Source organism: Aphelocoma coerulescens, chromosome 1 (assembly GCF_041296385.1).
Source record: "Aphelocoma coerulescens isolate FSJ_1873_10779 chromosome 1, UR_Acoe_1.0, whole genome shotgun sequence".
NCBI classification, from domain to species: domain Eukaryota; kingdom Metazoa; phylum Chordata; class Aves; order Passeriformes; family Corvidae; genus Aphelocoma; species Aphelocoma coerulescens.
This window is the reverse complement of record NC_091013.1, coordinates 64,768,592-65,056,949: the sequence shown is the minus strand read 5'-3', so window position 1 is coordinate 65,056,949 and position 288,358 is coordinate 64,768,592. Positions and strand designations below refer to the sequence as shown.

The 288,358-nt window shown below is 40.7% G+C and overlaps 2 protein-coding genes and 3 long non-coding RNA genes across 6 annotated transcripts; 3 read left to right on the top strand and 2 right to left on the bottom strand.

Annotated features, from left to right (window-relative positions):
* The first annotated feature begins 87,142 nt into the window (after positions 1 to 87,142).
* On the top strand, positions 87,143 to 105,509 carry LOC138108229 (uncharacterized). Its single transcript, XR_011149908.1, has 3 exons — positions 87,143 to 89,952; positions 99,756 to 99,988; positions 104,785 to 105,509. It is a non-coding gene; the product is annotated as an uncharacterized lncRNA (long non-coding RNA).
* Positions 105,510 to 167,511: 62,002 nt separating this feature from the next.
* On the bottom strand, positions 167,512 to 231,573 carry LOC138118843 (uncharacterized). The gene is made up of 3 exons (XR_011155302.1): positions 231,522 to 231,573; positions 231,383 to 231,450; positions 167,512 to 167,597 (listed from the first exon to the last, which is right to left on the bottom strand). It is a non-coding gene; the product is annotated as an uncharacterized lncRNA (long non-coding RNA).
* Positions 231,574 to 234,843: 3,270 nt separating this feature from the next.
* HTR2A (5-hydroxytryptamine receptor 2A) lies at positions 234,844 to 266,348 on the top strand. Of its 2 annotated transcripts, none has more exons than XM_069010557.1 (4): positions 234,844 to 235,584; positions 236,054 to 236,711; positions 240,787 to 240,987; positions 260,118 to 266,348. In XM_069010557.1, exons 2-4 carry the CDS (start codon positions 236,312 to 236,314, stop codon positions 260,930 to 260,932), a joined length of 1,416 nt encoding a protein of 471 aa, XP_068866658.1. In that variant the 5' UTR covers positions 234,844 to 235,584; positions 236,054 to 236,311; the 3' UTR covers positions 260,933 to 266,348. The 2 variants fall into 2 exon arrangements, with proteins under 2 accessions (XP_068866658.1, XP_068866649.1); XM_069010548.1 differs by having other exon boundaries at positions 234,846 to 235,584; positions 236,072 to 236,711.
* A 1,387-nt stretch (positions 266,349 to 267,735) lies between these two features.
* On the bottom strand, positions 267,736 to 276,305 carry LOC138108225 (uncharacterized). Its single transcript, XR_011149906.1, has 3 exons — positions 275,258 to 276,305; positions 272,611 to 272,690; positions 267,736 to 267,831 (listed from the first exon to the last, which is right to left on the bottom strand). It is a non-coding gene; the product is annotated as an uncharacterized lncRNA (long non-coding RNA).
* Positions 276,304 to 285,701, top strand: ESD (esterase D). Its single transcript, XM_069010572.1, has 8 exons — positions 276,304 to 276,375; positions 277,315 to 277,403; positions 278,931 to 279,029; positions 281,661 to 281,785; positions 282,133 to 282,252; positions 282,395 to 282,493; positions 284,240 to 284,407; positions 285,482 to 285,701. The coding sequence occupies exons 1-8, from the start codon at positions 276,308 to 276,310 to the stop codon at positions 285,560 to 285,562; spliced, it is 849 nt and encodes a 282-aa protein (XP_068866673.1). The 5' UTR covers positions 276,304 to 276,307; the 3' UTR covers positions 285,563 to 285,701.
* The last annotated feature ends 2,657 nt before the right edge of the window (positions 285,702 to 288,358 follow it).

The following is a 288,358-nucleotide window of genomic DNA, read 5'->3' as shown; positions in this document are numbered from 1 at the left end:
AGGATGGGTACTTCAAGTTCAGTCTGCTGTATTGATTAGATAGCTCCATTTATTTCTCCCTGCTCACTGAAATAGTTTGAAGTTGTTGCTTAACATAGGCAGCTAATAACAGCTGTTCTTGAGACCAAGTGGCTTGGACTCAGATGCTATTGAGAATAAATTTAAAGTATTGTTATCTAGACATCACAGAAGTGATTAAAATCTAGAATGTAAGCTCTGAGTAATGCAGACAGGTAGCTGCTGGACACGGAGCAAAGTAGGAGGGCTGAGTCTCTAATGAAGCACATTAGACTACTGTTCAGCCTCACCCCCTGCCACCATATGCTGGAGCGAGGCAGCTGGAAGCAGGAGGCACATGCAAGTGAGAGGACTGCTAAAATCATCAGAAGTGAGAAACAAGTACTGGTGCCCAGGTAGACATGGCAGAGCCTCTGACTGGATGAAAGAAATGCATTCTGCAAAGCTATTAAGAGCTTGTAAGGGGCAAATGAGAAGGACAGGACAGCAGAGAAGATGACTCAGCAATATGCAGTGTTCGAAATAGCACAAGGATCTGGCCTCCCCTGAAGTGACACTTTTTTATTGGCACAAATAGATTCTACATGGTTGTTTGTCCTACTGTATAATCAGCAGTAACTGCAAATGCATTTTTACCACCGTAGCCATTTCTGTCTCAGGGTTTGGGAAGCAACTAGAATTGTTGCTCTGCTTCTCTGGCTTTTTTTGACCTTCACACTTTTATTTAAAGCGGTTGTCTACTTTGCAAATTTCAGTGGCATTCACATTCAGCAGACGTCAACTGCACACCTCGCAAGATTTTTATTACATGTTTTCTATTATCTCATGCCATCAACTCACAAATGAAATAGCTTAGGTGAAAGTATGCAGGTCCAAGGCATGACATTACTCAGAGTAACTGTTAAAATGTCCCTTGCTCTGTGGTGTACTTTAAACTGACTGTTAAAAACCTGGCATAAATGTATTTGCTGACATTTCTCTGAAAGACCATTCTGTAGACTGGGACCTAAATAGCATTTTATTTCAAGTTTACTCACCCAATAAATAGCATAAATTGCTCTGCCCTGCCAAGGGTTTATCTTCAAGCACTTCATTTCATAAACAATCCTAATCCCATCCCATCTGTTTTGCCTTCTCCCAAGTTTTTTGGATGTACTAAAACTGTAGGTTATTCCCTGGGGACTTGAAAGGGGAAAGCAGAAAAACCATGGCATTATACATGCCTTACTGAAACCATATAGAATAGTCCACAAGCTTCCTCCAGGAGGAGTAGAAAAGTGAAGGAATTTAATACAACTGGATACCCAGTATTTTGTGGTTTTACCTGAAGTTTATATTTTTTTTATGGTGTGAACAGTTGAATTTGTCTGTAAGCATGTAAATATGTGGGTGGGAAAAGTTTTTAGACTGCAAAAGGTTTTGTTTTGGTTATTTTTTTCCCCAAGGGTTTACATCTTTACAGGAGAGGATAATTTGGTTTTGAGTGAACAGAACATATTACATGTTGTACTTTAAAACCTCTCATAGCCCTATGGGTCTCCAAGGGTACAATGAGAGCTCCCTGGCTTTGGACAACCTTTGCCTCTTAGCCCTGCAGAAGTGCAGAGCCTGTGGGTGCTGCTGGAGATGACACTCTGAGGAATGAGGGAAAGGTTTTGGTTGTCCTGTGTCATGATTTCACCCTGGCTGGCAGCTAAGCACCATGCTGCTGCCTGCTCACACCTCCCCTGGTGGACTGGGGGAGAGAATCGCTAGACTAAAAGCCTGGAAACCTGTGGCTTGAAATAAAGACAGTTTAACAGGTAAAACAAAATCCACAAGCACAAGCAAAGCAAAGCAGGGAATTTATTGACCACTTCCCATGGGCAGGCAGGTGTTCAGCCATTTCTAGGAAAGCACAGCTCCATCCTGTGTAACAGTGACTTGGGAAAATAAAATGCCATCAATCCAAATATTCTCCCCCTTTCTCCTTCTTCCCCCTGCTTTGTATGCTGGCTATGATGATATCCCTTTGGCCGGTTGGTGTCAGCTGTCCCAGCTGTGTCCCCTCCCAGCTCCTTGTGCACCCCCAGCCCTCTCTCTGGTCGGGTGGGGTGAGAGGCAGAAAGGGCCCTGACTGTGTCAGCACAGTGATAACACATCCCTGTGTTATCAACACTGTTTTGGTCACAAATTCCAAACACAGCCGCATATCAGTTACTAGTAAGAAAATTAACTTTACCCCAGCCAAAAGCAGCACACAGTGGAGTCGTTAATTATGATCAGTCTGTATTAATACACTGATCTGTTTTTGCATCACAAAATTATTGTGAACCTCCTAGTCAGAAGCAATTCTAAACTGTCAGGGCAGGAGCAGGTGTGAAGGCTGCATCTCATGCAGAGGTTGTTTGGTGACACAAATGGTGATGGTTGCTGTCAATCTGCTCTCCCCTCTTCTTTGTACCTACAGCGGGAAAGCAATTTACTGGCTTGCTTCCCATCTGATACTTTTGCAGAGTTGCATGATGAAAAAGCAGCAGAATTGTACTTGAAATTTTTGCTTTCAAAATCCTGGGTTCCTCTGCCAACATTTACAGCCAAGGGCATAAGTGAGGCAGGGAGGGGAGAGGGTCTGATGAACTTTCCCTTTCTCACACTGGGAGTTTCTCACACAACAACACTTTTCATTTAAGGTTTCAAGTGTGGGGTTAAAAGAACTCTGACACGTTAGGAAAGAAACAGGATGCACAAAAGACTTCAAAAACTGCCAGTCCACTCTTTCAAGGGCCCATGGAAGAGGCAAAATTTCCAAGTTGAGAAAGAGCTCACTGCAGGAGCCACCAGGTGTGTGCTCTTTCTAACAGATACAGACCATCAGCTCTCTGCCTCCCAGCTACTGCTGGGGCTTTTTGCAGCTGAATGACAGATGATGTCTGTGAGCCAGGGGACACATGAGCTGTGTCACATTTCTCACCGTGCTGCCTGCATGCATTACAAAACGCCTCTCCCTTTGCCTTAGGACAGCTGTGCCAAAGCGTTCTGGGCATTGCACTGTCTAAAGATTTAGAGTAGGGATAAATGTGGAGAGACAGGCAAGACAAAGATGAGGGAACAGTATTAGTTTAACATGAGAGCCTGGGCCTGTGAATGGCGTGCAAAACACCAGCTGGCAGGATGGTGCTTTCTATTGTAACCTATGCAGCCCAGCTAAGAGTTATTAAAAAGGACTGAGACCAGACATGAGGGACAAATATCATCTTGTTTCCTATCTCATTAAATGCTGTGACATCTGTATTGTTATTTTATTGTGAACAATTTGAGAGGAAAGTACTTTGCTTCTTCAGAAAGTTTATGTCTGAGCTTGGTCTCTAATTTTTCATGAAGACCAAAGAGCATAAAATGAAAGCACCATGGATGAAATGTAATTGTGCTACAGCAAAAAGAATTTAAACCAGAGGCTAACTGGGTTGGAAAAGATTTCATAACAGTTCCACTTTGGACATTTCATGTTATCCTTCTTGACACAGGTTTAGCACAAATACGTGCGAGTTGCTTCAGCTGTTCAATGTTGTCTTTTTCCCAGCTCTTCTTAATACAGACCTGCTTAGAATGATCATCTCTTTTCATCTAATTGACCAAACAAAAAGGCATATCTGAAAGACAGGTTCAGTCCTGTCACTGGCTTCAGCAAGACCAGCACTAACCCAAAGCTCTGACATGGCCAGTCTATAGGCAGGACAAACATACAGCATCTCACTGTTCATCCATTCTTGTTGCATTACTGAGCAAGTACTTGTTCTAATTTGGCTTTGAGTGCTGTTGAACTGTTTTCTTGTGCTCCAAAACAGGTGCTTTGCTACAATGATCAAACCAGAAATGAACCTTCACCTCATTATCCTGTTACGATTTGCTTTCTTTTGTATTCTTGTGGATGAAAACCTGGACATGAGCCAGCAATGTGCCCTTGCAGCCCAGACAGCCAACTGCTTCCTGGGCTGCATCAAAGGCAGTGTGGGCAGCAGGGTAAGGGAGGTGATTCTGCCCCTCTGCTCTGCTCTGGTGAGACCCCACCTGGAGTGCTGCATCCATGAGCTCTGCCTCATGCTCAGTATAGAGACTGGAGTAAAGCTGGCCCAAGGCCCCTGCTCAGGAACTGGTTGGGCATCAGTCAGCAGCTGGTGAGCAATTACATTGTGCATTGCTTGTTTTGTATACTCTAGTTATTTTATAATTATTTTTAGTATTTGCCCTTCCTTCTCTGTACTATTAAAGTGCCTTTTCCTCAACCCCTGAATTTTACTTTTTTTCCTTTCCAATTCTTGCCACATCCCACTGAGGTGGAGAGTGAGTAAGCGAGCAGCTGTGTGATGTTTAGCTGCCTGGTGGGTTAAACCATGATACTTCCTGATTCTTCTAATGGGAGAGTTCTAACAAATAGAACTGCAGAATAATTCAGGTTGAAAGGGACTTTTGGAGGGATCAAGTCCATTCCCCTGCTCAAAAGGAGGGCTAGCTTCAAAGTTAGATTAGAAAAAAATTCCAGTTACATTAAAAATAACACATTGCAGGTTTCAGTTAGCTAGCAGTGAATGTAATTCTTAGTGGATGTTGTGTTCATAAATTTTCAAAGGGAAAAAGGAGGAGAAAGCACTTGAGAAAGCAATAGTTGTAATGGCCTCTTTCTTCATTTGAATTTATTGTCCTATGCCTGGAAAATCACCTGCCTTTCCTAGAGGACTGGAGGCAGCCTAAACTTGAATAGTGGGAAGATCAGGATAAATGAGATAAACAGCCTGAAAGAGAGTATAGGTGACTTGTTTCTTTGTAGGTAGAAAGAAAACAGTGGAAAATAACCTGGAAGGAGGGTAGGTATTAAAAATTAGAAATAATTTCAGTCGTATGTGAGTAGAGCTGCCCCCTCCCCTCTCCTATAAAAGTGTTCAGCAGAAGTCTTAAGCAGTCTTGCAGAGGGGGGAAAGCAACAGTATTAATAAAACCACTTTTATTCTTTGTGTGCAGATAGGATGTGTCTTATAAAGTCCTTAATAGTTTTATTCTGTGACCAGCTCCTTCTTCAAAGTTTGTTTTAAGGTAAGCACCCTCTTTAAGGAGAAATGTGATTCACCCAGCCCTGTTAGCAGATAAAGTGCTATAATGATATATAGCTCTGTATGTGATATAATTTGATATAGAAAGCAGTCAAGTATGATTACAAGCACTCTGGGGTAGCCAAGTGGTCTAATTTTGACAAATTCATCTGTATGTGGAGGAAGCTGGGGTTTCTTTTCCTGCAATATAGAACAAAATGTGGAGAGTCATGAGTTCTAGGGGCTTTGTCTCAGCTCAGATCACAGCTGATGTGAGAGGAGCAATTCTAATTAGTTGCTGCAAAAATTACAGCTTGCAACAAAGCACTGAAAAAAATGTAATCTGGACAAATGGAAACCAAATTTTCAGGCTTTTAATTTTGAACTTTATTTATTTTTACTTTTCTTTTTAATTCTTTGAATGTTTAAGGCATTACTACTTCTTAACATTCAGCAAAACATTAATCATCCTTTTTTCAGGATAATACTTCTAGCTACAATAAAGTGCAGTGTCTCTTCATCCCATTGAAAAGGATATATTTCTTCTTCTATTTCTGTATTTTATAGATATAATTAACTTCTAAAAGTATATCCTCCTTTTAAAAGATATTTTAAATTCACACTTAGAAAAACATCCATCAGCATTCTCTATGCCTCTTAGTGTATGAGCTCTGTTTCTTAAATGCACATCCAGCAGGCAGTTCCCTGCTCCTTGTCCAAGTAAACTAGTTGTCAGCCTTTGGAGATAAGTTTGTGCTTCACACTTCGTCAGTTCCCTGCCAGAGCCCAGATAATCTCTCAACGTGATGCCAGCAGTGGAAAACACAGCTGTGATGAGATTTTAGGTGTGGGTTAAACTTCGGGTATCTTCCTTCCTGAGCAGTACTGAATTCAGCTCCTAATTAGGTGCATGGGTGAATCAAAACTTCGACATATGAGCGCAAGTGCTTTCCTGAATTGAAGTCTCCAGCAGCCTCAATGGGAAGCTGAGAGAGATTCTTCTAGATCCTTTAATATATATACATATTTTTTGAAATCTCTGTGTATTCATAGCTACCATATGTCATTGTATTTACATTATTATAGGCTGTGTTTCCAAAATGGAGTTTGTAGATGCTCGCATCTCCCAATAGGAGCACACCTGAACCTCAAAACTCCAGCTCTGCCTGATTCATCAGTGTAGATCTAGAAGCCAACTCATTCCTGGCAAATTTTCAGTTTGCCTCATTATTTTCTAGGAAAGAAAAGGATTATTTCTTTTATTGCAATACTTAGGATAGTTAAATGATACGGTCAACAATTACTATGGGTTTATTATACCTTCTAAAAAATAAATGCAGTACTTTTATAAGCTTCAGAAATACAATTAAGGCAGGAAATTTTCTAAGCACTTGCTTCCTTGGTTTTAATTATTGTTGAAACCTGATTACAGGAACACAAAAAGGCATAGAAGAACAAAGTATGTTAAGGGAAGAAACAAACAGTCGGAGTGGCATATGAGTTGTAAATGCACTTGCCTTTCACATTGCTGACAGGCATTGGAGCTAAATTTTAGCAAGAACCTGGTCATTTTCTGAACAATTTGTATCAATTCACAGCTGCTGCTCCAGTTCGGGTAACGGAGTGGTTTTATGTGCAGCGACTACACGGGTGAATAGTTTTAACGTCTTCTTGGAATGACTATCTCTCACTTCACTGAACCCAGGGATATAATGACACACTTTATAACTAGCTACTAGAGAGTGAAAATTCGAGTAAACATTTGAATATTTTAAGTGATGTTGCCAAGAATTTGGCCAATTCCAGGTCCCTAGGAGACACTGTAACTTTATCCGCGGTAAACAAGAAAGCTGACAGGGGTGCTGATTGTTATTTTTGATCTGCCCTTTGGTTGCAATCCCAGAGAGAAAATTTCCAGGTGAAAACACTTCCAAAGTAGGTCATGTCTCCAGCTGCAGTTATACCAACAGTGTTCACTGCACTATAACATGCCAAGAGCTACTCAACGTTATTATTATATATTATGACTCCAGTTTAAACTCACAGGATGTGTCTGCTGAAGAATATTTCCCAATCCATTTTTATTTTCTTATGAATTTTAAACCACCACTAAAGCCAAGAGTTTATCTTTCTTGGGTCTTGTCATTGTGAATGTTGTTCACACTCTGTAGTGGGGTTGTGTGTGGCAACTAGTAATCAAATCCTATTGTCTACCAAAACAATGTCAACTGCATCTGAAATTTTCACACCTCAAGGGCTTTATGTTTCTTTGTCTCAAGTATTTAATTACTTTAATAAGTAAAGTGTTCAGGGGAGTGCAAATGCAGTAAAGCAATTTTGTATCTCTGTAATTTCCCCAGCCTGCTTTTTGGCAAAGTATGTTTTGAGTGCCTTGCAAGATAAACAACGTTCCATAGTAAAATTCTGCCAGGTCCTAGAGAGAGCTTTTGAGCTGGGAATGCAAGATCTGTGAAGTGCCATAGTTTCAATAAAGGGCCTCCTTGTCTATATCTGCTTTTTATTGATTAATTACAGTTACACTACTGTAGGCAGTGTTTGCATGCTTTATGGATTTCTTTTGACCCAGCTAAGCCATTCTTGTTTTCCCTATTTTATTGCAAATATGAGTTTTAATCACTTCCCATAATTTCTTGGTTGAAAGGGCTGATATCAATGGTGGGGGAAAGACAGATGTATATTAATTATACCATGATTATTTCTAGCTGCTATTTCTCTTTGTTAAAAACAAGCAGGACTTTGTATGTCCACACCTTGGTGCAGGTAGTGTTGCTAAGCTGCTGCTGTGCTGGCTGGCACATATGGGCAGTGTCCTTCAGCTGTGAGGATCAACAGTATCTGAGTCACCAGCACATACGACCGTCGCCTTCATGTACGTGGCTCAGGTGACTTAACACCTGGGAATGTCACCTCAGAATGACAAAAAATGGATAGAATCATGAGATGGAAAAACGCCAACATTAGCTACTGTGGCTTTCAAAGGTTTAGGCTGTGTTCATTGCCCTGTATTATGTCCCTCTTTTATTAGAGTACAATAAAATACATAATTACAGTACTTCAGGGCTGAAAACCTTGCTTTGGTGACTGTAGCCCCATATGGGCACTGGAACAGGTTGCCTGGAGAAGCTGTGGATGCCCTTAAACACTGTGGAAGTGTTTAAGGACAGGTTGGATGGGGCTTTGAGCAATGTGGTCTAATGAAGATGTCCCTGTCCATAGCAGGGGGGGATTGGAAGTAGATTATCCTTAAGGTCCCTTCCAACCCAAATCATTCTATGATTCTGTGATTTTATGGTTTTTGGAGCAGTATTGTTACCTGTTGAAGGACGAGCTAAGCTTGGAGTAGCGTAATGTGATCCTTATGAAACGGGAGAAGGACTGCTACTTGGGATTATCATACAATCATAAAATTGTTTAGGTTGGAAAAGATGTCCAAGATCATCATGTCTAATCATTCCCAACATTGCCAGGTCCACCACTAATCCAGGTCTGTAAGTGCCATGTCTACATGTCTTTTAAACACCTCCAGGAATGGTGACTCAACCACTTCCCTGGTCAGCCTGTTCCAATGCCTGACCACCCTTCCCTGAAGAAATTTTTGTAATATCCAATCTAAACCTCCTCTGACCGTTTCCTTTTGTTCTGTTGCTTGTTACTTGCGAGACTGACCCCCATCTGTCTCCACCCTCCTTTCAGGCAGTTTTAGAGAGCAGTAAGGTCCCCCCGAGCCTCCTTTCCTTCAGGCTAAACACCCTCAGCTTCCTCAGCTGCCCCTCACCAGACTTGTGCTCCAGACCTTTCCCCAGTTCCGTTGCCCTTCTCTGGACTTGCTCCAGCACTTCCACATCCTTCTTGTAGTGAGGGGCCCAGAACTGAACACAGCACTCAAGGTGTGGCCTCAGCAGTGTCAATTACAGAGGGACAATCCCTGCTCTGGTCCTGCTGGCCACACTATTGCTGATACAGGCCAGGATGCCATTGGCCTTCTTGGATTCGGTGCCTCTTCCTTATTTTCATACTAAGGGTAATGAGGACAGATTGCTCTGAGCATGCAACTTCAGCTGATGATTTGCACCTGGTCCCTTAGTGCTGCTCAGGTTATATTTGGTTAATATTATTTAACCTACACCTGAAAATATCTTGAAATGGAAGATATAAACTGAGAAAAATACATAACTTTGGCTCTCAGTGGATGCTTTGAATATTTGATCAGTTGCCTAGGTTTCTTTGTAACTCTTTAGACATGATCTTTCAGCTTCAGCAGTCATTCTGGGAAGGGATCTGAGGATAAAGCCCCAGGATCTGCCATGGTAACAACATCATTTTTTCCCTGTTCAAAGGATGGATTTGTCAGTGAGAGAGAAGACACTGTTGTAATTAAGCTGGGAAGCTTTGGCTAAGACCTTGGACTCTGTTTCTGTTCTGCTGGAGGCTTTATTTATAACATCAAGAACATCAGATTTTTGGGCCCTGGTCCTCTATTCGTACATGAGATGCCCTTGAACTATCGGCGCTCATCTATCCAAACATTCCCTCAGTGTGTTTCATAGGGGTCAGTACCTCAATGTGTTTCACAGGGGTCTTTCCTCTGGGTAGGAACTTTTAAACATCCCCCTATAGAGCAACAACAAACTAGAAGCAAACCATGAACAGCCTGAAAAGGGAGGTTACAAAGCTGATGTATGTACTCTACAAGGGGCAGTGGAAAAAACGTACAATATATCATAAGAGCCTCTCTATTTCTGTTTTCTGACTACTTCTGTCTCAGTCTGACATCCCTGTGGGTAATTTCTTACTCCTAAAACCCACCTGGTTGATAAAAAAAAATATTAGTTAGCAAGCTTGCCTGCATATGTCTTTTGGAATGGAGTTTCTGAATAGCTCCACATCTGAGTACACAGTCCAGAGTAAGTATAAATCTGGCTACATTAGGAAAAAGATAAAATAGGTAAAATTCTGTACCTCAGAATTGCCCTTTCTCTCTGAGACTGCTTGAACAAAACTTGTGATTGTGTCTGCCTCAGGTAACTATTTGCAGGCTTAAACTAGCCAGCTCACATCCTAGTGGTGGTAGCACAGGGCTTGGAGAAACCATGTGGGGATACTAGTTGTCACAAGCACCCTGCTCCTAGAGACTAAGCTGCAGTTTGAACCTGGGCTGGCTGGTTTCAAAGTAGGGTGGCTGCTTTTGTAAGACTCATCCTTCATTTTTCATCAGTAAAATGTCTCAATGATGGCTGCAAGGAGATTTCCTGGCTTTGCTGGTGACCAGTGTTCTGTGTGTGGCTCCCACTCTGTGCCCATAGGACACACCACAATCAGCCAAACATCCCAAGGGTATCAGTTAGTACCATTTTCATAGCGTTCACTGTGTTTAAAAAAGGGTGAGATGAAAACCTATCCTCACTGGACCTTTTGCACCAGCCCCACAGAGCTCCCTTTGAAAGGTATTACTCTCAGAGCAAGACTCTATCCACTAAAGAACATTCCAGGAAGCTCCTAGGGCAGCTGGTAAGTAACTAAATAAAAGATTGGAGTGTAAACACTGGATTGAAGAGGTCTACTTGGTTTTCATGGGTTTTAACCCTGTGGGTTTCCACCATTCTCTGGCTGCTGAATAAAGTAATAATGATCAGTGCAGGACCAAGGTATTCTCTTCACAACAGCCTACCAGTAAACTCAGTTGATTATTGATAGTACAACTGGAAAAAAAAAGTTTTCCTTAACATGCTTTTTTTTTTCTCCTGGTAGTTAGCATAAACAAAAGAATGAGAGCACTCAGATTTGTCTGTAAATTTAAAAAACAAAAACCAAACAAATAAACCCAAACCCTTAAAAAATTTGAATATAAACTGAAGTAAATAAAGCAGATACAGATTTCAAACCACAAAAAAAAATCTAAAACATTTCTGCTAACAGGAGATATTTTGGAGGCCCATTTTGCATCAATTCAGGATTATGCATTGAGGTAAAAATTGCATCACATGAAAGAGCTCATTTTACAGGTTTGGCAGAATTGGCTGACTGAACTCAGCCTCATCTGGCGCCTTTCTAAATGTATCCATTGTGAAGGGAATGTCTTTTGGGTGGAGCATTAGTATCTCCAAACTATTCCTCTCTTCAAAATTTCTTTAAGATGGGTGTAGGACTACTGAAAATCATATTTTCTGTCTTTCTTTTTCTGAAAACCTGCAGCCCAAATACTTCTTCAAGTATACACTGCAGTGTCTTTAAAAGTCAGGCATCAACTTGAAACATAAAATTATAGAATCATAGAATGATTTAGGTTGGAAGGGTCCTTAAAGGTCATTTAGTTTCAACTCCCCTGCCATGGGCAGGGACATCTTCCACTAGAACAGGTTGCTGAAGCTCCATCCAGCCTGGTCCAAAATGCATGCAAAGAGCTAATTCTGGCTTTAAGTCAGATTTCATTCCAAAGACTTGTGAAAGTCTTCTCAAGAGCAAGTAGAATAGGATAGCATGGTGCAGCAATCCCAGGACAGAGCACTAAGTGAATAAATCTTGCATGTACCTGGTCTGTCCTGGACCACTGCTTGCTTGGGTTTTTATACCTCTCTAGAGAACTTTTCTGCTTGGATGATTAGCTGATTAACCAAATAATCACTTTTGCCTCTCAGTTTGGAGGAATAAGGTATACTTCCCTTTGAAGGATGAATTCTGGGCAAACTGATGCTTTAGATCCAGCAGAGAAGATAATCTTCTGTGAAATGACTAGCTCTTCAAGTGAATTACACAGTTAGTTCCATTAGGAAACTGTCTTTACTGTTCACTTCTCTTAACTGCTCCTGCTTACATGACACACTTGTAAAGCTACAGATTAGTGGATTTGTCTTAGTTTATGGCTGTGCTCCTGTTAATTATGTTAATGGTAATGCAATCTAACATTTCTTCGTTTTCATATACAACAACCATTTCCTTGCATCTCTTATTCTTGCTTCATGTTTTTCTCCTGTGTTTGCATCTCATTTTTGGGGTTTATGCCACCATGGGGACATGCCATTGAAATCAGAGCCAGGACTAATTAGCTCTAGTAATTACCACCTTCCTCTGTCCTGGGGGTGTAAAGCATCACTTCTTTTCCTACTGTCAGCCAAGCTTTTCATTAGTGCAGCCATCCACGGTGTTAACAAATTCTCTTGGAGCAATGGGCTGCTCCTATGCCCACCTACAGTGTAGGGATGGTTTTCTCTCAGCCAGTGGATCTCCTCCCTCTCCTATCCCTGAATCACAGATATAACAGCCAATGCAAGCTGCCAATGTACATTTAGAAATCTCTCTTGTTATGATTGCTAATGACTTCTTTCCAACATTCAATTAGAAAAATATTTTCTCTCAAATACCACTCAGATTTCTGCCCTTTGTTTCCCTTTCTCCATAGTTTTCACTTCTCTTTTCCTCATTATAATCTTCTAATTGCCTCCTTCTTTCTCCCTGCTTTTTGGGTATCCCTCCTTGCACTAAATCATAACTGTGCTTGCCTTTTGTCCGCATCTCACCTCTTGTAAGGATCAAAAATAAAATGAACAGGAAGGATACATGACTGTTGAGAGACTTCACATCCAATGTCCCAGAGACTACCTGTTAGTGCCATCAATGCCATTTGGAGTAAAATATGTGCTGGGGAGGCAGATCTGGGGACCTTGTTTCTTGTCATGCTGTAGATTTACTGAAAATCATTTCAGGATTGTGATATCCCATTATTTATCTATGCTTTGCTCATGCTACTAAATATTTATTTTATTTTGATATAAGTTTATTTAACACCCTTTTGTTAAAAGGGGTTTTTACCACTCAGTTCTGAGTGGTAAAAACTGAATCGTTTTTACCATTCAGTTATGACAAAGGAATAATATTTGTCTTATTTGCTTGTTGAAATATGGCATAGCTAGGATTGTCTTTAGCATTAGCAACAGATAGCTAATTCTTCCTTCTCTTTAAAACCATGAAGGATAGGAAGGCAGTTACTTTTGGGCACTGAAAATATTCCTGTCTCTTTGGACTGCTGGGGTTAAGTGTCAGAGTTTGGTTTTGATTTCCAACTGTTCTGTATCTCTTCTCCCACCACTGCTAGCTTTTCTCCTGACAGACATTACAGCTACATGACAACAAAGAGCTTGATCTGTTTCCTGAAACCTCCATGAGCAATGCAAATGACTTCACAATAATCTGCGGGTGCCATAAGGTTTCAAGACTCTATCTGAATGTCTACACTGACAGAAGAGTTGCCCTGTATGTCATTGTACTGGATCAAGGGTAAGGCCTTCTAGGGCTCATTAGCACTGCAAAACAGCTTCTGATGTTTTCTGTTAGGAAAGTGACATTTGAAGACTTATGCCATTAACTAGAAGATAAAATGAAGATAAATGACTTACTTTTTAAAGACAGATTCAGTTTCAGCATTTACATATATTTCTGTCATACAAGCATTTACATAAAAATAAAGCAGTTTGTTAAAGATGAAGGCACCATTTCAGATAGGAATCCAATAGAGGCTGTTTGTGGCAAAGCATCTGTGTCATGTGATTGGCTAGCCCTGCTTCCCTGTAGTCTTGGAGAGTAGAGGTCAGACCCTGAAGGGCAACAAATTGGCTTGTCTCCACAGGTGCCAATAGATCTGTGGGCTGGGTTTGGGTTTGTTTTAGTTTGTTTTTCCCCCCCCACACACTGGCCTAGGTCTAGATCTTTACTACAGGATTTTAGGAGGCAGAATTTGATAATTTTTGTCCCCATCTGGATAAGAGGCATTTCGAACCTTAGGGTGGGTGCTCCCTCTTAAACAAGCTAAACGTGGACAGAAGGTGTGTGTTTGTACAAGGCCTCTTCCCTTTGCCTCCCCTCCTCAGGCCACACTCTCCACTCTGGTGGAATTCAATGGCTATCAACTACTCCTACAAGCATTGACCACCAGTGTCACATGCTTTGTGACAGAAGAGTTTTAGAAGTTCAAATAAGGTACAAGATGGCACAAGAAATGCAGAATCTGAATCTGAAGTTTCTTGGAGGGGCAGCTTTATTTCATGTGCTGAAGTAGAGATGGTGGTTTCAAATCTGGGAGTTTCAAAAATATGCTGGAATAGGTTAGTCTGGAGCTAACCCATGCTTAAGTCTGTTACTGCAGGTGAAATTACCCTAGAGACACATCTGATCTGCCATGGCTCTCATCCAGTAAGGTACGTAATAATATGCCTAACTTTAGGCCAATTAATAACTTTCCTCAATTAGGTTGCTTCTTTGAAGCTAATAGGGCTACTCATATCTCCAGGTTAGGCATACACATCCAAATATCTTGCTTAATTGGAGTCTGTGATTCCTAATATTGGTCAAGATCTAGTGAAAAGATTTTATTAACAATGAAGTCAAAGTTGCGTATTTCAAATTTCTTTTATTATCTCATCAGGGAGCATTTGCATCATCAATTAATGAAATGATTATCTCAAATCAGCTTTCACAATACTTGAGAATTTTACAAGTATCGCAGTGTAAGTAAGAAAGAGACCAACTCTGTTATTATAGTTAAACCTTCAGAATTTATTGATTAGATCATAGAGAATTTAATTTACCATTCTCTAAAGAGTTTCCCAGGTCTTTTTCTGCAAGATATTTTCTCCCTTATCCATCCATTTTGGAGCTGTGGTTTTGCACTTCTTTTCTAGATTATTCATTTTTATCCTTAAGGGCACACTGTATTTTTAAACTTCTGAAACTTCCTTACACATTCATTTCCAAAAATAGCAAAAACCCTCTTTTGGAGAAATGTGTTCTCAATTTTTGCATTTGTCAGAATGAGTAAATAATACAACCCGGTGTTATAAGTAATGCCTGCAGGTGTGTAAACCCTTGAACTGGAGAAACACTTTTATCATAGTGAAAGAGGTAACAGACTGTCTAAACTTTTGGTTTTCCTTCTCAGGCCTTGAAAACATAGGTGCCTCTGTGTCACTGTTGTCCACAGGGACGGTGAGAAGAACGACACAGAATTCAAGTCCAGGATAAAGTGGGATTATTTAATTAATTACAAACTCATTTATATAACTCAGTTCGCAAGAATGGCTAAGGCTATTGGTCGCTTGACCATCCACCTCTCAGAGTGACTGGCTGAATGCTACGACACCCATTTCAAAATATTTTCTTCAGTGTACCATAACAAGACTGTGCATAACAAGTTTGCACCTGTGAGATAAAGTCTTGGTTTACAAAAACTTCTACACTGTTTTCAGCTAGCTTGCATGAGAAAGGAAAACTTCACAGGATGCTGGAAAGCTGGAAAAATTTCTCTTCTAGCTTTTTTTAGCACCTACACCTCTGCATATTCAGGGACAGATATTGACCTATTCAGCCAGCTCTTTGCAAAGCTGAAAATATTGTCTGATATTTGGTCTCAACAAGTTGGTATGGAGCATTCTGGTAGTTATCACATGTATTTGGAAGTCTGTGGATTTCTGATCAAGTCCCTTTCTCTGCCTGTGCAATTCCAGATGGGTGAAACAAACCCTGCTTCCAGCATTGTTTCTCTTAAAAAATCTATTGTGGTTTATAGCCCTTGATCTATAAATTTTTGCATCTCTGAAGTGCATTTGTAGCATAGATGCATTACACAAAAATCACAGAAGAAGAAGAAATCCCTACTTTCAAATTATTGGGAGGCGAGACAAATGTAGCACATCACATGTCAGATTCTTGATTATCCATAAGGGAAAAAAATCCCAGACAGTACTGGCTAGCTGAAACTTCCCAGAACAGGATTAATTTTTGCTGTACATCTGAATTGATTGATGATGGGATGGCCAATATTTGATGTGTTGTTGCTGTCAGCAGCACAGTAATAAAAACAAAGTAATAAGGAACAGGGCCAGCACTCAGACAGCTGAGAAATATTTGTAAAGGTAATTCTACGGCTTTATATTTGCTGAGAACATGTGCTTTGATGTGCTAAATTAGCATGTAAACTCAAAGCCAAACGTTTAAAACACTCAGCATTGTGAAACAGTGTTACGGTATTTAGCAAATGGGAATGACCTTCAAAGGAATAACAAGAGCCTATATGGAACTGAACAGACTTTTTTTTGAGGAGAAAATGTACCTAATGATGGCATTTTTCCATGCCTTGTGTCAGACAGACAAATCCAATGATGGCAGATGCCCGCTGTTATCCCAGGATAAGATGGAAGAACCTGGGCTCTGGCGGGCACAGCACTGTAGCTGGGGAAGGCTGCCATGTCTGCTGGTGTCCCTGGGCAAGAGCCCAGCAGTTTGTGTGTGCTGGGCAGGCAGCTCTGCCAGGACACTGCCTGTGGAATTAGCTGGTTATTTAGGTCTAGCCTGGAAGCGATTTTTCTGAGCTGCAGACTTCCCCTCAGGGAGTCCTGGTGCTCCTCACGTGCCTGGAAGAGTGGAAAGAAGTGTGTGCATGGACGCACCAAAGTGAATTGTTAGTGTATCACTGCATTCTTGACTTGCCTATGGGGTTTTTAAGGGCCAGTTTTTGCTGAAACAGTTCAGCAAACTTACTGTTGATACTTTTCTGATAAAGTGGTTCTCGTGAGCCTCAGTTTGGCCAGGCATTCCAAGACATGTTGAAATAGAAATCCTTTAGAAAGGCACTGGTACATTGATGAAGTCAGCAGCTGTAAACACCTACTTAATATTGCTTAAATAACCAAACCCTGTGACATGGTGCTGCCCGTTGTAAAATATCTACCTGTGAGACAAGTGCCCAGACATGGGTCTGTAATGCTTCCTTAAATGCCCTAGAGCACCCAAGACACATGACAAAAAAGCCTACAGAAGGCTCCAGCAGCCAGAGGCCCAGGAGTGTGTGCTTGAAAAGCATGTGTGATTTCTCACCTCCTTGCACATTCACAGTGGTGCAAATTTAAATGAATGGTGAAGTGGGTTGAAAGTGGATTGTAAAGTGAGAAGTATACTTATGAAGGTATATTTTTGTTGCCAGTTCTTAAGATACTTTTTAGATGTATTTGTCAGTGTAGATCCCAATATGTTTCTAAGCAGCCATCTTATAACCTTCCCCACATTGCATTGCGATGCTACAGTGCATTCCCATAAGCTACTAGGAGAATCTCCTATCCTTTTTCTGGCAGTGTTACCCCATTTTATAATGAAAGAAAATGTCTGCACCTGCCTATTCTGCCAAGAAGCCTGTAAAAGGCTCAGGAAACTCAAGAGGGGAACAGCACTGTTAATTGATTTGACAAAGACAACTCTTACAGAGGGAAGAAAGGCTTCTTCGTTTCTGAAGTATCTTATAGGGACTTTTAATTCTGCTTTATTTTGGGAGAGAAGTGGTGGAGGGAGATTATCATGTTACTGGTGAATAGAGGCATTCACGCAAGCAAATAAACTGATTTTATGACTGATTTTAATTAGTAGTGATTAAAGTCAAGAGAGAGACAGTGTGACAAAATGAATGGCTGTTCATGCTTTACTACAGTTTGAGGTTTCTAGAATTTACAGTGTTTTAAGCACCTCCATGTCAATTACATAAAAAATGGACAATGCTTGCAAGATTGTGTAAGATGCTTGTTATCAAAACAAGGGAAGAGGACAAAGACTCATCACTCAATTGCAGCAAAAGCCAGCTTTGAAAGGCTTTGCCCTTACGCTGGAAACCCTGTGTGCTGGCTGCTGTCTTCAAGAATCATAGAATGGTTTGTATTGGAAAGGGTCTTTAAAGATCATCTAGTCCAGGAACACCAAGATCATCTATTCTAGAGAGGTGATGATTCCACCTTGCTCTTTGCTTTGGTAGAGCCCCTGCTGTTGACAGCAGGCATACCATGAACAGCTCGGGCAAGCCACTTGACTGGGAAAGTCTGAACTTCCGAACCCAGTGCTGGTGATTCACCATCATTTGGCAGCCAGGACCATAATTAGACTAGAAATAAAAAAACCCAGTGCTCAGCAAAGGTTGTTTAAACAGTGATTAGAATATTGAGTAAATGTGGTGAGATATTTCCTTGTTAAAACGTTATTTGCGGTAATTGCATATTTTATCTTTAACAGCTAGTTGTGTTTGTTACCTGTCTGATTTTTTATTCAGACTTAAACTATAGCAGTTTATTTAAAACTGCATTTATTATTTTTCCATTGCAGGTTGCATAAATGAGTGTCAATAGGAGCAGTATGGAAATGAATCAATTTGTAATTACAATAGCATTAAATATGTTTTCCTGGTGTCTGAATGGAAAACATTTCACATGAAAAATTAATTCCACCCACTTGAAAGAGGAAATCAAAGTTGTGCTTTAGTCTCTGCTCTTTAAAAATAGCTGATAGTCAGCTTTTTATTTTCTTTTTTTTTATTTTTCAGCTTTTCTGTGGAAGTGAAAGTCAACATTTTTCTTTAAAATAGAATTATTTAAAGAAACAAGAATAAAGTCTGTGTTGGAAAAATTTAATAGCATACTTCCAGAAAATTTAGCTTTAACTGCAAAGCACTGGTAAATAAGTTTAGTTGGTGAATGAACTTGAAAAGAATTTCTCAAACAAACAAAGGGCAAATGAAGTGCCCATAGTTATTTTGTGTTGTTGTCCAAGCCTCATGAGTTATGCATGTCTCCCTACCTCATATGAAAGACAGGTAATTGCAGGCATAAGTTGTCATTTGAATGCCTGAAGGTCCAGCTGTGCTTGCAAGAGTGAGGGAGCAAGAATATGCATATTTTCATATATTCATGTATTCATATATTCAGATACAGCTTGTTCATCTCCCAGTCAGAACAGCTGCTGCTGGAAAACCCCATCTTAAGAATATGGACATGTGGATGTAATAGCAGAATCCCTAAAAATTATAGGGGAAATTACTTGATAAAAACGTTTTTACGTACAGATCCATCCCTGCTTAATTAACAAGGCATGTTAGGCTGTCTGTAGTAGAACCACTGGGATGGATGTTTGGGATCTAACAAGTTATATGTACCATAGTTTCTTAAGCATATTATAAATAGGAAGAAGATAATATCTTGAAATAAAAGTCATGCAGGAATGCAAATAAAAGTTCTAGAAAGGGAGAGCAGGGCCCAAGAACAAGGCAAAGGGGCAGCTGATGTAGTGCCTTGTTTCTTACAAGTTTGCATGTGGAGTCTTGAAGCCTGCTTGCAGACAAGCAAGTTCCACAAGGGTGAAAAGCAGCTGAAAGAGACTAGTCAAGGCCACTATGACATATGTGAAAGAGAATAAATCCATGTCTTTGACTTCATACTGGTCTTAGAAACAACAACAACAAAACCAAAGATGTTGTCCTGGGAAGTGTCTACAGGAACTTGGCTGTGAGGTGGATTGATGAGTAGGCCCTGCATTATTTGTTCTGTACATTGTCTCAGAAGCCGAAATGATAAAGAAATATGTAGTTGTTAAATGAAATCTAGAGAACCACTTTCTGTTTTAGGCACTTACTCTTCTAATTCCATTTCCTAAGGTGAAATTATGGATTTAACTGTTACCTTATTGCAATAAATTATTATTTTCCCTTGTCTACAAATCTGGACTTTGTATCATGCAAACATAGGATATTCTACTCCTATGTGTGTTACAAACCCAGTGTAAATCCATCCTTGTGTAATTTTTTCAGAGCTCTTCATTGGTGGCTGAGAACCCTGTCCTCTTTAGAGGAAGAAAAAGATGTTTGAAGATGGAATCTAGTTCAAAGAACAAAGGATATTAATAATAGCATAAAATTAAATTAGGTAATTAGAATTTAAGAATGAAAATATCTTCAGAAATTAGGTATCCTAGGTGTGGGAAGATGGAGTCTGACTCAGCACAAATGAAGGAAAACTGATTTTGTTTCCTGAGATTCCCAACTGGAAACAAAGATCCTTTGGGGTCTAACTCTCAGTTAGTTTTTGTTGTCACTGACAAAATTGCAGGTAGAGAGTAATACAATAGACATGTCAGAAATGAGGAGCTACTGTTCAGCTGAGGACATTGAAACTTCAGAGTTCATGAATTTCTTTTTAATATATTATTGCTGAAATGCTATTTGAAGCATTCTCGCTGAAGAGTAGAAGTGAAGCAGATTGTCCTTTTTGCAGGAGTTTGCAAAATGCTAAAATTTATTTTTAACTAAATCTGTCAGTTTCCCACAAAAATAGCTAAGAAATATTTTGAAATTTTCTTGTGTTTCAGTTTAGTGCTTACACTAAAATGCTTTGAGTAATATTTGCTTTTTAATACCATGACATTGCAAAACCAGACATCATTTCAAGCTGAAAATTCAAACCTGGTGGTTTGAAAAGTATTGAAAGTACTTGATTAGGAGAATGTCCTGAGAGGACCAACTTTCTTTCTTTTTCTCTTTTTTTCAAAACAAAATTCCACTGCAAGTGATATGTGCCTACATAAAGGTTCTGTTTTGTCAAAACATTTTATTTTCCATGTAAAAAACTTTGTAGAAAAATGTTTGACTGGTACCAGTCCAGATGCTTACCTCTCATATATCCACTGAACAATGCAAGATTTAAAGAAGATTAGATTTTACGATTTTTTAATACTGACAGAATGAACTGCAGAGATAATAGGCTTGGCCTGAATATTCTAGTTCTATTAACATATCCTGTGCCAGTAATGTCCTTCCTTTGCTATTTTAGATGCATTCTGGCCAGACAGAAGGCAAGGCTCTATTGTTAAAATTTCCTAGTTTACAGTACAGGTTAATATTTCCAAAATGAGCCTATGCAGATTCTTTTGTGCCCATGTGAATTTACATGGAAAGCTACATTTGGGGAATTTTTTTCTGCTTTAGCTGTGTTTTGGCAGCTATGTACCACAGATTCACCTGCAGCGGGCTGTGTCCAGATTACTGCTGAAAGTAGCATTTTGTATGTGCATGGAACTCAGGAAAAGTTACTGGGAAACAATAGGAATGGAAGACAAAAAGGTACTTACACAAATGCCCATTTGAGGTGAAGTTCTCAAATATGTACATTTCCTTGCCCAAATATTGATCCCTATTCCCTGGTTAGTTGCTGGCCTCGGGTAAAGTACACAGCGGGAAGAACAGAAAGACTGTTGTGCAAACTGTGTTCCAGCTGGTGAGGTTTGTGAAAGGCATCAAGAAAAGGCTGTATGACTGCAGATGGGAAGAGACAAGCAGAGCAGGTAGCATGGAGCAAGTTGATGGCCTCAGTTTCTCAGTGGGGTCCAGAGAACAGGTGAAGGGTGTTGCACGGGTCACTAAGAAGGAGAAAAAGGAGGATCTAGTGAGTCACATAATAGCTTAAATTGGAAAAGACCTCTAAGATCTAAGAGGTCCATTAAACTGGCACTGCCAAGTCCACCAGTAAACCATGTCCCTAAGCACCATTTCTAAATAAAGCAGTTTAAAGGCCCATACAGAAACTAATTTGGTAATATGTGCCAGCTAATATGCATTAGTCAAGAACAAGTCATGTTAAAACATTTATTTGGCTGATTAAGGGGAATTAAAAGGTGTGACACATCTTGACCTGAGCATGACTTTTGGCACTGTCTTGCATAAGCAAGTTAGGAAATGATCTAGATGAAATAATGATGAGTGGGGTGAATAATAGCATTAAAATTGCTCCAAAAACAGTTAAGAATAATTCCATCCTAAATTAGCAGTGCATTTTAAGCAGAGTCTTGTGGAGGTCTGTCTGTTTTACTCTGTATAGATATTAATGTCTCAGAAGATGGAATCTTCTTAAAATAAACAAATTTGATAAGAATTGAAAGTACTTTGACAGGCCAGATTTTAATTTAAAATAATCTAGATATTTTGGAGAAGTGATCCAAAATCAACAAGAGGGAGTTCAACCAAGGCAAGAGCAAAGAACTGTGATTAAGAAAGAAACAAGTAAAAGGCAGCTATCAAATGAGAAATATCTGCCAGTGCAGCTGTACTGTGAAAAAGCATTTGAGAGTTGGAGTGGAGTGCAAGCTGAATCCTTTCTGGGAATGTATTACAAAAAGTGTAATGTGCAAAGCACATGGAAATAAATGTATGTCTTTTCACTGTGCTGGTGAGACCTCAACTGGAGTACTGGTACCAATCTGTAAAGTAGAATGAGTTGGAGACGTATGGAAAATAGTAGTGAGAATGCTAAAAACTTTGAGTTGTATAAGAAAACCCTGAATGAATTGTCCTTTTTCTAGAAAAGAAGAGCAGTGAGCAGAAATTGCAATCTTTTCCAGCATTCAAACTGATTTATACAACGTAGAGTGGTGATCATTATCCTCTGTAACTGGGTTGTAGGGTAGGAGCTAACCAGCTTACCCAGCAAAAAAGACGGAGAGATGTGAACTGGAAAAGGTCACTTCGGGAATTTGCTGGATTACTGTCTTCAGACAGTATTACAGATGGTTCAGGCCAGTGCCTATTAGAGAGGTTTTCCTGGTGGTTACTTTTAGCTGTGAGTGATCAGAGGAAGATGCTGAGTAAATTGACTTTCAGAGCATCACACAACCCTGATTTTGTTGACTAACATTTCCTCTTGGGGATTCTCTCTTCAGAAGCAGATTTGCAACGATAGGTTAACTGCCTTCTTATCACACACAGACTGGTGGACTGAGCAGGAGAAGGTGCATGCAGGTGAACACCTTGGTACATAATGTCTCAATACACCTGCTGCTTGGGTGCACAGAGACATCAGTGTGTGCTGCTCTTGTTTGCCTGACTCTAAATGGGCACTGTCTCTACCAGAGCAATTGTTTTGACTACGCAAATTCTACATTTTAACTGGGACAGAATGTAATCTTTGCAAATATCCTCAGCTAAAGATAATCAGGAATGGAATAAAAATTGTCATCAGCAAACTGACATTGTCAGTTGCTATCTGGAGAAATACATTCTTTGTCTGGTATATTCTTACAACCTGCGCTGAACTGCTGTAGAACAATTCTTATTTTCTTTGGCAGTATGTGGAGATGCCCCAGATACCTAATAATCAGATTTTTAAAGTAATAATTCAGAGGTAATAGTGGCAGACAGCTGGTTTCCAAGTTATCAAAGCCTGAGGCTGGTATTTGATGACAACAACTTACTTGAAGCTGCAGTCCTTCCTTGCATGAAGCCTGATGCAGTGGTGGTCTCTGCTGCTTGGGAGTAGGACAAACTCTTACCCAAAATGACGCCAGAAACTGGGCTTATTAACCTTGGGATCAAGCCAAAGCTCAGTACCCTGGGGTATAACTGTCTTACACATTGGTTCAGAGATGCCTTGTGAATGTTGTTGTCAGGCAGCAGAGGGAATCAATTTTGAGGTGGAAGAGTTGCAAGCTCATAAATGTGAGATGTCCTAATAACACAGTCTGCAAGTAAAAGTGAATAGAAGTGGGTTCCTTTTATTTGAGGTTGGCTATCAATAGCCATAAAATCTCTTAACATGTGTCCTGGATTTATGAACAGATAATATGAACTTCTCGTGCTCCAACTTATACCGTATTTCATTTGAGGGTAGGGGGAGATATAGCCAGGTAAGTCAGTGGGCATCCCCTTTGATCCTTGTCATCGTACGGGTCTTTCCATACTACGGTTGCAATCCTGTGATCTGTTGCTGAAAACTTTTGTGTTCCTTTCTGCTATACAGGACCAGGACCGAGCAGCTGAATGTTGGCTTTGCACATTTCAATCAACAGGACATTCCTAAAGGAGTAGCTTGTGTAAATTTCATGTGTGAAGGTGTCTTAAAATAAAGTAACTTTCAGGGTTAAACCTGTACTTTTTCACACTGGCTGTAGATCTCTCTCCAGACCAATAAACTAAGATCAGTTTAATGTTCTGTGGTTAAAGTAGAAATGCTCCCTGTGTCACTAGGGAGACTTTGAATTGGGTCCTTGACAGGGTATTTTTTAAGTATAGAAAATTATCACTTGGTTATTTACACTCTATTGTATCATAAATCAATTTGATGGACAAACTGCTGTGTGAATATATATTCCAGAAATATTGAATACAAGTGAGGTCAGAGACTACAGCAAAATAAAGTAAGACCTGAAGGCATACTGAAAAAAAAGATAGTTTCTTGCTTTAATGCAAAATTTTATGGGTTTCTGTTGAACACTGACAATTATATGCTATTTCCAACATTTAGAACAGGTAAAGAATACATTTGCAACTGAACTTGGGTAAATTCTTTGTTTCAACAGTCAAAATTGCCAAGTAAAGCATCAGATAAAAATATTTTTCCAAGGAGTAACTTAAAAATCGTCTATACTGTCTGTACTCCTTGATACTTTGATTGCAGACAAACCTTCCTAGAGCAGGGTTGCCTTTAGATTTTAAGGACACACAGGTTCACTATAACACAGGTTCTGCCGAATGGAAAATCCAGTGATCTCATAGGAAGCCGTATAATCTTTGCAGCCGGCTCTGTGAGACAGTCTTACAGTTCTTGCTTGCACTTGCACTTAGGGCAAAGACATCTTTTTAAATTAGAAGATCCCATCCAAGGAAACTCTTCCACATGTGCGGAAACACATCCCTACTCAAGGGAGTACTGGTATGTAACTTGAGTTAAGTAGATATCTTGGCAATACCTACTTCAGTGGGACACCAGGTTAAGCTTGGTGCTAGGGAAGTGACATAAGAACGTTTTCAATATATATGTTTTGATGGGGGACTTATGGAATTACTTCAGGGTTTGATTTCATGTGAAACCTGTCATTTTGGGAGAGCTGAGAAGAGCCTCTCCTCTTTTTAAAAACATTTGCAAACACAGAAGCCCAGACCCATTCCAGAGAGCCTAATGTACCTTACAGAAGGATAATGCAGGAGGCTGGTTTCCCTGGTGGCACCCATTCAAAGTTGACTCTCCCTTCAGAGGGTCTGATTTTCACCAAGCTGGGTGGTGGAATTTCACACTTTGTAGATGAAGTCAAATGAAATCTAGTGAACTGCTCAGCCCCAGTGCTGGTATAAAGGATAGAGCAATGTGGCACATCCTCACAACTCTTAATTTTAAACCTAGAAAATAGACTGCAGTCTTACAGCCCAATTGTGTTCTCTTAAGTCTGAGACTTGAACAAGAAACAGCAAAAATGTCCTGGGAAGAGGCTTACAATCATATAATGTGCTCAATAACAAAGCCTGGCAGTTAAGACCAGAGGTTCATTATAGCTTTTGAGAACCTCATGCTTCTCAAACCAGGCTCACAACTTCATAGGAGGCGGCTCATCAGTCTGACTTCCTCAAGGCTGGTAATTACTGGCTGATTGTTTTTCGTGCCAGTGACCTAATTACAAGCTTTTAGCAACAGGACAGAAGATGGCCCTGAACACGATGAGCCTGCAATCCTTCTAGGCTGTTATGTTTGCATGGTCCCTTGCTTAGCCAACAAGCCCATGAGCCATGGTGCTACGTTCATGTGGTGCTAAACCCAGTTTGACAGGCACAGCCTCTCAGCAGGTCCCACTGGTCTCTTTGCGCCTGCTGAAAGTAGCTGTGTGGCTTCTAGACAGCATGGAGTGTCAGCAGCTGTGCTGGTTTTGGCTGGGGTAGAGTTAATTTTCTTTGCAGTGGCTGGTATGGGGCTGTGTTTTGGATTTGTGCTGAACAGAGGGTTGATAATACAGAGATGATTTTGTTATTGCTGAGCAGAGATTACACAAAGCCAAGGCCTTTTCTGCTTTTCCTACTGCTGTGCAGGGGAGGAGAAGGGTTAAATGGAAAGTTGGGAGGAGACAGAGCCAGGACAGGTGACCCAAACTGATTAAAGGGATATTCCACACCATATGATATCATGCTGAGTATATTAAGTGGGGGGAAGAAGAAGGAAGAGGGGGAATGTTTGGAGTGATTACTTTTGTCTTTCCTAGTCACCATTGCAGGTAATATGGCCCTGCTCTCTTGGAGATGTCTGAACATCTGCCTGCCCATGGGACACAGTGACCTAATTCCTTGTTTTGCTTTGCTTGTGCATGCAGCTTTTGCTTTCCCTATTAAACTGTCTTTATCCCAACCCATGAGTTTTCCAGCTTTTACCCTTCTGATTCTCTCCCTGACCCTGCTGGTAGGGCAGTGAGTGGGTGGCTGTGTGGGGCTTGGTTGCTGGATGGGGTTAAACCATGACTGCAGCATTCATTTGACTGTGGGCATAGACTATAAGACTGTAACAACTGAGAAGTGCATAGTGTTGGATCCTGCTGTTCTGTGCGAGGGCTGGACAAGTTGACTCCACAGTGTGATGTGGAGTATTAAAGCATGAAAGCTCCTTTTAACTCTCCTCCCACTGTAAATCCACACCTGGGGACCTCTTCAAAATAATAGCTGGACTGTCACAAAGTCCTAAAGCGACTTAATGAGGATCTCTCAATATCTAGGTTTTTTTTTAGAATAAAGCATTCTGAACTTCTGAAATATTTTGCATCATGCTAGAAACAGAAATCTGGCATTTCTCACAGTATGACAACACTGAGAACAAAGCATCTACAAAATGGTAAAGGAAATAAGGAAGGCATCAAGGGTACAGGAAAGAAGAAACAGCTCCATGGGAACTGACATGAGTTTCTCAGTCCTGCTAACTGTATAAACCCCCAGTCCACATGAAAATTACTGGGCAGGGAACAAACAGATTTGTCCTGACAAGCTTCAAAGTTGATGGCTGATGTTTGAGCACTGCTGGAGTGAGTTGCTGAGCGGAAAGATTGAAGCTGCAGTCATTAGCAGGAATTGAACGGATTTAGATCAAACAGACAGGTGCTAGCAAACATTGCAACATTTTATTTTGGTTGGCATACTGATGTTTTGAAATGTCTACTACTGAGTCACAAATTAGAACTATTTTGCTAGCTAAACTTTCTCAGTTTTGTTGTTTAGGCTGTTTTATTTACAGATACTGATACTGTTGTCTGAGCTATCATGATTTGGGCACAAGGGAAAACACAGAAAGCGATCTGTAAATGATTTTTTATATTTTCCCCCATCTCAGCTGAAATATTAGTCATTTCCAATAACCTTTAACAAATTCTTACTCAGCATGTGTTTCTTTGTATGGTTGTAAATGCCTACATTTCCGTTTGCAGTGTCTCAGCTCTCTCTACCTCATCTTTGAAAAATCCGTTAAGGCAACTTTGAAATATATCCTTCAAAATATATTTAGAATGTCTTTAACTTCCAATTTTGCCTCCATTCTCTTTTGTATACTTCTAAAAAATAATAATTCCCCTACTCTTCCAGCTTGATGATTGATTTGTTTTTTTTCAGAAACTCTCTGAAGGTTGTATAATGACATTAAAATAAATTCTACTTCCATCATTCTCCCTTCCCTTTGGAATCTTACAACTATTGTATTCACTTCTAAAGCATCTGAATCTAAGATGGAAGGAGGTTTCCAAACAGCAATTCATCTAAATATGTCTTAGTCCATAATTACTGTATTTGTGTCTCTGCCTCATACAGTTTACACAAGTGACAACTGGGTAATGTATCTAGAAGTAGGAGACAGATATTTTCTTCACAAAAATATACATTGTACTTAGTACCTTTTGCACTTTCTGTAATAGCTAAATTACATTTAATTTAAATTACGCAGAAGCCAGTGAAATCTAGGAGTAACCCCCCTGCACTTGGTAAAATAATGACAGTGCAAGTTATTTCTTATTACTATTGAGGCAATAAAAGTAACAATTATGGATTATTTTGCAGTGTTTTGTGGCTATACAGCATGTGTAAAGTATTATAAATACTGGTTTTGCTGTTCTTTTGCATATAGATAACAAGTTATCAGTTTTGGTAACATCCTTTTTATGTTAAAAAAATACTTGTAGAAGACTATAAGCATTCTGAAATGCACATGGGAAAAGTTTGCTTCCCCCAGTTTTTGACTATGAACTTATAGATTGAGGCAAAAAGCTGAGTTTTGAAATTTAATAGAAAAGTATGAAGGTGAAAAATTCACCTTCTGGTGATGCATTTTTACTGTGCAAAACAAGGAACCCTGTCCCAGCCAAAACCAGGGCAACTCTTTTCTTTATCTTCTAGTTTCAGAAATAAATCTGGAAGTCTGGAGACTTTTAATTCAATGAGCAGTTCGTCTACTCAATAAGTGACACAGTTTCCTAGTAGAGATTTTTGTTGTTCAGAAGCGGCTCTTCAGCAGCCACCAAACCGAGGCTGGCCTCTCTCTGCCAAGACTGAACTTTCAAGCCTGGTGTAGCTCCCAGTGGAAGGGAAAAGGACAGGATAAAGCTATCAGGCCAGTCATGGGCTTTGCAAATAAAGACCTTTAAAGTGATTTAGCTTAATAGGCAGACAGTGGAGAATATGAAGTGCATCTTTAATTTATTACTTTGACATCATTTGCTGAGTAGGAGTGTATGTCTATGTCATATGTATTTCAGCCAGATCTTTATCAAGCATCCACTGGAAGACTTCCAGCGTTTTAATCTGATGACAGTTTGCTTGGTCCCTGCCTATTATTAATGCTTTGGTCTATTAGAAGTGTTAGAGTTTATCCTGTGTTGTTCTGGGCAGTGGGAGCTTTTAAGAGAGCAAAATGATTACCCCGTATCTGATAATATTTCCTCTTTTTAGGAAAGCAAAAGCATCTTTGATGTTTGTGATTTGGATTTGATCTCTGCATGAGCTGGGGTGGATCTGGGTGTCTGTGGTTTTATGTGTGCTCTTCCTTTGCTTAGCCAATCAGCTGTATGTGGTAAGACACAGTAAACTGAGAGCAAGAGATGGAGCTTGGGGTATTCACCTTTGTCAGGCTCCACCATCAGTCACTTGCCCAGTAGCTGCCCACATATGTTTGGTATGAATGAAGATTGCCCTGATCTTCATGGCGTGTCTCCAAATCCGTCCCTGCTTAGGGGATTTGAATCGTTATCTGCTTTCTTTCCTCTGAGAATACTTGGGAAGGGAAGAGGAGGATCAGCTAAATGAAATCTGGTCTTCTCCTTCCAGGCAGTTCAGTCAGCTTAGCAGAGTGAGCTGCAGGCTGCTGCCAGCTCTGATGGTGTTCACCAGAGCAATTAAAGGTTAGCTGAAACCTGGAAAGGAACTTGTTTGAAGCAGTTTCATCTTACTGAAGAGAACTGTCGGCCAGAATGTACACCTAATGTACACCACAGCTTTACTTCTATTTTTTTCCAAAATACCCTGTTCAGCTTCTACCTTCCACCCTTTCCACAAGAAGAAGTCACAGAAGAATCTCCCTGATAATTTGTGAGCAAACACATCAATCCATCTGTCAATGACTCTGACCAACATGATGGAATGAAAAGAACAGAATGAAGTCCAAGCAGAATAGCCAAAATAAGTGTTAGTCTGAAGGGTGTGAGTGGTATATCCCCGCATTATAGAAACATTTTTACATCACTTGCCATCTGAAGCAAAGAAGTTTGGTGGTTTTTTTTTTTTTTTTTTTTTTTTTTTTTTCTAAAAGCCATCTGCTATTTTGCAAAAGAGCACGGTAATGGTGTAAATTCTTGTATCCATTTTAGGTCTATCCAGTGGCCAAAACACTTTCTGTACTGAACCCTTTTAAATGTATTTTATAGTAAATAGGATGAATAGGTTCCAAATTGGGATACCTGAAGACTATTCAGCAGAATATCTGTAGCCATGGAAATGGACTAAAGGGAAGCTTGCAAGTCTTCTGGAAAAGCTTTCAGAGACCAGACTAGCAGACAGGAGGTTTGCAGTCTTTCAAAGGACTAACAAAAGCCTATCCAAGATTTTGTGCTTAGCACATACATTTTTTACTGCATTGGGGAATGTCGGAATATGACATTCAAAGATGTTTTGTATGAACTGGGATGTATGGTGTGATTGCTAACGCCTAGAGGCATGAGAGGAGGTAATAGCCCACAGGAAAACATGTGATAGTTGTACCCAAAGTCTTCTGTCCAAGCAGTTTACTAAAGAACACAAAGGGAAATTTTGGGCCTTTTGGATTCAGGCAGCTGGATATTGACAGGGCTTTTTTGTCATCAGTTTGTGGTGACTCACTGTGACATGCTCTTTGGTCATGACATCCTGTTGGAACAGAAGACCATACATGACAGATCCTATTTTGAAAGGGCACTTTGGCTGAAAACACTGGAGTGAGCTGTGGTGGTGGGAGAGGCAGTCTGTAAGAGTCACTACAAATATTCATTTTTGGATGGAGGAGGACCTGGTGGTGATCCCAGTAGAGCAAAGAGTGGCCTCTGAAAGATGTAGGCATGGAAAGAGAAAGCAGCCAGCATGTGGTGGAAAGATGCTCAACAGCAGAGTATCTTTCCTTAGTTTCATAATATTGATAAACTGCTGAAGTTGGTTCCCAGCAGAGTCCACAGCATGGTGCTGATAATGATTGGACATGAACAGAACTGCTACACACTGGGAATCCCCAGGACCTCTAGGAACTCCAATTTTAGGACTCCATCTGTGAATTTCAAAACACAGACATACAGAAAATAAATGGTAACAGCTTTACGACTGCAAACAAACTGAGTCTCTGGTTTGTCTAATCAGGTAGCTGTGTCTGTGTTTCAAGGACACCAGTAAATCAACACTAAGGCAAGTCTGTAAATTCCAAGACTTCTGCTATTTTCTTTCAACTTTTCTCCTAACCTGTGTCAGACTTTGCAAAGCATTATCCTGACAGAAGAGTTCTGCTGGAGCAGTTCTATGCAGGAAATAAGGGAGAAAGTTGGAGTAGCTGCAAATATCATAGAATCATAGAATATGATGGAAGGGACTTTAAAGATAATCAAGTTCTAACCCTCTCCCATGAGCAGGGACACCTTCCACTAGACCAGGTTGTTCAAAGCCCCAGCAAGGTCATCACCCTGGCCTCATAACACTGCCAGGGATGTGATATCCACAACTTCTCTAGCAACCTGTGCCAGGGTCTCACCATGCTCTGAGCAAAGGACTTCTTCCTAGCATCCAATGTAAATGTCTCCTCTTCTAGTTTAAAATCATTCTCCCTTGCCCTGTCACTACATGCCCTTCTAGAAAGTTCCTCTCCAACTCTCTTTGTAGCCCCTTTTAGGTACTGAAAAGTTGTTATAAGGTATCCCCAGAACCTTCTCTTCTTCAGGCTGAACAACCCAAACTCTCTCAGCCTCTCCTCATAGGAGAGTTGCTTCAGCACTCTGGTCAGCTTTGTGGCCCTGTGGTGGTTTGGCCCTGGCTGGACACTGGGTGCCCACCAAAACCACTTTATCAGTCCCCTCCTCAGCTGGACAGGGGAGAGAAGACAGAAGGCTCATGAGTTGAGGTAAGGACCAGGAGACATCATCACCAATTACTGTCATGGACAAAACCTAGGTAAATTCCCCCAGTGTACAGCTTTGTGTGCTCTTGTTCAAGTTCAATGTATTTTCTCACACTATAATTAGCAGAAGGAGAAATAATTGGCAGAGAACAATTATTTTGTTATATTTTTGTCTTTCTTCTGCTTAAGAGTTGTCTTTGTGCAAATTATAATATTAATAGATCTGTTCCTTGTAAATCTGGATGAATATGTGTGCAAATACATTTTATCTTTCCACTGCTTCTGGGCTAACTATGACTATTGAACCAAAACTTTTCCACAAGGTTTGGAGAAAAATTGTCCAATGTGAAGTGACTATTGTCAAAAAGAATATGTTTATAATATATTCAAAATATTTTTGTGTTTGAGTTCAGAAATATCTCTTGTATTTGAAAAAGAGCATTTTTGAAGGAGCGTGGCAATTAATAAGAACTGTCTTGAAGATCACTCACATAGGTATGTGAACAACACAATTATTACATTTTTAACAAACACACTTTCTTTGCTTTGAAGTGACTCCTTATCGGTTCTTTCCACAACAAATCCGACGCCTTACAACTAATACAGGCAGGGTTTTTTGGCCAGAAATCAAACATTAGCTTTACAGTCATAAGAATGGCAAAATAATAAAGTTTAAGAAATATGAAGGTTTACAGTAAAATTGATTCAGCAAAGCTACCTCACCCATCTTCTCTAAAAGACGTCTTCTCATTTTCACCCATTAAAATAAACTTATTGAGCAAATTGCTATTTTCCCTCTGAGAGGTGTCTTTCTTTTGATTCATTGAAGTGCCTGGTATCAAGGGAAAATGTCTGTGGGCAAACACCTCTGACAAAAAGCACATTAGCTGTGCCTCATTTTCATCCATTCGTTTTATAGCATGAGCAGTCACTTCTGCAGGCTGAGATTGATCAGCTGAAATGGCAGACGTGGTGAAAGTGCTCAGAAACATGCCTGGGATGTAAAAAGAAACGTAGTGGATGACTTTGCTTTCTGTCTTTCTGCTAACAGAAGGGGAAAGAAAAATCATGATTGTGAATATTCTAGGTCCTTTAAAAACAAAATAAAACAGAGAATATACAGAGTGATTTGGACAATGAATTTCCAAAATCAGCAATGGAAAAATAGCCTCAGATTCAAGGCTTTTTTTTTTTTTTTTTTGGTGAGATATGGCAAAAATTGAGAGCCTGAGGGAATCAGAGATTTTAATACCATCTGCTTTGTGATAGAGGCAGTGACAATGGTACCAGGAGTGGAACTACCAGCCCAATGTGATGCATTGTTCAGAGTTCCCTGAGAACTCTTACAACACCAGTGGTCAAGCTGAGTCAGACCCTAGACCCACCTAGCTCAGTATCACACCTCTGATAGCAGAAAAAAGCAGATACCCAGAGGAGACCATATGGACAGTGCAACATATATTCTCTGAGTGCTATCCCAACCTTCAACCCTTTGTCACTCAAAATACAATCCTAAATATGCTCTGCTCTTCATGAGAAGTCACATGCACAGAACCGAAACATTGCTGGCTTGTGTGGGTCTGAAGACTGCCAGCATAAATTTTGAAAGATACCAGGGAAGAAGTTCTGCATTTCTTGTTGCTCATGGCAAGATTTCCTGTTACTCTGCTAGGCTCAAAAATTCTCTGTTGGCAGTCACTTACATGTGCTTATGAGAAAATAAGTGGGGATTTGCAATAAATGGTTGAAATTGAGGAGACAGTGGTCCTGTTGGGGTTTTCTTTGCCTCATCCATAAGCGATCTAGTTCACACCCCCTGGGATTGCAGTGTGATAGAGATCAACTTGAAATTCACTTAAAAGTGTATTCCTGTCCCCAAATGCTAGCATAGTTGCACACTGCTTTTGCTTGTGTTCCACACGAGTTCTATCCACCACAGTACCAGAAAATTTTCCTAGCATCCAGTAAAATGTTCTGCTTGTATAAACCATATTCAAAGAGTAAGGTATCGTAAGTAATACTGTCTTGCTTCGATATTTTGAAGAATTCCTAGAATAGACAACTGCAGTTTTGTCTCTTCCCTTCTACTCTTCTTTTTTTGGGTCATTGCATTTTTTGAAAATTATAGATGCTAGGTATTCTGAAGCAGAATATGCAAAATTCATAACAGACATATTCAAGCTGAAGCTGAAGAAATCACTGTTTTGGCAATGACAGAGATGTATTTAGAAATATTGCCAAAATTCAGTGAAAATCTGTTACTTAAGGAAATATTAATTCATATAGTGAAAGAGGAGATCTGAGAAAATCTGCTGACTTCATCTGAAACAAAAGGTAATCCATCTTTTTTCTCTAGTAAATCTTAAAAGACTTTTAGATAGAAACTCTTTAGCCTCAGTCTTGATTTGGCTTCTTACATTGGTTTAAGTTTCTTTGCTTTCACTACCCTGGGTTTTAGCATAGTGGTTAAATAGTTACATATTATTCCATAGTTTCTTTCAGAGTAGAAAGATGAATTTTGGGAATTAAACATAATCTGATGAGAAACAAGACAGGATCACAAGTACCAGCTCAGCATTTGGGGATGGCTCCTAGCTATTGACCATGGCTCCGAGGCAACATGGGAATTATTGAGAAAGGTGATTTTATTGACTGTTCCAAGCAACCAGGCTATCAGGAAAGAATTATGGCTGTACTTTTGTGTACATCCATTCTTACTTGCCTCAGTTGTAAGCATCTCCTTGTTAAAAAGGAAATTCTAATTAAAAAAAAAAAGTCAAGAACACAACAAGAACATTAATCTACTGCTTCCAAACTGCTACTGTGTATCTACCAGCATTAAATTTTAACCAGTATGGCACCCATTAATGTTATAAAAGACTGCTCAAGAAAAATTCAGCTATTCTATGTGATATTGAATATGGTGGAAGGAGCAAGGTTTGAGACAATTGAGTGAACAGTGTTCTTTATCCTAATTCAGAACCTAATCCTCTTCCTCCTGGAGCAGTTTTAGGTCTTTGCTGTTGACTTCAATGGAAAGAGGATCAGCCCTATTGGTTTTGTATGGGGAATGGCAATCAGATTAAACAAAGTCAGCATTATTGGTTTGAAGGATTTATGTCATTGCAAGCATTTATTTATTAATTAAATGAATTTCTCCTTACACTAAGGGCAATATTAAAAAGACGAATCAAGATAATAACATTTAAAATATTTCTGGATACTAAAAAGAATTGGGATCTATGCAGTACTATGGTTTTCCTTCTCCCTTGCCATGCAACATCTCAGTACGTGGTGAATTCCTGGAACCAGGATGCTCCTGTGCAGTCCTTGATGCATGAGACCACCCTCCCTCCCCCTTGATTTGGAAGCATCAGGCACTACCTGCAAAGGAAGCCTTGACCCACGTTTCTTGTTAGGCCATGTCTTACATGAAACCTACTATGAAGTCTTTCTATCACGATTTTTATAGATATTATCACTTAGTATCTGAATGTCTTCCAACAGCACTTTATACAGTATGAATAACATCTGTCATATGCTGTTTGTTCTCTCTTCCTTTCTGCACTTGGGGAATGGAAATGAACGCAGTGACATTTCTTGTTCCAGAAGGGATTTTAAAGAAAAATAAACATGTATTTCTATGTATTTATGTGTATAGAGATGACAGAATCAAAGCTGCTTTGTCTGGACGAACCGCATATCAGGGTTACAGTGGTCCCAGCTATGGGGTACTTCACTTCAGCCCCCACAGACATTCTCTTTCCTGCACAAACAAGCTGTACCCCTTTTCTAGATAGCTGCATTGTCCTCTTTCATATAATTGCCAGCCACAGCCTTCATCCTGAGAATTTTTGAACACATTTTTTTCAGACTATTGAAGCCTTAGCAAAGAAATAAAAAGCACTACTCTGAGTGAACAGAAATTGATTTGCTCATCAGTGTTGCTGAAGTGCAATGTGCCGTTAGTCTTAATCTATTATTACCTCAATTAAGTCTCCCTTTTGGGGCAAAAAAAAATAAATATTTTACTTTAAGCAACAGGATATAGGAACCAGCTGATGTAGCATCTCTGTGCCTCAGCCAGTCAAAACAGGATCTAGGAATACAGGCAATTTGTGATAACACTGGACTGAATCTGTCAGGAAAGGATTTTTTTCTGTCTTTGTTTCTTTCTTTCTTGTCTCAACAGATAGGACTGAAAAGTTTGGCCCACTTTTGCCCAGACTTAATAGAGGAAGATGTCGTTTGGAAAGATGTGACTTAATATGGAAACTCAAGGGCTGTTTTGTTTGTTTATTTTAGTCCCATATTGATTCACTCACACTTTTGAGCCAGTCTGAAGGAAGATGAATGAGGAGAATCTGGACGGATCTGCTGGGGCTCCTGTAGCTTTCCACACCAAGCTGGAAGGGCTTAGCATCAATGAGCTCCAGACAATGGCAGCTAGGTGGGATCCCCAAGGACATCTCAAACATTCCTACATCCATAAGTCTGGGGAACTGGTCTAAGCTTGCAGAACAGCTTACAGGAGACTTCAGATCAATCTGGAATGATACACATGTCGTCATTGGCTCACCAAACTCCAGTGACTAAATTGCACTTACATGACAAGGTTAGTGCAGATGTTCAACTGGCTTTTCCCACTTCTATAGAAAATGCCTGCAAGTGTTTGTACTGGAAAGAATAAGGAGTTCCTGAATAACAGAGCTCAGAAAAAGTGCTTCACTCCATGAATTGCAGGAAGTTAAGTCCTCTTCCTCACCCAGGGCAGCAGACAGCTTTCAGCTCCTACAGCTTAGGGACACAGAGGCAGAAGGACATCCGGGGCTGTTCTGCAGTGTATGTGAGGGTTGTGTGTGAGGGTTATGCTTCACAGGTGAGGAATTAGGCTGAAGAAACCAAGACATCCAAAGTATCCAAAACGAAGTCAAGCAAGCCCTTTCCTTTCAGGGATTCCTTGAGCTACCTTCTGATTGAGTAGCAGCACATACCTCTACATAACTGCCCAGAGATGAAGATTCTTTGTCTTTCATTCCTTGCCTTTTGCCATGAGTTTCTTTTGCTGCCAATGTATTAAGTCAGGAAGGGCTTGAGTGCCTCACCAGCAGGCTTATTGAGCAGAAATGACTTTTGGCCTTGCATTTGAGTCAAAAAGATAACACCAAATTATCTCAAAGCCCTCTGAGTTGAGAGTTTGGTTTTTCTGGAAAGATATAAAGACCTTCTCTTGTTAGGACAAATGACTGTTGTCCTTTTATTTATTCTTTTGTCTTGAAAGCTGGCCTATGATCCTTGAAGAGCTTTCTACAATTTTCAGGAAAAATAAGTGTGGCCTATTTTTAGATTCAAAGCTTATATCTAGTCCATTTAAGAACTGCATAGATATTGTCTTGGTCCAAGTTTCTACCATAAAGACAATTCAACTTTAAGTGCAATTTTTGTGAAACACTTTTCCCACTAGTACATGACAATGCCACTCACAGTATTAAATGTTTTGGTTTATTTTCCTGCTCTTTCCTTCAGTTTGCAACATGGATTTCCAAGGTGTGTAATACACAGTGACTCAGTGTCACATAGGGGACAGACAATGGGAAATGGATCTCCAATTAAATGCAATTGCTCTTCAAGGGTTGCGGTCCTTGTTTGAAGAGGGTGCATGGGTGAGAGTTTGAAGTACAGCAAATGCATGTTTTTAGAACTGTGATTAATTTCAGTTAAGAGTTTTAACTTCTCTCCCCCACCTCCATTTCCTGCCACGTCTCTGTGTGCCACATAGCAATGTGGTTGTGGCTGGCTTGGAGCTGCCGATGGTAGGTGAAAGAGAGAGTGCAGATCCCACTGATGATAGCAGCAAAGTTCAGCATGGCAGTGGTTTGGGAGGAAGGTGAACGCTGTGTAAAGAGTGTTTCAGAGGGCCAGAACAGATTAGTGGAGAATTAGTGAGGTGTGAAAGAAAAAAGATGGAAGGGGCTTTGGGCAGGGCAGCTGAATCTCTTGATATATTGCCTCCCTGTCCTTCAAGTCATCTACTTCTTACCTTGGCCCTCAGCCAGCTTGGTATTTCTGGAGAGCTAGGACCAGTTCCTGGGTAATTTCACCCCAGAAAGGTTTGTATTCTGGTATGCTTGCTTCTTCAGTTCCCACGTCCCTCTGAGATGTGAGATGCCTTATGCCTCACACCCGCCCTGTGCATACATTTGACCCAGCCAAGCTCCACTACTCTTTGCTCACCTCCTCTGCTTCTGCTGTGCTCATGCTGGAAACCAAAGCTGGCTGGGAAAGACCTGCAGTGTCTCAGCACAGCTCCAGGACAAAATCAGGAAGAACAGAGCTGGGGTCTGGCACTGGTTTATCACAGCACAAGGCAGCCATGTCCCCTGACACAGCCTCAGAAGGGACTTGTCTGTGTTTTGCAAATGCAGAGAGAGCCCCACACTTTCAGAAAAGCGTATTTTGTCTCACAGCTGATTGAATGAGATGGACACTTACCTTTTATGCATATGCTATGATAGATCTCATGTCCATAAATTCTGTTTCTAGGCTGTAACTATGAATGCTCATATGGTTCATTGCGAAGCATTAACTGGAGGGCCAGCTGTCAGTCCATTGCTATACAGCTGTAGCAGAAATGAAAATCTCTAAAAATTGTCACTGCCTTCCAAAGCAGTGGAAAGAAACGACAAAGTTTTGCTAAATTTCCACTGTCCGGTGCAAATACCATTAATTAAAAAAAAATAACCCTGGTAAAGAAAATTTGGCTTCATGTAAAAAATATTATTCCAAGCAGAAAAACTGATTGTGTGAAATAAAATATGACCAAAATGTACTTTACGAGGTGGGAAGTCGTGGCCTATTCCAGCAAATGTTTTTGTTCTCAGACCTCCATATAATTGTAACATAAAAGTCAATAAGGTGCAAAGAATGACAAACACTTCTGATGAGCCTTCTCTCAGCAACACCATTAAAGTGTTCGACCCATAAAATATTTCCCTGAAAGGCAAATGGTTCTTGTCAGATTAGGCTAATTCTCCAAGCGAAATAATACTGTTTCAGGAGCCATAAGCGACAAGTTGGAGATCAAAGGAAATGCCTAATGAAGCAAAATGGCTGAAAGGTGACAAAAATCAATTAAACATCTGAATGTTTTCTTAACTCTGTGCTGTAGAAACTACACACTGGAAGATGTAATTTCTGGTTCTCAAGAGGTTGCAACCTGACACCAAACTGCAAAGTTAAGGCTGGAAAACAACCTAGAGGGGCAAATGTGTTCTGTTATTCTGGCTGTGGAAAATACATTTGGACCAATCCTTATTCATGAAATCTTGAGAAAATGCATTTCCTTCTCTGCACAATCAAAACTCAGTACAACTCCAGAGTCCAGAAAGATGAGCAAAAGTTTTGTGTCTGTTTAAGAAAATTGTGAAGATTTCAGGAGGAATCCAGGTAGATTTAGCTCAGGTTTTTCTCCACATTGAGTAGGGACAAGGAAGATGTTCTAGTCGCAGAGGCATGACTCCTCTATTTCTTATCACACAGCATGAATGGTATATACTGAGATAATACTGTGCAGCTTATTTGCAAACTTCTGTGAGTAACCTCACTAAATATTGCCTAGTGGTATCAGAAATTGTTGCGAGGTCATGGAAAAGCTCCTTTCCTGGGCTTTAATTCATATCTTGCCTTCCAGCATTCCCACCTCTTCATTGTCATATTTGGCTCACTTCATTCTATGTTACTACAAAGTTTCCAGAAAGGATGTCAAAATACCTGTAAAAAGATAAAAAACTAGAAATCTCATTTTATAAAATACAAATGAGATTGACATCTTATGAGGTCATAGGGAGAGGATAAAGAGAAATTTTAAACTAATTGTTGCTTGCATTTTCCCACCTTATTTTCAGTAATATTTTTCCTTTGTTATTTTAAGATAGTGGTATCATTCAGCTGGGAGAACCAGGACACAAACATGAATTTGGAAGAATTTATCTGGCATGTTCTTTGTAACTCACAGAGATGAGGGGATGATATAAAGACTATTCACCTCCTGACTGGTCAGAGATTAGTCCCAGTTATCCATACCTGAGGATTTCCATCCTCTTGGTGAATGCAGCTGGAATATGGATACAGCTCACCAGCTGTGTAATCCTGGACAGCCTTTCTGACTGGAGCCAGAAGGTTTCTTGCCAGTGCCATAATTTCTGCAATTGTTTGAGTGCAACCTGTTATGTTCTGGAAATAGTTTTTGTGCCCCATCCTCATTTTGGGTACATCTCATCATTTGTCGTTCAGCAATGAGGCCAGAGGAACAGTATGGGATTGGTTTTTGCTTTCATGAAAACAGAATGAGATGGGCAATTACTTTTAGTGCATTTCCACCACCTCTCATCTGTGTTACTTGGCTCTTTGTTAAATCCTTTCATGTGTAGGAGATGAAGCACATTGCATAAACAGAAAGCACTCTGTATTCTGTGTCAATGGTGGCAGTTCTTTGTCAGTTGTACTTTTTCTCATAATTTATTTCCAAGATGCCTGCTCACTTCTTTGAGCGTTTCATAACACACAGTTTATTATGGGGGAGCACATCAGCTCTTTCATCTCACATTTTAGTACAAAAGCAATCCATCAGTCATAATTAGACACACTGAACCAGACTGTGCAGTGTGGCAGAGGAATGTTCAGTTTTAGGGAGGAGAAGGTCCATGACTGCTGACAGTTGTTGTTTGACTTCATTGGTATGGCTCCTGTGCGACCTACAGCGGAGAGAGGGACAGGATGCAAACTACTGCAGAGGAGGGAGGTTCTTTTACAGGGGCTGCCTGAAGACAAGTAGCAGTGAGCTTCTTGCTTAGGGTGTCTGAACTGTCATACTTGTAGGGCCTGAAAATGGACAACGTGAATACCTCGGCATGAGAGTATGGAAGAGATGCCAGAGTGGTTCCATAGCACCTGCAAAACATCAGTGTGAGACCTTACAGAGGCTGGACTGGGGGATTGTCTGTAGGTGAAATGTACATCTCTCTAAACATCCAGGAGTAACCCATGATTGTATCTGTCTGTAGAAACATGGCCATCCCACCTTAAAATATTTTAAGAAAGCACCCATGCATTTATTAGCATCTTTCTTTATGCGTTTCTTTATGAATCACAGAAGACCCCAGGTTGGAAGGGACCTAGGAAGATAATCTGGCCCAACTGCTTATTAGATCTTGAAAACCTCCATTGATGGGAAGTCTACCACATCCCTGGGGAGGCTGTTGAAGTGATTGGTTGCTACCACTGTAAGAAATGTCTTTCTTATACCAAGGTGAAACTTAGCTGTGTTGCCACTCGTCTTCTCCCTGTGGCTCCTTGTGAAGAGAAATCCCCCCTCCTCTTTCTCGCCACCCTGTAAGTACTGGAGAACTGTGATGAGGTCCTCCTGAGCATTCTCTTCTTCAGGGAGAGAAGACATGGCTCCTTCAGTCTTTCTTCATAGGGCATATTCTTCAGCCCTTTGATCATTTTCATGGCCTTCCTTTAGACTTTCTCCAGACTGTCTGCATCTTTCTTGAGTTATGGGGATCAGAACTGGACACAGTTCTTCAGGTAATGCCAAGTAGAGTGGAATGACCACATTTCTATGTTTACTAGTAAAGCCCCTTAATTCTTTTGTTCTTCCTAAATGGAGGTTCTATTTTTTGGAGTGAATATCACAAGTCGACATGAAGCATCAGGGGAAATTGCAAACATTGGTGGAAGAATCCCCCAGCCTTGTGTTTTGACTTTCACATTACTTTTAATTTCATGTCTCTGAGGGATTTCAGTAATTTATCTTAATAAATGCATAATTTGCTAGTGAGATTTCTTTTTACTTTTTAGGTTATTCTAAAGTAACTTGAAAATTTAATTTCCTGAGTCTAATTCTCAAGGCTGAGCTGGATTTTTTTGAATCGATAATCAGACAGTGGCTGAATAATGAGGATAATGGATAATTAGAAAAAGCATATGGCTTCCTGCATCTTCATTATTCATACCGAAAAATCACTGGGCAAACACCCTTAGTCCAATATAATCCCTGAATGCTGGGTAAGTGAAACACAGCTAAATACTGTGCAGTGCTCAAGCTGAATAAATTGTGGTAGTGGTAAAGAAATCCCCCTACACCCCTCCCCCCCAAATGGCATTAATTCTACTTCTTAGAAAATAGCAGTGAACCTGTATTATCTATTGCACCCACTCTCCAGAAAACACAAGATCTGGCTGACAATGCAAAACTCTACATCATGACATTAATTCCTTCTATCTTGAACGTGTGTTGGATTTCTCTCAGTGACAGAGGGCATCTCAGGTGAACAACTATGCACAGAGTGGGTAACTTTTGAATGGTGAAGGACCAAGACTTGGTCTTAGAGCAACTAAAGGAGAAGGAACTAATGGAATAACTAGCATTTTCTCAGTAGATTCGAAATCTTTATTGCTTCAATGTGTCTGTATGTCACAAAGTTTGGAAATGCAAATTCTGCTCTCCTATAAGGCTGTGGGGGATGACGTCTCTAAGCTTACCTTATTTATCCTATTTAAGTCCTTAGATGGCTGAAATGTGAAAGGAGTGCTAAAATCATGCTTAGTAATAAGGTGCAGGGCACTGGGCCTGTCCTTAACTGCTCTAGGTCCTCTTAGCTCACCAGATGACATGCTGTGTGCTTCACTGTTAAACTGATGTATAACAGCTGTGTTAAGTCTTCTTAGAATGACCTGATTTTAGAAATGTTTATCAGCAGGGTCCTCCTTTCTCCCCTGTTATTTATCTGTGTGCTCACCATTTTCTCTTAAGCATTAAGATCTCTTATTAACCATATCTGTTGATCAGTATGATAGTAACTGAGAAGATTTCTGAGAATTTACTACCAACATTTGCTACTTTGTGGTGATCCTCTCTCTTCTGATGTTTGGTATCAGTCTCTGATCACCTAATACAGGCAGCTGATTGCGCTGGACTTTTCAGACACACATTGATTGCCACAAATTTTGACCTCCAGGGTGTCTTTTGGGCAAGAGATTACAAATGAACCTATCAGTGCCAGATCTGTATTATTTCTAATGGGAGTCAGCTGCCTATTTTAATCAAGATGTACTGAGATACAGGCTACACTACGAATAATTTCAGTGTGAATAACTCTCCAAGGTGAATTAACATTTAGCTCCTGAGACTTGTTAGTGAAATATTTTCCAAGACTGTTTCCCCATTGTATGTTCTCCTCAACCTGTGCAAAAGGTCTGGCAATACTTAACAGCTGTCTTTTATTGTCCATGAACATAGAAGTTTGTAATGTTTTTGGTCAAGATCTCTGCAAAGAAACACAGAGCTGACCAAAGCAGTGTATCAAAAATAGGGTTTAATAACATCTGCATTTTTTCTTTCCCTTTAATTTTTTTAATAGGATGATCCAGTATGAAGGACACACAGTAGTTTTTCAGTCACACCAATTTACTTTAAAGAAAACTTTTCTTTCTTATCTCACAAGGTTTGAAACAAAATAAACTTAAAACTGAATGATTCATTTCTATCTGGAATAAATACTCAACTTTAGGTGCCACAATAAAAAGCAATTGTGGAGAACAAATGGCAGTAATTGAGATCTAGGTACTAGCTACACAGGTAGCATCCAAATCTATTTAATGGGTGCTGGAAAACAAGTTAAACAAACCCAACACTCTTAGATGAGTGCAAATTGCTGTGGTGGAAAGGGCACAAGGGAAGTTTAGCTTATCTGTGCACTGTATATCCATTTCTGTCCAAACAAAGCAATAAAATATATATAGAAATGATAGAGTAAAGCCTCTCCAACATAGTGAGAAACCTCAAGTTTTTTGTCATTTTTGCCATTTTTGTCTTCCTCTTTTGTAGTAAAAAAAAAAAAATCAGGTGGTTTTCAGGAGCATCTGTTATACAAGAAAAAATGAAAAATTGCAAAGAAATCACAAAAATCGCATCTTAAAAAAGAAAGGGGAAGAAATAGCCTATGGATGCATGAGCTAAATGTGTTAAATAGTACATGCTGCTAAGCAATTTGAAAAATATTAATCAACATCCTTTGAGCATAAGCTCAACACAATTCACAGCCCACAGCTGTGACTCAGAAGGAAAGTTCACTATTAAAATGTCAACCTTGTCATTTACTCCTTTTGCCATTTACTTAATTCTGGAGGAAAACTTTGTTCATTAATGCTGTTTTTTTTTTCTCAGTAGCAGTTGTGCTCTGGTGAACACTTCTATTTGCATTCAGTCCTGAAATTTGGACTGTCTTATGAGAAGTTTACAGGTGATCCTGTGCTTTGTTTAGTTTTTGACTCTTTGCAGCTTTGTATGTGTAAATAGCCACAGCACTGCACAGCAAATGGTTAAGTGAAAAACAAATACCCAAGAGAGTTCTTACCACAATCAGAAAGAGGAAGAGAGCAGAAGACAATAAAATGAGCTTGGAACTTAGTTTCCTTTCAAGAGAGTCTTCAGGAACACATACATCTAGGATTCGAACATTAAATATGTGACAAGTCTGGGGAGGATCATGTATTAAAGGCTGGAGTACACATTATTTTCCAGTTGACCAGGGAACTGGCAGTGAAGCAAGATGAAGCCAGGAAGAGAAAGCTATCAAAAATTGCCTATTCCTTGTTCCAGGAGGAGCCTCTGATTGCACTGAAAAGCTGTGCAGGGACTATTGAATGCTCACTATGGATATTCACAGTGGAGGGGAGTCCCTTAGATCATTTTGTCATCTTCTCTGAGAGCTAGAGAAGAGGCTGGTGGTCCTGTGGTATGCACAGATCCCTTAAGATCCATGGAGATTAGGGGAGCAAATTTGAACTGGAGTAGCAAATTGCAATAGAGAGATATGGGGATTCTCACAGTGTTACTTATTCTCAAACCTAATTGCAAAGAAATTTCCATGGGCTTGGAAATGAGCTACTTTACTTGGACATGTTTTGCTCCTAAAAAATTTCAAGAGTATGCTTCCTGGGAGGAATGAGCCGTGTGATTATGCTTCTGTTATCTGAATTGGACGAAAATGTCATGCTCAAAGGAGCAGTGCATTTTTTCTCTAAGCCTGATTGCGAGTGACACCCGTTACTCACCTTTCAGATGAGCAGATAATTGGAAATGCGCTCTTCTATCACGTCTGACTGGGCCTCTGAGGACATATCTATTATCTCTCTATTATGTCCTTTAGGGAGAATGGAGCTGCTTTTTTAATATGCCCTTTCCAGCTTTCACTCACTGTGATCAGCTTCTTAGTAATGTTGCTTTACTGTGCGGGTGATCTCCTTTTCAGTGCTTGAGCTGCCCTCACAGCTACCAACAGAGTAAGGGGCTGCTCTGTGCAAGCAGTGCTTTCATAGTCCAACCCAAAACATTGTCCTGGGACACACAACAGTTCTTGTAAGTTAATATCACTCCACTGACCCCACTGTACAATGGACCTGCAATGGCTGGCATCAGTCTGTCCTACCCTTTGCTGTACTGCTCCACGGGCCACTGTATCTCCTTTCTTCCACAAGACATTCATTCCTCCTTTGCTATTATTTTCTGTCCCTGTGCTTGCCATCCTCTCTTCTCCATAGTCTCCAATCCTGGACCACTGCATTTTTACCTGCACCCTGACCAGCTCTTAGCTCTGGTGGCACCTGTGGAAAGCCCTCAATAATTGTCATAGTCCAACCCAGCTGACTGTGCTGAGACATCACTGATTTTATTAGCTTGAGACTCACTTCTGGTCTTGTCTGTGCATGAAAAGTACCAGGGAGCTGGGAGCTCATGGCTCCTGGGAAGTTGTTCAGAGCAAGCTTCTATGAAGGCAGGCAAGAGAGCTCCCTGTTCCTGTGGATTTTCCACCTCTGTCACCTGAAAGCTAAGCTGTGTGCTTCCTTCCTGAAGAGAGAACTACTGGTAGACCTCACTTGCCCCTGCTTTGGGCATGATTTACACCAAGTTGAAGGCAGCAATCCTGTACATGTGAAAAAGAGACAGATACTTTAAAATGAGGGCTGAATGACCTACACTGAACAAAAGCAAAATTATATTCATCTCGTTTCTTATGGCCACCCTGTGTGCTGAGCTGGATACTTTTAGTTTGTAATTAGAATTCACTGGTTTCACAAGGTCCATGTAATCTCTGCTGTGTCAGCACTTCCTGACAGCATTACAAGGTTACCCTCAGTACTGGATAAGCTCTAGGGAACCAATAGTACTTAAAGTGTTTGTAGGATTTCAGTAAGTAGGACATTTAGGACATTACTTTGCACCTCAGAAGCAATTTATAATCTGAGGCAGGTACTCGCCTGCTTGTACATGAAAAATAATCTCTCGCTTTGACTCCAAGAAATATCCCTGTGCTAATACCTTTATATAATGGAGGTTTTGGTGTTGTGGGGTTTTTTTACTGGTTGTTTGTTTTTTTAACAAAAAGGCTGATGAGACTAACTTTCATCAAATGGGCTTCCAAAACTCTACCCCCAGGCTAATCTATATTTCATTAGATGAAGTACATAAGAGGCTGTATCCCTCTTGATTTATGAGAAAAAGTTTTATGAGAAATAGGAACTGTATAATGTAGCTGATCCATCATTCAGAATAAGTATTAATAATCCTAGCCAAAATCAAAATTCTTCTGGGTTGCTATCCAGTGATACATGAGAATTTTCCAGAGGTCCCAGAACACCACAGCATGGCTTAACTGGCCTTCAGACCAAGTGCTACACTAGAATGTGTTATTCCTTGGAAAAGGATCATTAATCTCAATTTTGACCTGAATTAATATACTCCAAGGATGACAATGGACTTTGGCTTGAGATTTGTGTACAGCAACAGACAAGAAGAGAAGGACTTAAAAGGACCTGACTAAGGTTTTGTGTTCTTGCATGCAGTAATTAGCCTATTAGGTTGTGTGGTTTCTTTCCAGCCCTTTCAGTTATTTAGAACACTATGTTACAGCAACACACTTGCTATTTTCAGAGCAATGTACAGCTTGTAAGAAAGTCACTCCACTACGGAGTGCTGGGTTATGATCCTGTGTTCAGGCTGAGGCTCTGTGGGACTGCTTGTGCATCCCCTACGTGCAGCCAACATTTCCATGGGGACTTTGAGTAGAGGTCCCTAAGGCAATGCTGTGATCCGCCCCAGCAGCATTCCTCTTTTCCGTCTTTTTGTCTCACCCAGTGTATAGTTTTGCCCAGGGATGTATTAGTACAGAGTACACAGCTGGAGCTGGAGCCCCAGATATCTCCTCTGCACGAGGACCCTGAAATTGCTGGGCCACAGGGTGAGACTTGGACACTCTCACATTCCAGCACCAGAGACCTCATGTTTCCATAACACAGGCAAAATGAAGGATGCCATCTTCCTTCCCTGCTTACTTCCAGTCCCGTGCCTAAAGCACTGTCTTGGAAAAAGGGAAATCCAGGAATCTGCACTGTTTCTTGGTAGTACCATGAACCATTGCTTTCCACACAAGGGAGAATTTACTCCCATCCTTTATGAAAATGGCAAGGACTCTGCCCTCCAGGCTCTTCTAAAAGACTGAGGCAGTTGTCAGCCTTTGCTGTAAAGGGATCCCTCTGTGTGGGTCCCAGGTGGGGATACTGGCTTCATGTAGATGCCTGGTCTGAAGGAGGGGACTGCCTTCCCTTTGGGGCTCCCCCTACGTGACTTTGCACCCTGCCCCAAAACTTCATGTACTGACTACTGCGAATTCTATTTTGAGGCACTGCATTTTAGCTCTCCCTGGGCATGCTTTTTGGATGCCAAAATCCCTTTCATGGCTTCGGCTGGACAGTGACTGTCCACAGTCTCACATGATGCAGACAAGGAGGAGATGCACTACTCCCAACATGTGGCCACTGTTCCAATTCCTGGACTTCAGGCTTCATCTATTCATCCACTGTGTCCTGTACTTGGCTTTGTCTGCTTCATCTTTTGCCACTCTTCCTATCACCATAGGGTCCTCCACATTCCCTGGAAACCCTAAAGAGCTGCTGCTCCTCTCCAGTGGCTCCAGGACTGCAGCTATGCTCAGTCGACAAGACAACAGGGACTTTTTTCAGAGTCTGTTGGTGTTGTGCTGAAGCCGATGTTGCAGAGGAGGTCAGCCTTCTGCAGATATCTCAGAAATCCTAGGGTATCCCAAATGGTGCTGGGCATCCCAAATGGTGCTGGGCATCTCTAATGATGCTAGGCACCCGGGTTTGTTGTGCTGCTTTCTCTGACTGGTGTCTACAACCTACTGCTGAATGTCAGCTCTAAAACTAGATGACATACATCTCATACCCAGCATAACAGCCACACTGCAGCTGTTCCATATTCTATGTGTAGCACCATCTTCCTCTCCTCATAACTTTACAGTTTTCATATTATTAGTGAATTAGTTCCCAGTGCTGACCACGGCTTTAATTTATTGTCCTCGTGGTTGATTTTCAACCAGGAAAAGGAAAACTGTGATCAAAATCCTGGAAGAGGAGTGAGGGACATTCCTGAAATTCAGCCCTACCTCCTAGACTGGTTTCTCTTAGCAAGAGAATTCTGGTAGCATTAAGTGGGTCACTTAATTTCTATATATGTCAGAGATTGGTAGGAGCATTTGTAAAATGATGATGACAATGGTCCCAAGGGCTTTGCCAAGAAAAAAAACTGTTTTAAGAAAGCTTGTAAAAGCATTTAAAAATGTAAGCAAGTTCTGACCCGTAAATTGTTATTTAATGGTGATGCTCATTGCCCAGGGCTTCAAAAGCAAGGACAAAAGGCAGAATATACACAGATAGGATATACTGGCAAAATGAGGAAAAGGTGAACTTGTGACTTTTGCCTGGATTCATTGTAAAAACTAGGGATGACTGAGATGCTTTGAGTCTTGAAGGACCCGTGAGGACTAGGATTTGCTCTGTGCAGAATCTTCCACCACAGCCAGATCGTCCAAACTTAATGAAATGAAAATATCCCATTCTTCCAGCTTCTGATCTCTCTTTCACAGAGGATGTGGTCCTGTCACACCATCTGTTCTGAATGCATTTTAAAAAATACTGGGGATCTTCATAACACTGCTTCCATGTTGCATTGTATCTGCTTTCTCATTACATCCTACCTCGCAGAACATGGTTCACTTTTTATCATGTCTTTATATGTAATGAACTTCATCCATTTGCACCAAGACTGTGGACAATATATACAGCTGCAAAGAAATTGCCATTCTATTATGAGAGCTTTTCTTGTAAATGTAAAGGAATATGAAGATTTAAATGTCATGGTAGTTGTTGAAAGGAGTTTGCAGAAGATTCTTTCTGTTGTAGTTCTGGTTGCACCTTCAGAATCAGGTCCTTGGAGGCAATACTTGTTTTCACCTCTTCTAAATGTTGAACATAATTGTTCACTTATATTTGATTATAACCTTCTTTAGTATTCTTGAAAAAGATAAACCTCATAGAAAATATTAATTCTCTGAAATAGTAAAAAACTTTAAAGTATGAGTAATTTTTCTGTGTTGCCAAGGATCATGCCATTTGCTAAACTGATTGTTTCTCATGCTCTCTCTGGGGAATTAGTATTGTCATTTTTAGCATTTAAACTGGTTACTATAATCCCAGAATATGTAGAAATATTGATTTTTACACATAAAACTTCCTTTTTGGAAGAATAAGAGCAAAGGCATCAAAACAGGTCTTAGCTAGATGTTGCTTGCCCTACTCAGAAACATGGTCTGTTAAAATCACAGATGATTCCTGAAACATCTTGAGGTCTGTTCTAAAAAGCTTACCTTTTTGCTGAAGTTATTTCCTCTTTCAGAAACTTTGCCTAGCAGATTTCTCCTTATTTCCCTGCATGTTCTCTTCAGATTATGCCTTGACAGACCATGCTGCTGGCTATGCACTCCAAGCAATTACTATCTTGATCTTAAAATCCAAATAAAGGAAAATAATAAGGGAATGGAGGTGGAAGAAAAAAGGAGGTGGTGGCCTCTATAGTGTTTCTCCAAGTATCCTGAACTCTTCCTTCTCCCATAATATGGTGATTTGGCACTTACAGAGCTGCTCCTACCTTCAAAGCATGAATTTGTGGAGAAAATAGAAGAAAGAATGTTGCAATGAAAGAAGTATGAAGGTGAGGAGTGTAGAAAAGTAAGGCCATCGCTGTGAGAGTAAATGGTGACCAGAAAAGCCTACCCTTTGCTATTTTGCAGACACTTTAATTTTGCCATGTTTTTCTTCTCTTTACTAAAATAAAATACCAAAAGAAAAAAAATCAACCCAGCAAAGCTGTGTGTCTTGCACATAGCATCTCCTGTCTATTTATATCAGGTAGTTTTCTTCTGACAGAAATAAAGAAATTTCCAATAAAGCTGTTCACATTCAAACTGTGTGCCAGGACTCCCTTAATAGCCAGAATATTATTATAATTTTAGGATGTGATTCATCCCATTTTAAAATAAATATCTGTTGTTGATCACATGAATTGTGTCCTAAAAGCACCTGTTTCCTTTTGCTGTCTGTAAGAGGAGCTAGGGAGAGTAGTTCAGGCACAGACATCTCTGTGTTGCAGACTTCAGAAAATCTGGTTCGTACCAACACAGCTTTTGAAGAGACAAACTCAAACTACCTTCCTATCCAAACTTGAAACCAGGCTGAATGACCTGTGTACCAGATACTTTAGATGGTTTTGGTATTATTTTATACTTCCAGACCCAAGCAGTTTTGTACTACTGCTGCTGTACTGTCGATAATTGTTACCAACCAGACACTTACAAAAGAGGCAGCTCCATTTCAGTGCTGGCTAAAGTGACCTCTCTTAATTAGTTTCCTTATTATGCTGCAAAATCTTGTGGGTTCCTTTGGGTTGAGAGTCATTAGATACATACAAGCTATTATTGATTCATTAACATTTTTTTCCTCATAATTCTCAGTTTTTTCACAGGTTTCTTCATTTTAATATTTGTCCTAGCCACTTCTGAGCAGCTGTTTTCAGTGCAGCTTCCAGCCTTGATTGACCCAGCCTGTTCCAATTCAGAGCATGTTAATTAGTGATGCAGAAGACAGTCAGGACAGATATGTTCTCTGCCAGTGGAGAGCTAGGTCTATTTCTCCACTTCTGTTGCTCATTAGTAGAATTATTAAAAAAATATGTTGGGGTGATGTTTCCTTCCCTCCACTGAGGCAGCCTGTGCTGACCATGCTCCCACCACTGCTAAGCGCCCACACTGGAGGTGGGGGTGAACTGGAACTGATATCTCCAGGTAGAAAGTTTGAAGCCCCTTTGTCCCCATGGTGAAAGATCCAGATGTACAACAGCCCTATTTTTTCTGTGCCTTGGCTGAATGGGTGCACCCCAATTCATCCCAAGGGACCAATATCCCACCTAAAAGGCCAGGATTAGGTAATTTTTCACTGCCTTCTGTCCTCAGCCTCTGCTACTTTTCTCCCTCTCCCACGTTCCATTAATTTTCTGGATATCTGTGTCTCCTTTTTGTTTGACTTTGCTATTACTGTTTTCTTTGTTATTTAGGTAGCACTGCTGATGGCCACAAAGATAGGTGGTAAATGGGGTGTGACAGGTAATAGCTGTGGACCCTGAGGGCCCTAAAGTGTAAAAGTAATGCATCCCGGCAAACAAACAGAGGAAAAACCAACAAGATCAATTGCAGACTAGGGAGGAGTGCATTGCAGTCAATGTGCTTTTTCTGGAATATGAGTATTTGAAAGCCTTTGCTGAAGCACTAAGAAACAGGAAGAACAACACGGAAAGGGTCATTTCAGACACTTGGGAGGTACTAAATACAGTTTTCCTCCTTTTCTTTAGTCCCCCTTTCACAGCTGCATTAGCAGAAAGTAGGTAGTCAAGGATAGAGAGTTCATTGTTGGAACAGTTGTGAACAGGCATTCCTCCTGGAGAAATCCGCTCTGCAGAGCCAGGCTGGTCCAGGGAGAGTGCAGTCTGCTGTGTGTGATAGTCCAGCCTCACCACCCCCTGAATCCTGGCTAAGCAAGCATGTACAGTTTGCACTCACCACTCAAAAGAGTGCATGTGTGAGAAAAGTGACTTCCCTGAGTTAAAGGGTCAGTGACTGTCCTTATCTGTGCACTCTCTGTCACCACACTGCTTCTAAATCTAGGTGAGGTCTAAGCACCCCAGGGCTTGGTCATGTGTCACTGGTGGAAAAATACATCTGTTCATTCACTATTAACAGATCAGTTAATTTCTAATCAGAGTTCGCAGACAATTGTAAAAGTAGCAGCTGGAACAAAATAAAATATGTAAGAACAGTCAAAATGAAGGTTGTTTTTTTTCATGTGTGATGTAGAATGAAACCAAATGCCAATGCCTTGAAGTTCCCCTCAGGATAAGAAATCTGAATTTCACCAGCCTGAATTATAATACTAATATCCCTTCCTAAAAAGGGAATAATAAGCTTGGCTTGCTCATCTGTGCTGGAAAGCAAATGAGAGCCAGACTTCCTGATATTGGATCTGCACATAGAGAAGGAAGAGGGCCATTTCTAATGAGGTACCATATACTCTCACTCCTGCTCTGTGCTACACTTGTTTAGCCCACTATTGTGATTAAAATCCATCTTGCCTGTACCTTTAAATACAGCTCCACTCTAGGAATAGCAGAAAGAAAACTGTATTTGTCTAGGACATGTTTTCCCCTGCCAAATACACAAACTATCAAAACAAAATGTAGCATTTTGTCTTTCATTTAATGATGAACGTTTTGCTCTGATATTTGTTCACTTTTCCAGAACTGTCTTAATTAAACTGCTGTAATCTATGTTTTCATACCAAACATGGTAATTTTGTTATTCGGGAGACACAGAGCTGGAACATTCTGATGCTTCTGAAGTGATGGTGTATATGCAAACTTATTTCATAATTTCTGGAGGCACATAAAAATAAATAATTGTGTTTTATGCAGAATTAACTCCCTCTGAAACTGCTGCTGTGAAAAAATTCACAATAGTCTATAAATCGTAGTGACATTCTCTGTTGTTTGACAGTTACTGGCTAGAAAACTTAAATACAAATTTCAAAGTAAAGATGTGAAACAAAGTTGATTGCATGACAGGAACATTTCCATTTCTTTTTTTAGTTTTATGAGGGCTGTCCAGATCAAACCTTACATATCAAGGTAGGAGTGATGGTAAAGATGCCCCTGTTTTTTTTGCAGTGTTCTTCAGTCTCAGCTCCAGCATCTGGTTGTCATCTACCCTCTTTCAGCCATCTGTGTCACTGAGCTTTAATATTGACATAGCTAAGTAGTGATTCCTGCCTCAGCCAAAGATAGCTGTGATGGATTTTTATGCCTGAAACGTGTAACTATTGTGTGCTCATGTGTTGATATTGATGTACCTGCAAGAATTTTTCTTGTAAATGTACACAGCCTTATCATCTTGGAAATACCATCTTCCACATTTCTGTCCTTAAGGTGAATGGGTGAACCCTTTTTTGACAGAAACTAAAATAGCTTCTCCATGAAAAAAATTCAAGCATTATTTATAATCACGCAGTATATATTTACAAGAAAAGCTTTCATTATTTTTCCATTTTCTGTGGTGTGGTCAATGTTTCATGACTGGTTTGATGATATAAGAACAGCTAGCAGTGTATCTACCCTGAGGGAAAAGTCAAGGAGTTTGCAGAGGCTTACACTGCCCTTTGCAAGGCAGACAACATTTTGATTTTTAAAGCATATTTTGAGCATACAGTATTTCCCCAGAGAAACTGGGAAGGAGAATATGAAGAGTCTCTGTTTATTCCCCATGGTCACAGACTTGGGTGCAGGTCCCTCCTGATGGTCTCTGGGAAGTGATACTGCGCTCCCTTTATCCCAGGTCTGTGAAAACTGCAACATCTCACAAGAATAAGGGCTTGTGTCTGTGCCTTCTGTCCTCTCTGCCTGGGGAGCTTGACTTTTTAAAACTGATCTCAGTATCCTTTGCATGTCATTGCTTTGGGCTTCTGCCCTGCTTTCTTGGTGGATCCTCAGCATGGTTGATTGCCCCTGAAGCCGGAACTGAAAACAGCACGGCTGTGAAAAGCGCTGTACAGCCCCTCTCTGCTGAAGACCAGGCACACAAGCAGTCCATTTGTTTGAGGAGATGCAAAATAACTCTTCCCTCTTCTCCTAATGGAAGTATGGGCTAGACTTTTCCCTAGTGCAGTAAATCAGAGAATCAGAGAATGATTTGGGTTGGGAGGGATCTTAAAAATCATCTAGTTTTGCCTCCCTCATAATGGGCAAGGACACCTTCCACTAGACCAGGTTGCTCAAAGCCCCATCCAGCCTGGCTATGAATGCTTGCAGCGCTGGGGAATCTATAACTCCTCTGGGCAACCTGTGCCTGTGTCTCACCACCTGCACAGTAAAGCATTTTGTCCCAATATCTGATCTAAACCTCCCCTGTTTCAGTTTAAGGTTTTGCAATGACCCACTTGTTCTGTTGGTGCAGCTGCCACAACCAAGCCCATCAGTACTGCTGGTAGGCCTAATTGCTCTGTCTCACCCACGTGTCAGTATTGCAGGTGAAAGATTGGATCCCACTTCATACAAGGATCCAGAGCAGGAAAACAGCTCTGTTGCACATGGCACACATGGCCAAATTGTGAGAGTCTGTGTACAACTACAGCACAGCACTGGGTTGCTCCTGCCCAAGAACAGAGAACTGTTTTACTTCAGTGCTGTTCTATTAATCTGATCCCTGACCCACAGCAGAGCTAACCAGCTTGGATTTGGTGCCTCACACTGTCACAAAGCCCATTCTAGATAGTGGGTCCCTCTCCTGCAGTCTCCTGTGTGCTGCAGATACACTCCAGCACCAGTTCCCGCTTCTACCTCCTCTGCATCCATGGGGACAGCCCAGCCTCACCATCACCTGAATCCTGGCTAAGCAAGCATGTACAGTTTGCACTTACCACTCAAAAGAGTGCATGTGTGAGAAAATTGACTTCCCAGAGTTAAAGGGTCAGTGACTGTCCTTATCTGCGCACTCTCCATCTATCCATTACATTTCTTATTAGGGTGTCTCTGCTGAGACAACCAGAGAAATATGAAGTCCCTGTAACTCTTTAATCTTTAATCTGGTGCAGTATCAGTATGGTCCAGCAGATTTCTATGAAGCTTTTAATTTTCATGCTCTTTTCATCTGCTTTCTGGGTATGGGCTGAGAGAAGAATTTATCATGTCTCCACAGAGGTAAGCTGGAATTAGACTGTCAGTGATGGTCTTGCGTGTGCTCTGGCAGTATAATTTAGCAGGTCATCAGTCTAAAATGAAGGCTTAGGTCCCTTCTGGCATTTTCATTTGTGATGGCTGAGTGCTTTGCCTCCTTTTCTTACTGCATGATTTTCAGATAATTGTTCCAACTTACACATAATTATATTGGCTCTGCTATTTAAATGCCATATAGTGCTTGGAGGTTTGATTCTTTTTTAAAGCCTGCTGCTGTTATCAAACTTAAAAGAACATGGAAATGTGAGATTTTCCCAGAAAAAGTGGACTTCCAGTCTAAGTTGCCCTTTTACACTTCACTCACTCTGTAACCCAAAGCACCAAGTGCACAATCATGTACCACTCACAACTCTGAAATCCTGCTGTAGTGAGACAAAGCTTAGTAGGAGAGACTGAAGCGGGAGGGTAAACACTTGACCTCTCTTTTCTTAGCTCTTATTATATATCAGGTAACCACACTTCAAGGTGAACAGATGAGTGTCAGTGCAGTAATGTTACTGAAAGTAAGCACTTTGTGGCTTGAAAGATGTTGCTTTCCCTTTTGAAAGCACTTCATCTCACAAATGGTTTTGGATTGTGCTCTGCTCATGCATCTTTATGGCACAAAGAAGATGTGTTTAAGCCACTGGAACAATGCTTATCGTCTCTTGAACTTGCAGGTGCTTCTGACTCGTCTATTGCTCAACTCTTATTTCAAGCATCATACTATTAATTTGCAGAAATAGTTTTTGCCCTGAGCTGAGGTTATTGCTTGTCTTTTGTTAATTATTTCTTATTCTGTCAATTCCTATGTTTATAAAGATACTATGAATTATGTGCTTCTGAATAGATATATGTAATTTCCTTAAGCAGATAATATTCTCCAAGTGCTGTTTCACTCTTTGGATTTCATTGTGTGTCTTTCCTTAGGCCTTTCCAAAACAAGCCAGAAAGCCAACAGGCTAAGCAGGGTCTGGGTGAGAGTTTGTTTAGTTTTAATGTTCAGCACTCTGTGAATTGCTTATCAAGGGCTGAGGTCTCAGCCTGTGTGGGATTGGGTAAACGGTATGAAAAACCATTCAGAACGAGCTATGGGTGAAATACATAAGTACTTTATAATTCATATTTATGGGTGGAGAAAGCAGGATGAGAAGTGATGATTCTTCTGTATGTTTTGAATTATTGCAGTCATATTGGGCATGCACTAAATAAAGAATTTTAGATAGGGCTGATGAATATGCAGGTTAATTAAAGTGTCTGATGTGTCTCATGCTTAGAGCCCATTTTCAGTTGTTTCTTTTGTTGCCAGAATTTCACCATCTGAAGTGAAGCTCTGCCTGTCATGTCTACTCAGGTGGAATTACAAAGTAGTTTTGTTTCTCCTTTTGACTGGCATACAATTTGTGTATGTTTGAGAATATGCCATTTATTCTTCTGGTGAAGTCTTCAAGTCTTGCATCTTGTAGAAAAACAAGCTTGTATGTGCTCAAGAGGCATTTGCTACACTCTGATTTTCCCGTGCTGTTTTCAAGTGTGGATGCTTAGACTCTCTAAGGCAATCTCCGTGCCATCAGTGCTTTTAAATGGACTATAAATGTTTCATAAAGTGATCAAGGACCTCTAGCACAGTGTAGATGGGAACAGAGCTTTGGTCTCAAATGCTCTGTGTGAACCACTGAAGAAATGCTGGCTGAATCTTTGTACCCTGTTCCTCATGCAAGACTAAAGGATGGGGCAGCAGTGTGGTCTTACTTCGAAGGCTTCAAATAGCTCAGTTCCTGTTGCAAGTCTGTGGGTTGTTCTAATGAATATGGTCCTTTACAGTTTCTTTGGTGTTTTTCTGATGATCAGAGTAGTTGGGTGGAAGAAACTGTAAGACATATGGCCAGTTTCTTTTTTTTTTCTAAGTAAAAGTGGGAAAAGGATCTGTGGGAGGAGCTGTACTGCCAAAATTCTTCAAAAGTCAGTGCAAGAGGCTTTAGGACTGCTCTCCCACTGCAGCAGTGTTAAGCTGTATGAATAGCACTATGATCTACCCTAATAAAAAGAAAAGAACCCCCAACATATCTATTAATTTTCCTTCAATTATTACAAAACTTAATCTGAAATCCTCTACTTCCATAAAACTAACAAAATTTGAATGTCTCATTTTCCCTTCTCTCTGCCTGTCTAACTGATGCTCTTACTGTGACCACCACGATGTTTTCCTCAGAAGAATTAATGACATTTTATGTGTTTGCAGCCAGATGAATCTCCATGGTACAAGGGAACAGCTTGTTTCAAAATCTCATAAGAAGCATGTTACAGAACTTGCTTGTGGAATGCAAGGAGGACTTCACATGAAATAGAGAAGGAAATTTTCAGTGTTCAAGGGCTTGGGGGATAATGCAGTCTCTCCAAATTAGACTCTTTGTTTGATATTGAAATAGCTTTAATGTGTGACAGGAAAGAATTAGTCATCTTCCTTTAAAATAATTGTTCTCTGGCCACTTGCTGTTCCAGCTGTCACCAATTGGCCTCTATTTTGGCTTAAAACCAAAACAAAATGTTATCTGGTCTTGGACTGTTGGAGCTTAAAAAGTAATGATCCAGATGAATAACCTCTTGGTTTTTCACTGCCATGGAAGCAGCATTAGTCACTCACTGGTGCCAGATGTTATAGTTAGCCCTATATTATTGGCATGCTAGTCACTGTAGAGGACTTCAGAGCTCCTCTGTGGAACATTAGGGCTGTAGTACACAGTGAAAAGTCACCTAAAGCAATTTTCTGCCATACTTAGCTCATATTTGGGTAAAAATGAGCTCAGAGAAATGTGAAGCAGGTAGAAGTTTCAGTGCCAGTATCCCAGGACTGTCAATGAAACAGTAGGGGAGTCCCTCCTCTCTGCTGACCTGACCTTGCTGTGACCAACCTTAGGCATCCTCCTTTTAGGTGCTGCTAATATTTTCCACTGTCTGGGTTTATCTGCTGAGTCCATACATATTCAAAGTAACAACATAATTCTTGAATGCTAAATAGTCCTATTTTAATCAGAGAAAACGAGCTATTTTCTATAAAATTGTTATAGGTGTTGTCGGAGAGAAGCAATCTATAAAGCAGGTGAAAATGAGAAAGACTTAATGAGAGGTCATGTAAGAATCAACTGCTAGCTCATGAAGCACACAGTAAGTATTCTTTGTTTCCCTTCCCCACAAATCACCCTGATAATCTAGCATTAAGACAAATGAGCTAATCTGATAACTAGAGAAGATTTAAATAATTGAATGTAGTTTAGAAGTAGTAAAAAATAGCAGCTATGCTGTGCTCCAGAATAGGGGCTGTCCATGTCACAACTCACAGGGAAGGGTAAGAAGTGAATACACTTTTTATTTGCAGTTGGTCAGGCACAGCAAATGATCTTTCAACAACTCCCAAGAGCTGGCAAGTTCCTTCAACCATGGACTATTTATGGTGCTGCTGTGAGCATGTTCTGACACTCTCCTTGTTCTCTGACACAGATTATTTTTAAACAGATGGCAAAACAAAAAGGCAAACTAAAAGGATGCAGAAAGAAAATCACACACAGTGGAAAGAAGAAATGAAGTCCAGTTTCCAGGTGCTCTTCCATATGTAGGTGAAGCTAATGGCTGTGGCTATATATCCAAGGAGATGGGCTCCAGGAAAGTAGTCTAGAAGTCCTGAGGGTAGTATAAATCATTGCTTCAGTCCCTCTGCTCTTTGTCTGGATTTTCCCTTTTGTGAGGGAAAACTATTTTTAAGGCTCTCAAAAGAGGAGTGGGATGACAATAGACTATTCCTTCATTGTTTTGCTCACTATCTAGTTCTAGTTTCTGCCACAGCTGTTTTAGTTCATGCTTTTTCAGATTACTTTTCTTGTTTACTGGATGCTATTTCAGCATGTTTCTTTGTTCTGTGTTTGGGACAATTTGTCTTAAACCTGAGCTTCCCTCAGAACAGCAGTAGTAGCTGCAGCAGAGCTCAGCAGCAGCTGGCTGCTCAAATATTCACATGTCTTCCCAGTAAAATTTTGAAGGTACAGAGGTATTGTTTTCAGGATCCCTTCTAGCAAACAAGAAGGCCAGTTGGATTATATCTGCAGGGTGGGTGTTGGAGGCTCATTTAGATACACTCTGAGCGTAAATTCCTCAAGCTACAGGGGTCCTTGCAGCTAAATTCTTTGATGCTAGTGACAGTCACTGACGCTGTGGGCAGTAGTGCAGGATGCCTTCTGCAGGGCTGTACCCTTACTTCTTCATTATTGAAGACACTGCTAGCAGTGGGAAGGGGTATTTTATCAAGTCCAAGCTCTTCCCCTTCAGCCCACACACTTTGGCAAGCTCTATGCTTCAGCAAAGAGGGAAATCAACTCTGGTACTCAGAAAGATGTTAATTATTGGCAGCTCCAGCCCAATAGCCAGCAACCTGCACTGCATCAAAAGCAATATCATGGAGTCCAATATTGGAACATTAGTGCAAGCTGAATATTGCTCCTTTGAACTTAGATGATTTTCAGTTTGCTCTTGTTATTTTTTTCCTGTATTGTTTCTTTTACTAAGGAGACAACAGGAAGATACACAGTTGGCCCTGTTTCTCATAAGCAGCACAGCAGTTCTGACAGTGGTATTGCAGGAAGCAGGAAGATCCCTCCTCTCTTGCTGCAGCCATAATATAACAACTGGTCTATTTCTGTCTTAACTTTCATTAGGTTTTGTGCCCCTGCTTTGACCAAAAACCCATTGCTCTATATCTTCCTTTTCCAAAGGCAAGAGACCTTTCTATTTCCATATTAAATTATTAAATGTGTGCATATTATTTGAATTTATTGTTTGACCTTCTTGGTCTTTTATAAATATAAGCTATATATATGTAAAAAAAATTGAAAAAAATATTTTTTTTTACACAGGTCTTTTCTCCATCATGTCTGGGTTTAATATACTTCTTATTCATATCTCTGAAAGGATACAAAAATCAAACTTTTCCTTTTTTCCCTCAAGACAAACTATGTATTCCTTTGGCCTCTTAACTGTGTTGCTCTCTGTCTCTTTAAATTTCAACTTGAATCCTCAAATAATGATTAGAACTTTTACCATTTCTCCATCTTTTTATACCATACCCCTAGCATCTTTTTATGTCCTTCTCCATTAAGAAGTAGTTAAAGCTAAGCGAAGAGCAGAAATATTTGCAGTTAGTCACTATATCAGTAATTAGTTTCCCTCATTTCCAATAATGCTCTGTCTTCAGTGAAGAACTTGAAGACCTACTTTTACATGTTCTTCCACTTAATATAAACTCATCTTTGGGATTTTATTTTGATCAATGATCAAATTTTCTAAAATGGTTTCAGCAGTTACCAGACTAATAAGAATAGCCCACAGTCTCTTGGTCTTATCAGCTATTTGGTGGAGAAATGTGCCACCCATTCCATCTAGAAGTAATTTACCCTTCTATTACTCATCACGCTTATTCTACATTCTTTATGTAGGATACCGAAGTATCCCTTAATGATATGATTATTAGTAAAACTCTGCTCCTAATAGCATTGCCTGAATACCTATAACAAGCAGACCTCATAATGAAATTATATAGTGGTTTCTCAGCCCAGTAAAACTTCTTTAGTTATTTTTCCCAGTGAGATTGAGACAGATACTGTTCTGCCCATGCTATTGTTTCTACCTTTATACTTTTATGCTCAGTTCCTTTGTTGATGCACCCCACTGCCTTTAGCTTCACTGCTGTCTTTCTGTGCACTGTTTTTTCTCAATACATCTGCTCTAAATGTGGCTGCTATTTTACCACATGCTGTTATTCCTTCTAGTGTCTGATTTCACATCCTGTTCCAATAGTTTGACCTTGTCTGGTGTGTTTGCCAGGCCTCCTGTCTTAGTGCATGATGGGGAAGCAGTTTCTTACCAGCCACGCTCGGCAACCCATCGGGGAGAGAAACAGTCTCTGAGGAGCGCTATCAGCTGCTTGACTGTTGTTTCCATCAGGGTGAGCTTCCTTCCTCATGCCCATCAGCTGTTTCCATGATTGTCGTTACCTCATTTGTTACTCCTGAGAGCCAAAATCACTCCCGGTTTCTCCCCTAATCCTTTTTCTGGACTAAAATCCTTTCTATAAGGCATGCCAACCCTATTTTGCAGGAATTCAGAATTTCATACACATGCATTTCATGCATCCTCTTTCCATGACTACTTCCCTTCAGCTAGTTCCTCCCAGATGTTCTCAGGTTTGCTTTTCTCAGTCTTTGCTTTGCAACAAAAGCACAAAAGCTGGTAGACTGAACCTGAAGGTGATCCACTTTGCAGGAAATGGAAGAACAGTTTGGATTCCAGTATGGAAATATTAACAAAAATTATATAAAGTGTCTTAAAGGCCATGTGTTAAATTACACCATAATCCCTTTTGTGCAACAGCCACAACAGTGGAAATTAATTTTTCCAGAAATGGCTTTTATCCAGATTATTTATTTTAGACTCCAACCTACCAACATTCAATGCAAATTTAGCTTCCTTTTGTACTTTTGAAAATCATTGCTTTTAAAATGACAGTCATTTATGTTGAGGGCATGGAGAGAGGGCACACAGAATTCTAGTTTTTTCCCTTCAGTGCTGCATAAGCCCTATGTCTTAGGCTGAACTTCTGCCTCTGATCACAAGCTGTGCCAATCTAAGATTAAACTGGTGTTGTGGAAAGACCTGTAATAAAGTAGGCCAACAACTGGAAAGGATACATTACCACGGCAGTGAATGAAAGTCATTCCAGGAAAAGAGGACACTGATGGCATTTTTCATTGAAGCAGCAGCATGTTATGTTGTGAAAATATAGACAGTGAAGATAATCAACAAAATCCTCCTGAGCTGGTCAGCTGTTATTTTGTAAGGCATCCTTGAGCTCACACTGACATAGGGTAAAATGAGAATAATCATCAGTAATACAAACAGATACAAGTGACCTGTCAAGTGCTGAGCTGCTTTCTTTAGTCATCCTGAACATGTTTTTTAGTATTCAATTTATTTCCCAAGCTTATGCTTCTCTTTTGGGAGTCTTTTTGTTGTTGTCTCCTTAGAAAGTTCAGAGTTTCTGCTTTCTGAGGTTTTCCCAAGTGATGAATTTTACTGAACCCCTACCAAAACCCTAGTGCACACAAGCTCAGAACCAGGCATGCCGTTCCTGTCCAAATGTGCTGCAAGGAAGGCAGAACCACAACAGAGGAGTAGGAAGGAATTGTTTTTTAAATGATACAATGATCTAGGCAACTTGCAGCACCAAAATCAGGAGTTAAGTGGGCAAGAAGACAAGGCCCTTCTATTAATCTGCAGGAAGCAGTGGCAGAAATTACAGCTTTTAAGTTCATTTGCAGAGTAGATATCAGTCAGTCGAGGCCAAATCCAACGAAAATCTTGAATCCTCAGCTCCCCTATATGCATGGCAGAGGAAACCAATCTTTGAGCAAGAATCCAGACTAACCCTTCAGCAAAGACCCATCCTAAACTAAAGCAATTTCCACAAAGGGACAGTTGGAAGAGGTAGTGAGTAGAGGACATGAAGGTAAGTTTGCAGACCTGGAGCTCAAATCATGAGCACAAAAAGTCCAAAATAACTCTCTTTAGTTAACATTCCTGCAGAATATTTAAGTGATGTATTGACAATTTGTCCCCATTTTAGGCATTGTCACACCGTGTAGCTGGGTGAAAGGTGTTATTCTGATGCACCAGTAGCATGCTATGTTTAGGGAGACAGAGGGGTGCACAGTGATGTCAGAACAGGAGAGGGATGTGAGCATTGTTTGCTCATTTCTGACATGCTCAACTCACCAAACATGGATGAACTTTAGGAGAAGATAGGAACATCAAACCTGATGGAACAGGGTCCATGTAGAATCTTAGAGCTGTTTTGTCCTACAAGTCCTCTGAAAAAGAATGAGTTGACCATTCGGGCCAGAGTCTCTGGGGAGGACTTGCACTCAGCTTTCTTTTTGGAAGGATAAATGCTTTAAGTACTGGTCAGGGGACATTGAGCAGATAATCAAAGTTGCTGATATGGATGCAAGCCAGTATTGCAGATGGTTGGAAACTAAAGAGCTTCAGACAAGCTACTTCAGTTTCTAGTGCACCCTGTTAGACCAGGAGGATGTAACTGGGTCATCTTGAACCAGATGTGGTATGGGAAAAGCAATTGATTATTCTCTGCTGGTGATAGACCCAGGACATTGTGGTGCTTCTTTGTTTCCTATACTTAGCAGATTGCACTACCTTTTATTTTTATGCCATCACAAAGATATTTATTTCTCTATTTAAGTAGGAAAAAATAGATTTATACTTGCTATAAAAATACTTATTATTCAGATTTTTCATCATGACTGGAGATATTTTTAGTGTCATTGACCTATGGTAACTTCAGGTGTTTCAAATTTAGTTATCGGAGTTTGAACCAGTCCCATAGACATCCCTTATCTCTGATGCAGATTGGGCACAGCTGGGTGTGGGTGGCATGGAGGTCTTTTATCCTTCATCTATGACATCCTCTTTATCATGAGAGTTTCTGCAGTTAAACCTCATGCATCTCTGTATAGGATGTCTGTCCTTTCCTTGCCATGAGAGGAGTGGACGGACTTGCTTCTTGAGATTGTTAGTTGAACCTTTTGGACATTTACAGTTAAATTATCATTCCCTTTACTTATGTCAACCTGTCATTAAATTGCTTTTCCAACTAATTTCAAGACTGAAGAAAGCTTTATAGCTCTTTCTTCACCATTAAGTTGGGTGATTTTCATGCATCTGTCACTCTATATTTCAACAATAACAGCATGTTAGATGGTAACGAGGCGCTACCTGGAGTTGCAAAGCTACCTAGCACAGATACGTGACTAAGCTCTGTGACAGTTCATAAACTGCATCCTAGACTCATTATTATCTGCACTTCTAAAATGTTGCCATGCATGTAGTTATCTCGAGTTTTCCTAAGCACCTAGACCTGAATCTCAGTTTATAACGTGTATTAGTTGATGGAACTCAAGCTTTTTCCTGCAGCCCAGGAGCAGCCCAGTGCCCTGCTACAAATCAGTCCCATGAATCCCTTCCCCAGTCTTTGTACTGGAAGCATAATTCAATAATTTTATGCTCTTTCAGTGACTCAGATATACTCCCCGAGTTTGACAGTCTCTACAGAGATTTTCTGTTCATGCCATGGTCCCTGGAAAGAGAAGCAGCACCTAAGGGACTTCAGTGCAGCAAAACGTGGTTTAAGAGGAATGCACTCCTGATCACTGCTGTGGGTATATGCAATGGCTGATCTGTTGGACTATTTTTATGGATTTGGTTCCCAGAAACGGAACAGAACAAGTTTGTGCATAATTAGAGCATAAAATTACCTGGAATTCATTCACAGTTACTTGTGAGTAACAGTATCTAATCAGACTTTTCTCCAGGGACATGTCTGCACTGGTGCTTCCAATTAGGAAGTCATCACAAAGCATGCACACACATTTCTGAAAAACTCAGCTCTGTAGTAAACAGAGCTGGTATTGCTTGCTGGCACTGCATGTAAAGCTCTTCTGAAAAAAGCTGATTGCATTGTGCTCTGAGTATGTGAATTGAAGAGGTTCAGTAATGAAGGTGCCTAAGCTTATCGCTTTAGTAATATTTGTATTTTCTGTTAACAACATTGCTTATAGTTGGTGCAATGCAGCCCTGTTTTTCACAATATTACTTTACTGCAATTTGGTTTCAGTGAGGCTTAAGCAGATACTTCAATGTAAACTGTTCCAAAAGTGTGGGGCCTCACTGAACAAAATGAATATGCAAGAACTTTCAGAGCATTCAAATGAATCTGAAAAAAGAAATGGGAAGGTGTGTCTTTGCTGGAGCACTACAAATGTTTCTTATAAGGAAGGATCTTAATTGCAATCCTATGCTCAGTGTTTTGAGGTTACAGGCATCAGTTTTGCATGTGGTTATTTTCTGTGGAGTTCTCTATATTCACAATCCTGGAAACCACAGGAACCCTGATTTTCTTCAAGCTGAACTAGACAGGCAGACATCAAAGTGAAGAAAGCAGAGCACTTATGAGTCAATGCTTTGTGTTAAAACATGTTTTTGACAATTTTTTTACTCCAAAAAAGGAGTTCTCGTAACTAACTTAGAAACCAGTCTAGAGGGTTTATTATAGATTAATGGTAGTCTCCCCCAGTGTTTGCAGAGCAAATTCATGAGCCTCCAGATGAGGAAGATGAACTCCATGTTCAAGTCTAGTATTCTGTGAAAGGGTTGGGTAGTTTCCAACACAGTTTTCAAACCATCTGAGATGAAAAGGCATCTGATTAGATCATTCTGTCCTCAAGAACATCAGCCTGAAGCTCAGACATAAATGTGATATAGTCTCTTGGTCTCTTTTCCTGTAATCTGCTGATTTCGTGCTCTTACAGGAAATTCTGATTGGGTTTGAACTCTACTAGCATTTGCCTTCCTGAATATTTGATCATGATACTAGATTAAAAAAATATTCTAATTGATGCTTGCCTGTTCCTGGAATGCTGATAGCTCAGTGCAGCACGCAGGGGTTCATGTGCCAGTAGATTTGATATATAAGAAGCATTTGTCCATTTAGCTTCTTGCATTTCATAAGGCTATGGATTTCCTTGTTACGCATAGGAGCTGTCACCCTGGATCAGAGCTATGGTGATTCATTGGCTTAATGCTACTGGAGCCAGAAGTAACATTCACATGAGAATTTCAATTAAAACTCGGAAGAGATGTAAGATATACTCTTTTAGCAGAGAGAGTGATTCATTATTGGGAAGGAGCTAGCCTTAGAAACAGCTAATTTTTCATTTGTGTTTGCAAATTAGAGCTGCAAGTCTTTCTGGAAGATATGCTGTAGCCAAAAACAGGTTCTTGAGTTCAGTACAGCGATAGCTGAGTGAAATCAGATGACATATGCTAGAAGGGCTACATGAAGAGACAGTTTTTTCAGTTCATTTGTCTCACATGCAGAAGAACAGAGTCCCTAGGAGCAGAAAAGACTAGCTTTCTTGGCAGAACAAGGGCCACCTCTGATGACTTCTCCTCCTTCTCCAGTCATCTGAAGCTGAGGAAGTTTCATGCTGCTGGCTTGGGGCTTGCCCTTGACAGAGACCGTTGGCACAGCACTGATTCAGTGCTGAAAGTGTGCATTTCTACTGAGGGGCTGGGTTTAGAAAATGTAAGACTTTCTGCAAAATCAGCATGTGTTTTGCATGGGAGAAAGAGGATGTGGCAGAGTATATGCATGAGGAGTAAGACAGGAATATCAAATTCATACTTTTCGGTTTCTAGGAACTGTATTAGGAAAACTGTTCTAGGTAATGCAATCACCTGGGGTTTGGTTTTTCTGGTGCCTATGAAATATCCAGTAAATTTGGAATACATTGCATCATACCCTAGTACATGATTGTGCATTGGGGTCACAAGTAACACCTCTTGGTTTCTGAATTTTTCATTCATGCAGGACAGAGCCCAGTAGGTGTTTTTGTTTACAACCTCCTTTCTAAGATCTTTGTGATCTCCTGTTGTTCTGTTGTTTTCTACAGTAAAAAAAGTCATATTTCATCTCTAGCAGTAAAATAAATACATATGTAAATCAGGGCCTCACTTACTGCTGAGGGACAACATCTGCAAGGTGATATTCATTCATATCATTATTTTTTTTTCTGAGATGGTATAGACACTTTCATTTGGATATAGTTTTCTTTTGTGTTTCCTGGTCTTGCCTTTAATTTATCCTTCAAGATTTACACTCCTGGACAGCTACCAGCAGACACCGAACCTCAAAGAGAAATCCCACACTCCTCCATGTGCTCTAGAGTTCAGGTCTCTTATAATTGGCAGATTAATGGGAACTGAAGAAAAGATCAGGTGTTTGCAGCAGCTTGAAGCACATATAGTTGCAAAAGTAATAGCCCTTGTCTCAATTGTTTACAGGCTTTGGCCAAAGTGGTGACAGCTAGCTGCCAAAAGCTTGCAAAATCAGCCTATAAAAGTACACTACCAATAGCGTTGTGCTTCTCAGAGTTACTGAGTATTGTCCCCCTAGGATTCAGAGTGGCTGTAGAGCTGTAAAGAATGTGAAAGACAGCTTTGGCAACAAGCAACATGCTGTGTCATCTAACTTTGCCATGCCAGATCCTAGGAGCAAAATCCGGCAAAGTGTGTTCACTGGTTCTGTGCTGCACACGAGAGGGCTGACAGCATTTCATGTCACATTGCTTCACATCTCTGTTCCAGACAATGACAGAGAGTTTTGTTCAAGACAGTGGCAAGATCTTGCTGCTGAGGATGATTCGCTCCAAGCAACCTTTTCCACAAGCAGCAGGTATGAGACAAAACCCTACCCAAGGATTACAGCTCTACCCCTCCAGAACTACCTTTGTGCCTCTCTCTGTGACCTGCTACATACACTTTTGGCTTCATGCTATAGCAAGACCACTCAGCTTGGCTGAATTTTCAACTTTTCAGATACTTTGCACTGTAAAAATGTTCACAAAGAAGAATAATTTTGTCTGAGTGTCACAGGGGTGGAACATGAAGACTAGCTGAGTGCTGGATGGTCGTGGTCATTCTGATCCACAGAGGGTTATATGAAGCAAGGATCCTTCTCTGGTCCATCTTAATGAGTTTTATAGGCACAGACTAAGATGTGTTAGGAAAAGAGTCAATACAGCAGCACATTCAGTAGATGTTCCCTTATTGCAGAATGGCATTCTGTCAGAAAACTGCCCTGAAACTGTGCACTTGTCTGCAGCTCAGACATCTGACCTAAAGTTTCAAGGAAGCCCTTCTGCCAAAGTGGTAGCTACAGGTCTGATTGATCTGAAGGTATCGTTCTTTAGAAGATGAAGATGATGTGACACTCAGGGTCTTCCGTCAAAATGAAGAGAAAAGCTGTTGCTACATCTTTTGGCTACCATGGTGAGATATCAAGCTCCTAAGCTACAGCTAAAGTCCCAGCAGGTTCAATTTCTGCCTTTGCCCTGTAGGGTTCAAAGAGAGCCCTGGGAAGGAGAGGAGTGTCCCTTACATCTCTTCCTGAAGATGTGCCATTGTGCAGCAAAGACACGCTTGATGCTTAGAGTTTTTCCTTAGACCAATTCTAAGCTGAGGTGGTCACTAACAGGATAGGAAAGAGTCCTGTGCTGTATGTCACACAAAGTCTGAAAGCAAACTGGAAAGTTGGGACCATGAATCTCAATCCAGAGGTGGGCCATCCCAGCCTGCTACAGCCTGCACTGTGCACTGTGCACTCGTGAGCTCCTTCTACCTTCACTCTCATGGAAGGAGGGTGTGAGAGCGCCCACTGTGCCTTCTCCATTAACCTGCCATCTTGTATTCAAGTGATAAGCTCCTACAAGATATGGCTTTGAACCACCTCAGGTTTCCAAGGCTGGCCTGGTGCCCCAATGCTAAATGATGGGTAAATAACAGGTAGAAATTGCCTAAAACACCCTCATTGCCTTCTGGCTTTTGATAGAGGGAAAGCAGCAGCTAATTTATTTCATAAAAAGCTTGTCTGTCTGGCAGATTTTGGGAGTTGTGGGAGATGTGCCATGTGAGGGGGTCTTGGTCTGGCTCAGTTCCTGGGATGTGTAGGTCTGGGCTCACTTAAACATGAATTAAAGCTCTAGGTGCTATGAACTTTTTCAGATATAAGGCAAAGTTGGAAGTCAGGTGGCAGAGGACCTTCAATCTGGGAGTGGGATACTTCATCTAAGTACGTTAAACACAGAAGTTCTCTTGTGTCCTGGCTCTAAGTAGCCACTTGTCTGCACTGATTTTCTGTAGAGAGAGAAGTGTTTGACCTTCTGTTGGGTTCTTGTTCTGAGCACTAAAAAATTGGTGCTTAATAGCTCATAATTTTTTTATTATGAGTGAGGGTAAAGTCCATCTAGCACGAAGGGTGTTAAAACATGAAAAGTCAGACAGAAATCTAATCAGGGTGACAGAATGACACATTCAAGATGAACTCTGAAAATTTCTATGGTCAAGAAAAGGAAGACTATGTCAAAAAGCCTTGCTTCTAATCCCTCACTCTCACTGTTTTCCATGAAGACTGAACTGGAGCATGCTGCAGCTCTCTCTGATGCATTTTCTTCACACTAACATTGGTCTATGTATGTATGATTTTTGAAGACAGCGGCCCTTATTGAATTACTGAGCTATCAAACAATATCCTGACTTCATTGGAATTTCGCATCCTGAGTTTGTTGGTTGTGTTATCTTTTGTTATATTTTTCGTAAGGCTGTCATGGCAACAAAGGGGGAATGAGATTTTCCTTCAAATCCCCCCTGTTTATTATCCCGATGAAGTGATGGTGTGCTTCTGGTTACTGACTGTAACTGCCCTTATGAAACACCTCCCACATGGTTATGTCTAAACAGGTATTTGCTCAGCTTCACTGTCTCATTTGTTTTCCTCTTCTGTGAACAAGCAGGAAAAGGTAGCTTATCTTAAATAGTCCAGTAAATAAACTCCAAAATAGCTGGCTTTCCTCCATGTGCTTTGCAGCATGGACATCAGGACCCTGCCTCCAACATTAAACTCCTCCTCGTCCCACTTGCTGCCGTTTCTGTCCCAGGCTACAAGAACTGCAAGCCGTAAGGGAAACATGGTTTAAAAATGAAAGGATAAATTGCTGCAGACTTGGGTCTGGAATATGTCAAATTAAAAAAGATAGATAAACCACCCTTGCTGCCAAGCACTGCTGCAAATACACTGCACTGTATTTGCCTGCGAGATTTTGTCTTTGCTCATGTTTTGCTTGTGGCAATTTGGCAGCTTATTCTTAGAGTCTTCACAGTCAGCTGCTTTATCCCTGATATTTATATTTTATTTTCCATTGCCTAATTTCTTCTCCTAACTTCTAACTTTTACATCCTGTGTGGCTGAATCAATGCCTTTCCCTCTTTGATAGCTAAGCCGACGATATTTGTATTGGTGTTAGCTGCACAAAACTACCAATCTTCAAAAGTTGCTCATTGCACTAATTTTTCTGTGAGTTATTAAAAACTGACCACAACCTTCATTTCCTTCATTTCCTTCATTTCCAGGTAGCCTTTTAATAGGACATGAACTTTAAAACCTAGTTCCTAATGACATGCTATAACCATGAGACAAGGATCTGGCTATTGTCGCATTCAATTTATTTTAAGATTTTGCATTACTTGTCAGAAACATAGGTGCAGATCATGAACTAGAAATTGCATTTTGCATGCTGGTGCTCCCACGAGATTGCTTTTCTTTGTTGTATGCTTTGTTGTATTTGAAAGGCATTTTGAAAATTCATGCACAGAAAATTTTCCATTATCCTGGGGTAATTCAGATCCATCAGAGGATGTAAAATATGTCAATAACACATGAAAATTGCACAAAATTAATTAACACTAAATCTAACTGTAATTCCCAAGGTATTGCTAGACAACATCATTGTGGTAATGTGAACTGCATTTATTAAAAATGTTATCATTATGGATTTCTCTGTTAAGAAAGGAGGCAGTTGCAAAGACTGTTTCTTGTTGTTACTTTTGCACTTGCAAAAGCAAATATGCAACTCTTGAAAAGTTACATTGCCCTTTCAAATAAACTTCAGGCATTTGTCTATAAGTAGCTATTTTTTATTTTGTGATAAACTGGTAATACCCTAGGGCCCTTTCAGAGTGTATATGCAAAACAGATAATCAACCAAGCAGAAATTTAGTTCTCTTTAACTTTTATTTCTCGTTAATTTGCAGCAATTTCAAGAACAAATCCACATTCTTTTCTAACAGATGCTGTTTTTAAATAAATTCCATTTCCCTGTGTTTCCTTCAGCTTCTGGTACTCAGGATTAAGGCTTGCTTCATATTTTGAATAGTTTTTTTCCTTAATTCAATTAAACAAATATTCAGCAGTGATGCTTTTTCAATGATTTGGATTTTCTTTCACTAGACATTTAATTGATGCTGACTTTACAGCAATTGACATTTTCTGTCTATAAAAATACCTTGGAATAATGTCTAGTATCAGCTCAATCTAGTATCAGGTTGTAATACTCCTGCTATCACCTTCCTCTGCCACCACCTTGCAGAGTTTCTGTGTCACTTCTGTCTCAGAGTCATAACTTGCCTCTTATTCTGTGTCCCGAAGTACCAAATGTACCAGGGTGGAGAAGGTGTGACTCAGAGCTGGCAAGATGAATGCTGTATGGGACAACAGGCTTAAATGTGCTTTGGCCTGCCTCCTACTCTCTCCATGTTTTGAGGCCATGGAGAGACTCAATCTGCTCCTCTCTTTTACATCATGACATTCACTCATGCATGTTTGTGTTGGGGTGAAATTCATAAATCCACATCCTGCAGAGCAGGAGAGCAAGAATAGCAGACTAATTTACTCCACTTGAACTTGGGAGTTCTGGTCTTCTGGACCACAAATTGATACCATGAACTGATGCCAATTTTTCCACACATCCCAAATTAAATGAATGTCAACCAGCCATCTTGGAGTGTGCAAACTGGAGTGGTGTTGACACCAACACCACATCACAGTGCAAGTTCACCCTGCAGTGTGGAGTCACTTGCTATGCACTACAGGATAAACAAGCCTTTAAGGATATAGTACGGGGCTTGTACTGTGGACAGCCAGCCATGATCACAACTGGCTGGGCATTCCAAAGTGGAAATGTCTAAAAATAGTCCTTGGGCACTTCTGGACTTTTTGCCCCACATGCCTTTGGACTTATGGTCTGCCTTCCCTGCTTCCACTATAAGCCTTGCAGCTGATGGTACTTGGTGCTTCACTTGGTGCATTCACAGAATCGTGTCCAAGTGGAGCAGGGAGAGATGGAGATGACATAAAGTTAAAACAGAGAGGAAGGATAAATAAAGCACAGTCAGGAAAGTCATGGCACAGTATTGGTTAAAGGCATAGGATTTAAGTACTGATGAAGAACCAGCAGAGAAAAAAAACACCTACCTCTGAAAACAATGGGGAAAATAATCCCATGGGATTTTGTCTTTCCAGACAATAGGACAGCAGCAGCTCAGTTTTCTGTCTGTGGAGAAGGCATGCTGGCAGGGAGAAAGCATGACAAGTGTGTTGTCATATTGCCCTCTGGGCTGAGCGACAAATGTTCGTCTGAAATCTTACTGATGCAAAGCAGAGTGAGAGTATGAAAAGGTGGGAGAGTGGCATTCCCAGAATTCTGAATATATGTGCTGCAAATGAGCAACAGATGGAGCCTCCAGCATCCGCAGCCTTTTCAGGCAGGCTTGCTCACATTGCAGCTTGTCAGATGTTTGAAGCTGTGAGAAAGGCTCTGATGATGAGGTCCCTAGTGCCCATATGCAGCTTAAGAACCACTAACAATTACCCCAGAGAATGTCTGAATGAATGTTGAATTCACGGCCTCTCCTAAAACTGCATACATCCCTCATCTTCCTACGTACAAGGGGTTTGTTTGGGAAAGGATGGATGAAATGCCTGGATACATAAAGATACTCGCTAAGCTTTGATACACCAGCTTTCCACTGGACCAATGTGTCTGATAGTGACTGGAATCTGTGCCCTGGTGACAAATGGGAGCTGTAAGTTGATTGTCCAGCTAATGTTTAATATCCAGCAGCTAGTATCCATCATCCTTGCTGCAGTTGTTCCTGTAGTGCAACAGATAGTAACCAGATGAGAGTATGGAAGGGGAATCTGTCCAGACAATCCCACATGCACCCAAATTACAGATGACAGGTGGAGGGTAGAGACACTAAGCTCCTCTGTGCTCTGTAGCAAAGCACTTCTCCTACACATGAAGATTTGCCCTCTTCACTAATGAGGAATAAGTGGAAGGGCCTACCATTTTCAAGGCCTCATTCTGAACCTGATGAAGGGATGATTTTGATCAATTTATTGCTCATATAGTTTTTTTGTTGTTGTTTCTTGCTTGTTTTATTTAAATGTTTACAACTTTGCTTGATTTTACAGTCTGGATAACTGTTTATTCTTCTATTAATTCCCAGATGGAATATCAATGGCTAAGATGCTATTTTAATGAGCTATCAGTTCTAAAATACTCCAGACTTATGCCCTAATTAAACATAAACATGATGCAGGGTTGTGAAATTGTTCTGTAAAGGACTGCCTACAGCTATAGCTGAAAACTGTTCCACAGGAATATTAAGGAGACAGCCACTGTCTGCAAGGCATCTGCTGAAGTCAAAAGTAATAACAAAAATCAAGCACATTTGTGCTTTTACAGTTTAGATTTTGCTTGAGTTGTGAGACAAATAACCCCTGACTGTGGCAGTGTGCACTTGGTGGCTGCTGAAGGGGAGTGGCAGGGCTTGGTCATGCCACTGGCAGTGGCACCAGCTCACCCGAGTGCTCGGGGGCTCACTGTCACCACATTGCTGTGCTGTGGCTGTCACCAGGCCATGTGTTTTCAGAGCTGTTGCCTTTTTTTTCCTGTGAAAATGAGCACTGCTGTGCCAAACAAAACAGAATGAACAATGATTTGGAGTGTTTGCTGAAACACAAATGTTCTTGCAGAGGCTGAAGTGGCAGAGTGGGACAAGCAGCAGCAGATTATTGTTCAGAGCACTGATTTCCATCGCATACTTGAGACTGACCTAGAGGCTTGTGCTAGCCTGTAGAATCTCACAGCCTCCAAAAATATTTTGTGGATCTGTTCTGGTTCAGAGATGTTCTGCATGTGCTGTGTTAGTATTCAGAAATTATTTGAGAAGGGCCCAGAATCCTTCTTAGGGAGTAGAAAAGGAGGTCGTCTCAGGAAAGGGAACAGGACATAAGGATTGAAGACTTCATATCTGTGTGCTAAAATCAAATGGTGATGGGAGTGTGGGGATTTGTGCGTCCAACTGCCTTGTCCATGCTGGAAGCCCATCCTGTGCCTGGGGCAACCCTCTCCACATGTCAGGTTTGGTTTTTCTCAGATCAGATAGTGGGGAAGGGAAGGGTGAGAGTGTGAGGATGGCAGCATGAAAGTAGCATCCCCTGAAGTTTCACATTGGTCCATGTAAAACAACCCATTATTTGATAGCCCTTACATTGTCCTGTATGTGCACTTGCTCTGTGTGTGTCATCTGTTGTTTTGATCCATCTTTATCTGAACTTGTCACCCTGGCATCTCCCTATGGCCAGTAGAAAGGAGAGGATACTTCCAGAGCAAAATTTTCCTTGCTCAAAGACAGATGTTGAAGACAAGACACAGGAGTAGCAATCACTGAAATTTAAATTAGAGGAACTGAATTCTTCATTTCTCAGTGATACAAACCTGGGTAACTTCTATTCCTCCTTTCTACACCATGTGATCAAAGAGCCGGGATGTTCACCAGCAAATACCGTGGATATTTGGAACACATCTTGAGTTCCACTGATGGACATTATTTTGAGGTGGTCATTCAGGTTGCCAGGCTGTGTGTCCCTGGGCCATTTGGAGTGACAAAGGTGCCAGGTCAGGGAAGCAGTTCACCCTTATCAGACTTGCATCCTTTTCAGGTCAGGCTTTGTAACTCCCCAAGCTGCTCTGGCAGAGACTGTAGTTTTTGCAGCAGCTCTAGGCCAGCTTGTTAAACCTAGAGGCTCATTGCTTTTGGCAGTTCTGGGCTTGAATGGATTGAAAAAGAAGTAAAGTTTTCAAGTTAATTTAATTTACATGAGGAAAAAAGGTGAAGAAAAAGTTTTTTCACTGTCTGTATAGTTCTGTACCAGCAAAACTAAATTCTGGAGAAAGGATGAGAACTGCAATGTAAAGAAAGAAAGGAAAATACCTTCTCAAATACCTCATACCTTCTCAAAGGATTTGTCTTTTACAAAAGTCTTCAAAAGCAGTTTGAATATATGTGAAGAACTGAAAAGTAAAGGCAAAATAAAGGAGGCATAAGCTCTCCCATTTCTGAATGTCTGTGTCACAGTCAGGTGCACTGGGCACTGCAGCAGCAGGACCTGGACTCCCACAGGGTTTTGCTTTCCAGCCCTGGAGCAATTTGAACATCCCCACATCACTCCCTTGGACAGCCTAGGTTCCCTGATCCCAGTTTGTAAGTCCACACACAAAGTGGTTCAGCTCATGGTAACCAGGACAGAAAGCTGGCAGCCCAGAGGCTTTCCCAGGCCTTCGTTTTGGTATTGTGCATGACATAACATTATTCTTAAAATGGCAGCTCAGCCATGTGACCTGTGGTTCTGATTCCAAAAAGACGGCAGATATGTATGTGTATGCTTCCCTGCTCTAAAGGCAGTGTCCTTCTATAAATTAAAAATTGCATGTAAACTGCTGTATAATTTTCATAATATCCAGGGACTTTTTTTTCTATTACATTTTTTTTGCTTAGTAGTTCTCAGCACTGAGCAGTGCTGGGCACCACATTCCCTTTGCTCTCTGTTCTGATTAGGGGGACTGTGTGAAGAAATTACCTGGGGAAAAAGCACAATGAGAGACAGATCTTCATCTCCTGGTTGACAGTACTGCTATAGTGTGTCCCACCTGCATGCTCCTTCATCATAGCCCCACCAGAGTCTGCACAGTTAAGCCAGAACTACCGCAGCGGTACCCAGGTCTCACAAAAAAGAAAAACTGGGTCCTTACAGCCAGATCCTGCCTTTGCAGGCAGAGCCACTGAAATGAAGGGAGAAGGGAGAGTTCTCTGCAGCCTGCCAGCTGCCTCCTGTGCAGTATCTCTTTACTGAATATGAATAAATAGAACAGGGCCCAGATGGGCTACTTATGATTGACAGGTGTCAGGTTGCGTGTACAGCTTTGTCAGTCAAGCTGCTCCATGTTAATTGAACAACTAGATGGATCAGGGTTCCACTTGTTTTCCCAATCTGAAATGCTTGTTAAAATCAAGCCAGAAGATACAGATTCCAGTATTTAGCATTTTCAGCCACAGCTATTTTCTGTGTCATAGAAATTCAGCCAGATTCTTAGTAAATTCTCTTGTGAACAGTTCGGGTTCATCTATGTGAACAACGATGTATGCATGAAGTGTATTCACAAACTGCATGGGTATCATTCACAAACATTCATGGGTATTCATATTGCCTCTGCAGGTGATTCTGGAAAAAGAAATGCATTTTTGGATTGCATGTCTTTCCAAAATCTGTGCAAACAAATAACCAATACAGCTCTCACTGCATATTTGTTATGATTGCCACGTTGAGACTAACAACCATAACGTAGATATACAAAGGTGCCATTTTTGCAAGTGATACTCAATGCTTGTTTGAAACTTTGTTTATATCTAGCTGCATTAACAGAAAAGCATGTTTTACTAGCTATGGGGGGGGGGGGGAGGGGGGGGAGTCAGTCTTTTTTTGTGTTTTTTTTTGTTGGTTTGTTTTTAATTATCATTCATTATTCCACTCTTTTAGAAAAGGTAGTCTTCCAGGTAGGTAACAGAAAAAAATGCTATCATATATATATGTGGTACATGACATAAGAAAGAGTGATCAGTGAGTTGAGGTAAATATTGGTAAAGCCTGCAAAGAACTATCCAACTTTGATAAACTTGAGAGGAGACACTCACAAGTAATGACCCACTAGTAGCCAGTGGCTTTCCCTGTGTACCACATTCAAAAGGACCAGGTCTTTATTCTGTCCCCCAGATGTCTGTATGTATTTTTGCACATGGCTTTTTTGTTAAATCCTTCCATTAAGTGAACAAAAAAATGTAGTTGCTAAGTTGAGTCAAAGCTGTTTTTTAGAAAGGAAGCTTAGAATTCATCTCGGTAGTCTGAGAAGGTCCCTTGCTGTCCATATTCTCTGTTTGTGTGAGGTTATGTATGGTTTTGGTAGATGCTGTTTGTGTTCAGCAAGGTAAATAAAATGCTGTATTAAGAACTTGTGTCTTCACTCAAGTCTCAAGGCAAACAACCAAATAAACATTTTTTTTCTTGTATGCAGACAGTTTACAGGAACTCCCCTGTGGAAACACACGTGTAAACTTAAGGCTAGAGAATAAATGCTCTGACTCAGAGTCCTAAAGAGTAAGCAGCTCTTATTCCCACAGCAAGCAGCTGCTGCCTTACAGCTCAGCCAGGCTCTTTTGCCTCCATCAGCTCCCTGCCAGAACATGTACAAATCATATTCTGTCTCACGTCTTAGGTTTTGTTTTTCTCTGGTGATTTGTTTTTTCTAGTTACGTGTTTATTCCATGACTAGAAGAAAAGAGTCATTCCTTCACCAGGGGTGACACAGCTGGCACAATTACCTGTGTATCTCATCTTATCTTAGTGCCTTCTCCTTTCAATTCTGTGCAGATGCTATTTCTTTTGCAAAGAAAGAGAAGGATTCCATGTGGGAACCCAGAGTGCAGAGAGTATTTCTCTGCCTGTTTTGAAGGGTTCTACCCCCATGGACAACACTGTTTTTCAACTTTGTCCATGGAGAAAATTGCCTACCCTCTGGGAAGAATTAGAATCTACACTGGTGTGAACTAGGTGACAGAATACTATGTAAGATTGTCACAGGGTGAAAAATTTAGAGTTTTTGGGTTTATTAATATAGTAAGTAGATAAAAGCAAAAAACTTCAAAATGGAGGATTGTTGTTGCTCTCCAGACCTTCTTCTTCTACTACTCCATATTCTTCAGTAGAAGTAGTTTGGGATGATTGAATAAAGAATTCCGCAGTTCCTGTCTACGTGACAAGATAATTGGTAGAAAAGTGAAAATATCTTTCATTTTAAGTGACCATTGGTTAGTTTGCCTTTAAAAAGCCTTGGGCTTTCCTGCATTTTGCCTTTTGTATTTTGCTCTGCTTCATGCTATGCTGTCAGCATGTGAATTACTGGTAAGATGTCATAAACAACCTGAAGACTGACAAAATACAGAAGTCCCGTTTGTCTCTCAGACTCCTGGCAAAGACTAAAAATTCTCCCCCATCAGGGGAGGCATAATTATGGCACTGACAGTGTCACAGTGAACGGGGATCTGACTGAAACGCAATAGCACAAGTCAGGATTTATAATATCTTTGGCTAAATTTGGGTGACATTTTGCTCTAGTATTTTTTGACCACTTTCTGACTCTGGTGTTTCTTGACATGCTATCACTCTGCTGAGCATTTTAGTTTTAAGTTGATGATCTCTTGTCCATTACAGGAGCACACAAGCCCAATAGCCAGATTTCATATGTTAAAACTGAGTCAGTTATTGAAAAGACATGTATAAAGCTTAAAAGCTGTTTTTACTTGCAGTGCAGTTCAAGAAAAGTGTCACCCAAAAGCCTTCCTCCTCAAAAAGCCACATCAGAAAGTAACAACCAGCAAAGAGTTCTTTGTTCTTTGTAACTACCACTGCACTCAGCTTTGAGTTGACAGGGTCTAATAATAAAGACAGGTTAATGTCATCTTGAATTTGTAAAAACTTTTTGTTATTATAAAAGAGTAATTAGGTCATCTCACCTTCAATATTAAATTTCAGAATTCATACAAGTTTTCCTAAAGATTGGATAAGGAGCATGCTAGATTTGTTTGGACCATAAGAAAAATAAATTTTACCAAGGTCTCACATCTCTTTCGGTGAGACAAGTGATATGCTTCCAAAAACTCACTTGGGTAGCAGCATTTGCCCCTGGCTGTTCTGCTTCATGACCATGTACAATTTCACCTTTTTTCTTACACTAAAGAAGAGTGATATTCACGACTTGTCCAACTATTTTATTTCAGGGAATGCAATTTTTTCAAATATAGACATTTTTACCAAAACTTTAGTTGTTGCTGATTAAGTTTACATTTTATGTGTGAATTAAAAAAAAAAAAAAGGTTTTTTTGGAAGACCATCCCAAATCCATGCACATGGTGGTGAAATGAATCTTTCTGTGTGTTTGTATGAGATCCTATGGTGATTCACTAAAATAATAGACCTACTTTCAAATTCCCCAAGTCCCTTAATGCTTTTTCTTCTTGACTGGGCTATTCCAGCAAGACCAAATATTTTATACAAATTATTTTACCATCCATAGTACAACCTCACTGGTGATCTAGTTTAAAGATGACTCTAAACTTTAGGAAGAATGGGAGAGTAAGATGTCTGGATTAAAGTCTGTATGAAGTTTGCTATAGTTTAAAATGCACATATAGCTGATGCTGGCTTGAAATAATCTGTTTTTGGTGTTTTCACAAAGATAACTATATGGAGATAGCACACTCAGAGAAAAATAAATACTGTTGAATTACATTACAGGAACTGTAATGCTTCCCTATTAAAAGCAGCTACCTTAATATCTGAATTTCCCTCAGGATGAAAATTTTGGTGTTTCTATTGACCCTACAAAAATGCAGGAATCTGAAGCTCACTTGGGAGAAAAAATATTCCAGGAAAATCATATTAAAAATATAATATATATTTTCTGAAACGGAGTAATTTTCATCAGCTCCACAGGGTTTTAGGTACATTTGAAAGTGAAACCACCTTTATAAACATCAAATATATGTTCAGAGGCCTACAAGGAAATATCCAATTTTGAAAATCTTGCTGTCTTGGGGTGACTTTATGATGTTCTATCCCCTATCTCTGCCCTATGCCCAGAATTTAGCTTTGTGCCTTTCTGTGCCTTTAAACTGAACCTGAGAGGGGGGAGAGGAAAAAAACCAAGCGAACTTTTCAAAACAGTTGTTCAAGGACAACTGTTTTTGTCACAGACACACACCCCTCTGCGTCCTGCTGCAGCAGCGGGAGCAGAGGAAGCGCTCCTCTTGCTTTTCAGCCAGTTTTCAGCTCCTTTTCTCTGGAGGGAGATGGTGAGTTGAACTTTGCTTTGCTGGGACTTCAGTTTTTCCCTTCTTCTCTTCTGGACTGTTTCAACAACATCAGAACACATGGGGAGAATTTTCCACCAAGGCCCCGGAGGTGGGCCCACACCGACCCAGCTCTGAGGAGGAGGAGAGAGATCACATCTACAGAAGGACTCTGAAATCTTCCCAGGTTTCTCTCCACAGCAAGAGGTTTTATTACTTAGCATTACTATCCTTTTCCTGTGTGTTTGTTAAATAAATAGGTTTTTTATCTCTTTCATTTTCCTCTGAGGAAAATTTCTTTTTTTCCCAAAGCTGGTGGGGGAAGGATGGTTGTAACCTGCCTTCAGAGGAAAATTTTCTTCCAGATTTGTCCAAACTGGCACACTTGCTTATCACACTTTATAATGTTCCAAGCTCATCTGTAATTAATGAGCCACTTTGTCACTCTGAAGATGATGAAGCTTGTTTTTGAGATATGCAGTACATGGAACTGCTCCAAGCTCCCATATCTGGGATAATTTGGCTGTGTGAGTCCTGTCCTAAGACCTCCCAAAAGTCTTCAGCTCCATCCTTATTCCTAAATGCATTCTAGGACAGACTGAATATTGCATATCTGAAATGAGGATGGCAGTAGCACAGCCTGATAAGTCTTACCTGTGCATCCCGTAGTATTCCAAAAGACTTTTTAATAGATGCTGTATAGTGCTAAGTTCTGATTTTGTCCTAATTCAGAAAAATATAGGGAAAATTCACAGGCTGAAGAGGATGCAGAAGATTAGACAGGTGTTTGAAAAAATTAGCAGAAAGGAGCCTTGTAATGTTGTCTCCAGTCAGAGTTACATTTAACAGTGTGAAGAGCTTTGCAGTAAAAAAGTAAATGTAGTAGTTGTCAGAGTGTAAGGTAAGTTTGACCATTAAGCTGGCAGTGATGATTAACTAACCAAAATATTTTATGGTTCATAAACCCTTTATACAAAAGTTCTTTATGCAAGCAACAACCCTTAACCAAAGCAAACTTCCTCTGAGATGATAAAATAGTTTAAATAATTAAGATTTTACTTGTAGCTTCTGTGTACTAGGTGGGGTCCAGGGCAAACTCAGCAAATGTATTGTGCTTTTTGGGAGGCCAACAGTCTGAATTTTATATGCAAGTTCACTTTCCCAAGATTCTCAACCAGTTGCAGGCCTGGAGTGTGGATATGTTCTGCAGAACTTCTGCCTGTGCAGCTCCACAAAAACTGAATGCCACAGCTTTGCTGTTGTCTATAATACTAATGGTACTTGGGAAAATGTAGTCCAGGCAGGTGAACTATAAATTTCCAAAGTGAGCTATTACATATTAAGTAAATAGCTGCTTTTTAAAATGTATTCTTTAAAAAAAAAAAAAAGATAGATAGATAGATAGATAGATAGATTGATAGATAGATAGATAGATAGATAGATAGATAGATAGATAGATAGATATTTCCTAAGATTTTATTCATAAATTTTTAACATTTATCTAGTGCTGGCATGTCACTAATTAAATGTTTATCCAGGAGAGAAACATTATTAATCTTTCTTCCCTGTAATCAGAAACTTTCTACAAGGCACTTTGATATAGTTTTTGGAGAGGCATGCAAAATCTGTTCACAAAAATTCTCACCTTCCAGTAACATAGAGGTTTGTTTTCCTCTTCTGTAGGTAAAGGTGACTGCAAATACTTTCTGTCCCTTGTTCAAGAAATTTCTTTGTACAATACACTTGAATTGTTCTTTAAAGGTGTCATCCCTCAGCAGGACATGAGACTGCCTAGCACACAGCAGGGCAGGCAGTAATTGTTCCTGCATCAGCCACTGGGTAACCTGGAACAGAGTCGTGAAGAAGAAGGGCCTGGCCAAACCCCCTTCTTTCTTCCACTTTCTTCCAGACCTTTCTTCTGCTTCTGATGTAAGGCAAGAGGAGTGGGATGTCAGTCAACTGTGTTTTGTCCCTGGATACCCTCAATTTAACCAGCACACTAAAATACATGTCCCCACCCCTGTCCCATTCACAGATGGAAAGAAAATAAATATCTTGTGATCTTCTTCAAGTGGGAGTCTTTTTGTCCTCCTCTGAAGTTATTTTCTGCCATATTACAAATCCTTAATTAGTGTAATGAGCTGGAAACATGTAGCATTGTAACTGTGATTGACCCCACAGTAGCTGCAAACTTCCATCTGGCACAGGAAAAAAAAAGCAAAAAAAGGACTTTCACAGAATAGAAGAGCAAGTGCTCATTAGATTTGAACTAGAAACCTATTTTAAGAAGATGTGCCATTAGGAAACAATAGTAATACATCAGATAGATCATTCCAAACCGGGAGAAGATATGAACACTGCACTGGATACTGCTAAGCAGTTGCTTTCTTCAAGCAGCCCAGAAGCACAGGACTGCAGTGAATGGGCACCGGGTCTGCAGCATGTTGTCTTAACTCAGTTTGCTCCTGGCAGGGCAAGGGAAAGTCCAAAGTAGTATTTGAGCATCATGAGTGGTGTGAAAATGGAAACTTTGTGAGGAGAGGACCAAGTGTAGCACAGAAACAAAGCTTTCATTTTAAAAGTCCCTTCCCACCTGAACTAGTCTACGAATCTACTGGAGTGCTGGAGCCCCTCTCCTGTGAAGACAGGCTAATAGAGGCTTGTTCAGTCTGGAGAAGAGCAGATTCTGGGGGGGCTTTGTTGCAGCATTTCAGTACCTAAAGGGGACCTGTAAGAAAGATGGGGTCAAGCTTTTTTAGCAGGACCTATTGCCAGAGGACAAGGGGAAATGATTGTAAATTAAAAATTACAATAAATATAAGGAAGGAGTTTTTTTTACAATGAGTGTGATAAAACACTGGCATGGGTTATCCAAAGAGATGGTGGATGCCCCATAGCTGGAAACATTCAAGGTGAGGTTAGACTGGGCTCTGAGCAACCCGATCTAGAGGAAAATGTGCCTACTCATTGTAGGGGGGTTGGACTAAATGACCTTTAAATGTCCCTTCCGTCTTAGATTTTCTATGACTCTATGATTCTATGTTAAAGAGAAATATGCACCTGATGAAGTTTAGAATTTCTGCCTTTGCAGCAAGAGTCATCGACCAGAAACCAGAAACCAGAGGTATGCAAGGCAGCTAAATACTCCAGACTCGTTGAAATTTAAATTTGGATTACACTGAAAATCCAGAGCCATTACTAACCAGGACTCCAAATGCAATGCTAGAAACCTACAAATAAAGCCTAGGACAAAAGACAGCAAATGACCCAACATGCAGAGGAAGCAAGGGTTGATCTTTATCTGTTTGCTTTTGCAAAGGCAGCAAAGTGCTTTTGCAAAGGCAGCAAAGACAGCGGTGCTGCAGGTCTGGCAGGAGGCGAAGCTGAGCAGAAGTGCACCTGGCACGTCCCCAAGGCAGGCACAGAACTGATGTCTTGAGCCATATGAGGGCAGCACAGCTGTACAGTCATGAAGCAGCAGCTCATGCCTCTCGTGTATCCTAACAGCAAACCTGTGCTCTGAAAGAGGGAGAAGGTGCCTCATCACTACATGATCCATGGCAGATGTGTTTCAGTCCATATGGAGACAAAAATGTTGCTTGAGAAGAAAGCTACATCTTTCAACACAGTAGGAGATAAAATAAGATGTTAACAGGCTCCTTACCTCATCTACTCAGCAACTGGAAAGGATCAGATCTCTGAAAATCTTCCTGATAGCAGCACCTGCTGAGATCTGGAAATGCCTGTCTTTTAGCTCATTAAAATGCAGACGCAGCCTGTTTCTGCTTCCTGAATTACAGTTGCAGTACAAAGGGGCCAATCTCACAGCCTTTAACCCTGTACACAATCCTTTTGCTGAAACTGAGTTTGAATAACAACTTCAGAACCAATTCACAGGGGCTAAAATTTAACCTGAAGTAATTGCCAAGATAGAGAACCCTTGAAGCTCCCTTGCCTGATAGAGACAAATGAAGGGGTCTCCAAAAATGAGAAGATTGTGCAGGTGGAACCATAGGTGCTAAAACTGTCCTTTGTGAATGACACCATAAAGCTTGCTGCATGAGTGACCTCAGAGTCTCACAGCACTCTCACAGGAGTGCCTGACCACTACTTCAGCCTGTCTGAAGACAATGTTCCAGCTTATGCTACTCAGGAATTTGGACTATGTCATCACAGCTGTCCCTCTGGTCTTAAAAATCCAGGAGATCTGCTTCAACTAGAAAGTTAATATTCTTCCAGCTGTTTTTTGATTGTAAATGTGACTATATGGTTTGTGAAGAGAGGATTGTTTCCTTTCTGAGCATCATTCCATATTAACAGTGTGATACAGGAGCCACATGAATGATATTAATAGTATCTCCATCCTTGGGAATACTCAGTAATTGACAGGAGAAGGTTCAGAGCAACCTGCTGCAATCACAGAGTTGATTTTCCATTTGAAATACCTCCAGAGCTCCCTCCCAATGCAAGTTATTTAGGATTTTATTATATTCTTGCCTAGACTATTAGGAGGTTTGGTCTTGTATTATTTAAGAGGATACATGGTCTGTTAAAAACAAATCTAATTATTTCCTGGAATCAGATTGTCTAGTGTTGGCTCATGTATCTAGTGGACTTGCATCACATTCTGGAAAGGGAGTATATCCGAAAAAACAAGTGGACTGTTGCAGAATGAGAAAGGAAAAGCTGAAATTCAATTCCGGGAGGAGACTAGAGTGCATAATATTGCTAAGCAAACAAAATAACTAGAGCATTCAAAAATTTGCCTAGTAATTCTTCTGTGCACAGATTAGCTAAGCTTTTTACTTGTTATTCTGACATAAAGTTCTGAGCCTGAGTTAAGCCCTTTTCATTATGCAGGGTGAACACTGCCTCACCCCTTCCCCCAAAGGACAAATAGGCCTGAGCTTAATTTTGTTGTTTGAAATTTTAAAGGTCTTAATTCTTAGAATCTTCAGTCCTCTCTCATGAGGCCAGGACTCACTGTCATGAGTAGAACCATTGAATCTCTTGAACTATCAGTTCTTGCTCTTGGCTGTGTACAAATTTCATGTTGATCCAGGGGATCAGTGCAAATTCCATGTATTCCAAGTGACTGTGTTCGGAATACACACTGCAGAAATGCTAAACCAAACCTTCTAATTTCTAAAGCAGACATTCTTACAGGAATGCTGAGTGAAAACTGAAGTATCTGGTTAGGGGATACATGTGTGTAGTACACCTCACATAGTTACCCATACAAAGTAGCCATATCAATGAACTATATTTTATTAATTAGGGAAAGTAAGATTTTTCTGGACATGACTTTTGGTAGTGATCCTGGTAAATTCAATTAAGCTTGTGCCCATTGTTTCAATGGTTATATCCATGAGTTAACAAAATGCACTTTAAAAACTAGACTTGCTAATAATTTCAATAACTGCTTTGTAATTTAAATGTCAATTCGAAACAAATAATTGTCATGTTTTACTGCCTACATACACTGATTTACTCTGGATGCATTCCAGGGCCCATAAACGTACTCTGAATGTGTTTGCTCTGCTTTCAAATTTTACCTGATATTTTACCAGTCATGGAAAGCTTCTGGCAAATTGCAAGTCAGCATTCTCCTTCTGCATTATACTGTGAAAAAATTAACCAAAGTCAGATATAAACACTTGTACTTTAGAATCTGCATTGCTGTGGGCTATATACTTCTGGTACACAAAATGTACCTGATGGCTGAACAGAGTGTCAGTGTGCTTCAGCAAACACATTAGAAACAAATTTTCTTCTGGAGATTCTGAGAGGGTTACAACATATTGAAATTACTGTCTCTCTGTGAGGGATGGTGTGCTCCTTCTACAAGAAGTTTGTCCTGGTGCCTTTGGGCACTGCAGGGGACAGAGTGAAAATACTACCCAGACTTTCCCAACTTCTTGGTGCCAGAGAAAGACAATGTTATTTGGACAAGTTCTTAGACAGCATGGCTAAAATTTGCAAGAATGTTCATGCCCAATCTCTCATATTTCAGTGTGATTGATTTCCCTACGAATTCTCTCTTGGCACACCTTCAGATGTGACCAAAATCCAGAAGTGAATTACACTGTGTTGTAATTCGCTATTTTGGGGGGTCTTAATCCATTGTGTCAATTTCTAGAATTGAATGAATGGTACCACATAGAAGGACTGGTGAATAGCCTGTGCCTCACATCAGGCAGGGCTGGCTGAGCTAAAAAACCTGAGTGGCAAGAATTTTACCACTACTGCTTTGCCTTTCCCCCATCACGACCTCTACCAGTTGTTTCCTTTTTTGGGAACAATTATTAGAACCGTTTAGTAAAAGAGTAGAAGACTGAGGCCATGCAAAGTGCACAGCTAAAAACTCCACCATAATCATTACTAATCCCCTGTGGGGGAAGGATGGGAGAAACATGCTTCAGGGAAAGCAACTCATATATCTGGGAAGATAATTCATTGTAAGTTAATCCAAGCATACCGCAGAAATATTGCTGTTGGTGATTGTTCTGCATAGATGCCATTCTTGATTTGTGAATAGCCAGCACCAGGGACTGGGAAAGCATCTCATATTGACTCATGCATTCCTTCATGGGTTATTCATAAATAAGTAGTGCTATCTAATTCTGGCTAACAAAAATGCCTTATGTAAAATTAATAGAAGCAAAACCCAGAAGGATCTTTCTGCATTAAGAATCTGTCTCTCAAAAGCAGTTGTCTGATAAAGCTTTAAAAGAAATGTTCCTGACTACTCGGTGCCTGCAAAGGGAGGATGCTGGGCACCCACAAGTGAACTAATAACTTTTCATTCTTTATCACTGAGGACAGAAGAAACAATATTCCAAGCAGCAAGATTCAGAACATTTTTTTCCACTGTCTGTATGCAATATATCAGCTACTGACACATTATAATGTTTGCTTCCTTTTACTTTTACGTGATTTACAAGAAACATTAAAGCATCCAAAATCCCAATGAGGTTTCCCTTGTATTAATAATAGGAATATTCAGTGCACCTCTAAGAAAAGCTGAAGGAAAGCAGTCAGGGTGAATCAGGCTTTGTGTAATACCAAGACTGGCACATTTCCAGGTCAAAGGGGATTGATTTCAAAAGCACAGACCTCACATGGGAATCATCTTGGCACTCAACTGAACTCAAATCAAAACAAGATATCTGTTCCCTACACAGGAAGTCCACTGAGTATAAAGGCACTCTAGTGAGATCAACCTCTGTGACTGATTCTAGCCTTCAATGCTAGTTCTGTGACTGGTTATGATCTATTTACAGAACAAAGAACCCCAAAACCAGAGATTGGAAAAGCCCTGTTAGATCATGCTGAGGACACAGATCAGACATGTCTCTGGGGTCTGGGATCTCTTGGGTGCTCTCAAAGCATGTGAGTAACTTGGGTCCTTCACAGCCCAAAGAGGTGATCTCATCATAGGCTGGCTATGGGGTTCCTCTATTTTGTAGTATCATGAAGAGAACTCTTGTCCCATCCCTGGTCTTCTACACTGCTTTGAATAAAATGCTTTGGAGAAAGAATCCAACACACAACTTACAACTTTTCTTCTCTTTTATTTCACTTAAAACTCTGGGAAGGTTTGGTTCTGAGTTTATGTGTGCACATGCACACATGCAGAGATTATTTTTTCCATTCTGCTGTTGGGATGAAAAATAAATGGTTAAGACAGCTGTTGTACAGACCAGCTCCACAGATGGCAAGGGTGTGGTTTCTGCAAAGTGTGTGGACTGATTGCAGCTGAGGCAACTGAAGGCATTGAATGGCCAACACCTGAAGGAGATGCTCCAGGAAGCAGGTGTGAATTCTTTACCAGATTGAACCTGAGTGAAGCTTACAGCCTGGTCTCCATGACTTTGTGATACTAGTAAACTGGGTGAACTACATGAACAGGAATGGTGTTCAGAGATGAGTTAATCTGCTGATTACTGGGGGGGAAAAAAATTTAACCTTTTCACTCGGCACTTGAGTAGTCTATTCTTATTAGTCAAGGTCTGAAGAAAGCAACAACCCATTTGCTGAGCTCCAGTGGATAAACTCAGAACTGTTCCAAGAACCAGAGGACTTCAAGGAGGAATTGAATTCCCTAAGAATTTCCTATTGCATCCTGGTGTCCATGAATGCAGATATGGTGAATGAAGTTAAAAGTTACTTATCTGTCCTGACAGCACAGTCACACAACAATACATCTTAGAGATGCCGCCTACAACAGGAGAACTACCTGTCATTTGATGCTGTCAGCATGAAGAGCACTAGAGGTAATTATACTTAATGGTGCCAGATGAAGAGACACAGGGAAGGCCAACCCGTATTCATTACTGGTCCAGAAACTGCTTTTAGGCCCATTTGAAAACAAGCTCTGAAGGCACCTTCCCAAATGACCAAAAACTCAGCTCTGATTTAAACTTCTGTGATGTTGTTCTGCACCATAACTCCCGTAATTGTTGTCTCTAGAGGGTAATTTTCAAAGGCTTCAGGACAGGAGCTTTGTAAACAATTGACTTTTTTCAGCTCTTCAACTAAGCTGAAAAATTGAGATTGAAATTGTTTGCAGCCTCTGTCAAATGGCAACTTCTTTTTTTTTTTTCTTTTCTCCTTGAACAATAGACAAAATAATTACAAAGTAAAATCTGTTTCAGGATTCAAACCTTGCACATTTTTCCTTTGGTTTTTGAGATGTTAATTTGTTTAAAAAGCTTTAAGATTAAATTTTTGATGTTTCGCCTGTCTCTTTTCCTCCTGGGGGTGAAGCTACTTGCTGTATTTTACTTATATGTGCAAGTAGCTCTGGTCCCCTTTGTTATCCCTCTGTCCTGGTTACATTTTCAATGCAGAGAAATGCTTCCTCTCTCTCCCCCTGCCAGGTAGTCTGTCCTCTTCAGGATGGACAGAGGCCTATCACACAAGGCTGTGGTTATTAATCTAAACTGAATCTCCTTGTTTTGTCCTCTAAGAATGTCTCTCCTAACCACCATTTGGGAGAGGGAAGATGCTGTCCAGCCAAAGTTGTCAAGAGCTTGTAGCTAGCACAATTAACAACATCATATCTTGATAGCACCCTTCACCTAAGGAAGGGAAACTCCTGGGAATAGCTAGCTGAGAAAAATATTTTCATGTGAGTTAAGTCTAATGGACCTTGTCTCTGTTAGCTTAGCAAATAGACTGCAATGCCTGGACGAGTCCATTATCAGAGACAGCTCCTGGAGACTGAGTGAGGCACCAGAAGACTGAAAAAAGACATATGTAGGGCCTGTCATGAAAAAAAAGGGCAAAGAGATTGAAGAATCAAGAAACTTAAACAGCTATCATAATTAAACTGTTGGAAAAACTCTGAAACACAGCAAGCAAAAAATGAAACTGTAAGCCTCTAAGGAGAGACTGAGTAACTGTCAAAGTAGATTAGTCAGGAGTAAAATACTTTTAACCAGTGTACTTCATGGACTAGGAAAACTGGGTGGATAGCCTTTCTAAAAAAAGAAACTGTTGATGGAAGGAAGAGTGTCTTGGAAAACTTTCATGAAGTCTGAGGTAACCTCAGTGTCATTTCTGTTACATATTTTGCTGCTTACTTTAATGGTAGAGGGGAGAATAGAGATATTAAGTTGGCCTATAAAACAAGTAGTTAGAGACTGTGAGACAGGCTCAGACTCCAAAATAAACTTGAAAAATTGAAAAAGTGGTCTCTGGAAAAAAAAAGCAGCAATTTAATAAGGACAAGTGCAAGCTACCATGCAGGCAGAAATGCTTCAGTAAATACAGAATGGGGGACAACTGAGTGAGTCAATGGAGTTATTATTTTTTACATCCTGTCCAGATGTGACCTTTTAATGACACTGAACCCATGAAGAAATCACATCCACTGATTATTAGAAGTGATTATTCAAGCAGGACGGGTTGATATTAGTCATTATGTTGCTGTTGGATTGAAAGTCTGTAATTCCAAAACCAATAAGATGCTGACACTTCAGCTGGATTGCAGATGGACCCAGTTTCACCACTGATACCACAATACAGCAGGAAATGCTTAAACTGTTGGACTGATATAGGTAATGGCTGTTTTGGCGCCTACAGATTTCCGTAGGGAGTGAAATGTCACCACATTAATTTTGTGGATTTTTGCTCTCCACTTAATTCAATCCAAGTCTAAACGAAGCTTGCCAACTGCCAGCATGCAGGAGAACTAGCAGTCTGGACTGCTGCAAAATTTATTCCCCTGCCCCAAGATTGGGAAAGAGATCAGCCCGTGCAGCAATGACTTCATTCTCACTAGTGGCTACGGGAACATGGAGGACCAGATGTACACCATACCTCTGCCCCTGCAGCTGGCAGGAAATGCCTGTCAGTGGAAGAACAGGGTGTACAACTGTATTTGTAACATCTTGAACCAGATGAATTTAACTACAGCTGCCATTATGTACAATTACACAGCTTGTATGAGAGCAAGACTCTGCTGCTGTGGTAGTAGACACTGCTACACCTTCCACAGTATGGCTGACTTGTCTCCCCAGTTAGTTCAATGGTATCCTTCACCTCACCAAGCCTCACTGCCCCTGCAGTGGTGGCAGGAGGGATGCCACCCTTCATCCACAGATGTCTGCCACCCTACGCAACTGGCTACATTGCCAAGACATCGTGACAGGTTTGTTGGCTACTCTAATTTGCTCTCTGAAATTCTTGGTAGCCAGTGCAAACACAGCTTGTGCCTATTCAGAAATTCTGCCTGAATATTTTACGGAGAGCCTTATTTCCAGCATAGAGAACAATGCAATCAAAACTGATCACATGAAACAAGTAGAAACTCATAAGAGCAATAGACTTCATTTACTGACAGTAGACTACAAGATATAGTGCAGCAGTAGTAATGAAAAGCAAGGACGGCAGAGCAGATAAGACCTGCTAGTTGAAGATACTGGTGAGAAAATGGCAAAGGGAGTTGTGCTGCATAGCACCCATAGCAAGAGATTCCAGTGGTATCTAGAGGTTTTAGACAAAGTTGGCACATGTTAAATAATGTGCATAGATCTATGAAATTAACAAACCCCACAATATTTCAGTATCTTCCAGACTTCCCTAAGTCTTTTGAAGATTTCTCAGTATCTTTCCCCTTATTTCCACTATTTGTCATGCCGTGCACTACAAAAGCACATGTGGGAAGCTTAAGGGTATAAGCCAAATAATTTCTAGAGGAAGAATTCACTCATCTTTTCTCATCCTTGCTTTCTAAGGCCTGAACAAATGAGATTGTGGGAAGACTGGTAACATGGTAGTTTCCTGGTGTTGCAGAAATACCTATATAAAGTGTATCTCAGGAAGAAGTTGTTGTATCAATGCAGTCCTAGGTGAAAGGACAGCTCGAATTGCAGGCACTTTTGTCTGGGGCTTCTGTTTGTCAGGTCACACTGGGATAGACAGAGGTTTTTTGCTGCTGCCTCAGCAGAAATGACTCTCAATTCAGGGACTCTACATACTTACATATGAGATGAACATATGTTTGGAAGAGACAATTAGTTAAATAATGTATAGTGAAGGAAGTTTGCAGTGGAAGCGAGTCATGTTTGGAGAGGAACAAGTGCATAGAAGAAAACTTTTTGACTAATACCTTCCAGATGTTGCAGCTTTCACACGTCTGTGCTCATGAGAGCACCTGTTGATGCCAGCATTTGGTCTCAACCAGCTAAGACTGGGTGCTGAACTGCCTGAGGCTGGGGAAGGCAGAAGAAGCCATTGCTCTTCAGCTGCCACATTCAGTGTCTTGATAAAATCTGTGCAAGCCTGGCAATTGGGAGCATCACAGAGGCTGTCAGGTGGGAACCTGGCAGGGCTCCCACTAATTAAAGCAGTCAGTCATTTTCAGCAGAACTCAAGGCCATGAATGTTTTGCATTCCACCTCCCGCTTCCCCTCACTGCAGTACGGCACAGCCACACAGAGGCACAGCCACACAGAGGCACAGCCTGCCTTCTGTGAGGCAGGGCTCTTCCTCCTCACTTCACTTGGGAGAGCTGTTTAAAGAATGTGAGGAATTTTTCAACCTGATGATCCTCTCTACATTTTCACAGGCAGAGCAAGCTGTTTGGTGGTGCTCCCTGACAGCTACTTCCCCTCAGGGGCACACACAGACAGCATCCCTCAGAAAGGCAGCAGAAGGTAATGTTTTAATGAAAATGTTAAACCCGTGTTGATGCTCTTCTGGACCTGAAACTTGAGTGTTTGGGGAACTGATGGCATCCACACACTAAATAGGCAAATCAGCATTTTGCAACTCAGACCCATGCCATTCTTGGCTGATAAGTGATTTTGGAACACCACTTGTAGCAATGTAAACCAGAGTGAAGGTCAGGCTTTGGTCCATGTCATGGTTCTCACTTCACCAGAGGTGGGCTTATGTCCTCAGGGGAACAGGATAAAGGCAATAAACACAGACATAGAATCATAAAGAGTTTAGGTTGAAAGGGACTTTTAAAGGCCATCTAGTTAGCCCCCTTGCAATGAGCAGGGACACCTACAACTAGATCAGGTTGCTCAAAGCCCTGTCCAGCCTGTCTCCAGGGCTGGGGCATCGACCTCTTCTCTGGGCAACTCGTGCCCATGTTTTACTGCCCTCCTCATAAAAAATGTCTTACTTATAAAAGAAATATAGGACAACAGCCTGCCAAAAGGTCTGTTTCCATGTTTCTTATAAAGCCCCTTTAGGTGATGGAAGGCTGCAATAATATCTTGCTGGAGCCTTCTCTTCTCCAGGCTGAGCAACCAACTCTTTCAGCCTGTCTTCACGGGAGAGGTGTTCCATCCCTCTGATCAGCTTTATGGCCCTCCTCTGGACTTGCTCCAACAGGTCCATGTCTTTCCTGTGCTGGGGACTCCAGAACTGGACACAGTAGTCCCGATAGTGTCTCACCAGTGCAGAGAAGAGGGGCAGAATCCCCTCCCTTGATGTGCTGGCCATGCTACTTTTGTTGTAGGATATGTTTGGCTTTCTGGGCTGCAAGTGCACGTTGCCAGCTCATGTCCAGTCTCTCATCTATCAGCACTCCCAAGTCCTTGTCCTCACAGCTGCTCTCAGTCCTTTCCTCCCTCACCTTGCACTGATACTGGGGGATGCCCCAACCCAGGTGCAGCACCTTGTGCTTGGCCTTGTTGAACCTCATGAGGTTCACATGGACCCATTTCTTGTAAGTTGATAGAAGTGTACATATATGATCTTATTCATGAGGCAATTTTTATACATTCTTTTATTCTTTTAAGTGGATATTTAAAAGAATTTGGTAACTACCCAGGATCACACTAATGAGGTTGCATGCTCACTGACTGCAGAAATATGTTAGTAGCCCAGTGACAAAAGGCAGCTGAGCTATGAAATAATGGAGCACACGAAGAGCTAAGCAAAAGGGTCAGAATAGTAGCTGCAAAGATTTTAGCTGCCCTGTGACAGGGTGATGCATGTGAACTGAAGCAAATAGAGCTGGAAGAGATGTTTGTGGGACTATTAATTTTAATGCAATGCAAAATATCCAATGACAAGGATGGAAGTTACACTTCAATGCCACAGAAGATGATTCAGACAGTAACAAAGGTCAGATGGGGAAAGCTATTAAGATAGATGCCTATGTGATGTCTCCTGTTGAGTTCTTGATTGGATCTGAAAAAGAAATGAAGAAAAAGGAGCACCTCCATTTGGAAGATGTGGTTTGAAAGATTACCTAGACTAGTCTAAATCTGTAACTGATGGCCAGTAAGAAAAACAAGTTCTTGCTGTGACATTTAAGTTTTTACTGAGTATAGGGAAAGTTCAGATTAATGCCTATATCTAATAGAGGTAGCAAGTCTAGATCAAGAGTTCATCCCAGCCAGCCAACTAAGGTGTCTAAAGTATATTTGTCTAGATGAATTTAGGATTTTAAGATTATTTAATAGCAATCAGACTTGAATGAATGTCCATAGACACTGATGGTTTAAAGAAATCCATATGCAAGAGCTCCTGGCACACTCCAGAGTTATCCTCTGTGGAAGTCAGAAATAATGCTGAAAAATAATATGTGGAGATTTTACATGTGCTTTGTCACTATTGAGAGTGGTGTTCCTGTATCTGTCACATAAGCATAAGAAAAATAGTCCATAGAAGCAAGAGATGTGAAAATAAAAAGAAATTAAGGAAATGCAGTGTACCTTTAGACTGTATCATAACCCTTCTCTGTGGTCTGATGTCAGCTAAGTTTCATACGAATCTTTCACCCAACAGTACCATCAAAACATATGGGGCAAAATATGGGTTGGGGGTGGTTTTGTGTGTGTTTTTTTGGTTTTGTGTTTTTTATTGCTGGCTTCCTTATCCCTTTACAGTCTGAGCATCTGTATTTTATGAAGGGTCTGATTTAAGAGTCAGCCTCAAGCACTTCAAGATTTCTTTGTTTTTTTCCATCAATTTTTTCTATGCAATAGGAAATTTGGCTCTTTTGTCAAACTATGTCTACTTCATTCAGAATGAACAGCTAGTTTATTCCAGCTGTCAGGTGAAAGTTGTCCATCTGTACTAAGTATTACAGAAAATGGACAGCTCTGACATCTGGAAGGCATGAGGGGCAGCCATAAGAATAGAATTTGTGTTTGGATTGCAGCAAGTGCCAGCATTTGATATTCATCTCTTGAGTGAGCACGCTGTAGAAAAATGATTTTTTTGTCTCTAGACAGGGAAAGTGGAAGTCAAGAGTGGAACTTCAAATTTAGTAAACAAGAGATCTTGAGAAACTGTTGGAATGGGACTCAGTGAAGAATGAAGGAACAGAACCACTGGTTGAATTGTGTGAAATAAATAGTGCCTGGTTTATAAAAGGGGCCACAATTTGATGGGATGTGACACCCTGTTGGAGGCTGTGGAGCCTCAACACTGGAGCAAACTGGGGGCAAGGGACTGGAACAGAGGAAGGAAATATCAGCAAGCTCAGTGAACAGGCAAACTGCAAACATTTGGCACTAAGTGCAGAACTGATAAGGATCAAAACAGAGTCTATATTTTGGACTTCGTAAAATCAGGTGCATGACTCAATGAGTCCAAGATAAAAAGAATGGGATTACTCCCAATAGGCAAGGGCAATGGCATTATTCTCTGATTTGAAGCCATATCTCTAATCTGTATTTAAAGCTCTGTACAAAAAGCTCCAGTCATTCAAACTTTGGGGCTATCACTCCTGAATTAACACGTAAGGCTTTCTCAGCTCCTCCAGCAGCACCCAGTCCCCTGGCCCAGGGCTAAACAGAACAAACAAGCCTTTGCAATAGCCACATCACATACAGTTTGAATTGTCATACTTTAGTGTCTTTGATGCTCCAGCAAATTAAAAGTCTCAGAGTTTCTCCAGAAGGATTGCATTCAGCATGTTTGTCACGGAGGCAGAAAGGCAGTCCTGGGTGCCAAGGAGGAGTCTATTTCTATTAAAAAAATGCATTTATAATTTTGTATTATCCTGACCATGCCAAGTGCCCCTATGCATGACTTCATACAGCGTCCTGAGTCTCTCTTCTCAGTATCTGTTTGTAATTTTTTTCCACAACCTATGCATTATTCAAAATTTTTATGATGCAGAAATCTGGCAGCTGTCCCTACAAGCACCAAAGAACTGTTTGATTCATTAGATACATGCTGCATACCAGAAAGCATCCCACAACATAGTTTTGTATAATTTGTTGAGGGCATTCAGGTCAATACAGAAAAACAGTTTGAAACTTGCTGTAATACATTTTTAAGGCTGTCCTGAACCAGGGTCCCGTTTCTCAATTTCCAAGTTATTATTTTAAATCATAAATAACTAAAGCCAGCAGAAATCAAATGTTCCTGGGGAAGAAAAGCCCCCTAAAGTAGAGAATGTGCTAGCAATTGACTTGTCTCTTAATTGTTGTTTTTTACATCTACCTGTGCTTTTTAATATACATAATCACACTACTGGTTTCAGAAGTTCCATACACATAGGTTTTAAAACATTTTAAAGCACCTTTGACAGGTAAAGAATAAAATGTAAAATGAATGTAAAGGACAAGAATACAGTTGTGTTCAGGGAGGCATTTTCTAGTTCTGATATCCTGGCTTCTCTTGCATAGCACTGCTTTCTTGATTTGATCCCCTTGTCTGTATGGATGGTTTCATTCATCTTGCTCTGTACAATGCAAGATGTGTGATGTGAGTCACTGTTGAACTTGCTCCCCTTTCTCTAACCAGTCATATCAGTCTTGTTTATTGTCACTGCCGTAGCAAATGAGAGCTCCCAGCAACCTCAGAAATTTTTCTTCTGTGCTTCTCAGGTATGAATAGAAGGTGGGAATAGCAGACGCTTCAATGTTGCGGTCAAAGTATTCCTTTCTACCTTTCTGGGTTTCTGCTCCCAGCAGTGACCCACCCAGAACCCCCCACCTGTTCCTGTGACACCCAAACAGGCCACAAAATCAGTAACAGGCAGCATAATACTCTGTGCCGTACTAGGTAAGTGGGGTATGGAACACAGACAATGAAATTCATGAGAGACAAAGAATCCAATTAGAAAAGGAGAAAAACCCAGCCATAGTACTGAAAGAGCAGATAACATTTGCACAAAGAAAAATATAATTACAGTGATTCAGTCATAAAAATAATGTTGGTAGAAAAGCAAGATTACGCCTCATCATGTCCCAGAAGCTCAACATTCTTTCTGTTTCTTAGGACCTGTGAATGCTGCCTGGGGACACATAGAGAAGTGGTAGGCTTTTAGTCATGTGGGACAGAGCTTTTTTGTGGCCTTCAGCAAGAGCCTCTCTCCAGCTTGGCAAAGAATACCAAGAATAGAAGTGGGACTGTCACGAGCAGCTATCATGGTGACAGTGCTCATGCAGCTGTGTTCAAACTATACAAACTAAATCTGAAGGTTTCAAAATGTTATTTTTTTTGCTGGAGGGGTTTTCTTCCTCTCCAGTGCACTCTCTTCAATTTCTCTGGCATGTCTGCAATCCACCTCAGACAGCTTTAAATTCCGTTTTTGGGTCCCACTTGCTCACCGGAGAGCCAAGCACGAAGCACCAAAAAGTTTTAAAGCTCCATCATTCTGTATTTTAGGTGATAAAAGGTATCTGCACTTGGGGCTTTGGATACACAATGTTTCACTAAACATGAATTTATTGGAAGCACAGAGAGTACTACCATACTTTGAAATCAAAGCAGCCAGGTCTTGTTGTGGTTTATTGATAAAAGGCAGCTGAAGACAAGACAGAGAAAAGAGCAATCACTGTTTAGGATTCGAGAAAGTGTGTGGAGGCAGTGCTTGTGTTACTGTGGCTTGGAGAAACTGAAGCAGCAAGGGGGCTAATCAGCTGAGCTCATTAATGGAGGAAAGCAGAGTGACAGAAAGTGTGCCTGCTGCTAGGAGAGACTTCTGAGAGAAGAGTCTAGAGAGCCTGGAAAATGTCATGGTGCTGCTGCTAACTCGATCCCTGCTGCCAGCAGCTGCAAGAAGCCAGCCCAGAGGAGGATCCCTACACCAGGAGCATCTGCTAGAACGCTGCTCCTGGTTTGCTGACACTATGGCAAACACGGACCAGTTGGACGAAACAAATTGTGGTGCAAAATGTTGGGGTGTCCCCCCGTGCAGTGGCAGGGGAAGCTGGTCCAGAGTCAGATTGGCCAAGGACACAGGGACTGAATTCAGGGGGAGCTCACTGAGCTGCTGTATGGCGAGTTAGAGGTGAGGGGGCTCCCAGCAATCCTGGGTGTCAGTGTCTTCTACTTGGTGATGTCAAGAGCAGCAATAGAAGTACAACCATATGACAACTAAAAAAGAGGAGGCAAAGATTATTCTGGAAAGGTTTTCTTCTGACTTGAGTGATGGCTCTGGGAGGCAGTAAGTGGATTGCCAAACCTCAGCATGAGGTGCAGCTCAATAAATAAATTTTCATCAGGGTACAGCCAAGGTAAAGTAAAAGACTGAGAAAAGGGCAGAAAATGGGCACACAAAAGACTTCAATTTAGGTCTGGAGCTGGGTAGACACACAAGAAAGGCCAGAACCTAAAAAGAATAAGAGTCCACCACCACAGTTAAATCTAAAATTGGTGATATATTGAACATTTGGCTAATATAATGAGGAATGAAGGGGATCAGTGTATGTTTTAGTATATAGTAATGCCTTTGACTGGTTGATTGGACCCTGGATGTGCCAGCAGGGTACAGCCATAAAGACTAGCTGGAATAAATCCTGAGCCTAGACTGCTGCTGTGGAAAGGTATTGCTTCTTCAGGAAGGACATTTTCAGGGCAAAAATCGTTGCACTGGCCATTGTGAGTGAAACCCAAGGGATAAAACGTGGCTTGTACAAGACTTAAGAATGACAAGAGAAGGAAAGTAAGCTGCAGAGGGGTGCAGGGTGGTTGCAGATTAACAGAAGGATTTACCTCTTCTCTCCTTGTCTGACTTCCCTGGCTTTCAACATCCTCTCCTGCCAGCACAACATCTCTTACTCATTCCTGCTCTCTTCCTGTGCTATGGAGTGTGGTACCGAGGGTACAGATGAACACAGGGCCGGGGCAAAAAATGGCGGGGTGTCAGTGTGTGCAAGTCACTGTGGGTCAGAGAGACAGGGGGAAAGTGTCTCAGGGATAAAAAGCTCTGGGAAGAGTTAAAAATAAACACACATACAAGAAGAGAAAACAGCATATAAAATAGTGTGAGGAGGGAAAGATAATGAGAGGAGCCTGAGGGAGGGAAAATAGAGGGGCTTGAATGAAAATGGGAAAGTACAGAAGAGGTACAGCAGAGAAGGGAAGAAACAGACGGAAGGAGCAATAGCGCTCTTTGGAAAGAAGTGAGGAAGAGGAGTAAACATGAAACTGAGATACAAAAGCAATGGAATAGTATGAAATTTAATTAATTGAGGAATGAAATGAACACAGGCAGCTTTTTAGGCATTGTCCCCCAGAAGAAACCACATAAAACTCAGTGCAAACAAAAGTACATGTGTGAGTAGGGTGGTGTTACCCTCCTTTTGTTTCTAATTCCCAGTTTTACTGTCTGTGGTATCTTATTCCTTATGTCATGCTCACATGGTAATACAACAGAATTATATGTCTAATTAGATGATTTTGTATTTTGCTAACATAACCTTCTCCTTTTAAGTTCTTGCTTAACTCGGAAGTCTGGATGTAGAAATCAGGAAAAAGATGAGGCACAATGAATCCCATCCACCATATGAAGCTCAAGAAAAACAGCCTTACTGTGCAGGAAATCAAGATAGCAAACAGACTAGTATGGTAGAGCAGTGGAGCTTTCCCTCTTGCACTATACAGAAGTGTAGAGAAGACTGCCAGGATTACGGATTCTTAGAGTGTGTATCCATGGAAATCGTGTGGGCTCACTTCAGAGTTGGTGTCACAAGGGCCAAAGCATTTTCTAGCCAGCAGAGAAAATTTCTGTGGCTTATACAAGGGTGGTAAGCAGAACATGTGGATCCCAAAAGCCCTGAAGGGGTTTGTAGCAGCTGAATTTCACCAATCTGAACAAAATAATGGAATAACAGAGAAAATGCAAAGCCATGGGCTTCTTTGCTGAACTTCACCTGAGAGGAAAAATGGCCGAGAGCTGACCTGAAAAGGGAACCTTTTGTGTGGTTTAAGTTTGGAAAGGGAACAGAAGCAAGCTAGAGTTTGGTGGGGGGAAGGTGTGTTTTCCATGTGTTTCTAGCTGACAGCTCTGTAGAGAGAGGTTGATGAACAAGTGTGCTCAGTCTTGGGCAATGCTTCCAGTTTCCAGCTCAGGAGTGGATTTTCAGCCGGTAGGAATCAAATGAATTTATATCGGCAGAGGACTTGAGACCTATTTCTCCCAAGAACAGGACAAATGAATTCTACTCCTTTTTTGGCGAGCTCTTGCCTTCAATTAATTCTTTTCATAAATGTGTCATCAAGCAGCTTATCCCCATGTGACACAAGAGGCATTTTGTGAGGGTTTTGGCAGTATCTGCTAGGTTAGAAACCATATTATCATTTGAATTATGATAAGAAGTGACAAGAATATAGGCAAGATTTAATTTACATTGTTTTTAAAGACATACTAAATTTTTCATAAAATTGGTAAAAAAAACAACAGACAAGGTTGATCCGCCTGCCTTGAAGTTCTGTGCAATATTTTATAAATCAAAACTCAGCATTAATTCATGTTATAAACTACTGGAACTGATGAGAAGCCTCATGAGGGAATCAATACAGAGAGTGTTTTTAGTAAGGTCTTGAGAATAAAAGAATGGTTCTTCAGTGGAAAAGGTATGCTGGGCACAGAAAAATATGTCATGAAGAGCAATAGAGAAGCAAAAGCAGAGGACACTGAACTGGACTTGGAGGGTGAATAGCCCTAAATGTATTATTACTTAGTTTATATTAAATGGTAGTGGATGGCTGTGTCAAAAATATCTTTTTCATTCCTTTACTTTCTTGCAGGCAGCTCCCCTGAGCTGAATGAATCAGAATATCAGTGAATACGCTATGAGACCATTTGCTCCCTGAGAGGTGTGTGCAGAGAAGCAGAGGGTCTCACTGAGTAGGGCCTTCCCTGCAGGTATTCCTCTGGTCCACGTCCTTGCCTTGTGGAGTCCCATGGCACACGGCAGTCAGCCAAAGGATGAAGATGGAAAGTGAGCTCCTCTTATTCCTGTTACAGCCACTACTGACAGGTAGGTTCTTATCAAGACTATAACAGTCCAACATATTTAGGATCTTAATCTAATTTTTTCCTGTTATTTCCTGAGAAGATAACTGTAGTTAGAAGCATGTGGGGAGAAGACTGTTTCTCCAAGCTTCCTTCTCCTATGCTCCTCAAAAGAATATGAGAATGAGAAACATGAGGAATGATGGATGTGTTGTCTGGTGTGACTTACGTTGTCTGGCTGTGACTTACGGTGACACGGTTGACAGACAAATATTCCTCTTCTCTGTGCCACCTGCAGTAACATCGGTCCAGAGGCTGAATCCTTCTGAAGTCCAACTAAACTTTATTATGACCCTTACAAGATCTATTTTAAGATTTTTGTGAGATTTTAGGTCACCATGTAGGTTTTCAACTCAAAGCATGGCTTAGTCCCTTACACCCAGAAGCTACAGGCCATGCACACTTCTGTTTTCCAGCACAGGCTCCCAGAAACAGTGCTTTGAGCCCAAATCTGACTTGGTTTCTGAAAAAAATCAGGATACTGGAACAATTTTTCATCTTCAGAGACAGAAAAGATGTAGTATAGCTGATTAGTTTTGTCTCCAAAATAATACTGCTAATGCTCAGGACAGGCTTTTGATTGAAGATTTAATTTAAAATTCCAGGTGTTCAGGAACTCTTAGTGCACTTGGAATTCTGGATCTCTAAGAATTTATCTTACACTAAAGAAACTTCTTTAGGTTTAAATACATGGGAAAATATTACAGTTTTAATATGTGCCAATTGTCAATATCCCCTTGCATTCTTCAGTTGTGAGGAACAGACACAACTATTTTGAGATCCTATGGAACCCCCCCCCCCAAAAAAAAAAAACCCAAACAAACAAAGAAACCCTCCAAGTTTGGAAATATTAATGATTAGTTGCAGTTTCTGTGAAAAGTATTTATTTGCTTGTTCACTTTAATTTTTCAGCTACTGCATATCTGAAATTGAAATGTTTATGCTTATGCAGGAAATACAAATGAAAACATAAAGAAAAACCAATAGATTTTAATATGTAGGACAGGAAGAGCTTAGCAGAAGGGTAATATTGGGCAAGAGAATAAGACAAATTCAGAGTTTTTGCTGTATATTAGCCAGGCATAAAAAGGACCCAGTGTCTACTGAAGATATTGATTTCACTACATATTGATTCAGGCCTAGAAACACTTCATTTGATATCAAAGAAAGCAGGCATGAAAGCCCACAAGAAGTCTTTGGCTTTCTCAGGAACAGTCAAACACCTGAAAGGTGATTTTCATGTTGACCAGCATTATTAGGTGTCATAGTTTTTAAAGAACTGTCTTTGAGTCTAACAAAAATACAGCTCTTCTTGTCTTGGGTTAATGAATGTGCACAGCTGTCCTGAGCACAGCTGGAGTTCCCATTCCACATGCATATTTAAGATGTCAAAGATGCTCCCTTCCTGTGTTATGGGAGAAAATCAACATTTTTCACAGGTCTTCTGAAAAGGCAGAGAGTGTGACAACAGGTAATTTTAAACAGGTAACAGCCTGGTTGTTATGGCATCTCCAAGACTGCTTGTGTAAGTAGCAAATGCATCTGTGCTCCAATTTTCAAGTGAGTGCTGAACCATTGTTTTATTAGTTTTTCACAGGAGGAAGCAAATTTGTACATTCTGGCCATCCTATTAGTTGTTCTGCACTGTGCTTCACAGAAAAAAACCCCAAAAAACAACCAACCAAAAAACCCTCTCTGTTTCCCTTATTGCTAGGAGAGAAGGGTTGCTTAAGCTTCTATGTAACCCAGCAGGCAGGGGACATGACCAGCCTGCAAGAAATACAGATTCATTTTTCTCCCTCATCTGCTACCAAATTGGTTATACAGACTGTGTAAGACATTCTTCCTGAGACAGCAGTAGGTTTTTCTTCTCAGAAACAGTGGAACAAAACAGATTTAAGATTTTGTTGAAATGATATTTCTGAATCCTTATGCCCCTTAGCTCCTTTTTCTCCCTTGCAATACCCTTTCTTCTTCAACAGATGTAACCAAATAATAAGGATTTTGTCAGAATTACCCCAGGCAAAGTCATACACCAAACTCAGCAAAACTACAGCACTGTAAAACTGAAATACTTTTGTCTTTTGTATGTATGTTCTTGCTATTTGTTTGCTTTCTCTTACATTAGTACAATAGTTGTGTGTAGCTTCAGGTCAAAAACTTTTTAGTAGAATGGGAAGGTCTTACACCATTGCACAAATTCAAAGACACAGATAGAAATCTTATTTATTGCCTTCAGAAATATAAATGTCTCAAAAGAATAAAAATTTAACATTATGCGAAGAGTTCAAGTACTGTCAAGTACTTTGTAAAAAACGTGTAAAATGGACTTGTTCACCAGTTCTTTATTCTTCATATCTGACTCAGAGGGACCTTACTGATGTCTTGAGAGGAACATCTTGAAATCTTTAAGTTGAAGCACACACGCCTTAGAATAGCACAGGGCATTTTTTTTTCTTGCAGACTTCCCAGAACTGGTAGGAGACAGCTATTTTTATGCCACCAGATTTACCAGTTCATCTTCCACTCTCTCATTCCATTGCTGGTATTCTCAGAGCCTCCTGACACCAAATGAATCATTAGGGAGATATCCGAACTGCTCAAATCTTCCAGTGTCCTTCTGGTAGACCATCACTAGCATGAGTGTCTAGAATTTCTGGATTGGCATTGGAAATGGGATTAACCATTTAAAGACCTTCAGAGTGAGACTTGCCTGTGAAGAATGACTGAACATGTGAAAAGCAGATGGAAGAGCTCATTATTCTTTAAGACTATGGGATCCCACACAGTTTATATTATGCAAGGATGAGAAGCTTGTTGGAGCAGCCAGCTGTGAATATGGAGCTGTAATATGTAATTCAGGAAAGTAAGGTCTAAATAGAATTGAAAGAGCTGACAAAGGCATCATCCTTCTCATCTCCTTCCAGCTTCCAGAACCTCTTCCAAGGAAGATGACACACAATCTTTTTTTCAAGAAAACCCAGAGGAGAATCACCTTGCTCAGGCTTCATTGAAGGAGGGAGCTTTTGGAAAATCTGCAAGTGCAGAAGGGTCTTTTCAGTCCAGAAACCTCTTCATTTTCCAGTTGTGCAAAAAACACACAGTGCAAATCCATCAAATCCATGTTGAGTGGTCTGCAGTGGACAGTACCCATGAAAAATGAAAAACCTAAAAGTGCATTTAATTATAAATATTTTTCTGCCAATCAGTTGCTACCTTTAATATCAACAATAGCTCAAGGCTGTCAGGGTTCATAAAGGTTAACAGACACTTGGCAGAAAGTGCTCCATGCACAGATTTGGAAAGGACCAGTCCCCAGACTTGTATCTTTGTGTATATTTGTAGTGGTATTTGATATTCTTCCCCTGATTCACGGAAGTGGATCATAATTCTCCAAAGTGAAGTGTGCTCTGCTGTTTTAAGTCACTCCTCCCCATGTTACCCCTTTTCCTGGAGAGACTGTGTGGCATATATCCTCAAAGCTCTGTGTGCAATATGCAAAGCTCTTTGGTGTGAAGTTTCCTAAGATGCTGTGAAACATTTTCCAAAAATCTTTTATTCAAATAGCACTACTTTTTCCTCTCTTCCTAATGTGAAACCAATGCATTTCTGCTTTATCTTTTTTTGTGCCTGTAATGAAACCTTTACTGGCTGAAATTTCTCCATGCTACTTGTCTCTTTGAAAGCAGCTGATGTACCAACATATACTATATTAAGGATTGACAACTGGGAGGAAAAAGAGTACAAGGAATCAGTTCCCCAAATTTTCAAAGTACTCAAACCCCCTAAATCTAAAAGAACTTTGCTGAATATCTTAATTGTTGAAAAAAATGGGTAAATAAAATAATAAAAAAGCAAATACTCCATCCAAGAATGCACATTCAATGCAATTTAAAAAGAAAGAAAACAGTTGTAGTAGTAACGATCATATACTTTTTAAGTTCTTAAAGCACAAGCCAGCCCATATAGGATAAATCTTGCCCAAGCATTAGATTTTAAGCAGAAAATATCAAGGTTTATTTTACTTGCAAGTAAGAATTGCAGCCTGAGCTTGAGTGCAAGGCCAAAAGAGTACTGCCCAAGGGCAAAGACCTTCTTGATCTAATCACCAGTACATAGTTTTAATATAGTAAATGCTCCATAAAATCACCTTGCAAATACAGAAACTAGAAATGATTAACCTTTGTCTCCAGACAGACTGGATCTACCTTCTAACTTCCATTTTGTACCCAGCAGTCATGATAGTCAGTAGTGAGTCCCTGCTGAGAATCTGAAAAAGCTCTCCTTCACAGACCCCTGTCTGTGGCCTATGCCTTAGCTTATAAAACAATTTACACATTCTCTGAGCTACTTAAAGTCTTCAAATGTTTACTAGCACTGTCATATCACCTCCTTAAAATGGCCTTCTCTATTCTCAAGTGTTTGTTACTTGCTCTTTAGGTCAGCAGCTGTTGCCTTTTGGGTGTGTACAGCAGCAATTCTGCAGGCTCTGAGTACCATTGATGATTTACAATTTCTTAGACAGCTGAAAATAACTGGTCAGGGTGAAACTCTGCTTCACGGCACCCACCTGCATGCAGCTCAGGTGTCCAGCCTGGGACCACAGCCTTGGTCATGTTGCTTCATTGTCACAGCAGAGAGAGAGGGTCATCACCAGATAAGAATTCAAATCACCTTGCAGAGATGTCTTGCTTTTAAAACACCTTAGGACTGAGAACTCCTGGCTTCCTGGTTTAGGCGCCCTGCTTATCTGCTTTTCAGGTATGGAGGAACCTGATCCTACACCGACCACGGAGTAATCCCTTGTGTTCCTGCAAAGTGGTTGCTCATTCCAGGAAATAAGGAAGAAATTCAGTCATGGATTGGTTCATATTTTGAAGTAATTTAACAGAATGTTCACTATTTGTACAGGCTTCTGATGTAAATACTGAGTAGATGAAGCATTTATCACAGCAACCAGGGGACTATCCTAAGACCAGACTGCAGGGTAAATCCAAAAGCAGAGGGGTGTTGAGCAATTTCTATGTGTTACATCTGTGAACAGACAACTAATCCAGCACAGTTTGCTAACCTGCAGTAACAAACATGTTTGTGTGACTGAGAGCAAGTTTAAGATTGCTCTGGAAACAAGCAGTCTGTGACGGTAATCCGAGAGCAACATTTCATGCCATTGAAGCAAAAGCAATGCCCCAAATCAGAGTGAGCACAAGGCAAACATATGGAGTATGAGTTATTTCCCATGCACGGCAGTATGTTGATCCTCTTTGCTTGTGTTTAGGTTAAAGCTAGTATTGTTAAGTCTCCTGCAGCCCAGCAAGAAACTCAATATGCCTCAACGAAGTCGTGGGCTCCAGGAATGTTGGAGTACCAATATCTGTGATCTCTGTGTGCTCTGCAGCTGTTAAGGCCTCATAGCACTAGACTTTGGAGGAAAAAATTCACCATTACAGGCATTCACTTGTAATTAAGCTTTGCAGAACAAAAGTTTAAACAATAAAGAGAATAAATGATCCATTAAAATGGAACTTTCTAATTTTTTTTTCTGGAATGGCTGTTACCCTCATAAACACACTTAGCAATAATGGGAAAATCATCTTGCTAATGTCTAAAAAGATTACATGTGTTTAAATTTATGCTGTATTTAATTTAGCTCTGCTCAGAGCTATTGTTGTGATTCATTGAAGAGCTACTTACACGGGGGAAATATTTTGTATAATAAAAAGAACCAACAATGCAAAACCCGTAAGTCCCAAACTCCCTTGCAGCTTAAAGCCAAGTCCATGTCTTACGGTGAATATTTCCATGCTAGTACACCATGACATCAGCCTCAGACAGCTGCAAATCAGGAAACTTCTCCCAAATGCTTCCTCCACAGAAGCTTGAACAGTGAGCCAACCAGTTATGCTGCAGCTGGGATCATTAGCAGTAGCTAATGTCAGTACCAGTGGGCACAGTTTTACACTAAACTTTCCATTTTGATCCTGAAGGGTACCAGCTTAATTTGCAGTGATGCGTATGTCCCAGCAACAATCAAGTGCTACTTAAACACTGGTGTCACTGATAAAGAGTTTAAAGGAGCTGGTCTTGCTCTGTTGGTCCATTTACCTATCCTACCTAGCCTGAAAGGTATTCTTGTTACAGTCGAGAGAATTCTTGTGCAGTGCAGAATGCTGACTCCAAGGCAACAGGACAGATTTGTTTCAGCATTTTCTATTAAAAAGTGCTATTTATGTTTCACTTCTACCATTTTCCAAGAAAATTCACTGGGTAGATTACTTTTCATATCAGTTATAATTCTCCTTCCAGACTTTCATTATACAGTCCTACACAGTCTTGTGTGCAGCTAGAAAATGAGGTTTGATATCCAAACTCAAACCAAAAAGCTGACTGGTTCTGACGAGGACTTTCACAGAATCCAGTACCAGATGCTTCAGAAGAGCAGAGAAAAAATTCTGAAAAACATGTTCATAAGAAAACTGTCCTCTTCAAGTCTGGATATGTCATACTTACACACAATGTATATAAATAGATCACTGTTATTTGGTCACATGAAAACTGGTTATGCATAAAACCTCATCTATGTAATTGCAGTCATTGTTATCTCATAAACTGATAGCTCTGTTTTCAATTTCATGCAAGATTTGGCCTTTGGAATAATTTGTGGGAATGCATTCCCCTTTTTAATGATGCTTTGCATCTGAAGCGTTTCATCTAACTGATTCCAAAATGTGTCACCTTCTAGTTCCAAAACACAGTGACACGGATATGCAACTAATGCAGTCTTTTCGGTGAGGCAGCATGGAGTTATGGCACCTCTGAGATACAACCCAAGGGCCACTGCAGCCCAGACTGGCTTTTCAATGGCAGATTATGAGGTACATCTTCAGAACAGTATATGTGTACATCTTAGGACAGTTGTGAACCCTACTCGCTAATAAATAACCCTGTATTCATAGGAATAATCGGGAAAGACAGACTTTATTAGAATAAATTGCTCTAGTTCATATATTTGTAGAAATAGATTTCTCTTTGTAGGTGAATCAGCTTTAGAGAGGGAAGTTTCCTTCGGGTCAGCTATCTGCCAGGATCCAGGGAGCTGTATTTTCTCTGGGTGTTTTATTAAATGATTTGTGTGTACACAGACAAGATTCTCTTAAGTGCTGCAGATGATTTGAAAGATAATCCTGCTGGAAACTCCATCTGTACTGAATGTAAAACCTTACCAAGACTGAAATAACTTAAAGAAAACCCACAACTCAATTTCAGCTACATCTGTGCTACCTTACTAATTGCTACTACCCTTTAGTTTATAATGTTTTAAAGATATCTTCCAATCACTTTTTTTCCAGAAAGAAAAATGTATTGTGATGCTTTGGCCTAATTTTATGAAAAAGTCTTTTAAAATTTTTCTTCCAATCTGTCCTTGTCTGCAGAAGTGACCACAATCCAAAATATTTTAGTTCAGATCACTGAAAAAGTAATGAGGATTAAACTGATATTGGATTTATTGTATCACTAATAACCTCTTAGAAATTATAGAGATATTGCACACTACTTTTCAACCCTTTTCCTAGGAAATGCAAGCACTCATAATTATTAAATTTTGTTTGGCACCAATCAGTCCTTTGAGACTATAAAAATAAATGCTCTTCACACCCTACACTATGTTTTAAAAGATCTATTCTCTGTCTCTACTCATGCAACCCCTTAATTTCTGCTACTTACACAAAATAATGGTCCTTCATTACCCTTTCCCACCCATACACAAAGTCTGAAATGAATTTAGTTTAAAAAACCAAAAAACCAAAGTATGGTTAATTCTGTTATAGAAATAAAGTCAAGAGCTAATCTGCTGAACTGTGTTAGCTTTTGCCTTCTCCCTGTGTGGTTTTTCTACTAGAACATCTTGGAAAGCAGAGCGATGCCTTCCAGTGTGCTCATTCAACAGGCAGTACAAGGAGGTATTGGTCATCAGGAGGAATTCTGGACACCAGCACAGCATCAGGCAGCTGCTAATGAAGGTCTTCTCTGAGCATTGCTATCCTTAATGGACTGAGTGTCTGACCAGGATTTCTAATCTCCCAGTGCCCTCACACAGATCTTGAGTCGTACTATGAATCCTTTATGTTGGGACAGTCCTACCTCTTTCTTCTCTATACCCATCTTCCCTCATTCATTGTTCAAAATCCTTTAATAAACTGTTTTTGACCTGATGACCCAGTTATTTATCAATAGTTACTAATAATTTCAGCTTGTATAAGTGTCCTAGAATAACCAAATAACACGGCATAGAGCTTCACACTTCATGAATATTTCAAGTTACTGGTCAAAATCTAGCAGCAAACTTATATTTTTCATCCAGTGCCTTTCTCATAATTACAGGAAGTTTGTTTTTTAGAAATTTTATCTACTGCAACCAAATCAGCAAGCAACAAAAAAACCCAAACAAAACAGAGCAGGATTTTTTTCATATTATAGTTGAACATTTGCAGTGGCAGAAATGCATCACTTCATGTTTGATAAATCAGTGAAACCTAATGCTAATGCAATGAAGTTAAAAGAAAAATTTATCAGTTTCTCATGTTTATGTGACCACCTTCAAAACATCTGCTAATTGACATTACAGCAGTAAAGGTGGCTGACATTAAATTCTATGCAGTTAAGACTTGGTTTACCTCCTGTATAGCAAAGTGAGAAAAGGTTCTGTGAGGTTTAGCTCTGAATGACAGTGAAAAGCACTTACCAACTCCTAACAGTGCCTTTGTTACGAGATGCTGTGCTCAGGATATGCAGTTTGTGGGTGAGACTTGTTCCCAGCTCATCTGACATTAATAGAAGCTTTCACAGGGACAGGCATGCAGAACTGGAACTAAAGCTTTAAAGAAATTCAAAGAAGCTGACTTGCACTGTCCTTGTGCCATGATTTAACAGAGGGAAGAAAACTAACTATCAGAGTTCCCATAGCAGGCAGCTTGTGAAGGAATATGTCACAGCTCCAGCTCAGCCCCAGGTCTACCCTCTGACATGCTGCAGACTCCAGAGGGATAAGCCTCAACACACCAAAAAGACATTTCTGAAGATTATGGACTGAATGAGAGCCTATATCTTAAAACTGGAAAAATGCTTTCTAAAGGCAAGGCCTTTAGAGAACATGTTCAAGGGTAAAATCCAACAAAGATCATTAGCTAAATGTCTGGAAAAGAGCAGATTACAGCCACCAGGCTTAAGGATATGAGGAAGAGAAAGTGTTTGAATTCTTTATAAATGCAATATATGTATAGATATGTAATATTTGGGGTGGCTAAAAAGAGAGACAATTAAAGAGAAGGATGGGTTTTATGCGAAGGCAAAATTGTGATGTATTAAAAAACCCCATCAAATTGAGCAAGTGGGAGGGAAAGCAATGATTTCTGAAGTATGGATGGGTCAGATAATATCATGCTGAGCACAAATCTATTGAAACTCAGTATTGTCTTCAGTTTCTTTCAGTTTCGTCAAAGTTGTGACACAGCAATGATAACCTGAGTGGCTACACAGATACTATTGTCTTCCTCTCTTAGGTGAGACACCTCCAGACTGCATTTAGAAACAATGTTTTGGCTCAGACCCTCTTTCTTGCACCCTTGACAGTAAAGAGCAAGGCCAGAATTTGTGCCGAAACTGATTATCTGCCTTGGTGAGACTGACGCTGACAAGTGTTTATTTGCTCATGAGCATAGCCTTGAAGTACTCAAAACTAAACTACTGAACAAGGCTCACATTGCAGAATTAAACTCTCATCCTTAAGGACCAATTTTTGTTTAGGTCATCAGGGAAACAGTAATTTCTTCCTATCCTAAACATCTGAGAACTTCCAATCTGTTTTTCTAGTAACACGAGTGTGAAACAGCTCCTCCAGCAGTGCAGACGTCATTCTGCTGCTGTCAAACTTTGTATCTGAAATTTAACTATACATGGAGTGATGTCATCATGGTCCTGCTGACTTGTGTAATTCTATCATGAGCTTTCCTAATATTTCATGTATTTATTAGGACTCAAAAATATTTCTAGGCATATTTTTCCTTAATGCTAGTCCTTTGCGATTTTTTGATGTGGTTTATGGCTTTCAAATAATCAGTCATGATCACCATGTTGATGAAAAAGATTTCAGAAGGCATATATTAGAAGCAAAATGGGATTTTGACTGTGATACAGAGGTCATGTTAATCCTCATGAGAGAGTTAATGCCTTGTTGACTTCTACATTTACCCAAGGCAAATGCTATATCATCTAGATTGAACTGTGGGCACAGTGTGCTATGAAATCATTACAAACCCACACACTTCAGCTGATGCAGATGATGATTCTGTGATTCTATGTGGGTTCACTTCTTCAGACATGATCTTTCCATAATGCAAAAAACCAAGAAAATTTCCAAGCAGATTTCTCTCCTTCAGCACAGTCTGAAATTATTGTAGGAAGAAGAAAACTATAAGGCTGGAAAAGGAATTTCATTTCTCGAGTGCTATACCTGAAACACTGAAAATGTTGTCTGATGGAAAGAGGTTCTGAAAAGTAGAGGTGACAGAGTCCTGATTGTCTATTAAATGCATACTATGCAACCCCAGAAAAAAAAAAATTGAAACTTCTTTGTCTTGCATCCTACTCCCTGCTTTGTTCCAATAAAACAGAATTGCAACCTTTAATATTTTGGTGGGAATTTCTCAAGACCTCATATTGACTTTGTCTATTTTGACAAGTGGCCATCCACAGGATTTTACTGTACAGAAAATTGTAGCAGCTGTCATTAAAACTGGCTGCCAGTTAGCAGGTCAATGTCCCAAGAAATTGGTGGTGGTGTAAATACAATACTGTGGGCTGTTACGACCCATTCCAGAAGGCGAGGGTAACCTGGGTTTGTGTTAATAGATCCCTTGGGGTGGATTAGAGTGGAAGGACACTGGATGATCAGTGTTTGTACATATACACATGAAGGGTTTGTTTTAGAACAATTTGGTTGTAATGGAAGGCAAGTATGTAGCCATTTTGCTTACTGTTAGCTGTAGTAATATATCAATATGAAAGCATAAAAATATTACTTAAGAAAGCACATGAGGAAAAGAAAGAAAGGATAAGAGTAGAAAGATACATAATCAGCACCCCTAGATCTTGGGACGAGACTTGATTGTTGCAGCTTAGACATTCCTTGGTCAAAGTGATGGTCCATTGGGGGTTGGAGAAGAAACCCATAAAATACAAAGTACGATGGGTTCAAATACACCCAGGCTCAGTGGGAACACCCAGGTGCCTCCTCTGGGGGGGGAGCTTTCAGTCATCTGCTGGAAGGCCTCAGAAATGAGTCTGGGGGCACTTTGGGGGTTATGATGGTTTATGACACCTTCTAAGACATGACAGCTGCCTCTCACATCAGCGCAGTTGAGCCGGGAATGCCCCGTCAGGAGGGATGAAAACCCTCAGGACCTTTCCTGGGGAGGAGGTGGAGGGGCAGTTTTACAATTGAGTGAGTTGTGTAAGGGAGAGCAATTGGCATGATGAAAAGCACCATCCCACCTCACAGAATCTGCCTCTCATCAGCCTCAAGGCCTGGCTTGTAGACTCTGGTGGTGATTGTTCACCCCCTCTGGCTCATGCAGACAGAGGTTTGTCATTACACACCCAAAAACTCACATCCCTCTCTGCAGGGATGCAAACATGCCTTCAGCAAAGCATCCTGCCCCTTCCACAAATGGGCAAATGTTTTGAGACATTAACCTTTAACAGACCAGCCTCTCACATGGGCAAATGCTCATGTTCTAGTGTCAGGCATTGGCTCTACTCTCACACAGGGGAACAGAAAGCAGTGACTTTCCAGAATTCACAGGGAAAGAATAGAGGAATTTCACTCCTTGGCAGAGCAGATTTTTTTTGTTATACAATGCATATGAATTAGAATTTCCAGGGCAATAAAGACAAAAATAAAAAGCCCCAACCCAATCCAAATGCTCGTAATGTGATTGACAGAAAACACTTCAGCGAAATACCATCTGAACCCTCTTGTCACAATGATCCCCCCATTTCTGTGAGGGCTGCTATGGGAAAAATTCATTGCATCTCAGATAAGGACAAATGACAAATAGCAGTTGCAAATAGCATTGTGTAGGTGTCTATACAGGGTCACAAGAGGAATTCCAGGAATACACATTATTAGGGGGTGGCTCCCATTATCAAACTTTAAAGGGGATGAAGATAAGAATCAATGATGCATTTGTTTGAGTCTCATTCAAGTAATATGGACAGAAGGGCTGAGAAGACCAAGCCCTAGTACACAGCACGGATAGGGACATTCCCATTGCAGCCTTTAGCGGTGCTGGTGGGACCCACAGAGGGAAGCATGCTGATTCACCCATCAGTGAAAGGAGGCTTACATGTAATTAGCCATTGTTTTCTGTAGTATGGCATGTTTAACTTCCCTGTTGTGATTATTATTCACAACGTAAGGCTTGGGAAAGCAAATGTGGGGAATTGCTCTTGGAACAGCTCATGCACAATGCTCTCAGTGCTGAGGGTTTTCTTCTGCAAATGGTCTTTGTCAGAAGCTCATGTGGATCTATAGAATCCACTTGTGGTCCCTGCACTCATACTCCTTTCCACAGAGGTCTCCTAGCTATTTTCCTTGGCTCTTTCATCAGTACAGCTAGCTTTTTCTTTCAGGCTATGCTGGATGCCACATAATGGTGTGACTAATTGAAGTAGTTTCTTTCCCTTCTCCTCCCCCAGATCTCTTGATTAATATTTTGTTGTATACTTTAATTAGCACTTTTCTGGCTTCTGGCTGCTTGTAACTCAGATCTTTCTGAATAGACACTAGTAAAACTTTACACAGTGCATTATGACAAATACTGCAAATAAAAACTCCTTACTAGATTTGCAATTATATCATGCCCACAGAATTCTATTAAAACCCCAGCATGACACCACAGATGGTAAAATGGCGAATGGGCTGCTTCCTGTATGCATGGCAGTAATTCTGGTAAATCCCATCATAATCATGTTACAAAGTTAGACCATTAAAAGGAAAACAGCAATTGTTAGCCTTTCTAATAAAGTTCGTATTTTCTGGGGTTTTTATTTCAGTGGCTCAGTTTCCTGCCTACTGAATTATGCTCTCAAATGTGGTTTGTATACAAAGACACAGAGGAAGCCAGCTCTGCCATAGTTTTCTCATGAAAAACATTTGTATTAGCTGTAAGAAACAGCCTTTGTAATTTCACTTAAAGAAGTTTAAAATGTCTTAAACTTCTTTTAGCCTCACACACATGTAAATTTATACCAAATGAAGCCCAGGATATATTCACAATGGGTGGGAAAGTTTCACGTTTTACACAGTTTTAAAGAGGGTCAGGAGGAACGTGGCAATATGGTCTTCTCTTTAGAAGCAATGAAACCACCTGCCATTTTGTGCCTACTGATACAAATCAGATGAACAGGGGCTCCTTTGAGACTCTGCAAACATGGCTTAACATAAGAAAGTACCTACTTTGAGCTCCTTGCATACACCTTACTTGCTCTTGGAGGGGGACAGAACATCACTAGTGTGAATTTATTTGATGTAACCACTTTTCTTGACCTTAAAACTATTGCTTCCACGTTATAGATTGTTAGTGAAAATTCACATTTTCTGTGAAAGGGTAAATTTCCTGGAGTTTTTTGGTGAGGATCTGGCTATACAATATCTCTTAATATTGGGATGAACCCATATAGCTAAATCCCTGTGAGAAGATATACTTCCTTCATATCTCAAGACTTGGCAAATTAATTTTATTTTCATAAAATGGAGAAGGCAATGGCACAGAAAGACAATAAATTAAGTCCACTGCTGTGTGCATGTGGTCCTTGATGGAATACTTATTTATTTTATTTATATATTTTGAATAGAGATGCAGGCTTTAAGCATTGCATTGCTTGCTTGCAATGAAGATTATGGGAACTATGGCTTTACTGACATCAACTACAATAATATAAACCATCTTCATTTATGAAAGAAGAAAGACATAGATAAGTGAAACAAGCAATAATATGTTCCTCCCACTGAATAAAGCCCAGGTTTGAGGAAAGACGCTTGGATGGTGCACAATAATAATCTGTCTTTCTATAAGAACTGTCACTCTGTGTCTTATAAAAATTTAATAAAGCAGGCATGTAGAGCCAGGTGGTTATTTCCTGTTGTTAAAGCTTTAAGAGACAAATTAATCACTGTTGTACCCTCCCTTGACTTCAACACTGTCTCTATTGACTTGAATGAAATTACATTGCAGATAATTTGGATGTGGGTTCTGGAGGATAGGAACCATTTAGGTACCTTTTCGGAAGTCATCTGTGTAAAACTTCTGCATTTCATGTAACTGTCGTGAGTTGTCTTTATCTTTGGACACAACACCACCATGTAGTTCCTTGCCCCACTAAGACAGCAGCTTCACCCTGTACCATGCAGCACAGTGCTTTGGTTTTGGAAATAGCGTAGTGGCCGCAATAGGGATAAAGATTTCTAGTGTTGAAACAATGTTAAAGTGTCGTTGGGTTTGGAGCAAGCTCAAATATTTCTGTGGAACTGTGTTGTGTAGATGTACCCCAAGTCTCACATGGCCCACAAAAGAAGTTTAATTGGCTGATGTGTGTTTGGGTTCAGGTGGGAACATGCCGGTACCTCCCCTGGAGGTGGGAGTTTTACACTGTCTGATGCAACACTGTGGATCATATGCAGTCCTCTGCTGGAAGGTCCCAGAAAAGAGTTTGGGGGTACTTTGGGGCTCTTTCATGGTTTATGGCCTCTTCTAATGACATGACCACTGTTTGCCCCAAGCTTAGTTCTTCTTCTGAAAGTGTGGCATCTTCTGTCTAAATATTAAATATTAAAAGAACATTTAATTTTTTTTCCTGTGATCTGGAGAACAGATGCAAAGATTTGACTTGTTTCACATATGCCAGCCATAAGAATTTGAACTACTTCAGCACTGATAGCTGCTGAGCTGGAGTTTTGAAGAACCAGAGGGGTTAAGGAGCCAATGTACACGCCGAGGCCAGTCACTGGGGCTGGACAGAGTCTAACCAGACCCCACACCTGCTTCTCAGAACAAGTATCCAAGTCATAACCAACCTGGGATGCTTCTAACTGCTACAGACTCTAATGCTGTAGCCTATTTGAGGAAATGAATCTCAATTTAATGTGGGTATAGAACTATATTAGTTGAAGATTTCTGTAGGTATGAGAAAAAAAATCACAATTTTTTTTTTTTCTTTTTTTTTGCATAAGACAACACAGTGGTGCCTTTCATCAATGATATAGGCCATCTGGTATTATGCAGGAATGTCAGTGTCAGAGTATGTGTGACCATCTGAAAGGTAGTTGTTAATAAAAACCCCATGGTTTTAATCTATTTTCTCTTCTCTATGAACAGAGGATGGTTTTCTGGTTATAACGAAGATGAACGACTTCATCTCTGTGCTTTGCTCTGCTCTGGAGATACTGAGAGGTGGGGAACATTGTAATTCCTCTTTCATTTCGAAAGTTGTTTGCAATGTACCTAATTAATCCTGGTAGAAACAAAAGTGACAGTAACATAAACTGCAGAAGGAATTTAATGTGTCTTGCTTGGCTTGGAAACTACGGCCAAATATAGTCATGTGCAAGCAAAAATATCCTTACCTTCCTTAGTTTCCCTGAACAAGTTATTTGAATGGAAAAAAAAGTCAGAAACTTTCTTTCCCTTTACCACTTGAAATCAGCACTTTGAATCAGAATACAGTTTTTTTATCCACTTACTTACAGCAATTTAGGGCTTTGATAAAGCCCTTATTTCTGTTGAACAGAAATGTTACAGGCAAAGGCATTAGCCACTGACTGAATGTGTTGTATGTAATGTGCACTGGTTACAAATAACTTGGAGAAAGCTGAGAACGCATTAAGCATTCAGCACTAAAAACGAAACAAACCACAAAGTTCTTCATTGAGCCCAAACAGCTGCAGTTGTGTATGTATTTCCAAAATCGTAAGAGAATGAATTTTGGTGTTTGTTTTTTTTGGGTTTTATTTTGGCTATACATCTTTTATTTCATTCTAAGATACGATCTGAAAGTACTGCACTTTGCCAGTGTGGTGAGACTGTCAACACTCAAAGTGGATGCAAACAACAGAAATAAAAGATGTGGGAATCTGACACTTACTTGGACCCAGAGTTTCAGCTCAAGAGGTCTGGAAACCAGGAGGTCTGGAAAAAAACAGATCTTGAGGCAAATTTCAGGATTTTAGGTGTACCACTGGTTAAAACATAAAATTGCAAAACTGAGGAATTGACATTATGTTGTCTATCTAACTCAGCAAGGACTTCAGTGCGTTTTAGTGTGGCACAAGGAGGACATTGAGAAGTAGGTACTTGGCGTACAGAGCCATGTGGCGAGGAAGGAGGGAATATTAGAGCAGGTGGAAAAAAAGTTGGTCTTGAATTGCTCAGGCCGTTAATGTGGCTAATGCCATGGAGACAAATCTCAGGCTCCTTAAGAGATGCTTAAGAGATATTTCCAAAGGTGTTGGAGTGTGCAGATTTTGAAACTCAGGCCATTAGAGATGCATTTCCATGTCTGGTAAAGCACAGGTCAAACTTAACTACAAACTCTCAGGATCACACCTAAGTCATCTAAGCCTCACTTCTTGTGTGGAACAGCCCAGGTTTTTATCTTTGCTGCTTGGGTGCCATGTGAGGAGTCAGAGTCCAGGCCACGGCATGTGGCTAAGCACAAGGTAGTTGTCCAAGGCTTTGTTAGAAGGGGAGAATGGATCAGGAGGATTGTCATACTGAACCTTTTGCCTGTGCTTGCCCCTTGCTCTTCCCAGCCTGAGGTTACCACAAAATACACTGAACATCACTGGTCATTTTGGGATGCCTGGACTTCATTCACACCTCCCAGAGAAAATGAAGAATTGCAGACTACTGAGCAGATAGAAATTAATGTCATCCTTCTGTTGTTAGGTCCTGTGTGATTTCTACTCTCTCCTGCAGGACAGTTTTGCTACTGCAAGTGATGGGATATGACAAATAGACTGAACTTGTTTGCCTTTCTGAGATATAGGATTAATATAAATCATGATGGATCTTGTATGGTGCTGCAAAGTCAAGGCTTGGCATCATAATCCATCAACTCCACTGCAAAGGTTTTTCCTGTGTATCCTGTACAGTGCACCACCATAGCACTTCAATAAAGGAAATACAGATTGGTTGCAGGAGTGTTTCCTAATGGCTCCCACATGTACAATTCATTGAAATATTGCATCAATAATCCTATCTGAATGCCTCCTTTCCAAGAAGTACTCAGGAGTCAAGAAATGGAAGATAAGACTGCTCTAGTTTAAAATACCAATTCTTGCCTTTGGTCTTTTTCATGATGTGATCTGACAGATCAAAATATCTTTTGAGAAAAATTACCAGAAAGCTACGTGACCATCTTTACCCGCCTCTTCTTTATCATCTTGATATTGTTTGCAAAGTATTTTCCATTCAATTCTATATAATGATTGTTAAGATCACCTAGAACCTCTTTTGTTAATCTTAAATGTTTTAGTCTAGTTTTAGCCTTTCATACGATGTGCCCTGAAACAATGCTTAATGCTATGAAATGTGCATTTTTCCTTCAAATCAACATTGTCTTACATTGGTGCAGCTCAGAACTAGTAAACTGAGGGTAACTTAACAGCTCTCTGGTAACACCTATGCTGTTTTCCTTACTGTGAAATGTCCATTCCAGCTGGGCACAGAATAAAATCCCTCACAGTGCGAATGATGAAGGACTAGAGCAGGGGCCCGAGGAGGCTGTGGAAATCTGCAGCCTTGGTAGTTTTCAAAGTTTTACTAGACATGGTCCCAAGAAACCTAATTTAACTTTGTGATTTTCCCTGCTTTGAGACAGGGAGCAGACTAGATGATTTTAAGGTTATTCTGTGAGTTTATATTACATGCACAAGTTTTTCTATGGCCTTTCTCTGACTCCTGGGGGAAAAAAAGGAAGATGTCTTTTGCATAAAAGATAGTGATTATACAAAAGTTAACATATATATCAGTAAAATCATTACGAGGGTGTACACATTCCTGGAGGGCATTATGAAAAGTAGTTTAAAATGCAGCTCGGACATCCAACCCAAACACATGAACCTTTTGTGCACTCTCTGTGGTTTACAGAAATGGAGTAGCTGCTTTTGCAATGTGGCCTGTCATAAAAAGTTTTTTTTGAGAGTCTATAACGACCTTCAGGTAAAATACAATCTGAAATGTATACTGTAATGAGTTTTTCAGGTATTCACAGAGTAAAAACTTGTGACTTGAAAGTAAACTAAAATTCTCACGCATCATCTTAGAATTGCATAAATACTGTTGCAATACCATTTTAGATTCCAGAACATCTCAAAAAAATTAATAACCTCTGCAGACAGTCTCTGCAGATGTCATGACAGGTCTGTTGCAGAGGAACTGAGTCCAATTTTTCCCTTAACAAGATAAAGTCCTTCTAAAACTGAGGAATATATCCCTTTTGCCACTGGTGCAACTTTATACAGATCCAAGATTCACCTCAAAAGGGGAGTGGGCTGTATTTTGATTCTGCTTTCTGTCTGTCAGCATGCAGGTAGGAAGAGCTGGGGAGCAGCTAGGGGTGGAGATGAGGCTCTTTCTGGTCATCCTGTGCTGGGTTCCGAGTGGCACTGGTCAGCACTACATAGGAACATCCTGGACTCTCCAATGGATTTTACATTCTTTGGCTGTTTTATAGGACACGAAGCCAAAATCTTTCAAAAAGAAAGTGCCCAGTGATGCTGGGGATGAATGAGCAACCCTGCCCTGTGGCATGGGTGCCTTTTCCAGGATGACTGAAGCATTACTGCAGATAACAATTTCTTGGCTTGTGCTCTCTGGAAGGCAGTGCTTTTCAACCAGGAGTAAGACAACTATCACAGTAAAGCTGAAGATTGTCTTAAACTGAACGAAAGTTAATTTGGTTTCCAGGCTTAGAAGTAGGGTTTCCAGTCTGTCAGGTCACAAGAAGAGATGTCTTCAAGAAGTCCCCTGGCAGAACTGTAAATATTGACACACCAAGTTGTCAGTGGTCACTTTGTGTGTGCGTAAATATCAAGAAAAACATCCCTAGTGCTAACACACTGAGCACTTAAACAAAGAGTAGAAGTCACAGGGGTGTCAAGCAGTACCCGCTGTGTTGCTTTCTGTGTGCCTGTACCTAATGGCTACGCTGAACACAGGAATCCTCAGAAATCCTCACACTTCAGGAGATAAAATGATTTATTTTGCTCTCAGCAAAGCCTTAGATTGCTTCTCTTTCAAGTCTTTAATACACAGAGCAAGGTTTGAAAACATCAATTTTCTTTAAGTTGAGGAACAACCTCTCAACAGCGAAGGAAAATGTGTACTTTGGCTAAAGTAACATCATATTATTCACCTGGAATCCTTCAGTGCAGAGGCAGTGGGAGAGATGCAGCACCAGAGAAAGTATATTCTCTCCCTACTCAATGTTTTGAGCCCAAACTGAACCTTCTCCTGTAAATGTAACAATTACCATATTAAATATTCTGTGAGACCAAATTCTACATTTGTTCCTTGCAGCAAATAAAATGTGCAGAAATGTTTTATTCTTTATTTTCTTTTAGCACTGTGTTTCACCATGTATGTGTCCCAGAAATCCATTGAGAGTTCACTGAGAGGATTCACCCAGAAAGACTTTGATATCTAAACATGACAAGAAAAATCACGGTTACCTCAGCCTTCCCAGCGTCACACCCTGTACATATCCATTACTGGAGACTTTTTATGTAAGAAATGTTTTCAGGAGCTTGAATAAGAAAAGGTTAGTTGGGTCCCAGTTCCACAATGTGCTTAATTACATCTCTGATTGAGGGCCTGCTAATTGTGATGGGATCAGAGTACTCAGCTTAAATTAAGCCTATGCTTTGGAGAAAAACTCTGTAAGATCTTCTCCAACCCATGGCAAGCATCCAAAGCCTTAATATTTAAACTCTTGGCTTTATGAAATGGCTGCAACATCATTTTCCAAGGTGAGTGTTAAGTAGACTGAGTTGGCAATATAACAAATTAATTTACAAGACTACATGAACTGTAGTCTAGACAGAGCTGCAGAAATTTTTTCTCCTGTTACACTCATGCATCCAGTGTTCTCTGTAGGAACTTTTTATCTCTCCTACTCAATCTATTTTATGAAAAACATACTTGAAATAACGTTAAGGCTTGCATTTCCCAATGCTTCCTACTCCTCTTCACAGCCTAGCGACAATGAAGAGGAAGTTTTGTTCTGGGCTGTTTCTCAGCTTCTAGAGCACCCACATAACAGACACATGGTAAAAATGACTCAAAAAGCAATGAACAAAATCTCACTACATCTGCATCTTGCTCCTAATGACAGACTTTTATTCTTTTTTTCAAGCTGCAAAAACCATCTCAGTCTCAAGATCATTACAGCCCTTTGAAAATCCTAAACAAGAGGGGTTTTTGCAGCATCCATGCTGTTTATTTAACCACAAGTAGTTTTAAAATGTTTTTAACTTAGGACAAGATGCTGGCTAAGAAAGAACTATCAAATTAATGTATTGTAAGAAAAAAGATTTAACAAGCATCAACCACAGGCCAAATCATCAAGAAAAGGGAAACAGACCAGTTTTCCCACTAAAATGAACAAGTGTGAAGATTTTGAAGGATGAACTGATGTGTTCACAGCTGTGCAACATGGGAATGGGAGAGAGCACTCCTAATCCCCAAGGCTTCATTGCAAAGTGTGTGTAAGAATCAAGTCTGGCTTCTGCTGTAAATCTCTCTTGATGGTTTGGGCACATTTAAGTCTTCTGGCATGCAAAATTATCTGCGCTTTGGTGATCAGCTGCTCAGTTTGACTGCAAGGAAGGGAACTATTAGTATTGTCCTTTGCCTGTAGCACTTCTGTTTTCTCAGCCCAAAATAATGCATTTTCTTCAGGTTCTGCCCTTGCAGGAGGTACTTGACTTTGCAGGAGGTAAATGCTCATCCAGGTACAGTCTCCATATCCTCCCATTTTTCTAGCCTCTATGTTCTCTTACCATTTCTCTGCATCTTAAATTTTCCCAGCTCAGTTTTATGAAATATCTTACTCCTTCCCACATGTCTCATTCCTTCATTTGCTTTGCCTCTGCGTATCGTTCTTTATATCCTCTCCAAGCTGTTCTTTTGCCCTTTACTTCTCACTTACCCATCTGGCACAGCATTTGGACCAATAGCTTCCCACAGCTTGGCTAAACAAGCAAAGCAGAATTTTTCGCAGTGTTTTCTCTGTGTCAGTAGACTAGGAAGTAAAAGTGCCTTTTTAAACTGGTAGTGAGTGCAGAACCAGATCTGATCTCGTCCAATGCACCACTAATTTGATGCATTTCACTCAGAACTGGTTTAAGATTCATATCTTCCTTCCTTCTTTGATCTGAATGATACTAATATAATTAGCATTTTTGGTTTGTGACCTGGAAATTCAGATAAGCCACCAATTCACAGGGATTTCTAAAGGAAAAATGCCTTCTTGACCTTGTGACTGCTGAGAATTCTTGATAAAAAAGCAATGTCATGCTGAACATACTGAAGCTGTCAGTGTGGTGGTGGTTGAGGTGGTTGGAAAGGAGAGCTTGGGTAGGTTGCTCTCTTCATAACAGGCAACTTTGAAGCTCCTGGATACTCACAGATGCTGAAATTTTGCATCTCTCTTCTAAAGCCCATTCATCCTGACATGTTTTGAATAAATTTTAGTCTCTACCAAATGGTATTTTTTGATGGAAATCTGGAAAGGTATTTTCATGAAAGTTAGGTAATTCAGGAGGTTTCAATGAAGTCCTTGAAAAGGTCATGCAAACTTCCTGGCACTTCTAGAGAGTGCTCCAGAGCAGAACTAACAAACAGACTCTTGCATTGTCCTCCTCAGATTTCCATACCTCTCCAAAGACTCTGAAGGGAAATCAGGAAGGCTGCATTCCTAAGTCAGGTGCCTGAACTTGGTGGCCCACTGCCAGGGACAGCTTTTCCCTTATTTTCTGTGAGAAGTCAACAGCTTGGGAGCAGTGCACAAGGAAGCAAACTAAAGAGCAAGAGGGCAGCATATCAATGTATTTAAACAGCATGGAAAAAAGGTATGGGTGCTTTCTGTACCTCAGATGCTGGAGCAATCTCAGGCAGTGAAGAGAAGAAGCTAGAGGAAGCATTTTTAGCTTTCTAGTAGTTCCAGGGTAAAATGACTGCCATGCCAGGGTAAAATGACTGTGTTTACAATATCTAGGTCCATTAAACAGATTAATTCGGACTCTGGATGCGAACATAACCTAAGGGTGATGATGAGAATATGCAAATAGCTGCTGGCTGCCTACAGGACATCGAGTTTAGGATCTGTGGAAATCTGAACTTCCAACAATGAGCTCAGTTTAAAGGTCTGGGACTATGTGTGACTAAGTATGGCTTGGAAACGTGTATAGTATTATAGTCAGATTTATCTGCAAAACCCTGGGTAACATAATCAAAACCTTATCCAAGAAAACACAGTGTAGGGGTAACCTTATACCCACAAAGTTATCAGCTAAAATATTAGATGATCTGAAAGAATAAGATCATTCAGAGCTCCTGGGAGCTGACTAATGTTTAACTTGTCATGAAGAATAACTCTTCTTTCTCTAGTTGCTCTTTTTTAGATTATCCTACCTTTAAAACCCACTGCCTTCTCAGTTTTTGTTCTCTCAGTGCAAAAATAGCAGTGGTTATTGATTTGCAGCCAATGTGATTTTTTTGTTTGGATTTTTTTGTGCATTTCATAATGGTTTTTTGAAGAGGTTTATGTTCCAGAATTAGGAGTGGCAGAAGGAAGAGGAAATTTCACCTGGACATCAGGATCAGAAAACACACCAAAAAAAATTACTGGGAAAAAAGGTTGTACTGACAACTGGAAAAAAACAAATTTGTAGCTGATCTAGATGAGTCTGAGGTTGCTGGAGTGCTGGAGATAATAGAGTTGCACGTTTCCACTGGAGGAGGATCTATTACTTTTTGTAGATGAGTTTGAATAAATGGCTATTTAGTAACACTAGAGACTGTGTAGTCTCTAGTCCTGCAAAATGGAAACCTCTTGACAGGATTCTTTTCCTGACTTGTCAAAAATTCCCTTATCAAAAAAAAAAAAAGGAGTTATTTTGGAAGTAAGTCTATGTTAAACAGTAAGTACTGTCAAAAATGCAGAGTTTGGTTTTCACAACTAAAGACTTTAGAAGCACAGAAGAAGGAAGAGTGGATGCATGGAGGCCATTCTTTCCAGAATGAGAGGTAGATGTGGACCGTGGATTCTTCCAAGAACAGAGCAAATACTGCATACAGTCTTTGACTGGATATTTCTAAGTGAGATTGAAAACAGCATACTGATTGACAAAATGTCAAAGGAAATAGAGAGCTGGAATATGTGGCATTTGGATATTTCTTCTAGAGCTGCAATCTCCAAGTTAATTTCTTACAGAATTCATTACAAATATAGGACAGAATAACAACTTTCATCATGTAAGCTAGAACTTTTAAGTCTAAGAAACTGTTTGAACCCAGTGACACTGAAGATTTTTAAGTTTTTTATTGAATATAGTGACTTCAATAACAGCCAAGAAATGCGTGGCTTTCCTTGTACATGGAAATAAAAATGGGGATCTCTTTGCTTTGAAAATCTTTAAAACAGGCTTCAATATTGATGTGCATCTTAATTTGTCAAATACCTGGAAAACCAAGACAAACATTTTCTTTAAAAAAAGGAAAAAGAGGTTAAAATCAACAATATCCCAAAGTAGATTCTAAGTGTATATAATATCCTTGAAAAAGTATATTGTACAGCTAAACATAATGCAAAAAGTGTCATAGAGTAGATTTAAAAAAAAAAGGATTTTGACCAAGTAAAAGCTTTTTTGAGGTTCTCCTAAAGTGTTCTGCTCTTCTTTACACTTTCCTCTATTATTTTCAACAGGGTAGAACATATCTGTCATGCAACACAAGGAAGTGAGTTAATAACAGCAATTATACAGAATGTTTGAAATAGCAGCATACGGAATGCTCATCTCATTATTTCCATAGTGTACTCTACGTGTCTTACTTGTGGTAGAGCTCAGATCCATTCCTCTGAAATAGGCAGGAAGTAAGAAAAAGCTTTGTGAGGAAATCAGCCAAAGTGTGTGAAGGAAGTAGGACTTAGTTACAACTTTCTTCAAGACAATACATTCCTGTCAGTCTTTTTTGTTTGCTTACACAGCAAAGATGCTGCAAAGATGGGCTCTTATTCAGCCAGTTCCTGGAAATATAGAGTGGGAAGGATTATTGTATGTTCTTAGAAGTGTTGCTGAAATCAATGAGTGCAGTCTGGTTCAGAGCTGACATTTCCTGATATTTGTTAACTGGACAAACTGCCTTTACAGGATCTTCGCATTAGGTGTTTCTTTACTGGCATACTGACAAGTAGTTTCTGATTTCTTTGTCTTTTCTCTTTCCTTTTGATTTTTAATTTTTTAAAATTTAATTCACGGTCCAACATAGGCACTCTAAGTCTCTTTGCTCTGACATGCAGAGCAGCAAAATCTCTTGGTGCCCTATACATTCTGATGCCATTATGGATCTGTTTTATCTGTTCAGCTACAGTAACGTTTCCTCAGAGTTCAGGCTGTATTCCAACTGGTTGGCAAACTCTACATTCAAAATTATTTAGGCACATAAATAGCAATAATTTCATTAATATTACTGTACTGTGGATTTAATTCTTGAGTGCTGTAGATCAGCAAAGCACTAGTGGTGACAAATCAGGCAAATTATGCTGATTTATTCCTTAAGCATCAGGCCATATTTAAAATGATGACAAACTCTGACACACATTAGCCATTTCCCTGTGGTATATACCACGGAGTACTATCTTGATGCAATGATAATTTCAGAGCTGTATCATTGCTCATCCTTCAGTGGATTTTACCCATAATAATATAGGATAATTAATTTTATCCAGAATATTCTGTACATTAGCTGTTCTACTGTGTTCATAGTGAAATATTGCCTATGCAGGAACCCTACAGGAAAATGGCAGTATCATTGACACATTTGCCAAGCCTACAACAATATTTGAGAAGCTGACACAGGCTAATGAAATTTATTTGGCCAAAACACCAGAAACGAGTCAACACTTGTCCTTAGAGAATTCCATTGGGAAAACATTATGGATTAGTTTGTCTCCATATGCCTCTGCATTGTCTGTGTATATAATACAGTTTCATTTTTTCAGGAAGATTGTTTTCTTAGACACCAGACTTATACACGAAAGCTAGAGGTACTGGAAACCATTAACTGTCTTCTTTGGTAAAGAAACAAATGTTTCTTATATTTAGACATGATTAAACATTCCCTCTGAAAATAGGGACATAAAAGTGGAGCTGGATCATCTCAGGCTGTATGTTTGAGTGTCCCTTGTCCCACATCTTGCAGTGCCATTTGCCAACATGAGCTACCTTTAAGAATGGCTTAGCACCTGGCATGCAAATCTGGAAACACCATACAAGGGCCACTTGGGAGGCATCCAGTCATCTAGAGATGGGACCTGGAGGGATTGCAGGGACAGTTGCACCACACTGTAACTTCTGCCTAGGATGTGTACCCAGGTTCCTTTTCCAGGGAAACCAGGGTGCAGGAAGCAAGGGCTGGTTGTCCCTCAGGTCTCTGCCATTCAGCTGGGACATGGCTGATATTTGCACTGATGAAGCTGCACTAATGTCAGCATAGCCCCCAAGACTGGAGGGACCAGCTTTAGAGGGTTAATTTGCAGATAGGGATGTGAAATCCCTGCCTTTGACAGAATAGCCTGCCCTTACACTCAGTGGAAGAGAAGGCATCTCCAGAGAGTGAACCATCTGACCTACTTCTTACATACCCTCCTAGCACCCAGGTAGAGGATAGTTCTGTCAGTCAGTCACCAAAAAAAGGCTGAACATTTGAGACACATGAAGATTTTCCAGGGGACTTGTCTTAGAAGCTGATAAGGAGGTCTTTATCTGAAGCACCCACTTTGTCTTAAACCTAAGGGTGTTGCAGAGGTACTGTTGGTGGCCAGACTTTTTGTGTACAAGCAACAATGTGGAGTCCTTGGCCCTCTGTTCCTGAGGACAAGTTTCTTTACCTGACTCCCAGCCTGCTTCCTCCAAATCAAGATGAATGTACAAAAGGGAAAAATTGAGACAGAGCAACATCTCCAATACAAACTACAGTGTTTTTTAAAGAATTCAGGTGATAATGAAAGATACTCTTGGCAGATTGTATTATTGTACTAGACTGGTTCATGGTTTGATATTTTTTGTAGGGTTGTTTGGTTGGCTTTTTTAATAGGATACAATTTTACTTGCATTGAGTACCTTAAATGTAATCTACAAGGCAGGAAAAAGCCAGTAAAGTGACTGGTTGTAAAATTAAGTTAGTTTGAATGTTCTTTGGCAGTATGTAAAATTTTTGTTACTAGAGCACTCAACATCAATATGGAGGAAAATCATCATTTAAAAGGAATTTAAGAATTTAAGAATCTATAGACTAGTTTCATCTTTAGCAGGATCAGTAAAATCACTTGTACTGCATACGGCTTCCTCCATGCAGCAGTTCACATGAGGTACTCAGCTATGGGGAGGTTCTCCAGTGTGTCTGCTTTTAAATGTTCCTCTTCCTCCTGCCTGCCCAGGCAAAGAAGTAGGAAAATAGTGCAAGGTAACAACAGTAAGAGTAATGACACTGTAATTCAGAGTAGTTAAAAGTAGAAAGGATGGCAATAAAAACGAATATAGAATGCATATACATCTGTAGGGTTGTGATGAAAACCAGTGCTGTGGTAGGGTTTGGAATGATGCTGCTATTGTCCTAGCTCTCCAGTGACTCATGGGATGAAATCCTACCTGGAGCTGAGCGAGGTTCCTCTGCTTTATTTTAGTATTCTTCATTGGTACAGAAAAGTACAGTGCAAAGAAAATATCATTATATTATCCTGTGGTCTTCTCCTGATGTCTCCAAACCTCACTGTATCTTGTCCATGCTATTTTCATTATCAACTATGTGATAGCTGGTAGGGAAGTGTAAGTCTTTCCCTTAAAATGAAGGGGAAGTAAAAGCTTGTTACCAGTAAAAGCTATCTCTTTAAAAGACATTTAGCATTACAGCTCTGAGGTTTCCCTTGGCAACTGTTAAGACAGGCTGCCTAGTGGTATCCACACTCCTGGGTGAGGGTTATGGGATGCCTCTGTGGTGCACAGGAGCAATGCAGAGAGGACATGAAGCTGGCAGGAGATGCTACGGCAGTAATGTCACTATTGTCTCTGATCAGATGTGCTAATGTTCCTGCTGGAAAGAGGTGCGTGTCTCTTGGAGTTTTTAAAGCTGAATTCACAGCTTCACAAAGCAGAAGAGTGAGTTTCTAAATATCATTATTTGAAGTGTTGAAATTCCCAGCTGAACCTCCACCAAGTCGGTTGTCTTGCATGGTGGCCCTAAAGTTCTTTCTTTCTTTTCCTCCTCCTCCTCAGCCCAGAAATGAGGGATAATCATTCTGAGCACACACAGGAGACCAAAGCAGGACCCACCAAATACAGCCTCATATTTGAAGTAGGTTCAGATAATTTCAGATGGAGAGGGGAAATGAACCCAAGACCAGCACAGCCTCAGAAAGTGTATTGACCAAGAGGTGATCAGATACATTAGCAGGAAGTGAGAAAGAGAAGTCTGGCTTCTTCTAGAGCAAAGAAGCTGCTGCACTCTTCATAGCTGCACTCTGAAGACACCAGCTGATTTAAGTCCAGAAGGTGGAATATGTGTAGGGGTATGTGGGGAATATGTGTAGGAGTATGTGTGTGTCCTCATCAGAGATGCAATTGTGTAGCTTCTTAGCACTAGTATGTTGAGGAATATTCTGCTCATGCCCAAAAAGAGATGTCTAAATGTCATACAACCTTTAAAAATGAGGAAGTCTGGACAATAACTAAGAAAATGAGAGTTTAATTAGCACCCAGATTAGACATATTCCATTTTCCTATGTCCTGTTGTGCCTCTGGTGTACTAAATTTAATGACAGTTGGCATTTCTCCATTTTAAAGTTGTTTTCTATAATATGTATGCATGCATACATATATATATTTTTTTATTGGCACACGGAAAGTTTCATTCTCCCATTTCAAATTTTACCTCAAGTCTCCCTGCTTCTGGATAGCCAAAATCCAGCAACTGTGACCCATGGAATCTTATCCCTTTCTCTAAATCTTCAGTTGCTCTGTTTAAGATGTGCACAGGGGGATGCATAGACAGCTGTTGTTTTGTTCCCAAAACATTGAAGACAGTTGTGGAAAAATACTGCACAGATTTCTCTCCTTGCTACTTTCATGCTGTTTTTTCTACTTGATTTTTTCTTGCCTTAATCTTCCCTGTCCAACAGCTTAAAATTAGAAGTACTGTTTTTTTTCTTGTTATATATAAGAAAATTTAAAAATCCCACTACTACTTAAGAGACTCCTTTTTATGGACTACATATATTTTTAGCACAGTGTAACATACTGATGCCACAAGTTATTCAGTTAAAACATTGAATGTAGGGAAAACATTGAATGTAGGCTCAGTTCTATTGCTTCGAACTCTAGGATCTGAATCACATTTCTCCTAATCTTTTCTGTAGACAGAGAATATGGTAGATATTTTCCCAGAGTGATTGATTTCCTCCCAAAGTCCAAATAATTATTGGAGATGCCTACAATTCATCGTGGACAGCATCAAAGTGTGGGATGTAGTACTCTCAGTTGGGTGTCTCGCATTAGAGGGGGGAATTTGGATTTCAGGTGCCCCTGCTACTCCCTGCTCCAAACAGATACCCAGTGGGGTATTTCACTAAAACAGATGATCAGTGGCTAGCTTGCAGACCTAGAGCCTTTGCCCATTTTTCTGCTAGTTATGCTACTGTAAACATAACAATAAATGGGAATAAACAAATATCTGCAGAAACACAGCAGACTTTCTCCCACTTGGACATCTAGACAAATTTTGTTCTAACTGGTGTTAATACAAATAACTCATTTCTATTGACAGAAATTGCTCTCAATTCAGCTTGATAGAATTATAAAAGGATCTGTACTGTTCTCCAGGGTCTCTTCAGTTTCAGAGATTTAAAAGAAATCAAGAGTTGCCATTATCATTTTTATATAATTTTCAACATGATATACTATGTCAATCTAATGAAACACTGTACCAGTGTAGTAGTGGGGAACAACATGACAAAATTATTTCTTACATAGCACTGCAAATGACTGATTACTCTTATTTTTGGGATTTAAAATTATAAAAAAAGACAAGTGTCTAAAATTTTACAAGTAAATCAAATAGAAACTGACAGATATAATTATTTTATATTCTTGAAAGGAGGATAAAATCTCCAAAGTGGGAGCTCTATAAACAGAAGACATGATTTTAAAAGAAAATAATGAAGAAATCTGCTTTTTAACCTAGTAGCAGCTGATGTCCTGCAATTATCCTCTACTCATTGGAGACTGTGAATGTTGCAGCCTGCTTATAGATAGTGCTGTTGTTGTATAATTTGCATTCATATTTTAGCATACTTTTTTTGTATAGCAGGAGCAAGGTGTGAGCTCAGACTCCAAAGCCAAGTGTTGATGCTGGTGTGTGCAGGAACATAAGCATCACAAAAAAGCATTGCTGGCTTTTCTAACAGACATTCAGACTGAAGATATGGGGCTCAGATCCAGAAATGCTGGATACAATCCTTCAGATGCCTGCATATTGTTGGGAAACTTTGCCCGAAATAGAGATAGATCCTGAGGATGGTTTGAGCTACTTCTGCTTTTGTTTAAAGTTAGTAAATGGTACTAACTAAAGTTAGTAAACGGTACTTGCTGACTTCTGTTTTCACAAATGAGATTCAACTTGCTTTGTCTAAGCTGCTGCCAACTCAAATATGCATTTCAGCCCTGAGTCCTCATATTTCCTCTGTAAAACCAAAACATTGCTTCTTTAATGAAACATGCATTGCACACTTTCAGGTTCCAGTAATACTGAGGACTGTTTGCAGACATAATTTAAGGATCACTGCAAGATTTAGGCACTTAACCTCTCTGTAAAATTCAGCTGTGCAGTGGAGGACACTTACAGCAAAAGCCAGTGTTGTTTGCATAGACAAAAGTCAGGCACAATGTTTTTGTGGCCCTCCAAATGTGCATCTAAAATGGATACATAAGCCCTCCCTCCTGAGTTCTTCTGGGGCTCCTGCTATGGAGGATATTGATAATGTAGGTATTTACTTAAAGAAAAAACTTCCTGGTATTTTGGGTACACACCAAGGTCCTAAGCTGGGAGCAAAAGTCATCCGCTAGCACAGGTGTGCTCGGTGTCTGGGGCAGTAGTCACAGGCAGCTTGTGTCAGAATCTCTTCTTAGATGTGGTTGCTCCCATTCAGTTTCTGACAGTCTGGTTCAGCAGAGGTCTGAGATTTGACCCCCCCTGAGGCTTGAGGCTCTCAAGGCACAGCAATGACAACACAAAATAATTGTTCATTTCAGTTTTGCTCCTCAGCAGGTAGAGTTTAAAATGAACATAGGAAGGCTTTTGATAATTTTAAAATACTAATTTTATTCATAGCAACACAGAGGTCAATGAAGAGTGTGGTGACAGTCTGGAAAGTTGAAAGCTTGGACTACAATTTGCAACCACCAGTATTTCATGGGTATTTCTATTTTCCTTTCAAGAGTGGAAGACAAAGGTTAGGTCAGGCTGTGATACTCTCTCATGAGTGCTGAAGCAATGGTTCCTGTGCTCCATTACTATTTGTTTATTTTAGCACCTAAAAGAACACCAGAAGAGACTTTCAGAATATTTCTTCTAGGACAAGGAAGGGAAGATGTAGCAAAACTGCAACCTTCTGCTAATTTATATTGTCATGTATTGTATTTCATATACAAGAAGGGGGAAACAGACCTCTTTGAAGGCAAACTTCTGTTTAGTAATTTCAGCACAAAAGAAGAGATACTTCAGGGTGTCCAGGACACTCACAGGGATCTGGCATATATTACAAGTGCCCCTGGAGAGCTGTGCCATTCTGCAGGAGCAGCCATGGAGGATACCAAAGAGTGTACCAAAAGGCACCAAAAAGCTAACCTGTCCTTTCCTGGTCACCGTCATGCAGCAATTTCTTCTTCAGTGCAAATCAAAACCAGATTGTCCTGTCTGGGTTCTGTGACCTGCAAGAGGGATTTCTGAGAAAAGAGTCAAAAACATGGCAGTACTGAGGGCTGGGGAGCAGCCATTTGAGGGTATCCTTAAGGAGATTTTCTACATTTCTACTCTTCAGAAGTAGTATAAATGCTATGTCAGTGACACTCAGGTGTCATTTAGACCTTTTCATACCTTGCTTAGTATGTTGCAGGGCTGGAGGATGGTTCAATTATACAGTGCTCTGCCAGATGCTTGCTTGAATATTAATGTTGAATTCATATTGAGCTCCTGAAGTTTTTCCATTTCCCACTGCACTTATGCCACCCACCCATCAGGAGCACTAATTAGAGGGGAAATATAGCTCACATCAGTCATTTATTTTTCTATAGCACCCCTAGGCACAAACTTCCTAATGCCCTTTTCTCTCATTAAAATCCAATCAACTAAAAGTATTCTTTATTAAGTGGCCCATGAAATAACTTTTTAATTTTAGAACAAAACGATTTGAAGGCTATGCCCTGTTTGAAATATTTGCCAGCAGTGTACCTGGAGAAAGAAGAGGTATGTGTATCTTCAACTCACAGGAGAGATATTGGGAAAATAGCCTCCAGAAAGGATGGCTGGTGTTTCAGAGCCTCGGTACCTGCTGTTCAATCCCACCATGCATCCTTCACATTGATGTTTGCAGCTTTGGAAGAAGAAAGTGAAAACGAAAGACCAAAGCAATGACAAGGAGAAGAAGCATATTAAAAAAGTGAGAACAAGAAAACAAGCAAAAATGAATCTTTGCTGATACCAGGTGCACGGCCAAAGAAATTGTTTCAGAAAATGCTCCTGTCAGAAAAACGCTTTGCCACAAAGGAGAGTAGAAAGGCAATTCCAGTACTGGCTGGAATATTTGGATTCTTGCTTGTGAAATAGTCTCATATTCACCTAAGTAATGCATTCATTTAAACTGAAATCCTGTTGTGGAAATATGCAACCCATCATCAGCTGGAAGCTGTTGTAGGACTTGGATTGCCATTGCTGACACATCATCTCAGCACTTCAAAGAGGTTTATTATCACTTGTGTGGTCACAGAGTGAAGAGGACAAACACACTGAGTCACAATTCCTATGCCTCCCCAAAAATGCCAGTCTGTTACCTTAAATCCCATTTGAAGCACTGATTGCAATCTAAAGAGCTTTTAAATTTTTTTAAAGAGCTCTAAACAATTTTTCTGTTAAAATGAGGATTTTCATGTGCCTGCTTGTGGGATCAAAGCCACCCTTGTTCTGGACTGGGTAAGTTTGCTTTTCCTTTATTCAGGTTACTATTTAGAGTATTATAGGCTTCTGACTGGCTTAGCTGTTACGTGGTGCTGTTGATGGAGAGGAGATGTCACTTGGAACTCCAGTTTTTAAATTGCCTTTCAATAAACAGCACATAAACCTGGTGCTGGCTCACTCAGGAAGGAGAATACAGCTGGACCAAAATGCCTGTCTGTGCAGCCACACGTGCCAGGCAGCCTGACAAACAAGGTCCATTACTAAAACCAGAAAAATACATGGAGAAAAGGCCTGCAGTCCTGCTCACAGGGCATCATGTCTGGAAGCTGTCCTTTCAGAGAAATCCCCCCTAAGGATGAACAATTTACCAGAGACAGGCACCCCTCTCCCATATATGTTTCTGGGCATCTGGCACTTCAGTAGGAGTAGAAGGTTAAAAGACACTTAGAACCTGCTCTCACCCCAAGATTATGAGCATGGAGAAAAAGAAAGAAGGAGAGTTCAATTTTGCTTTTATTAGATCCTTGCCTTTTTTTTTTGGCCAGGTTTTTAGAGGCAAGAGCCTTAGAGCAAAAGAGGGAATGAGTCACAGCAATAGCTTCTCATTAAACTAATGACAAGACATATAAACAGAGGGGGCTCACTTGGCCAATGTTCCTGCTGTCCACGACACTAAACCATAAGAAATTAAACCAGAAAATAAGTCATGTAGTGTGCCTCGGACCAGGTGTTCAATGAACCTTAAACTGGAAATGCTAACATTTGATTTAAAAACAAGAGACGCACTTACACCAGGTGCCCTGTAGGTGGATAGGGTAAAAAGAGGTGAAATCAAGTTTCAAGCTCTGCATTTTGCACCTTTGTGTGTATATGCACTGGGTAGTAGCACCTCTGTTGAACTACATTTCTAAAGGTGAGGAGTTTGTTACTGTTCTCATTCCTCTCTTTTTAATACCAAGTCAATTACACAGGCACCTCCCTGGGTTATGGTAGGTGCTGAACACTTCTGAAAAATACCCTTCAGTAAAAGCCATTATTTGCCACCCTGACTCCATAAAAATCAATTTGCCAGAAAAAAATGAATTCTGAAGGGCCCTGTGCTAAAGCCTGTCTCCAGAGAATACTCCCTGTTCAGTATTCGAAGTATATATGAAAGATCTATATGATCTCATCCAAAGAGATTAAAAAGGAAATAAGATGTTAATCTGCAGAAAACATCTTATTGGCAAAATTGTTCTAGGTCTACAGTGTCAGCCACAGATTGCAGGGAGAATAAGATGTTTGGAACTGAGAAAATAATATTGAAATTGTTTTTAGATTTGCAAACACTTGGCAGTGTTCAGACTCCTTTTTCAGCAGTGTTTCCTAGCTAATATTTACAAGGTTTTCAAATTGAAATTTTTAATTGAAAGGAATTAGAGCTGTAGTCATTACTTTGAAACATTTTAATAACATTTTATTTTAAATGCAGACTTGCAGTTCCTGGTATGCTTGACAAAAACTGTGGACATAGCAGTATTAATGGCAACTAGTTCTAAAGCAAAGATTTGAAGATCGGGTTTTTCTAGCAACAACTGTATGTAATTGGGTAAGATCTCAATCCTTTCAGCCCGATAATTTTAGGTGTTGGAGCAATTCATGTTGAAGCCAGCTCTGGCAAAAGCGTCTAGCTACAACATACCTTTTTGTCTCAAAAATGCCTTCCACACAGCTGAAGCTCCTTCAGCTCCACGGTTAATGTAAATAAATGAGGAAAAATGTTCCTTTCATTTCCTCTCCTTTGTGCAAAGGCCAAGATTTAACATACAAAGAAGAATAATTTGGAATAATAACTATTTTTGTAACAGACAGTCAGGACAACTCCTCTATACAAAGAATCTTAACAACAAAAAATTAAAAGAACAGAATGTTAAAAGAACTAAAATCTGTAAAGAAATGTAAGGCTGATACAAAAACAGCTCAACAGATTAAATTACACAAATATGTAATCTGTCCATTAAATTTACCCATTATGAAATGGACAGCATTTCTATGTGATAAAACATGACAACTGAGCAACAATTTATTCCTGGCATTGCTCAGTGTGCAGTTGAAGTGCAAGTAGAAAAATTATTTTTTCACTGAGTAGCCTTTGCTAATAAACAAGGCATTATCCTGGCAATGAAAAAATTAATTGCAAATTGTTGAAGTTGGGTGGGGGACTGGGTGGGGGGTTGCCAACAGATTGTAATGGAGATATTTTTGAGCCTGCAGATATAAGTAATTTTCTCTACTGGCTTTTAGAGAGAGATGTTTCAAAAGCAGCAGCTAAAAATAAAAGGACATCATTATTATCAAACACCATCAAGCTGACAGACACTTCTGTATTAAGATGCAAATAAAGTCTTCATGTCACAGATGATGACTCCTGTTATTTTCAGTTCTTTGCCAAACTTGAATTTTTTAGGCCAACAGTTTTCACAAGAAGAAAGTGCCTTCGTTTGGTTTGTTTAAGCTCTGTGTAATGCCATTTGGCCTTTTTGAAGGGAGGGATTAAGGAAATGTAATCTTTAGTTTTGCTCATCGCAATTTTTACAATGCTTTTTAACTAAGAAATCATAGCATTGCCACATGACTTATCTAAGACGACATTCATCTCTACTGACTTGGTATTGAAGCTGTTCTTTGTGCAATCCCTGTGCAAGCTCATTGCCATCTCAGCTTCAGTTTCAGCAAAGGCTGATGTGTTCAACGCCTTCTTTGCCTCTGTCTTCACCATATAGGTCTCCCAAACCTTTGTGCTTAGTGGAAGGGTTACAGTAGGTGAAGGAACAGCAATGCAGATGAGTTGAAGGCTATTTGAGAGAACATGAGCAATAGAAGACTTTTCTCGATCATATTTGAAAGACTCTACAAAGTGGGGGAAGTCTTTGACACCTGAAAAACTGCATCTTCTCACCAGAGAGTTGAAGTCTACATCAAAATACAGACATGAAATGTTGTACAAGCAGTTGAAAGCCTGGTATTTTCTAAATGTGTTTGCCATTATACTCATCACCATTTTATGATATTGTTTTTGTAGTTTGGATTGGTGAAGTCTTGCAGCAAGCATTGTCCCTTACCTAACTCTCAGAAAGGCATCCAAGTGAATAGTGAATCTGCGTGGAAAATGGTTTGATATGCTCATCAGCTGAAACTGAAACAGCAGTAAAGTTCAAATAGTAGTGTTAAAAAGGTAAACACCTTCTAAAGGAATTTTAGCTCCATCTGGTTTAATATGGAAGAAATGATGCTGTTATTGCTAAAAGCCCACAATTTTTCTCTCTTAAATACTGAGAGAAAAAGGAAAGTTCACCTCCTTTCCCCAGGCTCAAATTCGTCACAGCAGTATGGACCCTCTTCCCCAAAGGAAAGGAGGTTGACCATCTGGTATCATTCCAAAGGACATGAGACATGCCAATGCTGAAGATTAGAAAACTACCACAGTCCATTATGCAGTGGGAAAGAACAGAAAGTTGGATCTAGAGAAAACAAACATGGAAAACTGACCTGAAGGCCTACATGTGATTAATTCCAATTTCACAATCTTCTGAACTGTAAGTCCAGGAATACACTTGAACTCTTTCTAAATATGGACTTTGTCAACCAAAAGATCTCATCTATGCAAGTAGTTGATTCACAAGAGACAAAAAGAATTGATGCTATGCAATGAGTAATGCAGTTACTCACAGTTCTTACTATCCAGTGTCCCAAGCAGGAGAATGTATAAAAGTAATTGATGAAAATCAAGCCCTTCTGGATGCTAATATCAAGGCAATTGTTGAAAAAGAAATTTATGATCAATAACTACAAATACAGTAGGTAGCTCAAGAAGAATCACTTCTTACAATTGTGACTTTTAGTAACAGTGAAAATGTCAGAGACTGAGAAAACCTTTCTTCTACCAGTAAACTGACTTAAAAATGTGACTGATAGAGGCTGAATTGAATAATAATTGCAGTTAAGTAGTCTAATATGATGAAAGACAATATGTTCTTCAACAGAAGAATTATCTACTTATGCACTATTGTGAAAAGACAAACTGGATATAAAAGCTGTTTCTCAACATCAGTAATATTTATCTAAATAGAAAAATTTCCTAAGCTCAAAATGGCACTAATAATTATATGCTTCTGTAAAGGAATTTCACACCAGATTAACATTTAAAATACATCAAGCTTTTAAATTCTGGACATGTTACTTAGTGTGAATTTGCAGATGAACTGAAAAAAACCCCACCATGTTAAACACATTCTTGATTATTCATTACACTGTCTTAGTGCTCTTAATAAATGTGATGGCCTAGTTTGATACAATTTTTTCACAGGCCTCATATCTAATCTCCCTTTATTTATGAACAGTTTTTCCTCTGAAGTTTTTCAGGAAATGAAATGCTGGGATTGGAGATCTCCAGAAGTGGATAGACAAATAAAAAAAAAAAATCTGTGCTACAAAACATACCAGTTTTGTGTGCCTCTATGCCAAATCATTACATTGACTCCTCAGTCAAAATATATCTAATGGACTTGCAGGCCTGAGATTTAATTCCACCTCACATATGGGTTTTAAGAAGAAAAAGTACAATCAAGGTAATTAATCAAACCTCTGTGATGTAGTGCGTAAGGAAAATAGGCCAGAACTGTATTTCACATGAAACTGGCCTGGTGTAAATGCTACCAGTATAATTACAGAGAGGCCAGAAGAACACCAACTGAGGCAGTTCATCACTCAAAACTCACCATACCTGAATTCTGCAAGAAGATATTTTCTTGCTATATAGGGCAAGAATCTATTTTCTCATTTTCTTGGTTTTGGAATATTTTAGATTCCTCTACCAAACTGGGACAAAGCCCAAGAACCTCAAAGAGCACAACAGGAAACAAACAAACAACCTTCATGACCTACAAATATAGCTCTAGAGGAGTGGAAATTCTTACTTTAAGATGCTCATCTTTTTCATTTAAGAAAATCTTACTTTTCACTGTAATTACCTTTCAGAAGGAAAATATTTCTGAAATGAAAAAGCAGAGCACTTCTTTTTGAAGATACTGGAACAAGATATTAAACAAATGTCAAATTTTTTTTACTTGGAATAAAATACTGAAAGCAATTCTTTGTCATAAAAAAGTATGGTTTTGACAAATTGGCATTTTCAAACTAAAAAAAAAAGATCTTTCTTGTAAAGCATATTCAGCTCTACACACCTTCAGGATGCATTGCAATGTGCTGATTCTTGTGTGATTGTGTACATGCATTAGGAACAAAATCAGCCATGGGCTGACAATGAGATGGCCTCCTATGATTTTAGACTTCTAAATGTAAAAAATAAACAAAATGAAGACCATCAAAAAGATATCTCACATTGTAATATCCCTGTCAGGGAGTTTTGAAAATGTTTTTCTTCTTGATTTTGTTTGGAATGCTACAAGATGACTACCAGAATATGTTCCGTGTTAAACAGATTAATTTCCTGTGCTATCCCCATTACTTTTTTGATATATACTCAATTACACATCTATTACTAGGTCTATTTCAATTACGGAGGACGATATCACAATTTGAAGAATTATGAACCGAGAGCTTAATCAGCCAACAAAGTACCTGTGAATACAATTTGTAAGTATAATGAGTTAATTTTTTCTCCATACTTACAGCTTCATGCCCTCAATAATTGCAGTGCTCAAGTGGAAATGGGAGCTGCACGTGGCCCTGTATCCCAACAGTAGCCAGCAGGTCACAGCAGATTGCACTAGTGCCTGGGTCGCTTATCTCAGAGGGAGTTGGCCCCTGCATCCTCGTGCTCCTTGGTAAAACATCGAACATCTGAGCCAAATAGCAGCTGGATTTTTCTTGTAAAGGAAATGTGGGGCAAAAAATTCTGCCAATTTTCTACCCTCCTGACCTCGGAACTCCAGGAAAGAGGTCAAAATATCCCAAACAAATTTTTAAGGCAGTCCAAATGTAATGTTGATGAGGTGGTTTCACAATAACTACTGGACTCTGGTGCATCCCAAGTTGGAGTCTTGGTTTTGGCAGGGATGGAAAGGAGCTGACATAAGGCAAGCTGTGCCCAGGACACCCTGTCCTCCTTTGAGCCACAGAGTACTTGGCTCTTTGCCATTCTTTTTCTATACATGCAGTTTACAGAATCCAACTGTACAGTAAAGCTGGATGTCAGTAGCCGTTGTACTCCTTATTTTCCTCTTTCTGCTGATGGAAATTTCTTATCAGTCTGATGCACAAAATGGCAGGCAGGGCAGCAAGCTATCAGAGCTGGCAGGCTGGAGGAGTTGAGGACGTCTTGTCATATGTCACTTTGGACAAGGGAGAAATGGCACAAACCAGCACGGTTAAAAGGCAATTTCAACATAGAGAACTCAGGAAAGGAAACCTGGCTGACAACAAATGGATTGGAGGTAGGAGGGAACACCAGTTAGTCACCACAAACACATATTATCTTCCATAGGAATACAGCTGAAGAGGAGGAGGAGATGGAGGATGAGAGTTTGCTGAGAGCAGAGAAGATGGCTCAGGCAGTGAGAGGGCAATGCCACCCACTCATCAATAGGACGATTTGCTACAAAATTTTAGACTATGTCTTCACATTTACTTGTCCCAGTCATGTGATAAGAATAAACCTTCTTTATAATTGATGCTTTGTTGTCATTTATCTATTTGCTTATACAGCACAGCTGACATGGCTCCATGAACAACGTGCTGTGGCTAGTGATGAAGCTGAAAAATATGTGCCAAAGCAAGAGGTGAATGACATCTTTAAAGCCACTAAATCTTCTCTGTTGAGTTTTAAATTGGAACAGATTTCTTGTCATTATCATTGTTATTATTACTTTATGTTGTATGTTGTTATTGTATTTTCATGACTGTGAAGTATAGAGCTTGTCACAGAATAAAAGGTGTCCCTTTCCCCACAGAAGGTCACTATTTAAATTTAAGACAAAGATGATGAATAACATCAGAGAGATGAAGAGGCTTCTTCAAGGAAACAAGTTCAAATTGGCAAGATGGGAGGGAATTTCACATTACCAAAAAAAGAGAAGCTTTTCCGCAGCTTTTTATAGATATTAGGTAAAGGAAAATTAGAAGTATTCTGAATGACAGCAAGATAAAGTAGATGTTTATGGCATTATCTCCACAGCATGGGAGAGAATGGAAGAAAGTTATCAGAAATGTGTTCAGAATTTAGCAAACAGGACATTGAAAACAGTAGAGCAATCAAAGATAGCAGTGGTCTTCAAAGACCTGAATGACAGGTGACAGGCAGAGTAGGGCCTGGCCATGACAGGCTTTGATAATAGACACATCACTTAAATTTAGTGAGATAAGAGAAACAAGATGCAAAGACATGGGAAATAATAGGTAAGTGGGAGCACTCTGAACAGGTAACAGGAAAAATGTGTTTATCAATGCTGGAGGAAAAATATATTGCAACAAGTAAGACAAGCTGATAATGAGAGCTATAAAAGAGCTTTAGCCATGTGGATGGAGACTGCAAGCATGAAATTGATGCAATTGCTGCTGAGGGTGAAGTTCAGAAAGTCAGGAGATGCAGAGAAGCTACAGATGAAGTGGATAATCAAGCCAGAGACCTAGAAATGGGTACTACCTGAAGGAATTAATAATAAAAGAAGGCAGTGAAAAATCACTCTGGTAAGCATAGGTGAAAGCTGCACATCCATGGGGACGTGTCAGAGAAAGAGGCTGAGATCTTAGTGTGTATCAATAGAAGGCTAGTTAAAGACATGGGCTGCCTTGTTGGGGACTGAAGGAAGATCCAAAGGAAGACAGTCATTGCAACCAGAGGGTGACAGTGCTTTTTGAAGGAATAAGTCACAAAAAAAGATGACAACAAGTCAGGAAAGATACTCCTGTAGCATAAATGCCCGGCTCCTCTGTCAGGAGTAGCTGAGTAAGAGCTTAAGGAAATGGTATAAAAGACAGAAACCATCTCCGCAACAAGATACAATCAAAATTTAGGAGTAAGGTTCTTTCCAGAGGGCAGGGCAAGGGACAATAGTTGTAGGAGGCAAGCAAATTTGAAATAAATGTTTTAGGATGGATGAGATGGAAAGTTTTCTGCATGTTGAGGAAAGATGTCCAGGGAAGTGTGAGAAGAAAGGGTAAGTGTAAATGAAGGGATAAGAAAAGTTATAGGGTCACCAGTAAGGACTTGCCAGAGAAGTGAATTTTAGCATTGTCTTAGGTACTCTATTCTGCCTTAGTGACTTATTACTCATGGGTTTGCAAGCTGCTTAACTTAACTACTATCCAGTTTTTCCCCCTGCAAAGCAGAAAGAATCATAAAAGTTTTTTAAAAAGTGAATGGAGGGTGTTGCTAAATCTCATTCTGATTCAAAGTCAAAGGGCAGTCCAAGGAAGAAGATTGTAGAGGATGGTAGGACAAGTTTATTTGATTGCTTGTCACAATTTAAAGGTCAGTCATGACGCTGGATTGTCAGAAGATTAAATCCTATACAGGACAAACTGAAATGATAAAATGACATTTTTAACTCCACCCAATGGAAATAGTGCCTTCTGTGAGCTGAGTGCCATCATTTCATTGTTGGCTTCATAAAAATTTCGTTCTTGGAGAAAGAAGTTAGGAGGGCTTGGATCAATGACTATGGCTCCAAAATCATATAAAGGCATAGCTGGTTTGCTCTTGAAGACCCAGTGGTGCAATGATAAAGTCAGTGGGTGGTATACTACTGATTTCCAAAGAAAAATTATCCTCTATGACCTAAGGCAATGTCTGCATTTTACCAGATGATCTTGTAGATAGATCCAAACAATACCAATTAATCTCTTTCAAGTTGGGGTGAGTTTCCACTCCATGCTGACCTGTCTTGGTTTGAAAGACAGGTGTCTGCTAAGGAAGGCAGAAGCCTCCCTTGGAATGGCAGATGTGACCCCTTTCCCTCCAAGTTATTATAATTTTGAAAATCTATAATTTTGAAAAAATTATTATTTTGAAAATAATTTGAAAAAGGGCTTTTAGGCAAAGATGTGGGAAATAGGAATAACAGTTCTTTACTATTATATATCTATATGTGTATAACCAGTCAAACAAACAGCAATAACTCTGGCAGTAACAGCAAACAATCCCAAACCCAGTCCCGGCCTTCTCGGCTGTCAGGCCCTTTCCCCTCGGGTGCAGTTCCGCTCGCAGCCGGCAGGGGCGCTGGCGGCTCCCGGTGAGCAGGGCAGGTGCGATGGTTCCCCCGCGGCTGCAGGGGGCGCTCCGGAGCGAGCTCGGGGAGCACGCGGCACCGGTGCCCTGGGATCCCGGGAAGGGATGGAACAAAGGCTCCACAAACCCCGGACAGCTGGCCCCAGTGTCTGGCTGGAGCTTCGGGAACAGCAGGCTGGAACGGCAGGCTGGAACGGCAGGGATGAGCACAAATCCCGGAGGACAGACGAGATGTATCCAAACGGGGAACCCCCCGGAGGTCGGGCAGGCGGGGAGAGCACGGCTACAGCATAGCGAAGGCTCGAAGCAACAGCGGGCCAGGGCGGCCCCAGCCCAGCCTCCAGCGGGGCAGGGAGGGCGGCTTTGGGATCCCGGTGTTGTTTCCAGCAGAAAACAAAGTAGCCAAAGCAAGCAGACTCCTCTCTCTGTCTCAGACGCAGAGAGCGAACTGACCCCACACTCAGGTGAAACAAAAAAAGTAGCCAGGCACACCCCACCCTCAATGGGTAGCTCTTTGTTTTCTTAAGTATCAAAAAAACTAGGACTAAACTAAAACCCCCACATGACCCCTGTATCACCTTGGTCCTTGACCATATGGAAGGCTGATGAATAGTACCTCACATCTTTTTAACTCCTTTGAAACCAGGAGAGAAACAGGAAGTTTCAAAGGGAATTAGAAGAGAAAATACTAGATAAGGTCAAACTCTGAGATGTTTGAACTAAAGCATTTGTATCATACATTTTGGGTGTGAATTCCTTACCTAAACATGAGATGCCTTAAGTACAAACCTGTCACTTAGCTGTTGGTAGTGAGGTCATGGGCTTCCCTTAGGTATGGTGCCACATTTGCCAGTCCTGATGGAGGTCTCTGATGTTCTGTGAAACCTCAAAAGTCTCCAGGGCATATGTGTGGACAACTGAGCAGAGCCCCTTCTGTCTGCAAAAGGAGGGGAATATGGATCTTTCAGTCTGGAAAAAAAAAAAAAAAGAAAACCAAAATGAAACCACTTTTTGAAATCAGAATTATTTTTCTCTATTCATTTTCTCTGTCTTTTTCCAGAAAGAAATTGGAGATTTTTTCTTTTGGAGACAGCACAGTTTTACTCTGAAATAAAATGGTCATCAGGATTCAGAGTTAACAGCTAAACCAGAACATTTGTTTGTAATTTCAATGCATTTTTATTCTCAAATTTTAGACACCTAGCTGGCAATTCTGGAAAGTGGGTTATCCTCACATTGGCTCATTCACTAGGTACCTCTCTAGTAGTGCCTTTTCCTATTGTTTGATCATAAGTGGAGCCTATGTAGACACCCATCTTATGGATGATTATTTTGGAGCAGAAGAGTTAAATCTATGGGTTGGATTCCTTTTCCCTCCAACCATAAATATCTAAGGCAGAGCTATTTACTTCTGAATTAATTACATTAGACTCCATTTGTGCTCAGTGGGGAGAAATAAGGACACAATTCATTTGACCTATTTTGTTCTAATGTCAGGTGAGTAAGATAAATTTTGTCCTAGGTGTGCCTATTAAGGGAGCGTATGGTGATAAGAGCAGATGTAAATGCCCCTGCTCTGGATACCTTAAAGTGTCATGCTTTCAATGTGTTAATAGGTCTGCCTGTAGCCAGATTTCAGAGAATCATCAGGTTATTGGTAAGACGTGATTAACTGATAGTCTGGATGGTCTAAAGGGCAAGGTGATCACACATCAGCACTCACCATGGGCTGGCATTGGGCACAGCTAAGTTCTATCTTCCCTTTGTGCCTCCCTGTGGCACGTCTGGCTTGGCAGAGGGAACAAAGGTGGGCAGAGGGCACAGTGTCCACAGCAATGGACAGCTGCTGCAGGTGACTGTGTCCCTGATCACAAAGGGTTTGATTAACGAGGGAAGGATTCTTACCATTCATTCTCACAGTTCCTACTAGCCAAACGGGAAGTGCTGTCCCCTCATGGGTGGCAACGATGTGCCTGGGACAGTGAAGTAATGGAAGGCCTCTGGCTTGTGAGAGAGGAGAAAGGAAGCAGGCATTCCTAATGTAGATCTGATGGCTGAGAGAAACCCATTCCAGAAGACTCTTTAGTCTGTCCCCAGTTCCTTCCCCTTTCAGTAGCTGTGCTGGAGATACCTTTTCAGCTCTCCTGACTCTGTTGTTTGTGTAACTGCTGAAGATCAGAAACCTCCAACAGGGCAGCAGAAGTAATCATCCTTCACTGTTTTTTCCTTAATCAATTGCCATTTGTACCTACAAGACTAAATTAACAACTCCAGCTGCCAGTGGATGCAAGCTGGAGAAAGTGCTGAGCACGCGCAACTTTTTAGACCTAAGCTGGAAACAGAGAATTTAGCCAGACTTAGGAGATCTCTGCCTCACATAGGATAAGATATTATTGATTTGGGTCTCCTTACTATGTCTTTGTTCTATTTTTATTTGTGGGCCTTCTCACAAACAGAGCTCAAGAGAAAACTTTTATGGAAGTACTGGTCTGGAGCTTAAGGAAACACTTAGGGAAAAAAAAGAGGTTTTAGAGACCAGAAGGGTAACGCTTGTCATGGAATTGCCCAGGGAACAGCTCAATAAATGAAGTAAATTGATGTAAAGTGTACAGTCTCAGTGGTGTATCTGTATAGATACAGTAAGTGACTAGTACTTAATTACTTTGTGTGTTTAAAAGGGAGTCTCTAACAATGAGAAAACTCCCCCATAATCAAACTCTTTCCACTCTGAGATAAGCCAAGCCAACAGAGAAAGGCTTTTGGTGTTTATCAGCATTCCTATGTAATATTTTTGCACTCCATTACCTATATCTAGCAATCAGAGATTTCAGATTAATTTCCTCAAACTCACACTTAGAAGAGAGCCTGCTTTGTTTCCAGCTGGATCAGCCCCCTCCCCTGGGTCACTGTTGCTGCACAGGAGCAGGGCAAGAACAAGAGCTGGTTTTCAGCTGAGAAGGGGAGACATTTTATTTTTGGCAATGTCTAATTGGCAGGGTTAGTTAAACTGTTAATTAAGGGCAGGCTGCTCTCCCCAGCCCCTGCCATGCTTTTGTAAGTACGTGTCCCTGAAACTGCTCACTATGCTATGATTGGCAGGAGTACCAGCTCTGGTGTGTGGGAATTAATTGGAACAGGGAGCAAAGGGAGAGCATGGCAAATGTGTGGACATTAGCCCAGAGCCATAGAATCACTTAGGCTGGAAAGGACCCTTAAGATCACTGAGTCCAGCCATTAAACATGGTGTTCGCATTGCTTTTAAAGAAATATTATTAGAGATCTAAAAAATCTGAAATTCCAAATGCAGTTAGTGTTGCCATTCCCATTTATAATTTTCCATTTCTCTCATTATTTTAAAAATAATGGCCCAAGTGTTAACACAGTAAGCTGCAGTTTGTTAACCTCCCCTTCCCAAGCCTCTCATTGACTCCTAGTCCTATTCCACTAATCTCTCTTTCTCTCCCAAATTGCTCAGTCTGTAAGCAGAAAAATGTGCACACGTCACTGTGAATGTTTCCTAGGCCACCCTGGGGGTTTACATGCACAGGGGTTTTTTGTGGGCTGCAGACCGTCATGCTGTACTAGAGTTGGAAATTAAAATAAATTTACTTATAAAATATTAGAAATTGTATAGGTTAAAGTTTGATTGTAACTTGCTTACATCTTAGCATGAGTGGGCCCTGATCAAAACTTAGCACAGATGAACTTTAAATGAGTTCTCTTTGTTAGGAGGAACAGCTGAGCAGGAGCGCAAACACAGAAAGAAGGATATCTCCAGATAAGAGTTGAGACACTGGGGGGCCTCAAGGCTGGCCCAAGCTGGAAGATAAGAACAGTAAATGGCCTGCCCATGTGGACATGAGAAAGAATCCACTGAGACCCCACACCATAAATCTTCACTGGGCCAAGAGGCACATGCAGGGCATGAAAAGAGCATGTGAAGATTGGGAGAACAGACATTATAAAGGCCCAGAGGTTTCTTTGTTTGGGGTCCCTCTCCAAAGACAAACACCCTGAGCTGAATTAAACCAACTCACAGAACCGAGGGGCTGAACTCTTCCTTAACAAGCCAAGTATCCCTGAGTGGGAAGATGATAGGGGGTAAAATCAGAGAAAATTTTGGAAGTTATATTCATATTCTAGCAGAAGCTTTAAAAGTACATAAATCATAGAATGAAATGCAGTTCCTACACCATGTCTGGAATGCATTTGGCATGCTCAAAACCTCTTCCACAATGACCCCCCCACACACACACAGTCTGCAACCTTAAGCATATGTTAAGAAGGATGAAATGGGTGTGGAGTTGAATGGACTGGAGACACAGCTGCCAGGCTCTGTTGAAAAAGTTGCAGGGATGGGAACATGATGGTACCAAGTAGCTGATAAACCACATAGCAGCTGTCAGCTAATAGAGATAGGAGATGCCTTGCTGCTGAACCAGCAACTCTGGTGAAATCACTCTCCTTGGATGAACTTGGCTCATCATAAAATAATTGAAACCCTAACACACAGCTCCATCCCAAAGTCACCCATCTTCAAGGTACGACCACCCCTCACTGGGCATGCACTCCATTATTTTATTGACTGTATCTTTAAGAGCAAAGTAAGAGAATTTTACACCAAGCTGCAACAAAGGCATGTGTGACTAGAGTCACTCAAGCTCCACCCAAATGTAAAGAAATAGTATAAAAGTAAGTTAAGAATAGGAAGAAGTTAGGAAAGACTCCACTGTAACTTCTGGGATCAGTCTAATGGGCTGAACCTACGTCTCCCTCCATAGGGATGACTCTTGGGTGAGAACCCTATTGTGTGCGTGCTGAATGGTTATATTGAGTTATTTTTGTTGGTGATTAGAGCTTGTCTGTGTATTGCTTTGAATGTGTTTTTGCAGTCAGTTACTATCAATGGCAATCTTTGACCCTTAACCTGTCCCAGTTTCGGTGTGTGCATTAATTAACAGTGTTACTCTGGAAACTGTCAGGGTGAGTCCTTAAAGGATCTGCCAGTCACTGGCAGTGGATAAGGTACTCAGCTAAAAGTGTGGAGACCCAGGAGGGGGTTTGTCTTATGCTGTTGGTGTGTCCCAACCCTCCTCTCATGTGATGCCTCGCTGACCTGGGTTAGTTAGCTCAGGTACTGTGCACTGCAGAGGACAAACTGCTCTCACTGGCCACATAACATCCACATTGTTGGAGTCTGCTGCTAAAAGTTCTATTTAATGGTACTAACTTTTATTAATCCTTCAAAGAGTTTTTTGGGAGTGAGGGGGAAGAAGGTTGCAGGAAGGGTCTGTAGGTATAGCTGGAAAAACTTTTGGAGATTGCCTGGAAGGAAAGGCTTGGTGGATTTTGCAGCTGGCTCTCCTGAGCTCTTGGTTCATTGCATCAGAAGTAAACTCAGATAGAAAAGGGCTTTTCCAGTTCAATGGCTGCTGTGGAGAAGCCGAACATAACTTTTGGCTCTCATTTTAGTTCCCAAAGAACACAAAAGAGAGAAAGAAGTGCCTAAGGATTACCATGGGAAGAGATGACAAGTGACTCCCCCGTCACCAGGGCAAGTACAAGGCCAAAGGAAAGAAAACTCAAAACAACCCACATAAATTATCCCTATACACTTGTCCCTCAACAACATCATACCATTTCAGCAGATTTTTTTTTAGCTTTCAATACCCATTAAATTTAGGATCCAAGTGGATCTTTTATAAAGAAGCTTATCTGAAAGTTGATTTGGTGCACAAGCAGTTGGTTGGGATTCTGGGAGCCTGTAGGAAACCTAACAGGAAAGCTCTGTGCTAGAGAAATTAATGACAATGAGAGTACTGCCCAAGCAGGTATACACAAGCCTTTTTGTTTTCTCTGATTCATAAGGAGCATTTCCCTTTTCCCTGGTGGAAAAATATTTGCCAGCATTTCAATAAAATGTTCTTGTAGGCTGCTTTCATTAGTGAAGATGTAAGCAAACAAGGCAGTGGGTACCTTTAGCACACTGCTGGTGCATTTCCTTGAGGCACAGAGTGCTTGGCTAAAGTTACAGCGTGGTCCAAGACCTTCCAGCATACCCCTCTCTTTGAAATGACTGTATCCCAATGTGCATTCATTGCAAATCTTACCACTCCTACACTGATACTGAATTACTGCACTATATAAGCCAAAAGGTTCCTGAGTCTGTATACCTGAATGGAAAAAAAGAGTTTGATTACTTAGATTATCTTTGCCATGTCTGGTCCCGAAGGAAAATTGCCAGAAAAACAGATTGTCATCACAGTTTTTTTAAGGGTTTATAATACCTGTTTCACTTAACTATTTGGGATTTAGTAAAGTCATCTAAAGAAGAAAGATTCCCCGCTGTAGCACTGCACCAGATGACACACAGGGTATTGGTAAGTGACACCATAAGAATGGTGTAACTGCTCATTTATTAAGCTCCACCCATATTTTGGAGGGGGGTCTTCAAGAGAGGCAGAACCTGATTAAATCATATTGTCATTGACAGACAGTGATTTAGGTTATTTATGTGCATTTATATTTAAAAAATACAGAGATTGCAACAGGGTAACCATACAGCTTCCAAATTCAAGTTGAAAGGATTTTATGGAGAGGCAATGCTATATATTGCACCAGCTTCACAGGCTGGGAAGAACAGTCTCACAGGTGTATGGGCTTTTATTCAAGCAAACTGCAAAACTCATAACCAAAAGCCTTTCTGGGTGTCACAACTGGTGTTGATGGGTCTGAGATATTATCACACCTTACCAACCAAGGAACAAAAGAACAGGCAGCTTTTCTGGAAGGCATGCAGGTGTACAAGTACTTACAGTCTTTTCCTTCAGGAGCAAATCTGATAATTCGGCCACTAAAACATAACCTTCAAATAGTCCCATTAAAAAACTTTCTTATCAAGGTGAGAAGGTTAATAGAAGTGCCAGGGAGAGGTCTTGAGAGCACTAGAAATACTCTTGAGGAGATAGAGCTCATCTTTGCCTCCACCTTGCCCTTAAAAGCTTTCAGCTTTGATGGATAATCAACATCCCACAAGATCCAAAGATACACAGTGCTTTGTGGCTGCTGCAGGACAAACCAAGTTTATTTTTTCTCATTCACGCTGGAAGAGTATGACTTCCTCTTGTAAGAACAAGAAGCTTACAGAGGGGATGGCAACAAAAGTTAATGGGAAATGGGGAAGTTAAGGAAAGGCCAAAACTCAGGAGAGTCACAAGAAGTTCAATGTAGAGCTCTGCTGATGAAAAGAACAGTACAAATAACTGGATATTTGGAAAGTTTCAGACAAAACAAGCATTGTTTTTCAACAAAATTAGACTGTTTTTCAACTTGATAATTTTTATGAGCAGGTAGTCAATTATCTCTCTTTGAAACTCAGCAAACTCAAAAAGATAAAACTCTGGGACAACAAATTCAGTACAACTGTGTTATATATAATACTCCTAATCACCCACAATCCTCTGGAAATATTGCTATCATGGACTGCCAAAGACTATGTTAAGAGCATTTGATTATGAGGCATGGAAGCATTGGGATGCAAATTTAGCAAGCCCAAGGCTGGTTAACACTAGAGGATCAGCCAACAGGCCTGGTCCTGTCCAAACAAAACCTTACATTTTGTGGGCGTCGCTGTACTATACATAGGGAAGTGGATGGGGAAACTGATGTGGATTTCTCCTCCCATGGGAGAAGGCAAACCCATTCATGGGATTGTCTTTGCTCGAGCAAAGTTGTGGGTGTACTTGGTGGGTAATGTGGAAGGCTGGGGAGACCCAATGTATGCCTCAAGGATATTTAAACTTGGGGGAAAAATAACTTGTGGTGCTAAGTTGCAAAAGAGTGTGACAGTGACCTGGGCTGGGCTGGTGTCGGTGCCCAACGAGCAAGTGTGCTGCTCCTCCTGTCCTGGGCACCCATCCTGATGGAATGGGCCCCAAGTCATGGCCTGTTTCTGAACATCTGGAGGGGTGTAGGAAGCCCATGAAATGGGAAAATAATATCTATCCATGGAAGGATGGGGGATAATAGTTAATGAATATGTATTAATATGTATATTGGGTATAAAGATGGTTTAAGAATGTAGTTTTAATTCTGTCTGGGTAAAAAGGGATTTCAGTAATGAGAAAATAAAATCAATGGAATATTTAGAAAAGGCATGAAACTCTATGGGGTCTGAGCATTATGCAAATGGTAAGGGTGAAGTTTGTGTTGGGTCTGGCTGAGATGGAGTTTATTTTCCCTTAGCAGCCCTTGTGGTGCTGTGCTTTGCTTTGGTAGCTGGAAAGGTGTTAATAACACACCAGTGCTTTGGCTGCTGCTGAACAGGGCTGGCACAGCATCAGCGCTGTGACCCCAACATTCCCTCAGCATTAGACTGGGGGTGGGCAAGATCCTGGGAGGGGACACATCTGGGCCAACTGACCCAAATTAACCAAAAGAATATTCCATACCATATGACGTCGGATCAGATATAAAAGCTAAGAAAAGGAGGAGGAAGCAGGTCATTTGTCAAAGAAGGCATTTGTCATTTACAATGTTTGTATTCCAGAACAGCCATCACACGTGCTGAAGCCCTGCTTCATGGGAAGTAGCCAGATATTGCTTGCTGATGGGAAGCTGAGAATAAAATTACTGGCTTTTTCTTTGCTGGTGCATGTGTAAACTTTCACTTTTGCTTTAATAAACTGCCTTATTTCAACCTAAAAATTGTTTTCCATCTTATTTTCTCTCCCCTGTCCAGCTGGGAAGGGGGAGTGATAGAGAGGCTTTGTGGGTACCTGGCAGCCAGCCAAGGTCAACTCACCACACTCACTGATGAATGTGTAAACAAAATGATAAGGCCATGAAAAAAAAGAAGCACAAACTTTAAATTTGTTCCTTCATAATTTTCTTGTCTTTGGAGAAAGCAGCAACTTTTAAAGAATACTGGAAGAGAAAGACATGGATGATGAACTCCTACGGTATGTTAATCTCTCCTGACTCCCCAGCAGGTACAGTGATTTAAATACAGATCTAGTCATTATGATCACTGAAACTGTGGGTGGGAAAAGGGACAGCTACAAACTGACAGAAATGTTGTTCTTATCCTTGAAGTTATGGCTTTAGTAGGTTTGCTCAACGAGGAAGCCATTGCACACTGGTCTTTTGCAGTGGTGGTGTTCACTCAAAGCCGCACAGGTACTGCTGCAGCTGCAGAGCACCAGCCTCCTTGCCTTGCAGGGCTGCTTTCCTACACGCTCACCTCTGCTCCCTGGGCTTATACATGCCCTGCTCGTTTCTGTTAACACTGTTGAAGCACCATTTGCTTCCTGTCATGCCTGGACCAATTTGCTGCTTCTGGATTGTCTGCAAGCACACGACATGGCACCCTAATAGCACCTGGTTCACTCCCTGCTGCTCCTTGTCTCTGTCCAGAGACACCTGCACCTCATTCCCCTGAGGTCTGTCACTATGAAGTTCCAAAAGTTAAAGCTTTCTAGCAGCTTGCAACACTCACCCTCAGCACTGTCACTGTCAGAATTGGGTGTGTGTTGTTCCTACTCACATGACGTATTTCCGGTCTGGAGACTGAGCAAAATAAAGAGCAGGCCCCCACTCCCCTGAAGATGAAGGGCAGATAGGTAAAGAAAGGAAGAAGCTGAGGGAAGTGAGATAAGGCCTGTGCAGCTAGAGCAAAATACACAGTCCTGTGAGCGGTAGAACAAATTAAAACTGAGCTCGTCGAGGATTTACATTTTGAGGAAAGTATTTCTATGTGGATGCTCTGGTTTCTAATCAGAGCTGAACTAACCCACCAGTCCTTTTTTTTCTGAAATACCTAAAAGTACTTTTTCACTTAGGTGCCTATTTTCATGAGATATGGGGGAAATTAATATCCTTAGGAATTTCACTTCTCTTTCCCATGTGGCTGAAATCAGCCAATTCCTTCAAAACGTTACCAGGAAAAGGTAGAAATATATTGAGAACATCATTATGTACACCACATTTTCCATGGAAATTGGGCTAAAAATAAGTGGATCTTTGCTGTATTTGGATATTTTTCTGTAAGGAATCTGGCCCATGATATTTAATCATTCTTTCTGAGAAGAAATTCTATCTAATGTCCAAGCTAAACCTCCCCTCACAGATTGAGACTTTGTCCTCTTGTCCTGTCACCAGTGGCATAAGAGAAGAGACCAACCCCGACCTGGCTCCACGCTCCTTTCAGGGAGTTGCAGAGAGCAATAAGGTCCCCCTGAGCCTTCTCTTTGGCAGGCTAAACAATTCCAGCTCCCTCAGCTTCTCCCCATAGGACTTGTGCTCCAAACCCTTCCCCAGCTCTGTAACCATCCCTGGACATGCTCCAGCACCTCTGAAGCCTCTGAAGTGAGGGGCCTGGAACTGAACACAGCACTCGAGATGTGGCCTCACCAGTGCTGAGTACAGGGGGACAATCACTTTCCTAGTCCTGCTATCTACAGTTTTTCTGATACTTTTAAGCACTGGTAGCAACTCTTTCTGTGTGGAACACTTCTCATAGTAAAAAGCCCGACAGCATGCTGGAGCATACTTAGTTTCATGAATTTTGGGGACCCAAAATATGATCGGGGTAATTTGAAAAATTCTTTCTTCTAAGGACTGGCTGAAAACTTATTCCAAGAATAAAGGCTCCCAAGATTTTATTCCAGGAATAAACTTCTCAGTCATATCCAGTAACAGGAAGCTGATTCCTCTTAGATATTTACATTACACTATTGGGCAGAGAAAGCCAGTAAGGCTCTTGTGTCCATCCTGAAGTCCTCTCTGGGGTTAAGCAACAGTATTTTGGTTTCTGAGAAGTCACATCTTTTGGGACTTCTCCTTTGTCTTTGAACTCACAAATTAGAGTTTCCAAAAAACTTTGAGGAATACCTGGAGCAAAGTTGAAATCTGCTTTACAATGTTTCAGTGAGGATGCCATTCCCTACTAGTAATGTGAATCATACTCTGTGTGCAGTTGTGTGCATAGCCTGGACTGTGATCTTGCTGGTATGTGCCAACCTCAGAGTTACTGGCAAGAGACAAAATTATTGGGAGAGGGAGAATACGTGGGCAGCGAGTGGCAGGAAAGGGGCGTGAGAAAGATCTTTGAGCATGTTTCCCTTCATTCTTCATGTGGGAAATATGCCATTTCCACATCCCATCTGCTTTTACCAGGAATACATAAACTGTGTTTGATAGCAACAAGTACGTAGTAGTTGTGTTTTCATTTCATGCCCACATAAATGCCCATCAATAATAGGCATTTCTAAACATTTCACTGTACAGAGCTGGCATTGCAGAAAATGGTTACTAACATCAGTCAAGCATGTTTACATTCATTCACATGTCATAGGAAATCACAGTGGATGTGTCTGCACTGCAGGCAACTGCTCTGGAGCATGGAGGTACTTCAGCTCAAGTCAAGTCCAGCTGAGACAGCAGTCCAGCACCACTGCAAAGAGCTCAGTGCAAACAAGAAGTCATTAATAACACAGCTTGTCACTCTGAAGGGTGAATTGAGCTCAGAGTAGTGAAATAGAGTCACTGTGGTCTCTCCACAAGGCATTGCAGTGGAATCAATATGGGTTCTTGGGAGATAGAAACCACAGGGCTTGACACATTGGCCACTCCCAAAGTGGAGGCAGGGGAAGTTTAGGGTTGGCTTTGCCTTGTTTAACCTTGAATCATTAACAGTGCAGTGTTTAGGCTCAGGTAATCGTCTGAGGCATGATTCACTTGCCTACATATAGTCATAAATGCTATGTTAAAAATCCTAAGGTATCCTCCTGCAGCCACTTTTAGGGAGTGTGAATCATTTGAGCAGATATGGTGCATTCCTCCAGTCAGTGAAGGCAGAAAGACATCTGATGTGGGAGTAATCCCTTGGTCGAATGGGTGTCTGAGGCACAAGTCAGGGATGTGAACACAGACATCCAGTGCTACCTGAGATGCCCCAAAGTAAACCTGAATTCTCACATAATTAGGTGCTCTAGGAAATCTGCAGTTTCCTAGAGAATTGAATTGTGTCCAGAGAGGAATGGGAGGAATTTCTGCTTGCAGGTGCCTATTCTCTCACCAGCTGGAAAGAGAGACTAAACAACTGGTTTAGATGGGTTTTGGCTATCTGAAGTGGGTTGAGGTGAACCCCCAAGCATACGATAATGCAGAGTTTGAGAGCAGAGTAGTGTGAGTGCCAGAAACTGCACACTGTGTGTGCCACCATGGCAAACCACATCCTCAGCTCCACAGCTTCCTTTAGCCTTTGATCCCTTTGTTTAGCACCAGATACAGGTGGCCAAAGAAGGCTCCTCACCCAGTGACTTCAATATCAGGGACAGCGCTCTTGCCTTCAGTTACACACAAACACAGGGACAACTCACCAAGATCAAAGTGTAAAGAAAGGGAGAACTGTGTTGGAAAAAATCCAGACATTTCACTAACGAGGCTATTCCTCCATTAATTGCATTAAGTTCTCTCAGGATTCATCTGTCAGGAGCAGCATTGGAGCTGAAGGACTATGTGTGACACAGAAGCTGCCAGCAAGTGAAATTACAGTTGGACCCATCTGGGCTCTGAAACTCTTCCCCATCAAACCATGCCATTGGCTGACCCATGGGGGACAACTTCACACCCAAGTAGGAGAGAGTAATGAGTCCTATAGTTCCTCTGCTACAGTTCTCAGGAGTATATGCACAATAATGACTCATTTTTTATAATAATTCTGTTTATTTTATTGCTACCGTACTAACACCTAACAGTTTGCCTGATGTCTACAATATACTCCTTCCTCCTGAAATAAGGTTATTAGTGCAGACCTGAAAGAAGTCTAAGGGTGAGATCCCAGCACTGTGCAACACAAACCTCCTTTTTTGTTGCCCTGTCCATGAATTTTGGACACATTTGATGGTGGAGGGACCAGTATCTGGTCTGATGGAAGAAAATACCAACGGCTCAGATTTCCCATGTTACCAGGAGAGTCAAGAGAAAAGGAAATAAAGGAGAGGAAAGGAAGCTTGGCAATAACAAAATGTATATTTCTCTATGAACTTGTATTGGACTGATTGTCATGTTGAATATCAGGAAAACACTGATGTTAGTGTCAAAACATAGTGATAATGGTAGTTTTGTTCAAGTGACATAAGAAGGTCCCATCCTGAGTGTTTTGCGTCATTTCTACTCTTTGGAGGCTGTCTGCCAAAAGTCCCAATGCTCTAAGGTAAATTTTTGTCACAGCAATGACATCTTGCCCAGTGTGAAGTAGATACAGTATTTGCATAAATTACTAGCCTAAGCATCTTTTTTGTATTTCAGTGTATCACTCACCACCATAGCATTCCTCATTCAGAAATAGGGAAGACTCCTGCCTTTGTCTCTCCATGCCTAGAGCACATTAAAGCTCCTTTGGGATAAAGATCCTGCTGAAAGTCACTATGTTTTCACTATTTCATTATATATTCATCATGCTTAGTTATCCACAGTGCTTTGATGTATGTCAGGAGGCTGCATGGTATGTCCCTGTGACAGTACCTGTCAGAAACATCCGGTTCACAGCTGTCATATGGTATATGCCATCTGCTTAGACAGCTGGGCACTGAGCTTAACAAGAGCAAAGAAAAGGACAAGAAAAAGTCAGCAAGATTTGGAGAAGAGACTGAGCTTAAAAGAATTTTCCCTTCTACACATAAGCATGATACAGGAATACAAAAATATAATTTTAGTCTTTCCACAAAAACTGCAGGTTATTCTTTCCTGCCTTAAAGTATTCAATGTGTGCTTGTATCCACATCTCTTCAGTACATTGAAGATTACTGCAAGCAGTTATCTACTCTTTATAAGTAGGTCCAGTCAAGGAACTACTTCAATTTGCCGTTCAGTGGTAGGACTAAAGCAGTGGCACCAAAAAACACCTTAGAGAAAAGATATTGGTTGAAAGTGAGTAAATTCTGGGAAGAGCTAAGCATAAAATGCCAATTTCTTATGGCTCGGGTTACATAATGGCCCTTGGAAGGGGCTCAGCAAGTGTCAGGCATATACGGAAATGACAGGGCAGAGCACTCAGGCTGCTTTCCATGACAACCAGCAACAGCAGACTCCACTAGGATCAGCAGCAGGGCAGCAACGAGGCAGTTCAGGATCCACACAGAGTGTTGCATGTTGTTCATCTAAAGTGCTTCTCACTTGTTGTACAAGCTTAAGGGAAGGGAACTTGAGGAGGTTTTCAAATTAAGATTTTATTTTAGAAGCAGCATTGGGTTGGAAGTGTTTTCTCCCTTCTGCTAGAAATCAATTAAAATGAAGTCAACATAAAGAAAAAGAGCCCTGACAAAAATTTGAGAGTTCAAGACATAAATTTTAATTTTTAAGTTGGCTTAATTATTTTTACTTATACCATAGTGCAATTTGTTGAACTTCTAACAAAAAAAGTCTTTGTGATTTTTTTTTTTTATGCCAGAAATGTGACATTGGAATTACAGCAAATCTTCCTGAACAATGAGGCTTTTGCCAAATCTGAATTTTCTGAAACAAAAAGAAAATTTTTTAACTAGCTTTACAAGGATCTTTTAAAGAAATACCAGCTCTTTATAGAAAAGAGGCCTCCAGTTTAACCAGATCATAAATGACATCTGGCAGAGAGAACTGTCAAAATGTAGTTCACCTTAGGGGAAAACTGTCCAGATGCAGCGATATGTTTAATGACATCTGTTGTGCAAACCAGGATTACGAACTTAGATCTGTATCTGTTAATGAGTAAGACAAAAATTAAACTGAACTAAATGATAAGGAACAATTTAAGATTACAAGTTTAATTAAACAGGAGATAAATGGTTTTCCTCCTGAACAGTTGATTGAAAAGTGGGATCTGATCAGGACAAAAAAGAAATGTAAGCACATCAACATAAAGTATTTAGGAAAAATGTGCATTTGCAGCCCAAAAGCCATCTGTGTCCTGGGCTGCATCAAATGCAGTGTGGCCAGCAGGGCGAGGGAGGGGATTTTGCCCCTCTGCTTTGTCTCTGTGAGACCCCACCTCCAGAGCTGCATCCAATTTTGGGGTCCCCAGCAGAGGAAGGACATGGACCTGATGGAGTGAATCCAGAGGACAGTAACAAATATGGTCAGAGGGCTGGAGCACCTCTCCTACAAAAACAGGCTGAGAGAGTTGGGATTGCTCAGCCCGGAGAAGAGAAGGCTCCAGGGAGACCTTAGAGCACCTTCCAGTACCTAAAGTGGGCTACAGAAGAGGCTTAAATTGAAAGAGGCTAGATTTATATTAGATATTAATACGAAATTCTTCACTGTGAGAGTGGTGAGGCATCGGAACAGGTTGCCCAGAGAAGCTGTGGATGACCCATCCCTGGAAGCATTCAAGGCCACGTCAGATGGGGCTTTGAGCAACCTGGTCTAGTAGAAAGTGGGGGGTTGGAATAAGATGATTAAGGTCCTTTCCAACAAAAACCATTCTATAATCCTATGATCCTATGATTCTGTGAAACATTAAGTGACTCGAGAGAAAGGCATTACTGGTGCATTGTAAGGTGGATCAGTATGGATGTACCCTGAGAGATCTCATTGGCACTATGATATTTGCCTAAAGCTTTGTGGACTGGCTCATACAAATGAAGGCCATAAGCACTACATGAAATTTTTGCTAGAGGCTGAGATAAATAACTACATTTTTTATGGTTTTAAGTTAAAAATCACAGCAATAAAAATCTTCTGCTAGATCAGTCTATGAGAAAAGGAAAACACTAAAGCTGGGAGGATCCACATAGAGAGTGCAAAATTGAGATAGAAGACAACTAGGCTTATTTATATGGCTTATTTACCCTTGTCTTTAATAATGGGTCAGATGAGAAGATGCATAATCGGAATGAATATTCAAAAAGAAAAATTCCAACAGACAAGGATAAAAAAAAGCATTGAAGTTCAGTGTCTGAAACTTTTGGAGCAGGTTAATCTTCAGCCATGAAGTATTAGATTGTGAAATTGCAAGTCCTGCAGCAAAGCTTTTCTAAATGATCCTATTCATCTCTGGCTAGTGCATTAGCATTAGAAATTAGCAAATACAGAACTTGTATTTTGAAAAGAGAAGAAGGACCCATGAAGTTACAGGACTATTAGCCATGTTTCCTGTGTATGCAAGGTATTGGAACAAATTTCAAAAGAAAGACCACCTAACAAATTGGAGATAAGCAGAAAATGTGATACAATACAATCTGAATTGACAGCAATAGATTTTGGCAGATAAACTTGGTATCTTTCTGTGATATATTGGACTATGTTCAAATGAAGGAATGTGATAAATACAACCCAGCTGACCTTCTGCTAAGGCTCACACACATTCCAAGGACAAATTATTAATGCTTAAGGCAAAGACATGGGAAATTATTACGTTTAGTTTTAGAAAAAGATCTGGCTCCAGGATAGGTAACAACAACTAACACTGAAGGAAGATGAAGCCAGCAAAATGCAATGTGATCATGATCAGCCATTATGTCAATTGTTCACAATAACAGGGCACAAAAATAAATAATAATAATAATAATAATAATAATAATAATAATAATAATTAATGACACAAATCTGGGAGATGATGCTAACAGAGAGGAAGGTTGGAATACCATATAGGAGAGACCTGATAATCTTGAGCAATGAAGCAATAAAAATCAGATTAAATTTAACATCCCGAGGTGCTAGGTCAGGCAGACAGACACTAATAAAAGGATTTGCTGTAAGCTGGAGGCTGAACTGTGCCAGTATGAGGAAAGGAGAAAGCCCAGACTGGAAATAATCATTCACAGTATGGCCATGAGTCATCAACATGATTCAGCCACACAAAGGTTGATGCAATTGTGTGACATATCAGGAATGATGTTTCCAGTACAGAGACCGATGAGAACAGTAAATCAATAAGGATTATACCTGGAGCATGACACAAACCCAGCCACTTACACTCTATATGGTCAGCCACCATAAATATCGATGGGGTAAGAGGATCTAAACAGACCTTGTTAACCAAAGAAGAAAGAGGCAAAAAGGAGACCTGGAAATGCAGGCTGGAAATGAGTAATGCTCAAAGATGGTAAGATACTGAAGAGACTTTTGAAAGTCTGTCTGCTGCCCTTGGCAAAAAAGGCTGTAAGGCACTGCCCGCAAGGGAAACTCCTAGAGGCAGAGTGCCAGGTAACAAACACAGGCAGAGTAAGATGTGCTTATTTTTGTTTAAAAGTGGATAGGATCTAGATTTTGAAGCTCTAATTCTCATCTCAGACACTTTTCTGTGAGCTTCCTCAGGGAGGGATCATTAGCCAGTCATTCAGTCTTTTCAACTCCACTATAAGTGAGTGGTTCAAGGATCATAGCTCAAAGTGGCTTTATGACATATGAGGGAGTTTTAAAGTTTTCAATTCTTACTCCAGGAAAGCCAAGTATCTCCCTTCTTGTTTATGTTTTGAGGATTAAACACTTCTCTTCTATGACCTGGCTCAATCTAACCAAATAATTTTGCTTCAGCCAGAGGCAGAGACAAACTGGACTTTGGAGCACTTGGAGTAGATTTTCCCCAGTTTGAGGAAGGTTTTTGCTTGCAAAGTTTTCCTACAGATGCCATGCCCCTCCTCCTAGCTTTTCAGCAGAAAGTTTGACACGAAGTTGCCATTAAATTGCCAATAATTAATTTTATGTTGTGTTCCCTGGAATCATTTTTAATGATTTTGCTTTGCAAGGAGTACATTCTGAGGCTCATGAGTGACAATTCTTGTCACAAGGAGCAGATTTTTGATTAATTCTTTCTGCTCTAGATTAATTTGCGTGACAATCATTTGTGACAAAGATTAATCTTTCAAACAATTACTGTGACAATTTTCTACACAGAGACAAGCCATCACACTTCTTCTGCTTTACTCTGACCTTGTTTTGTGACTTTGGGAAAGTTATTGTTCTCTTAAGACTCATTTTACCTATCTAGACATCTATATAAGTCATCTGCAGAGTGTTTACTACGTATCTCAGGACATGGGAACTTAATAAACTGTGAAATGATCGAATGGAAAAAGATGACTGGAAAACAATCTGGAATCTTCAATAAAAAAGGTAATAGCTGTAACTTCACAAATATTATCATGAAAAGCAAAGCAAAACATAAAAGAAAAAAAATTGACTGTATTTTTTTCTGGAGGTTTTTTATTTGTTTGTTTCTAAGAACTGAGAGTGATTTCATCAGCAATTTTACAAATTTTAATGAAATCTACATTCAAAATTTCATAAGAGTTAGTGAAGTGATCAAAGCTCTGCCTCTAGCAAATAAACAGTATTAATTACACTGAGCAAAGTTAATCTGCTTTTTTTTTTGGCAGAACTGCACCGCAGACTATGTAAACAATATTTTGAAAAAATATTAAGTTTTGAAATAATGTAATTTTTTTAACATCTCATAACCATTGGTCCACATAGTCACTTTTGAAGCCTGCAGAATCTCTTCTTTATGTAAAAAAAAAAACCAAAAAACCCCCACTATGTAGAGAGATGGGGTTATTCTTAGAAAGACACAGAAAGAGTGTGAGCAGCACGATGGAGAAGGCAATGTTTTCTGTTAACAGACTCTTGCTCTGTCCTCTGTTGTTCATATTTGAATAAAAACCTGCTGTGCAGTTACCTTTCCTGTTCACATGCTGGTGTCCAGAGGGGCATCCAATTGCCTGCAACAGGTGCTGGCTCCACAATACACTTCACAGAACAGCAAAGTGTTTGGGATTTTTCTCTAAAAACTACATCCACAGTGTTAAGGACTCTCCATTGAAGACTGTCCCTTGCAGGCAAGGAACTTCCCACAGATTGCCTACATCTGAGTTTGTGAAGTATTTTCTGTTTTATAAGAGGCAGATTTCATTAAACTGCAGGGTAGAGACCGAAGCTCAGACTAAAACAAGTTGAGAAGAACCTGAAGCAATCTTGCCCAACCCCAAGCCTCTCTTTCGGATGATCTTTGCCTCTCTCACTGAAGAGTTGTATCCAAGGGCTTGAAGGGGTGATGCCATGCCCTGGCTTTCAGGACGCCCCCACTGGTGTTGTGCATCCTGAGCATGCAGGGATAAGCCACATTTTCTTCAGGGAATAAACTCACATGCAAGAGCCTCATGGTCAAGGTTGTCTTTACCCCTAGGGAGGACCCAGATCCAGACATCCTGCCTGAGCAGGCAGGGCTGATGACACCTCCACTGCAGACTACTGCTGGAAGTCTTGAGCTGCAGGTCCAGTCCTAAGGACTTCAGGACTTCCAGTCCTGGATAGGGAGAAAAGGGTCCTAAATCAAACCAGGATCCATCCCACTGGTAGAGAGGCACTGAATGCAGATATTGAACTTGCCTCTCTGTGAATTTCAGTAGCTTCAGAGTTTACCTGAAATCTTTATGGAGATGAGAGTCTTCTCTGGGAAGCCAGAGTTAGGGATAAGTGCTCCATCTTCACAGGGACTTGTTAGCACTGCTTTCCTGCAGATTTTTACTGGAATAAGGCTATTACTCTCAGTAGTACAGTGTCACAAAGCTGGACAGGTACACCAGTGGACCACACTCTGAACAGCTCGAAAATATATGGTCAGTTTTGTGTTACCTGGTTGCACAGTCTCTTCCTGGCTTAAATATGCTCCTGCAGCTAATGGGACTGTGATGAAGTCAGAAAAATCATGCCCAGTTACAAACCATGCAAATTTGGTAATAATAACAGAAAATATTGTGATTTGTGTGATAGATCTGACACAAAAAAAGCCCATATTTTCAACAAATCAGAGGTTACAAGCTGAAGGAAGATATTTCTGTATCTCGGCGGAAAGTTAATGAGGCTCATGCAAAGTGTGAGCAAAGAAACATGGTGGGAAATAAAAATCTTTCAAGAATCATTGTGTAGATATCTGGGTTTTCCAAAGTTCATTTTACACTAAAGCTAATTTTCCAATGTAAAACCTTGGCAACCACTTTAAGCAGTAAAACATTTGATGCTGCTGATGTAACCAAGGCACTTAAAATTAAAACTTTTCCTGTGAAATATTGTCTTAGTCCTTAATTCAGTTTAAAAAAACCAAGCAATGTATCTCACACATTTGAAATTCTGTAAAGCATTGTAAACTGCAGTTAAGCAGGAGACTGCAGATTAAATTATGGTTTGACAGGAAGCAGCTATGTGGGACATGATGGGAAGGAAGGAGGAATTTCCTTCATGGAGAAATTTTGATGGGATGGGGTTACTGATGGAGCTCAAAAACCAGCCAGAAATAGCCGTGATCAGGGCACTGTGTACACGGTGACTTTCAGGCTCTTTGTGAGGCAGTCAGTGAAAGACAACTTCAAAGCTAAGGTGGATTGAAGTGAAATGATTCCAGAAAAGGAGAGAGGATTATCACTTCCACACTTTTAAGTGACAGTGACACACCTCTTGAATCTTGTATATGATCAGAACTTCCATGCTTAAGACAACCAAAGCAGAACAGATAATGGAAATAGTCCACTTTAAAGCTTTTCAGGGAAGCTGCTAGAGGTACTTCACAATTAAAACATTTGTATGACCATGTCCTCACACATGCAGTGTTTATATGAGCAGTAGTTCATGTAGGATGGGTGCTGAATTAAGATTTTGGTCACACTGTACTGCTTAACACAGACTCAGTGCCCTCACCTGCAGAAGAGACTGGTCGGTCGTGCCATGGCTGACATCGCTACTTGGGTTCTTGGGCTGCTTCCCAGGAGGTGCTGATCTCAATTGCCAAGGAGTGTTAGAGTTTATATATGAAGCTGAGAATACACCCTGTATTGTCACAGTGAGGGTACAAAGCCTGGGGCAAGGAACACACTTTGCCTTAGCTGTACTTCAAGCAGTATTGCTAAAGTCTGGCATGTTTAGTTTTTCAAAACAAAGGCTGTTTTCCTTTATAAAGGAGAATACTTAAAATATAAAGAGAAAGCTGAGATTGGCCAGAACTTTTAGCCTACTAATAAATCTTAGAGGATCTTCAGAGACCAGAAAAGAGAAATTTGACTTAACTGTCATCTAGAATATAGGCACAGCAAAAGTCACGCCTTTGTCATGCCATGCAGTCCTTCTTGCAGCTTGTCTGCTTTCACTTTAAAGTTGTTAAAATGTCCTTGTGTAGTTGTCAGTGATTGTACAGAGAAATAACTCCAGTCCCATTGCAGTCTCTCAACACTAGACTATGACTTAGAAAACCAATTACTTCAAGGAAAAAGCTGTGGCTGTCCTAAGAGACACAAAACAAAGATCATGCTATGTCAGCCAGGCAGAATTTGCACAGCCCTGGTTTTCCTTGTCCAGCTGCTGGATGTGCAGTTTCTTAGGCTGCACTTTGATTCCTTGACATTCTGAGGCTTTGCAAATATATATGCCAAATTCAGAAGGAATTCAAGAGACTAAGTCAAGGTCACTGACTATTAGGCTGGGTAATATCCCTGTGAAGAAAGACCACTGTGGGAGACAGTACCTCCAGTGGATTTGTCCCATGGCAAATGCAGTTCCATTATGGCAGGACTTAGGACACGTTTAAGGTTGCCCCTAAGGCAGTGCCTAACCATTTCTTCTCCAAAGCAGCTCAGCTGTGCTTGATTTCTGCTTGCAGGGCTTGGAGCTAATATGTGCTTGGTAGATCCTGGGCAGCAAATCCACCAGCATCAGGCCCCCTATTAGCTGTTCCTGACCCTCTGACCTTTCCTTTCTTTTCTCTAGCATCCATAAATAAATAAAGACAAGCCCAAGGAAAAAGAGAACCAAGACAGAGACTGCTGAGCAGGATGACTCTACTTCAAAGGTAGTAAGGGAAAGCAGAATAGTCCTTTGTGACCTTAAAAGACACCATCATTTGTTCTCACGCTTCTCTTTCCTGTCTCCTCCATTGTCCACACTGATTCTCTGAGGACCCAAATGCTCTAGATCAAACCAAGGCAATATTCTGGCAGATAGAAAGATTAAAATAGAAGAAATCTGGTGGTTTTATTGTTGGTAGTGGTTTTTAGGCTTTTTGTGATTTGGCTCATTCTGCTGATCCAGTCTATGGCACAGCCTCCATGCAATGCTACTGTGAAGAGGTTGGGGTTGATCTATATCCAATAAATTTTCCAGCAGGCAAATATTCATGCAACTGTACCTTAAAGTTGTCTAAGCAATTAACATAATTAAGATAAATTCAGAGCAGTAGTTCCTTACCTGCAAAAAGTTAGACTTAATTTTTCCTTTTTGAATTCTAGAACAGAAGCACGCTGAAGAAAATCTTCTAGATTTTTCCCCAGTTACATTATTTAGTCTAAAAACAAACAAACAAACAAACAAACAAACAAACAAACAAACCCTACAAAGCCATCCCAGGAATCCTCATATTCAGAACATCTTAATGCTCATTTCAGACCTTTGTGCTCATAGTACTCTGTGGGCTTTGTAAGAAACTACTGTAACTAAATTCTGTAAGAGATCTTATGAAAATAAAAGTGATTTTGCAAAGCAAAAATCCCTAAGTAAGTTATTTTTACCCATTCCTTCTCAATCTCTCATAGGTTTCATTCACACACTTTCCTCTGTACTCATGAGTACCAAGACACCTGTGCCCAAGCAGTTTTGGACCATTTGTATGCAACAGGGAGGACAAAGAACATCAGCAACTGTGGCCTCAACATGTATCTTGGGCTTTTGAATTGTCTTTTCTATCTTCTAGGAGTGGATGCTGTTTTGGATTTCTTGCCTTGTGATTTTGACTCACCCTTTGTAAATGTTAGGCAAAATTCCTGAATTTCACAACTTTTATTTTCCTTGCTTGATAAGCTGTAGTCCTGTTCTTTATCCACTTGTCAGCTTTAACTTTAGTTCAGTTTGTTCACATGAAACCACAGATACTGAGCTCAAGGGTGATTAACACATTCCTCTCCTTTTAAACTTTGCTCTGCTATTTCTTCTGGTGCCTTTGCACACACGTTTCCATTCTTACCATTCTTCTTATTTTATTGCAAATTTCTACAGTGCTAATGGAGTCACTCCTAAGTTGGGACATTAGAATGGACAATTAATTATAGGCCCCCAGGATGACCAAATTAATGTGGTGATAACTGGGCAGAAGCCCACTGGGTTTTTTTTGTTCAAGAACTGTTAAAGAATGTATTGAACACGATGAAATACAAAGATGAATCTCATGCCTCACTTAGCACATTATCTTTTTTAATGTGCATACAACTATTCAGATAATTTGCCCTTGGTTAATGCTGTGAGTGCTGTTGTAGTCTCTTGAAAATGCATCCACACCTTCTGTACAGTATTTTCTAGTTCAGGCACACCACAGTCCTGCTCAGTTCTAGTGGAGGCAGATCCCTGCTGAAGCACTTGTGCACTCTGTTGTTCAGCCCTTTTCTGCATGATGTACAAGCAGGAGTCTCAAACAACTCTTCTTAATTTCTGGCAAAAATGCTTTCTCCTAACAGCAGGCTCATAAGCAAACAACAAAATGTCATTGTCAAAATGATTATAGTGGGATGACAGAATGCATCTCCATAGTAACGAGTGGGGCTAATGCCACCCCTTGCAGCATCACAGGCAGCCACATGAAAGTTTCTTTTCCTTTCTCGAAGAAGCACTCATGAAGATCTCAGTGGCTGCTCAACCCTGGGAGGTGGAGAGACATCAAATGCCTCTTATGGCTCCTTAATGCCTGCCTGGAGTGGGTAGTCAGATGTAGTCACAGCTATGAGCAGCACCTGATGCTCCTTAAAATTGCTTTAAAGGAAGTAGCAGGACATAATAGTTCCCTCCATGAGCCCTCTTCTGTTCATCCTCAACAGAGAAAACACAGTCATATCCCCTGCAAAGTACACTTTGTATTTGCAGTCAGTTAATTTTAAATAATTCTGTGTTTCATTTTGGAAGTGAAATGTATTGAGTGGCCAGATGAGGATGTGGACAAGGACCTTTCCCTATCTCCCTAACCACATGCTTTATAACTACCAACATTTTGACAGTTGCAGATCTGCTATGCTTCAGTAGCGTTGAAAACTACTAATTCCTTGAAATTCATGCAACATGAAGAGGCTAAAGTTTCAAGCCTTAGTTTAGCTGAGGTTACAATTTTGCTCTTTTGGTGCTGTTTAAATCTGTTGTTGATCTCTCAGTTAGACTTTCAGCTAGTATAAAGCAGAGTAGCTTTAACGATTCCAGTACATCTGTGCCATTTTCTTCCCTCAGTACCTTGTCCTATTGTCTGTCTTGTTAGCTTTCTCTCAAGGCTCCTACATCTACAAATGCTCCTTGCAGTTCCCATGACAAAGCTGGGAAATACATGCATGCATTTGGGAGGAAACATATCCCCAGCATGCACGAGTCTCCCCTCTGAACAGCACTACCAGCCTCCAGGTGGATATTCTGATCCCAACACATACAAACAATTTCCATAAATGTCACTGCTGGGTACCTGACTCATTCCCCCAGGAACAAAGCAGACTTTCCAAAGTAAAGCCAGGATGATGCTGAAGACTGGCACAAATTTTCTGCTAAGTACTTTTCTTTGTGCTTTTCTGTCATTATATGTTGTAACTGCTGGAAAGAAAGTTGCTGCCTTGAGACTTGATTCTCCCTTACTTTGGTAGGTACCTGCTGGGGCTAATTCGTGTGAAGCCATGGCATTATGTACCTTGAAAAGATGGTATGCTCAGGTCTCCTTAGGCTCCCAGCTGTTCTGGAGAGTGTGTGAAGTAAAAGGATTAATGGGAGTCTGAGCTCTTAATATAACTCACATTCACAGTTTATGGCTTCTCCCCTGCAATACGTTATTTCCTCCCTTTCCATGCAGTTTTTCAGGCAGAGAAGCCATGTGAAGAAGATTTACTTTTCTTTCAACATGAACTTTACAGAAGTAAAAGCAGATCGTCTGCTCTGCATTTGCAGAAATGTTTTTTGATCCACATCAGACATAGCTATAAAAAATAATAGAATATATCTGAACAATAAAATGTACAAGCAACACCACATAGACACTTAACTCAGTGACGATACTACTAACAAATGTCTGATATTCCTAATCTGTATTTTAAGCAATGATATTATAAGGAGACAGTAAAATATCTATACGGAGACATTTATATTTTTTAATATGGTCTATATTGATAACAGGCAGGTTTATTTTCTAGGCAGTGATTTTCACATTAATAATTATCTCATTTACTTTATGGCCATTTTATGACTGATAGTTTTGTGACTCCTATTATGGCACTGCTTCTGGATGTTAAACAATCTGATGTTCATGCCTTCACACCACTGTGAGTGCAGCTCATCATTTTCACTAGGAAAGCAGTAGTCTTAGAGATGGACCCTTTTACATTACTTCTACCCCAGTTTCCTGATGGTAAAATTATATATGCTTAGCTTGATTCTCTGCTTCTGTTTCTGCCCATTCACACTTACTGAACCTTACTGAACTCAACCTTGACTTAACCTCACTTATTGAACTGACCAATTTCTACCTAATTTGACAGCACGTTTGACATGTACAAGTATAAAGTTCTTCAGATCTTCACGGATGTTGACAGCTTAGTAACGTCTCAGGGTACAAGATGAAGAATTCACATGTGACCCCTTCTGCCTGGAACCAACCAACCAACCCACCAGCGCACGGTACCTCCAGCAGCATCACTGCAGTCATTGATTTTATACTCACCTCTCCATAAATCCAGGAACAGGCAAATTTGAAGAAGTGTTTGGGGTAAATGAAGTGGGAACTGGAGGAACTACAGGTGGGTCCGGGACGGCTGAAAAGGGAGACAAAGGAAAACAGAAAGGACATGAAAATGAAGGGAAGAGTGAGAATATGGAAGCATTGTAGGGGATGGCTGGAAGTTGGAAAGATGAGAAAGATGAGATCTATTGTTCTGGGTCTGATTAAGGATTTGGGGGAGACAGGATATTCCTGGGGAAAGGTGCTTATAAAATGAAGCTGGAAACCTTATTGCAACCTTATTCATGTTACTAATCAGATTCTTCCCTTGAGTCTGCCTTTCCAGGAGGCAAAGTTTGAGGCTATGTGGAACAGATCCTGAGATCTTCCTTTGACAAAAAAACCTATTCTATTTGAAGCATTGTATTTCCTTTTTAAGGCTGTGATAGAACTGAACACTCAGGCTAGCTTCCATGGCTGGTCCAAGAATGCTGACGTTCACATAATCTTGGTATTGTAGTGCTTTCTTGGATTTTGTGCTTGTGAGTCAATAAAACAGTAATTTATCATCTGTTTTTGTTAACACATATTAGTATACAAAGAAGAAAGAACGGAAATATTTTCAAGAGAAGGGAGAAAGCATATTGTGAAAGTAAAATGTAAAATTGCAGCCAGGCTAACCCTTGTTTGTGAGATTCTCCAAGGAAGCATTTTATGCAATCATGAAGTGTTCCCAGAGCAACACATCAGAAGCTTTTTAGGTGTTCTGAGTGATGGAGTTGCAGTGACATTTAAAAAACAGATGTATGGCAGATCTTCTTTATAATGTTGACTTAGGAACTAAAAAACTTCCCAGAAAAGGTTCTGAACCAGAAGGGCTCAGAAAATTATTTGAAAAATTTAATAGAGATAGATATGGTCTGAAAAAACATAATGAGTAAACACAGAAGACAGAAACATTAATTTAGACAAACTGTAATCTGTCACACCAATTATTAGTGCCTATACTCCCATTTTAGTAATATAATCACAATTCATGAATAAATTTGTTTCTCCTAAACAAACACTTCATGTGGATCCACATGATTGTGTCATCTAATTATAAGTTTAGCTTCTTCGGGATCTCTTATTTGGTACTCTGTTCATTGGTAGAAGTGGGACACAACATATAGAAACATATTGAAAGAGGAGAAGTAAAGGAAAGGCACAGAAAGAGATCTCTTGCCTCAGTGGTATCAAAAAAATGAATTGACAGGAAGTGCTAGCAGACAGCAACATAGGCCTGGCTTCTTATACATAGACCTTTATTCTCATCCAAAATTACTTCAAGTAAATAAAATTTGAAGGACATGCTCTGAAGAAGTACACCCTTTACTTTTCAGCCATCTCTGTGTGATGTTTATTGGCCAATATTCTCAGGGAGTTTTGAGGCAAGGCTGGAATGATACCAGCTCATTCCAGTCACCCAGGGAAAAAACTGCTTGAGAACTGCCTTGCTAGAACTGTCTCCCCCAATTCTGAAAGAAGGATTTGGCTATCTGTGAGCTTAACCCAATTTTCCTGGCAGGCTGAGAAAACAGAGAGGGCTTGGAGCCCTATGTTGCTGCACTTGGGACTGGAACAAAGTGCACTGTTTTGGGTTTAGTTCAGGCTTTGGCTACTTTTTGTGTGCTTTTCCACTGCTCCTTGATCTCCCTTCACCACTCCTAGGAGTTCTCTGTACCTCAGAGCCCCCAGATCAGACTGAATCTGACCTTAGGGGGCCTATGAGCCTAATATCAGCTAGAATTTTAATCTGATGTACCCCACTGACACTGACAGTTCCTGCGGCTTTTTTTGTTTGTTTGTTTGTTTTGGTTTTTGTTTGTGTTTTGTTTTGGTTTGGGTTTTTTGTTTTGTTTTGGTTTTTGGGGTTTTTTTTTTTGTTTGGTTTGGTTTGAGGATTTTTTTGTTTGTTTGTTTGTTTGTGAGGTTTTTATTTGGGTTTTTTGTTAAAATTTTTGTCTTTATTATCTATTGAAGAGAAAAGAGCTGGATACACAAGCAGGTACTGAAGCACAGAAAAGAGGAAAAAAAAGCATTAATTTCAGATTGTTCTTGAGCACTCTGTAAATCCTATTTTGCATGTTAATGTGGGACTTTGGTGAAAAAAAAGCTTTGTGCTGCTCCTCAGCACCAGGAAAGTTCACCCATGTCTCTGTCACGTGCATGAACATCTCAAAGTGTCTTGGGAGTGATCAGAAATATCTGGGTGAAAGGAAAAATTGTTGTTTCATGGCATTAGGAAAATAATCTCCCCATTTGTACAGTGTGTGTTTTGTACATAAATCAAAATGACCCTGTGACAAATCTGGAACAGAAAGTTAAAGATGTCTGATAGTACTGCTGCACCTAATTCCCCTCCAGATTTTGCAAATGTGGAAAGCTGGCCTCTGCTCTGTTCAGCTTGGGGATCATAGATTTCTGAGCTACCTCTCCCACTTCTTTCTGACCTTGTCTGACTTTCCATCAAGAAAAAACTTTCCTTATTTCACCAGGGATATTCTGTGTAAACAACTCCTAATATTCACCTTATGCATGTCGAGCAGTAAGTGCTTAGCAAGCTGTACTTAAACCCCTACAATGGCATGTATTATTAACCCTGTATTTTTTCAGAATTTTGGTATGCAGGTTTTCCCTCTACTTCTTCCTAATTTGCCTCTGAATGTGATCCAAAAAGGCTCAGAAAGAGCTGAGCCACTTGGCTTCAGAATTTACTTTTTATCATGAGACCCTTCAGACCATGCAAAAAGAGGATTTATCACCAATCTACCTTACAAGTTTTTCAGAGCTCTGAAAATCATTTTTGAGGCATGTCTTTCTCACTTAGACAGAAAGAAGAAAATGTGGATGTTCTTCTAAACTAGAATTCACATTCAATGTGATAAATACACTTTGTGCTGGCATTATGCCATTTTAACATGTGGGATGCAAGTACTTTGCTGCTTAGGCAGACCACTGTGAAGAGGCTGATCCTCAGCCAGGGACACAGGAAAGCTGGTCTCAAAGGCTCTGTGCCTATACTTAGTGATGAATAGGAAATGAGATCCTCTAATCCATCCATCTCTGATTTGGGTTACTTTCCGTATTTCTAGCCACCTCGGGCATGTTTGAAGAGTGTTCATTATAATGAAATGTCCCACTTGCACTCACATGTATTACTTTGCAATAAAATTACAACACTTTAGGACACCTGGTTGTGCTCCTTAACAAGTCTTCTCAGCTCATCTGAATTTCTGCAAGCTGATCAGCTGGTCTGAAGGTCATGTACATCAGTCTGTGACACAGCTTGTAAAGGGACAGCAGCAACTGCTGTCAAATACTGAGATTATAGAAGTTTGTGGAACATTAGGGGATTTTTTTTCTTCTCAAGGAGAGAAGGAAAAAAGGCTCTTAGTCTCCTATTTCTAATGTAGGCTGGTGCTGGCACTCACTATTGAAATAAGCTAGAGACCCTCAGCAAATGCCTCATGTGAGTGAAATAAGGCTTCCTCCTTGGCCCCATAGCCTGCCCAAAGATACCCTTGCTAGAAGTGACCTAAAGAGCTGCTGGAAGAAAGGGATCAGATGTCTCTAACAGGGAAGTCTGTTGAGTTAGTAAACACCTCTGGTTAGGATAAAACTGTGAGCCCTTTATTATTGTTCTCTTGAAGATTCATGAGGAGACCTTCCATATATAATAAATGTGAATATTTTTACTAAAGATATAGTAAATATTAAATATATTTGCACAGTAAAAGAAATAATGTCAAGCCACCAATCCATATCATCTATTAATCTTGATTGCTTACATATATGAAGTGCTTGCTTTTCCTTCTCCTGCCTTTGGTGCTAACATGTCTTTGTGCATTATTTCAGGTGACAGAGAATTACTGTAATTCTAAAAATAATTTATTATCTCCCAAGAGCAATGGTCATTTTAATTTGGAACAAATAAATGTCAAATAGTGGATGATATACAGGATAATAATTCATGGGCAGCCAGCCAGAGGAGATAGCTGTAATTACATTCAAGTTCAGGATGACACAGACACCTGGAAGATGAAAATCTGAATGTTCTTAGGCAAGTTATCAGAATTCATTTTGCTGCAGGATGTGCTGTTATCTGATCCCCTAATCCTGCCTGTGCCCTGAGCTGATCTCAGGAAAGAAGAAAACCTACAGGAAGAGGGGTCCTACACAAGTCCCTCTTATCTGAGAGCCCAGCAACCACCAGGCTAGCTTTGTGGAAGGGACATGATTCATGCCCAGAGGAGCTGAAGCAGGTTCCAGCAGAAGAGAAGCTTCTTGGTGTCTATGGAAGCAAATTCATTAAGAAGAGAAGCATGAAGTGCTCAGGAGGACCAGAGCTCTTCCCAGGACAAAACTTGCTGGATAGTGTGGGACACATAAACACACCCTGTACTTCCACTGGTCTGCTTGTTTTTTAATCTGCAGCTTCACTCAGTTCACTAAGACACCCAACTGTAGTTTTGATAGACAGGTATTCAAGAGTCAGTGGAAAGCAAGGCTTCCTTGCAGCTGACAGTCTTTGATTAAGCCACATAATTCTCTTGGATTTGTTGACTGTGTGTGGATTCATTGACTGTGTGCTCAGTGCAGGGGTCTAAACCCAGGCATTTTCAGTGCCACTTGGGATACCCCCAGGTGTCTGAGACACCTTGCTGGACCTGCCTCCTTGTGACAGATATGGTAGAAGACCTTCATACCTTTGAATTTACCTTTGTAAAGAATGAATAGTGTCAGGAAATAAGCTCTTGGTACCCAGGGCATAAAAAGCATTCTTAAAAAAACATTAATTTTCTCTGATGTACTATTCTCTTTTGCCCCTCCTTCTGCACTAGTATCTAATGCTTGTCAGTGCCACAGACTGTCTCCAGAATGAGACAGCTGATTTGCCTAATTCAAAAAGGAGAATGTTGTGTCATATAGCCATGTTACTACAGCTGTAATAGATGCCTACATCCTATTATTAGAGCTATGGAAGGGGATGAACTGGAAAATGCAGGCTAAGATAGGGCTTGCTCAGACATTTGGAGGCTTTTGGATCTGGGAAAAAATGAGCAGTTGTTTACTATATTACCTCACTATACAGAGAAATACTATTTGTGAGGCTTATCTGAACATCCAAGATTTCTCACTATTTAAGGATGTTCTGGTCTAGATTTTCATTCAGCCCCATTCATAGCCATGACTTGAACAACCTATTAATTTTAATGAGTAATTAACAGAAAACAAACAGTAAAAAATAATCATCTGTACACATGTAATAACAGGAGATAATTCTTTAGGCGCAGAAGAAGCTTTTCAGTAAACCTGGTGACAAACTCACTTTCATATTGTGGAGGAAAATTAAGAATTTCTGGCTTAAGAGAAGCAAAATCCAACTTTCTGAGAACTTGGTAAACACAGATTTTTTCCTTTTATTAGAAGTCTGTATATTACGTGTTTGACCTATTGACAGGACAACATAACTCTGCATGTGAATAAGTAGAAAACTAGTAGAAAACTGCAAAGTACTAATGTCCTGGGTTGAGGTGTATTCTATTACCATCCTCATGAGCTGTTGAAATCAGGTGGGGCAGTGTTTTCCTTGCCTCCTCCCCCCAGATTATCTTTCTGTTAATGGCCCATCATTGTCCTGCTGCATGACTCAGAGATAACTCCCTCCGGACTATCTTCTGTTAACGAGCCTAATCAACACCTGGCCTCATGACTCATTACCTCATTGTGAGATGCTCCACCCAGAGGGAGGAACCAAGCATCCCATCATGGATATAACTGGGACTCTGAGCATCAAACGGACGGGCTCCACTGGATTTCCAGAGGACAGGAGCTACACAGCCACCGCTGGACTTTCTGAGGAAGAGCAGACCCCTTCTACTACAGGATCACCACTTCAGAGGATTGCAGCCACCATTCCACCAGACTGCTACCACTACCCTGCCTAATAGGGATTCAGGTTGTATCTTGGCTCTGTCAGTGTTTTCTTTTACTTTCTTTTCCTTTTCTTTAATTTCCATTAAATTGTTATTCTGACTTGGTGCCTCTCACTGGTTTATTTTCAAACTAGTACATAATTTGGCGCCCAACGTGGGGCACTGCTCTGAGAGAAAGTCAGAATTACAATTTTGTATTCACCATGGTGCTCAGCTTGTCTGCATGGGTACTGTATCTTGCTCTCTATATCTTTCCTCACATGGGGAACTACCTGCCTGTAGTATTACTCCTGTTAAAACCAGGGAATGGTATGAGAATTGCTTTAATGGTTTATTATGTCTATAGCATAATAACCTGCGAGGCGATGAATGCCATTCGGAAAATATACTCCATTTTGTTTGGCTGTCCTAGTCTGGGCTCCTATTTCTGGGATCTCCTCAACAATCGCACCCAGCCCCTGGTGGGAGGAGTAGAGAGTGGTTTCTTCCAGCCTTTCAGGCCAGGCACAGCAGTTTTTGAAAATATTGAACTCCCTCTGGATGTCAAAGATAGCATAAACTTGCTGTCAGTTCTGCTTTGTCTTCTCTGTACAGCCTGCACCATGTACACCATGCTCAGAATCAGAGCTATGGCACAGCATCCTCAGGATGAGGGAGGGAAGAAGAGCAGAGCAACAAACACCATGTCTGCACAGACTGTCACAGAGAAGAAAGAAACCAAATGCAAAACAACAGCGTCCATGTCTACGCAGACTGACACAAAGGAAAAAGGAACCAAACGCAAAGCAACAGTGTCCATCTCTACGCAGACTGACACAGAGGAGAAAGAAACCAAATGCAAAACGACAGCATCCATGTCTACGCAGACTGACACAGAGGAGAAAGAAGCCAGACGCAAGACAACAGCGCCCATGTCTACGCAGACTGACACAGAGGAGAAAGGAACCAAAAGCACTGTCAGCATCCCCACGCAAACCATCACTGAACCAGAACAGCCTAAACCGATTGCAGTTGCCCCCGTGCAGAAGAAGAAATCAAAAAGCAAGTCAGTCCGCATAGTGACTGACGAGGATGCAGCAGGACCTTCGCACCCAGCAGAAGAGGCAGAGCCAGAGATCATCACTCGGTCACTATCCCTGGGTGAGCTGCGTGACCTGCGGAGGGAATTCACCCGCCAGACGAATGAGTCCATCCTGACCTGGCTCCTCCGCATCTGGGACGCTGCAGCCAATGACACTATTCTAGACGGAAGTGAGGCCAGGCAACTGGGATCTCTGTCCCGGGATGTGGTCATTGACCAGGGGATCGGGAGAACCCAAGAAACCCTCAGCCTCTGGCGGCGACTGCTTACAAGTGTCAGGGACAGGTACCTTTGTAAAGAAGACCTCCAGGTACACCAAGGAAAATGGAGCACAATGGAACAAGGTATCCGGTGCCTGAGGGAATTGGCTGTGCTGGAGATCATTTTCTCAGAAGATGAGAGATTTCCTAAGAGCCCAGATGGTGTCCAGTGCACATCACAGATGTGGTTGAGGTTCGCACGCCTCGGACCAGAGATATACTCCCGTTACCTGGCAACGCTGCAATGGAGGGAAGGCGAGGACAGGGTGGGCGTCTTGGTGAACAAGCTGAGGATTTACGAGGACACTGTCACAGCCCCATTTCGCACCCATGTCTCATCCGTGGAAACAAGTCTTTTGGCTGAGCAAGTCCGGAGCTTGGTTGAAGAAGGCCATCAGAAATTGAAAAAGGAGCTTAAGGAAGAGATTTATCACATCTCGCCAGAACTAACAAGAGTCTCTGCCATTAGGAGCCGGCGCCCCCCAACCAGGGAGAGAGGATACACGCCACGAGGTAATCTCTGGTTTTTCCTTCAGGAACATGGAGAAGACATGAGTAAGTGGCATGGAAAACCCACCTCCTCCTTAGCAGCCAGGGTACGTGAACTAAAAAGAGGGACAACTACCACAAGAAGCGCATCTAGAGTCAACATTGCTCCGGTCTCTCGCACACAGAACTCCAGACGGTACCAGAATGACAGTATGACTGATCCTCTTGAAGGGACCTCAGGTACATACTCACCGGAAGGGAGCAACATGCACCAGAACCAGGAATAGAGGGGCCCTGCCTCTAGCCAGGTAGAGGAAAGGGATAATCGGGTCTTTTGGACTGTGTGGGTCCGATGGCCTGGCACAGCTGACCCACAAAAATACACGGCTTTGGTTGACACAGGCGCTCAATGTACTCTGATGCCATCAAGGTATGTGGGAGCAGAACCCATTTCTATTTGTGGGGTGACAGGAGGATCCCAGCAGCTGACTGTACTGGAAGCTGAAGTGAGTTTAACTGGGAACGAGTGGCAGAAACACCCCATCGTGACTGGCCCGGAGGCCCCGTGCATTCTCGGCATAGACTATCTCAGAAATGGATATTTCAAGGACCCAAAAGGACATCGTTGGGCTTTTGGGATAGCTGCTGTGGAGACAGAAGATATCAGACAACTGAGTACATTGCCTGGCCTCTCAGATGACCCGTCTGCCGTGGGACTGCTAAGAGTTGAAGAACAACAGGTACCAATCGCCACAGCAACAGTACACCGTCGGCAATACCGCACCGACAGAGACTCTGTGGTTCCCGTCCATGAGATGATTCGTAAACTGGAGAGCCAAGGGGTGGTCAGCAAGGCCCATTCACCTTTCAACAGCCCTATATGGCCAGTGCGTAAGTCCAACGGGGAATGGAGACTGACAGTGGATTACCGTGGCCTGAATGAAGTCACACCACCATTGAGCGCTGCTGTGCCGGACATGTTGGAACTTCAGTACGAGCTGGAGTCCAAAGCAGCGAAGTGGTACTCCACTATTGACATTGCCAACGCCTTCTTCTCCATTCCTTTGGCAGCAGAATGCAGGCCCCAGTTTGCTTTCACTTGGAGGGGTGTGCAATACACCTGGAACCGACTGCCCCAGGGGTGGAAGCACAGTCCTACCATTTGCCATGGACTGATCCAAACTGCACTGGAAAAGGGTGAGGCCCCAGAACATCTGCAATACATCGACGACATCATCGTGTGGGGAAACACAGCAAAGGAAGTATTTGAGAAAGGAGAGAAAATCATCCAGATTCTCCTGGAAGCTGGCTTTGCCATCAAAAGGAGCAAAGTCAAGGGACCTGCCCAAGAGATCCAGTTCCTGGGAGTAAAGTGGCAAGATGGACGACGTCAGATTCCCACCGAGGTCGTCAACAAGATCACTGCGATGTCTCCACCGACCAGTAAGAAGGAAACACAAGCTTTCCTAGGTGCCATAGGTTTTTGGAGAATGCACATTCCTGAGTACAGCCAGATTGTGAGCCCTCTCTACCTGGTTACCCGCAAGAAGAACGATTTCCACTGGGGCCCTGAACAGCAGCAAGCCTTCGCCCAGATCAAACAGGAAATCGCTCATGCGGTAGCCCTTGGCCCAGTCAGGACAGGACCAGAGGTGAAGAATGTGCTCTACTCTGCAGCCGGGAGCCATGGTCTGTCCTGGAGCCTCTGGCAGAAGGTGCCTGGTGAGACTCGTGGCCGACCACTGGGATTCTGGAGCCGAAGCTACAGAGGATCTGAAGCTAACTACACTCCCACAGAGAAGGAAATCTTGGCCGCCTATGAAGGAGTCCAAGCTGCCTCAGAGGTAATCGGCACAGAGGCACAACTCCTCCTGGCACCCCGACTACCAGTGCTGGGGTGGATGTTCAAGGGAAAGGTTCCTGCCATGCATCACGCCACCGACACCACATGGAGCAAATGGATTGCTCTCATCACACAGCGTGCCCGTATTGGAAACCCGAATCGCCCTGGGATTCTGGAAATTATAACAAACTGGCCTGAAGGTGAGACTTTTGGATTATCTTCTGAAGAAGAGGAAGAGCAAGTGACTCGTGCTGAGGAAGCCCCACCATATAATGAGCTACCGGAGACTGAAAGACGTTATGCCCTCTTCACTGATGGTTCCTGCCGAATTGTAGGCACTAACAGGAAGTGGAAAGCTGCAGTATGGAGCCCCACACGGCAAGTTGCACAAGCTACCGAGGGACAAGGTGGATCGAGTCAGGTTGCAGAGCTTAAAGCCGTCCAGCTGGCTTTGGATATTGCTGAACGAGAGAAGTGGCCGAGGCTTTATCTCTACACCGACTCGTGGATGGTAGCTAACGCTCTGTGGGGATGGCTGGTTCGCTGGAGAAAAGCCAACTGGCAGCGCAGAGGGAAACCCATCTGGGCCGCTGAGATTTGGCAGGACATCGCCGCCCGAGTAGAGAAGCTGACCGTGAAGGTTCGACACGTGGATGCGCACGTACCCAAGAGTCGGGCTAATGAAGAACATCGCAACAACGAGCAGGTGGACCGAGCTGCCAAGGTGAAAGTATCACAGGTGGATCTGGACTGGCAGCACAAGGGAGAATTATTCCTAGCTCGTTGGGCCCATGATGCCTCTGGTCATCAGGGGAGAGATGCAACATACCAATGGGCCCGTGACCGAGGGGTGGACCTTACCATGGACAGCATCTCACAGGTCATCCACAGTTGTGAGACCTGTGCTGCAATCAAACAGGCCAAGCGGGTGAAGCCTCTGTGGTACGGTGGACGATGGTCAAAGTACAGGTATGGGGAAGCCTGGCAAGTTGATTACATCACCCTTCCCCAAACTCGCCAAGGCAAGCGCTACGTGTTGACCATGGTTGAAGCAACCACTGGATGGCTGGAGACCTACCCTGTGCCTCATGCTACAGCCCGGAACACCATCTTGGGCCTGGAAAAGCAAGTCCTGTGGAGACATGGCACCCCGGACAGGATCGAGTCAGACAACGGGACTCATTTTAAGAACAGCCTCATCAACACCTGGGCCAGAGAACACGGTATCGAATGGATATATCACATTCCTTATCATGCACCAGCTGCCGGAAAAGTTGAACGCTGCAATGGACTACTTAAAACCACCCTAAAGGCACTTGGTGGGGGAACCTTCAAAAATTGGGAAGCGAACTTAGCGAAGGCTACCTGGATGGTCAATACCCGAGGGTCCATCAATCGAGCTGGTCCTGCCGAGTCTGAACCCTTGCACACAGTGGATGGAGATAGAGTCCCTGTGGTACACCTGAGAGGTATTTTAGGAAAGACTGTTTGGATTAATCCCACCTCAGGCAAAGGCAAACCCATCCGTGGGATTGTCTTTGCTCAAGGACCTGGTTGCACTTGGTGGGTAATGCAAAAAGATGGGGAAACCCGTTGTGTACCACAGGGAGACCTAATCTTAGGTGAGAACGGTGTGTAGGGTTTCATTGTATATATATATATATATATATATATATATATATATATATATATGTATGTGTGTTTAGAGTTTAAGAAGGTATTGATTTGGGATGATGTAGATGGTAATAGAATAAGGGGTGGATAATGTCCTGGGTTGAGGTGTATTCTATTACCATCCTCATGAGCTGTTGAAATCAGGTGGGGCAGTGTTTTCCTTGCCTCCTCCCCCCAGATTATCTTTCTGTTAATGGCCCATCATTGTCCTGCTGCATGACTCAGAGATAACTCCCTCCGGACTATCTTCTGTTAACGAGCCTAATCAACACCTGGCCTCATGACTCATTACCTCATTGTGAGATGCTCCACCCAGAGGGAGGAACCAAGCATCCCATCATGGATATAACTGGGACTCTGAGCATCAAACGGACGGGCTCCACTGGATTTCCAGAGGACAGGAGCTACACAGCCACCGCTGGACTTTCTGAGGAAGAGCAGACCCCTTCTACTACAGGATCACCACTTCAGAGGATTGCAGCCACCATTCCACCAGACTGCTACCACTACCCTGCCTAATAGGGATTCAGGTTGTATCTTGGCTCTGTCAGTGTTTTCTTTTACTTTCTTTTCCTTTTCTTTAATTTCCATTAAATTGTTATTCTGACTTGGTGCCTCTCACTGGTTTATTTTCAAACTAGTACAACTAAGCAGATGTTCTGCTGACCTCCTCCCACTGGAATCTGCTAGCTGAGCTGCTTGTCTTATTCTCTCTTTCAAGCATCAATAAATCAGCATATCAAGTAGGTGGCAACAGAGGAAACTTTTAACTAAGCAGTCAGAAATTTAATTGCAGAAGTTGGGATAGTTAAATGGAACCACATGAATTGCAGAAGGATTTCAACTTAATCCCTAACAAGTTTTTACAATGTTCATCAGTATTTCCTTGGCATTCAGCACTTGATAATATGACACTAGAAAAAAAGGATTTGGGATAAACAGGGAATGAATATCTTAATGCTGAAGTTCATTAGGCTAAGGAATAATGTCCTAAAGAAATAGTATAAGTTTCATAATTTAATGACACAGAAAATGCCTAGACAGAACAGCAAAAAAATGCAGACAAAAATTGAAGTTCCTTACCCTGGCACACCAAAAGAAAAGGAAACTTTCCACATGTGTGAACATGATAATCTAGTAAATTATTTTAATCCCTAAATCCTATGATACTCTTGTCAATAAAATAGTTGTCAATTAACCATATGGTTAAAAGTTGTACTGGATATGTGCCTATCTGATGCCATGAATATTCACTATGTAGCCCTAGAAAGTATCACAATCTATCCTGCTTCTCTTCACCAATACTAAATAACCCCTGTAGTATTGTAAATGTGGAGGGGTTTTTACTGCTTTGAGTTTCATGCTAATTTGTGTCATGCTCTTGATTCAGACCATATTAGCAGGAAATCTTTTAAATGTGTCCTGAGGGAACTAATCTGCTTTTGCATTGTGCATTAGCTTGTACAGCCCCAAAAGCGTTCAAACCACAAAACCACCACATTAAGATTCAGTGCTGCATAAAATTGATTTTGTAGTCTGAAGCAAAGCTGGCCAAGGCTTCTAATCATGAAGGCATTGCTGAGGCTCTATCACCTGGCACACAAGCAATCCTAAGAGGGTATATTTAACAGGTATCATATTTGCATACTTGTCAGTTGTTGCCCTTCTGCTTTGCTCATTGAGCTTCAGCTGACTTGGCACATCTGCTTTTCCTCTTATTGCAAGCATTTTATCCAAGAGAGTGTCAAAGCTTGTGTTACTGAGGAAGACTCAGTGGGAATATTTTTGAGGTGCTGAGACCTAATAAAACATTTTTGAGAGTACCATCAGTTGGTTGCTAATTTAGGAAACTTTTATTATGAGTAAACACATTATAACTGGAAGTTTGCTCTTTCAGTGTTAGACATTACAGATTGAGACTCTGTGCTGGAGGACTGTGAAGACTATCAGACCACCATATTCAAAATGGTTTTCTTTCTCAGAGGAAGGATATCTTTGTTTGTTTCAAGGGAACAAACCATGCCTATGACTCATCCGTGTCTCCTCTCCCTCTATCCAAGGAATTCAGGCACCTCATTTAGTGGAGAGGAGGAATTCTCATGCTGAGCAGAAAGGGATTTCAGGGCTAGGAAAGTTACTCTAAAAGTTGTTTTCTTGTCAGTCTTTTATCTTCTTCAATAACTACAGGGTATGGAAATAGCTCAGGACAGCACAAGAGATGGATGTTAAAGCCCGATGTTGCTATAGCTGCACAGAAACCATCACTTTATGCAAACATTCCCTTTCAGTTGATTGAACTATGTACAGAGGCAAGTACATGGAATGTTGGTAAAAAAGTCAGAACTTGACCTTAAATTAACTCCTGTATTATTGGCCATGAGATAATATAAAGAGCTCCAGAATTCTTTTGCAATGAATTGCTAGATAACTGTCACAATACAATTAACATCTTTCTTTTATTCATGCCAATTTTTCAAATCTGAATGTTTTTATTACTGACTTCAGGCTTGCAAAGCCTGTGTCCTGAGGCATAAGGAAATGAAAAAACTGTTAATAAAAAGGCAATAAATCCTCCTTGCTGGATGAACACTCCCTTTCTGTATATCCCTGAGCTGCAGCAGCAAGTCTCTTTCTCCCCTTTTGTACAGAGCTCAGTATTTAACTAGCAGCCTGCTACAGATCTTTCTGTGGTGTGGCATGAATTTGGGGGCCCTGAAAAGTGGTCAAACCTCTTTCATGTCCTGTCTGCTTGTGCTACTCTTTCCCCAGGAGGAACACGAGGTGAATTGTTCCTCCATCCTTCCTCTGCATCACCCCTCTGGTGATGAGGGGTGATGAGAATGAACCTCATCATGGTTTACAGAGAAAAGAATACAAGGTTTAAGCATAGGGTTGGACTCAGTACTAGAAGATGTACTCCTGAGATTTATAGTGATGAAGGTTGGAAGAGACCACCTGATCCAACGTGATCTATTTCCTGAGCCAGGAGCTTTGATACTGTTACTTCCATTCTAAGCTGGATCCCTTGGGACTGATTAAACACAGTCTTTGAGAAGGCCATCTCTCCTTGACTGCAAAAAATGAAGTGACAGAGAATTTATCATCTCCTTTCTACCCTGTGGCTTATCAGCCTCCCTGCTAAAAGTTTGTGTCTAATTTCTGCTTTGAATTTGGCTTCACTTCCAGCCACTAGCTCTTGATGTGCCTTTCTCTGCTACATTAAAGAGCCATTCAGTAACTGGTATTTACTCCCCATGAAGGTTCTTACATGCTATAATCAAGCTGTCTTCTAATCTGTTTGATAAGATAAACAGATTGAGCTCTCACTGTTCTCTCTTTTTATTTCCCCTTCCAGACATCAAAACATATCTGTGGCTTATTTCTATATCCTTTGTAGTATTTCAACATCCCTTTTAAAATGTTGACATCAGGACTGTATACATTATTCCACATCAGTCCCAATAATGTCACACAGAAAGAAAAGGCAATTTCCTCCTCCTACTCACTATTCTGTTGTTTATACTGACAAGAATTGAATTAGCACTTTTTGCCTCTGTATCATACAGGAGCTCCTGCTACTCCATTTCCTCTCAGAAGACAATGCTATTTTCCATCAGTGCTTTCCAGGGTACAGAAGACCTTTCTGCAAGAGTGGTTTGCACTGCCTGCTTTGAAATGAACAATTCGGTTTGTCCAGGGTTTACCCAACCATACCAGTAGATGAACCTCTTTGTGGTTTTAGCGGTCCTGTTACTCTTGCCAGTATTTAATATTGCATCACTAGGGATTTTGTATTAGATTCCTAAAAAGGTGAGACTATTAAACACCATGAAATTTCTCACCGAACTCTACAGAAGTTCCTAGAAGTAGTCCTGTCTGATAAAGACCCCCAATGACAATTTTTTCAAGGTCTTTGAGACAGACAAATATTAAGTCACTCATTTACTGATGCCCTAGAGAGCTCCTTTGCTCTTCACCCTGTTGTGTGATACTAAACTGAACAATTTGTGGAGGTCTGAATAATACCTGTTCAATTGCCACTGCCAGCAGAACTTGCAATCTCATAAAATAATGAGGACAGGGTCTGAAAATAGATAGATCCTTAAGGTATATTGACTGCCATTAATTACTTACATTCACTGTGTACTTATTCTTAGGTCAGCTGGTCTGCTACTTTGCCTGTAGCACATGTACTTAAATGGCTGTACAACTTTAAGGTCATTCCACTGAACATTTGAATATTGGCACAGGAGAAGCACTTTCAGGATCTTGCACACTTCAACTGATATTGCAAGGTTTAGTGGGAAATTGCTCTGCTTACAAATGAAAAATATATTTATCATCTCTTGATTGCAAGTAGTGTAGGACTGACAGTTACAGGAATATATGTAATCTACATTCATTAATGTCCCAGTTTCAGATGGGATAGAATTTTCTTCCCAATACCTGTGTTTTGGATTTAACATGAGGACAATGTTGATAACACACTGATGCTTTAGTTGTCACTAAGTATTGCTTACCCTAAGTCAAGAACTTTTTCAGTGTCTCATGCCCTGCCAGTCAGCAGGGGCACGAGAAGCTGTGCAGAAACATGGCCAGGACAGCTGACCCAAACTGGCCAAAGGGATATTGCATACCATAGAACACCATGCCCAGTATATAAATTGGGGGCAGTCGGTCCACAGGGGCTGAGCACTGCTGCAGGATGGGCTCAGCATTGGTCAGTGGGTGGTGAGCAATTGTATTGTGCATCCCTTGTTTCTCTTGGGTTTTAGTCTTTCTCTTTTTCCTTTCCATTAGTGGTGGTGTTGTTGTTATTAATAACATTAATGTATTTCACCTAATTTCAATTAATAAACTGTTCTTACCTCAGTGCACAGGTTTCAACTTTTTCTGATTCTCTTCCTCATCCCACTGGGCAGGGAGGGAGAGTGAGTGAGCAGCTGTGTGACACTTAATTGCTGGCTGGGGTTAAATCACAACAATTAAACAAGTCAATGCAACATCCTTCAGCAACACACAATTCATAATTCTAAGACCTCACTCTGCTCTTTCTGAACAGGGTCTGTAACATCTTTTTTATCATCTTTGCATTTCCAGCACCATTATTAAAATTCCCATCTAGTACATAATCTATACCAGTGCTAGGGCTTCTTTTGTTCCAAAAATATCAGTTCCTTGATACTGTCCTCTAACTCAGAGAGATATAGACTTTTCCTGATGACTACCACTTTTTATTGGTTGCATATTCTTGTGAGGTATTTCCTGGTTTAGCAGTGACATTCATGAAAGCAAATTTCATGACCCCACAGAACCTCATGATTGGACCTGTTCTTTGAAGAAGGTGAAGAATGATAGCATGTCACCTTTAAATATATACTAAAATTATCAGACAAGCACTAAAATCTGATGCCACTGCATGTTTTGTGCAAGGAGTCACAGCAAATGCTGGGTATTTAACTTAGTTTACCATCTTGTGACAGAAACTTTAGCTAATCTGCAACATGTTGCCACACAGAGTTTTTAGCATACGACAGGATCTTAGACAACTGACTTAGGCATAGACATCTGAATTAAGGTGTTTTGGACATGGACAGCTAAATTAATGTGTCTTGATTTTGAAGTCAATCCCACGCTTCTGGTTCCTTCATGACAACCTGGAACTGAGCCTTTTCATTTTCTTCTTTCTTTCATTATATTCATTTTAGAATGTTGTCATCTTGTACTGAGTTAATTGCCAAGATGGGCCAATCCTCTGAGGCAAAAGTGATCTCTGTAGGCCCTTAAAACTTTTCAGTCTCATAGTGATGGTATGTTTTTTTTGCTTTCAGTTAAACCTCTCATTCTCAACATGTTTTGAAGCATTTTAATACCTTACTTTTAACCTCAAGAGTAGAGAAGTCTTAATTTTACCCTTTTTTGTCCCTACTCAGCCATGCAGTAGCACTGCAGATGTTGAGGCAAAGTCCCATTCTTTAAAAATTCCATTCTGCCTTTGTTCCACAGCATCAGATGTAGCTCAGGAAAAGATATCTGTCATTAAAAGAGAAGTTTGGGCTTCAGTCCATAAGGCCACTGATTTAGTAAAGCTTTCTTTGACAGTCTGACAATTCTTCAATTGTCAAACCATAATTTTCAAATTATATCAAATAACAGCACGACTGAAGAAGGGTTAAATCTATGTCCATTTGATCTCCTTGACGCTGAAAACATCTTTTCAGTTTCTCATACCAGGCCTCAATCTTGTGAGTGAGAATCTACTAATAACCCATTAGACAGTGCACTTTTTCTCTCATTAGACCTCCTTTTTTTTTGTGCTTTTTGTTCCCATTAGCAAGACAAGAACAAAGAGTTGAGCTTTGTACTTGAAATGCCATGAAGTGTCCTGTGCAGCCACTCATATTTCCTGCAGATTTTGATCCCTGTGCCTTGAGACTGCCTTCATCCTCCTAACTCTCAAAAAAAGCTATGTCTTCTGTATGATGAGATATCTTGACCTAGACACCTCTGCTGAGCTACAAGAGTGGAGATACCTATTTGAATTTTTTCTGTTTGGCTCCCCTCAACTCAGGACTGAGCTCTTGGAAGGTCGGGATATGAAGCTGAAAATAAATTGGCACAAAGAATAAGTTGGGAATATGATAACACAGCTTGTGAGCAAGACCTGGTTTTGCAATTAGTATCTCTACTGCTATTGAGGGCTGAAAGTTTTGTGATCAACCAAAATATGTTGCAATACTGGGATCACATGCAATACAGCTGCATGTAAGAGGTGGGCTGTCAACACCCAGATGAAATGTATACCCTGTTGTCTTACTGCATTTTCATAAAACAAGGTATAACCCTAACTTTTCATTTACAAGCAGATTGACTGGTCATGTACATTGAATATGCCATGTGCACAGGAAAGAAATTTCAGCACAAGGCCCTGTAAGATGGCACCTGTTTCCAGCTCTTTCACATAAACTCTCTGGAAAATATACTTTGGCAATATAACTTCTACCTTGGCCTTGAGCAAAAACTGCACTCATCTGTTATTCCCTAATCCTGCATTCCTCAGAATCAGTGGGACTAATGATTGGCAGAGTTTAATCCATAACTTTGCGTTCATACTTCAGTTATGCAGTTCTGAAATTATATTTTAATTCTATGCCATATCCATCAAGTAATTCTGCAGTAAACTGCAGGTAAATCTCAACTGAGGGCTATTTCCAGTGAATCTCCCTAACCAAAATATTTATCCAGCAAGTTCCTCTTGACTCTAATGGAGAAGTCTCTGTTTCTCTGTCCCTAGGAGGCAAAGTACAAGTCAGAAAATGCATTTGAGGCAAAAAAATAATTGATCATAATCATTAAATGATTGGTTAAATAGCTATATTTGACCATCTGTTCTTCACTTCTGTTTTACTATCTCCATAGTCATGAAAGAAAAGTTGTCAGTGTAGTCATCTAACCTTCCTTCTTACATTGACAAAAATGGTGATTCTGAGGCTTCAGCTGGGTCCACACTTGAATTTTGCTTCAAATGGCAAATTTATTTCATAATTAGAAGTGCTTCAAAATCCCCTTACCTTTATGATTGCAAAATAGGTTCTACATTCCCTATAGAAATGGATGCTAATTAGGAGAACTTTTAACCTCCCAATTACACAGAATCAAAGTTTACACTCTTGCTGGAGGAAACATACCCACGTGCGAAGACACTGATTAACATAGAATCTCTGTCAAGTGTTTTTAATCTTTTATTCATTATTTTCAGGAGTCTGGTAAGTCAGACCTTAGAATTTTCACTTTCCATTCCAGGGGAAAAGGCAGACTTATTCTCTGCATTTCTCACTGAGACTGAGAATAGTTCTGATTTTTTCTCACTTGAGTCATAACATTCTTTGAGGATTAAAAATTAATGAAATTCTGATTGATAGTGTTTATATATGCCTACAAGTGAGCTATTTTTCACAGATTTAAGGTTAATAATGAATGATTCAAAGGTAACATGCCTTCTTACACCTCAGCCATGGTGCCTGGGAGAAGGAAGGGACTCGTCCTTGTGTTCTGCCCATTCTTCACCTTTCCTTCTTTTCTTCTGTGCTGGAAAAACTTCTGTTTCTCTTTAATTCACCCCTTGCTCATTTTTTTGTTGTTTGCACTTGTCTTTTCTACCCTTCATCCAGACCTGCTGCTGAAATGCTTCTCAGGCAACATGAAATTGTGAAAATGGATTCATGCTGCTTCACACCTTTCAGCACAGTTTTTAAACAAGAGAGAAATCAAAACAAAAGCTCTTTTTCAAGTGAAAAAAAATCTGAGTAAACTATTTACATTTCTTTCTTTTTATTGTTCATGCAGGTTCTTTCTCCTCTCTTAACTCCCTCTCTTGAATTTCTCCTTTCTATCCATAATAACTTATATTTAAAACTTAGGAAGATAAATTGCCCAAACTGTTGGGCTTGTTCATGGGAATGACTTTGCCAAAATAAACTATTTTTCAGCCTTTTCAGAATACAAATTATTCAAGCCACATTTCAAGGCCTGGCCAAAATCCAGCAGGATGTTTATAAGAAAGTAGTCAGACAGATCCTCTGCTCTAAGCAAACTCCAGTAAAAGAGAAAAAGAGAAGTAAAAGAGACATTTGGAAAAAAGGTACCTCCAGCAGCATCTCTGTCATCCTGCCTGAGATGATTTCCTTCTGCCATTTCCTCCACAGAGACTCATGGAGCGAAGACCTTCCCTTTCCAAACCCTTGAAGGTGGAAATACTGAAAAATCCACTCTTACTCCACGATGATGTATTGGGTTAATCATGTTACAGTGATAAACTGTGACAGACATAAGCTCTTTGTCATAGTCCATTGCTGTGTTGTAATATTTTCAACCTATTCTTAGGCTTCCTTGTGCTACTGATGCATTTTAATGTAAACTCTTCCTGTTTTAAAATTTATACTGCAGTTCTGGCCTGTATCCTGGTGAATGACACATGGTTCCAGGCTCTAACCTGAGAGAGTTTATAGTCTATGTATGAAAGAATTTATACTTCAAGTTAAATATATCAGCTGTAAATTCTGTCTCAGCGTCCTTCAGGCACCACATCGACACACAACTGTGTTCTCACCACCACTGTTCTCTAATTTCTTTGTGCCATAACCTTTTGAACAGAGTAGAGAGATGTGACAAGCCACAGCTTCTTATAAATAAATATAGCTGATGCTGTTGGATGGAATGAAACCTGTGGACCATGCTGTCTTTTTTAAGGATTTTCTCCTGCAAAATTAAATTTTCTTATAAATTACACAAATTTGGCATCAAGAAAAAAAAAAGCCTAGAAATTTGGCTCTCCTGCTGCTTCCCTGAAGTGCTGAATGATTAGCTTTTCCTGTGGTGGTGAAAATAGTGTGTGAAAACTGGCTAAACTTTGTCAGGGAAACCCCTGAGCTGTTGAAAGAATCAAAGGAACCCTCCACAATCAAGGGAGCAAGCCATGGGCTCTGCAAGCAAGGACATCTCTTTCCAAAGGTAAAAGGAAAGCACCATAGTGCTCACCAGAGAAAGGAAGTTGCTGTGAGGATGCTCAGTAACTGTAACCAGCTTCATTGCAGTCAGTGAACAAATCACACTGAAACCTTTTGTTGAGGCTGACAAAGACAGAAAGGGCGGAGGAATGAGTAACCAGGATCTGCTCTAACAGATAGCACAGACATTAGGCTGGGTCCCTGTCCCATCTCTCAGCATCTGAGAAGATGAAGCCCATTATCTCTGAGCACCCTTAGCAGACAGAGTTCCTCCACTCAAGCATTTGAAGCTTTCTGCAAACATGTGAAAGATGACACAGACAAAACTAAGGAAAGTGCAACAGAATGTGCTGTGTAAACAGCAATTGTATCCTGATCCTTTGAGAGGGCTTAGCAGAAGTCCATCTCCTGCCTTTCACCTCTATCTTAATGATGTCTATGAGGCAAAGGTCCATGAGTGGTTTTGTGTTTTCTCTTCACTCATAGTTTTGATCAGTTGTAGCAGCTACCCACATCCCTCTAAAGAGGACCTGGACCCTAAGAATCCTCTTCCCTGCTCCAGCATGAAAACATCACCTTCAAAACACTTCAGTATTTCACAGTTTTTGATTTAAAGTTTATCTAGCTCTTCTCCAGTGATCTGCATCCTCCTCAATATCTCTCAGATCACAGAGAAGGCCTGAAACCACGAAACTTTTCCACAGAATAAAAAATCTTCTCTCAGTCCTTCTGGGCATCTGTTATGTGTCTGAAATATAACAGTGACTAGGGAAATTCTGAATACAGAGCCTAAGCTGAAAAATCTCTCTATAGGAGTTCTCTTCCCTTTTGATCATGTGGGGAAGTACCACAGTGATCGTAAAGCAAATATTCAATTTGCATTGCCATCCACAATGCCAGTAATTAACTCACTGGCTAATTTGTTGTTAGCTGCAACTGATGGATTTAAGATGAAACTTGTGCTTGTTTTGTAATGAGCTGGTCTTTGGTATACTTCCTTCTTGCACAGAATCTGAATAATTTTTCACAAATGCCCATGTATATAAATTCCTTAAAGGGCAAAAATGAAATTTTGCATGCAGAGATATTCCCACATTTCATGAAATCTGACATGTTTCTATTGCAGCTTAAATTTCAAGTTATAATTATTATTGAATGCTATGGATCCTCTTTTCCTATTCCAGTAGAAAATTCTGAATGGCTTTGAAACACAGAAAGCAATGGAAGGGAACTCAGTTGCCATGAACAATCCAGAATTTGTCTCCTCTTATTAAAGAGCAAAAGTGGGTAGCAATAGGAATTTTAGAGGTCAGTAATACTCAGGGTCAGGAAGGGGCAAGACCTTCTAAACTTACAGGAGGAGGCACTTGATCTGACTTTTCACAGTATGACATTTACTGGAGCATTGATTTCCTCCTCTTTCCTATATACCCCTAAGATAATTTTATAAACAGCCACATCATTTGAGCTGTACCAGCAACCTCCCCTCTGCCTGAGGTGAGAAGGAATCCAAGAGAGGGCTGAGTGGGTTCAACCAGAATTATTCCCAACAGCTTATGGATCCAGTAGTTCAGACGTGCTGAGAAAACATAGAGAACAATTACATTTGTGCCAGAGTCTTGCATCCCATTGCAAGAGCCGGTCATGAGATGTTTTCTCTTTAAATGCCACTTGTGCCTTACAAATTAATTAACAGAGGAATTTGCTTGCACTTCAGTTGTTCTCTTCTTTACGTAAGTGACCTTAGAGGGTTGCATAACCCAGCACAACACTGTGATTCACTGCAATGCTCTACCATATTTAGTCTTATTAGCAGCTATTTGAGAAACGCTGCTGCTCACTCTGGAGAGACATCATTTATAGTGCTATATAAAGGTCTCTATATTTTTCCCTCATGAAAAGGATTACGGCAGCATTCTTATCTGTAATGCAATCCAGAATAGGAAAGACTCATTGATTTTTGAGGAGGCGTTTCCAATATGGTGACCTGTTCCATACTTTCATTTGAAGTGTAATTATAGAACAAAATACTAGGATTGGAAGCGCATGTTGTAGAGGAAAAAATCAAATGCACATTTTTTCTTGACATTTACTGAGAAAGAATCCTTGCCTGTTTTCTAAATGTTAATGAACAGCACACACAAGAAGAATCAGGGCATTTCTTCACAGAGTTAAATACCTACCACGCTTACACCAACTGCAATAACAGTATTCTGAAAAATAGGGCGAGGGCTGAATTTTTGCTCCTAATGTTAGCTCTTTTACTGGAGAGGAACAACCAGAAGACAGATCTGCACTGCATGAGCATTTTAACATCAAAGTCAAGGAATAAATCCCTTGTCACTTTGTCCTCCTGCACTATGACTGTCATTTTCTGGATTTTGACAGAGCTAGTCCTAGTCTTGTCAGTGCAAGTGGAAGAGGAAAAGAAACCTTGGTGCTAGTGTTAGTATGTTTGCCAGAAACGCCATAATTTTTGGTGCTTTAACCTGTGCATTTTATAATTCTTTCTGTCTCCCAAAACTTGAGACAATTCATTAGATTTGACACACTGCCAATTTTAACAGGAAATTATTTTTCTTGGAAAAAATAAACCTTTGATTCTGGTTAATCTTGATTTTTTATTTATGGGTAATGCCCATTTCCTGCTCCATCAGAGCAAATCTCAACCAGGCTCTACAGATTTTATCAGAAGCAATATAATTTTCATGCTGTGAGACATTAAGAAAATCCTGAGAAGTGAAGAACAAATTTCATATAAGGCACCTTCTACCAAAAGTAATATTCAAGGCCATTCCCAGGAAGAAGCCAGCATCTTTGGATATTTGGATCTTTTAAACTTTTTTCTTCTCCTGGAGAAAACGAAAAAAGGAGGTGCTTATATTGCATATGTATCTATATTGGATTCTTTTAAAATAAGTATTTTTATTCTTTACTATGAAGTTATGTCTTTTCTTCTGCAATATATGATGTACATAAAACCTAAAAAGCCACAGGAATTGCTTGGTAGTTTTATGAAGCTTTTAGAATGCAATACTTATATTTCACACTTACTAAATTTTTTGCATATTTTCCAGTGTCACTGTTGTTTTTCTGAGACTTCTGGAAGAAAGAAGCTAAAAGAAAGGGGATTTTTTTTTTTTATGGGGTAGAGGATAAAAGAGGTGGATCAGCTCCTAGCCATTTAAACTCAGGATTCATGTGCAGTAAAAGATTATGACAACTCTAGAGTAAAGACTTCAACAGTACTGTCAATACCACGAAGATCAATGATGCCACTGCGTGACATGACAGAGAGATACCAAATACTGCTGGAGGTCACACATACAAATATATCTTGCCTTTTTTGGCCCCTCCATCTTCAGGGGCAATTTGGTCTCAAAAGCAGATATTCTCAAATCAGCAGGACAACGGGGTTGTCACTGTCCTGATCACAGTTTTACAACCACCTCCACTGCAGCTATCACTCAGGAGATGTTCCCATGTGTTTCCACCCATCAGACAACTACCCGATCTCATCTTCAGAGTGTCATGAGCTTCCTGCAGTCAGAAGATTACAGTGTGATAGCAGGTCTAGATGAGTCAGCCCGGGGGCTACAGAGATGACAGATAGGATGGAACAGTGCTCAATCACGACCTTTCAGATCAGAGTCCTATGAAGCAACTTGCACTTGTTTTAACAGTTGCCATCTGTGAACATGTTGATTCTGTTCAGAGTCCAACACCCTCCTCCATCACAGTTTCCTGGTGCTGTCTGTCCAAAGTGGAGGCAGAAACACCAGGGGATCGAGCAAACAGGACTGGACATAAGGAAGTACTTTATTACTAGGAAGATATCACAGAGCTGGAACAGATGCCTGAAGCAGTTGTACAAACTCCACCCTTGGAAGTTCTTGGGATTTGTCTGGATGAAGCCAGAAGTGCTAATTCTGAATTGGTGTCCATCCTTTTTTTGAGTCAAGGCAGGGCTATATGACCTCCTGAGGTTGTTTTCATTTCTAAGCTTTTGTGAAATGTATCTTAGGTGTCCTGGAGGTAGCCAACACTTCTTTTCACACTCTCTAATCTATAATGGAATTGAAGCTACTCCAAGAACTGATCACGTGTTGCCCATCCAAACCTTGCAACTGGCCTCATGCTTTCAGATAAAGAACAGGGATCACATCAGACTGCTGTGTGATTTTGGTGATGGACTTTTTTTCGCCCAGTGCTGTGACTACTTTATTTCAGCAAGGATTTACAACTGCTTTCTTCTTGCTGCAGGCCTGCTGGTTTAGCAAAAACTTCTGTTGAATTTCACTGTTAATTCAGTCCCCTTTCCCACTGTCCCTTAGACCTGCATATCAGATGGAGCAATTTACAAAGACAATGGAAAAGAAAATGACTGTGAGGTAGTAAAGAAAAGGCAGCTACAACAGCAAGTTGTAAACATACAGATTTAAACTGAGCTGAAAGAGTAGTTACCAGTGTCTTTTAGTCACACTGAAAAGGATGGAGCCCTGCAGAAACCTACCCCACTGATGATGTATTTTTTGTGGACTGTTAATTAACTGAAAATATATATAAATTTGCAGATAACATGAAGGAGAAAAGTGTATAAGCACTCTGGAGGACCGGTTCAAAATTAAAATTAATCTGGATAAACTGAAAACCAAAACAACCTAAAGCATGACATCTGAAGGGTGACATCTGCAAAGAGAAGAGCAAAGTGGTCCACTAAGGAAGACACTAAATGAATGAGTCTAAAATGGGAAATTATGTAGCAGGGAGAAGTACTACAGAGCATAATGGATAAGTAAAAAAATAAGAGTCAACTGTGTAAACCTGCAGGGTAGAAAAGACAGCTCTATATTTCTATTGACAGGGGAGATACACATGAGACACAGGAACTAATTATTCTGCTCTATTTGTAATGGAGTAAGCCACAGCTGGAATAGTAGGTCCAGCTGTGATCCTTGTACACTGAAGAAATGTAAAATTATTGGAGCCTACAAGAGGGATAAGACACTTAGAAAATATGATTTAGGAGGAAAGAATTGGGTTTATTGTAGGAATTTTTGATTATGCAAAGGATTGCTGTAGGGATGGTGATGACTCACTTTACTGTTTGCAATGTCTTCACCAAACAGCTACTGAAAAAGATTTAAGATCTGGTTCCTCCCCAAAACAGATGGATGGACTGCATGACATCTTTGATTTCCCTCCTCTACTCTTCCAGGACACAGTGAGTTGGACACAACTGCATTATCTTATAAGGAGTTATCTTGCTAATCCTCTTGGAAATCTCTTAGCCAGTTTTGTGGATAATTGTGCGAGAGTAGTGTGAATGAAGCAATTAAAACTGAGGACCAGAGGGCAAAGAAATACTGCCAGAAACTCCTGCTCAGATCAATTCTACTGTCTCTGTTTAAATCCTTCTTCATCTGACACCTTGCACCAATATCCTGCGTCATCCCCAGGACACATACATGCTTCTGGGAACTGCTTCATTCAGGCTCTCCAGCTCCCTTCTCCTCACACACGCAGCACATCCTGCCCCGCACGCTCTGATATCCCCCCTACAGAATTCTTATGCAGAACCTAAAGTGGCCTCAGAAAAGTGGCATGTTCTTGGCAAAAGGTTTTCACCTTTTTGAATAAGACTTTATTGCTGGGTAGCCATGGGAACGTGGCTTCCTTCAACTCCCAGTCTGTATAAATGTGCATCTCATTGTTCTAGTTCATGAGCAATGAGTTATGATTTGAGAGGTAGCACAGAGGGTGAGAAACCTCTGGAAAAAGCTCTTACAGAAAAGATGTAATCTTAATACTTGCATGAACCTCATTGCTGTGTTTTTTCAGCAGAGATTTTATTATATTTTATATTTTCAGTACTTGTCTTAAAATTTCCCCACCCCATGAGGAAGAAAAGCATTATATCTTTCTGCAGATTGGGATTTGGGTTGGAAAACTGAGAAATGTCCATGACTCAGAAAAGGATGGCAAGTCTCTCCAGCTGCAACACTCTGCCAGCATGTCTTACCCTCCCAGGGCCTACTGGTGATGTACATCCCTTCCACTGCATTTTGTAATTCTGATCCCATGTTAAATTTATTTCTTGATGTATTCTGTACAGTCTGCAAAGCCAAAAACTGGTCTGTGAGAAAGCATCATTGTCTAATGGCTGTTCCAATGAAAAATAGAAAATAGCATCATCTATTGGCTGCTCCAGGTGTTGGAATCCTACACCCCTTTATATCCATCCTGATTCTGACTTGCTGTTACCTAAAATGGAGCCCTTTTTCTCTGAGTATTCCCCCTTCATGAACTTTTTTATGAGATTTCCTGAATAAGCTGGACCTTCACTGGGGGAACCTGACTGACTCCAAACATTGTGATGTGGATAAGTTTTGAAATGTGACTTTGTCTGTCATTGATTTTGAGGTTTTACTTCTCCGAAGAGTTTGATGTGTGCTGTACTGGTAATAGGCAGGCATTTAGCTAATAAATAATGGCTATATTTGCTGCTTACAAGCTACAATTTCCTGGTAGTCTGTAATATTTAAATATATACCAGCTGCTACTATTAATTACTGCTACTGTTGGTGTATATATATACATATACATATACTTACTTTTCTGGCACAAGCTTTGAATAACTTTAGATATACATTTTCCTTATTAGTAGTAACTATAATTGCTTTAATAATAATAATTTACAGCAATCTGTGATAAAGATATTTTAGAAAATGAACCTTACATTTCCTTGTATGTTATGAAATCATGCAAACTCAGTGTCACAGCAACCCCTTAAGTCATGACTGCTGACAAAAAGCAGGTCTACAGAAATTACTATCAATACCAACAGGTTTATAATTTTGACCTTTCTTGCTTTATTTTCTAACATGCATCAGAAAACGATGAATGACAACAGTGGAAAAAGTAAAGCATCATAAGAACACAGAGTACAGCCTGGTTACTGTCCCTACCAGTGGCTGTAACTCTCCTGATGAGTGAGACCATTTGATGCAGCATAGCCATTACAGAACTGGTTCCCAAGGCAGAATTTGAGGGGGAAATAAGTTGAGAGGTGGAGAGAACTTTTCTGAAAAGACAAGCAGATCTGGTAAAAAGCACCAAAATACTGTAGCCTCAAAACAGGCAGCAGCAGAGGAGAGGAAACTGAGGCAAATGAGAGACAGGAGAAAGCAGAAATTAAATAACTTTTCAAAGGCACATGAGTGGGGAGAACAAGGACCTTCAGACTAAAGTACCAAAAAGTAGGGTGGGCTGTTGTGATCATCGGCAGGAGGAACATTGCTGGTAGGGGACTGGGAAAATGCTGTCCTTCAGCCCTCCTCTTGTTCCCATCCTCATCCTAGCCTGGAAACACAGCAGAAAAGTCTGAACCCCTGGGCCAGTGACTCATTTCATTGCACATAGCAATGCTGGTCAGTTACTGGAAAGAACTGTCGTCCTCCATCATCTCCACACCTACCTGGAGTGGAGATTTGCATCAATATTACGGAACATGACGCACAAAGAACTTGTACATCTCTACAGCTGATGCCAAATAGCTGATTTCACCACTGTTAGATACACACCAAAACTAGCTGTTCCATCAATAGGGAGCAGCTTTTCTTCCTGGCCACTTTGGCTTCTTTCCCTGTCTATAGTGACATATTTGCACATGCTGGAGCTCATTATACTGTTCATGGGTTTTGATGTAGTTTGGCAAATAGATAATTGCAACTCAGCATTTGTGCCCATTTGTTCAGAATCACTGTCTCACCAACAATGCAGTGTAAGGGCTTGCAAAAATTAAGGAAGTTGGTAAAACAGGCTTTGATTTCCAAGTTCTTCTGTCTGGATGAGAGGAGTCGAAATACACCCAGCTCTACTCATTCATACATTCTGGTCCCAATTGCACCATAGCCCTGTCTGCTGGGACATGTCCCAGGCTTTCCTCTTTTTCAGTGCAGTGTGGCTTGTCCCACCGTACCACCAAGGTGAACCAGAGACTTGACACTGACATGCAGAAACCCACTTTTCTTACTATCAGAAAGGTAGTGATATACTTTTCAATCACACAAATCTCCTCTGATAAGTGCTCATTTTAATTCCCACTGATCCGATATGTGACCTAAGCACTTCCTGCAGTCCAGGCTAGTCCAGACAGAATGATATTTCCCCATGCTTTAAATGAGCTCGCCTGGAAGAGCTCATAATAAGGAAGAATACCCTGAGCTGCATTCACTGAGTGCCTTCAGCCGCTCTTTCTTCAAATTATGTCATCAAAACTAATGAAAAGTTGATCCAATTTCCCCTAGCTTCATCTCACTTCACTTCATCCCTGAATAGCACTAAATCATCAGCAGAAATTGGTTTAAGTATTAATGTTGCTGGAGGGAAAAACTGTTTTGCAGTGTTGTCACACTGTATTTGTGGGGATAGGCATGACTGATGTGTGCGTGCCTGTCACAGGACAGCATTCCTGGCTCCTCCTCCAGGTCTGTGAGGTCCTGTGCCCTGATCCTCATTCACCCACTACAGGACTTCATAGTCACCACGTAGCCCAGAATGTCAATCCAAGAAAAATCTTCAGAGCTCTTTCCATCCACAATCCTGTCTCCCTATACACTTAGTGAGGGAGGGTTGTTAGGGCCCAAAATAAGGCACAAAACCCCAAAGATTTGAACATAACAACATCAACTTCTCTCCAGTCTTGCACTGTCAGAGTTTCCAGTTCTGCAGCCCTGGGGAAAACAAAAGGCTTAATACGTCTCTTGGGCTTAGATTTGGGAGTAGGCAGCTGTGTTTGGTATCGTCACTACAGCAGTGGCTGTCAAAGCAGTCACAAAATGGTTGTTTCTAAAAGGTAAGAGCCAACGTTCCAAGGTAAGCCTTATGATATAAAATTGTCTGGTTAAATTTTTCTCTATGCACAGGGGAAGTTGATGGGGGGCACTAGCAGAAAATTGTTTTAAGGATGCCATATTGAAATGCTAGCAGCACACATATTTGCAAAAACCACAAGTGCGTAACTAGATTTTGTGGACAAATTATGTAACTGTCTGCATTCTTGCTCAAACAGAGATTTCAATCATATACCTAAGCCCTGCTTTAAATTATTTGCATATGTATTTGTCTTTAGAGGCAGCCATACTACTGTGATAGGGAATATAAATGATGTTTTTAATTTTTATGGGTTCCAGTTTCATTCAAATTGTACTTAGCTGCCTGCTCACATCTCAACAGATATAAATTTTGCTGGCAGGAATACATGCAGCTTAAAACTGTGTGATGTGAATTTGGCTTCTGCTTCTTTTTGCTCCTTGATTTTTAAAAAACAACGACAACTCACAGGGTGATCATCAGACATATATCTACATTAGTTATTAAGGTCAGCTTTGAAGGTATCTACAAGGACTCTCAGGTACATAACAAACCTTTTATCCACATTACAGCTATCTACACAATACCTACTACAGCTATCTACACTTATCAAAGTGGAGCAGTAATACAGCTTTATCGAGGATGCCTTTTCCCTCCTTCCGGACAGGAGAGGAACTGAAAGAGGGGTGGGAAGATAATTGATGCTGGTAGTCTCCTTATGCTAAATATTCCCACAGGGAGGTAAGTTCAAAAGGCCTACCAGAGGACAGCAAGGGAGACAAGGATAGCCTACATTCTGTCCCTCAGTGCACAGACTATATGAGACTGGTCTGGATGGGTGAGGATAACCATGAGCCCATCGACAGGTCTCTGAGCCTGATCCTATTCTAGCCATAGGAAGGAAAAAGGAGTCTCCTTCCCTAGACAGAATAGGATTGCTGGTGAGGGGAGGACATCTGATCTGACTTTGTGAGCACAAAAGAGACAGAAGCTTTTGTCCATGTAAGGACATTTCCTTTCAGCCCTTGCAAAGGGTGAATGCCCAATAATAGGAGAAAATAAATGATGGCAGGAGAGTAAAGGGAAGATCCAATCCTTAATGTGATTTTTGTTTTTCCTTCCCTGGAAAGCTCAGGCAGCTCCTACAGCTGGGGCATGAGTCATACACTGCACTTGCATTTACACTGTCATGTCTCTTCTAAGGGTGCTTTGCACCACTACTGTTCAGTAGTGGAACCTTCATCTCTCTGTTAAACCCAAGCCCATGTGTTTCTGGCTCATAAGCAAGATTTCTAAAAGCTGAAGAACTGACACTCATTAAGATGACTAGTCCCCAAAAAAAAGTTGTGAAAACAACAATAACCCCTCAGCTCTGGGTATATTAGCTCAAGGAACTATTAGCATTTATTTACTGTTGCTGAATCCCTCTGAGAAAATTAGGTTATCACTTCATACAGACTAATTGGTTACTTTGCTTCAACCTACATGTCAGATTTCATACATTCTCATATACTTTACATCAGTGATTGTTTGAAGGAGGAAAGTACCAAAGATAACAGAGAAAGAAGAAGTGTATGTTCAACCTGACACACCTCAGTGCTGCTAGGATCCATAAATAGGCTGTTGATTTAAACAGAACACTCAGCCAAGTTGAGCAGGACTTGGGCTACAGTCAAGTCAAACACAAAACCTAATTGCAAACCTATTCACTACCAGAATCATAGTTACTTATACTTAATCAAATTATTTACTTTTTTTTTTTTTTAAATTCAAACAACCATTCTTGCCTCTTGAAAGAAATAGGAAGTAGGGATTTAAATAAAGTACCACAATGCTGAATAACACCAGTTTGAGACATCATCATGGAAATTAGACTGCAATTTGGCAAAAGATCTTCCCATATTTTTCTTTGCAACATTTTGATTACAAGTATTTTACAAGGCCAGTAGTGTTGCTCTCAAGGTGGAGAAGCCAAGTCACAGATGAGTGAGATTCTAAAGGTACAGATAGGACACCTGCTTGTGGAGTCAGCAGAGTGGACCAGAGGTACTTGTTTGGAGCTCAGACTCGCCTGCTGTCTCTGGGACAAATATGTTTGGCCCTTGAGCAGCATATGCAGGTCGATTTATGAGAAATCCTCTGAAATTCCTTAAAGCACCCCAGAAATTTTGCTCAGGTTTCAGATAGGATCAGCTGAACACGCTCGGCTACCAAGTGGTGCGTGCCTTTGGGGCACCTCTGTCACCGCGTGTCCATGCAGGGGGTGGAAAGCCCCAGCTACGCACGCAGACAACTCAGCGTGGCAGAGTTGGACAGACAAGCCTGTCCTGCACTGGGGAGCAGGGACCGCGCCCAGCGCTCCAGATGTGTCTCACCAGGGCTGAGTAGAGGGGATCACATATGTGGTAAGTTGCAGAACTGTCTTAAAAATCAGGTTCATCAAAAAAAATCTCTGCAGTTCACAAAAATAGGAGACATTCAAATAAATTCTGAACCCCGTATTTATAATTATACATGATTCAATTTATTTTTGCAACACTGTATGTTTGGAATAAATACTTACAGGTTATTTATTTCAGAATGAAATTTTATACTGAATACCACGATATTATTATCGTGAAACTGAAAGATCAATATTACATTTCCTTCCTTTTTTGCACAAACAGAAATTCAAATATAAATCCACTTAGAATTTAGTATGAAAGGTGACCACTGGGAAAGGAAAGCAGAAAAAAAAAGAAAGCAAAACTTCTACATGATTTTCTTAATGTTTCTAAAACTCTAAATGATATTTGTCTGAATCATGGTCAGTCAATATCACAGCAGATGGTGCCTGACAGTTTCAATCCTGTTCTGAACAGTATCTCCAAAAACATTCAGTCTTCTGTATTGTACAAAATCTAGCACACAGGGATAGTTACTCCCAAATCCTTAGTTATCATCTCACTTTTGGCACATATAATATTTTTGAGACCATAGGGCAGAAATTAACAACCGAAGTTCATGGTCTTTCTGTACTATGAAACAAAGTAATTTTATTGAGTGTTTGTCTGCAGTAAAGGACCATAATGATTCTGAAAGCAACACCATAAATAACAGAGGTGGTAAACTAGTGTCAAGAGGGCTTCATTTTAGCCAAAAGTAGATCAATGTACTTAGAACTTTAATATTGATAAAAAATGAGACATCCGATTTCACTGGTTTTTAGCAGGTCAGAAGAGTAGAGTGTTCAAATTATTAGCTTGATAAAAGAGGTACACTTTGTAACATTGCAAACCACAGGAAAACAGATACTGATCTTCACATTAGCCCTGAACATAGTTTTCCTGAGCCAACATGTGAGCAAGCAGCTCACATCTCCAAGGAATGCTGTCAGCTGACGTAGCTGAGGAAGAGTCAGGAATATATTCCCAGTTAGCTTATTCCTAACAAGAGGTTAAAGAGATCCTGCTAACATTGTACGTCATGGCGGACCTTAAAACTGGACATAGATAATTAGAAGCTGGTAATTTAATAGAGAGATTCCTGGGCAGTGCCTGGAAGTTCTCTAGGAGAGAGGCTCAGCTTACAGGTCGTCCTATCAATCATTTTTACCCTAAAATAAAGGAGCAACAAGACTAAATAACCATGTGGAATGGGCATAATGGTGCTGATTTAACAAACTGCAATATGCCAGAAAGAAGCTGTTAATTATATCTATGGAATCCTATGAGATGGGAGATATTATAACACATTCTTAATACCCAAAATCCTTTCATACACACTTGTTCAGAAAAGGACATTCAAAGGTACATGAAGGCTCCCTAAGAAAAGCAGCCTTGGAAATCTAGTGTCATAAATATACTCTAAGCAAACAAAATGAGAAATTATTAAACCTTCAATTAAGCACTGTCAGATATATTATAATTACATGAAAGCAATAGCATGCAAGATGAATTGTTAAACAGCCGAGAGAAACAGTGGATAAAGAAAAATTATTTAATATAGAGTATTATGAAATTACTAATGTTTCAGTCAACAGTAATATGCCATGTATGAGATGGTCAGATGCTTTCCTGTCACTGGTAAGTGCTGTTTTTACTTTCATATTCCATACCCAGGGTTGCATGGTAATGCCAACAGACCACAGGAGGCCTTTAAAATGACCACAGACCCCTTTTCAAGAGGGTTGGTAGCCCTCACAAGACAGGATGACACATCCCATTCCTGTTAGGTTCTTTTTGCTTTTTAAAGCTGTTCCAATTATCTCTTCAGTTTGCAGGAAGCTGTCAAAATTCAGCAGACAGAAAGCCCCCAGGCTAAAGAAATAATTTCTCCCATCAAACTCCATTTAACTTTGCTTGAGTTATAAAATGTTAAAAACCATAGGCTCCCCATTAAAGCTTGAAAACCTCAAGAAAAATTATTTCTGGCAAAGTGACAAAACAAGATAAAAAAGAGGGAGGGGAGAGGATTTGTGCATTGGTTTATTGCACTGCCAAGCAGCACCAGTGGGTTCTGGGGGACACCAGACCACGGGAGCCTGTGCCAGGTCTGGCTGCTCTGGCCAAACCTCTCCTTACACCTGCATGTAGTCCCTTCGTATTGTGGCACATAAAGCAAAATCTGCTCGGTCCATCCAGCAGGGTCAGGAACATTTAACCAGCCTCTAAAGATATGGCATCGAGCACCAGCCTGGTGTCTGGGGTGACAGTCTCCTCTGGCCAACAGCTGGCACAGCAGTTGGAACACTGGACCACTGTGCTAGCAAGGCTAAGTTCCACATGACAACCTGCTCCTGAGGAGGTTAAGGTTACAAAGATTTCTTTCAAGTTTTTTCTTAAAAAAAAAAAAAAAAAAAAGTTAAATTTATAACCACCTGAATAATCTTGGTTCTCTAATTAATTCTCCGCATCCATCATGATATAGTCTACTTTTATTCCTCTGTGCTATTTTTTCCCTTGTTGTGATCCAATTCATCCCACGTAGTGTAATGATATTCCTCGCAGAGGGGAAAGAATAGTGATAGCACATGCAGCCATGATATGATTTTCCCTTCATTTATTGTGGCTTTGTAATGCGATGCTGATCAGATCTTTTTCTCCCCACTACAACATACAGGAAATATTGGTGAACTGTTATGCATTTGATGAATTTCATTTTATCATTTCTGACCATTTTTTCCCCAACTTCCTCTTTGTGATGTGTCACAGAGTTATTTTGTTTAATTTAGTCTATAAACTTCCTTACAGTCAGAAAAACTATTGTGTCATTTAATCAATGCCCGTAGCACCATAAAAAAATTATTATTACATTTTTCTCACTACTGACATATTTAAAAATGTTGCAGCTATCTTAAGTAATGAGCTAACAGAATTTTTATTGTGAGATTACTCCCCTCTTTGAGATTTTACTGATGGAAATTTTTGCTTCACAAAAGTAATTTCTTTAAAAAAAATCTTAAAATTCACATTTCTGCTTTATAATTCCATGCCTTTGGTTCTATGTCTTTTTTAAGCACCTTCACCAGGCTTGCTACTTATAATACACAAAACTTGGCAGGCAGTAAATCTTTCAGTTAATCAGCACGTACACAAGTCAAAGCTTTAATTGAAGTTTAAAGCTTTTAATTTAGCTCCTCAAATATTTTCTCCCAAGTACCAGGCATTTTGACAGTGATGTTGCAGGGGCTCAGACACTGCTAAGTTCTAATGAACCATTAATCTGAGCTGTATAATTTAGCTTCAGAGCATAAAAAATCAGAATTCATCTACCACTGAGTACCACTGCAACCTGCTACAATGTTAAAAATGTAAAGGCATATAGAAGATTTTTACAGGCAATTGCAAGATAGCTACTGAGCCCTTATTTTAAGAGATTTTCTTACCCTTTCCTTTCTTGTATCAGAGAAAGGAAGATTGCATCAATCATCCATGAAACCTGGCCATAAGGACAGAGTCATGTAGCTATTGAATTTATTGAAATTAGTGAATTATTCGTGAAAGTACCGAAAATAGTGGTTTCAGAATAGAATTCAGCATCATAAAATGTAGCTTTTAAATGAAAATTTTAAAAAAGGTTGCGGAATCCCACTCAGTGGAGATATTCAAGAACAGTTTGAATGCAATCCTGTGTAATGACCACTAGGATAAGCAGGCAGGTTGGGCCAGAGGACCCACTGTGGTCCCTTCCCACCTGACCCATTCTGTGATTCTGTGAACACAACCACAGGACCTCCAAAAAGGAAATCTGTGCTGCTCTAATATGGCTCTGAAATGCACACTTGAAATCAAGAAATCATAGATAAGGCTTCATGTTTGAGAACGTTTAGAACATTGCATGGCATTTATATGCAAAACATCCCTTCACTTAACAGCTCAGGCAGTTTGCACAAAAGTGAGAAACTTCTAAAAAGACCAATGAAGAGCAACAGCTGCCCTACATGGATTTCAGATATTTTACTGCAAAGGTTTAGTGCACAGTGTGTGCACAGCAGAGCTTTGAACCTGGGAATAAGCCCTTTTACTTGTAGAAGTGAAAGGTCCTCAGTAGATGTCTTACCAGAAACTGGGTATTTTTATCCAATTTCTTCAGCTTATGAGGACAGAAGGACTCCAGCCCCATTGAGCTCGGTACACTGAGTGTCAGCCTGTCCTTGGTTGATGAGGAAGCTGAAGCCAGGACAAGTGATGGGCTCCCTTCACACTGAACCTCCAGGCAAAGCATTTTAGAGAAAACTGAGGTGGAAGATGACATAAAGAAGAAAAGTTTTAAAATTGCCTCACAATTTTGCTGTCAAATCAAGAAACCCATTAAAAAGTTAGGAAGAGCTGGGGGAATTATTATTCCACCGGGACTTTGTACAACTAGAGTGGAACTGTCTGCTCCTGAAGATGGCTCTCATTTCTCCAAACCACACAGGTGTCTGAGGGGAGGGCCTGTGGGCAAGATCTCAAACATCAGTTTACATCTACAGAGCACACTTAAAGCCAAAGGATGTAGCACTTATAAATTATTTTAAAAAATGATTCCACCTGCCATAGGAGTGCAAAAAGCAAAGAACTGCAGCTGAATTTACAGCAAACATGTAACTTTTCATATCTGAAGAGGTCTTTATGCACAATGTTCATCAAAAGCAGAGTTAACTACTGTCTGTATCACAAAAGGTGTTTATTATCCCAACATACAGTGGACTGGAGTGACTGATTTTATCCAAGCAGGAATCTGCACATTGATTGCACATTGATTTAGAAATAGTCGATGACACTGCTTTGTCATGTGGATGATGACACAGTAGAGATTGTGATACAGCATTTTATCAATTAATCAAGATACAGTCCTTAAGCTGAGTCAGAGGAACAAGCATTCCTGGAATTAGTATAGAAGTGATTTTACATGGTTCAGCAGAGAAAGCAATAGCTCCCATAAGACTTACTGTACTTTACAGAGACACATTCTCTTAATTGCTTGTAGGCATGTAAATTATCATAATAAATTCCTAACATGAGACAAAAGAAAACTTTTGAAACATTTGATGCCATGATGGTTTTTGCCTTTTCTTTTATACCCCTTTTATACATTTTTATAATTTCTGTATTCTTAGTGGGGGTTTTTGCCTACATTCTTGGACTTGTTTGTCAAGCTGAGAGACTAAACATTTTAGAAGCTTCATATCTAGGGACCAGTGTGCCCCAGACCCCAAGGTCCTCTCCAGAACACATTCTGTAAACCAAGATAGAACCATCCAGGGGAAGGTTCCTTGGGGAGGGGGGCTCACTTGAGCCTCTCATTGGGGAATCTTTGATAGATATACTAATTAGTAAGACCTATAATGTTACACCAGATCTTTTGGGGGTGTGCATTGCAGTGTGCATTGAGGTGCATTCCACTTGGACGTGGTGCACCTAAGGATCCTTAAAATAAATACAAAGGTAAAATCCCTTTTTCCCTTCTAACCATGTTTTACTCTTGATTTTAAGATTAGGAAAAGGCATCACATTCAGCCAAAGAAAAGAAAACAGCCACCACAGCTCTCTACCATATATTGCATACCATTTTTTTAAGCAGGTCCCTCTAATTTGACAACAAAATTAACATTATTCCACGTTTTCCATAAAATGTTTTATTTTCATAAGACAACAACTTCAGGCATTCTTCACAAAATATTAACTTGCCATTCAATTGAGAAAGATTTTAAAGCCAATGTAGGAAATGACACACCTTTTTCTATGGCCACTGATGATGCAAACCATGGATATACAAAAATGTTTATGATAAACTGTTTGTTACTGCATGATCAACACGGGAATATTCCATGATGTTCAAGACACCAATAAAACTGCAAGAAATACTTGTAAATGTGAAGTGTGTACTGCAGTCAGCTAGCTTGAATTTGGTCATGCATCATCTGTGACAACATTATGACTTTACTGCTAATGATGACTTTGGGATACACATTTCTGCCCACAGATAAGTGGAGAAGGATAACAAATGGCTTCTTGCCAATTGCCTTCATCTACACAATACAGCAAAGCATTCAAAAGATAAATCAACAGATAAACGTGTGGACTCTAAAACAATAATTTTGATGTTTTTTTCTGGAATTCCAAGTTTCAAAACTACTGAAGATCCTAAATTTGGTCAGTTTGAAGCAGCAAGGTAGGGTAACCTGCACCACGGCTCTTTCCGTGTCTTGTGATTGACAAAATATTAAAATGGTTTTCTGTTAAGAGGAGTTCCTATAGAATGGTGGGGATTTCCACCTTGAAACTTTTAAGTTATTTAAAAATAATACATTTTGGGAAGAAACAGACATATTTTTGGTGGCTTTTATTTCTCTCAAAAACTGACTACATCTTACAACCCTTCCAAAATTAGAATACTATGTATGTGCTGAAGTTTATGAACTCACTGAGAAGTAAAATGTAATAGAAACGCCATCAAGTTTGTTGGTCAAGAATGCCATTCTGATTTAAAAGCATGACATGAAAAAACAGGTAAAAGTGGAAGTGAAACATTATTTAGAGACATAAAATCCATAAAAATTTCTGTTTGAATTCATGCACAACAATATATTTTCTTAATCTATTCACTTGTTTAAAAAAATACAATTACTTTTTAAGGAAATCATAAGGATTCCTGAAAGGCTGAAACCTGACAAAAAGGTCATAAAAAATATGTATGAAAAAAAATTGTGTACTGAACAATTCAGTAAGAGATTTATACATATTTCAAGAATTTTACATTAGGAAATAGGTAATATTCTACCTTAAAATTCTGTTGTTTCAGTTTATTAAACCATATGGGTTAAAAACCACTTTATTATGTTCAGCTTAAGTACAGCCAGATTAGTTCTTCCAGTTTTGAGGGGGATTGTTTCAGTGAGCTCGTTTCTTTCTAGTTCTTAGATATCCATTTCATAAAGCTGTCTACTCTACTCTGTTCTTCCTTTTTACGTTCAGTAAACGTTTCACTAAAATATTTTCTGCATCAGAAACATTGCCTCTAGAGTCAACAACTTTTTAAAGAAACTCTATTTATTTACTTCCTCCCTGTAATGTATCCATGTTAGCTTTTCATTGCATATGGGGAAAAAGAGGAACTTTTGTGTTGACAGATTCCATACAATGTACTGACTGTTAGTGGAATGTGAAACATGCAGGGATAAAAGCAAACTAAATGAAAATGGCTCTTAACATCTGTGTTTATTTTGTAGCACATGGTTTGAGAAAATGTGCATTCATTTCAAATAGCTGTACAAAAAATCATCTGTTTGTGTGCAACAATGTTTTAATCCACATTTACATGTATTGAGCTTTACATTTGCCAGTAACACTACAGTATAGTTACTGTTGACACTGTAATGGACACACAGCTGCAGCAAGGAGAGGATAAAGGAGTGGCATTTTTTATAGAAAATAGGATAAAACCAGAAAATAGGATCATTTTCATTTTCTCCACTCCCCCTGCTCATCTTTCCTTTCATACATGTTAGCATACTTCTTGTCTATAAGCATAAAGACAACTGTGTGTATTTCTTTGAAATAAAAATAAATAAATAAAAGAACCTGAACTTGGACTTCAAATATTAGTTCCCCCAAAGGTGTTTGCAAACTCCACTCATGTAAAAACTCCATCTCTGACTGCTCGGGACAGAGCCCAGTGCGGTGTGTCACGCACAAGGAGCATGGTCAGTTTGGTGTTGGGTGGCTTTTCTGCCTACCTCTCTACAGATGCCACAGGATTCTAGCAGAAGTGGCAGGAAGAGCAAGCCATCCTTTATGAGAGACTTAACTTGATGGCAGACTCATGGCAATAGATTTTCCATAATGCCTTTTATGCAGCAAAACAGCTCTGGTACTACACCTCTTCTTTCAGCTGGACTTTACTTTGTGAGATCCCTGACAGGGAGCAACATTATCCTTCTTGACAGAGCAAGATCCCCAAGGAGAACTCGAGTATATGCATGGAGGGAAGCCATTAGAACTCATATTTCAAAGCTCTCTACCTAAGGAGTGAGGGATTCTCTCTTTGCAGTTGTATGCTTTTTTTCCCTCCCTGCAGAAAAAGAAAATGCGAAATACATTCCCAAAATCTGACAGCAGCTACAGCTGCTACAGGAATTTACTCAGGTTTTCAGAGAGGCAGGTAGCAGATCTGTGACTTCACTTTAAGCTGAGGCCAAGTTCTGTCTCACATTTTCCTGTGCAGCTGTGATTTGGAAAAATAATACCTCCCAGCCTTGCAATGCAGGTTGTTGTTCTCCCTGCAGGTTTACAGAGATTAAGTTGAACAGAGATAGTTGTTTCATTTAAAGGTTTCCAGCTAGTTGTACCCCAGAATAACCCCATTATAACTTAGGAAGTGGTGCTCAGCTGAAGAGTAATTAATAGGTAGGATGAAGGATGATGAACAGTCAAGGAAGTGATGGTGTAGATTAAGAGCTTGTAGCAGGTGTGAGAAGCCCAGTTAGTATCGAACAATAGAAAAACAACTATTAGCCTCACACTTAAAAGGAAAATGAAGACTACTTGCAACAGTGTGACTTACCACTCCCCAACCAAGACAAAAGAAGAGAAAAAGGGAATATAAAAGTTGGCAGAGGAAAAGCAGCTGCTGAGGTAAGCACTCCCAGTCTCAAATGAAAAATTGGAAAAATTGTAAAAGTGGTCAGAACAAAGAACCTGTGACACCTGAACCAGAAATCTGAATGCACACAGAGCCTGTGGCTTGGTACTCATGTACTCCTTGGCACTCCATATGCCCCAAGTACCCACTGCTCCCTGGACAACAGAGTAGTCAGGTGATATTAGAAAGGAGTACTTACCACTGCTTAGTTTTGTACAATTTTTTGGGTTTCCAGTAAGTTTCTCCATTAGATTTGTACTGTCTCTACCTTCCCTGCCAACTGTTTGATTACTTGCTGCCTGGGTTTATGCCTTCAACCACAGCCGTGGCAGTGAAGCAGAGAAAAAGGGGTGAAGGACAAGAAGAGGAACATCTTAGGTGAGGGCAGAGTTTCTTTCTAAAAGGAAAAGTTGTAGGTGAGAAAATAGTAATTGTAGGACAGTGTTCAGTCAGTGGAGTGTAGTTTTAAGTGCAAATTAAAGCTCAGAGGAAAGTGTAACTCTGAAAGTGGGCTTGATGCCAATTAAATAGAAATGCAGCCTGAAACTCTCTGCAGAAGAAACGACAATTCCACAGCTCTGTCACTAAAGTCTGTTTCCTTCACTAGGAGATGCCTTTCCCATTAAAAAAGCCACATTGCCTTGTTCTCGTCTCAAAATAACTCAAAAATTTCTTCCTTTGGTTATGACTGTTCAGTTCCTTGTCATGGCAGGAAACCAAGTTAAACTGATGAGTTGCTGTTGTAATTTTCTGGAGTCAATTTGAGGTTCATGCAAGCTCATCAGAGAGAAAGATTAGAGTTCCATGGGGTATTAGCACTGACTGTGTGTAATATCCCCTCTTCTCCACACCTGTCCCAAAATAGTGCCAGAAACAAGCCAAGAACACTGGCAGTATCTACTACTATTGAACTTAGACTTCGATTTCTCAAGTAATTTACAGATGATTGAAATGTTGTTAACAGCTCCAAAATCCAGCCTCCAAAATTATTGCTGCCACTTTTGACCAAAAGTGTCCTAAATATAACTTGTTTTCTTCTATGAAAACTATGATTAGGAGACTCAGTGAGCCCTATAATTTTAAAATTACTCCACAATTATTTCTCTCTGTTTGCTACTTTGCAGCTTTTACTGTTTCCTGTGGCATGAATCTCCATTCCCTGTACAGGGACTTTGTTACGGCTTTGTCTTTTAAGACCCTGACTGGAGACTGCACCAGGATATACAGCCAGGTAGAACCAGGGAGCAGCTTGTAAACAGACCACTTGTTGGTACCTCTGTCACTGTCTCTGTTAACAAAGGAAGAACATTACAGGAAAAAAAATAGAATCAGGATGTTACAGCAGGTTAGAAACTGACTAGCACATGGTGCTGCAAGAAACTTCCATCCAACTGTGTGATGTACAAACAGGGGCTTCATAAGTGGCAAAGGATGAAATTTTTCTGTCCTGCACAGCTCTGCCGAGAACCTGTCTGAAGTACAAATTTGCAAAAATAACATTGTTATAAATAAAGTATGTAATTCGTGCTATTATATATAACTAGAATGTAATCAGACCATGTAGAGACAAAGTTTCAAACCTCCCCCCCACTGGCTTGGCTGAGAAAAAAAATTTCACAACACCAAAAGAAGTTCTCTCACAATAAGTGAGGATTCGACCTCGGTGGGGTTGGATCTTATCACCGGGACATTTGCACTATGACGATTTGATTACCACCTTCTGCTATCTACATCTCATCTGATAAGGAATCGGACATTCCGGGAACTAAAAATAACTGTTCCAGGAACCCAAGACGGCCCATCCATCAGCAGAAATGACCCACTCATCACCCAGGATGGACGATTCATCAGACCCAGGAAAGGCTTTGTGCAGCCCGACTCCGGGACAAGAAAACTTCATGAATACGAGAAGAGTAGGATTAATTCGGACTTCACCCAAAAACTGTATAAGAAGGGACCAGCCAAAGCAGCAGTGGTGAACTTGGGAGGTCTGGTGCGATAGAGATCAGATCTGTGCGTGTTCACCCAGCTCCGACCCCGGGCTCGGTGCTGCTTTTCTCGATCGTGGCTTTTGAAAGCGATATTTCGGTCGCATAATAAATGTCATTTCTTTATAAATTTTGATTGGCCATTTTATTCCTATCAATATGAAGATCACAGAAGAGAGTAACACTGTTTCTGAGAGCTTTAGAAAACAGACTGATGAGAAATGATTTTCAAGAATTTTGTTGTTTCTATCTAGAATAGAGAGACTTAAAGAAAAAGAGAAACAGAGATCAAATGTTTTCTACATCTTCCGAAATAAACAGTTTTCATAAAGGACTGCAATCAATGGTTTCATTTTGCACCGGGCATGGAATGGAAGGTTCTTTGCCACAGAAGATAAATAATCAAATATAAGAGAAAAACACCTTCCAAAGGTAGTGATATGGTGAAACACAGATACCAGGAATATATGGCACTTTCAAGCAGTGCCAAGGACATGCACTTAATCTTCCCCAGAGAAGGGAGGTGGCTAAAAGGACTTCTTCAAGACCCTTACAGGATTAGTATTTTCTTTCGTTCACATACTCACATGTGCACAACATAAATTCTACACTCTCAACTTCCAGAGTATCCCACCAAGTTGCCCCCACAGCCAATTGAAAAATGTTACTGTCATCACCAGAAGCTCCTAGAGAGATTTCATTCATCAAATATCTGTTGGTATTAGCTGCCAAGTAGACAGCTGTCCTAGTAGTGAAGTCCTCCCTTTCATGGCTCCTCTTCTTTTGCTGGTAATGTTTCGTGCTAGTCTAGTACAGATTGCATATAATCACTTCTCTCTCCTCATTTCTGCTTATAGCAATTTGCTGTCTTCATAGAATTCAAGCACCTTTTGTTTTATTTTATACTGTATATAATATAAATATATTATTTCTATAAACCATATGTTAAGCTGATTTTTACAATGGAACAGCTGCCTTGGATTTGGTGGGCTGGTTCAAAGAGCTCTCAAGAGCACTTACTCTAAAATCACTGGAGCAGGTTTGTATTCTTCTGACAGAGGACCCAGTGAATGTTCAGCAAGCACATACCTACTCATGGTGTGATATGAACCAGGTGTTAAGAGGAAAACAGGATGGACATCTGAATGGGGAGGTGTTGTTTCAGTGACTGAGATTTTACTGAAAATAAATGATTTTTAAGCAGGAGGTATTGACTGCTGCTTCACTCCCAGCCTAGACTTTAACAAAATTTTGTCACATGCACAGTATTTTCTGCCTTAGCCTTCTGACTAAAAATAAGATTAAATGTGTAATGTGCTCCTAATGATTTATCCTGTAAAACTGTGGTACCCAAACTTGGCTGCAATCTATAGTCTTCATCTGAAACCTCTTATCACCTATAGTGTTCACACACAAGTTATAGTCCTTCTAATCTCATAAATCTTAATTAGCTTTAGCTCTGATGCCTTAGAGTCTCTGATTAAGGAGATCATAGTATCTCACTTTGCTGCAGGATCCCTCAAGAAGCAAAGTAGAGCATTTGGAGGATAGTCTGATATAAAGTTAATAACCTACAAGCATTATGTTCAGACCTGATATCCTTGATTAAGAAAATTACTGTTGTCCCATTTGGAAGTTCCTAAGAAATAATAGGACAGATAAAAGTAAAACATTTAAAAAATGCAAGTGGTCATTTAGCAATGTAGTTCTGATGACTACCTTTAAGAAAAATTCATATCACAAATGTATTTTATATTGGTGTAGTTCACCATAGAGAAATTTGGGTGCTGGTTTTAAGTGGAAGAGTGCTTGAAGGGTTTACTGCATTGCTGGTGTGACTTGTTGCCTGCAACCTGGGGAACCCACTTTCCCTTGGTCTTCCTTTATCTAATGCTGCCTTTAAAGATACAAAAGACAGTTGCTTCTCACATTTTACAGTTTGTGCCATTAAAGACAATGATCTGCCATACTCTATGCTTTCTTCTCTTCTGTTCTAGGCTTGCCCTTTATAACCCCAATCTTTATGGCACAGCTACCAATTTGCTTTGTATTTCCTGCTGGCAAAACCTTGTGCTTTTTTTTCACCTATGCAGACTTACTTTGTTCCTTAGATAGGACTTAAAGCTTAACTTAAAGCTAGACTGCTTGCCACGTCTTTCTGCACTGAGGCAAACCCTCCAGAATGATTTAGTGTTCTTCCAGACATGTAGGGGGCCATATACACAAATAATGATGTGCAACACATTGAGCTGGTTTTAAAAGTACCCTTTCCATAGGAAGTGTTGACCAAAGATTCAAGAACCAATGTAGTTTGCCTCATATAAAGCAAAACCTATAATGCATGGATTCTTTGCCATCACCTTCCTCACTTACTTGTTTTTCTTCACTCCCTCTCCCTTTCTTTCTGCTGGAAAGAAGTAGGAAAAAGAATGAATAGGAAGCAGTGGAGTGAATGGGGCAATTTGTCTAATTTTCCTCCTTCTAAAGAGTCTCATTCTCTGTTTTCTTGCTCTTTCTTCCTCTGTCTATAACAAGCACTGTTTTAAAATAGAAAGGAAGAAAGTAAAAGAAGTCCTGAATTTTTTCTTTCTAATCTTCCCTCTCCCTTACCACTAGGAAGAGGAAGAAACTAATGAGATGCACATAAGAAAAAAGGGATTTTCCATATTTTCAAGACAATCTACTCCAAAATCCTCCCAAATTATATTGGTTTATTCAATTCTGATCATGGGTATCTGGAAGGTGACAAGATACAGTGGTTTTCTTTAAAGTGAGCAACTTGAGATGTTATTTTATGCCTGAAGTTTGACTTTGATATTCATTAAAGGTATTCACCTTCCAAAAGTGACAGAGAAACAGCAGCTGTGGACAGTTTAGTCAGAGCTGAATCTGCAGTAATGCCTTCTGCAGGAATCCCCCTATCTTACATATTCATGGAGTTTTTACCCTCTGCCTGTCTCTCTTCTCAAATTCAATTTGCCTTCAGCCATTTCAGGCCTGACACATCTCCCCAGGGAGTTCTCCTCTGCGTTTCAGAGGGATATTTGGCTTCCCTACATGCAGAGAAATTGCGTCTTGTCTGCTGAATCAGTAGATGCTCAGATCTGTGTGTGTGGATTTGTTGTGCATTCAGTGGTTGCTCTGTGAAAGCTTCCAAAGCCATGGAAGAGTAAGGATAGGCAAAGTTGATCTTCAACTCATTCAACTCAGTCCATCTTCAGGAGAGCAGGGCAGAAATTCAACCTCATTGCTCTCGGGATGGGTGGCTAACACAGCCACCTGCTTGTGGCCACATCACAAAGCAGGAAATATTCTGTCAATGGGGCCCCACACAGCTCCTGCCATCCTTTTCCCTATGAAACCTGCATCTGTGCCAGACACCCACGATATCAGACAAGCACATGATGGAGACCTGCAGCTCAAAACCACTGAGCAATGAGCTCTGGATATTTATGGCCCCCACTGATGCAGCATCTCCAATGTTGGGCAGTGCAGGTTTCAGGCACAACACACAGCTCAGTGGGTGATAGAGGGAGGTTTGTGCTGCCAGCCTAAAGGCAAAAGTACATTTTGAGGTCACATCTGTACTTTCCCCCAGGACTTCCCACAGGATGGCATCTGCTATCTCCCTGCCAAAACACAGGCATATGTTATATTAGCCAGTGTCAGCAAACTGCATGGTGATGGCTGCATTTCTCCTTACACAAGCAGAGGACTTTATCACAGTGAATTACTACAGTACTAAACCAAATGTAATTAATTGGTTACACCCCTCTTAAAAATTAGATCTTAGTTTCTATTTGTCTTCTTTCTTGGAGAAAAAAATAGAAAATTAATGCTGTTTCTTTAGCTGTAACAGAAAACAACTGAGAAAATTATTCTGGAAGTTGAGAGGTTTTCCTTTCTTATAATGTTAAACCATACTTTCTCAAATTGAAAATGTTACAGTGAAAATGCAATGTACTTCTGCTTTCTCTGCTATAAAGAACAGTAATTCGTCCCCAGAGAGGACAACAGCACTCCAAGAACTTTTGCTGTCCTAGATACAAGATTTCAGCTATCTCCTGGCAGCAGTGATATATTCAGGAATATATTCAGGAATCTTTGCTAGAAGGGAGAGAAAAGAGCAAACACCTACAACTCCCATGAGATGGTCTTAACATATGTTGCAAGGAATTAATAAGTGATTTGATCCCACAGCTTCTATGCTCCAGGTGAGTTGGCTGTGGTTTCCAAGAACTAGTGGGACTGCACGTCTGGAGGGATGGTTTTTTATTTACATTTATTTTCAAGTTCTTAGTCTCAAGCATTTTTCCAACAACCTACCTTAGACCAATACCAAGGGGAATATCTTCTGCTCAGTAAATACCACCTGGTTCCAGCCACTAGGACATAAGGCTGGGGTCTAAGGCTTAGCAGGTCAGAGAGGAACAGCCACCCACTAACCCCACCACTAGTGCAGCATTTCTTGGGAGTGGAGCAGCAGCAGACAAGTCTGAGGTCCTTTTGGGCCTGGTGACAGTCAGAGAAATGGCTGCAATTACCTGCCAGCTCTTCCAAGCTGCCTCTAGCACAGCTTTGAACATCACCTGGACCTGTGATCGGACCATTCAGTGAGTGAATTCATTTCTTTATGAGTCAGAATTGATCAACTGCCCTACAGGTACAAAAGCTGGTATAATTATCTTTCAGCTGAGCTCTAGAGTAAAACTTCAATCACAGAAATAGAGATTTCATAGTGTCTTCATAAGTGTCCTGGTATTGATCAGTGTCTGCATACTGCACCTCTGGTAGCTTCCTTTTGTATGCATGAATTCCTGACTTAAGTTTCTCATAGAATGCAAGATTGGGGTCTTATTCTTTTATGGTCTCTTAGGACAGAAGATTACTTCAGTTCCAAAGGCAAAGGAAGAAATCCTTTACAAAGAAAGGGTAGAAAGTCCCCCAAGCCACTTATTCCAAGTTTGTCACTGAGAAATATTTTTCATATCTATATATATGAAATATATATATATTTATGCAGTATGTGCAAACCTACTACACACAGGATGCAGTAAGAAGTAGGGTACTAATTTGGTATGCAACTAGGAAATGCCAAATTAAGTTTGCAAAACTTCATCAAGTTCAATGTTTGAAGAGACTTGACTTATTGATTAAATGCTAGTCCAGCCTGTTTGTCAGACTTTAGTTACCTGCTTTCTTTAAGCAAAACGTACTCAGTGATTAGATAAGGAATTGTTATTTTGTTTTCACTGCAATTTCCCAACTTTTACCCCAAGCCAAACCAACTCAACCTCTCTTATACCCTTTGATTTCACCAGTACCTTGGTTATGACCTTTGCGCTGACTCTGTGTGTGATTCAAAGAGTATCCGTAACAGCCCAGCTGGTGTGTAAACAACTGCTAAAAGTTAGTGTAGCAAAAAACTATGGAAGGATCAGATGCTGCACACTAAGTGTGCTCTTAACTTCAAGGGGCATTAGAATTGCTCAGCATTATGCAAAGGGTGAATCAGCATAAAGTAGGTAAGATTATTTTTGTTTTCACCAGCACCTGAAGCTCTAAATTATGTTGAGTGCAGCTAATTACAGGATAGTTCTTGGAATAAGGAACAACATATTGTTGCACAGGAGTGCCCATATTTATTATCACCTCCTGACAAAGGTTTAAAAGGTCTGCTTATAAAATGTTTCCTAGTTTTCAGTAAAAAAAAATTTCTTTGTTTCTTATCAGTCTATTCAATTTCTCTCTGGCAAAAAATTCTATTTATTTTCCCCAACTTGTGTCTGTTTTACCCATCACAGTAATTGGTAAGCAATTTCCCTGTCTTTATCCTGATCTATGAGATTTTCCAAACACTTTTCTCTCCCTGTCCTGGTCAGGAGGGGGAAAAATTGCACAGCTGGACTTGGGGAACCTGACATGCAGCCAACAGAATGTCTGCTGGAATGATGCTGTCTCATCTCAGAAGTGTGTGAGGTGATTATCACCATACACCTGCTCAGAAGCAATTAATCCCTGCAGGTGATGACCAAGGTGATCATGCAAGTACTTGCAAGAGTAGATGAACCCGTCAAGGAACTACATGGAAATAGTAAAGTTTATCATTTATTCTGAGCTGAGCACTCAATTCCCAGCTTACCTCAAAGGCAGAAACTCTGTTTCAGTTCACCCTTTATTCAATAAAAGTTATTTTGCTTTTCTGTCAAGTGCAGCAAATTATTTAAACCTCAACTTTAGTGGAAGGGCAATTTAATTAATTCACAGAGTTATTCTTTTAATTGGATTTGGGTGAATCAACTTTTCTGAAACTCAGAAAAGGGGATTATTGGCTTGACTTCACAGATGCTATTCTTACATTTCAGAAGCAAGGTTATTTCTCTCTGAGGATGTCATTCTGAGACAGTGGCATCCACTGCATTTTTATTATCTTACTAATATAAAAATTCAAGAAAATTGAATGTTAGAATCAAACTCTCTCCTTCCAGATGCATATTTAAATGATGCATATTTAAATGATGGAAATGTTAATTAGACTGACACCAAATTGATCATCAGGCTATATCCTTAACTGTCAAGAAAATAAGTCAATTAAAGGGGAAAACATTCACATTTTGGTGATGAAATATTCTTGTCAACTCCATCGTGCAACTGTGGTGATTGATCCACCTGAGCTCAGGCTGGTAGTAATGTCCACAAAAGTGTTGTCAGCTCCCCTTTGCTGTATTAAGTAAAGTAAATTCAGTAAAAAGTGAATAACAATCAGACTAGTCTACACTAAAATAACAGTAAGTTCTTCCTGTATTCTAGCAGGACTAGGTGGTTGAGGACATATTACAAAACCAGGACTGAAGCAAATAAAAAACTCTCAATAGCAACCTTCTAACCTAAACCCACCACGTCTTGAGATGCAAGACATGCAAGAGATGCACTCTATCAACAAGATATGCCAAGGGAAGGATTTTTCTTTATCTTTTTTAGTAGCAGTGAATTCTTCAGCCATTAGGAAGCACGGATTTATTACAGCCTCAGTTCCAAATAATAGGAGGTTCTGGATGGGGCAGTAATGTAAAAACTGCTCCTGCTTTCACTCCCCTTTTCTTCCCTGTGCACAGACAGGAATGGGCAGTGTGTTTGTGTTTATCTATCATGTGTAAGCCTCATCTAAGTCTGAAACTGAGCACATGGTCCCCAGTGGCCGTAGAGATGGTGTGAAACAAGAATAAGACACAGTTCTTTCCTCCAGAAGTTTCTAAGACCAATAAGACAATAAATACTGTAAAAGGAAACAGAATGCAGAGAGGTGAAATAATGTCACCCTGCCTACCCACTGCCAGAGCTGGAACTCTGCTTCTTAAAACCATTCAAGACATTTTTGCACCTGCTTCTACAGGATCAGCAGTGAATAGTGTCAGAGAAAGTCCCTCTCAAGTGGGACATTCAGTGTTACCAAAGAGACAGCGTATCTTAATTTCTTTAAAAAACGTAAAAAATCCAACCCCACAATAACATGAAGTTTCTCTAACAGCAGTATAAGAAAAAACTGGAATTCAGGTAAGGCAATGAATTCGCATTCTATGGCTGCACTTGTAAACATCAAGGTAGATGTTGACATTTAATTTTCTCACATTTATATTCCTAAGAGGAATTATACATTCAGTTTACACAGATTTATTGCCTTTAATTGCTTAGCAGCTCTTTGTATAATATTTAAAAGGTCAAAAAAAGTTTTTAATACATATTGTGAGGTCCTGAGTCCCTGTGAATTACAATTACAAAGCCTTTCCTCTAAAACAAAGAACAGTCTAGATGTGAATATGCACAAAAGAAATGGCTTCAGAGGTGGGAAGAAGAGGTAAGGGCTTCTTTTAAGACGTGCACAAAAGCACATTTATGGAGGTAAATGCTGTTTTCTCTGGGGGTAGAGATATGGGTGCACAATTGCACCTGAAGTCTTCAGGTGTGAGTTTCTCATTGCCATTCCTAAGCAAAGACCCCATATGGGAAGGGAGCTTGTGCTTCTGTTCCTAGGGAAGTCTGATAAAATCATCCACTCCCAAACATTGGGACTCAATGAATGTTTTCCATTCATACTTTGTACTAATGGGAAAATTAGGGAGCTTATTAAACAAAACTTTTTGGCAGAAAGGTTTGCTCTCTTTCAAATGCTTTCAAATTCTGAGAAAAAAACTCTTTCTTTTTCTTAATCAGATATTCCTTTTTCCAATGAAACATCAGTATTTTTTAAAGAACACTTCTTTTCTAAAGAGTTCTAGTAGATATCTTGTGCCAATGACTAATTAGGTAACTGATGATCATTTAGAGGTCAATATACGATCTTGTGTAGTATAGGTTAGCTCTGCTGAAGTCCAGCAAGCCATGGTCAGGCAGCAAATTTTCCAAGATACAGTGAAGCCTGTACCACTGCACCACACCATCCTCTCTCTGTTCATGCCAGCCTCTTAACCTGCAATGATTAATCTACTGAGCCTTATACATCTCCTTTCCTATTCAGATCAGGGCTGCATGCACCACTGGCCATGTGAGCATGGGCAGGAGTGTATTCCTTCTTCTAAATTCCTTTGCACATTTCCCACTTGCAAAAGGCCTGAACAGCTTATGAGCTGCCCACTGTGGCTAGATAGGAAATTGCTTCAATCAAACAATTTCCCACTCTGCGATGATGATGTGTACTGCGACTTCAGTGCAGGACTCCCACTGCTAATTTAGCTTAATATGAACATGCAACGCCACAAAATCATTTGGCAACAGCAGTGTTAGGATTCTAACCAGAGCTGTTGCCATGACATGAAGGGGAGTTTAATCTTCTAAACAAGAGAATGATGTTTTAGCTGGAAATGCTATAGACTGTGAAGAATACAATCTGAAAATGAGGATATGGAATTTTTCAAACTACAGCAAGGACATTACCAAACCAGTATGAAATTACACTGATCATACTGTAGTTTTTACAAATCCTACCTCAATACTTAATTCAGTACCTTTATTTTGAATTCAGCTTTTCATCTGATTTTGATGGAAAAAGAAATGTCAGAAAATGGTATTCTCTGTGCTTCCTCAGACCTCTGAACAAAATTCACTGGGACTGTACAGGTAGAAAATACAGCAGCATTTAAGGTTTTGTTGCCATCTTCTACACTACCATATTAAAGCTGGATGCTAGAAATTAGAAAAAAACTTCTCCAGATATTGAATCTAATTCAACACAAAAACACTTGCTGTCATCTGCCTGTTTTCTAAAACCCTCATTCACAAGGTTCCCTGAAAGGGAAGGAGGTAAGATGATGAAAGAAAATTGTCTCTTTGCTCCAACCTGTTTTTAGTCTACCATTTTCCTTGCTTAGACTTTGCTACTTTCATTTATTCTGTGTAGAGTTCTACAAATGCTTCATGTCTCTGTTGCCTCTTGTTGTACACCTCCACTAACAATCTGATAAATTGAATCTTTCCTGTTGAGTTAAGCCCCTACACTTGTTATGGCTTGTTTGAGACCTGGTATGTTCTGTTTCCATTGTATAGTAACACTAAATTGTGTATGTCTGCAGAGAGATACCCCATCTTCAATCCACAGAGCTTCACCAGGTGGGAATGAAAACCAAACAGGACACTCCAACCAAACCTGGGTGAAAAAACTCTAGCAGCCCTCAAATCTACATATGATTCCAACCTGCTTTCATTTTTACCAAGGGGCATCTTTGGGGCACCAGCCTTTTACACAGATGAAATTTAAAGCTCTATCTAGAAATTTCATTCCCAACTACACTATGCTGGATTTGCTTAGCAAAAAAAAAAAAAAAAAAAAAAAAAAAAAAAAAAAAAAAAAAAAAAAATATCTATCTATCTATCTATCTATATATCTCACTGTACATTTGCGTCAAATATTCAGTAATGATAAGCTGGGCAGCACCTCTCTACTCACAGTAAGTCCTCATCAGATTTCATCCACTCAACCTGTCCTCTCTCAGGGCATGTTTGCTGCTTTATCACTGCTATTTCTCAATGCCTCATGTCCTCCACAACAGTTCTTCAACAGCAGCACTGCCATCCCCACATGGCTTCCAGAGTGGGCCACCGCTTGGCCAATACCACTGTGGGGAGAGGAAGAGATGGTATCTCTCTTTCCAACAATGCTGTAGCCAAAGCAGGTCACAGCTGACCTAGCCTGGCTTCTGTTTGCTGTTCTGCTATCCTTCAGATCAGGCTAGCTAGAGCAAAGAGACTGGGAATTCTAAATTCTTCAGCAGACCACCTAAAGTGATAACCTTCCCTTTAAGCAAGAAAGTGTTCTGTTTAACTATCAGAGCTCTATAGCTTGACCAGCTGCTTCTGCAGATAGATTTATTCATCTTAAGTGAGAAAAGAGACTTGCTTTTCAAACCAAAAGAGGATTTAAAAAATTTTATTTAAGACAAAGCCTAAACTATTAAGCCATTCCAGTGTGGGTGTAAAATATAGTACCAGATCCAGTACAATATTTCACAAATAAATCTGAGAAGCTGAGACATGGGACTCCTTGCAATTTCAGATCAGTTTTTGAAAGCAATTTCTCAAGGCACTTCTGTGGCAGGGAGTACATGCACTCAGAAAAGCAGCACGATGAGTGAACAAAGGAGTTGAACAAAAGCTAGGGTAGCCAAATGTACAGACTTCTGCAATGAAAACACATCCAGTAACCTATAAAACATACTGATAGGGCTGAAATCAGCAGGTGCAACAAATATAGATAACAACCTACCACAGGCCAGGCACCCCATGGGCATGATCTGCCCAAGCATAGGTTCTTTTTGATTGTTTTTTTTTTTTCCCCCAGAAGTCAACAATAATTCAACATTTCTTGAGGTTCTGGGAAATAAACAAGCTGTCAGAATTACACTTGGGGGCAGTCCTACTTTGTTTTGCTCATTTATTTTCATGTGTAGGACAGGGTAAGCACCTACAAATATTGTCCAGCCTGGAGCAGGAAGGTGGATAGCTGTTGGTTCAGCAGCTTGGCTGCTGAATTGCTTCACACAAAGGAGCTGCCCTTGCTCCTGTGCTCAGGCAGGCACGCAGTTAACCCTTATGCAAATGCCTGTCCATTTACCATGGAGCCTTCAGCTGGACTCTGTGCAAAATAAGATTCCTTGCAGTGTCCAAAACCCTGCCCAAGCACACGCAGCTGGAACAAGGGATGGTGGCATCACTATGGCTAATGAATGCAGGCTATCAAATAATCAAGGAGCTTCTGACCTCAAACACATTGTGCTTTGGGAAATTATATTCACTTTTTGCCCTGGATGTTTATGGGTGTGGCAGTGTAAAAGACTTAACATGGAAAGGGTCAAGTTTGCTTAACCCTTGAATACTTGTTTGTTGGAGACTGTTTCCTGCAGGAAAATCTGGATTGCACATTTAAAGGAAGAAAACCAGAAATGTGGCTAAAATCCTATGAGTAATAGGGCAGCTTTAGAAATACGTAAAAACTGCTCCAAAACAGAACAAAACAAAACAATCATTATTTTTGCACTCCAGTCTGTTCCTAGTGGGTTGTTTACAAACCCCAGTAGGTTTCTTGATGCTTCTCTGGTTGTAACCTGCTGGGATATTCCTGTGACCCCCTTCAGCACCACAGAGCTAAACTCAAAACCAAAGGGCATATAAGGCTTCCTTATGCTAACTCCAACAGTGAGTATTTTTCAGAATATCTGTCATCCTGGAGGAACAGGCAGGATTCATGAAGATGAGGTGGTTTGCACAATTTATCCAAATATTGTAGATCCAACTTCATTCCATGCACACTCCTGGGCTTCTCCTCCAGAGGCTTGTTTCTGTAATAGCACAATACTCCCCTTCCAGTGCTATAAACTAAAAGAGGAATTCTTAAATAGAGAGTTCCCTTAGAGTTCAGAGTCCTCTAGCTCCCCTGAGGGGAGTTTTATCAAACTCATTAAAGCTCATACCTCTGGCAACCTTCTTTGTAACAGTGCCACATCAAGTTATGCTGGAAGACTTTTCTATCTTAACATCTGTTCACCCTGCTCCGTGTTACCATGCCACATTATCCTATATCAAGCCCTAGTCTCAGTACAGAAGAATTTCCTAGATCATTAACTGTTTTCAAGTTAAAAATCCAGCTTTCCCATGTTCTTTGCTGCATCAGGAGGATTCCTTTTCTCACCCTTCACACCCAGCAGGTGATTAAGTCAGCTGACAGTGACACATGAGCATTTCTTTTACCCCCACTATCCCATAGCTGCCACTAATGCATCACTTCCTGCTACCTGCTGCACCTCTTCATTTCAGCCTTCCAATCATTGCTCTTCCTTCTTCAGCTACCCTGCTCAAAAGCAGCTATTTTCCACTGATCCCCAGTCCTCCAAAGCATTTGCCTTGCTTTATCCCCCTCACCTGTCACACAATCTCCTCCCATGCCTTACTTTTCCCAAACCTTTTTAACAGATGGGGTTAATGATGAAATGAAACAGCTGAGAAATGGGAAGGGCAAAAGCTTCTCATTCACTTCCTCTTTTTTTTTTTCTTCCCTTTTTTTTAAGGGAAAAAATCCAAACACAATTTAAAGGACTGAATATGGCTGAAATTACTCTGGAGGGGACACTCTGTTCCAGTTCAGAAGGTGGTGGGATGAGAGTCCAAGCAAAAGCAAATTGTCTATCTCCTATTGTAAAACGGAAGAAGGACAGTATTAATTGTCTTCCATTCTGTATGCAAGGGTTTGGCAAACCTGTCCTGGCTGCTGTATTACCATCAAAGCTGAAATGCAGACATATGCCCAGTGAGAAACTGTAAAAGCAGAGCAGCAAAAAGGATGCGGGGGCTGCAGGAGGAAAGATTTAAAAGGGTAGCTATGAATACAACTGGGCTTAAACGCATCTGCAAAAGAAAAGGGACAGCGATTTTCTTATCAGTATTTGAAGGGCCTGCACACCAAGGGGAGTTACCTCCTCCAGAAGAAAGGATGCAATTAGGAACAGTGGATGAACTCACAAGGTGAATTTAAACTGCCCATTGTGAGGGGGAGAAAACAAAACCTTTTTACAAAGAAAGATATTTTAGGAAGCAGGCATCCCATTGCCTGGAGTGTGGAGAACTGATCCAACAGAAGCACATTGCTTGCCTCAGTCCTACACTGCCAGGGGCACACAGTAGCTGATCTAACGGGGTTTTTACATCTCTTCACTCCATGTTCTGGATTAAATGACCACAAACTCAGTATTTGTATGTATTTATTAAAACAGTTTACGACTGTACTCCCAAGACAGAGAGAGCTGGGGTTGTTCAGCCTGGAGAGGAGACCTTATAGCACGTTTTAGTACCTAAAGGGGGCTACAGGAGAGCTGGAGAGGGACTTTTTACAATGTTATGTAGCAATAGGACAAAGGCTTGAAACTGAAAGAGGGTAGGTTTAGGGTATATATTGGGAAGAAATTCTTTCCTGTGAGTGTTATGAGGCACTGGCACAGGTTGTCCAGGGAAATTGTGGATGCCCCATCCCTGGCAGTGCTCAAGGCCAGGTTGGATGAGACTTTGAGCAACCTGGTTTAACAGAAGGTGTCCCTGCCCATGATTGTCAGTACATGATCTTAAAGGCCCCTTCCAACCTAAACCATTCTATGGTCCTATGGCTGATTCTCTGTTCTGTGTCCCACAGCCTGGCATCACTTCACTTTCCTCTGTTGCCAGCACAAGTGCTGCTTCAATTATTAACGAAGGAGTGGGTTTTTTAAAGCTTTTCTTATCCCAATATATTAAATCTGTCTTGGAGTTGTACTACTGTGTAATTAAATTTAATGCATTTGAGTTGGAGGCACAAATAAGGTGGATGCTGTAGTAGCAGTGTAATGTTGGGATTTTTCTCCAGCTGATGACACACACCAGAGCGTTTCCAATTTTCAAATTTTGACTGTAATGGTTCATTCTTGTTCTTTAGCAGGGAGGAATGTGTGAGACAGAGACACAGGGTGCAAGCACTGAGATGCTTGTTTTGTTCAGTGTATGTGAACCCAGATCAATAGCTCACACCAGAAGCTGGGTGGGGGGACATTCAGAAAGCAGATTTTAGGTGGTAATTTGCTATTTGGTTTGGACAGAGTTTACAGATCTCCCTTGCCAGCACACACGGATGTTACGGGAACTTGGAAAAACATATCTAAACATCTAAAGAGCAGCAGTAGGATGGGGAAATTAGGAGTCCTGTCCCAGACAGCTGCAGGCAGAAAGTTCACCATTCTTCAGCTTCATGTTTGCGTTTTTCTGGAGCTCAGGAAATTTCCAGTCTGGACAGTGGGGTGGGTAGCACTGACTTACTTATTTTGGAGAACCACCTACAAGTCCCATTAAATAATGTGCGCCCAATCCAGGAAGAGTGCAGCCCATAAAATAGGATCTGGATGACATCTTTTTAGATTCACTGAGATAGTTCATGCATTTTGACTCAGGAACATCTGCCCCACATTTTTCAGATTATGTTTTGTGGGAGCTCAGTTTTCTCACACTCCACATAAATGAAAAATCAGTGAATTCACAGTGAGGAAAAAGAAGTTCTTGCTCTTACAGAGTCTTCCTTTATTTGTCTTGGATCAGGCCATTTTCTTTGTTCACGTATCACCAGCACAGGATAAGTCAAGCCGGATGCACCAGTTCAGCAGCCTGATATTTAAGCACATATTTACAGGAAAAAGGTATTCCCTGAGCAGCTTTTGACTCAGGACTCAGACTCTGCCAGGCTGGCAGGGCCCAGGGGTTTCAGCCATTATACAGGGCCACAATACAAGGCTCGTCTCCTGTCAGCCATTTGGGTGGATGCCCGATTTATTTTCAGAGGCAAATTTCTGGCTTGAATCTTGCATTTTAATGCCATGTATTAAATTAAACACTACACAGAGAGCATCAAGGAAGCAATTCAGCTCTCTTGTGATGTACTGATTCCACTTACCATGTGCCAGGTATGTCTCATTTCCTTGAAATTTTCAAACACCACCGAACATTTTGATTTCTGTTCCCCTCTTGGTGGGCTTCTTGGGCACAAGGTATAAAGCACAAATGGCAGAAGTGTCCTCCTTACAGCAGAAGTGCCTCTTCAAAGTCAACGTGTTTTAGGCATTTCTGTCATTTTCACTCCTAAAATGCCCTTCACACAACTCATGACTTCAGTAAACAGTGTGTTGCTAAGAAGTGAGTTGTGCTCATAATAGCTCTATGAGGCAACCAGGAAAGGAGATGCATTTTTCCCACCGTCTTTTCTCCCTTGGATTGTGCAATCCCAAAATGCCCTATAAATAAAACCAGACACGTATAAACATGCAGGCTCCAACCTCTGCCAAGCAGTCCGTGATGGGACTTCCAGCGGCACCCACAGCCGGCCTCTGCAACCCCAAGATCACAAATCCGTGTTCTGAATTTGCTCCTCATTATAACCTGTGCAACTAATCGTGACTTCTTGCCCACACGTAGTTTCTACTGAAAGCACACCTGTCCATTCCAAGCCTTCCTTTACAAATACAGGTTCTTCAGTTTTCTCTCAGACTGTCATGGGATTGATATTGTTCCAGGTATTAAAAGTCAGTCTCAGTCAGGAGAGTACAATGGCACATTGCCTCAGGAAATGGCAGTAAGAAGATCACTAAGGACCAGATTCTAGACCTGGCAAAGATAAGCTGGTTTTCCTCCTGGAAACATGCTGGAGTGAAAACAGGAGATTTTCCATTTACATTGATTTACCAGTGGTTTGAAGTGACACTATACTCCCTTGCCAAGCCCTCCTTTTCTTAGCACAAACAGGGACATGGGTCTAAGTTACTTGGAGCACTTTTTCTTCTACAGCATGCCTGACAAATACATGGAAACAAAACAGTCTAAGAAATACTGAAGAATAAACGGGCATTTAAATTAGTACTTGATAGTGTATGAAAGCCAAGAACACATAAAAATTTTAAAGAGAGCCCTACAGGACCATGAAGACTTTTTTGGAGGTTTTTATTTTGCGAGTTTTTGCATTTGAAGTAAAAAACTTCAGACCATGGATGTGGGAAAGAGTCATTCCTCGGTTTTTGAGGGAGTTTTTGTCAAAGACTCATCTGACTCTGCATGCCTGATACCTGACTCATGAATCTGCATATCAGACCATAAGAGATCTTCCTTCCCTCCCCTTTCTTTCCTTCATTCATCAAACACCAAATCCTTCTCTATCTTCCTACACACCCTTCACTTTATGTTCTGCAGGTCCTTCCACTTTGCAGCAGTCCTTGCTCCTGGTATCTCTTCACCTTATCAAACTGAATGTCCACTTTCACATCCGCATTTTGAAGCACCCTCCTTTTTGCCCCTGACTCGCTTGCCATGTGAGAGCTGTGGCACAGGTCCCAGTTAGTCACTGCCCGCATGTCCCAGCAACTGCTGTCCGGGCTTTCCAGGATGCCTCCCACACTTCCTGTGGGCAGCCCAAGGGTGGTCATGAGTCCTCCCTGCCCTTGCAGCCATAGAACTGGCAATCTTGAAGAAGCCTTTCCTTGATGGTATCTCACAAGGGACAGCTGCCAGGGCACCACAATGTTCTAGCAGCCATCCTCATGAGGAAAATGTATGCTTTGGGAAGTACTCTGATCCACATTAATCCTAGTGCTGTGCCTAGACACACATATCTTCTTTGCTCTGGGTCATGCCAGCACATCTCTCAGGACTTTCTCACAGATGACCAGGGCAGAGCAGTAGCTAACTGGGATTTATTGGTGTGCATTAACTCAGAGATCCTGCATGTACAGAAGGCTGCAGTGCCCTATAATGTATTAACAGACACTATAAAAACTTGTGGCTGGAAGAAAGGGGATAACTTTCACCATTCAGCACTTTCATACTCTTAATGGTAATGACTGTTCCCTCATTCCTGCCTCTCATCAGGAGCTCTCAAGGAAGCATCATTAAGAAGGCACATTCCAGTACAAGAAAGACATCAGGCTCAGTTCATTTAAAAGACATATTTCAATAAAGCTAATTTGACATTCAGATCAGAGATGCCCTCAGGGATTCTTGTGCCTGTCCTCCATGGCCCTAACACATAGCTGTAGCCCATGTTTGCACAATATGGGTCTGTAAGATCTGGACATGTCCAGTGAGTGTGGATTTTCCTAAAAGACTCTTAATATAAGTCAGCCTTTTACTGCACTCCACAATACAGTGGTGTTCTGACATATGTTAGAATGATATAAATTACATTACATAAAGCAATCAGTTTTTCACTTGCAGTCCAATTTACAGTACTTGCTTTCCTGGTGGAAATTGATAGTAAACTTGATACTTGGATCCTCAGTGGACTCAAAAATGAGTTGGAAGAAAATTAAATTCAAAATGTTTACAGAGATATCAAACCTCACCGGAAAAATATTTTTATATTTTAGTAGTATTCCACTTGTTCTTTAAGTTATTCAGTGCTTTAAGTAAATATTTTTGATTGCCTTAATTGTTCTAAAGAAAAACATTTGGATTCCAGTGATGCTTAGGAACTAGAATACAGATAAAACAGTGTCTATTAAACTAGGTAAATAATAACAGCTCCTTTTACAAATCAAGTTTTTGGGTTTTGTGACCTCTCTAGGACCTTCACAGCAGTATTTTGCAGGCTCTGAAGAGAGTACCTGTTCACATGTTGTGTCTAAAAAAGAATGTGGGAATTAGCTGCATCACTAAGCAAAAAGGACACTACCTTTCCTCCAAAACATTTTAATTATAGGAAAATCATTCTGTGAGAAACACAATATTTAAAATACTGGAAGTTACAGCAAAATATCGGCACATTCTCTTGAGTCAACTAGTTCAGACAGCACAGTGTCTAGATGTAAAAGACAATTTACATATCTGGAGGCAACATAATTCTTATACTGTATTTTGTACATCTGTCTTGGCTTCCACTGTTTTAAGAACCAGACACTACTATGAAGATACAATCAATAGCAGGACATGTGAATTGCCACCTTACGTGAAATGAGTAGAGGGTGGGATCCAGCTCAGCAGCCCAATGAATGACAGGCCCTAATTCCACTGCCACAGAATTGGTGGGAGCAGTCACCTTTCCATGGAGGGAACTGTTTCTCTATGCACCTGCAATTTAGGTGCACATCTCTCTTACACAGGCAAACTGGATCCCAGCACGTAATGACAACCAACACTCCTGGCACGCCATAGTCACAATATCGTGACTGATATTTAAGGGTTCCATCACCCATTGTGTCTGTGTTACTTGTTTGCACCTCCTTGCCAGCCCACATTGCCCAAACAACTTTGACTTAATGCTGGACTATTATGCATAAAGACAGTAACTTTGCTTATCTCACACAAAATTAGACCTACTGGGGACTGTCCTTTACAGAACTCTTGCTTACACCCATTAAAGCTTTTCTAATGGGGTAAATATAACTAAACAAAACCTGATAGCAAAAATCTTAAGTTTGCCAACGAGGAATAATTGCATATTTCTAGAAAGATAGCACATATTCAATAATAGTCATTCATGCTAATGCATGCACTGCATAATGCTTTCAACTTGGATGGTCATAAATTACATACTGTAACTTAATAACTCCGAAAAATATGCTATCCTGGGAGTAACAGAGGAAAAACATAAAAGCAGTCACCTGCCAGATGTAATAGAGAGTTGTAACAAATATCAGCTACATTTATTTATATATATATATTTTTTTTTTTATATAAGCTACACTTCAGGGCTGGAGCTGTTTGATTCTGACGAATGTATAGAAAGCAAAGATTTCTTAATCATCACTTTTGTGGTGCTCACTTATTTCACAGCTCTGTGGTACTGTCTGCCATACACTGGTGAACCCATGAGCCTCTGGGAAGTATAAATATATATGAGTTAATCCCTGCCACCACTAATGCTGCAAATCCAGAAGAGATGACACACATCTTTGGATTCAAAATTGATTTATTTTCTATTAAATGCTTCCCCATCCATCAATGTCGAAGTGTAAATATAGGAAGGTCCTTATGGATTCATTTTACTCTTGTGTTTCTGCTTATTGGCTACTAGAGAAATAAGAGTAAAAAAGTAGCCCAGAGAAATATGGCCAAATCATTGTCTGGAACACAAAAAAAAAATTGAAATTGCTTTTGTCTTCCTTTTGTTTTTCCTTTTCTTTGTACTAATAATCAATGTGATGGAAGTTTTCTGAATAGGGGAAAGGAAGAAAGGGTGAAGTGCCCCCACCATCTTCTGCAGTGCCTATCACCCAATAAGAGGCTTTTAAGCTGTAAGATTCCCCAGAGATGATGCTGTCTTGGCAGAAAGTTCCCACAAAGTCACCTTTGCAATATGGTGTATGGTTTTGGTCACCCCGTTAAAAAGACGCTATTTCATTGGGTAACAGGAGGTGAGACAGGCTTTGCATGATGACCAGTGTTAATTGTGGGCAGCAAGTGCATCTTTAAGCAGTAGCTGAAGCAAATCAAGTGGAAAATGCTCACTACTAATTAGAAGTTTAAACTGAGGGAAAAAAAAATAGTGGAAGAGAATTAGGTATTAATTCACGGAATATAGACCTTTATATCATGGGCTTTGCAGTGATGTGTGTCAGGATGCAATAAAACTTTACCTACAGAAAAACTGGCCAAATTGTAAGTCAGGTGACCAGAACACAACATAATATTGTCTCAGAGCAAGCCAACCTATCAGCTTACTCCTAGCAGATCTGAAATGAAAATATTCAAAGCCAAAGAAGTTTTAATAAATCAAAAGTCTGCAGATGCCTCTGGTGGTATGAAAGGTCATTGTTAGGTACATAAATAGTTAATGTTTACAGCTGAGAGCAAGACATGGAGAAGAACCTTTCCCTTCAGGTTTCACTAAAACAAAGCATAGATTTTTAGAGAGGCTTCTTTAAATAAGGATGCAGAGTTCCTCCTTAAAGCATCAGAGGCCATTCATTGTTTCAGCACAAAAGCTTAGGGACACTCCCCAACAGTTCAGCCTCTGGTGGGAAATTAAGTTTACACAAAATCAACTTTCTATTCAAGGAAAAAATCAATTTTGCCCAAAGCATTCAGGTTTCCTTTGGGAAAATCAAAACAAAATATTTTCTTCACTACATGGGCTTGACCCAAACCAAATGTTTGAGTTTATTTTTCAGCTGAACAAGAATATTTTATTACAACCCAGTTCAACTTGAAACCACCTCTGGGTGTGCTGTCATGGTGGATACAAATTGCCCAGGAGAATCTGGGAATAAGACAATTTGCATCCCAGCCGGTTAGCTGGCTCATATGAAAATATTATTAATTCAACAATATTAAAATACCATATTTAGAACAACAAGACTGAAGCAAAATATTTGGACACTTACAAACAGAAGTCCTTTGTAACTTTTCCTCCCATTAAAAAATTTTGATATGGAGAACGAAATGTTTAAACAGTTAAAATCGCACATGAGAAAAATCATGAATTCTGACTCTAATTTCCAGCTAACTAATCAGTCCATCAGTTTATGCCACAGTAATTCCATTGAGCTCCACTGGAATGACACAACCTAAAGGGGTTGAAGTTACAGTGCTACCTATCTGACCTCAGTACATGCGTTTAGGCAGATAAAAGATGTGTCTTAAGGTGCTGTGGGTTCTTTCTCACATTTAACTTCCCCTTGGCACTGTAAGTATGCAGAGGAACTTGTAGATCCTGAAATAATAACATGGTTAGAAAGGATAACACCCTACAAATCCTCAGGAATATGGCACATCTTTCCAAAACTCATAGATGAATGAGACAATCAGGCTTTTAAAATCAAGATATTAATTCAGCTTCACCTGGGATTGAACAGAGATTGAAACTAGCATTAGTGTGTGGGATAGACATGAAAATGTAGAGAGCTTCAGTTATATATATATATATATATGTATATTTTCTTGCAACTTAGGAATTACAGTTAAACTGAGTTTTTCCAGCTTTCCCTTCAGCCTCAACTTCGAGTATTCAGCTGTCATTCGAAAGCAATCCAGAGCAAAGCAATACAGACAGCCAGTTTCACAGCAAAGACCCCTACAACACCACACCAGTTACTCACCTCAGGTTTACAGTCATCAGGACACAGGGCTCTGGTGCTGCAACATCCAGCTTGCTCAGGATCATCACCTGTGAACAGCAAGGTTGAGGGATACTGCTCCAGCATGGTTTTCAGAAGGCTCATGTCAAGCTGTTCTCACCTCACTGCAATGGCATGGGCCTAGAAAGCCAAGAGGTCTGGAATGAGCTCAACTGCATCAAAAAGAGAGCAGGGATTTTTAGTTATTAGCTTTGGTTTGTAATTGCTAGCCTCTGATTCACATCCAACAGCCCTGATGAATGCAAACAGAGACACCAAACTGTAGTAGTCTTGAATACAACACAAATTATTCACATTCCACTTGCCTTACTTTTAGATATCAAAGTGATTGATTAACATCTGCAGTTACTTATACATTTACTGATTACAAAATGCATTCAGAGCACCAGAGAGCAATGGCACACTCAGAAATCGGGGATTTTTACACCTGAAACAATCCTGAGAGCACCAAATGTGAATTATGTAAACTAGGTTCTTAACATCTCTTCTTTCAGCTAAAAATTGTTAAAAAGCAGCATTTCTAGGAAGTGTTTATGAGCACCATGCCAAGCATAAAAACCCTTCCCAAGAGAACAGAATAACGTCCTACAAAAAAATTCCAAGCAGAGCTAAGGAACAGGGGAGGGGCTGTCATGAATTTGACATGTTGGTGCCTTCCAGAAATTAAAAACCAATATATAGTCTGTTCCCGTGCCAGCTGTGTTTCTGGAGGATGTTTTCTGTCTACCACAGACCACATTATTGCCACTTTAAGCTAAGATTTCACTTAATTTACATAGGCTGGGACAGACCACAGCTGTCTGCTTTCATCCTGGGATTGCAGCTCTGCTGCTACTGACTTGCAAGCTCATTTGTTTAAAATGGAAGATCATGGGACCTACAGCTTTCCAGAGCTTCCCACCTTTAGGAAAAGCAATGGTCAAGGCTGGTTTAGACACGACTGATCACCTAGGAGTTGTTCCACACTGAAGTCTCAAGGTAGAGCTCATGCTTCGTTTTGCAAAGGGATGAGAGCCCTGGTACCCTCCTTTTGCTGGGCTCTGCAAATGAAGATTGAACACTTTTTTTGCTTGATACTTGCAATGATACTATGTGGAAGGAGAACAATTTTCAGGTTTTTGGAGGAAGTGGGACAAGAGACTTTTGCAGTCAAAATAAAATAAAAATCCTGAGATAAATAATAATAAACTCATCATTAGTTGCACATCCAAGACACTTTGCTAGAAGATAAAAGATCATGGATTTATTTCTGATATATCAACCTACGCAAAAGTGGTTTCTGATTTATACCTTAAAAAACTTTTCATACACCTGTGCATCAACTTTACATATGCCAAATTGCTTTCTGGGAGGACAGTTTATTTTTCAGAAGGCACTCAGACCTCGGGGTAGACATGTCTACAGCTACACTGGAGTAAACAGTGCAGTCCTTATATGAAAAGCTTATGACTGTAGCTGCAAAGGTCTTAGGCAAGGCAACATTCAGCTGGCTTGCAATTCACTTTTATGTTCCTGATGTCCAGAGCAGAGCTGCAGTTTTAAATGAGTCATTGTACACCCCCAACCATAGTGTTTGTCAAAGTCCAACACAGCCAAGTTTGGAAGAAATTAACTTCTGTAGCTGGTATGCAAATATGACTGTAAGTCAATTATCTTACTTCATAAATAGTGAACAGCCAGCATTCACTGATCTCTCCTGCAGGGCAGTGGACTCTTTGCCAGGGTCTTCACCTTGAGTAGTAGCTCTCAAGGTTACTCCTCAAAGTTGAGAAATTCCTTGACTCAACAGATTCTCAGTAAGTGCTTATTATAATTCTAAACTCTGATAGCTAAGTGACACAAAGGATTGATTGTGCACATATAATCCTTGAGACGTAAACCGTTGACTAAGTCTGGGACTAAGTTTGGAATTAGGCACACGTACACTCCCTTCTGAGAAGGAGCTTAGAACACAAGGAGGATTTTTCTGAACTTCATGACTCAACTGGAGAGTCTCTCTCCTCGCCTGTTTTGTCTGTCCCTGTCCTCTATGCCATAAATAATCAAGTGCACCTTGTCATCGGATCTTATTAAACTTGTCACATTTACCATCAAACTTTCCAAAACCACTGGGTTATATCAATAAACATCTTGCTACTTCTTTCTTAGGAGTGACATCCATGACACACCCTTGACTACTACATTATAGCTGTCAGAGTCCAGAGCCAGCCTTCCAAGAGAACAACAGGACACCTGGGTTCCTCACAAAGGTTGTATGTAGCCCTATCCAAGGGGTCTTGTGCCCTGTTTTGCACAGTAGCTGCATTCAGCAGGAATGGAGCCCACCCTCTGCATCAGATATGCACTCTAATGTTCATGGGGATGGCTCCCAAACCCTCTGGAGCATGGATGCCAAATTCACTTGGTGAATACAGTAACCCATTTGGTTATTGTACGAAAGGAGAGGGGAAAGAGCCTCTTCTGGCTCCTCGATGAGACTGCCAGGGCTGAAACATTTCTTGCTAAACTCAGCATTATCACCTTTTTTTTTTGCCATCAGTTGTCTGATGGTCTTCTGGCCTCACCTACGGGATTGCAAAACTTTAGTTCTAGGATGACATACTTCCAAGTCCCACATGGGCACGAGTGGGAGCTACTGCCTTGTCTGCCCGGTCTTGCTGGGTTCATCTGGGAGTAAAACTGGCTCCAAAGAACTTTACTGTGAAAGACTTTCTGTAACTGTGCCCCACTGATCTGAATGGGCTTCAGTGTGTGCTCTGAGACTCACTTTGGTAAGGTTTTTGTCCATGAAGAGATCAGCACATGTCAGCTGAGCTGTAGTAACTCTCCATGTGTTTGAAGCTCCCTGGGATCTGCAGCAGGGTTAACAGTGCTGCACACAGAGCTGAGCTATGGGAGCAGCCTGCAGCTCTCAAGGGCCTGCCAGGACCCACAGGTGCATGGTGACACTGGCACGTCTCTGAGCTCTTACTGTAAACTGCCTGAGCCTGCCTGTATAAAGCCATTGCCCTCGGCATGGGGGAAATCTGCAATATATTTCAGGATGCTCAGGGGAGCAGCAGACCCACTCAGCTGAAATTTTGACAGCTGTAAGTCTCAGAAAATCTGGGAGCAGGTTTTGTGTTAGGTGGCAAATTGAAGAGTTGGCTATTTCTTCATGCGTGTCCTGGCAGCAGAAGTATAAGGCAGAAGCAGTGTCAGGCTGTTTTGTTTCCCCTTTGCTGTGTACACACTTTGCTTTACTGAACTGCTTCATGTGGGACACCTGCTTGGGACAGGCTGCTGGAGTTAGCTGTTACATTCAGCCCCTGACAAATGAGTATGACATCAGAATGACTTCAATTTTTTATAAATATCTATTGCCAATTTGATTCACAGGTCAGCACAGACCTGGAGTTAAAACTGAACAGGACTGAATATTACGCCTGCCTTTTAAGGCTGGTGGAATTTCCCCTCTATACAGAAAAAACTTCTCACTTACGTATTTCACTAGTATCTACCATCACAAGCCTTAGATTTTGTCTCTCTCAAGCCTGCGTCCTTTAAATCCCTGTAATTGCGTGCAGCTGTTTGTGAGCCGTCCGCTGCAAATTGAAAGCGTGCCTTGAAAAAGCCCCGGAGCACAGAACCTCTGAAACACGCGCTGAAAAAGCTGCTGGTTTGCCAAAAAGACCCTCTCTGCTCTGCCCTCTCCTGCCCTCCTCTGCTGTCGCTACCTTGCAGTTTATGACATCCAGATAGTGGGAGGTCTGACAATCCGAACAAGGCAGCAAGCAAGAAATTCCATTCCTGTTGCAACCAGTAATTCCTCCACGGAGCCTGCTTTTTCGTGAGTGTGTGCGCGTGCTTTCTTTTGTATCACTTCAAGAAGGGCTCTGAGATTATTATTACTTTAAATATAGCTTGCCCTGGGGCGGGGAAATGCACAAGGAAAGAGCCGGCAAGCAGCCTATCTCTCAGAAGAAAAGAGCAAGCCTCGCAGCACAGGAACTAGCGTCACTCAAGTGTGCAGTTTAGAAGTCAAAAAACTATTTCAAATACCACCATTCTGGAGGAGACTGAAGAAAAAGGATACAAAACTGGTGAAACACAGTGAAGAATATGGTAAACCAGGGTGCAAAGTGCATCTAATTGCAGTTCGAAAGTGGGCTCTGAAGTGCAATGTAAGTCTTCCTTAAATTGTTTTCTTTTATAATAGTATCTAGCTGTTTAATTTCCATTCCGAAGCCATGCTGGGCCAAAAGGTACAATCAGCTACAAAAATCAGCATGGAGCAGAATTTGTAATCTCTGATATGAGGCTGAAAATGATACTGAAATACAACAGAAGACAGAGACTATCAGCCATATTATGGAAGATGCACTATAAATAAGAACATATCTAATTATTTCAAAAGAAAGATGCTGGATGGAATCATTAATCAACTTTCTTTATAGAGATATGAGAGCTCTGCTGTTTAATACAGCAAGCTCTTTTAATACTGCTGTGTTTAAAATTGTGTGATTACAGTTACCAATAGCAATAAGATGTAGCTCCAGAGGGGAATCCTAGTGGTTGCAAAAGTTTTATCGCTTTTATTTCTCCAACATTTTTGCTCTCTGAAGCCTCAAGTCCACATTCTGTATCCTACAGCCTGGTTTTACTTTTCAGCTGGATTTTCAATATATGCCAACACTGGACTGCCTATGGAACTGAAAACAAAACACTTCAGCTTTCGGAGTAATTCTGGTATGTTTTTCTACATCACACTAGTGGCAAAAATACAGTCGACAAAAGATTGTGCTCCCTCAACTTCTGGCATGAAGAGCTGAGGAATATAATGCCCAATGGTGACAAAGGGTGATAATTTCCTGCTTTTCACAATTCATCTCTGTGGTTTTGGACTTAGCAATGGATATTCTTTGTGATGGAGAGAGCTCTGTGAACCCAACTGCAAACTCCTTCATACAAATAAATCATGAGAGAAGATTCTACAGAAATGCTTATGATGCTGCAGAAATTAATATATCACATCTCTGCAACTTGACTGTGAACTCTGACAACCTAACCAATCTTTCAGGTGAAAGTAACATGAGCCCACCGTGCTGCCCTTCACAGAAAAACTGGCCGGCTTTGCTGACAGTGATAGTGATTATTTTAACCATTGCTGGAAATATTCTTGTCATCATGGCTGTTTCACTGGAGAAAAAACTACAGAATGCCACTAACTATTTTCTAATGTCACTTGCAATAGCTGATATGCTGCTGGGTTTTCTTGTCATGCCTGTGTCGATGTTAACCATACTGTATGGTGAGTATTAGCTGTATAACCTACTGTATGTATTGACAAGCCTTAAACATTGCATGCAATAACATCCTGTTGTTATTATGATTTCATTCTCTTACCACAGAAAACTGTAATCTCTCCATATAAGTAGAAATATATGTTACTGGTTAATGGATGGAACAGGTGAAGTACTTGAATCTTTTCCTACTTTATATTTCCAGCTGCAGACATTTTAAACACACTCCAGAACATTAGTTTTATTACTCAGTTGTCAGATGAATTGTCTCAAAGTATATGAAGTATATACTTTGTCTCAAAGTATATGAAGATGCTTTGTTCTTTCTGTTGCTTTAAGGTTTTTTCCCTGGCTCATAATTTTCATATTCTTAAGGAGAGTATAGAGTTCTGCCAGTTACTTTGCTCTGCAAATATGCACCGAAGCACTAATGACTACTTTTAGATTCAAAGTAGGCAGCCCCCTCAATTCTTTTTAATGAAGTAATACAAATGTAAACAATTTTCTTATCACCAATACCCTGCTTAGACATCAACTTAGTAGCAAATGCTGGAATAAATATTGCAGGAGTTAAGAAACGGATGGGCATTAATTCTGCCTGTTTAGTAACATCTACAAATGCAAAACTATCATTTCTTAAGAGAAGTTATTTAAGTTAATAATGACTCACAGTTCATGCCCTTGCAGGTGATTACTAGCAGATCTTTCTTCTCATTTTCACCAAAATCATTTGCAGTCCAGCTCACTTAGGAAAAAGCAGCACCCTATGTGTTCAGCACCAATTTTGTCAGGCTGTTAGTATCCCTAAACTTCAGAAATGAGTCTTCCAGTGACGTAACTGAATTGCTACAGTTCAAAGAGAAGCTAGATACAGTCAGGAGGAAAGTGAGATTCTTTGAAGAGATTTCTATTACTTCACTATTTTGGGACTTGAGGTCCAAATATGAGCCTGTGACTTAAGGGAGATTTAATCGAGAAAGATGGAAGTTTATTTTCCGTTTTCAGTATCTCTACACAGATCGCCCTCAGTAGCATTTGCAAACTGCATTTGGCATCAGTGATGGTGCAATACTGTGATTTACCGCATCAGTGTGCGATTACCTTTGGCGGGAGAAACAGAGTGAAACAGGAATTGTCCGATGGGTGAGATTTAAGTCGTGCATGATTCCCTGAGACAAGCAACAGGGACTCCTGCTGGCCAGGCTCCGCTGCCGAGGGAAGAGACGCCCGAAATGCGTGTCTCGGGAGGGATTTGGGGGCTGGAGCGCTGGATGCCTTTCCCGCACGGAGGGAAGCCGGAGCCCTCGTCCCGGGAAAAGGCTGCGCCGCCCGCCTTGGCGACGGCCGAAGCACAGGAGCCGCACGGCACCTGGAAGGCATAGGGGAGGGGCTGTGTCGGCTTTGCCTCCTCTCTCCCTGCTTTTCTCCTGGCAAGACCAGGAATGGAAGCAGCATAGCTTGGGGTGAAAAATCACCTGGTGGCACACACAGGTACCAGGAGAACCATCTTGGTGTGGTGCACCATCAATCTCCAGGATGATCAGCGATGGCATGGAGGGAAACCTTCCCTTCCACAGAAACATTTTCATGGCCTCAGCTGCTCGACTTCAGCCATATCACCTGTGTTGACAGTCTTGAGCCCATACTGGAGGCCTTTGCACACACGTGCTCTGCTGGGACACCTCCAATGCTGTGGAACAAGTGTGCTCCACCACCCCTTCTGCAGCTCCTTGAAGGGGTATGGTGATTATTTTGCTCAAATGAGAGATGATTTTCTTGGGAGCTTTACAGCTACAGTGGGTAATTCTGGTTCAGGTGTCCAGCCATGCCAGACATGTGCCTGTCCCAGTCTGCATCTTTTGGGATGGGCAGGGTTCTCCATCAACCCAGCAGCCCCAGACTCTGCTGGAAAAGGCAGCACCCAGTAAGGCCTGCCAAGGTGGACATGTCTACAGAGCAGAAAACTTCCTGGAGGATGTTGTCTACACACTTCCTAAGGGTGCACCTTATTGCATCTAGAGTTTTCTCCTCTCATGTACTTCCCCCTTTCTTGAATCTCTAGTCTCTAAGGAAGTTTATCTGGCAGATGCTGTTTTATCCCTGCCCCATCCTGGTTTATAGCAAAGACAAAAAGTCCAGAAGGATATGACAAATGTGTTTCCAAAGGTCACTGAAGCAAGAGAACAGATGTATATTGTCAAGTGTAAAAATACTTTAACAGTTTTTCCTGTGTAAACTGGCCTGGCCTGACAGAGAGATGCTACTGGGAAGTCATGCCCCTGAAAGCCAGCCATCACATAAGACACTCCAGGGACCAGATTTTCCAGTAGAAGACCAGAAAACATGATAAAATACATCCATAAATGCTGTATGGCTTGTCAGGATCCGTTCATATTACATCAACCCAAGAACACCAAGAAATAGGTCTCCTCAAGGCTCACTGAGACTAAATTTAATTAGGCACAGACCTACCTCCTCTGCCTCTCCCTCCATTCCTGCTGTTGCAAATCTTGTATTGTATCTCCAAAGGAGACAGGCACTCCCCAAACTACTAGCATATTCTCACAATACGAGCTTTGGCATTGCCCCATGCCACACCATCATGGGCAGCTTGGGTAATATGCTCTAAATTAAATCACTACAAAATAAGGACCCTGATAATGGCAAAACTTGCTCCAAGGGAGCTATTAGTGGTTCCCTGAAGGAATAGAGGGGCTTTTGAATGGGGGTCCTGCAGGGCTCTGCTTAGCCTGGGTCTGCTCTGTACAGCTTCTAACAACTTGTATAGTGTGTGGAGTGAGAGATTACACAGTTTTCCAAAAGCACCAAGCTGGGAGAGGTTACAAGCACTCAGAGAGACAGGATGAGAATCATCAACAAGAATCTGGACCCCTGAAGAGAAAGTCTGAAACCAACAAATAGCATTCAATGAGGATAAGTGCAAAGGGAAAGAAGCAAGCCAACTTCTGCTGGGGAAATTTGTCCAGGCTTCAAGGATGCTGAACAAGATCTGGCTATCAAAACATGCTAAACGTGCTTCACTAGGATGATACTTTCATACAAAAGGCACTTACCATTCCAGGTTGCATAAGCAAAGACATTCCCTTCAAGATCCATGAAGAAATCTTGTATTTCACTTAGCAGTCAGGAGGCCTTTGCAAGAGTACCAAGTCCTGTTTTAGTCACTGAATGGTATACAAGATGCAGATAAATTAAACAGATTCCAGGGCAGAGAAAGAAGTACAAAAGTTTTAAAATCATGATCTGTAAGAAAAAGATAAAGTACTCGGATTCTCTTAGACTGGAAGCCAAAAAAATAAACACAAAATCTGGCAAGACATGATAGCCATCTCCCAACAGTTTCAAGAGAGAAAAGTACTTAATTAATCTTCATAGGTAGAGGGAAGAACAATGAATAAGTAAGGGCTTAATTTGCAAAGAAGCTGTAGGTTGGATATTGGTAAACACTAATGCATCTGCTTTGGATTGCATTCCCTGGAGGACCCTATCAATATTTGTTAACAGAGGGAATATCCTTATTTAGGTATGTGGTAGAGGCCTAAAGACAGGTGAGATAAATATCACTGGTATGCAACAAAATCTTTTCTTTTCTTTAGCTGCCATTAAATCTAAAGTTTTACTCTCAGAAATAAGGCAGCTTTGCATATCAGCAGGTGTTGATAATGCAGTAATTACGTGGATAAAAAGTCCTAAAAGAAAATTGAGAACTTGAAAGTTTACAATTACAAAATTGCTTCTCTTTCCATAGATTTGCTGCCAGAAATGTTTAATTATAGCATCAAGCACTAGCATTATACAAATAGAATTAAAAAGAAAAACCATATGCTGCCTGTAGCCTGGGAAAGAAGCAGAGTTAACCCCAAAAGCTACAGTTAGAAGGCTGCAAGCAAACAAAAATGTTTTCTAAAAACAGTGTCAGGCAGTTTCTAAATGTATCATTTAGAATGTATCACTACTTAGTACTTACTACTATCCTCCTAGAAAGATATAGGGACTAAGACATGTGTCACAACAAAAGATATATGCCACATCTTTAGCTGATGCCAACTTTCTCTTGTGCAGGATATGAATGGCCTCTCCCTAGAAAGCTCTGTGCCATTTGGATCTACCTGGATGTGCTGTTCTCCACCGCGTCCATCATGCACCTCTGTGCCATCTCACTGGATCGCTACATCGCCATCCGAAACCCCATCCACCACAGCCGCTTTAACTCAAGAACTAAGGCTTTTGCCAAAATAATTGCTGTTTGGACCATATCAGTTGGTAAGTGAGGCAATATTTCAGCATGTAATTGCAGATTTCCAGCTTTTGAGAGGACTTGAAATACATACTGCAGTCTAAAACTTTATTCTCTGCCTGCAGTATTTTGCTTTCCACTCTCTAAGAACTGCTGTAATGTAGTAATTATGCGATGGCAATGGGAAATGGAGGAGAACTGAGCAGCACTGAAAGAACATACATCAGTGATAGCATAACTGCATTCAAGTTTATTTTAAAGATATGATTTCCCATATTGATTATCCATCATTACCTAAATATCGGAAAAAAAAAATTATCAACTGAAAAAAGCATTTCCCTGTTTTATGTAAGTCAGTTGTTCCCAATATCTTATTAGGGTAATTTGCTTAGAGGTTTTTCTCAGGGGCAGATCTTCTCTGCCTTTCTCAGTGTCTATGGTGTGGAATTTATGCGTTCTATTTAGGAGGTAGCAGATACTGTGTACAGTGTTAATGAGGGGAGTCTCTCCAGAGGACAGTTCAGAGTTACAGTCTGAAATAGGTGTTCTGAATGACCCAGTACATGAATCTCTTTTTGCACTGGAAAAACCCAGAGCCTCAAAACTAGGCATGGGAACACTGGTCGTTCATTCCCATGGTGGCAGCATGTCCAGAGCAGTCTTATGGCATGGGATTTGGAAGAGTTTGGTGTCTAATGCCATCATGGATTTCCTCACACACCTGGGGCTGGAGGTTCTCAAATGCTTTGAAAACACGGGTCCCTTTCAGCACTTACAGTTTTGTAGACCCTTGAGCATTGGCAATTCACTTATTCAGAGGCAGGAAAAATTCACTCTTTTGCCCTGGAAGAGATGTGAGCTGACAGCAATCAAAGGTAATTAGCTCCTTCCCTGGCTAACACAAATTATTGCAAGTGGTTACTGTGATCCCTTACCACTCTTCCCAGAGGAGGGAAAGGAGATGATGCCTAACAGGCTGCCAGCCTGGCACTCTAAATTGTCTCCTGGCCTCCCTCTTGATCCTGGCCCAAAGTCTGAGAAAAAGCGGTCTAGGATTGCTAGGATTTAAAATAGCTGCATCTTCTGCTGCACAGGAAGAAATCGTGGGAGTCCTCACTCAACAGGAGGACAGTTCTGCATCCTCCATGACCTGATGAGGTTCAACAGCCTCTGGCTCTTGAGTGCATTCAGCTGATCAGATGTCTAGCACAGGCCAGGTGAATCCCACCCTAAAAATACCTAGCTCTCAACTATAAAGGGAGCCTATAGCAATTCAGATGTAGATGTCTTCATTTAGATTAGATTAATCATATCTTGTCCCTTCTACAGTCACATTTTTTAATCCAATAGAAAACATATTACCTACTCTGTCCAGTTTTTCCAATTTTTGACATTGCTAAGTGCAAGTATTTCCAGTGCATTTCTCTATATAACATAAATAAGTAAACATTACTTTAAAATGTGCATACTGTGTTTGTCTGCACTTGTGTGTGGTGCCTTGTGCTTAGTGTGTGTGAAATTACTGTCCTTTTTAAATACAAATTCACAGAATGATCAGAATGACCATTCCAGGGGCAAAGCAGTAGTCCACCCTGCTCAGCATCTTTTCTCAGAGAGGGGCTTACTGAGACAGTATCTGAATTAGCTCACTATTAAAAGGAATCCAGAAAAAAAAAGTGTTATTTTAGCCCTATTACTTAGAACATGGTTTATATCCTGTAGCAGGAGGGTTTATTTCTTTGATAGCTTAGTATTTTGTTTCAAAAGTTATGGCTTTTCTTTGCAGTAATAACTAACAGCATATCCATTGTAAAGACACCTTTTCTTCTCTCTGGAGAAACTTTTTTCTGACAGTGGTGAGTCACAGATGTTACTTATTATTATGGCAAGTGATAGCAACGTGGTCTCTATTTATATAACACTGAAAAATACAACTCCTTATTTGATTGGAAACCACTCAAGTGTGGCATGAGTGAAGAGGACAGAGTCCTGCTTTACTGCAACTGGATAAGGACATGTGTAAGGGAAGAGTGGATGTCAGGAAAACAGGAAGGGTTATAGGGTAAACTCCATCTCATTTGCACATTACATGTCACCAAAACAGTGAGAAGGTTAAATAGGTATAGATGAACGTAGGCAAGCACACTTCAGTGGGCAGGAATGAAGTGGTGCTCAGCTGGTTCCTAGTCTCATGGAAGCAAGGGGCATGGGGAGACCAGCTGAAGGAAGACTGGTTGGTTTCCAGCCTGGCAACAAGCTATGGCAAATGGGATGTGCTCCAGAGGACAGATAAGAAAGGAATCACATAGGAAACTATAGGAAACAGATGAGCCAGTCACTGCCAGGCTGGACTAAGTTTTCCCTGTGCCATTTTACTGTATTAATAAAGAAAAATGCCACTATTATAAGAAATCTTGACAGGTCCCGGATCACCCATGCAACCTGCTGTCAGTCAATCATCAACCCTTATCCTCTTGATCTGCCACCATTCAGCTAAGAATATGTAGGAAATGGGTTTCTGAAGGTGTTTTCTATATCACTTACTAATAGGAAAAGCTTTCTGAACAAAGAGGTGCTCCATGTATCATTTACCAGCCTCCAAGCTCTCAGTGCTACTTAGACTGACAGGGCTATAAATTATTTAACTCTTCGCATTTTCACATAACTATAGATGAGAACTCTCACTGGGATGAGTGAGGGAGGTGAGGATGGTGAGACACTGGCATAGGTTGCCCAGAAAAGCTGTGGATGCACCATCTCTGGAAGTGCTCAAGGCCAGGCTGGATGGAGCTCTGAGCAACCTGGTCTAGTGGAAGGAGTCCCTACCTGTGTCAGGGGAGTTGGAATGAGATTATCTTGAAGGTCCTTTCCAATCCAAGCCATTCCATGATATGTGGCACTGGCAGAGCTGGCGTTGGGTATAACACACCCTCTACAGCACACGGTGTGGCTACCCTCTCACTGATAGATTCAGATCCAAGGTCTTGCTCTCCAGCCTCAGATAGATATCCTTTGACTACCCCAGGCTGGTGACCTGTGAACTCTCCTGATGTATGAGATGGAGAGTAAAAAGCAAGAGAAAGAAATTAAAGTTGTTATGTTCCCCTGTGGAGAGGTTCATTTTAGCAGAGGAAGAGGGGAGAAACAGCCAAAAGTTGTGTGTTGGCAGCACATTTAATCAGTTGCACTGACCATGCAAAGAGTTCAGGCTGAACTGAGCAGCACTGATGAGCATACAGGGCTGTTGGATGCTGCCTTCTACCACCCTCAGTATGGAAACAAACCATTTAATCTTACCACTTGTCTTTCAACCTTCTTTCAACCCATTCTTTTTCTACTAGAGGAGCCTTCTTCTATTGCCATTAGAATTTAATTTCACTAACAGCCTTTGACAAAACAGTATTTTCAGAACTTTCTGGAAATCCAGGAACATTATATCTGCTGCTCCCTTATCCACCTGCTCACTGACTCCTGCAAATAGTTCTAGCTGATTTGTGGGGCCTGAAGAAGCTCATCTAGTGCTTCCCAACACACCTAGATTATAGCTTCTAGTGTACATAATTAATTACACTTTTGTTCACTAAATTTGTAATTTTCCTTTTATTCACTAAATACACAAATATATTCAGTGCATTTTAACCAAAGGCAGTCAGTGATCTTCCTTCCATTGGCTTCAGTGACAAATGAAGCATTTAAAAAACAGCAGAAGAAAAGCACAGATAGTTTAATTTACTTGACTTCTGAAATCTTGATTGTCTCAGTTAGAAAAAAAAAATTGTGCTAACATTTGTTTTTGCATTTAGTGGAAGAAGAGCATTTAGCCAGCAGCCTTTGTTTCACTAGACCATGTAATGCCACAGGCAATTGGTTTAAAATAGATTCTAATTACTGTAACAGATTCTAATCGTGTCTTTAATTCTTAAATCATCCAGTACGCACAGTGGCTAGATAATTAGATTATTTGTAGCTGTTGAAGGCAAAAGCTCATTAAACACTGAAAATTATTTCATTTGTTTTAAAGCACAGAGGTCATTATTGGGAACAGGTGTAAAAAGCCAAAGCATTTCCCCCTGCTAGAAAAAAAGTAGAATTTTGAATAGAACTGGAATCTATAGAAATGTAAATAGAGCCTATACTGAAAAATACATATAAAATACCTTTGAGTCCTAAGTGGGCCTAATAAACGCATTGCTCTGCAAGAGGCCAACAGTGTATCATTCCCTCCTTGAAAAGGTAACATAAAAGAATTACAGGCATGAATGTTAAGTCCTTATATATAACATCCCTCAGTTCTTATTTCTCTCTATTCCTCTGTTAATGGTCTAAGTAAGGTGAAATCTGATGATGCCCAAGCTGAGTTCTCTTATCATTTCTCACTCAGCCTACACATCTATTCACTGCCTTCAGGCAGTCTCTGCAGTCTCCAGTCACTAACAACTTGGATTTATTCAATACTTTTCATGCAGAAAAAAAACCCCAACATGGATCTGGATGAAGCTGGTAAAATACCTCCCACCACATAACTAAAATTTTGCCATTGATTTTGAGGCTTCAAAAATGAGAAATAACTGTAAGATATGAAGCAACTTTCTCCAAAGTACAGGGTGAAGTTAGCTCCAGGTGTACAAATCAAACCCAGCGCTACTGAGCCCCCAGATAATTTGGCAGTGTGACATTTTATGCTGGCACAGAGGCTTACACCTCCTTCACAGGCAGCCTGCAATTTCTCTGCATGACTTCTTGCTGCCTCACAGCATATGAAGGGCCAGGGAAGCAGCAGGGACTGGGAGAGTTCAACCACTAGTGCCTCTGGATTGTGTTTTGCTGACAGCTTCGGCCTCCTTAGGCTGAGTCTTCTTTCTGTAAAGGACAAATTTCATTTGAAAATCCCTTTGCAGCTTTCAAAAGGCATAAACAGCTAATCAACTGCAGGCTGGAAGTCCCTGTCCTGAATCTACTACATATCCATTTCTTCCTGATGACGTATTTTGCCATTTCAATCAAGTTTAATTTAGGGATGCCTTTGCATAGGAAAAGACAATTTGCTGTAACCTGGAATATACTGCCGAAATACACAAAATTGCAAATAATTACACACTGAACTGTACTCTGACAATATAGATTTAAAGCCTAGCACCTAAATTTGGAAGTGCTGGACTGGAGCTAAACTATCTACTATGCTACCCTCTTTCCCATCTACTTATTCACTCTGCTTCCATTTCTTCTTTTGAAGACTTGACTTTGCATTCTTAGCAGTTTTTATAAGCATTTCCCCAGGGAACATTTTTTAAATTTTTATCATACTCATGAAACCATCTCTCAGAGAGTGAACATACTGTTTGCTCACTCCAGCTGCAGGATCTCAGGAGCAAACATTGTAGGTTTTGTGTTTTGGCAATCCTGGGACCTTTACCATTTGTGGATGTAGATGCTACCATAAAAATAAAATGAAGTTGTAAAAAATTGTTGCACAACACATAGAGGAATTTGCATCAATTGTAATGAAGGGTGTTGCCATGAAATTTCATTAATAAAGTATTAGAGCTTCAGAACCATCTCAGAAATAGAATCTTCATTGTATCTCTTCATAGAGACACAATGTATGAGGTTTAGTAGTCAGCAACAATTATGTCAGTAAAAAGTTCATTGCCATACTAATGACTCCTACAGTAGTGACAATTAATGAGAAAGCAAGCCCTTCATGTACAGGTTGTCTGGGGGAAGGTAATGCTCAGTTCCATGGGAAAGAAACATTCAGTGCTGTGATGCACATTTCTGAGTTGACTAGCACATGTATTCCAGTTATGAGCCATTACTTAAGATGGTTCTGAGAAAAAGACATAAATATCCTATTTACTTTGATGTAAATTATCCCCATATTTCCCATGTAACAGAACTCTTTGATTGATTTGTTCTTCCCAGAAGAGTGAACACATCTATCAGACCATCAGCTTACCACACATATCTCCCTCCCATAACTGTTAAGGTCCTTGCATTTTGAACTTGGATATGTTCTTTCATCTGACAAGGAGGTGTTACTAACATAATATTTTTCTTTATGAAAGAAGGTCCTTAAAGGAATGTTAATGATTGATCTGCTTTCTAAATTCTCCAAATTTGGAAACACAGAGATAAAGAAATGTGACACGGGCATGTGTTCATAGGAACATATTTGCAAACCAGAGACACTGAGCAACCCGGCACTCATCTGGGTGGGGGAGAACACATTATACCAGTAAATAAGTATCATCAGAGGAAGAATAATTATTATGTATTATGTATTATGTTCTTTGGGTAATTACAATAGGATGAGATGAAGGGTTTTGCCTATGAAAAAGGCGCATATCCATTTTGGGAGCACTTCCTTTACAAGAAGCATTCTGCCTTACAGGTAAAAAAAGGAATGAGGAGTGGTCATAACATTAATGTGTGACATTTCTTTCTGCTTTGGTTTTCTTTTTAAAGGCAAATTATAAACAATAAAGCTGTATTTTTAATAGCACAGCAATGTGGAAAGAACCTGGTTAGTCAAGGTGCTGATGAAAGAAATTTCTGTCTTTCTTTTTAAACCTGTCTTTGTTTTGAAGACCATAAGGACCATGTTCTTCTTCCTCTTAAAGCTACCAGTGAAGAACCCTTAAGTTCATTTGAACCAAGCCTGTCTTATTATCAGGTTTTTTTGAATGAATAGGTAACTGTTGGTCGGTGCCAATATGACATATAATCAGCCAATCTCTCTTCATAGGGTACATCAGAGTAAATGGAATATTTTAAGGAAAAAGGCAGTAACAGCACAGTGTCTATTGTAAGTTACTACCCCCTCTCTGAAAGGCTGTATTTTTAGCCATTCATGTTCCCAGCACAGAGTACAATACAGACAAGTACTCAGAATGGATTCCCCATGCAGAGGGGGAAGGACGAGCCTGGGTCCTGTCACAGGATACCCTTTTCTACAGAAAGTGCAATGTGAGGTGCTGCAAAGTGCAGAAAGGACTTGTTCACAAGCCTGCTCTAATCTTTCTCCAGTAGGTCTCTACAACAATACATGCTCAAAAGAGGATCCCATATTCACCAAGAAATTACTTGAGCACCTCTAGTCAGAGGAGCTGGATTTCAGCATGGAAAATGCCAAATGCAGCACAAATGAGAACAAAAGAAGTGTACAAGGAATTATGTTGGGATTTATAAACTGTACAACAGTCTGTACACTGTAACTGCATTTAATCACCTTCTAAATTAAAAATGGTGCTGTTAAAGTAGCACTAGGTTGCATAAAAGAAAAATGCCAAGAAAAGAGAAAATTTCATTCATTTTAGAATTATACAGAACAATAACACAAGTTCCTTTATTTATTAAATTTGACTTAAGCCAGATGTTGTGTTTTATGACATTAAGAAAGTTTCATGTACGACAGAATTCTTCAAAATTGAATCCTTATATTTATCTTTATCAGCAGGAACATTGCAAACTATTGAACACTCAGGCTGCAATTAACTTTCCCCACACATTATCTGGTTTGTGCCATTGGCATCCCTTCTAAGCAGAAGCTCAGCTAATAAAAGTCAGGGATTTTGTCAGAACTGCAAAAACATATTCCTAATTACCTGAAACAAACTTAGAAACACCTGTCAGGTGATTTTGCCTATGATGTTCTCCAGGGTCATTGATGGAAAATAGCTTGTTGAGCTCCTGTGATGTCCTGAAAGCAGTCTGTAGCATCGTGATAAAGGCTCTCTTTTCTGCCTGATCAAAATTGGAATCTGTGTATTTCACAGTATTCAATCCTGCCTTTATGTTGGAAATAAATCACACCCACTGGGAAGACTTATTTCCTTTTGGCAGAACACAGCCCTTGTTACAACTTCTTGTATTTGATCTGAGTTTTGAAATGTCAAATTGACTGCTATTGCCAGGACCATAGACTGAGCTGAACTGTGAGTATCCTGAGAGAAAAACTGTGTGATTTTAGGTCCCAGGTGCACTGAGTGAGCAGTGCAAATATCCCCCTACAAGCACAGAAGTACCCAGAAATTTTGGACTGAAAGTTCCCCAGTTAAATCCAGCCCTGCCTTGCATACCACTGCAGGACATGAGGAGGTCACCCATGCATTTCCTATTGCAAGGAAAGTTCATGTATTTATTTTTCATTTTCAAGGTGCTTTGTGACATTTAACAGAAAGATAAGCCTAGGGATTGTGCTGTAGCACCCACATAGACACCAGTAGATGGGAAATATGGGCAGATATGATCCCTTTTTATCTCTTCTTCAACGTTGTTATCTTGTAAATGCGACCAGGACATTGACCGGTTTAACAGAGTTCAGTCAGGGTGAAGGGCATTAGCTGCAGGGTAGACAGTGAAACATAAAACACAGGATCCTGACTCATCATCTTCAGACCTGTGCAGGTCTCTAAGCTGCTTCTCATTCTGTTTTTCCTTCCAAATTATCCATCACATCAGGACATCTATCCCAATAGCTGTCCAGCCATTGCTGCAGTCTCCTTGTATAACTAGTAAGAAGCTGACCATTTGCTTATTAAGCAGCTTCTTCAAGCAACCACAAAAGGAGGCATGGACAAACAATTGGGATATGGTCTGAGGTCTAGAAAATCCAGAAGAATTACAGTTTTTTTATCTGTGCCCTTCAGATGGAGTGTGAAATTATTGTAAAAAAAAAAATTAAAAAAATTATCTGATAGCTACATTCAGTCTCCTTTTGAACTACACAATGAGGCCAAGTAGCACTGCTGAAGAAATCTCAGAGATACTAACAGAAATCTCTATTCAGTTCAGTGAAGGATTAAGGCAGAGTTAAGTAAATTATCAGCATTCAACAAATCACACCACGTAATAATTAAAAGACAGAGATATAAAAACTGGGATATTAGGGGATCTTGTCACTTAGACTGCTCTAGGAGGCATCACATTGTTTGCTTATATGGTATGGAATATCTAAGATCTTTCCACAATTTCTAGCTTATTGCTGCTATAAGTATTTTTAAAGCATTACTGTGTACGTAGCATGTATAGCACATAATAAATTAGCCCTGAGGATGCTTTAGAAGCTTCATAGCTAAAAAGACAAACTGATAACATCTGACCTAGGAAGATCCTGTAAAAAAAGTATGGTATTCCCTTCTTCTCAAAGCACCATTATCACCAAATCTGCTCTCCTAGGGGGCTGAACAGTGAACATTGCAAGGCCATCTGACTTAGAATACAGAAAGATCCTATGCTAAACGAAGAGGATATCACAGGTGGCTGAAGTTGATCCTACACAGAGGCTCTTTTCCTTTGCAAATTAACGTATTTACCTAGGCCAGTGACAATGCTAGATTTGTAACTGCTTTTGAGTAGAAATTAAACCATTGTTACTGGAAACTTAAAAACACTGATGCAATATAAACAACATTAATTGAGAACACAGAAAGAAAAAGGGTGTTTGACCTACTCTGCTGCATTTTGCTGAGCCACAGAAGTAGCAGCCTCAAATAGAATGAGGAGAACCTTGTCCCTCTGTGCAGAGATAGGCTGGGGACCTGTGGAACCCCTTGCAAATTTTCAGACTAAATATTAAGCTCTTTATTGTAAGGCCAGTCACTTTTCATCACCTCTAATCACCATGGATGAAGGGGTAGATACACAGCTGTCATCAGCCTATGTCCCCTGGAGAAGAACATCAAGCCCAGCTCCCTTCCAGCTCCCAGAACTGTAGCTGCTGTCCACCTTGGACTTGGGCTCTGCTCAGCCAGCATCCTGGGGCCAAGCTGCTTCCTCAGCTTCCTGTCCACATTTAGCCAGACACTGCCTTACAGTTCACTCTTTCCAGGCTTGGGGACAGTCCTAATGTCTCAATCTCACCAAAGACCAGAATGCAAGAGGAGTAATTTCATCTCAGATATGACGTGGCAATGTGGTGCCAAAACAGTGCCAAATCACTCCCATAAATGTTTCTTTGTCCCATCTTTAAGGATGGGCTGAGTTTTTACATGGGGAACACAGAGACAGTGTTTTCTCATGTGAACAAGTTGGCTCTACATGGCATGATATCATGCTCCTTACTGGACATCAGGTTGAGTGGGTTTCTCTGGATCAGTAAAAAAGAAAAGGAATTTTAGACTCTATTATTGACTTTTAACCTCCTAGATACTGCAGAGCTAAACAGCTTTGTCCAGCCTTCTGCTACAAAAGCAGGCCCAGATATCTTCTTGTCTCCTTCTTCTTCCCTGTAGATGCATTTGGACTGACTTGTATTTACACACTAATCTACACAAGGCAAAGACATTTACTTTTTGTCTAAATGTTGGCACACTTACTGAGTCTAGGGTTGGGGTCTTCTGACATCTTTCTCCAGGTTTAACATCATTAAAATACTCATAATCAGACCACAAGGTCTAACCAAGCACAGCAAAAAGGAGTTTCATCAAATCCATGGGAGACCTGGCAAAGAATATGGCATGTGGTGCACATTATTTTGTTCTTTAGACATATTGTAAAAAAATTTATTTCCTGGGCAGTTTGGTATTTCCTACTTATTTAGGAAAAGTTGTGTGCCTTTAGTAGCTATAAATGCTATAGTAAATTAGCAGCAGATTGACTGCAAGTACATGCCATCTAAAATAATATTTCTGTATAAATTGATAAAGTCTTTCAATTTTCTGAGGTTTCCACATATTCCCTCTGTTTTCTGGCCCTAGAAGTGAAGGTTTTACCTGTGGGTGTCCCTTACAGAAAGTGTGCTAAGTCTAAGCAAGAACACTTTTACTCTACAAAGACAGAATCACTTCAGAGCTTCAGCCAAAATGAGGCAATGTGCAGTCACAGGTCGAGGACATCATTACCTGGGAATAACTACAAGCATATTAAGAAATCAATTTTAAAAATTAATATTCAAATGAGATATAACTACTACCTTTGGGATGTGTGGCTGCCTCCCACATGAAAAACAGACCAGACAGCAGAGTTTTGTCCAGCAATTTCTTACCCCTTGGAGACCTCCCGCTTGGAGGCCACCCATTGCAGTCAGCAGACAGTGAAGGCAGCCTGTGCCAACCTGTGCTAGCACCAAATTTAGAGGGTTTGGTTGCAAAAGCAAAACTTCCTCTTTGAGCTCATTCAGTTGAAGCCACCAGTGCCCAAAGCCATTGCTCCCTATTGCACACATGAATGGCATCATCTGAAATCCCCAGTTCCTAAGTCTTCTTTCAAAATAAATTTCTTCAGGACATTTAGAAACCTTTCTTTTTTTTTTTCTAACTGTTTGATAAGTGCAGACTTCTATATTCCTCTGCTACTCCCTTTAGTGACTGGGTAACCATCTTAGAAGGATAACAACTTCTCTCAATTGGAGATCTCTGTGAGAAGCCAATAACACCTTGGAAGAAGCCTCTGCCCAAATCAAAAATAATGTCACTAGCTGGAAAGCAAAGACTGTATGGGGGAAGAGGCTCCACTGGAAATCGCTATGCAAAAGGTTGTATCTTCCTCAAATACTCAGAAAGCCTGAAAAATCCAACAAAAAAAATGACAAGAACCAGAGCGTAAACAAGTCTTGCAGCGTAACTAAGAGAATTTGAGGAGTGCATAGGCAGGAAAAGCACTTAAAGCCAAAAGCAAAGAAACTGCTTCCTGCTGTTGGACTCTTGCTGCCTTTAGGAAATAGGGCTGTGTGCACATTTTGAGAAAAGCAGAAAGCAACTCCATCAGTGCTCTCTCATAACCCAGCTCACTCTGGAGCCCACGGTTTCTAATCAGTTGGGTCAAAAAGGGGCACCTGTCCTTCATTTCTTGCACTGTCCTCCCTGTAATTCTCCTCTAATCCTGTTAATATTTTATTATCACAGTTCTACAAATTAATTTGGAGAGACATATCTCTGTTCTTGTTAAGAAATAGGCTTCAGGACTGAGGACATAAATGAGAAACATCTTAGGAAACACAGACTTCTCTGATTTTGTTTTTCTAAAGTGAAATAGATTATTTATGGTATAAATTATCATTTACCATACTTTTCTCACTGTCACGGGTTGGGTTTGTAACCGGGCAGAAACACCAATTTAGTGTAGTGGTTTGGTCTAAAATACTCATTACTGTTTCTCTTCTGTGAGATAAGAATTAGGAGAAATGCAAAGCAGGCACCAACTTGAATGAATATAAAGAAGTTTATTAACAGACCTAAAAGAAGAAAAGAAAAGAAAAAAAAATTATACCACCTTTAGAACTCTCCTCCTCCCCTCACCTTCCTCCCTTCTCCCACTGACAATGTAAAGACAACCCTTAAGATGTTCAGTCTGTTTACCACTTCCATAATAACCTTGTTCAGTCCATTTAGAAAGAGAAGTCTCTTTTTGCTCGTGCTATGAAAACAGTATCACACCGAGACAGCCACCCACTTCCAAATATTGTTCAGTCCATTTAGGAAGAGGAGTCTCTCTGCTTGTGATGTGAGTCCCTTCCCCCCCCGACTTGCAGCTTTTCCCACAACTGCTTTCGAGGGTCCACTCTTGAAGTTTTTCGGGGTACAATTTTAAGGTTGAGCTGTTCAGAAAAAAAACAGAGGCCCTTCTCCTTCCCTGGGAGCAAAGGGTCATCTTCATCTTTAAGACTATCTCTGGAAGCATCTCTAGGAATTGAGGTTTTTCTCCTTTCCTCTTTGGAGCAAAAGTCCTCATCTGGTTCATCTGGTTCATCTCTCTCTGTCCAAACTTCTCATGAAATTACAGCTGCATCAGCATCTGCCTATCTCAGCGCAGGTGCTTCTGCTTACGAGTTGAACACTCCACCCCCCATATCTTCATGAAGTTACAACGGGATACTCTGATATATCATAGCTTCACAACAGACTTTCAGCTTTAAGCATCTCCTCTCTCTCTTCCCTCAGGTTTTCAGATCTTCACAGCAATAAAAGGGTTAATCTCACCTCGGCCTTGCAGCTGGAATGTGGCTTATCGCTGTTGGTCACTGACCTCTGCCGGACAGAGGTGCCGCTTTGCTGAATCTCGGCCGCAGTGGAGGGGGGGGGTTCCAAGCCGCTCCGGCTGCCCACGGCAAGGCAGTGGGGGGGGTTCCATGGCTGGAACAGGCTCCAGGCTGGCCGTGGCCTGGCCCGGCCTGGCCCAAGCAGGGCCTGGCCGGGCCTGCTGGCCCCTGCACGGGGCCCGCAGCCACCTGTCCCAGCACCAGAAACGAGAGAGAGCTAGGGTGGGAGTTTGTCTATTCTTAAGTGTGGATCACAGAGGCGGTCACAACTTTAAGTGGCTTAAAGAATTGTCCATATTCAAACTGGCCAGCTGATAGGTTCTATCAGGTCCCAGAGGAAGCTGTAAGCACCCCTTAGCAAGGATATCCCTTCCGGGACTATGCTTGCTAACCTATGACACTCACATAAAAAGAAGCAAATGTATCTCCTACTAGGCTAAAAGATATGTTTCCTTAGAGATTTTCTGAGCTGTCAGGAACAAAGCCATTTCAAAATTAATAGAATAATCTGTTACCTGGCACCCCCCTATGCGACATAAATTTAAATTAGTTTTCCTTTCAGTTGTATTAAATAGAACATGTGTGACCAAATAAAGTGTTCCAAGGGAAAGATACAGAAAACCAGCTCCATGTGTGCCCTTGAATAAAAAACTAAATATGGTCTATCAGCAGTTATAAGGAGAATGCCTGGACCCACTCTGATTCCATTCCTGTGAGTACAACCTCTTGGGATGCGGAAAGGAGATGATGCTCCTCCAGCACTGTGACTAACTTAGCTCTTGAGGAAATCCATTTGAAAACAAATCTTACATGGGGATTTGTGACAGAAAGCTCCTCATCCACTTCTGCCTCTGCCAACACATGTATTTTCCACTAGGGAAGAATTCTGTGCTGGTCTCACACGCGAGGAGGAATTCTAGACCAGGACTTTGGGGATGCTAACTAAGGAAGGTGGAAGCTTTTTAACATTCATGCTAGCTAGATGCTCCCTCAGATGGTGATTCCCAAGCCACACGGAGGTTTTCAACATCCCCTCTTCCCAGATGGAAATTTCTGCTTCTGCACTGCCACCCATCAGCAACCTGCACATATTGGAAATATGGCTGGCACTACTCTGGCAGCAACAAAAGTATAACAGTGAAAGGTTTGTCATGACTGGAAAGGAGTCGATGGGGGAATAACATTTTCAGGTGCACGCAGAGAGCAGCTAAGTGTTTGCAGGTCTCGGGAAACGATGATGTAATGACAAAACAATGAAAAGTAGTGATGTAACAACCATAATGGTGAGTGTCAAATGCCAAGCAGAGACATGAAGTCAGACTGAGCAACTCCTCTGCAGATGTTTAAGTTGAAGTAACTGTTGCTAAACTCCAGCTCATCGTATAAGATCCAGACACATTTTCATCCTTGATATTCAGAGGGGGACATGGTTCATGGTCCCCCTGCCACAAGTGGCTCACTGTGGCTTGTGTTCCTTGAGCAAACAAACACCTACACAGGGCACCATGGTAGCCCAAAGGAATAAATTTTCTTTATTAAGAAATTAAATTAGGTAAATTAAGTAAAAAATATTGAAAATAATGTGATCGCAGTGTGCAACAAGGAGATTTTTATACAACACGAAACTGAGAGTACACACTGTATGTCTTGGGATGTAGCAGGTGAGCATACATGGACATCTGTTTGCTGTTTGAATGTGTAGATGTACCAAAATAGGACATTTTCTGAGTACAAATAGGCACCAGATAACAGCATGGGCTTTTCTAAAGATATTAGACAATATGGCCGCATTGAACTGCTTGAAGGATACACTTGCCTTCTCAAGCAGCAATCCTTTCAGAGGTCCACAGTGTCACAGCACATCTTTGTGCAGTGGCCCATGAGCTGGCCCATGACCCGGTATGTTTGAATCCATGTGACTACTAAAACCTGGGATGGGGAGGGGTTTTGTTTTCCATGAGAAGGTGATAAAAGGTGCCAAATTTTTTTGAGAAACTGTAATGACATTTCTAAAAGGTAGTTCCTAACCCTTGGACATTTATTAGGGCACAGAGTAATGCTCATTTGTATTAAACACAACTGAAATGGATAGATGTGAGGCAAAAGCACGACTGAGTTTCTGCTTGAAGGAGACTTCACAGAAGAAATCTTGACCTTATCAATTCACTCCCCCTTCTTGTCTTCACTCCAAGCAACCCAAGTGTGCCACCCTGAACGCACATTGTAAATTATGGTTTTGATTTATTGATAGTCTCAGCAGCTCAAGGCAGCTGCAAACCCAGTTTACCTGTCCACTTAAAGTGGTTTTATAGCTGTTGTACACCTCTGAAGCCAGCAATGTGTACCACTATATCAACCCTTGTCAATTTCACCAGGCTTTCTGAGAGAACAAGAAGAAGGATGCCATTGCTTTACTTCTTAACCTTTGGTGTTTTCAAGACCATTTTGTCATTCTGAAACTCTGCCCAAATGCTTGAGGTTTAATGCAGAATTTATTGTTCATCTTTATTGTTTGGGCTCTGTTGTGCGGTTTATTAAAATCCACAGTTTGAAACAGCCATGTGTGTATAAATCAAGCCATATAAATAAACCACCTTGTACCAGAGGAACATAATATTTAGGGCTTGTTCACAAGGGAAAATGTTCTAAGTGGGAATGTCAACTGGAAATGGAGTGGTTAATGTACCTTCAGTGCTCCTATTCTGTGCTGAATGCTTCCTTGTGCCTCAGTTTAGTTCTTTTAAAATCCAAGGAAGATAAACCATAAAAAAGCCCTCAGGAGATACCAAGATTTTTTTCCAGACTGACCTTGAGCTAGTGGGAGCGTGGAATGGGCAGGGTGTGGAATAGCTGTTCTGTTACAGCCCTTCCAGGTTGTTTCCTCCAGATCTACTGTTTGCACATGCTTCATTTCCCAAACACCTGTTTGTCCCTCCCTGGTAGCTCTGCATGATCCTTTCTTGTGAAGCTGATTTTCTTCTTATGATGTTTGAATGCACAGGCACCATCTGTGTCTTCTTAAACATCCAGTCACCAAGAGCAGGGAGCTGGAAAGCAAGGACAAGTAAACCAGCGAGGAATTATACATCTGAATCATCCAGGTGAAATAGATTATTCAGCTTCAACTTTTAAAGAATTAATTCAGTCAGCTGCAATAATGGTAATGCAACCGTAGACCAGGACTTTGTGTTACAGGTTTACAGGACAAATGTGGTCTTGACCAAACGCGACATGCGGGTGATACTCTTGGCTATATGTGATGCTTCCTAAAAATCCCATCAAAATAGTGGATGTGAGTTGCACATGGAAGCTCCTTTACCTGCAGTTTAAGCATGACTGCCTTTGAATTTGGTCCCTCTGCCTCATGGAATTTGCCATACTTATGCTGCAGAAGCCAACTGTTGAGGGGAGACAAACCCTGCTCCTTCCATGAGGGGAGCAGTAAATTTAGCCCCTGCAGACATAAGAAAAGAGAAAATTGGGCTGGACGTTAACTTATTCCATGCAAGAATGCCACAATATCATTTGTGAGATGCCCTGCATCAGCTGAACTGGTGTTACACAAAAAGCAGTTTATAGTTGTCAGTGTTCTCTGCCACCAAAGTGTGTTATCTCTGCTGTGTTCAAACTGTATACAGGCCACTTCCCTATGGCTGTAGGGGAAAGATGCCTTGAATGGTCACTCAGAAAAACTGACATGACTAGCAGTGCCTGCTACAGCTCTGCTGGGTACAGCACTTCTGTATGCGTTAAAGGAATGACAAAGAAATGTGGGAACTTCTGCTACATGCTGAAGCCCATTTCCATTTTTTAAAGCCAGAAATCTGGATTTGGATGCCAGTCTCCAGAAGCTGCTAAGAACAAAACAAAGCAGTTGGGGAATTGCTCCTCTTGTTTCAGGTGAGAAGCTGTAACAGACTTTGGCCCTTTACTTGAAAAAGCGTGCAGTTATGCTAAAATTTTCCTCTTTCTAGTGCTGCTGCCTTTACTCCCATGCCTCCTCAAGCAGCTGAACCATAAGCTAGTAATGAAAGGCATCTTTTTACTCTGTCAATACCATTGTTTATTTTATCTCTGCAGCTCACACTAGGTCTTTGAATGAAATGAAAAAACAGCCTTGCTGTTATCAGCACAGGGCAGAAGCAGACGGGAAACTGGTGGTATTGCTCTGACTAATGCTGTGTCTTTGTGCAGCTGAAGTATAATGCTGGAAGGTGCTGGATGCCTTCGGCACCCCTTCAACTCATCTGAAAAAAGAAAAGGAACTTCCAAGCATTCCTCATTTCCCTGGAGTTGTTCAGCACCCCAGATTACTCAGCCACAGCTGGACAGCCTGGTTTCTCACAGCGACCTCTTCCTCTGTGTTGTCAGTGAGACTGACTTGGACCTTTATCGCCAGCAGCTTTTCTGGAGTCACTGGAGGTGTCTGTTAGCTCAACTAAGGAGTTTCCACACACTGCATGAGTTTGCATCTCACTCACTGGCTTCTCCTAGCCCAAGCATTTAGAGCTTCTGCAGGAGAAACAGAAAGGGTAATACCACAGGCTCTCCACCAGCTTCCGCCCTGGGATGATAAGAACAGCACTTTTCTAAACTGGCCTGAGGCAATGCCATGGCTCAGTTCAAAGCTGCAAAGATAAAATAAGATACAGCATTCTTAGAAAAAGAAAAAGATCTTTGTAGAAGCTCCAGAAGAACAAAAAGAATAAAGCACTTGAACAGAATAATAATCTAATATTATTATTACCATTATTATTATTGTTTGGTATTGAGCCTGTACTCCACAGCCTTCCTCTGGGACTGGAGCTGTTATGCTGGGTACTGGATATGTGTGAAATGAACAGACAGGCTATGCTTTTAAAGGGCTCCCAGTTAAGGCAGCAGGTGGGAACAAGGGAAAGAAAGAGAGATAGAGGAAGGTACCATTGAAATGCTGATGTTTCAGGACTCATCAGTGAACTAGTAAGGACATTTTTGGGCATACACTAAACAAAGTAGGGCACAGCATCCTCCTCACATCATAAGAAATTCTTCTCTAGTCAATGTTTTTATTTCTCATAAGCCAAATACAGAAACTGGGATTTCTGTTCAAAAATGCAAATGGGACTGAAGCTCCCAGATTATGCTAACTTTCCACAGGAGTCAGACACCTTGCTGCTTTTATCCAAACAGAGCTGCATTATCACCCCCTGCTTCACTCCACTTTTGCTATCTTTGCAGCACATCATCTCTTTCATTGTCTGAATATTGCCTCTCTTGGAGAGACAGCATCCATTTGGAGGGGAAGAGACAAATGCTGAAAAAAACCCAAAACCAACAACCAAAGAAATAGCAGCTGTTTGATTTTACCCAGACTCTAGCAGCATTTGCAGAAATCCCTGAGGAATGGCTGAGTAGGGTTGAATCAGACATAGCAGTCCAAGGAGAATGGACTTTGTCACCTTGCCTTGCCATTCATGACAAGGCAAAGACGCAGCACATGCTCCAGGGGAAGACAAAGTTTGCATGGCTGTGCACAGAGAAGGCAACCTCTAGCAGCTAGAAATACAATGAAAGGACCTTTGTGGTCCTGCAGGGTAAACCACATCTCAGGCTGCCTCATATCAGTGTCTCTCAGTGCTTAATTTGTTCCCATTGTTCATCTGGCCCTTGCCACATGGGAAGTTGGGTTTTGTTAGCATTTAGCCTGTGTTGATTATATGGAGATTACAGCAAGAAAAGAGAAAGACATAATGAAAGATTACTCTTAGGCCTATGATAAAAAATTTTCTTTCCTCCTAAAATTAATATTTCCCAGTCTAATTAGAACCCAGAACACTTTTAATCCTCTAATGAAAAACAGTCCAAGATCACTCTTATGCCACTCCAGAAAAGAAATACATAGTGTCATCTTGGTTATTGTTCATAAAAGCTTTTGCCAAGATGGCAGGGACCAAGGAGCGAGTCTGGAGATCATTACTAGGGGCCCAAGATCCAAGAACACATGATTTTGTGGCTATCAGGTGTCATGGGACAGTTGGAAGGAAGCAAATGGGTTCTAGCTGTGGCTGAGGTAATGTGTATAGCTATGATCACCTCAGCCACAGGTAGAACACAGGTGGATGTTTGTTTTTTTTCTTGGAGGCTGGAAGTGTTTTTCATTATTGTGTTTAACCTCTTCTTTCTCTCATCCACCTTCAGGTATCTCCATGCCTATACCCGTCTTTGGACTACAAGATGACTCCAAAGTATTTAAGAAAGACATTTTTAAGAAAGACATCTGCTTACTTGCAGATGAAAATTTTGTTCTAGTAGGCTCCTTTGTGGCATTCTTCATCCCTCTAACCATCATGGTAGTCACTTACTTTTTAACTATCAAGTCGCTGCAGAAGGAAGCTATGCTATGCGTGAATGACGTTGGCCCTAAGACCAAGTTTGCTTCATTCAGCTTCCTCCCTCAGAGTTCCCTGTCCTCAGAGAAACTCTTTCAGCGCTCCTTGAACAGAGATACGGGGACTTCGGGGAGGAGAACCATGCAATCCATCAGCAATGAGCAGAAGGCTTCCAAGGTTCTTGGCATTGTCTTCTTTCTGTTTGTTGTGATGTGGTGCCCATTTTTCATCACCAATGTGATGGCTGTTATTTGCAAGGAGTCATGCAAAGAAGAGGTCATTGGAGGACTTCTTAACGTATTTGTTTGGATTGGCTACCTTTCTTCGGCTGTCAACCCACTCGTCTATACATTGTTCAACAAAACCTACCGCTCAGCTTTCTCTCGCTACATTCAGTGTCGCTACAAGGAGGAGAAGAAACCTTTCCAGCTGATTCTAGTGAACACTATCCCAGCACTTGCATATGATTCCAGCCAGCTCCAGCTAGCACAAATGAAGAGTTTGAAAAAAGAAGCCAAAATGATGGCTAAGGATTACTCGACAGTCACGATAGGAACACATCGTTTAGATGGTACCTCCAAGGGAAGTATCGGCCCAGGGAACGAAAAGGTTAGTGGTGTGTGATGGTCAGCAGCTGCCATGACAACCACTGTGCGTGTGCTGAAAATTTCACCTGCTGTGAGAAGCTCTGATAGCTTAGGAAAATCAGCTGTGTTCAAGAGACCTTCCAATAACATCATATACTCCTCACATTATCCTGTGGATGAAAAGCAGGGTTGAAATGGTATCAAATGTGCAATTTTTTCATACAGTACTTTGGCTGCTTTAAGCACAGGCTTTATTAAACTTATTTTTTTAATATTCTAAAGGATATATTTCTTAAAGAAAAAAATGCAATTTCTGGTATTATAATACGGGCTGTGAAGAAACCTACGCATTTCTTTTCTCTTTGCAAATGAAAGCTAAGCTGTCCTTTGATGTTCTTGCAGAGTAGGCTCCAGCTAGTTTGTCTTGCTACAACTGAGTTTTGTTATTAACTGAATGAGCACTTTATGGAATTTTAAATAAAATGATGGTTAATTTCCTAATATATATTTAAAATAAATCTTAAACTATTAAACAAAATCTATTAAAACTGCTATAGATTAAATATATGGACATTTTGTTAACTGTTTTTATGCTACCTTTTCTTCCTCAGTAACCATTCTGAAATGTCCCCGGGTTTTTCTGCCATTTGTTCTGTATTTCAAATAAGCAATCTTCAAAGGTAAATTATACTTGAATAATCCTCTGTTTCCACCACCACTTGTAATCTTTATTTCAGGACTTGTAGTTTATTTCCATTCAAAAATTTCATGTGTTCAGCTTCAAAATTGAAAGTAATGTTTTCAAAATTATTGGTCTTAATTCCCTGCTCCCTCCCACTGGTGCTGACAGGGAGGTGAAGTGAGAGAAAAGTGGAAAACCAGGCATAACATTGCTAAATAATTTCAGCACCAATTCCAAATCCATGACTCTGTTCAATTCCAATGAAGTCTGATTTAAGTAATGTCAGAGGAAGCTTTGCATGAGTAAAGCCTTTAGTAAAAGGCTGAAGCAGATCCACTCTCATCATTTCTCTTTGGTTAAAAAAGGCCATTTTAGAAGAATGTTCTGGTTTTGTTTTAGGGCTTGTAAAGCCAGAATGATTAGAAAACTGTTAGTTGCTAAAAATTGTTTTCCCTGGTTTTGCTGTATTGCTGTTAAGGCAGATTGCTCAGGAACGGTTGGAAGATTGCACTACTAGGACTCAGCCTTAATGAAATATGTATGGGCAAATGGGGCTCACTTGAAAAATAACAGGACCTATAAACAACACTGCATTTCACATGCATAGATCCAAGGGCAGAATACATTGCACAAAGAACACAAGATACATTGCTTGACAGACATGCCTAGTCATGAAACTCTTTTTTTTCAGGCATCATAGCCAATGTCATTGAGGCCAGTGGGACTTGGCTGAAGAGGAGAAATATGAATGTTGCATTCACCTGCAAATCTTAAATCCAATCATTTGATTAATTCCATGAATTTTGCAGCCATAATCTCATCAGAACCAGGATGTATTCCAGTTTCTCTGGAAAAAACATGGCCCGTCCAGAAGCAAAACTCCAATGCCTTTATCAGTCCTTCTACTGAAGCTGTTCCGTTTTTACAAAGCAATTAAATTTCCACTAAGTCAAAGAAAGAGAGAGACAGAGAGAAACTGAATCTTATTCTAGCCTACCAGGTGGGACTCTTTGGAGGAAGAAGGCCTTTAGCTTAAGATACTGATCTATGGCAGATGAGGACTTAAAAGTTGGCTGGGTATTTGACTGATTTCCAAAAAACTGATTTATCTTAATATATATATTGTATAACTAAATCTGCTAGTTATATGAGCCCTTTCCTCTGACAGGGGATAGATAGGAGCTACCATGCCACAGAAGCTCTGTGTGCACATGCTGACACTGACTCACCCCACAGACCTCAGCCTCCATGTCTGGGTCAAAGTGGCATGCTGTAGCCCCATCTTCAGTGATGATGCCATACATGTCATCTTTCACCTCGCAGACATTCATGGTTTTCCCCCCAACACTGGTCATTTAAGATCAACTGATAAATCAAGTGGAATAAATGCTGTGCTCACCAGGTGCTTTATATGGTCTCTCTGGCACCACATACACTTGATCACCACAGCCAAACTGAACAGCTTCAGCAGAAGGAAAAATGAACTCGCTGCTCCTACCTCCCTATGCACACATCCTGCTCCCACACAGCACTGTGTGAGGGGTGCCACACTGGCAAAGAAAGGATTCCAGAGGGAATCTGCTAAATACAGTTGAGCATGAGGACAACCATAGTAGTAGGTGGGAGCAGTGACTTTCCACTGTTTCCTGTAAAGTTTGATATAGACCCTAAATCTGGTACTTTGAAGTAAGGACAATGTCCATCTTGTATCCCACAGGCCAGAAGTCCAGATGTCTCCACTCCACAACTGGGGTGATGGTTTTGAGGATTTGCTCTTGGAAACACGTACCTCAGGGAATAAGTAGGCAGTAATAAAAGCAAAGGTCTTTTGTGAGAAGAGGTCTGAGGCTCTAGATCTGCCACCAAACCAGATTGCCTTCATGTGATGAATATTGACAGGGGACTGAAGGTCTCTGCATGTGAGGGGAAAGGAAACAAAGAGGCTTTCACCAGTGGAGGGAATCGCCACATTTTTTGCCATTTATGCCTGTCTTGATGGAAGTTTCTCTGGCCTTGCAAGAGAAAGAAGTAGGTGGGACAGACAGCTTGGGTCTTATCACCCATTTGTGCCAGGGAGCAGAGCCCACCTGCATACCGTATGATGTATATGGCACCCTGCACTTCTCCGGAGCGCAATTCCTCCCAAATCTCCTGAGGGTGTGGTTGCTGCTCTGCACAGTCTCCTTCACCAGCTTGCAGCTGATAAACTGTTACTGAACATTTCACATTCAGTGCTTATGCTCTCCACTTACGGTCTGCATTTTGCCCACGTGGCAGAGCAGATCAGCCCTCTGTTTCTCTTCCATTTCACCTTCTGTTCCTCTTTCACAATCTCAAATTGCTCAGGTTGCAAATACTGACAGGGAATGTTTCACTACAATCACAGAGGGTTTCAATTACTGGTTTGAAGTTGCATTACAACATGACTCTGAACAATATTTTTTCCCCAGCTTATTAAAACAAAATCTATGTTTTGGACATAAGAGACTTGACAGCATTTTATTAATTGACAGCTGGAGAGAACATAACACTTAGTTTTTGCTTAGAAGCAGGGAAAACTGATGCCTGACATTTTGATTCTGGAGCACTCAGATAGATGGTTTTATTGAGTGATCAGCAGCTTTTGCCTAAGAAGCATCTTAAGGCCAAGAATGCACAGCAGATAAAGACCAATATCTCCAGCTCTTTATGGACATTTCTGACAGCTTAGCAAGGCCTGATTCTGCCACCTTGCATCAAAATATTAATAGATTTTTGTGCAGTTTGTCTTAGTGAGGATGACAGAGTCAGGATACGAATTTGTTCTAGTCACCATGCCAAATCTGCTAGAGGTTGTTCATCAGTAGATAGCAATTACTGGACTCATTATACTGCAGACAGATGACAAAGTTCAGCTGTTTTAAACTAGGATTTACAGCACTTGGCCCATGCTTGGAATGAACACCATGGTTTAATATGACCGGCTTCAGAGCAACACTTCCATCTTCCAAAAAAATGTGTTTTCATTATGCATCAGACTTGAATGGAATTTTTTGTAATTTTTCAGGTTAAAAAAAGAAAAGAAGACATTCATACAGGCTGGTTCTGAGGTTAGGGCCTTCCCATACTTCACAGGAAAAGCATGCTGAGTCAGTCTGTCAAATCTACATCCAAAAAAACCACTTCATTTGAAAAAAACTTTTCAGCTTCAATTTTTCAAGTAGATTGACATTTTATTACTGTTAAGACTGCATCTGAAAAATGTCCAAAGACATGAAGCTCACCATGTATCTCCTAAGCTGGTGTGCATCCTTTATACACTTCAGGGTAAAAATTCCTATGTATCTATCCCATCCAGTCAACCAAGCACTGTACTTATGTACTTATTGCCAGACTGTGAGATGCATTCTATTTTGAATACCTATATGTTTGCTTATGTAAATACATAGAGAAAAAAATTGCTGTATTTTGTAATGTTAATGTAAAATGGTGTTTCAATGCATTACTGTTTTGTCTGATCGCACTGCTAGTAAAGCAGATTAAAATATTCAAATGCCATCAGTTGTTTTATAAACTGAAGGTTTGTCTTAAGAAGCTAATTTGGTTTGGTTTTATTTCTCCCATAAATATTCAGTACAATGCCTGCTGAAGGCTAAAGTAATTTTAAGTATTTTGCTGGACAAAAAGAAAGAGCATGTTGCAGAATTTAACTATCTCAGTAAACTGGTCCAAAATGAGCCATTGTAATGATTCTCTTTTTCTAAGGACAGACATATTTCTACTGAAGAAGTACTCTTGGGGTAAGTACATACAACTTAATACATTTCGGTGTCAGAAACAGTGTACTTGCAGTAGTAGAAAGCCAGTTAAATAAATTTCACTAAGAAGTAGAACTATAAGATTAAAATGAATAAGCTGTATTGGTTTGCATGGCAAGGTTTCATTAGTGGGCAAGCTACAGGAATGGGATCTGTGAGAAGCTGCCAGAAGTTTTGCCCATATCTGACAGATCCGATGTCAGCCGGCTCCAGGATGGATGAACGTCTGGCCAAGGCCGAGCCCAGCAGCAGCTATGATGGTGCCAATGGGAGAACAGACTTAAGGAGTGGGAAAAAGCTGCACCATTGCAGCCAGAGAGAGGAGTGAGAATGTGTGAGAGGAACAGCCCTGCAGACACCAAGGCCAGTGGAGAAGGAGGGGCAGGAGGTGCTCCGGGCGCCAGAGCAGAGATTCCCCTGCAGCCCCTGGTGCAGACCATGGGGAGGCAGCTGTGCCCCTGCAGCCCATGGGGATCCATGGGGGAGCATGTGTCCCCCTGCAACCCCTGGAGAACTCCACACTGGAGCAGGTGAGTGCCCAGAGGAGGCTGTGACCCCGTGGGAAGCCCGTGCTGGAGCAGGCTCCTGGCAGCATCTGTGGGAAGCCAGTGGAGAGAGGAGCCCCTCTGGAGCAGGTTTGCTGGCAGGACTTGTGACCCACAATGGAGCAGTTCATGAAGAACTGCAGCCCGAGGGAAGGATGTATGCTGGAGAAGTTCACGAAGGACAGCCTCCAGTGGGAGAGACCACACGCTGGAGCAGGGGAAGAGGAGTCCTCTCCCTGAGGAGGAAGGGACAGCAGAAACCACGTGTAATGACTAACCACAGCTCCCATTCCCCATCCCTCTGTGCCACTGCAGTGAAAGTAGAGAAAATCGGGAGTGAAGCTAAGCCTAGGAAGAAGGGAGAGGGGTGGAGGGGTAAAGCTGTCTTAAGATTTGGCTTTTATATCTCATTAACCGACTCTGATTTGATTGGCAATAAATTAAACTAATTTCCCCAAGGCAAGACTGTTTCTCTCATGACAGTAATTGGTGACTGATCTCTTCCTCCCCTTATCTCGACCCACGAACCTTTCCTTGCATTTCCCCTGCCCGGCCTGGCTGAGGAGAGGAGTGGGATTTTGGTGGGCACCTGGTGTCCAGCCAGGTTCAGCCCACCTCCAGAGCAGCACAAACAGCGTGGCACAGCTACAGAGACACAAATAACCCCCGGGTCACAGAACCACAGTGCCATCTATTGTCGGTATTTTCTTTCACAAAGAACATTGACATAAGAACCCCAAGTGGATTTTAATAGTTTTCGTTTTCTCTGTCTTAAAACCAAAATTTATTCCTCCAACTGGTCTTGCAGCATACAAGCTCTTGTTTGCAATGGCAATGCATATCAAAGTAGTACAGCTGTTAATAAGTAATCCCTTCAAAACCTTGCTCCAAGCTTAAGATTTCATCAACTTTTATAATGTGTAGAAAAAAGCATACAAAGCTGTATTTTTCAGAAGCTATCAGACACAGACAATCAGATTATTTTAGCTGCAAATATGTGACAAACCACAGGGTGAAACGTACCAAATAAGATCCCTGAATTGCAAATCCATTCAGTTTTACCTCAGTACTACTAGACCTTTGTAGGTAGGCTCCAGCATACCTTAATTTCTTATGTTCTTTGGAAAACTCCTTTCCAGAATACCTGTTCCTACATAATTTGCACTGATCATTGAAAGATAATACATTTAGTTTATCAATATGGCACTTCAAGACATAAAAGCAAAGATATTTGGAAAAGAAGATACTAAGTTTCATTTATGGATGTATTCTCTGAAGGGAGTCAGCATTGTATATGCATCAACGAAGTCCCTTGTCAAAGGCTAAAAAAACCTCAGAAGTAAAGACAGTTTCTTGTCAGTATCATCAGTTGTCACCATGGAGGCAGGACACCTTCTCTTCCATAAATATTTCTGCAAGTGAATTTGCAATTGACATAAAAAAACCTCAAGGAGTTTATTTGCAAATTCTTAGGTCACAATTCACGGACAATAAAAATATTAGCATTTTATGAGCTCACTTTTATTCTTCCTGTTATATGATAAGTGTTCTGTAGCAGTAGAAGAGATTGAGAGTCTCAGAATCCTTAAACACTTCTTCACAGCTCTCAGGAACCCAGCAGTAAAAATTATATTCCTGCAACCACACAACTGCCGCAGGAAATGGAAGCAAAGAAATCAGTAGTTAAAATGATGGTTGCTGAGTTTCCAAGCAAATTTACAACATACTTGTTCTGTAAAGTCTCTGATGCTGAATAATTTGAAATGACAAAGATGTTTGGCTGATCAATGTCTCTTTGCAGAAAAAGCAAAAAAGTGTGCAAGTTGAAAAATTATTTCATGGAGTCATTTAGACTGGGAACTGCTGGTGACTCCTACTTAAATGTCCAGGCCTAAGCCAGTTGAGCCAGCTCCTAGAAGTAATAGAGAAAGAAAGGCAACCTAAAATTAGTATTTTAAGCAAGTGGAAAGAATTACCCTTTGGAATTGCCTACTGAAGAAAATCCCAGTCTTCAAATCCCACAAGTATAAAATATCTCCATTCAAAACTAACAGCAGATGTAATGTAGACACATAACTTTGCTTTTCAAAATTAAATACTTGGGGCTTCTGAGGCTAAGGCTAAGCCCCAAGAGATAGGCAAAAGAAATAAATTTCCCCCTGTTAATGGGACTATTATCAGTCACATTGGGGATCCTTGAGGAAAAACAGCTTCTCTACTGAATGGGTCTTTTGAGGAATAACCACCCGGGAGAAGGTAAAAAGATTCAGCTGTGTCATCTTCTGATCTGCCCCAGAAGCCAGTGGTTGATGAAACAGGAGCACACAGTGACATATTAAGTGAGGTTTCGCCTTACAGATCTACATCTAAGGATAAAAATGGGGAAAGACGCATGTTAAACAGATTATTGCAATCACTGTCAGACTACATTCACTTTTATTTATTCTTACAATTGTTTTCAGGAAGAGACAACTATTGCTGGGGACTTATTTGCTGATGGGCAACTGAGGTACAGTGAGATAAAATCAGCAAAAGAAGCCACTGAGTGAGCTAGGAACAGAACGCAGAACTTAAAAGACATGGATGAAGGTCCCCTTCCTATAAGCAAAGAGATTTCCAAGCACATCTGGAAATCTCCAGTTCCTATTGACCCATGAAAAAAAATTTCTAGCAATGCACAGTTATTGCAATTGAGGTTTATGTGTTTGAAATGAGTCAGGTTTACTTACTTCAGGTTTGTAGAACCAGAAAAAAATATTTCAAAAGTAGTTTATAAAGGCACTTCCTGAGATGAAGTACGGCACTTGTGAGACCATGAATGATCCAAACAAAGACAGATTATCCTAAAAGTCCTAAATAAATATCCTAAAATTTGATACTTTCCATGAGAAAAAAATGGTAGCCATTTGGGAAGCAGCACACTGGACCTGAAAATTAATCCAAGGCAGGATACCTACTTCAGAAAATTTTTGAAAGAAATGGAACTATTCAGGGTCAAACAAAGGTGGAAAATCTCAGGATTCAGAAGCAGACTAGTCCAACCGTTACTCCACCAAAATATTTGGAATTGCTGCCTACAACTATGCATAAAACAAAGGATGAAGTTTCCACAGAAGCATAATCATCATGGCTGTACTCTGGAAGTCAACATTTCTGTTCTCCATATTAAAAGTGTAGAAAATATTTTTCCCCCCTTTTTGTCTTGTAGACAGTGAACAGTTCAAGTCAGAAGGTTTGCTTCAATAGATTTTTCTGCAGTGCTTTGCACTGTGGACCTGGTCACTGTCAATAGCAATAAGCTCTTTCCTTTTTTTTCAATGAGCCCTATTATCAATAGTCCCTTCCTTACTGCAATTTTGATTTTTTTTCCAGAACTCCAGAATACGTTTCTAAACTGAAGTCCCTTCTTTTCACAAAGATCTGTTATCCTTCTGTCTCTATCTTTGTTACTGCAGGGAGTAATATAAACTGGCTTTTTCTTACCTACATATCTCAGACTGTACTCCATCTCATCACCCAGGTCATTAATAAAGACACTAAACAGTCCTGTCCCTCGTATTGATCCCTGAGGGGTGTCACTCTGACAGCTGGACTCTGGACTGCTGATCAATACTCTCCGAGCCCAGCAATCCAGCCAATATTCCACTCATCTTATTATCCACTAATCAAGCTCATATTTCTCCAATCTTGTTAAAAGGAGACAAGGAGACTATTAGAAGTTCTTTCAAAGCTCCTGTGAAAGTATACAACTTCCACTGCTCCTGCTTTGTCCATTGAAGCAGAATTCTCTTCAGAAGGTAATTAGACTGGTCGGGTGTGCTGTGCTCTTGGTAAATCCATGTTGGCTATTCCTAACCATCTTCTTATTCTTTTTATACCTGCAAATGGCTTCCAGGAGGATCTGTTCCATTACTTTCCTGGGAATGATGGTAAGGCTGACCTGCCTGTCATTTGCTTGATCTTTTAGACACTAATTTAAACACTTTTAGACACTAATTATTACTAAATAATCCCTATATTAGTGACTGAAAACTCATTCCATTCAAGATTTATTCTTTTTTTAAACTTTCAGAAGACCTACCTCTTCTTAAAATTCAGATCAATTAAGTTTTTTTGCCAATTGTCTTTGGGCAATATAAGCACCCACTTTTACTTTTTCATCTTAAAAGATGTTTGGAACCTTCTGACTTTTTCATTGCCTGTATTTCCTATATGAATCTTAGATACTATTGAAAAAATATTCTTTCTCCTGGGGATCATGCCAGTTGTTCCAAAAGCCATGTAGGCATGTTACCACATTCATTTTGACAGCAATAAATTACTGCCTTTTCCTCAGCCTTTCTAAAAGCCATGCTCTTTAAAAAAATCTTTTATTTGAATTTTGCATGACTCTCTGCCTTACCTCATTATAGATAACAGATTTAAATAGTCCTCACAGGAAGAATTTATGATACACATGAAGATTCTTTCTGCTACTTTGACCCTAATTTTGACAAATGACTTCAAGTCCGTGGCCTGAACTGTCCACCAAGACCAAGAAAGAAAGTCTACTGTACATGTATTACTTCAAGGCTCATGTAGGGATCAAGGAATGCTACTTGGTGTTGCTGATCTTAACTTATTCCAAAAGACATAAAGAAAAGACTGTCTCCCTTGGAAGGACAACCACAAGCCTAAACAAATGACATTTATGCCTCCACCTCTTCTTGCAGATCCCATTAATAAGATAAGCCCTAATGTTCTACTATACTATTTATTGGCTTAAATTGAATTTAAATTTGTCCTTTGGCATTTGCTAAATCAGATCTTCACTTACATTTCTGTCAGCCAATATCTTTCCTTAGCTGCAATTATACATCTAAGTTTACTTGAATATCTGAATTCAAAATACCAGCCTCAAAGGCTCAGTAAATACATGTACGTGGAAAAATTTCTCAAACAAGCAGACTCCTCATAAGTTCAAAATTAATCTGTACTAGAAAGAAATAGAAAACAAAGACATAATACAAATATGTGCAGTTAATTTACTATGAAAAAACAAGACCACTTTGTTTTTAATGGTAACACATTAAGAGGAAAATACTTTCCATCAGAATTACCAGGAGCATTTCCCTCACTGGATCTAACATCAGCTGTAATGTGCTTAATTGTCCATTTTTCTGAAGTTATTAATATTTCTTACGTTATTCTAATAAAAGAAGGATGATTGGTTTTTTTTCCCTTGGAAAAGTTGTAAGTGCTTTAACTGCTCCAGGGACAAAGAATTTTTCAAAAAACATTACTTTTTCTATTTTCTTATCACAAGTTACTTGTTTCTGCAACTGCAGAATATATATATGTGTATATATTTTCCACAGCCTCTCTGCAAAGAAGATTTATGAACATGCTCAGCCTCATAGCAGCTCAGAGTTATTGAGGTCATTCCTGACCACCAGGGCAGTGCTGCAGAAGCACCAATCCAAGATAAAGCCAAGTGAAAGAGGAGCCACGGGAGCTATGTAACTTGGATTACAGTGCAAGCAAGACAAAAGGACAATGCTGTGTCCCTGAAAAGACCTAGGGAATCAAATGACACATTAACTCCCTAATGAGCAAAAAGGAAATAATGAAATCAACAAATGGAGCAAAGCAGAAAAAATCCTCAATGTACACAGATTAAGTGAGGGTATATAAGAAAGAAAGAAAAGAAATTCAGATCTAACTTCTACCTAGGAATAAAAGGTAAGATAGATGGATGTAGCAGGAAGGGAAAATAATAAAGATAATCAATAACAAAACAGTGGCAGAAAATCCTCCCTTTCCCTGTGCAAACTTTCTCCCTTGAAAAGCTAAAGACTTGAAACAGGTTGTGTCAATACAGCCAGCATGAGATATACTGAGGGATGATACTGTTGCCAGCATATATGTTTCTCGAAAATGACTGACAGCCTGCCATAAGACATTTTAAGACAGTTTAGATAAATATCACATTAGAAGTATAAAAGACTAAATTATAAACAATTGCTATAGAGAATACTGGAGAAGTTCTTTATGGAAAAGAACAGCATACAAATAATCTCCTCGCAAAGTCAACAGTGAAGTGTAAATTAAGAACGCTGTATAACCAAAGTGAAGATGAGATCACACAAAAAGCTGAGAAAAAATGACTGAAAAGCAGAGAAAGTATGTTGGAATAGCATGTGCTGTACTGGAATACAATAAAGTAATATATAAAGCAAGAGTACATAAGCCAAAAGATTTTCCAAAGTGAGTATACGTCATTCTTTTCTTTTAGTATCCTCACGTCTACTGGTTGTCCTGCTGTACCACATGAGAAGCCTTTTAATGACGAAGGAAAGGAAGCCCACTTCCCATCTGGTATTTTTTAGAGAATTTGAAGTGATAGGCAGAATGCTAACAAAATGGATTCACAGGTGAGAACTGCAGACACTGTCTTAAAGGATACAGAAATGGAATTAAGGTTAAACAAACGTGCATAACCAAAGATACTAGAAAGATCTATACCACAGCACAGAAGAGACTGCACTAGCTTGGCTCCCTCTGCCTTACACTGTTCTTAACTCTACCCTGGTGTGTCAGCTCTGTGCCATGAAAACAGCTCTCTGGAGGCTGAAACACAGCCCTCACATCATTTACCCATGCATTTATGTTAAGTCTTTTTTGATTGAAAAGACATAAAAATAATGCTTACATCTTGACATCATGGAGATGTGAGGATGCCAGGGAAACTCATCAGCAGGCTCTTAGGTGAATCCTTCTAAATATATCACTCTGAAATGGGAGTAAATAGGGCAGAGGTTATCAAATGGACTTGGATAGGAAGAGCAGGAACACATCAAAATCTTATCAGTATCACTGCCTGAGTGGTTTCATACTGACAATAGATAAATAGATAAAAACAATTGCAGATACCAGAGAAAATGAGCTGTGTGTAACAACAGCTGTGTATATATATAAGAGAGAAAACAGACTGGATACAGTTCAGCTCAAATAAATAACTATCTTGCTAGTGAGAGACATTTAGAGAGCTACAAAATGCACACATAGAGATGGAAGGAACCGCTTGAAGAGTACTTGAGAAATACTAGTGAAGAAACACAATTTAATTTGATTAATGGCAACTTAAACACAGCTTGAAAAAGAGAAGTTGAGACAAGGAAATTTAAACAGCTCAGAGACAGACTATTTGTACCAACTACATCCAAGTACAGAGGCAGGATAGGAAAGCTGCTCTGGAAGACAGGATGCAAGGCCCAGGTCCAGAGTCCAGCAGCTGCAGTCCAAATAGAAGGTAACAGGGGGACAAAATTGTCAGTACTGTGCGTTGCTAGAATTAGGGATCAAAAATAGAAAAGGAATTACTGTCGCATTGGAAAAGTCAAGACTGCAAAATGTTACAGGCAAAACCAGTCCCTGCCAATGCAGTACATGGTACAAGGCTACAAAGTAGGAGGGAGCTTTGCTGAGGACATTTTTTTGACGGCATGTTTAACTGCAAATTAATAAAGAAAGAAAGAAATAATAAAAGAACAGCACAAAGTGGGATAATTTGGGTTATGAATAAAATGGAAACACTGCCAAGTATCTACTTTGTGATCTTGCAGGTGAGATGTAAAACACCTTCACTAGAATTCAGGTTTATTATAAAATCAGCAGTCTGTCTGGTGGCAGCTGCCATGAAGAACTCTGAAATCCTGAGGGGAGGTAAAACATTTGGAATGCAATGATGCAGTGGTCCCAGCTCAGGCCACTTCAGCAACTTTCTTCCGCCTTGAAGTGGTTGAGGGACAATGACATGAACAGAAATGCTGCTTTAAATAGTTCACTAGTATTGGATTCCCTGGATTCACTTTCTATTTCATTCTTCATTTTTTACTGCTCCAGATTTTTTTCTTCTGAGCCAGGAGGGCCACCTTTGCAGCATGGGAGTTTGGAGGTGCCCAGGGCACAGCTGCCCCCACTTCACTTCTGGTCCAAAGCGCTGAGGTGGGAGCAGCACCACTGTTGTCCCAAAATACCCCGTGTGCAAGAGGCCAATCCACACACAAAGTCCAGGCATTTATTTACAGTTCTATGCAAAAAGGGGCGCTGGGCAGGAAATCCTCAAGGCAAGCATGATGACTACCAAAACTCTTCACTATTTATACATTTTAGTTAACAAAGGCATCAGTGTTCATTGGCTACAAGTTACCTAGTTCTCTTATTGATTAGTGTTCTGTCTTCTGTTGGGTAGCGATTGTCTCGCTTCTCCTGCTAATTAGCATGCATGCTTAGTTTTTCTCGAGTCAGTGGGTTTCTTGAGTCAGTGGGTTGTGAGTTGACGGTCACAATCTCCCCATCAGAATTATCTTCTAACCAATTAGAGCTGATTTCAGCACAGTTAATGAGTTTTCTTGGTTATTTTCTTCCCTGCTCTAGGAGTTCTGCCAAATGTCCTTGTGGCCCATGAATTCTGCATTCTTTGTGCCCACTATCAGCAGCACATCACTCTCCCCTTCTTGGGTGAAGAACCTTCACCCAAGCTTTGCTAACCCCTCCCTAGGTCTGAGACCACTGAAGCATGTCAACCCCTAAAATTTATCAAGGCAATTCTACCGTCAAGCAATTAGTCTTTGTAACACCTGACCATCAATTAGAGCTCGTTCGCTGCTGTTTCACGGATTAAATCTCCTTTTCTGATTAGGCTTCAAAGTATATAAAGATCAAACATCACAGAGTAACCTTCCTTAAGAAAATGTTTACATATTTAACGTTTTGCAACCCCGCGGCGCCCGCAGGCCCCACTCCCCCCATGCTGAGGCCGCGGCCGGGCAGAGCCATGGCGGCTGGGGGCGGGACGGGCCAGCCCCGGGGCGGCGGGAGGAGCCGCCTCCGCGCCAGGGCCGTCCCTTGCCCCGCGCCGCCCGGCCCCAGCGCTCCGCCGCGGTAAGGGAGCGGGCACGGGAGCGGGAACGGGCCGAGAGCGTGGGGAGGCGGTGGCGGCAGCGGCAGGAGCGTGCAGGCCCGGCCGGAGGGGAGGGATCTCCGCCTGCAGGGGCGGGAGGGTGGAAATGGAGGCACAGGAGCGCGCTGTGGCGCTGTGGCCGTGTGGAAAGGGGCGCTCCGAGCCGGGCCGCGCCGGGGCCTTGCTGCTGTCCCGGCGCCCCCGGCGCGGCGCTGCCCTGCGAGGGCGGTGAGGCGCTGCTGGGCGGGCGCCCCTCGGCCCCAGCCCCGCGGGGGCGGCAGGAGGCAGCGATGAACCCCCGCGGGCTCCCGTGGTGCGGCGTTCTTCTTTCCCGGTGCCCCATAGCACCGCGCAGGTGTGAGGGATGGAACGTTTTCGTTTTGACATTTGTTACCTGCTCTGATGGTACCTGGGTTCCCCTCAGGATTTTCTTGTGCGCCGGTGACAGCACCCCAGGGAATGGCCTGAAGCTGTGTCAGAGCGGGTTTAGTTTGGATATCAGGAAAAGGCTCTTCACCCAGAGGGTGGTTGGGCACTGGAACAGGCTCCCCAGGGAAGTGATCACAGCACCAAGCCTGGCACAGTGCAAGAAGTGCTTGCACAATGCTCTCAGGCACATGGTGTGATACTTGGGGATGTCCTGTGCAGGGCCAGGAGATGGACTCGATGATCCTTGGGGGTCTCTTCGAACTCAGAATATTCTATGATTCTGTGACTCTGTAGACTATTCGCCTTTCTGCTGTCTGCTTGGCCTTACTGCCCCTGTGCACGCTGACAGCGTCCACTTTTGTGTCAGCCTTCCCGAGTTTCCTTAGCACATTTGCTACACTTGTACCACCAGCTGTTCTAAAACTCCCAGGACTCTTCTTTGCTTGTATTTCATGCTGTTTGCCATGGAAATAAGCCTTCTGCTCCTCTGTTTCTGCTGTCCCACAGACTGTTAGAACATGGTAATTAATTTCCATCAAAGCTGAGAACAAGGCTCAGTATTGTGGTAGTTAGTGGCTGGATATTGTCACACACAGAGAAGGAAAGGTGGGACAGGTTTCTCTCCTTCGTGGTAATTGTGGAGGTAACAGCCTGGCACAGGGAGCTCCAGGTTAACCACAGCACATGAGAATGCTTGTTTGGTAGCCAAAGAGCAAGCCACGGTTAGTGCTGAGGTAAAGGTCATTGGAGATGTGGGTCTGTAGGAAAGCAGGTAGGCTTTGCCCATTCTGCTCACAAGAGTTCAGCCTCCCCTGTCCCTTTTCTGTGGGGAAATAGAAAGTTAATGAAAGATCAGAAAACATGTGCAGGAAATTCTTCTGAAAAATACAACACTAAGCAAAGGTATTTCAAGTTGTATTCAACTGTTCTGTTTTCAAAAAGTCTAAGACCAGGAGTGTTTTATTTTCAAATATAACTTCCTCCTTTTTTTTTTTTTTTTTTTTTAGTTAAAATCATGGCACTGAAACAGGTTTCCAGCAACAAATGCTTTGAGGGTTTCCAGAAGGTGTTTGAACACGACAGGTAAACACCACTAAAACAATTGAGATGTTTAGCTTGGGGCAGTGAATCCATACTGTCATTGCTGTCAGTGTTTTCCGTCTGCAGGGAAATAGCATGTTCTCACTAATATCCATATTTCGGTTAGGAATAATGTCTGCTGCTGCTTTGGCTGTGCTCTTGAATTCCTGTGTTAATGTTTAACATGATCCAGTATATTAGTGCTGCAGATCTGAGGTGGGAAGCCAGTATTTTTACCTTTGAAAATGAAGCTCCGTTACTTTCAGTTGTCCTGTTTGCAGCACAGAGAACCACTGTGTGTGCAAAGTTCCACTCACTCTACTGGATATCTCACTGCTGTGCGCTCTGGAAAAGTGCTGTGAGCAGACAGACTCAGTAAATATATTTTTGTTTGATGAAGGTGAACAGAAAAATAAGCTTTTTAAAATATTTTTGATCCAAATAAAATCATTGGTTTTGCTTAAATAAGAGTTTATTCACCATTTTAGGCTTTAGTATTAATTGAGCAACTAATTGGTCTGTAGACTTAGCAGATTGAAAACCTTCTCTGGCATGTGTGGTGCATTGTATGTTGTGCAACTCGTGGACGTGTTCTTCAGTAAAAATTACTTTGCAATTTAATAGATAAAGCGCAAGATAAGTATTGCTGGGATTCAAAATTCAGTTTTCAACCTGTTCCCAGTTAGCACCACTGTGAAAATGTGTTTTATTTGTGGGTCTCTGTTTTAAGTATATTCAGAGCAAAGTTGGAAAGTTAGCTATTGACAGTTCTAGAGTCTCAGTTTAAAATTCCATCTTCCCTTCTTTTAACTTAGTTGTTACAATTCACTGACCAGATCTCCCTTTGAATGAAATGCAGTGATCCACTGATTCCTTTTTTTTAATGTTAGTGACCTTGTTAATTAAGTAGTGGTGATAACAAGAAGTATTTTATTAATACAGTGCAGAGCTAAAATGCAAAATGAAATTTGGAATCTACTTGCCTCCAAAAGCGGAAACTGGAAAGTGTCCTGTGCTTTATTGGCTCTCGGGTAAGTAACATGAGTCTTAATAACTTAAAAAATACAATCTTCAACATGTTTAAACTACTGCACTACCATTACTGAAAACCTAATGTAGAGGTACTGCAGTGGCAGCTCCTGAATTCTACAAAACCTCATCTTTTGGAAGGTGGATTTGATCTGAGCGTACTGTGATAAATCAGGATGCAGCTTGGGGGTAGCCTACCAGATTGTGTTGTAAAATGCTCAGTGTTTGAAGTGTTCTACCCTTTTGTTCTAAAATGTTCATACCTTTTGTTCCAAAGCCTATATATAAAGGTTCTCTTGGAAGGCCTTGCCATTGGGATACCTCTTGCTTTCCTTTGTTTATGACAGACTGCTTCAGCTAACAGGGTAGGGATGTGAAATAGAGCCCATGGAAGCCAGCACATTTGTCCTGTGGACTCCACCTTATTCTGAGTACTATTTTGCAGGAAGCAGTGGATGAACTTGAAAAGAGAGGTGCTGTCAGCTGCCTTAGCACAGGCATGTCTAGTGTGAGGCAAACCTGTGGGATACATAAGGGCCATGGCCTTTTTTGTGAAGAGGTTTGGAGTGAAGCTGTCTTATCCACAATTAATAATTAAATCCTTTTTTTTTTCTTTTATTGAAAATAAAAAGCAGAAACTCTGTTTTGTAATTCTAGGAGTTGCTTTATTGAGATTTGTGTTTAGAAAGTTGGAGACCAGATTGTTAGTGTGGAGACTTGAGCTGCTTGTATGTATTCATTTCACAAAATAGCTGGTGGGTCTGATTTTTATCATGACAGTGGACTGGGTAAAAAAGTTTATGCTTGAAGTTAGGCACATCAAAATTGTCTGAAGAGCTCTAAGCCATGCAGCACATTTATTTTATTGAATGTAAACCATGTTGTCTTGGGCAGTATATCAGTCAAATTAGGTTACTGGCAACTTGTCCTCAGAGAAAACAAGAATCATTAACTGCTCTCAAATTGCACAGTGAAGAAGAATTTAAATATTGGTGTGAAGTATAATTTATTTGTAATTGGACTTTATTTGGACCTGCTGCTGTACAAAAGGCACGTATTGCTGTGGGTTTTGGAGTCAGAGTGCTTATGGGCCCTTTATCCTGTCTAAAGTATGTAGAATTTGTCAGACCACGTGTGTGATTCTGTAATGCAAACAGCTGAGATGACAGTAGAAGGAAAAATGTAGTTGCAGGGTTAGGTGAAGTTAGCAGTGTCAGCCTCAGCAAATGCCTGTGGTCAGTGGGTTTAAATGCACAGTAGCTGAGGGCACTGCACACTGTGTGAGCTGGTGCTCCAGGGGATACAGGGTACACATGGATCTGGTTTTGATCACGTGTTAGTGTGACTAGATGGGACAGAGCAACTGTGTTCCTGTGAATTGTTAAGTATTGTTGAGCCTAGTGAAAACATTTTCCATGTTTATGGAGATAGGAATTCCTCTTGCTTTTCAAGACATTTTCTGTCAGAAGGAGCTTTGAAACCAGTATGCCGTGAGCAATGGGTAACCAGCGGGATTTGTGTTTCCCTAGGGTTAACCTGCACAGAACAGAATTTCATAACGAAGGCGGGGTTTCAACAAGCAGCAGCTGAGCACGGCCTTATTGTCGTGGCACCAGACACAAGCCCACGTAAGTGTAACGAGACACATGGTAGAGTCATTGCACTGAAGTGCACTCTCTGTCCCCAGAGAATGGGGTGCTGCAGTGTGCTGAAAAGTGTGTTGCCCACCTGAGTCAGAATTTGACCTCACCTCTGCATCTTGCATTGTTCACTAGATTACATTGTGTATGCTCTTAATAACGGGGTAGTGAGGGTTTGACATTTGAAACTCTTATTGTGGCACTGAAACTAGAACAAAGGGGCTCTAGAGTTCAGCACAGATGAGGAGAGGGAGGAAAAGTGAAACAAGAAATGGGTGTTATTAGAATTCTTGCTGACATTTTGCAGCTTGCTGAGACCCTATAAAACCTGCAGAACCGTGTTGCCACACAAAGCTGCAGTGCTTGCTCTTTATTGTATTCTGTCTTCTAAAGCCAATTAAATACATGTCTTCAGAGGATTACAATACTTGGAAAAGCAAACCAGAAACCCTTCTCCCCTGCAGCTACAATAGACTAGTGATGAATGGATTTTTTAAATGATGTGCTGTTTTTTAAGGCTGAGCTTATGGTGTGGGAAACCTGAAAATGGTGGATCTGCAGTTATTGGAAATACTGTTATTTGGGGATTCACTGTTTTATGTTTTGTATTTGTTGGATTCTGCCACAGTCTCATGAGTGCTGTAAACAAAGGTGGCAGCCTTCTAATATTTCCCAAGCTTTAGTGGGTCACATCTGACTGCAGGCAATACGGGGGAAAAGCGGTGTTCTTTCCGTAAAGTATTTTTTGCATCTAGGTTCAGAAGTTGTGTCAGGTCCAAGAACATAAATACATGTTTCTAATAAAGAAGAGGGACAGAAGAGCAAAACTTGTGTATGAATGAGCTTTACACTTAGTTGTTGCTTTTTGCTGCAGGCTAGAGATGGGCAGCTAACCTTTGTGTTACTCACATTGGGTAATTATACTGGAACTTGTTTTTGGTGCTGAGTTTTCTCTATCAATGTGTAAATGCCTTTGTATAGGTCATTGATTTGTCCATTTTCTTTTAAATCCCTCGTGGCACCTTCTCTCTTGCCTTTCAGTCTAAAAATTGATAAGGATTGCTCTCCTATTTAGATGAATTTTGGTATGTGCTTCATATTATACTCTTAAACTTTAGCTCACAGACCCCAAATGTTCTTAAGTCTCTTTGAGTTGTCTGGAGAAACAAATGAAAAGCAATTCAAATATAATCATGAGCCGAGAGGTATTGAAAATGCTTACATGTGCTTTTCAATTGTGTAGTTATGACTGCATGAGAATTACTTTCCAGGACCCAGGAGATGTATGTAGATGGGGAAAAAAGACTGCATGAAATCATTTAATATTTGTCATTACAGACTCTGTAAGGCCTTGATAGATTTTATTTTTCCTTCTTCAAGGGGGTTTGTTTTTCCAGACAGGTATATTGAGCAATATTATGGAGATTCCTTTTCAGATTTCTTTTTTTCAAGGCTTCCTGTAAGTTTTTTTTAGCATTTAATGAGCTTTGCCTTCATTGCATGGCAGGACTTTCTGAGTTTTTGTCCATCTCCAAGGTATTGTACTTTTACATCCAACATGTTGTTTAAGCACCCCTGTGACTGCTGGACTGTTAAGTTACAAAATCACTCAGTGTTCAAGGACATGTCACTGGAGCAAAGTTTGATCCTTGTACAAATCTGGTTTCACATGGTGGCAAGGTGGCAGCCATCTCTGCACAGACTGTGAGGGGCTGTTGAGTTACACATGGGTTTGTAATACAATCTGACAGGGGTAAAAGGCCATGTAATTTTTGATTGCAGAAACTAGGAAATAATGGCCTCTTTCTCCAAAACATTCCTATCACATGTACCTTGAAATATTACATTCTGTTCTGCAAACCAGGCTGGTAAATCACAGACAAATCAAAGGGAGGACTGGATGGGATGTACTGACTTACAAGAACTCATCTGCAAATTTAGTTTGAAAGTGTAGCCTTGGAAAAGAGGATACAATCCTGGAGTTACTCAAAGAAGAAATTATTTAGGCTTCATGGAGAATTATAGGTGGGACCAATGAAATGAATTGTGGAAAAGGTAGAGGTATAGACTTCTGAAATTATAGGAACAGTGAATGATAGTCTTCTGGAGAATCTTAAAAAGGGAGGTGTAGCAGGCATTATTTAAAGCACATAAACTGGCTTGGATACACCATTTGGTGATACATGGTTCTGTCATTCTGGGGGAAAAGGAAATTTTCTTCTGTTTCTGCTTCTCACATAGCTTCTTGTACTTGATAGGATGAGGTCTAATGTCTGAAATAAGCTGGTAGCACCAATTAACAAGTGCCAACTTTTGGTTAAGTCCCTGGGTGAATTGGACAAAGCTTTTCAGAAGTAATTTAGGAGATGTGTATGCTATATTTATTTATGAAGAGATACCGACACTATTTAGAAATTGGATATATCTGTAGGTATTATGTAAGTGACATTTTGAAGTGTTGAAATACACTTGAAAACATTGTACTAATGAATGAAAATCCGAATTGTCTTCTAGTTGAAGGGGCAGAGATATGATTGAGAGACTTGTGTCCTGAATCTGGTTTGTATGGCAGGTTCTCCAATTCTGAACCTGTAGTAAAGGTAAGATTTTTCATGCTAGGTGGCTGCAATATTGAAGGAGAAGATGAAAGCTGGGATTTTGGCACCGGTGCTGGTTTTTATGTGGATGCCACTGAAGATCCTTGGAAAACAAACTATAGGATGTATTCCTACATAAAGGATGAGGTAACTTTGTTGCTGGGTTCTCCTGCTGTTGCTGGGTAAGATAAAGGGGTGTGGCTCAGTCATAAGAAATTCCCACATCTTGTGTTACAAGGTTATGGTAGATTTCTGTAGAGATACTTTGAGTTATCAAAGTACTTTCACTTATTGTCAATTGAACTGTTTCCTTTTGATACCACATCCCTCTGCAAATTGCATTCAGGCCATGATCCCAGATGTCAGGCTAGAACCAGAGATGTGCCTTTGGTTTCAGTGGCATTAAAGGGCATTAGTTGGTTAGTTGTGTGCTTTTTTCTTAAATATACTCAAGTTGCTTTAACATTTTTATTACACTCTTGTTTCCTTTACAGCTGCCTAAACTAATAAATGCCAATTTTCCAACTGACCCTGAACGGATGTCTATTTTTGGGCATTCCATGGGAGGTCATGGAGCTCTTATTCTTGCTCTGAAGAATCCTGGAAAGTACAAAGTAAGATGAAGTATAGCTTATATGAGGTATACTAATGCCTATATAGATTTCTATAGATGTGACCGAAGAAAACATAAATAGTTTCAGTTGCTGCAGTTCATTGTTACATAGTATTTTTTCTTCCTGTTGTCTTTCTGAACAGTCTGTATCAGCATTTGCTCCTATCTGCAACCCAATTCAGTGTCAGTGGGGGAAGAAAGCCCTTGGTGGATATCTGGGACCAGATACAAGCAAATGGGAGGTATGTGTTGCAGCTGCAGTTCTTTAGTAACAGATGAATGAGTGATCTGCAAATACATCACAGCAGGAGCCTGGAAAAAAACTCTGGAGTGTCCATGAGATAGTACTGTTGTTTTACTGCACCCCCAAGCAGAGAAGAGCATTGTTTGTTTCTGGCAGGAGTGACATGCTGTTGCCTTATGGTGCTTATGAAAATGCAATGAGGTACAAGTCTCTCATCAAATCAGCTACATTTCTCTCAGTTCTATGAAGATTTAAAAGTCTGGGCTAAGAAGAATTAGGAGCAGTGTATTTTTGTAGTAGCCTGAAGAGAGAGACTGCTGCAAACTGTTCAGACTGATGAGCCTTGTGACATTTTTCAGGGGCAGCCAGTGGGAGGCCTCCAAAAGGAGCCCGCTGGATACTTGGAAATCAGTGCATTTCAGTACAGCATTAAACTAGGCAAAGTTAGATTTTAGCTCCAGGGCCCTAATTTTAAGCTATCAGTAGTTGTATATGAATGGCTAAGATACAAAAATGTTTGTCTGCATGGTTGCTGCATTATTTGAGCAGCCCTTCAGTATTTTTAATCTCAACTTAAACATTGCACTGTATTTCTAGAATTAAGTTGGAAGGGATTGTAGTGACCATGTACTCGGATTTCCTTGTAAATAAGCACAAGCTTCAGTTCAGTCCCCTGTAAATTGGATTAAAGTATGTCTGATTAAAACTTTGCAGGATTGGCGAGTACTCTCTGCTTTCATAATTGTTAATAGAGTAGTTTGTGTACTTAGAAACCACCAGTTAAACTTGCTTAGACTTTATGTAATGGATTTGTTGTGAAACAAAACAAAACAACACCCCCAAAACCTGTTTTCTGTCCCCTTGTTTTGGAGCTCTTCTGCAAACCTAGTCCAGTAGATCAACAGCAATCATCAGGAACAGACTTAGAGATGTCTTTGGCACAGATATACAACCTCTGATCTCTGTATTTTGGCTTAAAATTGCCATGTAAGTATGTTCAGGATCATTTGATGGCCACAGTGCTGGGCTGAGCCCAAGCTCCCATTTCCATCATAGTGTCATTTCTGGATCTGGTGGCATCCTGGAAGGATGGCTCTGATACCTTGGTGCAGGGCTTTGGATTTTGCTGTCTACTGGTGACTTCACAGCCTTAAACACTTCACTGTCTTTTTAAAGGAGTTGTTTGAGTATGTAACACACACAGCACCCCATGGGTAACATGTTCCCCATCACAGTTATATTTTGTTACATGTATGTTTAGAGTCTTTAATTTTTGTTTCTCAGTTGCACCAAGTTTTCTTGGTCAAATTGTCACTGTAACCTTCAGGTCAAATGCCTTCCCACGAGCACAGTTGCGTTACACCGGTGTTTTGACTTTTAGCTGCCAGAATAATTACACCAAGATACCAGGTTTCATCAGCAGGACCTAGTTCCTGCACAAGGGTGTGAATTAGTACTGACTATATTGCTGTTCTTCCATTCTGTAGGAATGCAGCCCTGGGCTGGATGTTCTGTTTGGTCAAACTGCCAACTTGGTAATTACCTAGCTCATACAATTTGCCTTTTTTAAAGCAATGGGTATTACGTATCAGTTGCCTGGAATTTCCCTAGATTCTTGCTCTTCCAAAGTGCAACTTGGTGTCCTGCTCTATGCTGCCCAGGACTCTCTCTGTGCTATTCTTTTCCTGTGGTTGACAAATTGAAACCAGTTTAACTGAATGTCGTTTCTCTTTTATTTTTGCAGGCATATGATGCTACCCAGCTTGTCAAGTCCTACTCGGGCTCTCGCCTCGACATCTTGATTGACCAAGGCAAAGAGGACCAGTTCCTGTCCGCGGGCCAGTTACTGCCTGATAACTTCATCGCTGCCTGCACCGAGCGGAAAATCCCAGTAGTCTTCAGACTGCAGCAGGCAAGTTGCTTCTGCAGTCCTTGGTTGGTGGATTCTTGTTTGTGGTTTTTGGTTGTATGCAGCAGGCAGTGAGGAGAGTGTCTGTAAGGGGGCAGGCATGCTCCCACTGCGGGTCTGTCCCTGGCCATGTGAGGAGGAGGGTGAGAAGCGACACTTTCCCATCGCGCTGGCCATCAAGGTACACACATCACCCGCCCGATTCAGCCGTGCTTCACCACTAGGTGCCGTCGTGCTTCCAGCTTGGACAGGCTGAGCCCTTCGTGGGGACTCAGGCTGCCGGTGCTCGGCTGAAGACACAGCATTAATCATTTTTAATGAGTATTGTAGTCACTGTACAGCCAAAGTGACAGATGGCCTTTTGCTGCATCCCTTGTCTGTGCTGCGGGTTTTGTGTTTACCATAAAACTTCGCAATTTAGTTTGCATGTGTTTGTGTAAATTAGGGAAGGGGTGGAACTGCTTGACATCCTAGATTCATGTAAAGACCCATGTGGAGGGATTGCTCTTACCTGCAGTGCAGTGACCCAGAACAACACTGTCCTCAGAGCATTGGAGTCTTTGTAAGCCACTGGCAACTTCCACCCAGACCCAATGGGGAGCCCAGTGATGGAGAGTGAAGGATTGTCCTCTGGTTTATCATAACCTTGCACCTAAAGATAGAGTTAGTGCTGATGAAGAGGGGTCAGAGGGTGACATTGCAGCACGGTGATGGAGCAGTAACTCAGACCTGGGCTGTGTTCTTTATGCCCTCCCTGTGCTTTACCAGAACAGTACCTGTGAGGGCAAGTGTTCTCTCAGATTGCATCTCCCTCTGCAGCTGACCCATGCTGTTACCCACCTCTAGCTTACAGGCCTAGATTTGGGCAGCTTAAGGTACTTTCTGTTTGTTTAGCTTCCTGGTGCTCATCTATACTTAAGCTGTTACACATCCCTTGCCATTTTTATATATATTCCAGGTATTTCTTAAAATGGATAAAACCAGGAGAGTGATCACCTTTCCTTTAAGAGAGCTTAGTGTGATTGCTTTACCATGAACTGTATGTTCTCTGCTGATTTCTTTATTGTTCTTTTCTAGGGTTATGATCACAGCTATTTTTTCATTGCTTCATTTATTAATGACCACATCAAACACCATGCAAAATACCTCAGTGCTTGAATCATTTGGATGCTGCCTGGCCAATATGAATCAAGAGATAGAGGTGAACTAAACAAAAATCATTTGCTGAAGTACTGCTTGTAAAATGGAGCTCTTCTGATTGTACTGCTAAGAAAAATAAAAGTCCCACTTAATTTGATGTGTGTGCTTTAGATTAAGTATTGGGAATGTTCTTGCATGCTTGGAAAACTCTTGATGTCATGAAGTTACATCTGCTGCATTTTGGGTCAAAATGTAAGCCAGCAGATGAGTGAGTTTCAGACCGTGTGGGTGTGTATGTGGCACCTCCAGATAGCTTCTAGTGCAACTGTGCCGAGACTGTGATGAACAACAGCGTGCCCCTGCAGCTAATTAATTACTGGGGTTTACTTCATACTTTAATGGTAAAGGAAGTTGTTAGTGGCACAACTAATCAAGCAACTTAATTAATCTGAAGTGGTAGGTGTATTTTTCCTTGGCCTGTGTAAATACCTTCCAAGGACCAAGTCCCGTGGAGAATGCAGACAAACGCCTGCTGTGCACAGTAGTTTACTGTCCTCTGCGTTATCAAGTAAATGATCTGGAGTATTTCATGGATGATACTTATAGAAAAGACCTCTTAAAAACCATGTGAAGGAAGCAGTCTATAGTAAAAAGGATTTTTTCTCCACTTGCCTTTGATTCTTAAGTGTGAAAGGCTTGTACTGTGTTTCTTAGATGTGACAGGACTGAGAAGAAACTGCTAAATAGATCTGAAAAAAGCAATTGCTGTCTAGATGATCTAATATCTCATTGCTGAAATCAAGTGTGCTTATTTTACAAAAGATGGCAGAATTTAGTCCTGACAGTTGTTCATCTAAAATAGCTCCTGATGATATAATCCTGCCAGCTACTTTGGACAAGAACACAGATTGTTTCAGTGAGCTGCAAGTAAACTCAGCTCTCTCATGGTTCAGCTGGACCTGAATCATTGCCCAAACCTTGACTCACTCTTGCCAGAGGAAATACTATGATAGATGTAGGATGGGTTGCCTTTTTTAAGCAATGCTGAATGCTCTCCTGTGTCTCTGACTCCTGCTAGATTCTAGGTTTACAGGGAAGCTGGTGCTGGTGCCAGCCTTAAATTATGCATTGACTTTTATCCATCTTGCATCTATTTATTTATTAAGTAAGCTCTGAAGGCTGGTAAGATACAACTGTGTGCATTGCAAGAGTTCTCCACAAGGAAATTATTGCAGAAAGATCCTCTGCTTCCAAAATCCCCCATCAAATGTGAAGAAGTACAGCCCATAGAGTCACCTGTTCACAAAGGTTAAGACACTCCATTAGAGAAATTGGAATCTAGGAGAATCTGTACTTGGATGACTTCAGAAACCTGCATGGGAAAGAGAAGGCTGGATGCTGTGACCTGCTCCTTGTTTCTGCGGCCAATGATAGAACAAAGCAGCTGAGCACGGCCCTGGCACACTGGGTTATCCCCAGGGCTGAAGGCATTCACACAAATTACTGTGTTTACTGCTTGGATTCTATCAAGGAATCTTCAGGTTTTGTTTGCTAAAGCAGAAGCCTGCAGAACAATCTCTCCACGAGGAGAATAAGCTGCCCTGTACAGAGAAGTGTAAGCAGTAAAATGAACAACTCTCATATATCAATGTGAGCAGGAGCAAACTGAAGGAGGGGTCTCCCCCCTTCTCCCTGAGCCCAAGCCCAGCCCTGGCAGCAGAGGGCAGATAAATTCACTGCCACTGATGACTGGCAGGGAGGCCTTCCCAGCAGGAGCAGCAAACAAAGCTGCAGGGAGAACACTGCAGTTACCAGCGGGGTCTTAGGCCTCCTTTAGCTGCAAAATTCCTTTATTTGTATCACATCATCATCTTCTCCCATCCCCAAACCCATCATTTCCAGTGTTAAGCTCTCCAACCGCCATCTCTTTTACAAGAAATCATCAGTCACAGGGATGGGCATTAAGGGGTTTCTGCAAATAATACAGTTTAATTGTAACTACCATAAAGATTTTCTATATACGTTATGTTCACTGTGAAGGGTATTACAGATTTGCCATGCATGTTTTATTGCACATAAATATTGTACAAAGGATCATGAAGATTCTCTTTTTAGCCGTACAGGTTAAGACTGCATAAAAAAAGCTGTATTACAAAATACTTAGAGCTATTTATTTACAGCCAACTTCAAGCAAATACTGAAAGACACTATCAGGAGAAAAAACAATATTTTAATTATGAAAAAACAAGATTTGTCAAAATAATAATAATTACAAAGCTTCATGTTGCCATATATACATTGTAAAAAAATACTCAGGAAACCTGCATTTTATCCCTCAAGATGCAGAAATCAATATTCCTATTTTTATACTTGATCCTTGAATGCTTTTAAAATTTGATAAACTCTGACTTGAAAACTTATTTTCTTTACATTGCTCGAGCTTTTTGACAAAACAGATATTTGTGCAGCTCTGTAAAATATTAAAATACATTTTCATTTAGTGTTAAAGTGCACAGTACATTTTATAGGAAACAATATGCTAGCTGCCAATCAAATTACAATTTAAGTCAATGTTCCCTCTATAAAATAAATGTTTTTGCTTTGGTTGAAGTTACTGGATATTCCATACATACTCTGTCAGTCTCACTGTCTGCGAGTCCACTTTCCTCCTCCTCACACGCTGCTGTCACTACCTCCCAGCCCATCAACAAGTGGTGGTGTTGAAGTGTGTGGTCTGTGTCCAAACACCGTCTGAACCACGACACATGTGCTACTGACCAGGGGTGGGGTTGGATGCAGTGCCTGTGAACGGGT

Bases quoted from the DNA above. Each gene is read 5' to 3' on its own strand.
- HTR2A (XM_069010557.1), top strand. From the start codon at position 236,312: ATGGATATTCTTTGTGATGGAGAGAGCTCTGTGAACCCAACTGCAAAC. The intron at 236,712-240,786 runs GTGAGTATTAGC...TCTCTTGTGCAG, and splicing joins GATGTTAACCATACTGTATG to GATATGAATGGCCTCTCCCT. The intron at 240,988-260,117 runs GTAAGTGAGGCA...ATCCACCTTCAG, and splicing joins TGTTTGGACCATATCAGTTG to GTATCTCCATGCCTATACCC.
- ESD (XM_069010572.1), top strand. From the start codon at position 276,308: ATGGCACTGAAACAGGTTTCCAGCAACAAATGCTTTGAGGGTTTCCAG. The intron at 279,030-281,660 runs GTAAGTGTAACG...TTTTCATGCTAG, and splicing joins GGCACCAGACACAAGCCCAC to GTGGCTGCAATATTGAAGGA. The intron at 282,253-282,394 runs GTAAGATGAAGT...CTTTCTGAACAG, and splicing joins AGAATCCTGGAAAGTACAAA to TCTGTATCAGCATTTGCTCC.